At 48.2% G+C, this 271863-nt stretch overlaps 21 protein-coding genes and 1 pseudogene across 34 annotated transcripts; 7 read left to right on the forward strand and 15 right to left on the reverse strand.

Annotated features, from left to right (window-relative positions):
* Positions 1-13711: 13711 nt before the first annotated feature.
* On the reverse strand, positions 13712-21668 carry G6PC1 (glucose-6-phosphatase catalytic subunit 1; the record flags this gene model as incomplete). Its single annotated transcript, XM_079796763.1, has 5 exons — positions 13712-14223; positions 15784-15899; positions 16483-16588; positions 18707-18816; positions 21439-21668. The coding sequence occupies 5 exons, from the start codon at positions 21666-21668 to the stop codon at positions 13712-13714; spliced, it is 1074 nt and encodes a 357-aa protein (XP_079652889.1).
* Positions 21669-31017: 9349 nt separating this feature from the next.
* LOC307114411 (fatty acid-binding protein 5-like) lies at positions 31018-31407 on the reverse strand (annotated as a pseudogene). The gene has a single exon. The product of its transcript is annotated as a fatty acid-binding protein 5-like (transcript).
* A 2852-nt stretch (positions 31408-34259) lies between these two features.
* On the reverse strand, positions 34260-45254 carry LOC307115262 (amine oxidase [copper-containing] 3-like). The gene is given in 6 exon segments (XM_079798405.1): positions 34260-36004; positions 36223-36352; positions 37568-37853; positions 38860-39699; positions 39702-39758; positions 39761-45254. Coding segments are annotated over 6 exon segments (2283 nt in total). The 5' UTR covers positions 40455-45254; the 3' UTR covers positions 34260-35728.
* Positions 45255-45461: 207 nt separating this feature from the next.
* Positions 45462-51884, reverse strand: LOC307115261 (amine oxidase [copper-containing] 3). The gene is made up of 4 exons (XM_079798404.1): positions 50153-51884; positions 48390-48675; positions 47864-47993; positions 45462-47119 (listed from the first exon to the last, which is right to left on the reverse strand). Exons 1-4 carry the CDS (start codon positions 51750-51752, stop codon positions 46844-46846), a joined length of 2292 nt encoding a protein of 763 aa, XP_079654530.1. The 5' UTR covers positions 51753-51884; the 3' UTR covers positions 45462-46843.
* An 845-nt stretch (positions 51885-52729) lies between these two features.
* On the reverse strand, positions 52730-60751 carry AOC2 (amine oxidase copper containing 2). Its single transcript, XM_079796961.1, has 4 exons — positions 56466-60751; positions 54191-54476; positions 53826-53955; positions 52730-53511 (listed from the first exon to the last, which is right to left on the reverse strand). The coding sequence occupies exons 1-4, from the start codon at positions 58051-58053 to the stop codon at positions 53245-53247; spliced, it is 2271 nt and encodes a 756-aa protein (XP_079653087.1). The 5' UTR covers positions 58054-60751; the 3' UTR covers positions 52730-53244.
* Positions 60752-60891: 140 nt separating this feature from the next.
* On the reverse strand, positions 60892-66197 carry PSME3 (proteasome activator subunit 3). Of its 2 annotated transcripts, none has more exons than XM_079796962.1 (11): positions 65910-66197; positions 65240-65272; positions 65061-65123; positions 64765-64869; positions 63319-63367; positions 62679-62791; positions 62365-62433; positions 62154-62221; positions 62000-62054; positions 61786-61872; positions 60892-61128 (listed from the first exon to the last, which is right to left on the reverse strand). In XM_079796962.1, the coding sequence occupies exons 1-11, from the start codon at positions 65949-65951 to the stop codon at positions 61048-61050; spliced, it is 765 nt and encodes a 254-aa protein (XP_079653088.1). In that variant the 5' UTR covers positions 65952-66197; the 3' UTR covers positions 60892-61047. The 2 variants fall into 2 exon arrangements, with proteins under 2 accessions (XP_079653088.1, XP_079653089.1); XM_079796963.1 differs by lacking the exon at positions 65910-66197 and adding an exon at positions 65373-65462.
* Positions 66198-72989: 6792 nt separating this feature from the next.
* Positions 72990-84954, forward strand: BECN1 (beclin 1). Its single transcript, XM_079797199.1, has 12 exons — positions 72990-73007; positions 73257-73385; positions 77352-77419; positions 78262-78320; positions 78967-79057; positions 79165-79301; positions 79454-79648; positions 80552-80698; positions 82209-82358; positions 82843-82903; positions 83343-83485; positions 84221-84954. Exons 2-12 carry the CDS (start codon positions 73259-73261, stop codon positions 84387-84389), a joined length of 1347 nt encoding a protein of 448 aa, XP_079653325.1. The 5' UTR covers positions 72990-73007; positions 73257-73258; the 3' UTR covers positions 84390-84954.
* A 196-nt stretch (positions 84955-85150) lies between these two features.
* On the reverse strand, positions 85151-92624 carry CNTD1 (cyclin N-terminal domain containing 1). Of its 2 annotated transcripts, none has more exons than XM_079797200.1 (7): positions 92347-92624; positions 89358-89433; positions 88929-89097; positions 87825-87987; positions 87054-87198; positions 86338-86434; positions 85151-85772 (listed from the first exon to the last, which is right to left on the reverse strand). In XM_079797200.1, exons 1-7 carry the CDS (start codon positions 92513-92515, stop codon positions 85602-85604), a joined length of 990 nt encoding a protein of 329 aa, XP_079653326.1. In that variant the 5' UTR covers positions 92516-92624; the 3' UTR covers positions 85151-85601. The 2 variants fall into 2 exon arrangements, with proteins under 2 accessions (XP_079653326.1, XP_079653327.1); XM_079797201.1 differs by having other exon boundaries at positions 92351-92468.
* Positions 92625-92861: 237 nt separating this feature from the next.
* Positions 92862-94308, forward strand: COA3 (cytochrome c oxidase assembly factor 3). The gene is made up of 2 exons (XM_079797202.1): positions 92862-93115; positions 93776-94308. The coding sequence occupies exons 1-2, from the start codon at positions 92902-92904 to the stop codon at positions 93880-93882; spliced, it is 321 nt and encodes a 106-aa protein (XP_079653328.1). The 5' UTR covers positions 92862-92901; the 3' UTR covers positions 93883-94308.
* A 111-nt stretch (positions 94309-94419) lies between these two features.
* WNK4 (WNK lysine deficient protein kinase 4) lies at positions 94420-108980 on the reverse strand. 2 transcript variants are annotated; one of them, XM_079797198.1, is made up of 19 exons: positions 108213-108980; positions 106657-106829; positions 105451-105671; positions 104997-105154; positions 104399-104487; positions 104082-104298; positions 102053-102317; positions 101714-101835; positions 101428-101486; positions 101209-101326; positions 100828-100944; positions 97752-97889; positions 97204-97258; positions 96494-97101; positions 96355-96415; positions 95848-96256; positions 95560-95759; positions 95341-95396; positions 94420-95191 (listed from the first exon to the last, which is right to left on the reverse strand). In XM_079797198.1, exons 1-19 carry the CDS (start codon positions 108825-108827, stop codon positions 95189-95191), a joined length of 3684 nt encoding a protein of 1227 aa, XP_079653324.1. In that variant the 5' UTR covers positions 108828-108980; the 3' UTR covers positions 94420-95188. The 2 variants fall into 2 exon arrangements, with proteins under 2 accessions (XP_079653324.1, XP_079653323.1); XM_079797197.1 differs by having other exon boundaries at positions 95299-95396.
* Positions 108981-109946: 966 nt separating this feature from the next.
* VPS25 (vacuolar protein sorting 25 homolog) lies at positions 109947-114632 on the reverse strand. The gene is made up of 6 exons (XM_079797203.1): positions 114529-114632; positions 114170-114315; positions 113430-113483; positions 112978-113066; positions 112140-112215; positions 109947-110554 (listed from the first exon to the last, which is right to left on the reverse strand). Exons 1-6 carry the CDS (start codon positions 114579-114581, stop codon positions 110442-110444), a joined length of 531 nt encoding a protein of 176 aa, XP_079653329.1. The 5' UTR covers positions 114582-114632; the 3' UTR covers positions 109947-110441.
* Positions 114633-120321: 5689 nt separating this feature from the next.
* On the reverse strand, positions 120322-122351 carry RAMP2 (receptor activity modifying protein 2). Of its 2 annotated transcripts, none has more exons than XM_079798947.1 (4): positions 121809-122351; positions 121299-121364; positions 120877-120985; positions 120322-120760 (listed from the first exon to the last, which is right to left on the reverse strand). In XM_079798947.1, exons 1-4 carry the CDS (start codon positions 122257-122259, stop codon positions 120508-120510), a joined length of 879 nt encoding a protein of 292 aa, XP_079655073.1. In that variant the 5' UTR covers positions 122260-122351; the 3' UTR covers positions 120322-120507. The 2 variants fall into 2 exon arrangements, with proteins under 2 accessions (XP_079655073.1, XP_079655072.1); XM_079798946.1 differs by having other exon boundaries at positions 120877-120994; positions 121809-122333.
* Positions 122352-139189: 16838 nt separating this feature from the next.
* On the forward strand, positions 139190-167664 carry EZH1 (enhancer of zeste 1 polycomb repressive complex 2 subunit). 2 transcript variants are annotated; one of them, XM_079798529.1, is made up of 21 exons: positions 139190-139235; positions 147851-147937; positions 148549-148676; positions 148797-148925; positions 149822-149941; positions 151288-151408; positions 152860-153036; positions 154934-155036; positions 155508-155671; positions 156055-156146; positions 157546-157726; positions 158500-158696; positions 160077-160168; positions 161123-161163; positions 161645-161770; positions 162764-162942; positions 163430-163525; positions 163945-164026; positions 164474-164554; positions 165007-165091; positions 165374-167664. In XM_079798529.1, exons 3-21 carry the CDS (start codon positions 148560-148562, stop codon positions 165432-165434), a joined length of 2244 nt encoding a protein of 747 aa, XP_079654655.1. In that variant the 5' UTR covers positions 139190-139235; positions 147851-147937; positions 148549-148559; the 3' UTR covers positions 165435-167664. The 2 variants fall into 2 exon arrangements, with proteins under 2 accessions (XP_079654655.1, XP_079654656.1); XM_079798530.1 differs by having other exon boundaries at positions 139206-139235; positions 147899-147937.
* A 175-nt stretch (positions 167665-167839) lies between these two features.
* Positions 167840-181739, reverse strand: CNTNAP1 (contactin associated protein 1). Of its 2 annotated transcripts, XM_079798505.1 has the most exons (24): positions 181563-181739; positions 180590-180691; positions 180307-180500; positions 179723-179870; positions 179430-179633; positions 178657-178841; positions 178042-178185; positions 177303-177564; positions 176655-176804; positions 176222-176393; positions 175671-175777; positions 175430-175549; positions 174869-175072; positions 174515-174671; positions 174297-174424; positions 173835-174020; positions 173131-173352; positions 172637-172876; positions 171460-171813; positions 171169-171296; positions 170618-170711; positions 170186-170431; positions 170039-170086; positions 167840-169360 (listed from the first exon to the last, which is right to left on the reverse strand). In XM_079798505.1, exons 1-24 carry the CDS (start codon positions 181624-181626, stop codon positions 169038-169040), a joined length of 4182 nt encoding a protein of 1393 aa, XP_079654631.1. In that variant the 5' UTR covers positions 181627-181739; the 3' UTR covers positions 167840-169037. The 2 variants fall into 2 exon arrangements, with proteins under 2 accessions (XP_079654631.1, XP_079654630.1); XM_079798504.1 differs by having other exon boundaries at positions 170039-170431.
* A 751-nt stretch (positions 181740-182490) lies between these two features.
* CCR10 (C-C motif chemokine receptor 10) lies at positions 182491-184439 on the forward strand (the record flags this gene model as incomplete). Its single annotated transcript, XM_079798661.1, has 2 exons — positions 182491-182514; positions 183170-184439. The coding sequence occupies 2 exons, from the start codon at positions 182491-182493 to the stop codon at positions 184211-184213; spliced, it is 1068 nt and encodes a 355-aa protein (XP_079654787.1). The 3' UTR covers positions 184214-184439.
* Positions 184440-186323: 1884 nt separating this feature from the next.
* Positions 186324-194871, forward strand: PLEKHH3 (pleckstrin homology, MyTH4 and FERM domain containing H3). 3 transcript variants are annotated; one of them, XR_013815106.1, is made up of 13 exons: positions 186324-186951; positions 188914-188969; positions 189337-189416; positions 189505-189696; positions 189783-189940; positions 190052-190172; positions 191040-191346; positions 191921-192128; positions 192353-192489; positions 192760-192892; positions 193088-193521; positions 193847-194038; positions 194439-194577. XR_013815106.1 is itself a non-coding variant. In XM_079798523.1 (13 exons), exons 1-13 carry the CDS (start codon positions 186790-186792, stop codon positions 194613-194615), a joined length of 2382 nt encoding a protein of 793 aa, XP_079654649.1. In that variant the 5' UTR covers positions 186324-186789; the 3' UTR covers positions 194616-194871. The 3 variants fall into 3 exon arrangements, 2 of the variants coding, with proteins under 2 accessions (XP_079654649.1, XP_079654650.1); XM_079798523.1 differs by having other exon boundaries at positions 193088-193546; positions 194439-194871; XM_079798524.1 differs by having other exon boundaries at positions 192353-192480; positions 193088-193546; positions 194439-194871.
* Positions 194872-195834: 963 nt separating this feature from the next.
* On the reverse strand, positions 195835-200514 carry TUBG2 (tubulin gamma 2). Of its 2 annotated transcripts, none has more exons than XM_079798539.1 (11): positions 200381-200514; positions 199968-200080; positions 199613-199780; positions 199226-199294; positions 198829-198941; positions 198045-198171; positions 197343-197429; positions 197077-197226; positions 196501-196653; positions 196257-196418; positions 195835-196138 (listed from the first exon to the last, which is right to left on the reverse strand). In XM_079798539.1, the coding sequence occupies exons 1-11, from the start codon at positions 200427-200429 to the stop codon at positions 195941-195943; spliced, it is 1389 nt and encodes a 462-aa protein (XP_079654665.1). In that variant the 5' UTR covers positions 200430-200514; the 3' UTR covers positions 195835-195940. The 2 variants fall into 2 exon arrangements, with proteins under 2 accessions (XP_079654665.1, XP_079654664.1); XM_079798538.1 differs by having other exon boundaries at positions 198829-198908; positions 200381-200512.
* Positions 200515-225024: 24510 nt separating this feature from the next.
* LOC307115326 (tubulin gamma-1 chain) lies at positions 225025-229768 on the reverse strand. The gene is made up of 11 exons (XM_079798537.1): positions 229657-229768; positions 229235-229347; positions 228863-229030; positions 227998-228066; positions 227650-227729; positions 227093-227219; positions 226771-226857; positions 226510-226659; positions 225933-226085; positions 225689-225850; positions 225025-225502 (listed from the first exon to the last, which is right to left on the reverse strand). The coding sequence occupies exons 1-11, from the start codon at positions 229703-229705 to the stop codon at positions 225305-225307; spliced, it is 1356 nt and encodes a 451-aa protein (XP_079654663.1). The 5' UTR covers positions 229706-229768; the 3' UTR covers positions 225025-225304.
* Positions 229769-230043: 275 nt separating this feature from the next.
* Positions 230044-251266, forward strand: RETREG3 (reticulophagy regulator family member 3). Its single transcript, XM_079798536.1, has 9 exons — positions 230044-230319; positions 242017-242123; positions 243402-243432; positions 244353-244479; positions 245121-245205; positions 245977-246114; positions 247339-247421; positions 248343-248475; positions 248889-251266. Exons 1-9 carry the CDS (start codon positions 230081-230083, stop codon positions 249344-249346), a joined length of 1401 nt encoding a protein of 466 aa, XP_079654662.1. The 5' UTR covers positions 230044-230080; the 3' UTR covers positions 249347-251266.
* A 1075-nt stretch (positions 251267-252341) lies between these two features.
* On the forward strand, positions 252342-257142 carry PSMC3IP (PSMC3 interacting protein). The gene is made up of 8 exons (XM_079798551.1): positions 252342-252717; positions 252807-252907; positions 253068-253157; positions 255865-255976; positions 256409-256554; positions 256665-256718; positions 256848-256907; positions 256989-257142. Exons 1-8 carry the CDS (start codon positions 252684-252686, stop codon positions 257043-257045), a joined length of 654 nt encoding a protein of 217 aa, XP_079654677.1. The 5' UTR covers positions 252342-252683; the 3' UTR covers positions 257046-257142.
* A 143-nt stretch (positions 257143-257285) lies between these two features.
* Positions 257286-262924, reverse strand: MLX (MAX dimerization protein MLX). 2 transcript variants are annotated; one of them, XM_079798546.1, is made up of 8 exons: positions 262247-262924; positions 261666-261702; positions 261106-261195; positions 260730-260836; positions 260183-260282; positions 259894-259993; positions 259121-259322; positions 257286-258353 (listed from the first exon to the last, which is right to left on the reverse strand). In XM_079798546.1, exons 1-8 carry the CDS (start codon positions 262286-262288, stop codon positions 258297-258299), a joined length of 735 nt encoding a protein of 244 aa, XP_079654672.1. In that variant the 5' UTR covers positions 262289-262924; the 3' UTR covers positions 257286-258296. The 2 variants fall into 2 exon arrangements, with proteins under 2 accessions (XP_079654672.1, XP_079654673.1); XM_079798547.1 differs by lacking the exon at positions 261106-261195.
* Positions 262925-263052: 128 nt separating this feature from the next.
* COASY (Coenzyme A synthase) lies at positions 263053-267316 on the reverse strand. 3 transcript variants are annotated; one of them, XM_079798533.1, is made up of 10 exons: positions 267180-267316; positions 266096-266797; positions 265120-265334; positions 264730-264861; positions 264410-264596; positions 264261-264325; positions 264046-264130; positions 263779-263876; positions 263542-263688; positions 263053-263446 (listed from the first exon to the last, which is right to left on the reverse strand). In XM_079798533.1, the coding sequence occupies exons 2-10, from the start codon at positions 266784-266786 to the stop codon at positions 263390-263392; spliced, it is 1677 nt and encodes a 558-aa protein (XP_079654659.1). In that variant the 5' UTR covers positions 266787-266797; positions 267180-267316; the 3' UTR covers positions 263053-263389. The 3 variants fall into 3 exon arrangements, with proteins under 3 accessions (XP_079654659.1, XP_079654658.1, XP_079654660.1); XM_079798532.1 differs by having other exon boundaries at positions 264410-264599; XM_079798534.1 differs by lacking the exon at positions 267180-267316 and adding an exon at positions 266893-267169 and having other exon boundaries at positions 264410-264599.
* Between the last annotated feature and the right edge of the window lie 4547 nt (positions 267317-271863).

Here is a 271863-nt window from a genome sequence, read left to right on the forward strand (position 1 = left end):
CTGGTGGCTTAACCAGCAATGACCACATTGCCTCTGCCCCTGGGACACCCTGGCTCTTTATCACCTTATGATACTTCAAACATCATAAAAGTAGAGAAAACACAAAACAGCCCAGTGATAACAGGATTCATCATTACACAGCTACACTTAGTAGTTACATAAGTATTAGTACCATGGGTGTCCGTCAGTTTGCTTCTATTTTTTCCTGATTTTTAAAGAGAGAGGAAAAGAGAGAAAGAAACACCAATCAGCTGGTGTACCAGGGATTGAGCCCGAAACCAAGCATGTGCCCCGACCAGGAACTGAACCAGCAACCTTTTGGTGGATGAGATGATGCCCAACCAACTCAGCCACACTAGCTGGTGTCAGTTTTTATCTCTAGATATTTTTCTTACTTTCCTGGGTTCCCTTTCCAGGGTTGACACTCTCCTAGGTCCACAGAAACCTCTATTCCTATATTTTCATAGAGCTACAGTAATATTCAGAAACTAGAGAAACATGAATATCTCTGACCAGTCAAGGTTCAGACTTTGCATTGTAAGCCACTTGATTGTGGACGAGGATATGGACCTGCTCATACTTTTCAAACCGAGCTCCCATTTCCGATTTAAACTTGACTTGATACACCAATAAGATTTTTAAAATGCATCCCTTGGAACCTGGTGTCTCTTACCAAACAGTGCATTCTACAGTCTTGCTCAGCCAGATCCCACTGTCTTATCATTGAGATAAGCAGTATTGACTGGGACTGTTACAAGTACTAAAAATGTATGTGTGCCTTCTCATATCTCATTATGATTAATAGTGAGCTCTTTCCTCTTTTAGAATATTTGGGTAAGCCCTGGCTGAGTGGTTCAGTCAGTTATGATAGATCCTCCCTTGAAACCACCAATCAGCGTGTGCTGAGTGCCCTAAGCCCCGTCCCCTCCTTTCCTTCCCTCAAAAGGCGCTTACACCCCAGCACGCCCTCTTCTTTTCCCTCTGGAAGGCAGCCGGCAGGGTGATCTCCAATAAAGCCTGTATCCTGGTATCCCATGGTTTCCGGCCCTCTTTCATCTTTCAAGTTAGAGCATTGTCCCAATACACCAAGCTTTCGGGTTTAATCCCTAGTCAGGGCACATACAAGAATCAACCAATGAACGCATAAATGAGTGGAACAACAAATTGATGTTTCTCTCCTTTCCTCTCTCTCTCTAAAATAAATAAATAAGTAATAAAATAAACAAATACACCTTTAAGTAAAATATTTGGGTAATTCTTCATCTTCGAAAATGTGGGGATTGTTTTGACTGTGACACCCCTACACAGATGCTCTCTGTTTATTGTGTGTGACCACCATTCCAGTTTTTGGTACAATATCTACCTTTTTTTCAGAACTATTTCATTTACATTAATTTTTTGTAGTCACACTTTCCTGGTTTAATTGCACTCCGCAATGTGCAAGGCATACCAGTTAATATTGAAATTATCGTGTTTTCTTTGATTACAAAACCGGATTATTAACCGGGACACAGTCAAAAGAAAAGACTAAGTGGGTTACAAGAAAGGCATCGGTGATAGATTAGGGAGGCAGGAGAAAGCAAAGCAGAGAAACCTCTGAGATTGGATAAAAAGTAAAATGATACATCTTTTGCCCTAGCTGGTTTGGCTCAGTGGATGGAGCCTTGGCCTGCGGACTGAAGGGTCCCGGGTTCGATTCTGGTCAAGGGCACGTACCTCAGTTGCAGGCTCCTTCCTGGCCCTGACCAGGGCCCGGTACATGCAGGAGGCAACCAATTAATGTGTTTCACATAGATTTTTCTCTGTCTTTCCCTCTCTCTAAAAATCAATGGAAAAATATCTTCAGGTGAGGGTTTAAAAAAAAAAAAGATACATCTTTCACATAGGTGGGTGCAGGACAGTTAAAAGTCAACAATTAACATGATAAAAATAACAAAGAGAAGATAAGTAGTCTCTGTCCTGGAGCATTGGTTGTGCCCGGAGGGATCTGGAAAAGGGCAAGTTACCTTGCTATCCCAAAGATTTGTTATCTGAGATGCAAAAGATGACAGACAGGCTCAATTAATGTAAAGACTGATTTTTGTCAGTGAAGATTCTAGGCTAGGACATGACTACCTGTCATGAACTGCTTTTAAAGAGTTTTAATTTCAGCCCTAGCTGGTTTGGCTCCGTGGATGGAGCGTCAGCCTGTGGACTGAGGGGTCCCGGGTTCGATTACGGCTAGGGGCACATGCCTGAGTTGCGGGCTCGGTCCCCAGTGAGGGGCGTGCAGGAGGCAGCCGATCGATGATTCTCATCATTGATGTTTCTATCTCTCTCTCCTTCTTCCTTCTTCTCTAAAATCAATAAAATATATTTAAAAAAATAAAGAGTTTTAATTTCAGACCATCCTCTGTGGTTACTTTAGGTCTCTGAGTTTGGAAGGCTGCCACACAGGCCTCCTCTTGAGCTTGTCAGGTGTAGTATGTGGCCCTTTTCATCCAGTGTTTTGAGTTTGAGGCACCTGTGAGAAATCCAAGGAGAGAGTTAAATGGGTAGTTGAGTGTACAGCTCTAGAAATAGCAGACATTGGTCTGGATGGGGGATCTTGACTAGGGTTGGCAGAGGCCCCTGCAGGAAATGTTGGCAGTAACAGGTGTTCGACCGATGGGGTCAGACCGAACCCAGCAACCTTGGTACTTGAGTTCTGACTAGGAAAGAATTCAGAGCTAAGACTCAAACTCTAACATAACTTTTATTATAGAAGGAAACAAGTTGTAGAGGCAAAGGAAGGGGCCTGGGAGCTTAGAAGGGAGGAAGGTAAACGTGACACACCTGGGGTGGGGAGAGGCGAGGAGGGGGACAGGAAAGGCTCTGGGGTGCTCCCTGGAGGGAGAGCGAGCTGGGCCCTCAGTCCTAAGGGTGTGAAGGGTAGAGTTTAAGAGCAGACCCGGGGGAAGATCTCAATGGAATATCCAGTAGGCTTCCAGGTGTGTCCTTTCAGGGTTGGGGTCTCCACTGATTGCTTGGTCGACTAACCACTGAGCGACACTGGCCAGGGCGGTGATTTATTTCAGATGAAGGGTATATAAAATTTCATTGCACTTAAAAATGTTTTTTTTTTCCCAAAATAAAGAGTAGGGAAAAAAGGGTAACATGCTTATTATGCGAAAACTGAGAAAAATAGAAATGTGGAAAGAAAAAAAATACCCATGATTTCATGTCATTTTGCCTTTCATTCTTTCTTAGGCAATTAAAAATCATATTTGATATTAATATATATACACACACACTATCGTTTACATTTAAATAAGACATGTTTGAATAACCCTTTGTTTCATTTTAGATGAGTAGAAAACAACAAATAATTTTAAACATTCAGAAGTTTTTAAAAGAACCTAAAATTGGTTCTCGTGCATCATTTAACCATGTATGAGCCATTTTCAACTGCAGCACCCGAGGCTGTACGTATGGCGTAGTGGTCAGAGCACAGGCATCGTGGTCAATTGACTTGGTTTGAATCTGGCTCAGGCATTTACTAGCTCTGTGACCTTGAGGAAGTTTCTTAGCTTTCTGCTTCTGTTTCTTCATCTGTAAAGAGGGGATGACAATGGTTGTTGGGGAAGGAAATGAGTTACATGTGTGAAGCCTTTAGAAAAGGGGCAAGCACAGCCCTGGCCGGGTTGCTCAGTTGGTTAGAGTCGTCCTGATACGCCAAGGTTGTGGATTCGGTCCCCAGTCAGGTCATATACAAGAAGTAACCAATGAACACATAAATATGTGGAACAAGAGATTAATGCCTCTTTCTCTCTCCCTCCCTCTCTCTTTCTATCGCAGATCAATGAAAGAAAAGTGACAGGCACACCGTAAGTACTTAGTACATGTTGATCATCACCATTGTCACCATCATCGTCGTCACTATTATTAGTTCAAAGAATCAGATGGTAAGGATGACTCCGTGGGTTATTTTTGTTTTGTTTTGGTCTTGATTCTTAAACCAAGGAGACCAAGGTTCCTCCGTATTCACAGTGCCTAGCCGTCACTTCCCAATGGTGGATAAGCCGAATCTCAAAGGCCCAAAACCAGGGCATTTCTCTCGCGGCTGGTGCCATCACCCCAAAGGCAGCGATGCCATTTTGGACCTCTCTTTCCACCCTTTCTGCCAAGTCTTCCTGATCGCTCAGCACGTTGCCAGCTTTGCATTCTCCCTGAAACTATCTGAGCCTCCGGTGTCATCAGCTGCCACCACGTCACAGACCTGGGGTGTCATTTGCTATTCTGCCTGGAATACAGCCATTCCATCCCAGCCTTGGTGGGGCAGCATTTTCTGAAGTTAGCCTAAAAAAGCTCGACCCCAGCTATGGAAGGAGTGCTTCTGTCTTTGTCCTTGATTTATGTGAAATGTTGTAACTCCCTCCCCCACTGAACAAAGATTACGCAAGAATAAAAGAAGAGGAAAGTTAATCTTGTATGTCGTGGGAAACCCAGTTGAACATTTGAAATGCTCAAATATACCACAGCCCGCCCAGAGGCTATTCTGGCAGTGGGTAAGAGCTATGAAACTTTTCAAACCTTTGACCCACTCATACCAGTTTTGGGAATATACCCCAAGGAAATAACCCAAAAGGGAAAAAAATGTAATTTGTGCAAAGATGTTCGTGTGCTGCTATTTATAGGAGTGAAGAATTGGAAATAAGCCAAATGCCAAATAAGGGAATGTCTCGGGCAAGTTATGGTATAGTGACATAAGGAAACCCCAGCGATCTATTTTTAGTGACAGGGATGTAGCCTCTGCTGGCTCTAGGGAATGGGTAGATTAAAGTATTTTAAGTGACAAAGTACACCAAACAGGAAGTTTACAACTATGTCAAATTTGTGTTGCGCAAAAAAAAAATAAAAATAAAAAAAAATTTGGAAGTGAATTTTGAGGGAAGGAAAATGTAGTTTAGAGTTGAGTTTGATGCCTCTTCTGTAAAGTTGCTTGTGAGTTACAATAGCTATTGCAATACACGCCAGGGTCTGACCATTTTGAGCCTAAAACAACTATTTGAGCATATAAAGTAGACCAGCAGGTCTTGTTTTGCAGCAAAAAGTCTTCATGGTTATGTGCCAAGGCTCTGGGGAAGCAAGCACTGTAGCACCAGGACTCTTTGCTATAGAATGTAGAGACACCAAGGAAGGGCTGGAGCTGCAGGAAAGACGTGCTGCTATTACAACGGGTTTGGAATCAGCCTGCTGTTCTCTGGCAGAGCAATCCCCAGACCTTGCTGAGGGCTCACCAATACCCGCCCAGCGGCACAGACTGTTGTGTAGATGGGCAGCGAGGAGGAAATTAGGTTTCAGAGGCCAGAATATATCAGATGCCAAAGAAACATTTACAAAAAAGTTTTATTTTAAACTTTAAACAAAAAATCCTCACCTGAGGGTATTTTCCCACTGATTTTTAGAGAGAATGGAAGAGAGAGGGAAAGACAGACATATCGATGTGAGAGCATGCAACCAAGGTATGTGTCCTTGACCGGAATCGAACTGGGGACCCTTCCGTCCGCAGGCTGCCAACTCTATCCACTGAGCCAAGCCGGCTCTTTAATTACTATTACAGTCAGGCCTACAGCCTGACTCATACTTCTTAAAAACAACGACAAAACAACTAGAAACAAGATTTCCGAATAGGAAACTGGACAGCCATATCAAGAACCAAAAGGACATTAAATCAAGGAGCTGCATAAAATAGGAAAAAGATGGATGGATATTTGTGGCAAGTTAAGGGTATATAGAATATTTTTAAAACAATATATATTGGGTGTGGGTTAATATTTAACAACTAGAAAGCAAGGAAACATTCATTGGAATAAACTATTATTAAAGTCTACACAGCATTTAAAATCAGTTTTCTAGTGAATCTTTACCTTAACATCATCATCAGAAGGCTAACAGTCTGGGACTTTTTTTTTTTTTCTTCCTTTCTCAACTTTAGCTTGGACAGTAAGACATAATCAAATTAGGCTTTTCCTTCAGCCAGTAACAGAAATTAAAACACGAGTTTGTACTGACAAAGTTGGACCTCATCTCATGCCTTCTCCTAAGAAGTCAAGTCTAAGCTCAGTGGGAGTAAGCGCTGGTGTTGTGCAGTGTGTCTTAACTACGCTCTTTGTTTGTTCATCTAAGGATATGTTTTGTTTTATTCATTCCTCTCCCTGGTGATTTAACAACAATGTTAACTATATCCAGAGCCTTTGGGGAGGGGAGGGCAGTTTGTCTACCAAACTCTTACAATAGGGGCTCCCTGCCAGACTCCGCCCCTCTTACCCTAAATTCTTTATCTAAAATTCTCAGTCCTTCACACATTTTATCCTGCATTTAATGAGGTCCACATCTGTGGATGCTTCAGAATCTCTACAAAAGGCCAAGAGGTGAGAGTGGTTTTAACTCCTATGAACCAGAGGCAGTGACTCCAGTTACTTGAACAAGTTGACCTCGTTGGAGGGAAGGCTTCTGGCAGACCAGAGGACCCGTTTGCACAGCAGTGCTCTGATGCTGAGTTGAAAAACAGTCCCTGGAAGAAAATTCTTTTAGGTAAATTGTGATGATTCTCCTCTTTGGTTGGTTACTGGGTTTCTCAGTCCTGGCACTATTATCATTTCGGGCAGGATAATTCCATGTTGGGGGGGGGCTGTGCATTGTAGGATGTTTAGCAGCTTGCATGGCCTCTACCCCCTAGATACCTGTAGCACCCCTCCAGTAATGACAACCCAGAATGTCTCCAGACATTGCCAAATGTCACCTGAAAGGCAAAATTGCCCTCAGTTGAGAACCATTTCTTTGTTAGATATTTTGCGTGGAAATAATAATAGTGTTTTGGCAATAGTGTGAGAATCTCCCCTACTTATGAAGAGAATGGAACATTCCAACTTCATCTTCCCTGTCCTGGGCCTCCCAGCAGGTGCAGCTCAAAATAAAATTTGTGCGAAACCTGTTTTCATTCCCTACTCTTCCCCTCACCAAGCTCTTTTCCAACACTTGCTTGTTCTTCCTCAAGTTCATTTCCCCCAATTAGCCTTCCTCAAGGATTGAGTATGGAAGGTATCCCCAAAGAATACCTGTAACTAATTGGAAATCTTGAACTCTTTCAGGTGGAGGAGCCCAAAGTGGGCAGAATCCTCCCCAGGTCTTTTTTCCCCCCTTAAAGTGGATTGAGCTCAACCACCCCTCAATTTGGGGAATGAACTCACCAGTCATTATGTTTGGGGTCATTTGACCTTTGGAAGTTCTTAGAAGCATATTGTGTAGTTGTGCAGAGCACTATAGATAGGAAACCAGAAAGGGCATAGTTCTGGAGATAACAGTTTGGCAGCCACTGTAACCAGCGAACCTGCTGACAAAGCTTGGAGAACCAGATCAAAGACTGGGGCTGCTTAATCAGCTTTTCCTGGATTAACGCTGATGCCTGTCAGGACCCAGGGCCTCACCTAAGGCTTCTGAAGCGAAGGAACTTTTTGGAGGCTTTGGTGTAGCGTGTCCATGCTGGTTTCACTACAGCCTGTAGGGAAAGATGATGTCATTGTCATCCCATTGTATTCACCGTATGGGGGGCGGGGTGGGGGTGGGGTGGACTGGTTAGGAGGGCTTTGGCAGCCTAAAGAAATAACTCAAAGAAATTGACTTATGCCATTTGGGTTATCAAATCAATTAAGCCAAATTACATCTCTCAAAAGACTGACTTGAGTCCTGGCTGGTTTGGCTCAGTGGTTGGAGCACCGGCCCAAGGAGCCAAAGGGTCTCTGATTCAATTCCCGGTCATGGGCACATATCTGGGTTGCAGGTTTGATCCCTGGCTTTGGTTGGGGGAGGCAACCAATCAATATGTGTCCCTCACATTGATGTTTTTCTCTCTCCTCTCCCCCCACTTCCACTCTAAAAAAAATTCAATGGAAAAAAAAATATCCTCGGGTGAGGATTAACAACAACAAAAACAGGCTCACTTGAGTTCATTACTGAGGTGATCACGCAGGGATCAGTGGCATGTTGCCAATGGGCTGGTGTTGAAGGAGGAGATTAGAGGTGGAGAAAGATGGAGGTGGAGAGATGAAATTGTGATGACGTGCTTTGACCAAGGAGTTCCAAACCGTTCACAACGGAGGAGAAAGGAATTAGATTTTTCAATCTTTTTGCCTTTGGATAGGAAGCAATGCAGCTAATAAAGGATCAGATCCCCAGTTCTGTGATGGAGCAGAATGAGTAGAGTTCTACCAGTTTTCAAACACTGAAGTGAGTTGAGCTGATCTGAAGGCAATGACTGAGGAACACGAAGAGCAAAAGAAGAGAGAAGACAGCATAAAGGAAAGCACTGAACATTTGCTGGCTGGAAAACTAACCTCATGCTTACAAGAAAAACAAACAAAAACACCAAGTTGTTTCTTCTTGTAGCTACATTTCTGCCCTGGAAAGATTTATGAAAGCAAAAGAAGCGCCGAGCACAAACATAATTAGGAACAGGCCACCTTGCATAGTTATTCTAGCTGTGGCTTTAATTTGGTTCACAAACCCTGGATCTGGTTCAGATAAGCAGTTCACAGTCTGCTTATGTCTTTCACTTCTGTCTCAGCAGCTTCATGTCGACACAGCAGCCCAGGCAAACGCAGGAGACAGGCCAAGGGAGACTGCTCTCCGTTAAGAATCGCGAGACCTGGGGACACTTACTTAGGTGACTTAGAGGAGCTAAGGCCTTAATTTCTGAATCTGTGAAATGAAAACAATTTTTGAATAGAAATAATAGTGAGCAACTTAAACAAAGGGGTCAATTCAGCAAAAAGAAAAATATTCATAGACTTTTTTTCTTCTTTTTTATTGGGAAGTAACAACCCAGCAGCGGCGCTTTCATCTTTCATTCTGAAATTAGATTTTGGGCTTTGGGTTGCCCATCACTGGACTGGACAATTTCCAGTTTCTCTCCTAGATTCATTAGGTTTTTGCTTCTCTAATGGAAGTGGCTTTTGTTGACTGCTTCTTTGTACTATTTCTAGTTGATTCTTTCCTTAACAACATCATCAGAAGGCTATTTGGCCAGAGGTTTTCCATTTTCAAGAGGCTCTTAAAAAACTCTTGGTTACAAATAATATTGTCCTATTTTATTTACACATACAAGCCTTAAAGGCAACTATCCTAGTTCTGCAGTTACTACAGAGAAAAATCAATAAGTGTTAATAATTCAGCAGCTAAAGTAATGGTTTTCAAGGAAACAAGTCAGCAAATTTTGACAGATTACAAACAACTAGTCAATTGATCAGGGCCGGAACTTCAGATATCCAGATATGTCTTCAAATAAAATGCTCTTGGAATGCATACTGGAGCAATAAAGCCATTGCCAACAAAATTAGGAGGAGCCCATTGACGTTTTATCATTAAAATCTGTTCACCTGATCAATCTTGCTTTAAAACTCTTTAAGGAAAAGAATTAGACAAAGGTATAATACAGGGTATGATCTTAGGAAATCCAGAGAGATGGCAAAACCAGAAATACTGTAAAACTTCCTTACTAAGCCTTTGGGAAAACAGTCTGACAGTTCCTTAAAAGGTTAAACAGAGTTACTATATGACTCAGCAATTCCACTCCTAGGGGTGTGTGTGTGTGTATATATATATATATATATATATGTGTGTGTGTGTGTATATATATATATATATATATATATATATATATATATATGATGAAATCATAGTTCCACACAAAAATTTGTACGCAAACGTTCATAGCAGTATTATTTATTATAGCCAAAACTGGAGACAACCCAAATATCCATCAACTAACGAACAGGTAAACAAAATTTATTATATCCTTACAATGGAATATTGTTTGACTATAAAAAGAAATGAAGTATTAATACATGTTACAACATGGATGATCCTTGAAAACATTATGCTAAGTGAAAGAAGCCAGTCACAAAAGGTCACATATTGCATGATTCCATTCATATGAAATGTCTAGAATAGGCAAATCTATGAGACAAAAAATAGACTGGTGGTTGCCTAGGGCTGGGTGGGTTGGGGTGAAATGGAGGTGACTGCTAATGGGTATGGGTTTCTTTATGGAGTGACAAAAATGTTCTAAAATTGATTTGTGGTGATGGTTGTACAATTCTCTGAATATGCAAAAAGCCATTGTATTGCACACTTTAAATGGATAACTTGTATGGTCTGTAAATTACATCTCAAAAAAGTTGTTATAAATTTTTAAAAAGCTATATCAATTTTGTTAAAGTACAAAAGCAAACACAAGAGCCTTCAGCCTGTGGTGCAGCAGCATTAGCCTGGAGAGCAGAAGTTGCACTTTCTTAATGGGTCTGTTTTCCCAGGGCAGTAAAACAATTGTGGGGTGTGTGTGTGTGTGTGTGTGTGTGTGTGTGTGTGTGTGTATCAACCCCAACCCACCTCTTCAAAACTGTTAGACTGCCAGAACAATCTAGCAAATTATGTTATAACATGCTATGAACCTTGGTTTATAACTGTCACTGGTCACTTAAACTTATTTTCACCCTGAGAATTCACAAGTCATTTTAAAAGCAAACCTACCTCTGTAACTTGGGGAGAGATCAATGATCAAAATGTGCTAATACAATGGCTATATCTTGAGTTGATCATGAGCTGACCCCCTTTCTGGCCTTTACCCATTATAAATTCTAAGCCCTTAGGTCTGTCCATTTCTAGACTTTGCCCATTCCAATAAAAGGTAGCAATCTTGTATTTGTGGAGTCTCTGATCTAAACAAGCTTCCACAGTGTCTCTATTTTCTGCCTCTGCATATGGCTTTATAACAAAAGTTCTTTGTGGTAATTCTATCTTCTCGCTCTATCTTGATTGTAAAAATAAGAAGTAAGTTACCTTACTGTTTGACCCAGATAGTCTGAGCAAGACTTTTAATCTCTTCCTTGAAAGAGAGAAAGCAAAGAGCTCAAAAAAATTGTTTTTAGCACTGCTGTTAAACTAACGTAGTTATGCCTATTCTAATAGTTATTTTATGAAATACCTTTAATTATGGCATCTTTCTTTAAAATATGGCATCTTAGAAATGAGTAGTAGCCCACTGGGAGGATCATTCTAAGTTTTATACTGTCCTTTGCCTACAAGAAATCAGATTTTCCATGGTTTAAATTAAGAATCATATCCCTAGCCAGTTTAGCTCAGTGGATAGAGCATCAACTAGTGGACTGAAGGGTTACAGGTTTAATTTCAGTCATGGGTACATACCTTGGTTGCAGGCTCGATCCCAGCCCCAGTTGGGGCACGTGCAGGAGGCAACCAATCGATGTGTCACTCTCACATCAATGTTTCTCTCTGTCTTTCCTCCTCCCTTCCACTCTCTCTAAAAATCAATGGAAAAAATATCCTCTGGGTGGAGATTAACAAAAAGAAAAAAAAAGAGTCATATCTGGTATCTGAAAGTTTGATACAGCTGCCAGTTTTACTGATATTGGTAGGGTATGGGGGTGAGGCAGGTGGAGGGTGGAGCATGGAGTCTAAACTGCCTGGTTTTTAAACTGGGCAAGACACATAACCCCTCTGTGTCCATTCATATATAATATGAGGGTAAATTATAGCACCCACCTCACAGAGATGTCTGGGGAATTAAGTGAGTTAATTGTATAAATAAATAAAATGCGTAGAACAGAGTCTGGCAGATAGTAAGTACTCAATAAATTTTATCTGCTATTATGATCTTTATCAACTTCACCAACTGTTGGGGGAAGGGGCACTATTTACTTTCTGTCAGAATCCCATTGCAAGGAACCTGGACTTGGTCCCTGAGAGCAAATAAATCATCACGGATGAGGTCTCTGCCTAAGCAGTGGGGTTCAGTTCAGACATAACAAGACCATTTCACTTCTCTCTTGGTGAGACCATTAGAGCCTCTTAGGGGCGTAGTTCCCCCTAAAAAACAAACAAACAAATCCAGGAGGGGAACTCAAGTTTCCCTAAATAAATCCATTTCAAAGTTCTGAGGTGACTGAGCAGATCTCAGCCTCAGGAGAGAACTCACTCCATAGAGAAACTTGCAATAGCTCCCTTGAGTACTCCTTGGTGCCATGACCTGTCCTGTTCAGACTTTCTTCAACTATAACCCCAAACCTTGCTGACACAGGGTTATGCATTCCAGAGTCTGCCCAGTCTTGTTCTCCTGCTACAACATTCCCTGACTGTTTAGTTTGGTAATGACCCTGCCTGTCTGCCCTCAAGTGGTGGTTTGACCCGTAGAGCAACTCATGCTGACCTGTGGTCTGGTAAGGAATGTTCAGTCTTAGCCAATGATATATTGTGCCTATGTTGTGCTCACCTCTACCTGTGGCCCATGGACCCTTCATAAGTCTCCCTAACTCAATTGGGGCTCCTGGCCAACTCGGGAGAAAGCACCTTTTTTTTTTTTCTCCAAAGGGAAAACATAGGTACACAGAAACGAAATTATTTATTTAGGGAAACAGAGAAAGAGCTAGAAAGTTAACTGAGCCAGAATTAGAACCTTCAGATCTCGTTGCATCTAAAATGTAGTAATCAACAAGACTTCATTCTTAAATAAAATGTTGTTTTTAATAAAATACTGCACATATATATTTTTCTTTTCAAAGATGTTATGACCAGGAAGGTTGGTGTGAATGATAATATATGGCGAACTACATAATTAGTAGCAAAAACAAGGACTCTCAAATAAATAGACTTCAGCATTTTTTTTAGGACATAGTCTGCAAACCAGCTGACTCTGGAGGACAGGCAAGGAGGCTTTCCCTCCAAGAATGTGCTCGTGGTTGGCGTGGAAAGGAGTCATGGGTACCCTCAGGAATCCAAAGTAACATTGGAGTGACCTTCTGGAGAGGGGAATCCTTGCCTCTCCTTACCTTTTTGCCCAAGATTTCAGAGCTTAGCTGAAACAGAGAAAAAGCACCACCACAGAATCACCTTTAGGCATCTGAGTATCCAGCAGGGCGGGTGTGGAGCCAGTGGAAAATTCTGGGGAAAGCAGAGCTGGGCTAACGAGGAGAAAGATCTAGGGTGACAGAGGAGAAGCTTGACTATGCCTGAATGCTCTGGCTTAGTACAAATCTAGGTCACTGCAGCCACTCAGAAATCCTGGTAAATACAATGACCACAGATATATAATAGAAAAATACAAGATGCAGAATTACCCCACTAACCACCTATTAATTACCCCACTAACCACCAACACTTCAGGTTGGTCCCCCACTATTGAGAGTCCCTCACCTAAAGGTTTAAGTACAATCAAAGCCATTTAGGTATTGTTTGACATAACTTGCATGATATTCAAGATGCTAAAAAATCCTCCTTAATCCATCCTTCCTTTCCTATCAAATCCGCTTCTCTTTTCTCCTTTTCTGGATAAGAATGAACATGGGGAGAGCATTCTCAGGTGGGATTCCCAGCCTGGGACGGTGAGCTGTCCCCTACCTGGAAGTCTGACTTTTGTATATCTGACAGAAGAATAAGTCTTCAGGGAAAAACCCATACCCAACTTCTAACAGACACGGCTTTCTCAAATACCCTTATTAGTTTTTCAAAAAACACTCCCCCCCCCCCCCATACAATTAGAATTGCATAGGAGGAAAGGGGTCACTCAAGCTGACTCAGGCACGTCTGGCCTCAAAGCGGGCTGGCGGAAGACGCTAGTTGCCCACAATCCTCGGCACAGTCATGGACTTTAAATACTGTACTGAAGTTTCCACATTCCTTACAAAGACTTCTTGTCTGACTGGCCCAGGATCCGGGCCAGGCAGTAGGGGATGAGACTGACAGATGCCAAGGGCACTGCTGCACTTTTGCAGAAGGACAGGACGTAAAAGACCATCTCGACTTGGGATGGGGGTTTCAAAGAGTCGAAGAGGTGCAGGAGGACGAGCGAGGCCACGATGCAGCCGAGGCGGAATGGGAACCACTTGCTGAGTTGACCCTTGCAGCTCTCCCTGTACATGGCGGAGTTGAGAGCCAGCCCGAGGCCAAAGAGGGTCCCCAGGTTCTTCAGGAGGCTGGCAAAGGGCGTGGTGTCAATGTGAACCCATTCTGGCCGCTCACACCACCGCTTGGCTTTCTCTAGAGTCCACAGGAGGTCTACACCCAGCCCCTTCAGCAGCAGGTAAAATCCAATGGCAAAGCTGAACAGGAAGAAGGTAATGAGGAAATATTTCTTGAGACTGGCATTGTAGATGCCCTGGATGTGGCGGAAAGTTTCAGCAACAGCAATGCCTGAGCGGGAGAAAGAGTGATGGTGAGAAATAGGAAAGACTCTGGACCTTTGGCTAGAGGTGGGGTGGGAACCAATGGGTGACATGTCATCTGTCACCCATTAAATCACAGATGCTAGATTAGAGGGTCACTGGTTTATTCCCATATGTGACTCCAGCCTTTCCTCAGCCACAGACTCTTTCAGAGGGAAGAGTCATGCTCCATACATCCTCCTACTGCCTGCTGGTTTCCTGGGAGCGGGGGAGGGTCCTCATGTCTCTAATTGAATAGCCTCAGGGGTGGAGAGTTCCCTCCCACTTGGGCAGCCCAATTCCTCTTTGAATGGATTTGATTATTAAAACATTCTTTCTTTTGCTGAGCTGAATGAAGTCTGTCCCCCTCTAATGCCATCGATGGGTCTCAGTTCTTTCTGCAGGAGTTAAGTGGTAAATCCAGAGCCTCTTTAACACATTTGAGGATAGTTATTCTCCTCTCTAATCTACACATTCCCAGGTCTTCTCAAACATGGAACCCAGTACTGAATGCTGTGTTATTTTGTAGTTGCCATGAACTCATTATACCTCTTGCTCGCTGCACTGTTTTATGCTCTTACAGATCTCCAGTGGAAAATTCACAATTTCCCTAAGGTTTTATATTCCTACTAGAGGCCTGATGCACGAAATTCGTGCACTGGTGGGGTCCCTAGGCCTGGCCAGCGATCAGAGCCGATCTGTGGGGCAACCAGTGGGGCGATCGGGGGGCCCCCGCTGGCACCTGCCTTGGCCACCCTGGCGCCGCCCACTCACCAGCCCTGCCCCCTGCTGCTGCTGCCACTGGTCGCCTCCTGCAGAAGGAGGCAACTGGCAGGGCGATATGGTGGGGGGGTGCAGGGGGCGTGCTTTACTGGCACCTACCTTGGCTGGCTTGGGGCCTGTGGGCTGGGGGCAGCTCCTGATTTGAGCATTTGCCCCCTGGTGGTCAGTGTACATCATAGCAACCACTCATTCTGCTGGTCAGTCAATTTGCATATTAGGCTTTTATTATATAGGATGCCCACCACAAAGTCAAATTCTTTCTACACTTAGCCTAGATCTTTTCTCCCCCTCATTAACTGGATATAAAAAACCCCACAAATATTGAAAACTCTAAACCTATAAAAATGACCAAGTGTGGGTATGTATCTATTAGGTTTGCTAGTGAATTTATTTAAGTAAAGAGCTTCCCTACGACACTGTGCTAATTTGTTAAGTTTGGTAGATTCCCTTAAAATTAAACGAGGGGCCACTCCCAATGGAAAATCAGTAAGAAATGGAGATTGGAAAAAGCTCAGAGATTTCAAGCTAACTTAATTGGGTAAGTATTTGGTGTAGTGCAGCTTTTCTGGAACACACTTAAATGTGTAGATCTGGGCACTCCCATAGAAATCAATCATTTTAAATGATCTACCCTTGACTTTCAGCCCACTAAAATGCTAACAGCATTGATAACCACAGGATATGGCTGGCATGCTGGGATTTTGTCCTGATTAGGGAGAAATGGGAAACGTGGGAGAGGAAGGGAGGGGTCCAGAGCAGCTGATACCTGACAAGACTCCAGCCACCACCTGATGGGGGAAATGAGCAGCAAGGTAGATTCGTGACAGACAGACGTTCAGCTGCACAGCCCAGAATCCCAACCACAAAACGATGTTCAAACACCTGCAACGGAAGAGGCAACCATAACAGAACCCAGATACACATCCTTCAGCAAAGAGAACAGCTTCAGCAGGAGTGTTGAAGCCTGGCAAACTTGGGTTCATCAGTGGAATACTTCTAAGTTAATGCCGGTACTCACAAGCTCAAAGATGCCTGTGGCACGCGGTGAACCCTTGTATATGAGAATGTATTTGCACAGTGGCCGCATACCCAGAATCCCCTGTAGTAGGAATGTCTTACTTTTCTCAGTTTATTTTAACTTAACGTAGATGGGTAGACTCTATGGTTGGTACAGAAATGGGTCTTTGTTGAAATCCTGCCACTACCTAACTACCTGATCTCAAGAAGCCCCTTTACCATGTTTCCTTATCTGTACAATTAGGATGTGCACCTGTGGGTCTCTTCCAGCCCTAACATTCTGTGACTCTAATCTTCACACTCAGCAGACATGCTGCAACTCTTATCAGTACCAACCCAAAGTGTGGGATGGGCTAGGGGGATGTGAGGAAGAGCAAGTGGTGTGTCAGCTACAGAGAAAAGCCACCTCCTGCTCTCCACCACCCACACCCCAGGGCTGAGTTCTTACCTAAATCCGTAGGTGGGCTTTTTCTTTCCCCGAAAGATAGAGAGGGTGGATGTGACAATCACATAGTATACACCTGCTGTGCCCATGGCATGGCCGGAGGGACTCCCTAAAGGGCAGGAAAGAGATGAATGAATGTACTACAGGTGAAAGTCTCCATCCCAGAGACTGCTGGGAGTGTCATCTATCCATCCATCCTTCCATTCATCCACCCATCATACCATCCATTCATTTATCTATTTAGTCACCTATTTAACAAGTCTCTACTGAGCTTCTATTGCAGGCCCAGCACTATGCTAAGTCTGGGAGTATAGTGGTGAGCAAAACCAGAGAAGGCCCAGTTCTTGTACTTCTATACAGTCTAGAGATTACACAAAGGATCAGAGCAGTGGATGTATAATTAGAAACTAATTAGCCCTCCGTAACCTCTCTTCCATTCTTGCGTCCTCTGCTCCTCGCATGCTGGCCTCATTGCTTTCCTGTAAACATGCTCCCACCTCAGGGTCGTGGCATTGTTAGTCTTCCTGGTCACATAACTCTTCCTCCAGAAATTTACTGGCTAATTCCCTTGCCTCCTCCAAGTTTTTGCTCAGATCTCAACTTCTCAATGAGTATTACCTTGATCACACTATTTAATTCTGCAACCGATTCCTATTCCTGATCCCTCTACCCTGAGACATAGAGGGTCCTGAGATATGCCAACCTCCACCCAGATCCCTTTCTGGACAGAAGGTCTTATTTTTCCAGCTGTTGAAAGTGTGATCACAGATGGACCTTAGCTCTCAGCCTTCTCCGGCTGAGAGAGCCATTTTGATCAGGGTTACCCTCTTCCTGGGCCTGGCCTGTACCCAATCACTGGTCTACATGGGAGTATAAGGGCCTGTTCCTCTTGACACAATTCAGGCAACTCTTAAGGGCCATCCTCAGCTTCAGAGCTCCCTGTGGAGTTGGCTGAGGCTGAATCACAACCAGACTTCTGCCCTGTTGACTTTAGTCTTCCTTCCATCAATGTTGTGCCTGAGAGTAGCGAAACTCCTGTATACTGATCTCCATCTGAGTCTGCTTTCCAGGGAACCCCATAGGCAAAGCCTTGTCTTTTCTTTTCTTTTTTAAAAATATTTTTTTTATTGATTTCAGAGAGGAAGGGAGGGGGAGAGAGAGAGAGATAGAAACATCAATGATGAGAGAGAATCATTGACCAGCTGCCCCCTGCACCCCACCCCGACTGGGGATTGAGCCCGCAACCTGGGCATGTGCCCTTGGCTGGAATCGAACCAGGGACCCTTTAGTTTGTAGGCCAATGCTCTATCCACTGAGCCAAACAAGGTGCCTTGTCTTTTCTGTTCTCCTCCTCCCCTCTACTTCCTCCTCCTCCCTCTTCTAAATTATCATCTTCTAATATTCTATATATTTTACTTGTGTGTTACACACACACACACACACACACACACACACACACACACACCATTCAAATAGCTCTACGAGAGCAGAGATCTTTGTTTTATTCACTGAGGTATTCCAAGTTCCTAGAACAGTATCTGGCACAGAGTAGGTGCTCAATAAATCACACCTGAATGAATGCATACAGTCTGAAGTGAACAACGGGTTTGTAAGAATGAATAACTACGGGCCATGCCCTAGTTTGGGGGTCAGGGGTAGAGTCCCTGAGGAAGGAATGCCCGCACCCTTCCTGAGGGTAAAGGAGACTTAAGATGAGTGAAGGGTTTGCATACTCTGATTACTTACTAAAAAAACAAAACGTGTCATTTGATTGAGCAATACCAGTATGGCTATAATTAGCAAAATACTGGCAGGTTGTGGGCTTGGTAGGTCAGCTCAGGAGGACACAGCTGCCAGACCAGGCCTCTGGGAAGGACAGCCAGGGCACCAGGCCTCTAGGGCTTACCCTTTCCCAGACTAAGGGCCGTTGCACACGTACTCCCATGAGCCCATTGCCCATGAGGGTGCTTGCCTCTCTGGATTAGTAATTAAGGTTCTGGAAACACTGGGCAGATTTCCAACACAGGAGCAAGATGAGATTCAGGAAGGCCTTCTTGAGATCCATTAAGATAGAATTGTATCATATTGAAGACCTGGAGAAAAAGCGGGAAGGAATGGCGCTCCTCGTGCCCCCTCAAAGACAGCTTCACCCACAACGAATGCTAATAGGTGTCCACATGAGCAAGGTGCCCCCAGCATCTGTCTGTGCCGAGGGCGGGACTCTCACCTGGTCCGGTCTCACAGGTGACAGGGAACTGCTTTATCAGTGGTGCAGAGGAATTGCTGTAGTAGTCGGTGTCCAGCACCCACCAGTACGGGCGCTGCCCAAAGAGAATCCTGTGGAAAAGCAGAAACCGTGTCTGAGGTTACGGAAGGAAGCCTTTTGCCAGAAGCCCACACCTTTGAGAAGAGAGAGTAGCTTGAGAAGAAGATGCATGTGACCCTAAACAGAAAACTGGTGCATCGGCCACCTCCAAGAAGGTGAACTGGGTGGCTGGGAGGAGGTGGGGGAGGTAGACCTGTATGGTGCATCCTTTATATCATGTCTGCATTTTCAACTATTTGAATTTATTATTTATTAAAACATAAATAAATAAACCGGAGATCCAAAAATCCATATTCACGGCCAGCTAGGTGACTTTTTCTTAAAACCGCCAGACAAATTTGTCCTGGAAGGATGCATCTGGAACTGCAGTTTGCAGCTTAAATTTGCAAATCCCACCAGGTCCCTCTGCTCTTTCTTCAGGCCTCAGAATAACTCCCTGTAAGACAGACATAGCTTCGGGTGCTTGCTCTCTGTCCTCTGTTTGAAAGAGGATATCTCAGACAAACCCCTGCCCTTTTATTTAATTTATTTTTTTCCTTAATCCTCACCCGAGAATATGCTCCCTTTAGAGAGAGGAAGAGAGAGGGGAAGAGAAAGAAACATCGGCGTGAGAGAGAAACATCCACCCGTTGCCTCCCTTATGCACCGGACTGGGATCCAACCTGCGACCCTTCGGTGCCTGGGATTATGCTTCAACCAACTGTGCCCCACTGGCCAGGGCCAAGCCACTTCCCTTTTAAAAGGCCTAGATCTGCCCTGGCTGGTTTGGCTCAGTGGATAGAGCGTCAGCCTACAGACTGAGGGGTCCCGGGTTCGATTCCGGTTAAGGGCATGTACCTTGGTTGCGGGCACATCCCCAGTAGGGAGTGTGCAGGAGGCAGCTGATCGATGTTTCTAACTCTCTATCCCTCTCCCTTCCTCTCTGTAAATAAATCAATAAAATATATTAAAAAAATATATGAATAAAAGGCCTAGATCTTTTAATGTGGAAACAGGTACCAGAGGTCCGGCTGGAGGCCTCCTTTTCCCTGTGGTGGTGGAATAGTGATTGCTCACCCAAATCAGGGACAACCACTAACTCTCACCTCTACCAACTCAGAGGAAATCCATCCCTCTTTAATTGAGATCAGATGTTTGCAATAACCATTTATATTTTTATTGCTTAGGGTCATGCTCATTAATAGGGGATGTTACAGATAAAACTTAGATTTTTCAATAGAAATTTCAGAATCCCTTGGGCTTCTGAGCCCAATAATCTTTTTTTTTTTCTATTCTAAAGGACTTTTACTGTTTATGGCCAGAGAATATTAGAGCTGAAAGAGATGTAAGAATCGTCTGATAGTAGTCATAGATAGCTTTAGAGATGTTAAAGGGCTTAGACTCTAAGCCTTAGAGGGACACTGGCCCCACTCTTCATTTTCTAGATGATGAAAGAGAGGCCAAACCAGTAATATGCTAAAGTCAGCTGGTACTGGCTAACAATTATAAAATATTCAGGATTTTTGCAAGTCGAACCCATCAGTAGCTTGAAAGTCTCTATAATGGGAATATACACTGAGTGGCCAGATTATTATGATCTCTGAATGCATAATAATCTGGCCACTCAGTGTATATCCTATATAATAATCTTATATAATAAAAGGCTAATATGCAAATTGTCCCTTCGACCAGCAGGCAGGCTGACCAACTGCCCATGTCCCCTCCCCCTGACCAGGCTGGCCGGACCCCACCCATGCACGAATTCATGCACTGGGCCTCTAATATATATACATATACACTGAGTGGCCAGATTATTATGCGCTCAGAGATCATAATAATCTGGCCACTCAGTGTATAAACAGTAGAATTTGGCAAATGTTAAAATCGGTGTTCTTCCACTTCCCATCCTTCCCCGAAAGAGTCAGTTAATCAGCATTGGATATTCCATGGGTCTTAAGAGCCTTGCCCCTGGAGCCAGCCTGCCTGAGTGTCAATCCTGCCTCTGACATTTACTACCCATGTTGGTCTAGGCACCGTCTCTTTATCTGTAACATAGTAACTACCTCCAGAAAAACATTCAGCACATGGCCTGGCACATACTAAATGTTCGATAACTGTTAACTATAATTATTATAAGGCCCCAGAGATAACCTAAGTTTACAGATTATAAAACAGAAACTCAGAGAGTTGCTATGACTTGCCCAGGACATGCAGCTGGTAGGTGGCTGAACAAAGCCTGGATGGAGCCCATTTCTCTGGATTCCTCCTCATTGCCCCACACAACAGGTTTTTAAATTAACTATATGTTTCCTTTTTTCATACATCATTTTTCTTCTTTCATACATCTACCTTTATGTTGCCTATTCTGCTGCAAAGTAGTAAAACTGTGTTTCTTTGCTTATAGCCTATAATCCAGACTTTCCACTAAGTCCAGCTGGCCTTCCGTCCACATGAAATAGTCTTTCCTGTGTCTTCAACTCACTGACAGGGTTTTCTCCATCTTCCCTCTTATGTAGCGGATGGAGAGTCAGGAGGGGAGGGACCTGTGGCTTCCTGAATAGCATGGAGAAGGCAACTTCTGATGGACAGACATTTCCAGAAAGAATGCCAGCCTCTTTCCTTGCCGACCTCCTCTCTGCCTGGCTCTTACTCACCACTTGAAGATGAGGTTGAGCCAGTCTCCAATCACAGCGACCCAGAGGAGTTGGATGCCCACAGCTTCTCGAAGATGGAACCAGATGGGGAAGAGGACATAGAAGGCATTCCTGAGGTCTGCGATCACAGAGACCAAGATGAACCAATCCTGGGAGTCCTGGTAATTCACCTGGAGGTAGTGTGTTGACTGGATCCCAAAGTCATGAAGGACGTTCATGCTTTCCTCCATGCTCACTCCCTGGCCCCTCAGGAAGCCGTCAGCTGAGCCCTTGCAGACTTGGTGGTGATAACTCTGCTATCAGCCTGCGTCTTGCCCGTTTTATACACCCTGTCACCAGCCTGCAGGTCAACCCAGCCCTGATCTTTGGACTCAAAAACCACTTTTGTCTAAAATCTATTGATCAAAGGTGCATCATCAGTAGGTTGATGCAAACATGTTCAGGGTGATTTACGTAAAATAGAAAACCAGGCACACAAAAACAGCCTGATCGGCCATGTACTCTGCAGGGCCAATTATTAACTTGGGCATGCTGCTTGACAGTGCCAGGGGCTGCCCTCTGGCTCTGAACCCAGCCAGAGACACGGGACAGAGTCTAAATCACCGTGGTTCTTGCAAAGATGCCTGATTTCCTGTCTGCAACTGCACTTATTTGGGAACAGAGAAAAAGTCTTGAAGTCCTAGTGATTCAAGTTTTAAGTTATTAATTTAGAAGGTAGTTCATTTTATTGTACTGGGTAATGTCACCTTGCTGGGCCTTTCTGAACTGCATTAGGGTCTAGGAAATGCCTCTGGTTTGGGAGCTCAAACCCTCTTCCCATGTGGCTCCATAGCTCAGGGCCAGAAAAGAATCATCTTTGAATGCCTGATTAATTCATTCATTTAATGTCCTTAAAGTTAGGACTTTTGGGGTTTTCACACATAAGTGAAAGCAATAAAATGAATGTGTGTTCATACAAAAACAATATGATTGATATATAGTTCTAAATAAAATCACCAACAAATTGGTGACTGGGGACTCTGGAAAGGGCTTCTGTAGTTTGATCTTCCATTTGTACTTGGAGATATTTATGTTCACGAGGCAGTCAATCCATTTTTACTATAGCCATGGATATAGACAAGGAATAAATAAAAGTAACAGATGCCCAGTCATGAGAAGCAATGCTGCCTTTCTCCCCTGCACAAGCAGAAATCGCCCTGCAGCGGTGCAGAGACCAAAACCTCACCCTTGGTCAGTTCGAACTCTGAAGGAAGCAGGGGCTGAATCAAGTGGTGAACGGAGGCAATTTTCAAGGATAAGAGCTAGTGGGGATAAAACTTTAAAGTCCATATTCCCTTGTAAGGGGTAGATTGGGGACAGGGAAAAGGAACTCAGAGCTAATGAGTCTGTAGCAAAGGTAGACAACATTCCATGCTGGAAATGATTAAAACATCATCCAGGAAGTATGGTCTGGCATCTTCTCCCCAACCTCCATGGGCTCCCACCCATCTCCAGCAGACCCCAACTGCCCTTGACCACATTGTCTCTGCTGGTCCAAGCAACCCTATCCTACCATGCCTGGTCTGGGAAGGTAATGGTGGGCTGCAAAAAAAGCATGTACTTGGCAGTGTTGTGGGGAAGGGTGCTCTGTATTGTCAGGAATGCTAGGCCACAGGTAGTGGGCCCCGCTGGAAGAGATAGTCTCTTCCCTCCACCCAGATAAGCCTTCCTCGAAAGTATTGAGTAACTACTGTTGTGATCCCCGGGGACTGAAGTTTCTATGGTGTGAGGTGAGTTGAGGGCAAATAGGGCAGACCCTCTGACAAAATATTCAAAGGCCACTCACTATCTGGTTCTCCACAGGGCTGCTAGCAGCCAGAATCTCTGAGTCAGGCAGAGTTCTCTCAGCATATGGGGAGGCCAGTGCAGGGCCCTGTCTTCTGGAGGAAACTCAGGGAGAATGCTCGTGTTGATAAGGAGTGGGATGGAGCTGATATCTGCTCACAGGGTAGAGGAGGAGTCTCTCTGGCAGGCAGCCCGCCTGGTAGGGGTACCTCTTGGTCAGAGCCATTGTATATCATCATGAGACTCTTTGCTAGTCTATCTGTCTACCTTCCAGCCCCTTCCTGCTGCCTCCAGCAAATGTTTATCATGTACAGAAAGAGGTGAGGCCCCCAAAGACGCAGCCTGCTAGGAAGCTGCCTGCAGAGAGAATGGCAGAGTCCTCAGATGCTCACAGGACTTGTGGATATTTCGAGGTGAATAATGGGGATGAAGTATTTGAGTTGCTGGAGGTTTCGATGAGAATTTACTCACTTAAAGAACTCTCTCCAGCCGAAACCGGTTTGGCTCAGTGGATAGAGCGTCGGCCTGCGGACTCAAGGGTCCCAGGTTCGATTCCAGTCAAGGGCATGTACCTTGGTTGCGGGCACATCCCCAGTGGGGGGTGTGCAGGAGGCAGCTGATCGATGTTTCTCTCTCATCGATGTTTCTGACTCTCTATCCCGCTCTCTTCCTCTCTGTAAAAAATCAATTAAAAAAAAAAAAAGAACTCTCTCCAGAGAGGGGATTCTATCATCTCCTTCTAACTCCTGTCATCTTCCCTTTCAAGAAGTTCTCCAGTTTAATTCAATCAACATTTCCTGAGCAAAGCCCATGCTGGGCTCTATAAGAAATTGCAAGTGAGCCCTAGCTGGTTTGGCTCAGTGGATAGACCACAGACTGAAGGGTCCCAGGTTTGATTCTGGTGAAGGGCATGTACCTTGGTGGCAGGCTCAATCCCCAGCCATGGTCAGGACTCTTGTGGGAGACAACCAATCAATGTATCTCTCTCACATTGATGTTTCTTTCTCTCTCTCTCTCTCTTTCTCTCTCTCTCTCTCTCTCTCCCTCTTCCTTGCACTCTCTCTAAAAAAATCAATGGATAAATATCCTCAGGTGAGGGTTAACAAAAACAAACAAACAAAAAAGAGATTGCAAATTAAATCTTGGTTGTCCTCTGAGACCTGGACATTCTAGTGGGGCAGGGAAGTTAGATGTTTACACAACTCACTGTGTCAATTGGGGGATCCTTAGATCGAAACTGAACTCATATGTACAAATATCAGTGAGCTCCCTATTATTTTGTCCGAGGCAGAGATGACTCAAGACTTTTTTTAAGTATATTTTGTTGATTTTAGAGAGGAAGGGAGAGGAAGAAAGAGATAGAAACATCAATGATGACAGAGAATCACTGATCGGCTGCCTCCTGCATGCCCCCTACTGGGGATCGAGCCCACAACCCAGGCATGTGCCCTTGGCCAGAATCAAACCTGAGACCCTTCAGTCCGCAGGCCCACGCTCTATCCATTGAGCCAAACCAACCAGGGCGACTCTAGACTTATTGATGGCCTCTGGGAAAACAACCAGCCGAGTCTGGGAAGCGATGAGGGTGGAAAGTTCTATGGGCCCCTGAACAGGAACACTAGTTGGGCACTCCTCAGGCACTTTCTCCACAAACAGAAACCCAGAGGCTTGGGGATCTCGGTTTGGGAAGCACATGAAGGAAAGGTGCCAGAAAGAACAGTCTGGTCTGCTGCTAAATAAGTGCAGCTGGTCCCCGTGTCCTGGCACCGGCTCCTCCTAGAGCAGGGTTGACTCATTCACTCAGGCCAGTTTATTTGCTAACAGGCAAGCAAAGAGGGGAAGGAGTCATAATTTGCCACACACCTCATCCAAAAATTGCTTTTATTACCAGTAAGACATTCTGACTTTCCCTGCAGTCAAATCCTCTATTCTGGCGGGGGCTCTGGGTTCTATGGAGTGAGGAGCTGCCTTGTTGCTCAGCTATGAGCACTAGAATGGGTCTTGTCTGCACATTGTATTAAGGATACAAAACCCAGCTTCTAGCCAAGGCTTTGTCTGAGCAGTTGGGGGGAGATTTCCTTAAAGGATTATAGCTCAAATTCCAAAATGTACAGTTTTTTAATTTCATTTGTTTGTTTATTTATTTATTTATTTATTTATTTATTTATTTATTTATTATTTATTTTTGTGCTCCTCTCCCCCTACCACTTGATCAATGGGGAAGGTGTTCAGGGGTAAATAGTAGAAACTGCCTGGATCAACTGCTGTCACCTTCTCAGTGAGTGACCCTGTTCATTTTTTTACGAAACTATGTCGGGGAAAGCAGGTGAAGGGAGAGGCGGATTAATCATTGTTAGCCTGTGAAAATGGCTGACTTATCTCCGGCGCGGTGAGAAAGTTCAGCTTCAGAACCTTGAACTGTGCACTTACTGACCACGTGGGGGGAGCATGCTGTCTGACTCAAGATGCGCGGCACATTTTGTCCACAGAAAAACACCAGAGGACATTTGCTTCATGGTAAACAGTTAAGAACTCCCTGCCCACTACCTTCCTCCTGCCACCCTAGCGTCTGCTTTCTACCAGCGTTACATGAATCACTGGAGCCTTTATGGGAAGCACAGACCGACCTCTATCTTCCTCTCCTCTATCATCTTCAATGCCACCGCCACCCAAAGAAGCTGTTGTTACCCCCAGAGACAGCCAACCAGTTCCCTCATGACCAGATGGGGACACTTCTCCAACTGCCAATCAACCCTTTGGCGGTGCCAAACCACCCTCTCAGCTGGGAAACCTTCTTGCCTTAAGTTTGATCCTTCCTGCCAGGAGTTAAGCTTTGTTGATGATGCACAGAAGAGGCAGAGTCAAGGGAAGTAAGCCTCTAAAATGATGGTTGGGACTATCTGGGAAAAGCTCAGTTCCCTCCTTCTTCCTGGTCGGTACCCCAGAGGCAAAGAGGAGCTGTCTGAGGAGAGGTGGGACGTGTAAGCTAAGAATCTAGCCCCAATCCACTGTGCCTCCTTGCTTCATCTCACAGATATTTTGAAAGAATTGGGGCTAACTAAAGAAAAAATGGAGGGAATATGTCATCAGTCGCTCAGTCATAGCTCAGCCTGGTTGGGTGTGGAACGAGGGGACTGGGGATGAGTGTGTGGGGGTGGTGGTGAAAAAGCTGGGTGTGTTTTTCCTTAGAAGACCCTCAGAAAACATCCTCAAGCTTTCAGCAGGCAGCCTTTGAGACATCTCTCCTACTGCCATCACTAGGACTGCTAAGGTAAAAAGAAAAATAATAAATAGGAAGATAAAGAGTGTGATCGTCTTGGCGGGTGTTGCTCAGTGGTTAGAGAGTTGGCCAGAGCACCAAAGGGTGGCGGGTAGGATTCCCGGTCAAGGGCACGTACCTGGGTTGCAAGTTCAATCTCGTGGGGCCACGTGCCACATGGGGGAGGCAACCAATCAATGTGTCTCTCTCACATCCATGTTTCTCTCTCCTCCTCCCTCTACTCTCTCTAAAAATCAATGGGAAAAAATATCCTCCGGTGAGGATTAAAAAAAAAAAAAAGAGTTGTGTGATCTTGGACAAGTCACTAGAGTTCTCTAGATTTTACTTTTGTCAACTATAGACTGAGACTTGGTGACTCTCACCCTCCTTTCACTTCTATCATTTTCTGACTCTGGGGTGCTCCTTTGAAAGTAGCTCCAATGAGGTGGTGCTTGACTCTTAGTGACCTAACAGAAGTAAATGATTCATTATTGCCAGAAGGAAAGATGTGTTAATATTTAAACATTTTTTAAAAATATATTTTTAGCCGAAACCGGTTTGGCTCAGTGGATAGAGCGTTGGCTTGCGGACTGAAAGGTCCTGGGTTCAATTCCGGTCAAGGGCATGTACCTTGGTTGCGGGCACATCCCCAGTGGGAGGTGTGCAGGAGGCAGCTGGTCGATGATTCTCTCTCATCGATGTTTCTAGCTCTCTATCCCTCTCCCTTCCTCTCTGTAAAAAATCAATAAAATATATTATAAAAAAATATATATATGTATATATTTTTATTGATTTCAGAGAGGAAGGGAGAGGGAGAGAGAGATAGAAACATCAATGATGAGAGAAACTAATTGATCGGCTGCCTCCTGCATGCCCCCTACTGGGGATCAAGCCTTCAACCCGGGCACATGCTCTTGACTGGAATCGAACTTGGGACCCTTCCATCTGCAGGCTGATGCTCTATCCACTGAGCCAAACTGGCCAGGGCTCATATTTTTTAAATTAAAATATTTTCAAAAGTAATATATTCACATGGTTTTAAAGAGTTCAAAAGAGTATTCCGTGAAGTCAATTCTTCCTCCCACCTCTGGGCACCGTCCAAACACTGGTGCTGCCAGAACCCAGCTGAGACCCGAGGTGCATCCAGAGTCATCCAGAGTGCCCCCTGCCCTCCCCCCCCCCCGCAATTCTCCATCAGAAGTCAGCTCCCTATGTAGAGCCTGGCATCCAGCTGAGATCCAGATTGGGGAGGGGTCATCCCTTCCACCTTCTCTCTGCCCCCCCCCCCCCCACCGCCTCTGTTTCTTCCCCAGCTCTTCCCTGTAGTCCTTTAATCAACTCTTTCTTTAATAGCTGTGGAACTTTCATCCGAACCAAAATGCCCATGTTGTACAGTTAGTTATTGTCCTTCCCTCTTCTGGAGCCCAGTTGGGGGACATAATTAGGAAATCAGTAGTCTTGGACCCTCTTAACCCACAACTTACCCCTTCTGGGAGTTCCCAAATGAGGGGCGGCCAGAATTGTCATGAAAACAAACAGGGAGGTTTCCCTGCCCCCTCCCCCACCCTCCCAGGCCATGAGAGGGCCAAGGAACTATTCTGAGCTATGAAAACACAGATGGGCTATGCTAGGAAGTAAACAGCAGTCTGTCCGCCAACGCTTGTCTCCCTGGATGGAAGTCCTGACAGTGCCTGATCTCCAGCCAGTCAGTAGGAGAGAAAGGGAGAAGGGAAGATAGAAAGGAAAGCCAGTGTTTGCTTTATTTTTTAAAATTTAAAAGATTTTCTTCACTTAATAGGTTTGAAGTGGAAGGAGGGCCGCCCAGAATCACGTAATTCCAGGGGATCTCTCCAACCTTGAATTCCAGAGATTAGGATGCTTTTTGTTCTCCTCAACCCTGTGCAATGTCAGCCTCCTCTGCTTTCCTGGTTAGTCACTGTGACCTTCTCACTATCAAATCTGCTGGTTGGCCTTTTCTCATCCTTCTTTTTCCTTAATCTTTTGGTCACATCTGCAACATTTGGCAGATAACTGCCTTGAAACACTTGCCCTCTCTGTGTTCAATGTTGCTCTAGCAAAATCTGCTCTCTCTTCTCCTCTTCATCCTCTCATAGTCAGTGTGATGTTAGATCCCACTTGGATACCACCTGGATGTCCATGCATTCCCCAAATCTGCAAGTTCCTTCTAGACCTGTTCTTGTTCCATACTTCTGTTTTGTAAACATCTCCTCCTCCTCTGCCATCCCCCAGGCACTGAGCCTGGCAACCCTTGAGTCATCTTTACACTTCCTCATCAGGTTCTGACTCTTGTTTGATTTTCTACTCTTTTTAAAAATATATATATATTTTATTGATTTTTTACAGAGAGGAAGGGAGAGGGATAGAGCGTTAGAAACGTCGATCAGCTGCCTCCTGCACACCCCCTACTGGGGATGTGCCCACAACCAAGGTACATGCCCTTGACCGGAATCAAACCAGGGACCCTTCAGTCCGCAGGCCTTCACTCTATCCACTGAGCCAAACCGGCTAGGGCTGATTTTCTACTCTTACTGCCCCTCATCAATCCCTCTGTGTTGACCTGCTAGTCCCTTCATTACCTAATGATCTCTTACTCCTCTTCTCACAGCCGCACCCAAGCCATCCTATAGACCACTGGCAAAGGAGCCTCTTACAATACCAGGTGTGTGTGTGTGTGTATGTGTGTGTGTGTGTGTGTGTGTGTGTGTGTGTTTCACTTACCACCTGAAGAATATCCAGTGGACCCCCTATTCCATATATACCAATGGGACTGGATTTCCCAAACACATTTTGGTTTGCCTAACTTTGATCTTTCTTCCACCTGGAATATCATTTCCTCATCTCCATAGGTCCAGGTCCTAAACATACTTCAAGGCCAAGCTAATAAAGCCTTTCCAACCCACTTGGCTTAGCTGTTGTCAGCTATAAAGGACCACTCTGTCCTGAACTCCCCTACCATTTAATCATTCTTATTTTAGGGCACTTAGCATGTTCAACCCTTGCATTGCAGTTGTTTTGCATATGACTGAATCCTTTTTTCAGTTATCCTGAGCCCTGTGAGCCAAGAAAGTACCCCTTCCAGCTTTCAGACCTGAACTCTGCTCGCATATTTGGTGCCAGTGTGATGGATTGTTTAGACTGCTGTGATGGTTCCTTCCGTTGCTGATATGCACCTCTTTGCATTGTTACTTTGCCTCTCTTCCCGTCAAGGAGAGAATTTATATCTCCATCCTTTGAATCTGGGGGCCAATGGGAAAAAAGTAGATGTGATACAAACAGAGGCTTGAAAAGCACTCACTCACTAGGGCTTGCCCTCTTTGGGCTACCATTGGAATCCAGGACCACAAAGAGGAGAAGTCCAGGCTGGCCTGCTGGACACACGTTGCTGTAACACATAGCCTGTCTGACAGCCAGCCCCAACTGCCAGACATGTGAGTGAGTCCATCATCGACCATCCAGCCCTAGTCTCTCTGCCAGATATCTGCAGTCAAGAGAGTGATTCCAGGTGACTCCAGCAGAAGAACCGCCCAACCGAACCCCAGCTCAGAGGGCTGACCTACAGAATAATGAGCAAATAAAATGGTTTGATGGTTTAAGCCACTGTTTTTCAAGGGGGGGGGGGGTTGTTATGCAGTAACTGAAACACCCAGTAGATCTTAAATATTAAATATTAAATAATAGCTAGCATTCATTGAGCACTTACTATACTCTAAGAACTAGACTTGTAAAATTACACAGATTAACTAACCCACATAAAAATCCTGATATAGATTTTATACTGCCCCCATTTTACAGGTAATGAAAGTGAGGCCCAGAGAAGTTAACTAAGTTGCCCAAGGTCACACTTGTCAGGTTCAAACCCCAGAATCTGGCTCCAGAAATCATTATACCACATTGTAGAAAGAAGAAAACATACATGCCAAATTCTACAGCATTTTGGGGTCTAATGCCCAGCCTATGCTTCAAACCCTCCCACACTATGTCCTCTTGAGCCTGTTCCAGGCTCTGGGCCCCGATTGCCTGTTTCAGGGAAAGCCAAGCGTGGGGAACTGATTTACAGACCTGCCATCTGTCTGTCCCATGTTCTCCTTCCTACAACCTTTGCTGGGTTCCAGCGGTGCAGGTTTCATTTGGAGAGGAATTGCTTGGGCTCAGCGTGTCAGTGTTGACCTTTGACCCCATGTCCTGGCTTAACCTGTGCAGCCAGGGTGATTTTTTCACTCAGGATCTTTGGACTTTCTTCGACCTTTTTTTTTTTTTTTTTTTTTTTTAAGCATAAACACATTTATTTACTAACCAAGGGGTCAATCCTAATTAAACCAACACTCAGAAGTAGTTGCATATAAAATGATTGTGATAGAAAACTGAACACAGAAATGGGGGGAGGGGGGGCGTACCAGGGGGCGGGGGGAAGGCATGCTTGAATTGAGCTTGTTTATCCTCATGGCTAATTCCTGTCCGGAAGGATGTTGGAATTTTTACTCCACTTTTTCATAGATGCAAGTACAGCTGACATTGTCCATGACACATTCCACTGCTAACTTCCGCCTTCCAATCTTCTCGTTCTGGTGCTTTCCTTCCCGTCCCATTCTTGATGTTGGCCCAATGCACTGTTTACAAAGTTGCAGGTGGCCTGAGTTTTTCTGTCATCAGCTGTAGTTTCTTCAAACTTGTCTCTCAGGTTGCATGAGAACTGTGTCACCTTCAATGTGCTCTCAGTTTTTACCGTGAGGTTTTGGCCATCAGAAGTGATGACAGTCTGGCTTGGCCATGGCACCCGTTCCCCCGCCTAGTTCCCTCATGTACTCGGTGAAGCCTTTGTTCTCCACCAAGAGCCATCTTCCTACCAGCTGCTGAATGGAGATCATGGTGGGCACGGGAGGCCTGTGGGCGGCATGATGGGGCGGTGTAGGCAATGAACTTGAGTGTGGTATGTGAACCTCCATTGCAGAGTTTTGTTTAAAGTACCAAGGGAGTGCTTGCTTCGGCAGCACATATACTGCAGTACTAAGGGAGCAGGGAGAACAAAGCAGTGAGCAGAGAAAGGTGGGGGCGGGTGATCTTTGAGATGGGTTTTAGAGGATGAATAAGGCATCACCAGATGAAGAGGGAGGAAGGGGAAAGAGGAAGGAACCAGAGGAAATAAGGAAGAAAGCGGATGTGCAAAGGCATGCGTGGATGGGGACAGCCTGTTTGGGGAAGGGCACAGGGTCATGACAGTCTGGAGTTCAGGGCATCAGGATGGCAGGATGTGCGAACCCAGTGTGAACAACCCAATGTGCCCCAGAGAGTGGGGAGCTCGGAAAATTTACAATTCCAGTTGTCCAAGGAAAAACTGTGGGGGGCGGGGAGGGGAGGGGGAGGAATGAAGGTGGGAAATTGCTTATATTGAGTCTGCTCAGGAAGTTAGGTGTGAAGTCCATGGAGAGGTTGGTGTGGGTTGTATCAGGAGAGTCTGGCTGTCTCTAGGATACCACACGATGGTTTCTTGGTGCATTAACCACAGTCCAAGGGAGGGGCCTAAGTGAGAAACCAGATTCATCAAGCTCCCCAAGGGAGATTGTCTTTCAGGGAAGATCTAAATTTACCAAAGTAACCATAAAGGCTAATCCTCACTTTATAGTAATTGTCAAGCAAAACCAATTATTATCAGAATACCCACTAGTTCATTCACACAAGGGATATAACTGTTTTGCCCGTTTCTTCCCATGACCCAGGTGCGGTGGGAAGCTGACTGGTTGAGCTGTGAATCAGAATCAGCAGTTGGTCATGAGATAGGGTTGATAGGGCCCAGTGCCTCCATCTGCATGGCAAGTGTCTTCCGGGGCTGGTCTGCACTGGCCTGGGGCCAGGTCTTCTGCTCCAGACGTGGTCAGATTGGCACTGCCGGGGCAGGCTCTGTAATGCTCCTTTTCTGTGCCTTCTGACAGACACATTCTTTATGTGTCTTACACTGTCTGGTCAGGCTCCTCGGGCCAGTTTGAAACTAAACTGCTGCCCCAGGATTTTCTCAACCGTAGCTAGATGTTAGAATCACATGGGGAAAATTTATGCTGCTTGATGCATACATTTATGCTCTGCCTCACCCCCAGAGATGGATTTTATTGGCCTGCGGTGCAGCCTGAGTATGTGGAGTTTTACAAGCTCCCCGTGATTTCAGTTACAGTCCAGGTTGAGAGCTTTTGCTTTAAGGCAATGGTGCATACTTTTGCTCTGGCCCACTGAGTGTTGATTTTGCTCACAGAAGGTCACTTACCACGGACCAGGTGCCAAGTGCTTCTCAAGCATTACATTGTTAATTCTTTAACCAGGCCCGCTAGTCAGGGAAGAAGAGCAGTAGTACAGGGGAAGGCAGTGGGGTATAATTCCACAAAGACCTGGATTCAATCCCAGCCAGGTGACTTGGGGCATGTTACCTAATTCCTGTGAATCTCAGTTTCCTCATCTGTGAAATGGGAAAAAGAGTTTCTGTTTCTCAAGGTTGTTGTGAGGAATAAATGAAGCAACAGATGAAAATCGGCTAGTCCAGCAGAGTCTCTACCATACTGTCTCCCTTTCAATGGGAGAGACGGAGACATCATGTTCCTTGAGGGTCCTTAAGAAAAGGGGAGCCCCCATCATATTCTAGCCCACAGACATAGGTCAAGGAGATGAGAAACATGCAGTGGGAAGGTGTCTGAATCCCAAGCCCTACTGAGAATGCTATGATCTATTTCTCTTCGCAGGACCCAGATGTGGTGAGGAGGAATGCTACAGAAGAGGCAGACACCCACCGGAGCCTGAGTGGAGAAAACATAGTCCACCATCAGCCACAGGCCAAGTGTTGGAGTGGGGACATGAGGCCAGCACCAGTAAGAGGCCAAGAGAGGGAGCACACACTGATACTGTGAGTTCGCGGCCCCTTCAGTGGGATCTGTAGGTCTGTGTCCCTGAAGGGCCTGCATTCCCAAGGTTCTCTCTCACTTGCCAGGTTCCTCCTAGAACTTTGCTGTTCGGACCCTTTGGATTTCTCTGGGCTGCATTCCTTAAGGTCTGGTTGCTTCTTTCTTGTGGCTGGAAGGATATGTTCCAAGTAGAGCCCTCCAATAGGGTTCTCTGTGCACACACTCCCTGGGGGTGGCTCAGGCTGTGCCCTCTGGCCCCCTGGGGAGCCCCATGGCACACTCCTGGGTCAGCAGGTGAGCCACCACAGCGGAGCCCCCCACACAGCCTAGGGCCCCAGGTCCCCGCTCCTCATTCCTGCACCCGGAGGAACGGAGGTGGAACAGCCAAGAGAAGCATCATTGGCTCCTCCACAGCGTTTGTTTTGGGGGCAAGATGAAAACATTTGCATCCATCATGGTCCCAATTTCCTTAAATAAGGAAACACAAGAAAGTCAAAACGATATTTATTTGGGCTGAGAAGGTAAGGAGAAACTAAACCACTGATCCGAAAAGCAAAATGGAAAGAGCCAGCAATAGCAAACTAGCTCTGCCTTAACCCTTTCCCAGCTGAGCTCTTGTCACCATATCCTGCTATTATTCTTGAATCAAGAATGTAGCTTCCACCGTGTTTAGTCTTTGTATGAAAGTCCCTTTGCCAGAACTCAGTTCCTTTCCAGCTCACGTTTTTTGAGGATTAACAACAAGAAAAAGAAAGAAAGCTGTCCATATACCAATGTCTCCCACAAGAAGACAACCAGGGATTGTCTTTCTCTCCCAGCCCAGGGACAGAGGAGGACACCGGAATTGAGGGATGGGGGAGAATTTCAGGACCTGAAGCAGCAGGGACATCCCCCCAGGACCTTAGGGGGAAGGCCGGGGAGTAGAAGCTGAAGTAGCAAGAGGAAGAGGAGGGAGAAAGAACAGAGAAGGAATGTGCTAGGATGACAGGGAATGAAAACAGAAAAGCACCTTCCCAACAGCTGGGACACAGGCCAGGCAGGGACCCTACCCTGAGGTCTCTAGAGGCCTCACCTTCATATTCAAGATCCCAGGCCGAGGAGGAGCTGAGCAGGCCCAACAAAGCATGTGAATGTACTTAATGCCACTGGCCTGTATATTTAAAGATGGTCTGATGGTAAATTTTATGTTATTATGTTTTACCACAATAAAAAAAGGGAAAAAAAGAGAGAAAAAAGGGTACAATCACTTTGGAAAGCAGTCTGGCAGCCTCCTCGAAAGGTTAAACATATGACCCAGCAATTCCATTCCCAGGTTTGTGCCAAGAGAAGTGAGACATATGCCCACATGAAAATCTGTACACAAATGTTCACAGCAGCATTATCCAGAATAACCAAAACGTGGAAACAATCCACCTGTCCTTGAACTGATGAATGAACAAACAAATATGTGGTAACATTCATACAATGGAATAGTATTCGGTCCTCAAGGAATGAACTCTTGTTTCATGCTACAAAGTGGATGCACCTCAAAAACGTTCTGCTGAAAGAAGCCAATCACAAAAGACCGCATGTTGTATAGATCTGTTTATATGTAATGGCCAGAATATAGGCACGTCTATAGTGATAGAAAGCTGGGTGGTTGCCTAGAGCTGGGAAGGGTTGAAGGGAAAGAGGAAGTGACTGCTAACGGGTATGGGGTTTCTTTCTGGGGTGATGAAAATGTTCTGGAATTAGTAGTGATGGTTGCACAACTTTATGAATATACTAAAACCCACTAAATTAGGGGACCCTTTCCCCCTCCCCATGTGGGAGTCTGTTCTGTGAGATTCTTTCCCTCTCCCCACGTGGGAGTCTGTACTTGTTCTTCAATAAATCTCCACCTTTGCTATAAAAAAAAAACACACCCCACTAAATTAGACACATTAAAAGGATAAATTTTATGGTATGTGAATGATAGCTAATTGTAAAAAAGATTAAAAAACTGTTAGAAACAAACAAAAGTCTTCTGGGAAAAAGCTAGGCCATCACTCCAGCTCCAACTGGCCATTCCTCTGCTCTCTGGGACAGAAACCCAGCAGGTCTAGGGTCAACAAAGTTGAGTCCCTACTGTGTCAGGCATCACAGGCTCAGGATGCTTACAATAAGAAAGGGGATGCAAAGAGGGGTGATGGGAGAGAGGATCTTGGGGGCAGGGGAGGAGAGAATCTTAGTCTGAGATCAGGCTTCCTGGCCCAGTGCCCACTGCTCCCCCTCTCCACACACCCTGGCCCTGGGGCCCCTGGACACTCCCCATCCCAGGGACTACCTAGTTGTGAGAGAAGCCCCCATGAGAGAAGGCAGGGAGGTCAGGGGCACAGTCAGCAGCCTTGGGGAGGCAAGCCAGGAGGTTGACCTCACAGGCCCCAGCATCCTGGTCCCCCCGGAAATAGATGGAGTCCGCAGAATCAAAAGAGGGGTCCTGGTCAAAGAAGTTGTAGGGTCGGAGGAAGAAGCCCACACCATTCCCCACAGTCACCGTGTTGGGAATGTCCTCTGCATGTGGGATGTGCAGGAAACCAGCTGTCACCCAGGCCACCAAGTCCTAGCGGGGGAGAAGGAAGAGGATCATGAGGCCTGGCTTTGCTAAAGACACACCTGCCTCCCACAGTAGCCTGGTATGTAAGGATTCAGTTCACCAGCCCAGGAACAATGTGAAAACGTGAAGCTTCATTTCTTAGTGGGTTCTAAAGACCCTGGAGGGCCCTGGCGTGGGAGAGTGAAGTGGCTCATCCTTGCTCCTGCCGCCTCCCCCAAACTAACCTGCCCTGCAACAGTTTCATTGTTGATGAAGTCAGTGAAGTCCACGGTGGGGGTCCAAGGGTCATTCAAATTGTAGATGCTGGTGCTGCTGGGCTCCTCCTCCTTCCGCTGGGTCACGGCCAGCTGGTACCTACAGGAGGTTTGGATTAGACCCACAAGCCCATCAAACTGTCCTACTGTTTGAAGCCGCACTGAAGAGGGAGCAGGAAGGAAAAATAAGCACAAAGGTCTCTGTTCACTTCCCATTCTCCCGCTCTGCCTGTCTCTCTCAGAGTTCCCACGTTTGTTCAGTAACGTGTCTCTCAAACATCAATTGGCCATTGTTCAGACTTCAGGTCCTAATGTCGTTCATGCATCCATCTAGATTCTAGATCAGAGCCTGGGCCCTGGATGCATGGGCATGGCCTGATTCCCATTTTAGCTCAATTTCTGTATCTCAAATGCCTGGGTTTTAGGGAATACTCCCTGAGATCTGTGTTCCTCTTACTCTAGTTTTCCCTCCAACCCTTATTGCTAACATTTAAAGATAAAGAATAGTGTAGTGAACATACATAGATCCACAACCCAGATTCTACCTATAACATTTTACTGTATTTGATTCCACATGTATCTCTCCATTCTTCCATCCAGTCAGTAGGCCTCATTTTATTTATTTCCACTATTACTTTTTTTGGTTAACTTTCACCCGAGAATGTTTTTTCCATTAATTTTTAAAATATTTATTTATTTTAGAAAGAGAGTGGAAGGGAGGAAGGGAAGAAGAGAGAAACATCCATGTGAGAGACACATACGGATTGGTTGCCTCCCACATGTGCCCCTACCAGGGTTGTGGATCAAACCTGCAACCCAGGTACACGCCCTTGATCTGGAATCAAACCCGAGACCCTTCAGTGTGTGGGGCTTACGCTCTAACCACTGAACAACCGGCCAGGGCCCTAGGCCTCATTTTACATGGATCAAGATTGTGGCCATGCCGAAACCGGTTTGGCTCAGTGGATAGAGCGTCGGCTTGCGGACTCAAGGGTCCCAGGTTTGATTCCGGTCAAGGGCATGTACCTTGGTTGCGGGCACATCCCCAGTAGGGGGTGTGCAAGAGGCAGCTGATCGATGTTTCTCTCTCATCGATGTTTCTAACTCTCTATCCCTCTCTCTTCCTCTCTGTAAAAAATCAATAAAATATATTTAAAAAAAAAAGATTGTGGCCACAAGCTTGTGTGTGTGTGTGTGTGTGTGTGCATGAGTGTGCATGTACACCCACAGGAGGTGGGAGAACCTGGGTTCCCAGCAACATGGGGCCCTTCTTATAGTCTATCACCCCCAGCCTCTCTGACACCCTGCCACTCACCTCCCCCAGCTGAAGGCTCTCTCCATGGAGCTGTTCTGGGGCAGCGGCTCTCCAGCAAAACTGAGCACCTGGATGCGGTAGCCCCGAGGGTGACCCCACTTGTTGCTGTGGTTGCTGGCCAGGTACAGGTAGCGAGGGGTGGCACTTCCCAGGGGGAACGTGGCTTGCTCCTCTGTCTCTAGCAGCTTCCGGGTCACCTGCAGCCTCTGCATCTGGTGCTCAGGGCTCCAGGGTACAGCCATGGGGACAAAGACCATGTCCTCAGCCCAGACCCAATTCTTCTGTCCTGCCGGGATGAGGGAAGGAGGAGAAGGGATGAGAGAAAGGAATGATCACCCGCCTGGCTTCAGATTGGGGGCCAAAGAGAAGCCCAGAACTGAGTATGTCCTGTACTTCTCTTCCTTTTCTCCCCAAGATATTCCTGATTCAGAGATTTCGAAAAGATATTTCTCCCTGATGTCACTTCTGGTCACAATCCCAGGTGCCTTGTGACTGGGCCTCCCCTGATCTTCCTCGGAGAAGGAGTGGTGGTTTACCTGAGGTTGAAACAGCCTAGCAGGCAATGTGCAGAGTCAGATCTTTCTGACTTGAGGAAGGGATTTGGCCTCATATCTGAAGCCCCCTGGCATCACCAGATCTACCATCTCATGTAAATAATAACAGCTGTAGCTCACATTTACTGAACCTGAAGGTGCTATGCATAGGCATCATGCTGAATACTTTACATGTACTGGTGATTTACTTGTATAACAGCCTTCTGAAGGAGGAACTACAATTGTCCCCATTTTACAGATGGGACAACTGAGGCTTAGAGAACTTAAATAACGTGCCCTGGTTTTTCACCGAAGGGACACTGTTAGTATTGTGGCAGTGCTTGAGACCCAAGTCTTCATTTGACTCTAGTGCCTAACATCAGCTAGGAGGAAACCAACATGGAACAACCTCACCACACGACAGGAGACATGTGGGCCCAATGCTGCTGGAGCTTGGAGGTGTTTCCCATAGTTTGAGGTTTGGCAAGGAATTAAGAGTAGGGCCAAAGGCAGTCAGTTCCCTGAATTTTGGAGTTTTGAATGATCTGTTAGGATGTAACTAGGTTCCACATTAGCAATCAAATTAAATGATCTGAGACTGATCTGCTAAGGAGGGTGGAAATCTCTTAGGAATCTGATGTTTTGCACGTTTACTTCATATACTTTTACATTTTTAATGTTTCAATGACAAATTTTAAAGCGAGGCATGAAGACTTCAGCCCCCGCTTCTGGAATGCCTCCCCCTCCGGGATATCTTACCTCCTACATCCAGATCTACCTTGAAGTGGGCACTGTGGGTGTGGGCAGTGCCCAGTGTGTGCTCCCCAACCTGGTTCCCATAACTTCGGGCAGCACCAAAGAGGAACGTTGAGCTGATGTAGCCCGTGGCATGCAACTTGACTTCCATGGCTCCATTGGGGTGGAAGACCATATCCCACACATAGTCATAGTTGAGCATGGTAGACACAGATCTGACGACCAGCACTGTCTCTGTAAGGCCCCCAAAATAGTGGGAGTGGATATCTGAGTGGTGTCGCCTCAGGGGGAGACCTTGGTTCTGTTCAAACACACAAAAGGCATCTCGTATTGTCTTAGGGGCTTGGGACTCCAAAAGGAAGTGCCAGTCCACATAGGTGGCCAGGTAGGGACAGTCGACCCCACGGGTCAGAGGTGAAGAGAAGTGGCCCAAGCCAAAGCCACCATCTGTGTACCGGCTTCGCAGAGCGGAAGGTGAATTGCCACCATAGACGGTCAAGGCCTCCTGGACGCTGACTTCATAGGCCACTCTCTCCCCTTGGAAGCGGATGTCAAAGATCCTCGGGCCACTGAATGCTCCAAGCCCAAAAGAGAAAGTCCACAATGAGGAGGCCACTCGACTCCCCTGCACACTGAAGCGGGGGCCCTCAGGATGGAACTGCAGAGGGGGAGCCGGACCCGGGGGCACCTGGGACTTCATGGACCAGGACCCACCTGTGCCATTGTCTGGGATCAGCACCACATTCACCAGGCCAGCCTCAAACTGGTCCTCCAGCTGAGCCAGACTCTGATAGTAGCGGCCTTGAAAGAACACCTTCTGGATGGTCCAGCGGGCAGGGTCCGAGCCTTGTGGTCTACCAGCAGCTCCAACCCCACGGGGTGCAGGAAAAACCCAGCCCCTAGATGTTGTAGTAGAGGCCAAACCAGGTGGCCCGGTCCCCTGATTGCAAACCCCAGGGAGCCGTGTTCATCGTGACTAGGTTCCTCCCTTGGTGCTTGTAGAAGCAGCAGTGGTGGAGGAGACCAGCAGCCTGGGGCAGCTCTCTGTCAAAGATCATCTGGTCTATGTCCAGGTACTCTCGGATGAGCACGGGGCGTCGGTGATAGGGCAGGGGACCCCCATGACGCTCCACAGTCACATCCCACATGTAGGAGGGGTGGGGCAGTGGTCCCACCACCAGCTCACTCACGTTGGGCTGAGGTTGTCCGCCAAAGAAGACGATGGCCAGTGCCTCCCGGGCGGGCGGGGGGCTCCCCCTGTCCAGGTGTGCCAGGGCTGCAGCCTTGGGGGGCAGCTGCAGCTCCACGGAGAAGATGCAGTTGTCTGATGGGCGAGCCTGGGCTGCATCCACCAGGCCTGGCCCCAGCTGCTGGGTCAGAAAGCTCATCACAGCCGTCAGCTCCTCTTGGCTCAGGTCTGCAAACAGCTGGCTCTGGCCAGGGTGTGTCCAGTGCTGGGCACTGGGAGATATGGAGGGGCAGTGGGAAGGCCATCCAGGTTTACATCTCCTCTCAAATCCTTCCTCACTCCCAGCTCCACCTTCACCCATGCCTATCACCAAAACACTACAAAGGGGCAAAATAAGGAAGAAAGCCATAGCTAACGCTCCTGGGCTGTCTTCAGGCTCTTGAATTGGAATGAATAATGGGAAATAGAAAGATAAAGAAGACCTGGGAACAGGATCAGCACCTCTTTTAGTCTCTGGAGGTTCCTGGTCTGTGGCTGGTGCTGCTGGACAAGAGGCATGATGGGTACTTGAAGAGAATCAGCCAAGGGCAGAGGGTTGGGTGGGGGTGGAGCTGAAGCTGAAGGGAGCCAGGGGTCAGGCCAGGCTTGGGAGGTAGGGCTGTGGTAGGAACCTGGACTTTAAGTGGCCCACATAAGCCTCTGTCCCCTGTTCCAAATCAAATACTCAGGGTCAGGGTTGGGGAACAAAGTGGGGGAGGGGTTGGTTTGGGAGATAGCACAGCTGGAGGGAGGAAAGAGGAAGTGACAGGGGCAGAAAGGGACTGTTCTAGGGCTCTTCCTCCACCCTCCGGACGGAACCTTTCTCAGGCTACAAGGCTATAAGTGAAACTAATTCTGCCCACACCTCTCCAGCCAGGTTCCCTCATTTCTTCCATTAGTTCATGGTGCCCTCTAGATTCTTCCTCGTCACTCTCCCCCCAGCACCACCACCAACTAGACCTTTTAGTGTATGGGATGGCGCTCCAACCAACTGAACCACACCGGCCAGTATTTATTTTTAATTTAAAAAATGTTTTAATAACATTTTGGTGAACAACTAGAACTCCATTGCAGCCCCAGGGATGCTTGAGAATAATGTTGCAAACACAAAGCATCTGGGAGGGGTTGAAGGCGGAAAGGCTGAGTGAGACAGGTCAACACTGTGGAGGCTCTGTGAGCACCCTAAGTGCCTGGAGCATGCAGGATGTGGAGCCAGTGAGAAGTAGGAGGAGGTTCAGGGGCTGCAGAGTGTAACAGAGACACCCCCTCCCCCTTCAACACACACCTTGAGCAGGAAAGATGGGCTGGTTAGAGGTCAGGGGGCCTGGAAAACTGGCTGTGGAATTAACCTAGCAGCCCACAACCCTCAACTCCAGGAAACCTTCCTCCAAAATGTTGCAGACTCAGAGAGAAAAGCCACCTCCATTCTCTTCCAGGTGAGGTGCTGAAGGCCAACATGATCTGGGCAGCCAGATCCGGAGAAGAACTACGAGAGACTGAAGGTTCCAGAGAAGGAACATGCTTCCCTCCTGAGCCTGGGGAAGAATCCTTTCCAAGCTGGACATGTCCGGGAAGACTTTTTCCAGGAATGATGTTAGACTGAGCTTGCAGGCAGGATGCACTCTCCTGGCAGAGAATGGGAAGGACATTCCAGCCAAAGGGAACAGAAGGTGCAAAGGTACAGAAACTTGAGACAGCCTCAGCATGGGCAGGGAATGGCCAAAAGGTCAGCGTGTTTGGTGTGAAGTGGGGATGGGAAGGAGGGCAGGCAGAAGAGGTAAGGTCAAGAAGCCTTGTGTGGTTCATGTTTTAAGTGTTAGTAATCTGAGGAAGACATGAAACATCTCAGAACCCAGACATTTAAACTAGGGCAACCAGTCTCAGAAAGGTCAGATTATCCAGAAATATGTATACAACCAGTTCTATTTGGATATGGAAACTTGATAGGCTTTCCTCTCCTTTGTTCTTTATTTCTTAAAAAGAATGTATTTTTATTGATTTCAGAGAGGAAGGGAAAGGGAGAGAGAGATGGAAAGATCAATGATGAGAGAAAATCCTTGAGCGGCTGCCTCCTACATGCCCTACACCGGGGATAGAGTCCACAACCCGGGCATGTGCCCTCACTGGGAATCGAACCATGACCTTTTAGTGTATGGGATGGCGCTCCAACCAACTGAGCCACACCGGCCAGTATTTATTTTTAATTTAAAAAATGTTTTAATAACATTTTGGTGAACAAACAGGAGAAAATGGGGCTTTTGCTCTAGGCGAAAATAGGTGTGGGTCAGCCCCTCCTCCCATCCTTGTCTTGGCAAGTCTGGCCTCAGGGCAGTGGAAAGGGAGTAAAGTAGCAGTGGCCACTGTTAGCTGAAGACTAACCAACCATTCCCCAAAGTCCCAGACGAGTCTTCCCTAATCCTAAAGATGATCTCCACCCCCACCCCCAACAGCTGTAATTGAATTTCCTGCCAACCAGGTGAGTGAGGGCACAGAGCTGGTTACCTGTTATAGAAAAATAGAGAAACATGGCATTCACACCCACCCCTGAGTGCTGGGGAGAAAAACTCACACCCAATATTTCCATTGATTGACCAGTAGGATGGAACTGGAGAGCTTCTTGTAGTCAAGACAAACAATAGAGCTGCTATAACTAAGGCAGGAAGAGGTCATTGGAAATTGGCTGTGCCACCTTGAGAATTAGGGGAAGCAGAATCTAATGTCAATGCCTACCTACTCCTGGCCACAAGGCAACTGTGAGTCTAGGTCTTTCATAAGTCATGGTCTTAGCTCTCAGCTAAGACCACACTGTTAAGATTGCTAAAGTTTTTTTGTCCTGAACAGTGTTACCAAACAGAGGTCAAAATATTCACTCTGGTGGGGTATCACCAAGCTCTTATGTGGGGAGGTGGGTAATGATGGGGGACCAGGAACCCTTTGCCTTGGCTGGTGGGGGAACTGGTGTATAAAAAAAAGCATCACCCTGACCACCTTCCCTAAGTGTCTAGCTGTTGCATTGTTTCCTCTGAGATTGTTTCATCCTAGTCTTCCCAATCATTATGTTAAATACCCGAAAAACTTGTTGAAAAGGTGTCCCTCTTGCAGAATTACTCAGGAGACAGGACTATACATCCTGCTCCCTCCACTAGGTCTTCTCTTTGAGTAAACTTGGCCCCAGCCTCTGGGAATGTGATGAAGATGAGTTTATCCCTGGGAGCCACAGTCCACCTCTAGCCCTCAGGTTGAGGACTGGGCCCAGAACACAGTGCCCAAGGGGAGCTGCTTCCCCAGAGGCCCTATGTGGTCAACTCAACTGCCTAGTACACCCAGGTTACACTCTGTACTGATCTGCATTCTAGGGAGATGAGTCTGGCTTGGGTACAGAACAGACTAGAAGTGAGGAGACCAGGTAAGAGGCAAAGGGTCAGGATGAGGCCAGTGACCTAGAGGTCAGAGAGGAAGGGGTGACTCTGAGAGATATTTAAGGGCAGAGTTTACAGGACTTGGTGCCTGAGTGGGTGTGGCTGGGCAGGGAGGGCACAGCATCTTACATGACACAAAGGTTTCCCATTGGGTGACTGGTGAGTGGTGGGGCCTTTCACCAGAAGAAGACCAAAGAGCAGCAAGTTCAAGGGGAAAACTAACAAGTTTGAGTTTGAGGTCCTCATGGGGAAGCCCCAGTATAGATGCTAAGAAAAGGAAAAGTTTATGGATCCAGAGTACAAGAGAGAGGTTCTAGGCCTGAAATATAGATTTGGGTGAAACAACAAATACTAGCAGTTATAGTACTAGAGGCTGAGGTCACCCAGGGGGGAACCTCTGCAGAGAGAAGAGAGGAGGGTCAAGGAACATGCTATTCCCTGGAACTTTCTTGGTGCTCTTCTTTCTCCCCTGGCCAATTTCTACTCCTCTGACAAGATCAGCTTAGACATCAGACCCCACAGGAAACCTGCTGTTATCCTGCTCCCACCTCTCCTCTAACAGTCCTCATCTGTAATTGCCTCTTTACTTGCTCTTGCTCTTAGGGGCAGAAATTGTATCTTTTATTCAATAATACATCCTAGTGCCTCACATGATGCCTGGCACTTAGACGGCACTCTATACATCTTTGTTGAATGCACAGCAGAATCCTTCCGTTGCACTGTGAGCTGGAGCCCTTCTCAGGGGATTTAGGAGGACAGCAGAGGCAGGTGAGCGCATCTTGTGCTCTTCACAGGGGGTTCCAGTGTCTACATTCCCGGGATGTCCAAGTTATGCCCTCTAAGCTAAGCCCCAGGGGTCTCCTTGTCCAGCTCCTCTTAGGGCCCAAGTCCTACAGTTCTCAGCCTTGGGGACACTATTCTTTCAGTACTTGGCACCCTCAGTCACTGTTCACTTGACCACAGGTCTGAGGCCAACACTCTAGCAGGCCTCCGTGATCTACTAGTAAGGAAGAGATTAGGTTGGGGCTCCAGGGTATTGCATGGGAACAAGGGCCATGTCCTCAGCCCAGACCCAGTTCTCAGGTCCTGCCAGGATAGGGGGGTGTCATGGGGGAGGGAAGGAGGGCTGGTCCTGCAGCCCTCCTGACCCCAGCTAGGCTGACACTCTCACGATCTACATGTCCATTGAGGCCTGGAGCAAGTGGTGTCATCCCTATGGTGAGATGTAGCGAGACCCAACCAGAGTCACATTTTCAGATAAAAACTTGTGAGCATTTATGTACACACACTCACACACACTCTCGTCACATACAAACACTCACGCTCTTTGGTCTAGAGACCATTGGGAAGCTGACCATAAGAAGGAGTGATAGAAGGTAGAAACTCCTCCCCATCTACTATTCCACTGACTCAGAGGTGAACTTGAGCTTGGGGCAGGAAAGAAGGTAGCAGAAGCCGATGCCTGAGCTCCCTGGATCGAGCTCCCTCTGGTCATAAGCTGAACAGCATCCAAAATCCATTTCCTACACTTCACCTCCTGGCCTGGCCTCAGCTTTCAGCCGGCAGAAGTTACCCTTCCCCACTGCTTCTCATTGCTCCCTCTGCTAAGAGCGATAGGGGGCAAATGTGAGAGAAAGAACAAAAGAGATTTCCTGAGGTTTAATGTTTTCTTCAGAGATATACAAGCAAAAGAAGGCAAAGGAGTTACCATAAGCCATGCCCATTTCTCTTGGTCTCAAAAACTTAAGAAAATTGAGTCCATGGCCCCATCCCTTAACTCATTTTACCCTCCCCTACCCCAGACCTGTTCTAGAAGACATATCAGTTTTTAAAAAAAGTTATTTATTTAGTAGGTCCATTTATTATTTAATTTTAATAGGTAATATAGTCACATGGTTCAAACTTCAAAATGTACAAAAGGGTATACAGTGCTAAGTCCCCTCCCTCCCCCTGTCCCCAACTACCTGGTTCCCTTTCCAGAGGCAACCAGTGCTACCCATTTCTTCTGGATCCGCATTTATAAGCAAATCTACACTTATATTTTCCTCTCTTCTATAAACCACAAATGGGAAGTGCACCATACACACTTCTGCACCTTGCCTTTTCATTGGGAGATTATTCCCTATTAGTATATAAAGAAATGTAATTATATTTATAGCTCGGAGATAGATGAAGTCCACAGAATTTATTTAACCAATCCTCTAGGGAAGGATGTTTCTGTCCTTTCCAAACGCTTGCTGTTTGTATATCCACCCTAATCCAGGCTCCTAAGGGACCAAGCCCCCGCTCCTTTGCATGCCCGTATGTGATTGAATGGCCCTGGCCAGTTAACCGCTAGAGTTCCTGGGTATTTGTGCTTCTCATCCTTGGTGCCTCCCTTGTTGGCTGCTACAGAAGACAGAGGTCACTGGTTACACAACCTTGGCACAAAATGACCACTCCTTATTACCACTGTACCCACAAAACCACCTCAAATGCTAACTTGAGCAGCTACTGTCTCTATGACCATCCTCTGCTGAGAATGCAAGGCAGTGGGTATACAAATGGGCAAAGAGAACACACTCTGCCCAGGACTGGGGTGGGGCAACTCCTACTTCCATGTGTGACAGACATAGGGGGACAGACAGGGATTGTCCTCCCAAATGTCCTTTGCATTTTTAGACTTCCACAGGCCTAGGGCCAGGAGAGGAGACTGAAGTTGAGAAATGAGGGCTGGGAGGGAAATCCCAGAATATAAGAAAGAGTAGAAACAGGAGGAAGAGGTGGTAGGCAAGAGGAAGAGGGAAAGAAGGAGGAAGACTTGGATAAGAGAAAATATGGGCCCAGAAGCCCCTTCCAGCTCATCCATGTATGCACAGGCCTGGCAAGAACCCTGAGCTGGGCCTCTAGGGGACTATCTCCTTGCAGAGACCTATCTTCATCTCCCAAGGCAGGCACCGGGGAGGTGAGGAGGGACCTGGAGGCAGCCCTAAAATATTTGGAAAAGCCAGAAAGAAAAAAGGGAGTCTTCTGGTGAAAAGCTTGACTATCACTTCAAGCTCCTGGCTGCCATTCCTCTCCTCTCTGGGACAGAAACCAGGCTTATCTGGTGGCAACAAAGCTGGGTCTCTCCTGTGTCCCCCCCCATCACCAGCATCACAGGCTCAGGATGCTCCCAGTAGAGAGGGGAAGCAAGGGAGGATAGTGGCAGGAGGTGACCTTGGGGAAGAAGAGGAAGGAACCTCAGGGATGTGAGGAAGGAGAAGAGGGCATCAGTCTGCCCAACCCAGTGCCCATTGCTCCCCCTCTCCACACACGCTGGCCCTGGGGTCCTGGACACATTCCCCATCCCAGGGATCACCTAGATATGAGAGAAGCCCCCATGAGAGAAGGCAGGGAGGTCAGGGGTACAGTCAGCAGCCTTGGGGAGGCAAGCCAGGGGGTTGACCTCACAGGCCCCAGCATCCTGGTCCTCCTGGAAATAGATGGAGTCCGCAGAATCTAAGGACGGGTCCTGGTCAAAGAAGTTGTAGGGTCGGAGGAAGAAGCCCACACCATTCCCCACAGTCACCGTGTTGGGAATGTCCTCTGCATGTGGGATGTGCAGGAAACCAACTGTCACCCAGGCCACCAAGTCCTAGCAGGGGAGAAGGAAGAGGATCATGAGGCCTGGCTTTGCTAAGACACACCGCCTCCCAAGGATTTGCCATGCCAGCGCCCCTTTCCTCAAAAGGATCTTAAGTCTTTAAACATTTTTCCTACTGGTCCAGAAATCAAAGTGTAGTCAATTTCATATTCATATTGGAACCAGCACCTGCTCCCTGACCCAGTCTGTACTCTTCTTCTCTGACACTTTCTATCACACCTCCATCAGTCTCTCCACCCACAGAGGAATAATGATGCCACAGGCTACATCAACCTCTTCCCCCTTAACTCCCAGAGAGTTCCCAAACTATAACTGATGGAAGGAGGATGGAGGAGGGGAGACCGGGGTTTGGGAGGCAGAAAAGGCCAACATTTAGAAATTAATCCTTTAGTGGTCACACCAGGAATGGGTTTTAGATATGAAAGATGTGGTCTGCCCTTGGTGACCTCCAGCCCGCCTTGACTGCTGGAGCCTGAAAAGGACTCTGTCCACAAAGCTGAGACTTAGAGGGCTGTAGGGTCTTGAGGATAGGCTGGGGCCTCGGCCAGCATCTGCAAATGAACTCCCAGCTTGGGAAGATTCCCTCAAGAGGTAATGATCAGATCCATGAAAGCACAGAAGACAGGATTCGTCTCCACCCCTGAAGGGACCAGATGGTTTTCAGGGGTCCCCAAGAGAAGGTCGGGCTCTTCTTTGTGTCCCCACCCCTCTCACTGGCCCTCCCCATAAGCTGACCTCTCCAACAATGGTCTCGTTATTGATGAAGTCAGAGAAGTCCACGGTGGGGGTCCAAGGATCATTCTGATTGTAGATGCTGGTGCTGCTGGGCTCTTCCTCCTTCCGCTGGGTCACAGCCACCTGGTACCTAGGGAGGCACAGTCACTAACACTATCCTATTGCCTGATTATGATGGAAAGGCGCTGAGCATGTGGACCTCAGCTTCCCCATCTCATTCATTCAGTGACTCGAACGCCACCCTGGTGAGTCATCCAACACCTTTCAAGGGAATCCTGTTCACCCCCCTGCCATATCACAGCATGACCCGTCCACCATACAAAAGAGGAAAAGGCTCTCAAACCTGAGTTTTAGTCCTGCAATGAAGGACATTCCAGTGCCCACTGTTGTGCCTTTTGATAACCAGGAAATCCTTCTTGAGCTCTTATTCACTTTGCATACAGTTTCAACTGAGTTTCCAATTGCCCCTCCAATGCTCCCTTCTCTCTCATCTCCCCCAGCTTCCCTCTGACACCCTGCCACTCACCTCCCCCAGCTGACGGCTCTCTCCATGGAGCTGTTCTGGGGCAGTGGCTCTCCAGCAAAACTGAGCACCTGGATGCGGTAGCCCCGAGGGTGACCCCACTTGTTGCTGTGGTTGCTGGCCAGGTACAGGTAGCGAGGGGTGGCACTTCCCAGGGGGAAGGTGGCCTGCTCCTCTGTCTCTAGCAGCTTCCGGGTCACCTGCAGCCTCTGCATCTGGTGCTCAGGGCTCCAGGGTACAGCCATGGGGACAAAGACCATGTCCTCAGCCCAGACCCAATTCTTCTGTCCTGCCGGGATGAGGGAAGGAGGAAAAGGATGGGACAAAGGAATGATCACCCGCCTGGCTTCAGATTGGGGGCCAAAGAGAAGCCCAGAACTGAGAGTGCCCCCTACTTTCTTTCCCTCTCCCCAAAATATCCCCAATCGTTTAGCCAAAGCTGTTGACCTATAAAATATTTTGTCAGGATTTCATTGATTTATTGTTGTTTATTCACTTATCTCATCAGTGGCGAGGTTCAGGCTCAGCCCTGGGGACACACAGATGAATAAAACTTCATCTTACCCTTTTGCTCTCACAGAGGATGCAGAAGGCAATGCCCTGACTGGCCTGCTATATGAAAGGTGTACATTCAGGATTCAAGGTTATAGGAATAGAGGTGCAGGCAAGAAAAGGGACCTTCCTGGGCAACTTTTCAGCCTGGCCTTCCAGGATGTTACCAGCAGAGATGACCTAGCAGGGCCTTCTAGGCAGGAACAAAACATGAGCCAAAGCAAAGGAGCCTGACTGTCTTGCATGGTGTGTGTGTCCAGGGACAGGATGGCTAAAGCAGTGCATAGGGAAGAATCTGAAAGGCAGGATGGAACTGCATTCTGAAGGGAAAGGCCTTATAGAAAATTCTGTGAATGGGATCCTATTTTGATGGGGAAAGTGAAGCATGTATGAGGGAGCAGGCTGGCATGGGCTGGTAGGTCCCTCTGGGCACAAAGTGAACCCTGGATCTGGGAGGAAGAAAAGTGGAAGCAGCAGAATGAGATCTGGCACCAATAGGGGTATGACAGTGGGGCCCAGTGAGGGGTTTAAGATATTTCAGATGCAGAACAGAAAAAAAATCTGGGGATCAGCTCAATGTGGGGAAGGAAAGTAAAAGGATAGACTCCAAGACATCATGTTTCCTTGGCTCTCTCTGTGACTACCAGGAACTACCTGGAATGTTCCACAGTATCTATTCTGTTCCTCACACTTAAGTTCAGAGAGAGATGGAAAACCAGGGAGAAGGAGGGTCCATCTCCCAAGGAAATGTCCAACCTGGGTGTCCCATGGCTGGCCTGCATGTGCCAGGGACTTGGCGGACTGCAAACAGATCCTCCAAAACAGCAGCACCACCGGCCAAATGCAGAGAAATGAACTGGAAAACAAATGGCTGCCTCCTTGAAATGGGTTCCATATAAACGAAAGGGAGGGAAGAGGGCAAAGGGGACCCTGTTGGCTCAGATCCTGCCTCATCCCTGAGTTTTGCCATTTCCCAAGATTTTCTGATGAGGTCATGTGGAGAAAGGGTGTTAGCCATGTACCCAGCCAATGAGCTAAATAAAATCTAGCATCCAACTCTCTCATATCCAGCCAAAGAAGAAGCCTGGACTCCAAAGCTACGTCCTCACTCTCATAGCTTCTTTTCCTGCATAATTGCTATAAATACAAGACAAATAGAGACAACTTTTGAGCCCCCTCTTCTGGAATACTTTCCCCCCTCCACGTTGTCTTACCTCCTACATCCAGATCCACCTTGTAGTGGGCACTGTGGGTGTGGACGGGGCCCAGTGTGTGCTCCCCAACCTGGTTCCCGTAATTTCGAGCAGCACCAAAGAGGAATGCTGAGGTGATATAGCCCGTGGCATGCAATTTGACTTCTATGGCTCCATTGGAGTAGAAGACCATATCCCACACATAGTCATAATTGAGCAAGGTAGACACAGATCTGAAGACCAGCACTGTCTCTGCAAGGCCCCCAAAATAATGGGAGTAGAAATCTGAGTGGTGTCGCCTCAGGGGGAGACCCTGATTCTGTTCAAACACACAAAAGGCATCTCGTATCGTCTCAGGGGTTTGGGACTCCAAAAGGAAGTGCCAGTCCATGTAAGTGGCCAGATAGGGGCAGTCGACCCCACGGGTCAGGGGCGTGGTGTACTTGCCCATGCCAAAGCTTCCATCAATGTAGCGGGTCACCATTGCTACGGGGGAGTTTCCACCATAGATGGCCAAGGCCTCTTGGAGGCTGATCTCATAAGCTAGCCGTTCTCCCTGGAAGCGGATGTCAAAGATCCTCGGGCCACTGAATGCTCCAAGCCCAAAAGAGAAAGTCCACAATGAGGAGGCCACTTGACTCCCCTGCACACTGAAGCGGGGGCCCTCAGGATGGAACTGCAGAGGGGGAGCTGGACCCGGGGGCACCTGGGACTTCAGGGACCAGGACCCACCTGTGCCATTGTCTGGGATCAGCACCACATTCACCAGGCCGGCCTCAAACTGGTCCTCCAGCTGAGCCAGACTCTGATAGTAGCGGCCTTGAAAGAACACCTTCTGGATGGTCCAGCGGGCAGGGTCCAGAGCCTTGTGGTCTACCAGCAGCTCCAACCCCACGGGGTGCAGGTAAACCCCAGCCCCTGAGATGTTGTAGTAGAGGCCAAACCAGGTGACCCGGTCTCCTGATTGCAAACCCCGGGGGGCCGAGGTCATCGTGATTAGGTTCCTTCCTTGGCGCTTGTAGAAGCAGCAGTGGTGGAGGAGACCAGCAGCCTGGGGCAGCTCTCTGTCATAGATCATCTGGTGTAAGTCCAGGTACTCTCGGATGAGCACGGGGCGTCGGTGATAGGGCAGGGGACCCCCATGACGCTCCACAGTCACATCCCGCATGTAGGAGGGGTGGGGCAGTGGTCCCACCACCAGCTCACTCACGTTGGGCTGGGGTTGTCCGCCAAAGAAGACGATGGCCAGTGCCTCCCGGGCGGGCGGGGGGCTCCCCCTGTCCAGGTGAGCCAGGGCTGCAGCTTTGGGGGGCAGCTGCAGCTCCACGGAGAAGATGCAGTTGTCTGATGGGCGGGCCTGGGCTGCATCCACCAGGCCTGGCCCCAGCTGCTGGGTCAGAAAGCTCATCACAGCCGTCAGCTCCTCTTGGCTCAGGTCTGCAAACAGCTGGCTCTGGCCAGGGTGTGTCCAGTGCTGGGCACTGGGAGATATGGAGGGGCAGTGGGGAGGCCTGCTGGGTTCACCCCCATCTCCTCCCCTGCCAGCCAGCAAGACACACACCAAGGCGAAGATGGTGATGACCGCCAGAGTGAGGAGCACCAGGGTTGTCTTCTGGTTCATTGTCGTGTGAACCGAGGAGCAGAGGGTTAAACAAGAATGGAGGTGTGTATTCTCAGGTCAGCAGAAGAGAGTCTCTCTTGGCTCCTATTTGGGGGCTCCTGGACTCTGGTTTAGGTTCTCAGTATCCAGAGGCACAGGAAACTGAGGGTGGGAAGGACTGGGAAGGCTGGGGGTTGGGGCGGGGCAGGCCGGGGCTTGGGGCGGGCCTGGTGCAGGCAGCAGTGATTTCCACAGACCTTACATGGCTTTGTCTTCCAGGCTCCAAATCAGACTCTGGGTCAGGGTTGGAACTGGGGAGAGCTGGGGTAGGGGAAGGGGGAGGGATTTCAAAATAATGTAACTGACCAGCCTGAGCACAATAATGTACCACCATTAAGGAGTGGGGGTCTGCAACCCCACACCCTCCTCAGCCCCGCTTCTTCTCCCCCACCCCCGCCTTCCCAGGGCCAGATGTTCCCTTTCCTGTATCTTGGAACTATTATTCTCCTTCCAAGGAAATCCCTACCCCCAGCCCTTCAGCTTCCCAAGCAGCATTCCTTGGCCAGCGCTGTCCCCCTTTCCTCTCTCCGTCATTGCTAATTTCCTTGGCCAGAATCCTTAATATTCTCTGGGGAATTCTGGTTACTTCAAAAGTCACATAGAAGAAATTCAAATAAAAATCTTGTAATATTTTTTATAAATTGCACATACCATCTATTTTTTTTTAAATATATTTTTATTGATTTCAGAGAGGAAGGGAGAGAGAAATAGAAACATCAATGATGAGAGTGAATCATTGATTGGCTGCCTCCTGCATGCCCCACACTGGGGATTGAGCCTGCAACCCAAGCATGCGCCCTAACTCGCAATCGAACCACAACCTTGTTCATAGGTCGACATTCAACCACTGAGCCATGCAGGCTGAGCCATACCATCGATTTTTACAAAATTCTATCTCTTCTTCCATTTCAATGCACCTGATGAAAAAACATCTGGTATAATGGTCACCAAATGTGAACCCTAGCTATTTCTGAGTGGTAGGATTTGTGGTGTTTTTGCTTGAATATTTTTTAAAAATATATTTTTATTTATTTCAGAGAGGAAGGAAGAGGAAGAGATAGAAACATCAATGATGAGAGAGAATCACTGATGGGCTGCCTCCTGCACACCCCCAGTGGGGATCAAGCCGGCAACCCAGGCATGTGTCCTGACTGGAATCTAGCCCTGACCTCCTGGTTCATAGTTCGACACTCAGCCACTGAGCCACATTGGCCCGGCTTGCTTGAATATTTTAATAATAATATCATTTGTATAAATTCATCATTTTTTTAAAAGACACTGGAAATATGAATTAACTAAAAGGATATATGAAGGTTTAGTGTGTGGAGGGGCTGTTTCCTCTGAAACATTAAGAGGGTAGAAGTCAGGGGAGCAGGAATTGGGAACAGAGAGGAAGGTACATATGTCTTAGCACCCACCCACCCTACCTCTGTGTCCCACCATACCCTTGGGGTTAAAAGTCTTGATAAGAGAAAGGGGGCAAGTCTGGAACACAGGCTGCCAGGTGAGGGATGCAGGCCACAGGGTTGACATGGCAGAGCCCAGCATCCTGGCCCTTCTCAAAGTAGACGCTGCCAGGGGAGAAGATGGAGGGGTCCTCATCAAAGAAGTTATAGGGTCGAAGCAAGAAGCCAACTCTGTTCCCCACAGTAACTGTGTTGGGGATATCCTCAGCATGGGGGATGTGTAGGAAGCTGGCTGTAACCCAGGCCACCAGGTCCTGCAGGAAGAAGGAGGAGCTGGAGGACTTTGGAGGTGAGACCCAGAGAATTACCCCTTAGCCACAATCCCCACCCTCCAGCCTCAGCCCTGCTTCCACCTCCTCCCAGCCCCAGGTCCACAAAACGTGGTGATCTCTGTAGGGCGGTCAATATTCCGGAGCTAATCTCACCCCAGGAGGGATGACCCATGTTGGTCATCAGAGAACCCCTTGACTGGAAACACACCACCATCCCTCCAATCCAGGGCCAGGTGTGGGCAGCCAAGACACCAGACACAGAAGAGCCCCTCTCCTCTGTCTCTCCATCTACCAACCTCTCCTAAGAGAGTCTCATTATTGATGAAGTCAGCAAAGGCAATAGTGGGTGTCCAGATGTCATTCTGGTAATAGATGCTGCTGCTCTGTGACTCCTCCTCTTTCCTCCGGGTCACTGCGAGCTGGTATCTGACCAGGAATGTCATAAGAAGGTGGAGTCAGACAATATCAAAGACCTTTCCTGTCCCAGAAACCTTTTGGATCAGATTCAGTGTGACCATTTCCCATCCCATATCTATTTGGATCTGAGAGGAGGTACAGGGGTGGATAGTAAGCCAAGAATAGTGAGTGGGGGTCTCCAAGAGCTGGGATGGGGAAGGGGACCAGTTCTTCCCTACCACCCAGTGCCCAGGGCCCTCCTCACCTCCCCCAGCTGAGGGCCTTCTCCATGTCACTCTCCAGGGGCATGTGTATGCCGAGGGGGCTGTGGATCTGGATTCGGTACCCGCGCTGGTGACCCCAGGCATTAGTCTGGTTGCCAGCCAGGTAAATGTAGCGAGGAAGGGGATTTCCCAATGAAAAGGCTGTCAGATCCTCCCTTCCCAGGACCTGGCGAGTCAGCTGTGGACGCTGAAGTTGGTGCTCTGGACTCCAAGGGGCTGCCACAGGTTTAAACACCACGTCTTCAGCTACCACCCAGTTTTTCAGCCCTGCCAGGGTGAGGGGAGGGAGAGGAGTTCCATACCAGGTAAGACAGGCTCCTCATAGCCCCCACCATGAACACTGCACCAGCCTGACAAAGGGCAGCAAAACTCATCAGAGAGCACTCCATGCTGGAAGCCAGAAGCTCTAGATTTGGGAGCTAGCCCATCTTCTTCAACGCTGCCCTGTCCAATACAGTTACTGCCAGTCACAAGTGGCTATTTGCATTTAAATTAAACATTCAGCTCCTCAGTCACACTAGCCACATTTCAAGTGCTCAACGGCCACATGTGGCCAGTGGCTACTGTATTGGACAATGCAGATATAGAACATTTCCATTACTGCGGAAAGTTCTAGTAGCACTGGTCTACCCTTGGACAAATTATTTGCTTCTTTGATTCTCATTTTCCGAATCTCTACACTGGACATAATTACAGCTGTTCTATGGTTGAGCTCTGTAAATGGAAAAACACACGCAGGTGGCTAGTAACTATGAAAGGGACATTTGTCTTGGAGAAGCTGCCTGGAAAAACCCAATCCCCTTCCATGGTGCCCTGCACACCCCTCTCAGCTCTGAGAATTTGCTTTCTTTCTCTCGACAAGGTGGGGACCACTTTCAGTGTTTTTCAGAAGTGAATAGATTTATGTCCTTAAATTGTCTGAGAACTCCTTGGAACTCTATTGCATTGATAACCTGAACTCATCACCCCACTCGGCACCTGATCATATCCTTGGACTCAGTTACTTTAAACAGGAAAGTAACTATGCAGACAGCTGGCTCAGGGGGCACTCTGCTAAAGCCGGTGCCTCTGCTGGTCTCTGTGCACAGGGGCCTGACACGGCCGCCAGCCCACAGCACCAGCCTGTGCTGTGCCCACCAGGGACCCATAAATGTCACTTGATTTTACTTCCTGACAAGGCTCTCTGGTACCAAAAATGCTGGAGAAACTTCAAATCAGAAAAGTCATATTCTAAATATGTCAAAGAATTGTTAATATGCCTTTCAACCATGCTATTTTCTTAGTTCTTCCTCCCCTCTGCCTCCACATCACCCCCACAGGAACACCGCCCCGACCCCTCCACTCCCACACACACAGTCATGTCTTTATACCCAGGAGAATAAGAAAATGTTTCACAAGAAATATCCTTAGTTATAGCACATTATACTTGGATAATCACTTTCTGTCTCATCTCCCCCCACCCTCAACTTCCCTAACTGTAATAGGGAGAGGGGCTGGTGGATTTCTAATTTTCTTTCTGGGTCTAATTGTCTGACTTGATAAGCTGGTTATTTTCTGTTCCCGACAAAACGTGTCAGGAGCAGCAAGTCCTCTGTGCTCTGAGCCCTACTTGAGAATTTCCTTTCTACACTTGCAAGCCTACTATGCCATGCCACCAGAGCGCCCATTGTGATGCCATGTGCTGACAGGAATGGGATGCCCCCCTCCCCAGAAGGATGGGGCCACTATCCTGTATCACTAGTTGTCTGAAATCCTGTGGAGCAACTCCCATCTAGCACCCCCCTTCTCATGCCCCAGAACCACCTCTCCTCTGAAAACCTCTCGAGATGGACTGCTTCCTACCTCTGCTCAGGTCCCTGCTTTCCCCTCCACCACTGACTCAGAATTAGGAAGAAAGCAGAGCCCCAACTCTAGTCCCATTCAGCCTTAGGGCCAATTCACCACGCACACTGTCACCCGAGGTTAAGGTAGACAGGCACAGCTTTACATTAAACTAATTTCACAATGGCGGCAAGTCAGAGGGGCTGGATGATCGCAGCTTGGCAGAGGAACCCTGTCTACCTTCTGCCAGACTCAGTAAGCCCAGTATTTCAGACTGACTGCAGCTGAATACACTTAAATCAGTCTGTGCTCTGTTGCCACAATGAATTGTGGAGCTGGAATGCTCCTCTACTCTTCAGGCTTGATCTGGGGATGAGGAGTCTCTGTTCCCTCTGCCCCATCCCAACTCTCAATCTTAATTCCCTGAACACTCACCTGCTACATCCAGGTCCAGCTTGAAGTGGAAGGCATGCGTGTGCACCGTCCCCAGCACTCGTTCCCCCACACGGTTCCCAAAGAGGAGGCTTCCCTCTCCCCCACTCAGGAAAGCTGTGTTGACAAAGCCTGTGGCATGGACCCGCCCTTCAAGCGCCCCATTTGGGTAAAACACAAAGTCCCAAATGTAGTCATAGTTGCCTACAGATGACACCGACCTGACTACAACAGCGGAGCTGGCCAAACCACCGTAGAAATGACTCTGAAGGTGATTATAGTGCCTTCGAAGGGGTAGTCCTTGGGCCTCCTCAAATATACACACAGCCCCTGGGAGCAGCTGGACGGTCCCTTTGCCCACTAATATATGGATGTCCACCATTGTAGATTGATAGGGGCAGTCCACGCCCCGCACCAAGCCCCGGCTGTTTCGGCCAAGTCCATAGCTGCTATCCAAGTATCGGGTCATCATTGTCTTGGGTGAATCAGCACCATAGATAGACACACACTCCTGGACACTGACTTCATAGGCCACTCGCTCACCCCGGAACCGAATGTCAAAAATCCTCATGCCACTAAACACCCCATGACCAAAAGTAAATGTCCAGAGGGAGGACACCACCAGGTTCCCTTGTACACTGTATTGGGAGCCCTGGGGTGAGAACTGAAGAGGTGGAAGAGGACCTGGGGGGACCCGAGACCTCAGGGATGAAGCCCCATTTGGCAGGGGCAGAGGAACTCTGACCACTTCCAGCCGGCCAGCCTTAAACTCCCTTTCCAACTGGCTCAAGTCTGCATAGTAGCGCCCAAGGTAGAAGACCTGCTGGACAGCCCAGCGAGCAGGGTCCAGGGCCCTGTGGTCCAGCAGTAGCTCCAGCCCCACTGGGTGTAGGAAAATCCCAACACCTGAGATGTTATGGTGGAGGGCCATCCAGGTGGTACGGTCTCCTGAGCGCAAGCCACTAGGAGTGGCCTGCAGAGGTGCCAAGGTGGAGCCATTGTAGTTGAAGACCGAAGCAAGGAAGACTGGTGCCTTGGGTAGCTCCACCTCTTTCAAATGCTTCCACATCTGGGCAAACTCAGTTCTCAGCATGGGACGTCGGTGATAGGGCAGGGGGCCCCCATGACGCTCCACAGTCACATCCCGCATGTAGGAGGGGTGTGGCAGTGGTCCCACCACCAGCTCACTCACGTTGGGCTGGGGTTGTCCGCCAAAGAAGACGATGGCCAGTGCCTCACGAGCAGGCGGGGGGCTCCCCCTGTCCAGGTGAGCCAGGGCTGCAGCCTTGGGGGGCAGCTGCAGCTCCACGGAGAAGATGCAGTTGTCTGATGGGCGGGCCTGGGCTGCATCCACCAGGCCTGGCCCCAGCTGCTGGGTCAGAAAGCTCATCACAGCCATCAGCTCCTCTGGGCTCAGGTCTGCAAACAGCTGGCTCTGGCCAGGGTGTGTCCAGTGCTGGGCACTGTGGGATTCAGAGGGGCAGCGGGGAGGTTGGCTGGAACCCCCTTGGCTGGACAGCAAGACATAGGCCAGGGCAAAGATGGTAATGAGGGACAGTGCCAGGAACACGAGGACTACCTTGACATTCATGGTGAGTGCTGAGAGTTGAAATGAGAGTCCTACCAGCTGCTTCTTCCAGTTACTGACATCAAATCAGGGTTTATATTCAGTAGGATGGATAGGAATGGAGAAAACTCCACCCTGTGGGTTGAACAGGAAATTTCTGACCTTGATTTATATAATTCTGTTCCAATTTTCTGTTCTGTGGTTTGGCCCAAAGCACTACTTCCATGTGCATGGCATCTCCCCTGCCCCTGAACTATTGGCAGCATGATTTCCATCATTTAGACCAGATTAGAGGGCATTTGAAGTACCGCTGAACTGCACCTTCCACTCAAAATGGGTCTGAGAATAATGCAAATCTCAGACGCCCAATCAAGTCCTGTGTGCTGAATGCAGCCACCAAAAATGTCCATTTTCCACCCTCCTGGCAGGCACTATCCCCCAATATTTCCAGGATCTACTGCCTAGTTCAGCAGTAAGCACTGTGCTCAGCCAGTTGCCTAAGGTTAAGCCCCTGATCCGTAGTCTTAGGCCTCTTCTATCTAGTTAGTGAGAAAGGAAGAGTGGTGGAGGCCTGAGCTTGGCAGTCAGATTTCCAGGTCCCTATGCTGTGACCTCAGGGGAGGTACTAGCATGAATCTATGTCCTCACCTACAAATGGATAAAACTACCTTATAGATTCATGAAGACTAAATGTGATCATGCATATCAAGTGCTTAGCAGAGCCTAACACAGGGTAGGCATTCGAAAATTGTTACCTACTGATTATTTCTGAAACAGAACAGAGCAGATGTTCCTCCATTGTTTAAGACCTAAAATCTCTTTTTGCAGAGGCAATGAGGGAATCATTGGATACCAGAAGGCTACGTTACAAGGTGGAAGTTGAGGAAACTTTATTTCAGAGGGAGGTAGAGTCCTAGACAGCCCTCCAAGTCATTTGAAAACCAAAACCAAGAGCCCCCTGGCATCTCCTTAAGAAATTTAAGACATTATTCTGAGGGGAGAATTAGTATAAGGTAACAAGAATGACACGGTAGGATGCGCCTTGAACCAGGTGATTCCCAAGTGGAACTAGAGCAGCCTCTACTGGCAGTTCATGGGTATCACTGGGGAAGGAAGGAAGGAAGGAACTGGGATCTTGTTTCGGGTTGAGACAGAAGGCAGCTTATATTTGGGAAGAGCACTCTCTCTTTCACATAATTCAGGCTTAATACAAATGAAGGACCCACTTTTGCCTCTTGGTAGGCAGAAACCTCAATCTTTCCATTATTCCAGAAAAAAAGGGGAAGCATAATTGGTATAAAAACACCCAATAGGATGGCTGGTGGTGTATGTGGAGATGGGTATCCCGATGCGCACGCATATGAGTATGGGTACGTCCCTAGCCACCAGAGCATCTCACCAGGGTCTGCGGCTTTAGAAAGAGGTCAAAGTACCTATATTTTTAATAATTTCTTGACATGGTAAAAGAATTTTACATTACGATCCAAGGGTGGTGGGGTGAGAAGGGGCAGAACAATCCAACAAACAAAAAGGGAAACAGAAATGCATGGTGGAAGGGATCTGAAGGGTGGGTAGGGGCATTGCCCAACTAAAATGCAATTGGTTTGTTACTGAGTACTATTCGTGGGAAGACAGCATCCTGACTCCTTCTCTATATAGCATGTTGGGAGTAAAAATGATGCATCCAGGTGGAAATATGATTAGGGGTTGGAAGACAGACAGGGGAAGAATAAGTCAGAAATAGACACTGAGAGAGTCACTGGCTGGCTGGCTGCAAATACTGACTCTCCAGTAGTGATAGAATAAAAAAGTGGGGGATAGCTCTGGAAGATTCGAGAGATAGGGGGCAACTCTTCTATGGTTTTGACTTGCCCAGCAGATTTCCACATACACACGTGTACTTGCCTGTGTTTGCATGCACACACATATACACATAAGTGACTGCTTTCCCTGGAAGCACAATACTATAAATAAGAAATATTTTTCCCAAAGGAAAAGCCCAGGAGGAGCAGCAGCAGCTGGTCCTCACAGTTAAAGACACCCCCGCCCCAAATTACAACTGGTCTGGAAAGAGGCAGTCAGGAGTCAGAGGACTGGCCTTTGCAATAATGCCCAAAAGGACCCGAGTCACAGAGAAAGGAGCCTTCCCCAATCCCTCTGCTTCTCGCCTCTTGGTTCTCCTCCAACTCAATAGCCTCTGGGTACCAAGAGGCCACAATATCAGGAGACGATGGGCCCCGGTGGATGATGACTGAGACAACTATCACCTCCTGAATAGTGTGTGTGTGTGTGTGTGTGTGTGTGTGTGTAACAGGGTTTGTGGGGGAAGGCGGGGGGAGTGTCAGGTAACAGAGTAGGAAGCAGATGTGTGCATGTCTGTATGTGCGTGTCAATCATGCACATATGTGTATGTGAAAATTCTACTTATAAAAACATCTGAAGGACTTAGGGACTTAGCCAAGGTCTATGGTGCTTCTTCTCATGTATGTAAATGGAAAACCTGAAGTCATCACCAGGACAACTGGGACAGGGAGGATCCAATATCCCACATTGGCAAGAGACACTAACCTTATATCAGAAGAAAGGAGCTAGCCTCCCTGACCCCAGATCCTAGAAAAAAACAAAACCTAGCACTTTCCTTTCAGTTCCCTCAGCTCCTAACAAACTAATCATCAAAAGGAAAAAAACACAAAGCCCAAGACAAAGAAGGGGGTGGGGAAAGAAAACACAAGTATTCTGGTGCCAATATCTTATGCACACAAACCTGGAGTTCTCCAGAAATTAGAACAGCTCAGGTGTGGGGTATTAGGGAAGGAAATAGAAGAGTTCCTGAGGCCTGAAAAAAGAGGTAAACACGTCACAGAACTACATGAGAGTTTCATTAGACTCTAACTAAAAACAGAGAGAGGTGTGATTACTATTTCCAGCCAGTTTCCCCGTCACGATAGTCATGTAACAAACCAAGGCAATGTCGGTCTTGAGCCAGACTCACAGAGTCCCCTGGCCCTGGCCCTGGCCTCAGTACAGTGTCTCTGCATTGCTGCTCCGGGGCCGTTTGATCTTCTCAATATTTTTCAGGATCATGTCATGTAGGGTGACCTGGGAGAGGAGAGATCAGAGAATCACACATCTGTTCTACCTCTACCTCAAAAAGAAAAGATCCCTCCCAACCAATTACCCAAGTAATCATTTACATAATCCCCTTCTCACTCATTTGAACCTGAAATCAATGTGGTTGCTCCACCTCTCTTATACCCCCAAACTAGGTATACCTGGGTATTTCCAAGTTCCCGAGTGTCTAATAATAACTAACATTTGTTGCACACTTAACATAACAAGAAGTGCACTGGGTCCTTTAATGTATTATCTCACAAATTTTTTTAAACCATGTTTGTGCAGTAGATACTCATATAAGTTTCATTTTAGAGATGAAGAAACCTTGAAGTCTGAGGTTAAACAACTTCCCCAAGGCCACACATTACAGGTAGAGCTGGTTCCAAACCTAAGTATGTCTGACTAACAACTTCATCTTCACCTCTGTACTATATTGCACTCCCTCTCATCCAGGTGGAAAGAAGGAAGATGCCCAGCTATATACCCTCAACTCCACAGTTCTCGACACTTGGTTGATAAGCAGAACTCGTTTTATCAATTTTACCTCCGTCCCCGCTCTCGACCCACAGAGAGTGGCAAGAAATTTATCACCAGAACTAAGAAAAGCCAGGGCAACTGTTGGCAGGGATCGAGGTTACTTACATATTGATTCCTTAGTTCTGATATGATGAGACGGAGGCTGATATATTCTTTCTCATCAATCTCTGTGACGGTTCGGCGATAGTCCTCCTGAAAGAAAGGGCAGAGAAAAGGCTCGTTCCCAAGACCGAACTATCCACAGTCAGCTCTTTCCCAGTAACAGTCACTCCTCCCTACCCTACCACTTCCACCCTCAGGCCACAAAACCCTTACTTACCACATGGGGATATTTAGCTATTTTAGAAACCAATTTGGCTCTTGTAATATAATATCTGGAAGGAGAAAAAAGAAGAGGAAGCTGCAGGAGACTCTGGACAGTGCTTACCACCTCACCAGCCCCCAATTCCTGGGCCAAGCCCAAGCAGCCCTACCTAGAAATCTGGTCCAGATAAGATGCAGCTTCACTCTCAACAGTCCTTAGTTCTGCAACTGTCTCCTCCTGAAAAACAACGACAAACAAAAAACACGGTGAGTCAAAATCACTTCCACATTACTCCACAACGAATCAAAGAAAAAGGAAAAGCAAACAAAGCAGGGGAGATGAGAGTATCCCTCAAACCTTCCCTTCCAGTACGTAATTACCTGAATAGATACCCCGAAGTTGTTCCCATCTTCTATCCTAGGAATCAGGAGCTGTACCCACATTTTGACCTGCAGGGTAAAAAGACCACAATATATATGAGGACCAAGGCTTGAGGAACATGGCTTTTTCTACTGATGCCATGAAGTATACAATTCATGCTGCTGGGGCCAGATGCCAGGAGCACAGGAGCCAAGATACTTAGTCTGCCAACACCCATATCACCTCCATGCCTCCAGCCCCACCATCCATGATTTCTCATAGTTCAAGCCAGGCTGTCTGAAGTCAGCCCATAGGTCACTAGCCCCTGCCTCACCGTGTTGCATTTCTCAATCAGCAGCCGGATCTCAGGTTTCACTTTCTCAATAATGTCCACCAGCTGCTGGTTGCTTTTTAGCATCCCATTGGGCATCACAAACACCTTGGTTCCTGGCAAGGACATGAAGAAGGCCAAATGATTGGGGTGGGGGCCAGGATATAGCATCCTCCACCCTTCCCTCTTCTTCCCCAGATTCATGAAATGCTATGACCTCTGCCTTTTATCTGTCACAACAAATACTGACACCACCAACAGAACCAAAGAGAACATATGGATTAACAAATGAGCGTCTAAAATACGCCCAAAGTCTAAAGAATAAGGAAATTAAAATATGCTCTAAAGACTTAATGTACCAACTATTATTAAAGAGGAAAAAAATAACATGGAACTGGGACTCCTGTGAAAACTCTGCAATAGGTAGTGCAAATCCTTTCCTTTGGCCAGTTTACACTAAGTTAAACCCTCCCTTTTTACAGGAAAATTAGGTTCAGGGTGCTAAATAATGACCACATTTGGAAGACCTGAGAATGCTAACTCTGGGAAATAAAATCAGATCCTGCTTCCAGGCCAGAACACTAGACCCATCTGCTTCTCAAGGCTGTAAGCCAGAGGGTAGATGGGGTAGGGTAGCTCTTACCTTGAAAGGCCTCTTCACACTCATCCAACCTTCGCTTTTTGTAAGTGGGCTAAGGAAACAGACAGAAATTAGCCTACTCTGAACATTCACATCCCTATCACAAGTTATACTTTAAGCAAGTTTAATCCCTTCTTTGACACCATAAATTATCCTATCCTATATAATAAAAGGCTAATATGCAAATCGACCTAAGGCAGAATGACCCGTCGCTATGACACACAGTGACCACCAGGGGGAAGACTCTCAATGCAGGAGTTGCCCCCTGGTGGTCAGTGAGCTCTCACAGGAGGAGCGCTGCTCAGCTAGAAGCTGGGCTCACGGCTGGTGAGCGAAAAGCTAAGGATGTCCGACTGACGGCTTAGGCTTAGGACACACCCCGAGGGCTCCCAGACTGTGAGAGGGCGCACTGGGCCTCTAGTCTTATTAATTTATGCAAGTTACTAAGTACATAAAAGGCTTTAAGAAAAGGTTCTCTAGTTGTAAGACCAACCTTTCAAGAAATATAACACATTAAGCAACGAGAGGCATAGCCAGCAATTTTCAATCTTTTCCATCTCCTGGCACAAAAACTAATTACTAAAATTCTGTGGCACACCAAAAATATATTTTTTGCCTATCTGACCCAAAACAAGGCATAATTTTGATTCATTCACACTGGATGCCATTGTTGTGTTGGCTGTGTCATTTTTTTAATTTGCCAGTCTAAGGGGAAAGAGGTCAGTGCTCCTGACTAAATAGTCAGGAATTGCATGTTTTCAAAATTCTTACAGTACATCAGTTGAAACTGGCTACTATAAACAATAGGAAAAAAGAACCTTTCAGTGGAGGGTAAAGATAATTAAGGGAATATATATAAATCTGCTGGTTCCACAAAGAAACACAATATTCAATCAACAAACACATACTTAGCACCTGTTATGTACCAGAAACAATGCTAGGTGCTGGGAATACAAAGATGATTAAGACAGTTTCTGCTTTCCAGAACTAACAAGTTTTAACAAGGAGACAATAATGCAGACAAAGAACAATGCAGTGTCATCAGTGTTACAGAATGTGAACATTACTAGATAAGGACTAGGTAATAAAGATGCCCAGCAAAGACAGGGACTACAGTTATATATCAAGAAGGACTGCTCATTCAATAAGACTCAAGACATTGAAACATGGAACAGATAAGAAAAAGTCTTGCTTAGAGCCATGGAAACAGACCAGATAACCCTGTAGCTATTAACACTCACTCTCACAGAGTAGCATTAGCAAATTCACCTCATGCTATAAGTGAAAATCAGGATCTAAAGGGGGTGTACTGGAGTCATCATGTCTGTAAGAGCCCTCATTCCCAGATCTAAATCCTACTGTCTCCTTTGTACATGTTCAAACTGACCAGGGAATAGAGGACAGAGAACCTATTGCTACAGAAGACAAAGATAAATATAGGACACTTACACCATCCAGTCCATCGTGGCTATTGGTGAGAAGAATGGGGTCAGGGACAGGGAGATTCATGTCTGAGTGGATCTGAGTTAGGTCATGAATGTTTAGGATTGGTTCCTGAAAAAGAGACGCCCACCCCCCAACATTAGTCTTTTCAAGATGAACAAATAAATATTTCATGTGAAGGGCAAGATATGAGAGCGCTTTACAGTACAAAACAAAATGGAACCAACACATGATTTGTCCCATTTGACGGAAAGATCAGGGCCCCCCCAAAATTGGGAAATCTGAGGAAAAGGGTCTCTCACCTTCAAAAAACTATCAAGTTCTAACAACTTCTTTGGGAAAAAATTTGCCACCAAGTCTTCTGCCTAAAGGTGAGAAGAAATGCATTAAAATTGTGGGATGGTATCTCTCAGCAGTTATCTCCCCTTTGGGAAACTCCCAATTGTTAACCAACACTCATTTTGCTATTTATTTCACTCACCTCACTTGTGATCCGCTCCCTGAAAGAATCAACCTGAAATTAACAAAGAGCAATTCAGTAAGAGCAAGTCAGTACCTGGCAACAGAGGTTAGGGCCGGATAGGGAAACCCAAATCTAGCTGTCTTTCCCTCACCTTGTAATTGTAGTGAGAAGCTGAGAGGCCCCCAGACTGCAAGTACTTTATTTTTTTGAGGACCCATTTCTCCATCTCAGGAGAGGGAAGCAGGGCTTGAGGGCAGCACTCACCTGTCTTCCCTCTCTCCCTCCCTGTGTGTGAGGCGGTCTGAATTTGTGAGCAGGTAGATAGGGGAGGTGTGAGCTCACAAACGTGCCAGCTCCCTTTCAGCCCTAAGATACGAGGCAGGCCTGACTCCAAGGACAGCGGCAGCGTCCGGAGGCGGGGCGGGGGAACTTCCAGCTGTCACTAGCCTCAAGCACTGAATCCACCACGTGTCCGCGGGCTCTCCATCACCAGACAAGGCACAGAAAGCCACCCTATATCATCCTCTCCCTTGATGCGGTCTCCGGGAAGTGGGGGGGAGGGCTGGGCTGAGCGGAAGCTCAGAGCTGGTGTCCCCAGGGAGACAAAGACGCCATGGGGAGTAGGGAGCCGGTCAGAGTGCTCCGAGATCGAAGCGAGGGGTAAGGAAGCCCTGACCGGTGTCGCTACCTTGAGCTTCACTTCCTGATCCACCTTCAGCAACGAGGCCATGGCCGGGCAGGGCCGTGTTCGCTCCGCTGGAGACCGGAGGCGCTGTGGGCTCCGGGGAGGGGTCAGAGGGACGGGAGTTAATTCGGCTTCTCTCGGGACGCGGCTGCCCTCGCTGGCTCACAGGCTGCTCACTTGCTCGCTCGCTCCCTCCCTCTGTGCCGCCTGCCCGCCCGCCCGCCTGCTGCCTGCTGCTGGATGCCTGCTTGCACTATCGCTTGCCCTCCCGGCTTTCGCCGCTCACGCCGGAAGTTACGTCACAGCCAAGCGCCGGGGCTCCGGCGTGGACGGGCACGTGCTTTGCGCAGCCGCACTGAGGTTTGGTTCTCGGCTCTCCTTCCAGGTCCGTATCCCCCGAGTTCCAGTGCTGGGTAAGAGGAGAGTTCGAGGGAGGGTGGCGGGGGCTGGTTTACTGAGAACGGAGCCCCAGAGAGACTCGGGAGCTGTTTGGCTCTCCGCTAGCTCGTCGGCACCAGCCTTCACCGAAGGAACCTAATGAGCCCTGCAGTTTGGAGGACCGGACCGACGACGGCGTCGCACCCCAAGTGACGTCAGACCGAGGAAGCTGGCGGTCCCGGCTCGGAGTTCAGGAATCTAGTCTAGGATTCCTGCTGCCTCCTCCCGTTGGCCGAAGAAGCTCTAGTGCCAAACAGAGGACAAGGTCTGTTGTACCAGGCGTCCTCACCTTTCTCCGTCACTTACTCATACACTCAGACATTGGAGATCCACGGCCTGATGGGCAGATTGACCCCCAGAGTGGGGTAGGCTACACAGTGATGCCACTAAATCCCGGAACAGAACCCAGATCTCCTGACTTCTAGGACAATGCTGTATCCATTTTCCTAATGGAAGGCAAATATCATGTCTCCACTCACCCTTTTTTTTTTTTCTCTCCCCTTCTTTTTTCAGTTTGTCTATGAACTGGTTATTTCGCTAAATAAAATGAGTCAGGACACTGGGCTAGGCTCTGGGACAACACTGCCTCAGAGCCTAGAAATATAATGTGAGTCACTTAATGTAAGTTAAAATCTTCTAGTAGCCACATTAAAAAGTAAAACCGGTGAAGTTCATTTTAATTATATATTTAACCTAGTTTCGCCAAATGTTATTTAAACACGTAATATTTAAAAATATTAATAAGATCATATACGTTTTTTTCTCATACCAAGTCTTCAAAATCCAGTATGAGTTTTACACTCACTGCACATCTCAATTCAGAGGAGCCACATTTGCAGTACTGAATAGCCACAAGTGACTAGTGGCTCCTGTATTGAACAGCACAGCTCTGGGATATCAAAGGTAAACAAAACTCAAATTCTCTGATCTCATGGGGATTAATACTGGGGAAAGACACCAGAAAGTAAACTGAAAATATGACAAAATTTAATAAATGTTAGGAAACAACTGATAAAGAGAATAGCATGGGTTTTATTGAAGACATTGAAAGACTGGGGGTGGGGGGGAGAGTAGAGAGCTGGGAGTGGGGTGGGGAGGGTTGTTAGGAAACAAATTGGATTAAGTGCAAAAGCAGGTCATCTGATTTATATTTTGGGGTCACTACTATTGCTAAACATTTATTCTGGTCAGGCCTCTGTGCTAAGTGCAAGGGAAATGGGTATATGCAGTTAAATGAAGTGCAACTGACTATGGCCTTTGGAATCAGGGAGAGACCTGGCTTCACATCCCACCTCAGCTCTTTACTAACTGCTATCTTGATAAAATTACTGAAATGCTGAGTCTCAATTCCCTCATCTGTCAAGTTTTATTTTAACCACTATTAATAAATATATGTAATTCTGTAGGGTTGTGAGTATTGGAAATCATACATATTTAAAAGAATCTGGACACAAGGCAGGCACTACATACATAGTAGCTATTGTCAAATAAGCTACATGTTAATGTTTAGCATGAAAAGGTTATTCTTTAAACTATGTAATTAACATCCCTGCTTTCAGATTCAAAAAAAGTCCTTTTCCATTATTCAAGACTAAGTACAATATAGCCCATACTACCCATCTTGCTTAACATGTTTCTCCCTTTTTCCTCTGTTTTCTTTTTTTTTTTAATCCTCACCCGAGTTATGTTTTACTGGATTTATAGAGACAGGAGGGGGGGCGGGGACATCCATTTGTGAGAGAAACATGGATCGGTTGCCTCCTGTATGCACCCCCACCGAGGATTGAACCCACAACCTAGGTATGTGCCCTGTCAGGGAATCGAACCAGAAGCCTTTCTGTGTACTGGTCGACACCCAACCAACTGTCATCCCTCTGTTTATGACTATATTTGTGTCTAAATTGCCCCTTTAAATTTTTTTTAAAATTGATTTTTAGAAAGAGAGAATATCCATTTTTTGTTGCACTTATTAATGCATTCATTGGTTGATTCTTGTATGTGTCCTGACCAAGAATCAAACCAGTGACCTCTCGTTGCATGGACTGTCACTCAACCAACTGAGCCATACCATCAGGGCCAAATTACCCCTTTTTATAAGAACACCAGTCAAGGACTTCATTAACTTGATCATCTTCAAAGACACTATTTCCAAGTAACGTCACATCACAGGTGCTGGGATTAGGACTTCAACATCTTTTGGGGGTATAAAATTCAACCTGTAACACCTACCATTATCTGAAATAATTCATTTGTTTACATTTGTCAAATTGTCTCTAGAATATAAGCTAAGTTCACCAATGTATCCTCCCAGACCTAGCAGAGTGATTGGTACATAGTAGGTCCTCAATAAATATTTGTTGAATTGATGACTTGGGTTATGTTATTGAGTATTCACAATCCCTTGGGCACTATACATACTGACTGTCATATGTTTTCCAAGCAGCAGGGCACACGGAGAGTTTACTATGTGCCAGGCCTCGCTCTTTGTACCTCATATTAGATCATTTAATCATCACACCACCCTATGTGACATACACTATTATGCTTACTTCAGAAACAAGAAAACAAGGCACAGAGTAGTTGAATAACTTGCACAAGGTCAGTGTTGGTGAATGATACAGATAGGTTTGAACTCAGTCTAGACTTTCAACCTCAGTTGTAATCTCTATGCACTCTACCCCTAGAAGCCCATTACATCTCTATGCCTTTCTGAGATGGTATAGTGGCAGCTAAGCAGGAAGAAATGTAGGGCTATGAACCCCCCACAGCAGGCCTCCCCTAGAGGGAGTCTCATGCTGAAAGATCCAAGAGGAAGAAGGGTTGTAAAGATTATCTAATTAGCAATAATAGGAGAAAATAAATCTAGTCCTATAATACATCTAATTGTAGGAGGATCACCTACATTCAAAATAATAAGAAAGTCATTTCTAGAAGTGAGAATGACTTTCTAAGAAATATAAGGCACCAATGCTCTGGCCGGTTTGGCTCAGTGGATAGAGCGTCGGCCTGTGGACTGAAGGGTCCCGGGTTCAATTCCAGTCCAGGGCACATGCCTGGGTTGTGGGCTCGATCCCTAGTTAGGGGTGTGCAGGAGGCAGCCCATCAGTGATTGTCTCTCATCATTGATGTTTCTATTTCTCCCTCTCCCTTCCTCTCTGAAATCAATAAAAATATATTTTTTAAAAAGAAATATAAGTCACCAATTAAAAAAAAAAAGGCAGATTTGACCTCATAAGAATTTAAAACTTAAAAATCTACACAATGGAATACTATGCTGCCATAAAAAAGAAGGAATTCTCATCATTTGCAGCAACCTGGGAGGAATTGGAGAACATTATGTTAAGTGAAATAAGTCAGTCAATGAAAGAAAAATACCACATGATCTCACTCATTTATGGATAATAAAGAACATTATAATCTTGAACAAAAAGATAGATACAGAGACAGTAAAGCATCAAACAGACTGTCAAATTACAAGGGGAAGGTTAGGGAGAGGTGGGGGAGATAAGAGATCAATCAAAGGACTTGTATGCATGCATATAAGCATAACCAATGGATGCAAAACTCTGGGGGGTGGGGGCATATATGGGAGGGGGGTGTGGGGAGGGCAATGGTAAGATATGTACACATATAATACCTTAATAAAAAAATTGAAAAAAATTGAAAAAAAAAAAAAAAAAAAAAAAAAAGAAATATAAGTCACCAATTAAAAAAAAAAAGGCAGATTTGACCTCATAAGAATTTAAAACTTGCACATCTGGGAAATACATTAACAGATCAGTTATGCAAGTCAATGAAAAATATTAAGCAAAATATTACCTAAATAAATGGGCAAAGGATGCAAACAGAAAATTCACAAAAGGAGAACACCAACCCAATCTATACCAAATATGCCAATGAAAATAACAGGGACATGCCTTCCCTCCCCCCGCCCCCCATTCCTCAAATATATGATACGTAATACTGGCCAAGGCATCATGAAAGAGGCTCTCTCGTACATTACTGGAGGCAGAATATGATTGTGTGCAACTGCTCTGGAAAACAATTGCTAATGTTAATCAAGAGACATGAGATAGCCATACTCTTTTCATCAGTAATTCCAATAGTGAGGCTTTATCATAAGAAAGCGGTCAGCTCTTCATTGCAACATTACTGTAATTACCAAAACTGGAAGCAATGGAAGCTTCCAGCAACGAAGAAATACATAGTTAGTGCACTTGATGTGCTGTGATGCAGCGATGACAATTACCTAAACTGTAAGCATCATGGAAAAGGATTCAGTATGTACTGCTAAATTTAAAAGCAGGATACAAAAATTGCATATAAATTATAAATACAAATACAACAGTGTTAAAATACATAGGAAGAACATTTTAATGGAAAACAAAAGTTATAGTGTGGTGAGGTTATGGGTAATTTCATGACATTATCCCCCTAACTTCCTGTATTGTTAATATTATATTTCTGTAAAAGTTTAATTTTGCTGTAAATTAACCATAGGCATGTTGTATAAAAAAAATCTAACAATACAAACTGTGAAGTAAAGTCTCTGTCCAATTTCCAGTGAAAGACACTGCTTGAGCATATCAAATATAATGTCATATCATACACCATATGTAGTATTATGGTGTATGTTATGTACAAATGGAATCATATCACGTATACTGCCTATAACTTTTCTTATTTCAATTGACATTCATCTCTTGCCTCAATTCCTGCAAAAACCTAGTAACTGGTTTTCCTGCTTCCACCCTTGCCCTTCAGACCACTGGCAAAGTAGTCAACTGAATCAAGTAAAAAACAAGTTAATTTCATTCTTTTTAATAGTTGCATAGTATCTTGCTAATGAATAATACCATAATTTTTAAGCAATAATACCATAATTTTCCCAGCCATCAGTATTCTAGAGTCCCCCAAATGCTCATCAACAGTGGATATTATTAACTGGTTCAGCCTTTACCAATCTCATAAATGAGGAATGCCTCCCTGAAGTGTAATTTCAATTGAGTTAATTACAAATGAAATGAAACATCTTTTTATTTCTTTTTTTGTGTGTCATTCAACAACACCATCTTTATTCAAAAATATAAATATCTATGAAACATTTCAGAATATACTGCTGCCACCAAAGATAGCCTATACTTCTAAATAAAGTCCTAAATTAATATACAAATTTAAGCTTTAAAAATATTCTTTAAGAATAAAGGGGGGGGGGGAGACTCTCTGAGGGGTATGACCTAAAGAAAAGGTCCTTTGAAGGTCTATGGATGCCCTAAGTAAAGTCTTTTTATTTCTTTATCAACCATTTGTTTTTGTGATCTGCTTTTTCATACGCTTTGCCCATTTCATACTGGCCTATTGGTATTTTTATTGATTGTATAGAATTATGCATATAAAGGAAATTTGCCTTCTATTTTATGAGCTGCAACTTTTTTCCACATTTTTCTTTTGTAATTTTTTTCCCAGTTCTAAAAGTTTTCATTTCTAAGGAGTAAAATTCAATATTCCCCTTTTTTGGCTTCTGATTTTCATGTCCTGCTTAGACCTTCTCCACTCCAAGATTATTAGAAATATTCACACATGCTTTCATCTAGTACTTTTAATCATATTTTTTATGCCTAAATTTGTGAATAACTATAAACCTCTTTTGGTGTAAGTAGTGAAGTAGAAGATTCAGCTCACTACTATCTACAAGGCTCTTAGGCCCCACTCATCACTTATTAAGTAGATCATTTCCTCACTGATTTGAAAGACTAGCTTTATCTCATACTAAATCCCCCTGTATACTTGGTCTATTTTTGAACTCTATTCTGTTTCATTGATCTCTATATTCCTGCATAAAGACAAAAATGTTTGTTTTATATTTTATAACATCTTTATATGTTTCAATATCTGAAGTGCTCGACTTTCTCTAATAATTGAAATTTTATAATATAAAACAAAATTTACCTCCCCTCCAAGTGTAGACACTCTCTTGGGGGCGTTTGAAAGAAAGCCCAGCTCTCCCAAGGGGAAACTTTTAAAACTGATACTGCCGCCCTAGCTGGTTTGGCTCAGTGGATAGAGCATCGGCCTGACTGAAGGGTCCCAGGTTCGATTCTGGTCAGGAGCACATGCTCCGGTTGTGGGCTCCAAACCCAGTGGGGGTCGGCAGGAGGCAGCCGTTGGATGATTCTCTCTCATCATTGATGTTTCCATCTTTCTCTCCATCTCCCTTCCTCTCTGAAATCAACAAAAAAATACTAAAATAAATAAATTAAAAAAAATAAAACTGATACTGCAGAAAGAACTAAAGTGGCTCCGCTCAGAAGGGACAAATCTAAAGAAAAGTCACTGAATTAGAGGATGGCAGAGACTCCTCCATCCTTCCACCCCCAGGCAACCTACGCTCACCCGCCGACGCCGGCCGCGTTTCCCAGCTCAGCCTCTAGGGGCCGCGGCCCGGCCCGAAGGCGGGTGGACCTGGACCGACCTACTGGCTCCTCCTGCAGCTGCCGCCGTCGTGGCGTCACATCCGGTCATGGCGGAAGTCCTCCCCCGGCCCACCGGGAAGTAGCTGAAGACGGGATGATGGCAGTTCTGGAGGCCTCCCTCCAGGGCAGCCCGGAGGCCGCAGTGCCCCCGCGGTAGACCGGAGCAGGGTGGCGGGCTCCGGATTCCGAGGTGCAGAGCGTCGAGGGCTGAGCCGCGACCTTAGAAGGCAGCCTGGGAGCCCTGACGGCGCCTGTTGCCTCCCCTCCCTGACTGGGCTGTAGACTGTTTTTGCCGGGGCTGCCCCGGAAGCAGGTCCACTTGCTGTCGAACGGTCCCTAGAGAGAACGGCGCGAGCGGGATTTCCCCCTTCAGTAGCCCCACCCCGGGGATTCCAGGGCGCCGATTCTCCCTAACATCGCCTCCTCTCCATCGCCGCAGGGATGGAGGGATCTAAGACGTCCAGCAGCACCATGCAGGTGAGCTTCGTGTGCCAGCGCTGCAGCCAGCCCCTAAAACTGGACACGAGCTTCAAGATCCTGGACCGTGTCACCATCCAGGAGCTCACAGGTCAGCGAGACCCTTGCAAAGAGGGCGGTCAAAGTCGTTGAAAGTGGGCAGCTTTGGAGATGTAGGTCTTAAGGTGTCTATCCGTGTAGTCTGCCGCAGACTCCCGTGTAAGCCTAGGAAAGTCACTTACTCTCTCTGGCTCCCTGTTTTCTTATCCGGAACATGAAGGACTTCTGACTCAGTGCGCCTCGGAGAGCTTTCTATAGCAAGGAAACATCCTTTGTTTTTTTACTCCTACTCTTTCAGAGTAAAGGAATATGTATATGTAATAATAAAGGGCACATTTTGAGGACTTACCGTGTACCAAGTGCATTACATGCATTACTTAGTTTTTAGTCCCTGCAACAACCCATAGGGATCATTTTACAAATGAGTTGAGGCTCAGAAAACTTAAGTGACTTACCCAGCGTTCAACAGCTAGTAAATGGAGGAACAGTTCTCATAGATCCAGGAAGTGAGATGTAGTTTTTAAAAGAGAAAACTGAATAAGCAGTTAAAGTAAGCTCAAGGAGCCAGGCCCGTGCGGCTCAGCGGTTGAGCGTGGAGAGGTCTTAGGGTTCGATTCCAGTCAGATGATGTCCCTCTCTCGTCAGTGTTTCTATCATTCTATCTTCCTCACTGTCTCTCTAAAAGTAAGTTTTAAAAAAACATTGAAAAATAAGCTCAAGGATCTGGAATCAGCCTGCTTGGATTTAAATCCTGGCTGTCATTTACTAGTTGGATGACTTTTTGCAAGTTACATCACCTCTCTAGGTCCTGGTTTCTTTATCAGTAAAACATAAAACAATCTCAAGGTTGTTTTAAGAATATATGACAAAGAACATAAATACTTAGGAATATGCTGGGCAAATAATACTCAGTAAATGTTAGCTAATGTTACTACCTGGTTTCTCTCTTTGAGGAGAATTAACTCTTTAATATATTTTAAACTTATTATTATGGAAAAATTTTAGATATATAGCCAAGAGAATAGCATAATGAACTCCCTTGTATCCATCATCCAGTTTCAACAACTAGCTACATTCTCTCATTCTTGAGTTCTCTGTATCTTCACTCACTTCCCATCCCCACTCACTTAATTTGTTTTTTTACTTAGTTAAAAACACCTACCTTCAACAATTATTAATGCATATTTAATAATGTTTCATTTAGCCCCATCTATTCTCCTCCCACCCCAAATTATTTTTATTTAAAAAAATTTTTTTTAAAATATATATTTATTGATTCCAGAGAGGAAGGGAGAGGGAGAGAGATAGAAACATCAATGATGAGAGAGAATCATTGACTGGCCACCTCCTGCACGCCCCCCCACTGGGGACTGAGCCCGAAACCCAGTCACGTGCCCCCGACCAGAATCGAACCCGGGACCCTTCAGTCTGCAGGCCGATGCTCTATCCACTGAGCCAAATCAGCCAGAGCCCAAATTATTTTTAACTTTTTTTTTTTTTTAATCCTCACTGGAGGATATATATATTAGAGGCCTGATGCACGAAATTCGTGCAAGAGCAGGCCTTCCTTCCCCCAGCTGCCGGCACCGGCTTCCCTCTAGCACCCGGGACCCGGGCTTCCCTCACAGCCCCAGCCCTGGTTTCATCCAGAAGGTTGTCTGGAAGAATGTCTGGTCTAATTAGCATATTATACTTTTATTATTATTATTATTATAGATATATACTAGAGGCCCGGTGCACGACATTCGTGCACTGGGGAGGGGGGTGTCCCTCAGCCCAGCCTGCACCCTCTCGCAGTCTGGGACCTCTCAGGGGATCCTACTGACTGCAGGCTTAGGCTCAGTCCTGAGTGCTGCCACAGAGGTGGGAGAGGCTCCCACCACCGCTGCTGCGCTCACCAGCTGTGAGCCCGGCTTCTGGCTGAGTGGCACTCCCCCTGTGGGAGTGCACTGACCATCAGCGGGCAGCTCCTGCATTGAGCGTCTGCCCCCTGGTGGTCAGTGCGCATCATAGTGACCGGTCATTCCTCTGTTCAGTTGATTTGCATATTAGAGTTTTATTATATAGGACTCAAGGCCTGGTGCACGAAATTCATGAACGGGTTGGGTCCCTAGGCCTGGCTGGTGATCAGGGCCAATCAGGTTCCCCGCTGCCTCCTTTCTTCCCCACCCACCCCCAGTTCCCTATTCAGGGGGAAAGAAAGGGGGAGGGACGTGGGAGGTTGGCCGCCAGCCACGAGGAGGGAGCTGGCCCTTGGCCCCGCTGGGAAAGGGGCCCCATCCACTGCCACCCAACCCCAGTTCCCCGTTCCAGCCCCGGGGTCCAGCCCCAAATCGGGCGATCGGGACCTGCCAGCCGGGGGGAGGGACCGGAGGGGTTGCCTGGCAGGCCCCATCAGCAGTGGGGGCTTGGAGGCAGCTCCTGCATTGAGTGTCTGCCCCCTGGTGGTCAGTGCACGTCATAGCAACCGGTCGTACCAGCCATTCTGTCGTAATGGTCACTTAGGCTTTTATGTCTATAGTTGTGTGTTTTTTTTTAGGGGAGGATATTTTCCCATTGTTTTTCAGAGAATGGAAGGGAGGGGAAAAGAGGGGAGAGAGAGAAAAACATCGATATGAGAGAGACACATCAATTGGTTGCCTCCTGCACACACCCCAACTGGGGCAGGGGATCAAGCCTGCAACCAAGTGCATGCCCTTGACCAACCCTTCAGTCTGTGGGCCGATGCACTAACCACTGAGCACTGGCCAGGGCCCAAGTTATTTTGAAGTAAATCCCAAACATAAATACAGTTAATATTTTGTAACTATTTTTGAAAGATAAGGCATCTTTAAAAACATAACCATGATATCACTAGTGGCCCAGTGCACGGATTCATGCACATTGGAAGGAAATTAATTAGAAGAAATATTTTAATAACGCTATTCGCCCTTTCTCTATAATAGAAGTGTCAACCAAATTCACCATCGACAATGACAGATCGAAACACACACCTGCTATTGGCGCCAGCAAGAGCTTTATATGTATCACGAGTCACCTTAGCCTTTTATAGATATAGAATAAACTTGCTTAATTAGACCTGCTTTCTGATGTAGCTAAACTTTTCCCAGCCCAGTGAAGCACACCAACTTCTCTTTCAGGTAATTGTCAGCAACACAGCAGTAAATATCAGCCAAAGCAGATTATTACTGTAGATCACGCAGGGAGAACAAAGGGTAAAAGATTTAGCTGCAGCAGTGTTTGACTATATTCTGTGCAGTGAGAAAACCACGGCAGCGCCAAGGACCGAGCCTTTTCAGTCAGGTCAAGTTTCTAAGCTTTCTAAATCTCTGTTTTCCAGTTAATAAAAAGAAAATAGGATTCCACCAAGTCTCCTATCTACCTACTCCAGGACTTCTGTGAGGGTAAAATGAGATGAGGCACGGGAAAACACTTCACAGACATTTGGTTAAAGTGTGAAATGTTTGCACTAGCTATGAAGAAACTGCAAGGAGGCTAGTCGTCACTAGGGAGAGGAAGCCAGGTGTTGCTACTTAACATCATTACCTGGACGGAGAGAAGGATACTTAGCATATTAGCCTTTTATATATATAGATTATACTGGAAAAAATTTAACAACTCCTTAATCTCATTTAATAGGGGTAAAGAAAGATTCTTCTTTGTGTAAATGGTACTTTAAGAAAAAGGTATAGGTGGGGGTGGTTATGAGTATAATTCCAATTCTTTTTCTATACTTTTTTGTTATCGTTGTTAATCCTCACCCAAGGATATTTTTTTCCCATTGATTTCCAGAGAGAGTGGAAGGCAGGGAGGGAGACAGAGAAACATCGGTGTGAGAGAGACACATCGATTGGTTGCCTCCTGGGACCGGGGATTGGACCTGCAACCCAGGTTCATGCCCTTGATGTGTGTGCTGATGCTCTAACCACTGAGCGTGCCAGCCAGGGCTTTTTTCTATACTTTTATACCCACTCCTTTGATAAGATTCTTTCTGACTCAATATTTTCCTTGCCCTTAGCTCCATTACTTGCCACAGCCCAGGTGAAATCAGGAGAGACCCAGGAGGAAGAGGGTAACTCAGGAGAGGTAGGAAACATTGGAATGCAAACCGGGTTTCTGCAGGGTACTTGGTGCTTCTAGAGCCCACAGACTTTTGGGATCTGTGGTTAACCAGACATTCTACATGATCAAGCCACTGTGGATCATTGTACTGAGGTTACAGGGTTACTGAAAGAGTCATCCATTTAAAAACATGGAGAGAGGTTCTTTATTTCATGCAGAATTATAAGCCATTATAGGTGAGAGATGGGATGACCTATATATCCAAGGTCATCTCAGGGCATACTGGTTTACATCTGTTGTCCTAGCTAATTATTAATATCCACTCCTCTCCATTCTCAAAAGTATCTTGGTTTCGGCAACAAATTATATGATTACCCTAGCAAGGGGGGATTGTCATTAAAGAACATGTCTTTTTTTTTTTCTTTTTGATAACCTGTCATTTTTAAACTGTGATCACTTCAGTGATCATTTTCATTGCCAAAGACAGATGTAAGTTTTTGATCACATATAAATTATATCAATGTATTTAAAACATATAAATTACCTACTTTTTTCTTTGCCATGCCAAACTTCATTGTAGTCTGATCTGGCTTTTTCCTTGTGCCATGATATTTAGGGCATCTCACCCTTATCCCTGACTAGTAAGTGTTGAGAAAATGCATATTTAATTATAATTGAATATAACATAGGGAATGTTATTCCCCATAAAAATATCAAATGGGACTTGGCATGTGTCTTAGTATTTAAGGATTGGCTAGGTAATACCCAGTTAAGTCTCTGGTTTATTGTCTTGTGGTTGTAGATCAAGGGTAAAGCCAAATAGTTCTAACTGCCAAAATTCTAATGTCCTCTTATTTCGTTCCCAGGAGCCATTTATTGAAACTCGTCAGGATGGTGTCTCTCGCAGATTCATCCCCCCAGCCAGGTGCCTACTACTCTTCAGCCCCCTGCTCCTTGCCAAAGACTAGTAGAATTTTAACTTAACCCACAGTTGAGACCTGGAGCCAGGTGATGGAGATGTAGCATCACCCAGCCTTTTGGCTCCTCCACAAACGATGTATTCCCTTATACTTGGCCCATCACCTTCCAATACTAATTGAGTTTTTCCTGTAGCCATTTACATGTGGAAAGAGACAATAGCTCCCATGATAAAGAAGTGAGAAAAGTCAATAATAAAAGAGATGGGCTCTTGAAAAGTTTAAGAATAGCTAATGTCCGATGTTAGATGTTCAGGTTCTTAGTTGTTGATGTATGTGAAGGTGGCTGTCGAGGGGAGTAATATTAAAAAATGGTCTTTCCAGATTCTCCTTCCTTTTCTATTATAGACACACACATGCATCAGTTTTTGATGCCCCCTCTCCCTCCTTAGTCTGTCCAGGCCAACCTTCGTGCTGAGTGCCCCTGTGGAAGACCAGCATGGCCTTCCCTTGGGAGAGAGGTACCCTTGGGAGGTCAGTCGGGCTAGGAGGCCCCTCAGCTGATGCTTGAGAGTCTCTGCCACTGGCACCACAGTAGGTGGAGGAGGCCTCTCTGCTCCCTCATGTGGCCCATGGGCGGGGGGCTGTCTGCAGGATGATGTCTACAGAAAGTGCCAACAGCTTCACTCTGATTGGGGAGGCATCTGATGGCGGAACCATGGAGAACCTCAGCCGAAGACTGAAGGCAAGTTGGCCTCATTCCAGCATCAAGCAGTGGGCGTGGCTGGTAGAGGGGGTTGTATGGGCAGGTAGCATGGGGCAGGCCCTACCCTGACTCTCCCATACTTCCAGGTCACTGGGGACCTTTTTGACATCATGTCAGGCCAGACAGATGTGGATCACCCACTGTGTGAGGAATGCACAGATACTCTTTTAGACCAGCTGGACACTCAGCTCAACGTCACTGAAAATGAGTGTCAGAACTACAAGTGAGTGCCTCCAGAGCCAGGGCCTGGAAACTGACATCTGGGTCTTAGAGCCTCACTGCTCTGAGACTGCCTGGTTCTTACCCAAGAGCTATGCTCAGCTCAGGTAAACAGAATAACAGGTTCCTTCTGCAAGCATACTCTGTCCTTGGCAGGCGCTGTTTGGAGATCTTAGAGCAAATGAATGAGGATGACAGTGAACAGCTACAGATGGAGCTAAAGGAGCTGGCATTAGAGGAGGAGAGGCTGATTCAGGAGCTGGAAGATGTGGAAAAGAACCGTAAATTAGTAGCAGAAAATCTCGAAAAGGTCCAGGCTGAAGCTGAGAGACTGGATCAGGAGGAGGCTCAGTAAGTGATCACCCTATTCTTCTAATTTCCTGCCCTGAAAGCTCCAGGAAGGGAAATGGCTTCCAGCTGAATGTGTCTGATTAGTTTATAAGCTGCATTCAGCTGTCATTCTGCAGCATGGCTGCTCTGGATCCTGCATATTGTTCCCAGGCCCTGTTTCTAGAGATTTGTTTGAAGAGTTATGTACGAAGGGTCAGCATGACTAAGTAAAAAAGCATGTTGATTAAATAGAGAGTGGAGAGCCAGGGCTGTAGTCACAGCTCTGTGCTGTAGGGAACGGGGCTCATTTGCGTAAGTCAGCCTCTGCACCCGGCATCCTGCTCTGGAGAGATGAGCATATTGGCCCACATTCATTCCTTCTCAGCTCAAAAATTTCATTGGTGCTCTCGACCTGAGAGAACCCTCTGTCTATTGGAGGAGACATAGTGTCCACATTAACTGAAATAGGGGAAGTGAAGGACAGAACAAAAAGTTAATTTTTCACAGAGCAGTGTAACAAGTTTCATTGGAAATGGTGTTTACTGTTTAAAGGACAACAAGAATGTAGAGGTGAAGTTATAGGAGTTCAGTTATGGCCAAGCCATGAAGAAACCAGTCTTGACACATTTCACCTTGATTCTGGAAAAGATCAGACATCCAAAAGGTGTTAGGAAAAAAAAAAAAGGTGTTAGGCCTGGTTTGGAAGAGTCCTTTCTTCCTCCCCTTTTTGCATATGGGCAGCTGGAATTTGAGACATTCCTGTCCCTCCCAGGCAAAACAACTGGGGCAAGTATGTTTCTTTGAGTGGGATCTGTGACAAATCTAAATGATGCTGTAACTAGATGTAACCATGATCACAAAAAGATAACAGAAATTTTAGCCCCTAAACTAACAGCCTTCAATGGCCACTTTGGCTGCTCACAGGTATCAGAGGGAATACAGTGAGTTTAAACGACAACAGCTGGAACTGGATGATGAGCTGAAGAGTGTAGAAAACCAGATGCGTTATGCCCAGATGCAGCTGGACAAGCTGAAGAAAACCAACGTCTTTAATGCAACCTTCCACATTTGGTAATGAGGGCTGGAGGGTGAGGAGTGTCTGGAAAGCACTACATATCTGGACCTTGGCTGTTGACCACTAAGCCAGGGTGCCCACCTCCCACAAAATAGGGCTGTATATCATTTTCATCCCGTCTAGGTTTTTTTCCATTCCTTGTGATGGGGTAGGCACGATCAGGCGATTGGAATTCTAGAGCTTGGTGCCATCCACTCTTCTAAGGAAAGGGACAGATCTGAGCCCTCCAGCCACATTAAATTCTGGTCCTCTGCCTGGAGCTGATTTCTTACCTGTAGGGTCATTCATATATTAATTTACTTGATGTTTTATCCATTTAACTAGTATCTATTGAGCATCTACTGTGTGGTAGGCACTATTTTAAGCACTAGGATGCAACAGCAAACAATATGCATTCTACCTTCTAGTTGTTTATAACCTAGTGGAAGAGATGAATAAGTAATAGGCACTTATAATACAGATTGATAATGGTTAACCTAGGGTGCTGTGGGAACACATAAGGACACTTTACCCGAAGTGAGCAGGCCACATGGAAAGTTTCCCTCAGAGGAGGTTGATGTTTAAGCTGAGATGTGAATAGAAGTCTGCAGGGGAGGGGGTTGTTCCTGTCAGAGAGAACATCATGTGCAAAGAAACAGGAAAGTGGGAGTGGTGAATTCAGAAAACTGAAAGGAGCTTATTGTGACTAGAGTGTAAAGGGGAGAATGACAGGATATGAAACTGGAGAGTTACCAGTTCCTAAAGTACCTTGTAGGTATCATGAAGGGATTTGGACTTTATCCAAAAGGCAGTGGTAGCCCAGCTGGTGTAGCTCAGTGGTTGAGCATCAACCTATGAACCAGGAGGTCATGGTTCGATTCCCGGTCAGGGCACATGCCCTGGGTTGCGGGCTTGACCCCCAGTGTGAGGCGTGCAGGAGGCAGCCGATCAGTAATTCTCTCTCATCATGGATGTTTCTGTCTGTATCTCCCTCTCCCTTCCTCTCTGAAATCAATAAAATATATATATATTTTTAAAAAAGGCAGTGGGAGCCATTGAAGCATTTGAGGCAGGGAAGTGACATAATTACATTTCCATTTGTGATTACTTTACCTGCAATGTGAGAAATGACTTGAGGGAAGAGGGTACTATTTTTGGCAAGGAAACTTGTTAGTAGGAATCTAAATAGAAAAAGAAAGTAATGGCATTGAGTTTGGAGAGAAGTGGACAGATTGAAGAGATTTAGGAAGTAAAATCAACAGAGTTTGATGCTTTCTTGAAGGGAGAGAGCTGAGAGAGCGTTCAAGGATAATGCCCTAATTTCTGCTTTGGCATCTGAGCAGCAGGTGGAAAGATGACTCACATTTTAGACATGTATTTAAAGTACCAAGAAGAGCTTGGCTATATGAATCTGAAGATAGAAGGGAGATTTATGTTAGGTTTTAGGTAAGAGCAGGAAGTCTTAGAAGTTGCTAAGATTTAAGTTCTCTCCGGTATTTTTCCCTGTCCTTTTGCCTTCTTCTATAGGCATAGTGGACAGTTTGGCACAATTAATAACTTCAGGCTGGGTCGCTTGCCCAGTGTTCCTGTGGAATGGAATGAGATTAATGCTGCTTGGGGCCAGACAGTGTTGCTGCTCCATGCCCTGGCCAATAAGATGGGTCTAAAATTTCAGAGGTAAGATATGTAGCCCTTTCTTGGGGTACGGTATGTCTTTGATATTTGTATCTCCATACTGGTACTGCTGTCCGCTATGGCAGGAACCCGTACTCCCAGTAGCCTGGGAGTTTTCTGTCTGTTTCTGGTTTTCCGCTCACCATAGGGATCTTTCTATTGATCAGGCAGTCCTCAAGGTGCAGTGGTCCCCAGCCCACCAGTATCTCCAGAACTTTAGTGTTCCTCAAGCTATTTTCAGTTTTTGTTTTTAAATCTAAACCAAAACATACGTTCATCCACAAAGCCCCCCCCCCACCCCCAGACGATTATATATGTACTTTGTCCAGTAAGCAAAATCTTAAACATGGAGCCTATAGGGAGGTGAGGGAGAGGGTGGAAATAATAAAACAGGTAGGATGAAGTCTGAAAATCATTGGATTCTAACATCCCAATAATCACTTTTGGAGGAGCCCCATATCCATCTCTGTATGCATCTCCTTTTTAGGTATCGACTTGTTCCCTATGGAAACCATTCATACCTGGAGTCTCTGACAGACAAATCTAAGGTACTCTGGGAAGCTCCATTTTCACTGGAATACAGAATTTTTATACCTCCTAAAGAAAACAAAAGTTTATTCTTGATAATGACATTATTCAGTTTCCTTCCTAGACATATATCTCATGAAGAGCCAATGTCTTGTCCAGTTCAGGATTAGCTCTTTGAGGCCTAGAGAGAAAATGAGGGTTTTTTTACAGTCTGTTGGGAAGGGATATGGGCAGATCCAGGAGAATGTGTGCTTTAGTGTGGGGAAGGAATCACTGTGAGGTAGCTGTTTAATACATTTCCATTGATGATAAAAAAGTTTTAGGTGCATTGTTATTTTCCCAGGGTTACTGTTTTCAGGGGAACACAGAACATGACTTGAGAGATTGGTAGGATTGGGAACAATCTCTGATAGCCTGTCCTGGTGCCACACCCATAGCCAGTTCTCTCTTCTTGGGCAGGAGCTGCCGTTATACTGTTCTGGGGGGTTGCGGTTTTTCTGGGACAACAAGTTTGATCATGCAATGGTGGCTTTCCTGGACTGTGTGCAGCAGTTCAAAGAAGAGGTTGAGAAAGGCGAGACACGATTTTGTCTTCCTTACAGGTCAGTATCCCCCAATGCTGAGTGAATCTAGAGTAGGACCAAATTGAGCAGAATTGAAGAGACAGTAAGAATGGAAGCAAAACATAGTATGAATGGTGGGAAAGCAGAAATGGTACAAAATCACATGACACTGATGGGCAAAGAGTGATCTAACGCTGCAAGTAGGACAGAATGTGACCACCTGACTCCTGGAGAAAAAGAATGCTGTCTTAGGTAGTTTGGGGGATTTTCTTGCTATGGAGCTCATGCCAAGTCTCCAGTTTCAGGAGTGTTTTTCCTTAAGGCCCTGGAAATACTCGGGAATGCTCCCTTTGGTCAAATTGTGTAGGAGCCCGGTGATGGATAGAGACCTTAGTTCAAGAGAGTAAAGCTGAGCTGCTTCTGTCACCCCAAAACAAAGCGTTTCTTTTCTTCTGCTCCCTTCCCTCCCATGAGTTCAGGGATGCCTAGGAAAACAGTGAGGAGTACTGTAACCCTCACTTTCCCTCCACTCCAGGCTTGTCATCTGTTTGGGTGTGTGTCCTGTCCCTGTACTCCAAATGACAATGAGGCTCTTGTGACAGCCTTCTTGACTTTTGGCTTTCAAGTAAATCCAAAATACACTACCGTTTCTTGCCAAGTTCTTTAATAGATAAAATGACGTGAATGGTCCCATGATTAAGTCCCTGCCCATTTGCCTGAACTGACTTAAATCAGATCTCGGTTACTAATGAGCTCTGCTGTGTCCATCTGCAGGATGGATGTGGAAAAAGGCAAGATTGAAGACACAGGAGGCAGCGGCGGCTCCTATTCCATCAAAACCCAGTTTAACTCTGAGGAACAGTGGACAAAAGCTCTCAAGTTCATGCTGACGAATCTTAAGTGGGGTCTTGCTTGGGTGTCCTCACAGTTTTATAATAAATGACTTTGTTTTCCTTAGCGGGATGTTTGCCTTAAAGGCTTTAAATTTTGTTTTGTTTGAAAAGTTTTAAATTAAGTTTGGGTACTATTAAACACATGTTTACAATACCAAAAAAAGAAAAAATCTACAAAAGCCACTTTATTGTAAAATATCACATGGCAAATAGTTCCCAGAGCTACACATGCCATGTATAGCTACCAGCCTTGTTATAGTTTTGACTCTTAACCCCAAGCCTTCCTTCCCCTCTCTCCCCTTAAAACAACTAATTTAAATTTGCTTCTGTTTTTGTTTGTAACTGAGTTGAATTGAGATCGATGTGTTTTCACTGTAATTTATCTCTCTCAACTTCCTGCACTTAACAATATTAAATAGAAACTTTTGTCTCCACTGAGACGATGAGATGTATGAGACGCACAGTTTTGGATAATGTGAGAAAATGACATATAAGCTTTGGTCACCGTGTGATGTGATCAGAAGCTTGAAATTTAACACTTCTCACTTGGTTCTAGTACTGAATGCCTGTCTGCTCTGTGTTAGAGATATGAAATGGTGTTTGATACTCCTAGAGACATTATGGAGAGAATTATTTGTAATAAAAGATTTGCTGCAGTCTGATAACTGCCCATGTTACACTGTTCGATTTTTCTTTAAAATAGAGTTAGTTTGTATTCTGGGAGAATTTGAGTTCAAGTGCAGATATGTGGAAATTCTGTAGAAACATGTCTAGAGATGGGTTAGTATTACTTTTTAAGAAGACTAGTGAAAATAGCTATAAAGAAAACCTTATTTTTTTAGATCTTAACAGAACAGATGTTTAACTTGAAGGAGAAATACAGGCTGCCTTCGTGCTCAGTCAAGGTCACGCAGATGGTCTCAGTTTTTGAGCCCTTGGTAAATACTAATCTCCATGTCTGATATTCTCTCAATGAAAGGAACAATTAAAAGAAAAGCCATAAATATCTTGTTAAACAAAAATGAACCAACTTCACTAATATTCTGTCTCTCTTAACTTCTTACATTTTCATTCTGATATGGCAAAAAGGACATGCTTGTCCACCTTAACTCTTTCTCTGATGCAGGAAAATAAGCATCAAGTTGGAATACAAAACAGTTCAAAAGATACTTGAAACGTTTGTAGCCTGAGTATAAAGTAAACAAAGGGAGGGGTGAGTGCAGTGACGGAAGGCGGTTTCTATTTGGCGGATTCTGTCTGCTTCATGTGTTGGAGGAAGCAGCAGCCCTCAGAGCTCTGGCTGCCGGGTGGGGAGGAATAGGCTGCTGCCGCCCCGGAGTGTTGGCTCCCACGCTGTGCATCAGGATTGCATAAGAGAATGCAGCAATGCTCTCCAAGGCAATACCCGTGATGCTCTGCAAGTGCCCCACAACCTTCAGAAATAGAGACAGATTTTTTATTACTAAATCATCTCAACATGTTTTAGTACACAAATTGCTTGGGCTGGTCTCTCAAGCCAAATATAAATTTTTTTTTGTTTCTCTGTATTTACAGAGAAGATTAAATCCAGACCCCAGTGTTTGCCAATAGCCAAATTACATTAGGATACATTTGCCCTGATGGTGTTAATGTGGAAAGTTTCTACTAGACATTTCACTGGGCTGGAGATACGTTTTGTGAAAGGTGAGAGGGATATTTGGGCCTTGTCATTTGCTCTGTTTGGGAGGATATATTTATTAGACTTTAACATGATAACAGATTATCATCATAAAGAGAACAAGCTGAACTTGGACCTCCATTTCTAATTTCATAAGAGGAAAACTAGAGGACACTTTTCAGTCCTAACCTAGTTTTTCCTCTCCCAAATCCTGCTCATTCATCTTAACCCTGGGTCTTGAAATTTACCTTTTATAGTCTTCTGTTTTCCTTTAACTAAATGGGAGCATGCTTTCTATTAAATGAATTCTGACCATGCTGGTCCTGCTCAGTGATGCATACCTGGCTCCAACACACATGGTTTTGGATGAATGCACTTGCTGCAATGATTCCTACTGCCAATAGCATGAAGTCTTCCTTCACTGAAACAAACTTTTCCCTGAGTGATTAAAACCATTATTAATTTTGGAGCTGAAATTTGATCTTCCAAATCTTAGGGTCATGGAACTTCAATTGTTGATGTTGATCATCGTGGATTTTTTAGACATGGAAGGAAATGGTCAACAAATAGTTAATTGACCTTCTCCCAGCCTCCCCCAAATCAACTGGGATTTAAACATGAGCCTCCTGTCTGGTTTATAGGCCTTTTGTTGTTCCATCTGTCTCCCTAACAAATGTAATTGTGAGGCTTTTTACTATTCTGACTTTACAGTAATCAAACACTTTTGTCCAAGTTGCAACCTTGTGACTGGCTTTTATTCCCCAAGTGACTATAAAAGCAGTCAGGTAATCTCAAATTATAAACAGCTATAAAGAAAGAACTAGGAAATAATTACTTGAAGTCATTTAAATTTAAAAGTGAAAACATTTAGGGTTTTGCTGATTGGGCTCAGTCATCTGCATCCAGACAACATACCGGACGTTAATTTGAACCAGATAACCTGTGCAGGTTATCTGTGGATTGGATGCCTCGCTAGGTAAATTCCATTCCCCAAGTTCTCATGCTACATTCTGGACTCTGTTTCTGGAAGGAGCCTATGCTAAAGGGGTTGCCTTACCCTTGTAGCTGACTGGGCGTGGAGTTCTCAATTGAAGCCCTCAGCAGGCTCTCATATATGGGTTCATGCAGAAGATAAACTAGGTCGAGCAGGGTTAGGCAGGTTGCATGCAGCTGCGTGGCTGGGACCAAACAGCCATTGTATCCTAGATGGAGTATGGGCATGGTAAAGGGCATTATTCGGGTCTTTTCTGATCATAATCACGGTTGTTATGCAACGTAAAACTGTTGAGCTGCTAATGTGCTTCCTGGTTGTTTTGCTTTACTGTAAGAAACCTCTTCACATGCGTGGGGAGGGGTTTGGGATGGGAATGGGGGGATGAGGACAAATATGTGATACCTTAATCAATAAATAAATTTAAAAAAAATAAAAAATAAAAGCAACTGCAGAATCATAAAAAAAAAGAAAAGAAAAGAAACCTCTTCAGCTGGAGGTCAATTTTAAAGGACAACGGGAAAGGTAGAGAAATCTCCATATACAATTCGAGTATATTTGTTTGTTCCCCTCTTATCTCATGCCTCTCTATAAAATCAACTCTTTGGTCCTGCAGTAAGAGAGTACCTCATGAGTCCAAACAGAAGCCAGGTGCTGAGACCTAAGTTTCTTTTCCTGACAAGAACCAGAGAGAGCACTTCCCTCCATCAGCCCAGGCTTCCTGCTGTTCCTCATTGGTGGGTTCTGCCCACTGCTCCCAAACCCTTGGGTACATCATTCTTATTGCCTTCTATGGAAGGCTCCAATGCACAGTCCCTGGCACACTTAATAAATTACCTAGAACCTCCAGGAGCATCTCCACATATGCCAGGGGAGTAGGCAGGTTGATTTGGAAGTTCAGGGACTTCAAAATATCAAGCTCTGACTCCAGCAGTTCTTCTTTAGTGTGTAGATATCCTAGAGCCTGGAGGAAATTCAGGACTGTAATGTTGCTGATTATCTGGGCAAGGAAAAACGGTGAGGGAGAGGAAAGGCTGTCAGAATAAAGGTCATACATCTTGGCATAGTGTACAAAGCCCTTCACAATCCAGCCCATGCCTTCATCTTGCCTTTTCCCTTGGTATTCCCTATTACACTCAATGCTTGTCATATAGAACTTGCAGCTCTCAAACCCACCAAGCTCCCCAAGCCTCTACAATGCTGTTTCCTGTATCTGGACCTCCTTTCCTCCCCCTTCTCTCTTCCTGCTTTTCTTAACTCCTCTCCCTCTTCCCTTAGGATCCACCCGTCTTCCACAACCCCTCCCCTTTCAAGAAGTCATTTTCTCTAAATACACTTCCTTCACTCTCCAAGGCTAACGAGGTACATTCATAGCCCTCTGTATTGACACTAATCAGAACACATTATTTGCTTGTGTGTCTTCTCTCATTGGATAAGTTCCTTCAGAGCACAGACAATATTTTTACTGTTGCAGCCATGGCACCTAGTGCAGCATCTGGCCATAGAAGACAATAAATATTTGTTGAATGAATGATACTTTGTTATATACACATTGGGTAGTAATGTGGGGAAAAATTTTATCCTTTTTAAACATAATAGTTTACCTTTAATGCTGATATGTTGGCAATTCAGACATTTTATGCAAACTGTCCTTGAGTCCAAGGGGAAAAAAGGTGACCTGTATGAACAATGGCCTCTGTCCAGCAATTATACTTTGGGAACAGAACTTCAGGCTATTTAATAACTCCCTCTATGTGACTGTGTGTGTGTGACTGTGTGTGTGTGTGTGTGTGTGTGGTATGCTTAGGAAGCATAATCACATTCTGGAATTTCCACATGAGTAGTATCACCTAGCCTAGGAGTAGGTTTCTCACAGTCACCTTTGAATGAGCCGGTTTCTTTCTAACACTCAGGTGCCCATGAGCAACCCCAGCTCCTTACTTTGTAGTGGAAAGAAAGTTTGCTTGCCAGCTGAACACATGACACAAGACGCAGGATAAATTTGTTGAAAAGCTGCTCTTTCAGAGCCCTCCAGTTCTGAGGCATTGTCTTATCCCTTAGCTGGATTGTGGCTTGCCTGCAGATATTCTCTGCCTGCTTAACCATAAACCTAAAAAGAAAGGAAGGGGAGAGTAAATAATCCACACTCAAACTGAAGGGTGTTTCTGCTTCAAATTGTGCTACATCTTATCCACGCCAATACCAATCGCTGGCTAAGAAATTTGCATTTGCACTAGAAGGTGCAAAACCAGGTCTCATGGCAAGGGGAAACTAGTACTATTTTGGGTGTGCATTTTTTTCTTAAAAGATTTGTATATATTAGTCATTCTGAGAGGTACCACTACAAAGGCCTTATGCTCAGGGCTTTACCTTTCTAGGATTTCTACAGCCTGGTAGCTCACAGATTTCTCCAGACACCATTGTTCAGACAGGAGAAAAACAAACTCTGCCAAAACAGAAAAGAAGAGCCTAATTCACAAGGTGCAACCAAAACCACTCTGTGAACTCTTGGCGTTGTGTAAAAGCCATGATGGGGCCAAGGGAAGGGGGTCGGGAGGTGAGAAAGATGAGACTGAAACAACCCAAGCTGAGATTAGTTCCTTTTGCTGCCAATAGGCAGATCAGAGGCATGAAAAGGAGGCTGACTGAGTGCCAAAGACAAGGGCTTACCAAGCCCCCTCAGTGACCCTGGAGCCTTCCTGTGGGTCTCAGCTGATAAAAGGCTTAGCCAGCTACACGCAATCATACCAGCTGGTCTAATTGGCCTCTACGCCATGCTGGGAACCCCCAGCTTCAAGGGTGATTCTTGGATGGATACAAATCCTAACCCTTATATTCTGTTTGCAGTGGAATGTTGACAGGAACAGAAAGGTCCCTCCTGGAGCTACAATATTCTTTATAATACTGTTTGTTTAGTAACCACCCTCTGGAGAACTCCCATTGCTTTACAAACACGTTTCACCTTACAGCTGGACACCATCGCTCCACCACCAGTTTGTTGGGTAAATCTGTGGTGGCTGAGCCTCTCCCAGGAGCAAGTTTGTTAAGGTGGAGTGGCTTGTTTTGAAGAAACATCCTCCAAATCAGGGAACAGAGCCCAATTTGGGAGGTGGGGGAGTCACTGGGAAGGTGGGAAGGGCAAGATACCTTGGCAAGATTTAAGGCTGCCTGTTTCTCTTTGAAAGAACCGCCCCAGATAGAATTTTATTTAGTTTGCAATATCATTAGAGGGCGGAAACAAGGGTAAATGTTAGTTCTCAATAAAGAAAGCTGCAGAACTGGGAACTTTTGGCACTGATCGGTAAAGAAGTACCTACAATCACATTACCATATGTCTTCAGAGAAAATTTGACTTTCTTAGGGGAAAAGAAACCTATAAAAGTCAAGGTAGCACAAGATAATTTAACAAACTACTCAACACACGACAGGCATAGGTGTATGTACAAAACCTTATCATTACAGAGACTAACGCTCTGCTACCAGTGTCCAATGAAGGAATTAGTTTCAGCAATTAAGCAAAATACTCTAGAATAATTGTGTGTTATTAGCCGGTCCTATTATTTAATGGAGTTGAGGTTTTTCGTGTGTGTGTGTGTGTGTGTGTGTGTGTGTGTGTGTGTGTGTGTAGTTGTTTGGTTTTGGTCTGAGTTATCTGGGCAATTGTTTCTATTTTCCATTTTAATTTGCCAAGAAAACTGAGCTTGGGTTAGGTGGAATGGATGAGGGTTACACCCCGCCCTTGCTGCTGGCTCCACCTCCTGCACTTACAAACATACTCAGATCAACTATTAACTGAAAAACCCTCCCCTTCTATTCTCTTAAGCAAGGGCTTTATCTAATTTCTTGAAAGCCTGGTTTACGCCTGCTGCTTCCACCTCGTCATTCACTTCCTAAGTTCTGCCATTTGGCTTCTACTTTTCCCAACTTGCTGAAATGGTGGCGTCCGAGGCCAGCAAATATGTCCAAGTTGTCAAGCATCGTGGCCCTTTTGCCACCCTCATTCCTGTTGTTCACATCCGTGAGGCATCTGAAACTGTTGTCATCCTTCTGGAATCTCTCTTGCTCCCAAGGATCTCTTGGTTCTGTCCCTATCTTCCAAACCACTCCTTTCACTTCCTTCATGACTTTGCTTCAGACTCCAGTTTCCTGAACACAAAATGTTTCCCAAGGAGCTGTCCTCGACCTTCTCTTTTCTCCCTCTCGTAGCTCATCCTCTGCCTCTGCAGTCTCATTATGGTGACAACTCCCAAACCTTTAGCTCCGGTTCTGACTTCTCTTACTTTTTAAACTGCCTGCTAGAAACCTTTCTACAAGCACCTCAAACTCAGTAGGTTCAAAACCAAAGTCATTATCCTTCACAAACAAAAGTCACTCTTCCTCCCGTTTTGTTGTGTTGTTTCGTGCATGTGTGTGTTTCCCTTAATGGCGCCCCTACATTCCCAGTCTCCTGGGTTCAACTCTGTGGCACAGTCATCCTTGCCTTCTTCACTTCTCAAGTTCATCCATTGTGGAACCCTGTATTTTACCTCTGAAATGTTTTTAATTCACCCTTCCTTGTCACTCCCTTGGCCCTGTCACCTAAACTACGAGCACTGACTACTCCAATCCATCTTTCCCATCACAGCCAAGATATTTTTTTCTAAGGCCAAGGTTCCCGTCACATCACACCCAATATTAAAACACCTCCCATGCCTTCCTGCTTTCCTACCAAGCCAGGTATAAACTCCTCGCCTTGGTGCTCAAAGTCCCCCATGGAATGTCTCCAAACTTCCTTTCTGGTCTTGATTTCAACTACTTTTCCACATGCTCCGGCCAACCTGGACTACGCTGTGCTCGCACTTATCCTGAGCGTCCCTGTTTCCATGGCTTTACTCAGACGACCCCTTTACTATCTTTCCCAATGGAATGTCCCCTTTCCTTCAAGGCCTACCTCCAATGCCATGGTGCCCGAGGACTCCTTTCATCCTTCCTACCCCCATCTCGCCCCCTCACTCATTTCAGTCCCCCTAGAAGCTTGTTTTTTTATCTAGTATGTCACTTATTTAACCATACTTGTACCTAAGCATTTGCAGATTTGTCCTAATATTCTCCAAGGATTACATTCATGGTTTGAAAGCAGGGACTATATTTCATCTCTCTATCCCAGGCAGCAGGGATAATAAATGTACATTTGGACATCAAGGGTAGGGTGCTGGTGTGTCTTATTCATCGCTATATCCCCAGCACCTGGCATACAGCAACTTCTTTGAATTAATAAACCACACTGAATCTCAAAATTGGTGCCTCAAAGACAGATGCCCCTGTCCCCCCCCCCCTTCCCCCCGCCCCCAAAGCCAGCTCCCCGGCCCTGCGTCCACACCCACGATTCGGGTCTCCCTGAAGCTGCCCATCCAGCCCGCAGACTCCTGCACTGCTTGCTCATTCTGCTGGGCCAAGTGGAGCAGAGCGTCTTCGATGGTCTCTGTGGCAACAGCTCCAAACTGAAACTCGCTAACAGGGGCCAGTCTTGGCCTCACGCGTCCGTCCATTTTCAGAAGCCTTTGTGGACACCCGGACGGCTCGCTGGACCCATAAACCGATCTCCTTAGCTTCACTCCAGAGCCTTCCGCCACACTGGGTTCGTTCTCCTCTTCTGTGTGCTTGTCCTCGCCGCAAGTCCGAGGAAAACTCAGTTCCCACCACAGCCTCGAGCCCGCCACAGCCTTTTCCCGCCACAACGGCCGTGGACCCCTCAGCCAATCAGAAAGCACGTCCGTTTCACGTCTCCCCCGCCCTTTCCCTAAGACCCGGAGCCGCACTCAGTTGGTGAAAGAAAACGCGGACTACAGCTCCCAGCGTCCCCTGCGGAAGCGAAGGGCTGCTATTCCCAGCAAACCCCGCGCCGCCCCCGGACTGCGAAGGGCGGAGCGGCAATATGGCGGCGTCGGGAGCTGGTGACCCCCTTAATGCGAAGAGTGGAGAGGCCCCTCTGGCCCAGCGCATTGACCCGACTCGGGAGAAGCTGACTCCTGCGCAGCTACAGTTCATGCGGCAGGCGCAGCTCGCCCAGTGGCAGAAGACTCTGCCGCAGCGGCGGACCCGGAACATCGTGACCGGCCTGAGCATCGGGGCCCTCGTGTTAGCTATTTGTATCCGCCTGGACTGTAGAGACCGCTTGTGGGGGCAAGAGAAGGGGAGCAGTGACGTGTAGGAGGGCAGTATGGGGGTGGTAGAAAGAGCCTGGTCTGTGAAAGTCTAACCGCGGAGCCAAGCGTTTAATTTACCTTACGCTGTCATTTTAAGGTTCTATTTTATTGTAACTAATTAAGAATAACAGGTCCGCCCTAGCCAGTTTGGCTCAGTGGACAGAACGTCGGCCTGCGGACAAGGGTCCCGGGTTACATGCCTGGCTTTCGGGCTCTATCCCCAGTAGGAGGCATGCAGGTGGCAACCAATCATTGATTCTCATCATCGATGTTCCTATTTCTCCCTCTCCCTTCCTCTCTGAAAAAATAAACAAATAACGGGTCAGCCACCAGCTTGGCTCGGTTGTTTAGTGTTGACCTATAAACCAGGAGGTCAGGGCACATGCCCAGGTTGTGGGCTAGATTCCCGTTTGGGGGGGCGTGCAGGAGGCAGCCAATCAATGATTCTCTCTGGATGTTTCTCCCTTTCCCTTCCTCTTTGAAAAAAAGAAGAATGGGTCACGGCTTGGAAGAACAAAGGGCGACAGATTTAGGAGGATGAGAGATTAACCAGGAAAAGGCAATGTGCATGTTCCAAGTGGTTTCCCTAACCAACCTCCCTAGATGGTTACACCTTCTACTCAGTGTCCCAGGAGCGGTTCCTAGATGAGCTGGAGGATGAGGCCAAAGCTGCTCGAGCCCGAGCTGCGGCAAGGGCATCAGGCTCCTGATCCAGATGGGCACTGCACATTAACCTGCTGGAGCCCCTTCACATGATGGATAATGCCCCATGACCTGTAGAAGCTGAAGCCTGCTCACAGCATTGCTGGCCACCTTATTCACCTTGGACAATGATCAGCCCCAAGAAGCCAGGGATTTACACAGTTGACCATCGTCAAAGTAACATTGCCCACCTCACACTCACTGTTTGTGGTAGTTGAACCCTCCTTATAGTTTGTTTTTTTGCAAGTTATCTAACTTTGGCTTTTCCCAAATTTTCTGACTTTGTGGTTTATCCCCTTCACTTCCCAGGGGCCGGGAGGAAGGAGGACAAGAGGTGGGCTGTTGTGGGAGTGGGCCTGGCAGCTCTGTGCGGTGTTGGAGCCTATCGGAAAGATGGGGTCAGAGTGAGAATAAACTGAGTCATCTCTCTTGGAGTCAGGTGCGTGTGTTGGGGCTGACACTTCACGCTGGAAAGCTCCACGGGCAGCAGCTGCAGCACAGTGGCATGGCCCCAGGGAGCCGTAAATGTTTAACTAGAATTACTGTTTCCGTGAGATCTTTCCACCTGATTTAAGGGAGCGCTCATGGTGGGTCCCTGGGCTGTTGGAGACTGAACCACATCCTGGGGGAAGAAAGGTCACTCTGTCCTTTACCCTACAACACCCTCCAACTTTATTGCCTTTCCCACCCCTAGAGAGAAAGGTAGACGAAGGGTGAGGGACAAACAGCTTTCATTTCTTTAAACTTCCACTGGGGCCTGCCTGTGCAGGCCTGAGGTGGGATCTAGATGGTGAGGTGGATCATTGACTTTGCAGTTTCCTCATGCACTGCCGGCAGGAAGCCAGAAGGCTGGGCAGCTCTACCCCTGCCTCCTCTTGTGAGAGGAGAGTCCCTTCTAAGCCCTCCCCTTCCTCACCCCATCGGCCTTTGCCCCCAGTTCTTAAGGCCTGACAGATACAAATCCGGAGTCTGAGTTTCCAGCATTTTTATTGGCCGCTGCTAATTCTGGTGTCCACTTGCCCAGCTGGGAGTGTGCGCTGTGAAAGCATCTGCGTTTGGGTGGGATTGCTTAGTGGTTGGCTCTTGGCTGGGGAGGTAGCAGGCTGCAGAATTTCTTCTTTCTACACACAGCAAATAGTTCTCACATGCTTGGCTTTTCCCTGTAATGAAACAGCACTCTCCACGCCCCTTTGTCCTTCTACTCCCTCAGTGCTGAGGTCTTCCTTGAAGAGTTGTACTGATTCGCAGATTCTGAGAGCACAAGCTCCATGGTGGGTCCTGGTGTGGGGGAGACACATGGCTTCTATTCTGAATTCACTGGAGGGAAAAGAAAAAGCACTGAAGAAACCTCCAGGGTGGGAGGAGACTGAAGCTACAGCCAGATACCATTCCCTGGACTCTCCCTCCCTTGGGCCCGCCCTCACCATCCTGCCAACATCCCCGGCGAATGTCACCCCCTTGCTTGCCCGCTGCTCCTGGGAGCCGGTGCTGCTGCCACTCAGGGAGTTCCTTCGTATGATGCCTGGGTGTAGGATGGGGAGGGAGAGCACCAAGTGAGGGAAGGGGCCACGGGGAGAAGGGGGCTAGTCCCCCCAAACCAAGGGCAGACCCCCAGGGCCTTAAAGAAAGCTGCATCACTAGGGAAGAGGACTGGAAAGGTGGGAATCTGGCAACTGCAGTCTCACCAGGGCCTGGGGGCTCGGAACGCTGCAGGCTGTTGCGTCGGGAGGTGGGGAAGCTACCCTTGGAGAGGCGGCGCTGGCGGCTGGACAGCATAGCAGCAGGGGCCACGATACCCGGTGGGGGCTGCTTCCCAAGCCTGCTGTACAAGTCCTCAATTTCTTTCTTCTGTAGTGTTTGTAGTGCCTCCACCTCTGACAAGTGCCTGAGGATGCACCAGGGGCATGAGGGAGCTAGCCACACACTTGGCTCTCCCAAGTTCACTTCCTGTCCTCCATCCTCCCCAGACTCACTTCTGCCGAAGACTCTGCAGCTCAGCCCAGAATTCCTCATCCTCCCCACTGCTCTCTGATTCCTCACTGCTCAGACACAGGCTGCTATAGGAGTAGTTTATCCACACTGGGCTGGGATGGCTCAGGAGTGGGGAGCTGTCCCCCACTTGGGGTTCCTTCCCACTGTCCCTTTCCTCCTCCACTCCAGCTCCCAAGCCCTCGGCTGCACGGTCACTCTCGGCCAGAGCCTCCCTGGCCTCTGGCTCGTCTCCAGCATTATCCTCTGTGTCTGAGCTTTCTGAGGTGAGCTGAGGGGTTGGAGGCTTCAGGGAATCGGAGAGAGTTGGGGATGTTGGTTGCAGGGAAAGAGGCTCAGCTGGTTCTTTGGATGAAGTCACTTGGAAACGCCCAACAAGCTGGGGCTTTCCCTCTGTGGAGAGACATGGAAGGAGGGAGAGTAATCAGTGGCAGAATATAAAATGGACTGAGGATAACGGGCAGGGGAAGATCAGTGGTCAGAGGCCTCACCTTCAGAGATGGGTGCCAGTCTAGCTTCACCCAGGAGTGGCCGAGCAGGATTTGGGGAGGCCTACAAAGTGTGGTCCATGAGGAGAGAAATTATCCAGAATCGAGCCCCCTTAATTATCCCCCTTGGTTTTCTACTCACCTCACTCTCCAACTCAGCTGTCAAAGGTGAAGGCCTCTCCTGGCCACAGGGATCAAGGGGAGGGGGAGAGGGTAGGCTCGATAAGGGACCAGGAGGAGCTGGAGGAGACTGGGAAAGGAGCCCTGGTGAGGGGGACAGTAGGGACTGGGCCACAGTCATCACAGCCAGTGAGAAGGCACTAGCCAGAGAGAGGAGAGGGGCTGCTGTGGTGGAGGGGAGAGGAGAAGAGGAGGAGGAGCATGGAGGAAAGGAATGAGGCACAAGAGTGACCTGGGAACAACTGGGAGAGAAGGGAGGTGGAGAACTGGGGAGGAGAGAACTCTGTGGAAACTGAGAGGCTGGGATTGGAAACTGGGATGCACTGGGGGAGAATGGGAGTGGAGAGCTGGGGGGGTGTGGAGAGAGATTTGAAATCTGGGAAGAAATGGGAGAAAATGGGGAGAGGCTGGGATATGGGGGAGAAGTGATGGGGAAGATGGGACTTGGGAAAACAGGGGTTCCAGGAGAAAATGGGTTTCCAGGAGACAAGGGGGTTCCAGAAGAAGATGGGGAAGTGGAGAAGGCTGCCCAGCTGCTATGCTCCAGGGAGGTACCACTCTGGAACTCTGCTAGGGAGGAGGGTGTGTTGAGATTCCAATCCTCCATTCCCTGCACCTTTCCCAGGAGCAACCCAAGGTTTGGGGAGAGTAGGGACAGAACTCGGTACATACCACTGGATGGGCTGGGGAGGGGACCTGGGAGAACAGGCAGTGGTGCAGGCTCCTCCTGAGGGAGAGAAGGGGGCCCACGGTCACAGTGGGGAAGAGCCTAGTCTTGGTTTCAGATGAGGGTTCCTAAGCCAGGACTCATGGACCTCTAGGAGTCCATAGATGGATTTCAGGAATTCAGAAATGTATTTGCTTAAATATTTAGAGGTAAAGGGCATGATGTCTACAACTTAAGTGATTCAGAAAAAAATATATACACACAGAGGGGAAAAGAAAAAGCTAATGTAACAAAAACAATTAGCAAATCTAGGCTAAGAGTATCTAGTTCTTTGTACAATTCTTGCAACTTCTTTCTGTAAGTCTGAAATTGTTTCAAAATAATAAGTTAAAAGAAAAGTATGTATTGAACATATTTTTCTAGAACAAGGCTTTCATCAGAGGCTAAGAGCCACTGTTTTAGGTTTCCAGAGATGAAGAAGAGTTAGATCCAAGGCCACTAGTGAGGCAGAGAATAATGAAGCCTTGAGCAGGGAGGGAATCAGGAGTCTGACCTGAGGGCCCAGGGGCTCTTCAGCAGCCTCCACAGGGCCAGTATCTCTCTTCAACAGGGTCTCCACTCGATGGATAATCTCCCGAATCCTGCTCAAGAATCCAGCTCGCTCAGAAGGCAGAATGAACTCATTATATACCTGGCAAAGATCAGCAGGAAGGGGAGGGAGGGTTCAGTTATCCCACTCATCTCTCTCCCCCCGCCCCGATCTGTAAAAGCCAGCCTTTCACCCTACCGCTTCTGCCAACCACCAACCTAAAACAAGTATTTAATAAATGTCTACTGTGTGTCAAGCACTGTGTTCTGTTAGCTACTTTTCTCTATAGCTTAGAGGAAAGTAGCTAACATTCATAGGATGCATGTATATACCAGAGACTTTATATATCTTACCACATTTAACACCAACAACAGCTTTCTGGGATCTTTATTAACACCCCCATTAGAGAGTTAAGATAACCAATGCTCAAAGAGATTAAGTTCAATCTGTCCAAATTTACTGGATTTGCACCAGATCTGTCCAAACCCAAAATCTGAGTTCTTTCCACTATTGCCTCACATTTTATGTGTTTTTTAACCACAATTTTTAAAAATGCTATTCCAATGAGAGAGAGCAGGTCATTCTACCCCGAGTCGAGCTGGGGGAGTTGGGATGGCGTCACAGAGCTGAAACTCGAAGGATGAATAAAAAAATCCTTTTTTGAAGACCTACCATGTGTAGCTACTTCTCGTACATTATATCATTTCCCTTCTCATATGTATTATATCATATTTCATAGAACATTTTTGCAAAGTAGGTGCTATCACCTACATTTTATTGATGAGCAACTGAGGTTCAGAAAGGTTATGAAACTTGCCCAAGATTTTAGTAAATTACAGTGAAACTTGAACTCAGGTCTTATGTGGAATCCCACCCTTTTCTCTGTTCCACGCTGCTCATCAGGAAGAGAGGGGCAGTGTAGGCAGAGAGAACAGCATGAGTAATAGCTCTGAGGCATGAAGAGGCATGGCACATTCACAAAATAGTGGAGACGTAAGCACAGCTGAAACTGCTGTGAATTTTAAAGACATGTTCCAGAATATCAGATTTAATCTCAAGAGAATTCTGCTGCAGAGAAGTAGAGGGTGGCCTGGTAAGGAGGGAAGAGAGAGCAATGGATGCTGGGTTCAGGGGATGGGGTCTCTGTGGCAGTGTGGATCTGAGTGGGCTTGAAAGCTCAGTAGAGAAGTTTCTCGGGCAAGAGAAGAGAGACCCCCTGAGCAGATGGAGGCAAAAGCAGAAAAGCACCCAGCCGCTTCAGAGGACTATTTAGAAACCAGGGTGACTGGAGGAAAGAGCCTGGGAGGGTCAAGTAGCTTGATGGGAGGTGATAAGCTTGCATGCCAAGTGATATTTTGTCTTTGTCCTGGACACAGAGTGAATGACATGATAGAGGATAAGCTTTTTAGGAGGGAGTGCCGGAACCCTGACATTTCTCCCATTCCCTTTCCTCTTTCACCCCAGAGGCTGACAGCCACCACCCCTCCTCCACCGAAACTGATTTCCCACAAAGACCTTCTCCTGACAAATGCCAGTGTGATCTTGCCTTAGACTTCACCCTATGCCACCTCCATGAAACTCCTCGCTCAGTTTTTACTAACATCTTTCTGGGCTCCTCCTACTTCTCAGGTTCCACCTCTGTGTCTTTTGATGACCTATCCTCTCTCCCATTCTAGAACTGGGGGTATCCATGGAGACGCACTCTCAGATCTTCTATGCCTCTGGTTTTGCAGGCCCATCTCCCTTCACTCTCAGTTCTACACTGATGACTCCCAAATCCACCTCTCTCTCTAGCCCTGCCTGACCCATATCCTGCTTCTATGGAGAATCTTATGTTGCCTGTCCGTTCTTCAATTCATCGTGACCCCTAAAAAAGCCCACTTTCATTTCCAACTTTCCCTCTCCTTTGATGGTCTACTTCCAATAGTTCCTCCAAGCTACAAGTCACCCTTGGTATCCCCTCTCCCATATCAACTCAGCAAATATTTATTGAGCATCTACTATGTGTATTGTACTATGTCAATAAATTGCTGTATTACAGAGTAATTTATTTTCCTGAAACCCCTCCTCCCTCCCAGATAATCTATTCTTTCCAGTCCACACCTGACTCCTTGTACCCACCTGCCAACTGGATCCCCTACCCCCAACCTGCTCCCATATCCCATGGCAGATTGGTCTTCTTAAAACCTATTCTCACCATGTTACGCTCTATCTAACTCTCAGAACCACCTATAATCCAGGCCCACTCTACATGCCCAACCTCACTTCCAGAAGGGCTACTGGAACCCTTAATTCTAGCGTCTCCTCATGAAGCCCTCCCAATGCCATATTCTAAGTCACTATCTATTTCTATGCCTTTGCTCATGCTGTACCCCAACTAGACATGCCTTTTCCACCCTTCACTGCTATTCTTTTTTAAAAAATATATTTTTATTGATTTCAGAAAGGAAGGCAGGGGGGAGAGAGAGAGAGAGAGAGAGAGAGAGAGAGAGAGAGAGAGAGAGAGAGAGAGAGAGAAACATCAATGATGAGAGAGAATCATTGATTGGCTGCCTCTTGCACACCCCCTAATGGGGATTGAGTCCGAAACCCGGGCATGTGCCCTTGACCGGAATCGAACCCAGGACCCTTCAGTCCGCAGGCCGACACTCTATCCACTGAGCCAAACCAGCTAGGGCTTCACTGCTATTCTTATGCATCTGTCAGAATGGCATAAGTCCTATTTCTTCCCCTTCCTGCCCACAGTCCATCCTTTACTTACAGTCACAGTATCACATGTCTGGCATGTACTTCACTGTAGCTCTTGTATATACTCTATGTTAGTCTCAAATTGCTCCAGCTGAGGATCCAAACCTCACTAGATAAACAAATCTCTCCCAAAACAAGATGTCTTCAGTGACACTATGCTGAGTGCCATCAAGTGCTTTAAAAACACTTTTGCTGTTAGATGGAGGGAGGGGGAGTTCAGCACCAGGGAACATCAGGAGGGAGACTGTTGTCCCAAACCCAAAGACTCAATCCTCATCTTGCTCCCCCTCACCATGGCAGCTGCAATCTCTTCTGGGCTGTCCCCATCCAGATCAAATCGGAAGGTCACCATCTTGCTGTTGTGTGTCTGTAGCTGGCACTCAACCACTCTGTCATTCTGGTCTGAGACCTTCAGATTTAAATTCAGCAGAAGGGAGGAGGTCAAGCCCTCTGTCCTTACCAGGGATCCCCACCCTACTCCAACCAAGTGATGTGGCTGGATTGGAATTGAAGAGAAGTAGACCCTGCTCCCAAAATCTGGTATTAGAAACTGGATGCCACTTGGGTACCAGTCACACACTGCTACTCCCCTTTTCTGGCTAACCTCCCCCATCTTCCTGAAAGTTCCCTCTTGGCCCTGAAGGTTGTTCCCCATCTCCTATGCCTTCCTTACACTAGTGACCCGAAGCCGGGATCGGGGTCTTCGCCGGAGATTTCTCCCTAGGGGTCTCCTCATCCGTCCCATCCCTTCACCCATGTCGCTAAGGCCTGATGCTGCATCTGAGGCATAGCTACAAAAAGGAAAGGAGACAGAAGGTGTGTCAGAGTGGACACTGGGACCCCAGAGCTCCATATGTCTCACCCTAGCACCCCAACTCATACCAAAACTTACCTGTCTCCAGGGGAAAATTCACTGCCAGGGCCAGAACGGGGAATAGATAGGGCAAAAGTCTGAAATAGGATATGGGTTGTTGAGATCAGAGAAAGATCATTATTGGGATCCAGGGAGATGGTTTCAAGGATGCTGAGGTACTAGGGAGATGGAATTAAGGAAGATGAGGACAAGAGTGGTGTATTTCCAGGGCCAGGGGGCAAAGTTATAGGGTTGGATTTCACACGGAGGGAAATAGGTCATAGGCTTGGAATGGCTGGGAGCCCCCCAAGTGACCCCCTCTCACCGAGGGCAGGCAGAGATGGGACTCAGCGGGGCTGGATGGCATCCCCCTAGGGGGCTGAAGGGCAGGGTCTGAGGCATCCAGGAAGCCGGAGGAGCTGAGGTAGCCATCAGTCTCGCAATCCGCTGGTGGGGGAGGGGATCAAAAAAGGGGAAATAAAGGAGAGTGGTGGCAGAGGAGGGGGCTTGCCTGATAAGGAGGGGCCTGGAGTTGTCCAGAAGGAGCTTCCAGGTCTAGGTGTGGAAGGCAGGGTAAGTGACAGTGCTGCTGGGTTGAACTTCTGGGTGGGAGGCAGAGGCCAAGGGTTCTGGGACCTAGGTCCTAAGATCAGAGGTGACTTACAGGTGGTAGAGGAGTAGCTGGCATGGCGGAAGAGGAACGGCTGGTGTTGGTCTGCCTCTGGCTCCTCGGGCTCAGGGGGGAAGGAACTGGGGAGACCAGGAGTCATGGGGACGGTTGCTGGCGGGGGTTCTGGCTCAGGGGGGAGGGCCTCCAGCTCCCTAGCTTTGCGCAGCTTCTCACGCTTTCGTTGGATAGCAGCCACCCGTTCACGTACTGCACGGGCCACTGGCTGGTAATCAGCTTCGCAGACTAAGCCCAGGGCCACCTGGAATAGGAAGGGTGAGGAACACAGCTTGGGACCCCCCTCAAAGATCCATCAGAACACTTTCTTGTGGCCTCCAGGATATGGGAGTAAGGGAACCAACATTTATTGATTACCGACTATATCTATTAACCAGCAACTCCTTGTATTATCAAGGTTAAATCCTCCCAATAACCTCCTGAGGTAGGTCTTATCAACCCCATTTTTTAGAAACAAGTGACCAGTTCATGGTTATACAGTAAGTCAGTTTCTTTCCTTTTTTTTTTTTTTTTTTTTGTTGGTGGGGGGGGTACATTTGGTACTATTTGGAGACTTGCGAGGCCGGCTGGCTCAGTGGCTGAGCATCAACCTAAAATCGTTCACGGTTCGATTCCCATTCAGGGCACATGCCCAGTCAGGGGCATGCAGGAGGCAGCTGATCAATGATTCTCTCTCATTATTGATGTTTCTATCTCTCCCACTCCCTTCCTCTCTAAAATCAATAAAAATATATTTAAAAATACTTGGAGACTTTATAGTTGCCATAACTGGTGGGTATGGGGGTAGGTGCTACTGGCATCTAGTAAGTAGAAGCCAGGGATTCTTCTCAACATCCTACAATGCACGAGACAGTCCCCAAAACAAAGATGTCAGTAGTGTCAAGGTCAAGAACTCCTATAAGTAATGGGTCAGGATTTGATCTCAGGTCAGGGCTGTGAAGACCTGTTCTTACGCCACATTTCAAACACTTTCTCGGGTTCTTGACCCAGATAGACCCACATGGATGAGCCCCATCCTTTCAACTTCCATTTTTTAATTGAGAATCTTATATTCTCTCCTGTCCCCCTAAGGCCTTCCTAAACCAGCCCCCCCTCCCATTCTTCTTCCCCCACATCTTCTACCTCCCATGTACACCTCTCCTGGTCTCCCAGTTTCTGTGCATCATCTCTTTATTCATTTCAACAAGCTTTGCTGGGCACATAAAGGGGGTCGGGCAGGGTCTGACTTAAAGGCTGAACAATCTGAGTTTAGATCCAGCTTTGCCACTCGGGCACCTCGGACAAGTTATTCAACCTCTCTGAGCTTTCATTTCCTCATCAACACATCAGGATAAAATCATTCCATGTCAGGGTTGTAACAATGATCGAGTGCATGTGAAAGTGCTCCAAGCTGTGTACACACGTGGGCTATTAATGAGCGCCTACCACGTGTCAAGCAGTGTCAGGGACAGAAAAATCAATTCAACACAGTCCCTGCCCTCAAGGAGCGTACAGTCTAGTAGAGGAAAAAGCTAGAAATGCATCCTGGTGGAAAACAAGTCCCATGGTGGTGGGTCCTGGAACTGAGGACCTGCGGAAGTGAAAAGCAGCCCTTAATTTTGACTCTAGAGGGAGAGGCTTCCTGAAATGGACAGTTCTGAGCCTGGAGGAAGAAAGAGAAATAAAGAAACCTAAAAACAAGAGATGGGGGGAAACATGAGGGGGGAGATATGAAAAAATAAATAAGACGATAAATTGGACAGAAAGGCATTCCGGAAACTCTGAATCAGCAGGAAAGTTGACGTAAAGTAGGGAGGTTGGAGGACTCGGGTCTGATCTGGAAAATAAAATCTTCACGTATTGAACACAGGACGTGTGTGTGTGTGTGTGTGTGTGTGTGTGTGTGTGTGTGAAGAACGGAGCAGGAAGACACTGGCAGGAGATGCCTATTAGAGTAGGTTGGGCCCCTTTCCCACCACCCCGGGCTTCCCTCGCACCCGCACTGCAGGGCAGTCTGTCCTCCACTCACCATCTCCTGGGCCACCTCCTCAGCAGCATCCCGACCCAGCTGGAACAGGAACTCGATGGCCTGGTTGTCCCGCGGGCGCCCTCCGCGCCGCGCATCCTCCATGCGCAGCCAGAGCTTCAGGTCGGGCTTCTCGCCGTCGTCCTCCTCTGCCAGCTCCACGTGCACACCACGCTCCTCGCGAAAGAAGGCGTGAGCCAGAAGGTCCTGGATGGTGAACCTGAGAGGCGCAGCAGCAATGAAGCGAGCCCCCCAACCCCCACCCCCACCCCACCCCACCTCCCCTCGCCGCAGCCTCCTGCCCCTGCACCCCACCCCACCTCTCATTCTTATCTGTGCGGATGCAGCCTTCGATGATCTCCTTCACCTCGGGCATCTTCACCTTGTAGAAGCTGTTCGGCTTTGTGCCCTGAAGAAGGGGTTACGTTAGCCTCAGGCTCTCTACGCCCCAGTTCTCGGTTTGACACGTGCCCCCCTCCACACACTCCACCCACACACGCCCCGCCCGAGGGAGCAACGTGCAGTCGCAAAAGCACAGCGACTGCTGCAGGGAGATTTGATTTCGAATCCCAGTCCCCCCCTGTATCGACAATGTGACCTTAAACAAGTCGGCCTCCGCCAGTTTTCTCATTTGTAAAAGAGCGGGCGGAATATCTGCCCTGCAGCTGGAAGGATCCGAAGAGAGATTGGAAATGGAATCGTTTGTAAACTCTGGGGAGTGCTACGCACACATCGTTATTCTAAACAGCTTGTACTGAAGGGGGGGGGGGGGGCCTGTGTGCATCCACTATCCTTCAGTGTGAACCAGGGCATCTTTGTGTCCAGCCTGTTTTCATTAAGGGAAAGGGCACTGACCAGGGGCTGGTTGAGACAGGAAAATGGGAGGGGCCCTGGAATTCCCCACACCCCTTCCCTCACCGAGGTGACCTTGCGGTAGATTTGCGCGGCATTCTGGCACTCGGAGTAGGGGTACTCAGAGGTAGCCATCTCCAGCATGCACATGCCAAACGCGTACACGTCCACGGCCTCATCGTATTTTTCCTCGTACATCTCCGGGGCCATGAACTCCGGGGTCCCTGTAGGGTTCACAGCAGGCATCGGGCTGCAGGGCCTCCTTTCTGGCTTTGTTGCTCCAAGTACACAGGCTAGGCCGCTCTCCAGTTCTGGAGCACAAGTTGCAACCCTTCTCCCCCCCTCACCCCCCCCCGCTGCCCCCAGGCAGCTGAAGAGGGGATGCCACAGGTTTCCCCATTTCCCCCATGGTTTTCTTACTCTGTGGAGCTTGAAGGACCCAGCTGGGGGAAAGGGAGACCCCAGGCTCTCTTCTGGCGTGGGGGAGGTAGGAATGACAAGGACTCCCGGAGGGGCTCACCAATGACACTCTTGGCAAAAGAGGCACGCTTGAGTGTGGCCAGGCCCAGGTCCCCGATCTTGACGGAGCCCGTAGGGCCAGTGATAAAGACGTTGTCACACTTGAGATCTCGGTGCAGGATAGGGGGTACCCGGGAGTGTAGGAAATGAAGGCCCCGCAGGATTTGGCGGCTCCAGCGCTGAAGGACTCGGGGCTTCATCTCACGGAACCGCCTCAGGTATCTGCGGAGGGCGTGCAGCCAGGGTTGTGGTGGGGGAGGGAGCCCTCCCTGGGAAGCTCCCCCAGCCCTGCCCGCACCACTGTCTGCATCTTCTGCCAGCATTCTCCTGGCCTAGGTCTGTCCGCACAGGGATCCAGGGAGAAACTGAGCCAGGAGGTGTGGGAAGTAGACATGAGGTTATAGGGCTGAGGCCAAGGTGCTGTGGAAGCACGGGAAGGGATGACTAACCGCTGCTGCACGGGGGCGGGCTCCACAGAAGGAAATAACTGTGCTGCATCTGAAGGATGAGTAGGAGTTCAAGGGTGAAAAGGGGAAGGGATGGAGACTTTCCAGGCAGAGGGGACACTGTGCTCAAAGGCACGGAGACAGCAAGCCACAGGGCAGGGCGGGAGGAGGTGCTGGGGATTTGGTTTGTCTGGAGGTTAGGCTGAAGAGGGGGCTGGATCCTAAGGACTGTGAGCAGGTTATGAATTGTGGACTTTATATCCTGAGAGCTGTGGGAGGCCTTGAAGGGTTTTTAAGGATGGGAGTGATAAGGTCAGATTTGCAATGGAGAGATAACCCCAGACTGCAGGAAGATAGGATAGCTTGGTGAAGAGAGGGGCAGAGTGGAGAGAAGAGGGGCAGAGAGGGGGAAGGCCCTTTGAGGGGACTGCAGGTCTCCAGACCAGTGAGGTAAGCGGCAGTGAGGTGGGAGTGTAGATGGGAGACAGGAGGGAAACCTTGAAGACAGACTGATGGGGGAAGGGGATGCACAGGGTGGTCAGAGAGGAGGCATCTGTGGAGGCACCCACGTTTTGGCTATAGTGCTGAGTGGACCTTGCCATTCACCATGGCAGAAGCAAAGGAGGGGTGGGTGAGAGATAGTGAGCCTGGTGCTGGACCTGGATGTAGAGTTTGAGGAGCCTGGGAGAAGTTCCAGAAGCAGTGGGACCACCCACCACCAGCCCTCCCACCAAGCCCTCCCACCAGGCCACAGAGCTCACGTCTTTAGCGTGCCGGACGTCATGAGTTCCGTGACCAGCACGATGCAAACCTGGCCCCTCAGCACCGACTTCCATGAGTCATAGAAGCGGACGATGTTGGGGTGCTGTAGCCCCTTGAGCATCTCCACCTCCTCGGAGAATCGCTGCCGCTCGGCTCGAGACAGTTTCCGAGTCTGTGGGGTAGGGGATGGGGGTCAAGGTCAAATCTGGCCCGGGACCCCCACGGAGAAGGGGTTGGGGGGGGGGGACACGGGGGCGGGGCTGGGGAGGAAGGGAAGGGTTGAAGCTGTGGAATGGGGCTGGGTCGGTGGGATCCGTGGGAAGTGGAATTGCTGGCCTAGCCGGCTGCAGACCCCGAATTCCAGGTCCACCCCCTCAAGCTGTTCCGAGGACACGCCCATCCTGGGCCTGGGGCCGCCCCCTGGACCCCCTGCTGGACACAAGCGACTTTATGCAGCCCCGTCCAGGAACCCTGAGCTCAATAGCGCCTTTGTGGCTGCCCGGGCGGGCCATGGGGCGGGAGGGGGTGCCCAGGGGCTGGCAGCAGGCGGGCAGCAGGCAGGCAGACGGGCGGGCAGGGAATTGGGGCCAGCAAGAGGGTTAGCTTCAGAAATTGCGAACTGCTAGAACCAGGCAGGAGGTTGGAGGGCTGCAGAAGGAGTACAGTTAAAAAAAAGTAAGGATCAAGGACCAGGTTCCAGGAGACGGCTCCCTACCCCATGGCAGTCTCGCCCCCGTCTCATCTCCCTCCTTCACCCCCACCCCACCCCAGTTTGGCCGCCTCTACTAGCCTGGCCTAGAGCCTGGGGCGCGGCACTGGCAGGAGCAAGGGGCATACCCAGTGCCAGGGCTCCGGGAGGACCCTTCCCCCAGGCTCTGTTCCCCAGTCTGAATCCGAAGCTGCTGGCCCAGACTTAAAGCCCACGGGCCCAGCGCCTTTGGGTCTGGCAAGGAGAGCCCAGGTTTGCAGGCAATGGGATGAGGAACCAGACTGGATGTGGGCCAGAGCTGGAGCTCCTTGTCTCTCCCTACCCCAACTGGGAGGTCCAGAAGGGGCCTGGGAGGGCCCCATCCTGCCACAACAGCTGAAACCTTCTGGAAGTGGAGAGGACCCTGCCCCACCTTCTGGCATCCATCATCCCAACTTCCTATAAAGATGCAGGGAGAGGGAACAGGAGGACCAGGGTCACGCTGAGGGTCCCAGGACTGAGGGGAAGGGAGAAACCACTTGAGGAAAGTAGTGAGGCCAGCCGCCTTCTCAGACCTCAACTGGCTCTCTCCCCAACTTCCCATCCTACTTCCCACCTCTCAGGGCTGAGGATGGGGACTTTAAAGTGAAAATGTCCAAACCCACAGGGGAGCCACTTACACCACCTGCCTCAGTTTCTCTCTCTGCAGCCCAGAATCAGCCAGATCCATGGATCATCAGAGCAAGTGAGAGTAGGGGTGTCTGGTCATTTGACTGGAAAAATACCTCCCTCCCTTGTTGCTGTCCCCTGGGTCTCCCAACCCCAAACCTCCAAAGGGTCCCATCCCGAGGTGCCACCTGGCCGCACCTGCAGCTCACACCAGGCCACCTCCACCGTGGTGTCGGTGTCTAGCCCTCGATACACCGTCTTGAATGAGCCACGTCCAATCTCAATGTCAAACTTGAGGTATCGGCCGTCCGGGGACGTTGCCACAGCCTGGGTCTCTGTGTCCTCCTTTTCCTCTTGCTCCCGCCGCCGCTCCTGGGCCCCAGCTTCGGGGACCCTCGGCGGTTCCCGGGACCCCGGGCTCCCAGGGGAGCACGTGAGCTCCGGACGCACAGAGTCTGCAGCCTTCACCAGGGCTCCCCCAGTCCACGTGCCCTCGGGGGGCTCTTCGGAGCTAGGCGGTGGGTTCCTTGCGGGGTCGGCACCAGCAGAGTCCGGAGAATTGGGAGGCTCCGGAACGGGCGAGGTTGCCTGGGACCAAGAGCTCAGCAGCCCCAAGTCGACTGAGCTTCGGCGGCTGAGACGGGAAGAACGCGGCCGGGGCTCAGCTTTCCCGGAGAAGCGACGCGCCCGGCGAGGAAGGGGCCCGAGGCGGGGCGGCCCCGTGGCCGCGAGAGGGGGCGGGGGCCGCAGGGCCAGGTCGGCCTCCGCCTGGGACATGGGGACCGCGGTCTCTGGGGCCGGGGGTGCCAGCATGAAGAAGGGCTGGGCGCCGCAGGGCGGTCAGCCGGGCGGCTGGAGAGCAGGCGGCCGCTCAGGCGGACTGGCTGGGTGCGCGGCGCTCGCGCTGAGCTCCTGGGGCCCTAGCCCCCGGCTCGCCCGCACCGGAGCCCCACCCCCGGCCCCGCCCCTACCCCCCAGGGCCGCCCCCTCCGAGCCGCCAGCGGTGCGGATTCTGGTGCACAGCCCTGCACCCCAGCCTTCGCCCCGCCCCCCCGGCCGATATCCCTCTCTCCCCGCCACCCGACCCCTCCCCGCCCCGCGCACCCGCCTTCAGGCTCATTCCTGAGAGCTGGGTGCGAGGCCGTGGGGTGTCCTCCCGCACTCAGAGTGCGCAAACCTGTTTGGGGCGGGGAGGGGGGGCATGACGCTGGATAGGGAGAGGAAACGTGACCTCAACTCCCAGGCCCTAGAAAGGGGGGGTGGCTACCACAGGCCTGCACGCCCCAGATAAGGTAGCGCCACCCCTCCTAGTCGTCCAGAGTAGCACTAGGCTGACAATACAGAGGTCAATGGAAAGGTCTGGTTTTCTCCGACGCCACCATCCCTCCGGGCTGCACAGAGATGGGTGTATGCACCCCAAGACAAGCCCCACCTCCAAACCAAGGACCGGTCACCCATCCCTTCCACCTCCCTACCTTTACCGCAGCTTGGCCCCGATTAGAGTGGCTGTTTTGCTATGCGGGCTCTCCTTCCTCCCCCTTCTGTTTGCCAAAGTTTCCAATAAACCAAAGTCCATGTCCGGTTCACTCCCCCTCAGGTCTCCTTGGCCTCCACTACCTCACCCCACCAGATGGACAGAGGGAGGGGCTTCAGGACTTCCATGGGGGAGGTGAGGAAAGGAAGCCATTAAGTTACTCCGGTTCAGACAGAGAAAGCAGTCTGTCCCTAAGCTGTTCCATCGGCACTCCCCCACACAGCCCACCGCGCAGATGTAAAGCCACAGGCTCACTGGAGCCCGCCAGCCCTGGAGGATCTTTTCCTTTACAAAGGCCCGAGGCCTTCTCTCCCCTCTTCTAAGCTGGGATTTGCTCAGGGGTTAACACTTCACAACCCGCCCCATGCCCACTCAGTAGTAACATCAGAAGCAGGCAGTGTGGTTGAGCTTTTTAATATCATAAATCACTGTCCGGCCCCGCCTCTCACTACCAGATGGCTTCTTGGGCCTCCTATCTTCATATTGCCTGGAAGGCTGCCTGCAGCCAGGGCTTCCACTAACCCCTAGGAAGGATCCAGCACCAGCCTGAGAGGGGAGGCAACAGCAGCTACAGGGGTGGGAGTGGGGAAAGACAGCTTGTATAGGCATGAGTGTGTGTGTGTGTAGTTACATATGTGAACACATGTACAGTGCTGGGTTTACAGACCCCGGCTCAGGGACAATCTAGGACAGAAGGGGAGGTGGGCAAGGAGAAGCACATCTCTTCTCTGCCTCAGCCTCACCCTATCCCAGGGACAGACACATGGGGTAAGTGGACTGAAGCCCTTTGAGTCTGGTGGAGGCACAGATCCAGTCTGTGGGAACACTGGGTCTGTCTCCTTTTGAAAGCCCTGGAAGGGTAGGAGGTAAGGCGTAAAGGGAGATAGGTCTTGCTAGAAGAACTTGACGCCTCGGCCATCGCTGATAGTGATGATCTCTGCTTTGTGCTCCTGCTGAAGGGCCTGCAGAGCCCGCAGTAAGGTTGCCTCATCCAGCCCGTGGAACTCTGGACGGGGAGATAGGGGCAGTCAGGGACACTCAGCTCCTTGGAACAGGGAGATAGGGGCAGTCAGGGACACTCAGCTCCTTGGGGCTCAAGGCCTCTGAGGAGAGTAGTCTAGCTGGAAGATGAGACTTTACAAGACCAGGATATGCATATGCCATCCATACTGCTGCAGCTGCCACCCATCCTTCCTGGGTACACCTTAAGAGTAAGGGGTGGAATGCCCGAGCCCGGTATCTCCAGTATCTCTGTTAGAGCGTCATCTTGATATGCCAAGGTTGCGGTTTCGATCTCCAGTCAGGGTACATACAAGAAGCAATTAATAAATGCATAACTAAGTGGAGCAACAAATCAATGTTTCTCTCTCTAAAATCAGTATTTTTTTTAATTAAAAAAAAAAGTAAGGGGTGGAAGAAAGCTTTAGTTAGCATAAAATGAATATTTTTGCTCATTTTCCCACTCTTGATTCTTCTATCAGATTCAACCCCCACGTACACCCCAAATATGTCTGATGCGCAAGAGTGACACCATTTGCTTGCAAGCCAGAGGGGCCTTCCCAATCAAGCCTAGGGAGGTCAAGACCCTGTCACTGACTGACCCTAGTTGCTTGCGCATCTGTACCCATCATGAGGACCTGTCCTGACACAAAGAAGTATAGCCATACATCTGGCCAGGGGACAATGAAGGTCCAGCACAGATATATACCGTTTCCTAGATAAAAAGAACACGACTGGGAGCCAAGGGCCTGCTGAGTGTCTGGAGATATGGCATTTATACTGCAGGGAGATGTGAGAGGCAGGAGGCAAGCCCTAACAGGCTTGCACACATCATCCCCTGCGGGGGCCCAGCTCTTAAGTCAGAAAACTTGCTTTCTGAGGAAGCCTCCAGCTTGGCCCAGCCTGAGCGGTGGGCTGGGCAAGGCTGCAGCACTGAAGTCATAGGTGATGGTGGGAGTAGCAAGCAGAGGCCTGCAGAGCAGGGGGGAAGAGCCAAGAGCTATAAACTCTGTTGGGGCAGTCAGGACCTGGCAGAAAGGGGAAGCATCCCCTTCCCCCCAGCTAAGATGGGAGCTTTGGGTGATCCTGGGGATCAGAATATGAAGGCAGAAATGAAAGAGCTATGTAAAAATCAAACACTATGCAAATCATTGCCTGGCTGGAAAACAAAGTATTTAAAAGGGCTGAGGGTGTTGGCCCAATCCCTTCAGCTAATGCCCACAAAGCTTGAGTCCTCTATAAGAATAAAGGGTGAAAGAAAGCCTGAGTCAGCAAGGAATGAGATTTCAAGCTTAATCTCCTGCCCTGGTTCCTCATTTGGTGTCTACACCCTTAATTCGTAACTTTTCATGGGTCACAGATGCTCTTGAAAAATCTGATATGGACTCTATTCCTAGAAAAATACACATACCCCTCACAAACAAAATTTGGATTTTTTTGTATGTGAATTCAGGTGGTTTATGAAAATAATGGGTATGGGTTAAGCAGTATTTGGAATTCAGAAGCAGAGAAGAGGGGAGTCTGAATGTCAATTAAACAAGGACTGGAGAGAGGATTCAGATGGCAAAACTAGGGGAAGAGAAAGGCATTACCCTCATCCTCTGTGTCTTCCCCATTGGTCAGTTCATACAGGGTGAACACGGAGTTGTTCTGACCACTCCTGGAAACCTATGGATACAGAAAATGGGGACTGAATAAGGACCAGGAATCTCTTGGGAGAAGGCAAACTGGCAGCTCCACCTCTCTGACCCAGGAATGGTACCCAGTCTCAAACCAGGGTTGTCACCTCTGCAGAGAAGTGGCTAAAACCCACAAACCATACAGGTGCTATATTTATATGTGTACACACACATTTGGAACCACTAAACCTCAGGTCTTCACGTGTCTGAGGATTGACCTCTCATTCTGGTTGTTTTCCTGTTCAGGAATGGGTGGTATGTATTTGTTATATTTGGGTTGTTGATGCTTCTTACCCTCCTTTCTCTCTTGGGAATGTTTAGAGCTGGTGGTGGCTAGGAATTTTGGAGACAGAGTCTGTCCCCACACCCACATTGGTTCAGAACATCGAATTCATATTGTGGACAGCCCATAAGGGTGCAGTGGGGGAGGGACCCCATGCGTTTTTTTCCCCCTTCCTTTCCCCATTTATCTTCTGTGGCCAGAGGCTCCAGCCAACAATAGTACTCGTGGTTCCCAGTACTGCATTCTCCAAACATGGCCTCATGTAGCCTCTGCTATCCAACAGGCAAAGAAAGGGAACCTCTGTGCAGCCATGGAAATTGAGTCCCTGAAAGAATCTTGCCTGGAAGACCTAGACTTCCTCTTTCTGCCCCCTTCCACTTTGCCCAGTCTGGGAACACCAGGTATCTGCTGAGCACAGACACAAATCTCCTTTGCCATGTATTTGTCATTGCAGCAGAATAGTCTCACCCACTGATAGATGAGTTTCCCCCATTCTTCTGGCCTCCGCCACATGATCAGGAAGCTAGACTTGTTCTTATCCAACCACTCCAGGTTCCCTGCAAAACAGATACTTATGAAAGCATCAGCTCTAAGAAGCGACAAAGAGGCAAAACCAAGGTAGAACAGAGTAAAAGAGACTCAGCTTTCAGCAAGAGACATTCAAAATTTGTTTTACTATTGCTGTCTGCAAGGCACTCGTTCTCCTTCTATGTCTCTTTAGGTCTTAAGGCACAGAGGAAGAGATTTTCATTTGTATACCAATGGGGGAAGGGACCTAGGGAATCAGGCTGTCTACTGTACCGAGAACTCTGGGCTGCAAGCAAGGGGAGAGAAAAAAGCTATTAAAAGTCTTGTGTTTATCTGTCCTCAGGAAAAGCCAACTAGGAGGAAAAATAAGAAATTTGGGGAATTGAACCCACCTTTCTTCCTCAGTTCCTCTAACACAACCTGGATTGATTCCACGGGGAGCTTCCCTGGTTTAAGGTTAAGGGATTGGCATTAATGGAATAAACTGGGTGAGATAAAAATTCGCAGAACCAGTCACATGCTGAGAACCACCTGGCCCCTACCTCTCCCTCCCACATACTTATATGTGCAGTTCCCCAATGGGATATAAATGGGCATTTCTTAGACACTGGGGGGAAGAAGATAAAGACAAACGAGTCCCATTTAAAGGAAGAGCTTTACAAAATGAAATGTACTATTTCCTCGTCCTCTGTCCGCTCTCCTTCCTGCACAGATAGTTTAGGCATGAATCAGGCAGCAAAAACAAATGACACTTACTTCCTGGGAGAATAAGAGTAGGCAGAGAAAATTACTCAAGGCAGTACCTGAATTTGAGCCTCATAATGACCAGGACAGGAAATTCACTCAAAGGGGCTCAGGTTGAAAAGCCTGGGACTTGGCTCCATCCAGGGCAGAGGTTCCAAGACCTGAATGACAGCTGGGTACCCATCGCCGCCTGGGACAAGAGGGTTTGCTGCTGCATTTGGATTGGGGCGTAAAATGGATGCCAGCTCCATATATTTGCTCTTTCCCAAGGCCAGTTTGGATAGGAACCTGACTACTGTGGGTGAAGGGTGTGCGAGCGAAGTCTGGGCATGTGGGAAAGTGTGGAAGTGGAGGTGTGGGGGCTGTGGACGAGTCTGAGGGAGGATACGCTGTAGCTTCACGTTGTTGAAGAGCGGGCTCTCCTGGGCTTCCATCACCGTCATGCTGGCCTGTTTGTGCAGGCGGCAGAAGGACAGGACCAGCGAGCACCAAGCGGCCAGCTGCTTCTGCCGAGTGTCCACGTTCGGCTGTAACCTGCCGGGTGAAGGGGGTGGGGTGCAGAATTACAGGGAGGGAGAGGGAGCGAGGCAGCACTTGCCGGAGGCGCGTTTGGGGGAGAAAATGAGAGGCTGAGCGTGGTGGCGACCGAGTCCTTTCTCCCCCTCCCCATGTGAAGGATCGGGGCTCGGCCCGGGGTCAGGGGAGGGAAGGGAGGCACAGCGGGGCTTCTCGGGGTCTGAGCCTCACGTAAAGAAGGGCGGGAAGCGATACTGCCACGGCCACTCGAAACTCATCGCCATCGTAGTAGCCCAGGAAACCCGGAACCTCCCGGCAAAGGACTTCCGGTCTCCGCTTCCGCACGTCCTGGCAGAAAGCACAGCAGAAAGGTTCCGGCCCCTTCTTGGGAGAGAGGAACAGTCTAGGAAGGGTTCTTCCTCTTCTGCCAGTCCCTTGCCATTATCCTAAAAATCCTTACCGGTTAGAGCAAAAGGTCCCTGAGAAGTCTGACTCAACCCCCGAGAAGGGCAGGCAGTGACTTCCTCACAGCAGCATAGTTTGTTCACAGAACTGCAAGTAGAACCCCAGGTCTCCAGACCCCAGCCTAGGACTGTGTCCACTATGCTGGGCTTCTTTCAATAACAACATTTGTGTCAAATGCCATTTAAATTAAACGTCTCACATTTCCCAATCTCTTCGATTTCTATGTCCTTTGACTCTATCATTCTTCAGTCTCCGGCAGCACCCGTGGGAATACGTTTGTAGCTGGCAACTGCACTGCTTCCATGATTCAGAGCTGCCATCCTTGACCACAGCCATCCATCTCTGATCTCTCTCCCGTTCTCACCTTCCTAGTCTCAAGTCCCAGACCCCTTTTGGTCGTGACTCCTTACCTAGACTAGACTACTCAATTCTGTCCCCTTGTCTACCTACCTGCTGGTCAGTTTCCAAACCAGATTGTTGGTCCCTGCCCACCCACACCCCCCTTTTGTGTCACTCCTTGAAATCACCAGAATATGCTGACTGAGACCCAGATTCTGTGATAACCTCACGACTGGACTCTCACTGCAGCCCTGTGGCCCTTTGTATTTTTTAAATTGATTTAGAGAGAGGGAGGGAGAGAGAGAGAGAATGAGAAACACTGATTTGAGCCAAAACCGGTTTGGCTCAGTGGATAGAGTGTCGGCCTGCGGACTGAAGGGTCCCAGGTTCGATTCCGGTCAAGGGCATGTACCGTGGTTGCGGGCACATCCCCAGTAGGGGGTGTGCAAGAGGCAGCTGATGGATGTTTCTCTCTCATAGATGTTTCTAACTCTCTATCCCTCTCTCTTCCTCTCTGTAAAAAATCAATAAAATATATTTTTTAAAAAAGAGAGAAACACTGATTTGAGAGAGAATAATCGATCAGTATACACCCTAACCAGGGATTGAACCTGCAACCTGGGTGTGTGCCCTGACAAGGAATCTAACCCACCACCTTTTGGTGTACAGAATGATGCTCTAACCAACTGAGCCACGCTGGTCAGGGTTGTCTTTTTTAAAAATAAGAGCTTATTTGAACCAAACTGACAACATATTGTGGGGAACAAGCTCTCAAATGCTCCCAACCCTTTGTCTTTTAATGACTCCCTGTCACTTCGCTCCAAGTAACTCTGCAACGTTGTCCACACTCATCAAGCCATGTCACCTGTCCCCATTTCCCTCCTCTCTGCAGAATGTCCTTCCTTTCTATTTTATGAGATTGCAGCCATGAATGTGAACTTATTAATCTTTCCCTCTCCATCTGTCGGCACACTTGATTCATCTCTCAAAAAGTCTTCCCTTGCCCTAGCTGGTTTGGAGTGCCAGCCTGCCAACTGAAGGGTCCTGGATTCAATTCCGATCAAGGGCACATGCCTGGGTTTTGAGCTCAATCCCCAGTAGGGGGCATGCAGGAGGCAGCCAATCAACAATTCTTTCTCATCATTGATGTCTTTCTCTCTCTCCCTGTCTTCCTTTCTGAAATCATTAAAAATATATATTTTTAAAAGTCTTCCCTTTTACTCCTCCCTTTTGGACTCAAAGGAAGAAGTGCTGCTCTTCTTTACAAGGCCAATCCTTTGGCGTATCTTCTTGCTCTCCTTTCCAACTTCCTCCAGGACTTTATGCATCATCCTCCCTCATGTCCTTTCCCCTGCCTCCTCTCTACTAGTCTACAAATATGCTGAAGTCATCCCTTCATCCCTATTTGAAAATATATTGTGTCCTAATCTGAGAGAATATATGCACCCTTATGTTCATTACAGTGTTATTTACAATAGCCAATATCTGGAAACAGCACAAGGGCCCTCACAGTTTAATTCCCGGTCAGGGCATATGTCCAAGTTGCAGGCTCAATCCATATTAAGGGGTGTGTGGGAAGCAGCCAGTCAATGATTCTCTTATCATTGATATTTCTATCTCTCTTTCTCTCTCTCTCTCCCTTCCTTTCTAAAATCAATAAAAATAATTTTTTTAAAAAATGTAGTGTCCTTGACTTTGCCACTCTCTCAATTTCTCGTCTGATCTCTAACATCTCCCCTACCCAAATCCATTCTTCATTTTACACAATTCCTGGTTCACAGAAGTACCCAACAAATATTTATTGAATGAACAAATGAACTTTGCAATTAATAATGTTTTTTCAAAGGGTACCATCTCCTTTGCTTCCAGGGCGATGCTTTATCCTTGATCTGCTACTGTCTCTCTGATCTTTCCCTTTGTCTCCTTTTCCCCCTATTCTTTTTTTTAAAATATATTTTTATTGATTTTTTACAGAGAGGAAGGGAAAGGGATAGAGAGCTAGAAACATCGATGAGAGAGAAACATCAACCAGCTGCCTCCTGCACACCCCCTACCGGGGATGTGCCCGCAACCAATGTACATGCCCTTGACTGGAATCGAACCTGGGACCTTTCAGTCCACAGGCTGATGCTCTAGCCACTGAGCTAAACCAGTTTAGGCTCCCCCTATTCTTTAATTATGGGTGTTTCCCAAGAACCTGACTTCAGTCTTCTTTTCAGTACACCTTCTCTTAAAACTCTCATCCCTCTCATGGCTGTATATGACATTTCTGTGCAGAATTCTCCTAAACCTGTGTTTCCAGCTCCACCCTCTTTCTACCACCACCATCACCACTCCCATTTCTAACTCACTGTGGGATATTACAGCTTGTTCCATTGTTACCTCATATTGCATATCCTTTTCCTCAGGCTACCTCCTCTTGTTAATGGCTGTTTTCTATTCTTACTTCCATCATTGTCCAAATAACTCATGTTCAAAGCCGGAGTCAGCTCTAGTCTCTGTCTGTCACCTACTTCATATCCAAATCTTGTTGATTCCCTCCCCTGTTTTTAATTATCTCTCCTACTTTTCAATTATTTTCCATTTCCCCATTCACCACACTTTTGGTCCATGTCCTATTTTTCTCAAGCCTGAATTATTACAATAGTTTCCTAATTCATCTCCCTTTCTACTCTCTCCTCTAGGGGAATGCACTCCACCTACCATTAATTCATGTAGCAACTCTTCAATCACCCTCCTGTGATCTTAACTCCTGTGATCACACCTCTGTTAGATGTGACCCTTCCTTCCTTTGCACTCATACAAACATTTGGCTTGTATTCTTTGCATGACTCTCATCACACATTCCATTGTTTTTGTTTATTTGAGCATGTCCACTCCCCTACTAGATAAAAGCCATTGAGGGCAGAAACCAAGTCTTAGCTAACTTCCTTTTTCCTTTTTTTAAAAAAAATATATTTTATTGATTTTTTACAGAGAGGAAGGGAGAGGGATAGAGAGTTAGAAACACTGATGAGACAGAAACATCAATCAGCTGCCTCCTGCACACCCCCTACTGGGGATGTGCCCGAAACTGAGGTACATGCCCTTGACTGGAATTGAACCTGGGACCCTTCAGTCCACAGGCCGACATTGTATTCACTGAGCAAAATCGGTTAGGGCAGCTAACTTTCTTTTCAACACAATATACCATACAGTGTCTTACACCAGCATGCCTTTGATGTATGTTAGCAAAATGCATGAAGGCAAATATGGGCCAAGAAAAGCATAGATATATCCTTGGAGAAGATACATTCATGGAAACAGCAAAGATTTATTTCAGTGAAAACTCAAAATGTCCAAGGGAACAGGTGTGTCTCTAGAGAGACAAATACGACCTGAGAGGAGAACTGTGTCTCAGAGAATGAATAGATATATTCCAGAAAGCATACAAGTATGTATCTATGGAATAGACAGGCATGTCTAGGAACTGGAGATGTATATTCTCAGGGAGGCAGATATTTCAACAAGGAGTGAAGGAAGTTCCTGAAGTGGCTTTAGGTGCCACAAGGAATAAACAGGTGTCTTTATGGAGCGCAAAGTTGTTCTCTAGGTATTTTTGATGACCTGGCACGTTTGTTCCAAGGATAATTGGAGGTGAAGGTTCCCTGGTGAGAACTGAGCCTCACTGTCCAGGGGACCTACAAGAGTGTCCATATGCCAAAATGGTGAGTCAGAGACTAAATATGCCCCCAGAAAGTGGTGTGGATAAAAAAGGGATGCTGTAATAAATCATAAATTCCTAACTGGGCAGGTCATGGTGGGTAGTCACACCCTAGGCATATAAATTTCTAGCCTAAGCAAGCCAGGCCCATTGTCTTTGTGCATCCAGGTTAGCACACCTTTGAAAATGCCTCCTTCCAAACCCCTCCTTCTAAGATGTAATCACCCTCACCTTGCTTTCTCCCACCTTCACATAATCTTCCTTAAATCCCCTCCTTAATTTAAAATGCATGAAAGAAACTGCAAAACTGTTATTCTTCAGAGCATTTGAGAGCTTGCTGCTAGTATATGCCATCAATTTTGGCTCAAATAAACTTGATTAAACTTTATTTTTATTTTTTAGATATTTTTTAATTTTATCTTTTTTCTTTCAAATACATTTCTATTGATTTCAGAGAGGAAGAGAGAGGGAGAGAAAGAAACATCAATGATGTGAGAGAATCATCCATCCGCTGCCTCCCGCACGCCCCCCACCGGGGATTGAGCCCGCAACTCGGGCATGTGCCCTTGACTGGAATAGAACCCGGGACCCTTCAGTCCGCAGACTGACGCTCTATCCACTGAGCCAAACCAGCCAGGGCTAAACTTTATTTTAATTGTTCACTCTATTACAGATGTCCCCCATTTCTCCCTTCTTGCCCACCTCCACCCAGCCCCACCACCCCTCAAAGAAACTCTTAAAAATTCTCCACAGGTTTGGACATTTCTTATGTCGACAATGGGAAAGTGTCTTAAGGGAGCCCAAGTATGATTCAGAAGCCGATAGAACTAGTCTTTGCTATGGAGATGACAGGTCTCTGACCTCAGGGTCCAATCTCCTGTTTTGAGCTTCTTCCACCACACATCCATCTTCTGCTTTTTGGTTTAGTGGACACCAGGGGGCAGTGTGCAGCCAGGCTGTAGGCCACACCCCCGGGGTCCAGGACAATGTAGGATGAGGGCCAGGGACCTGGAGGGGGGAGTCCTGTGGTGAACGTAGCAGAGGGATCCCCCACTGCCTTTACCCTCAATCCTGACCAAGGTCCTTAGGGGTGGACTTCAGTTAGTCAGATCAGAGTTCCTATTCGAAGTCTCTAGAAGTGAACTGAAACATGAAAGCGGAAAATTCAGAACTCCTGGGTGGCCCCCCTTCCTTCTTGTAGGAGTCACAGCCCGGAGGCCTCTCTCGCCCCTCCCCCCACACCTCCCCAGCGGCTGGCCAGACCGGAAGGGAGTCTTTTCCTGCACGTTTCCTGGAGCTGGGTTTGGATAGGGGCAGGAAAGGCCGCCACCTTGGGAGGGAGGAATGTAGGAGTGTAGCCTTCAGGTGGTGGTGGGGAGGCGGGTGCCGGCCGAGGACTGTGGGGGCAGGTAAGTAAACAAAACAGTGGGGCTATCAGATTCTGTTGCCCAGAGCTGGGGGCCAGTGGAAATGTCAGGTTCTGGGAAGGACACAGGCCCCACTGGGATAGGGAGGAGGACGGTGTACAAAAGAAACCTTTTATTTTGAAAATTACAGAACTTGTGCCATGACCCCACCCAGCTCCGTTCCACCAATCTCGGGCTCCGTGTGCAGTGAGGGGAGGGGAGGGGGCAGGGAGACAGGGAGGGAGACCTGGCGGTGGCAGGGAAGGGAGGGGTGGCTGCTGAGAAACTCATGCCACCTTAGGTCCGGGCTTCGCTGTCTTTACTCTTCCACACCACCAGGGTGACCAGGAACGGGATGAGGCAGATGGGGGCTATGATCATGGCCAGGAGCACATCCTCTGGGGGATCTGAGAAGGCGGTCTGAAGGGTGCAGTTGGCAAAGTGGGTCTGGTGCGTCTTAAAGATGATCTGTTCCGCCCAGGGGTTGGGGAAGCCCAGGTCAAAGTGTTCTGCTTCCCTTTCCAAGCACTCCTGCAGGTCGCTATAAGGCCTGGGGGCAGGAGAGGACCAGAGTGAGGGAGGGATGGGGCCCACAGAGAGGAGTGCCCCGCATTTTCTCAAGGCCCACCCACAAGGAGCAGGCCCCACCTCTGGCCCGGCCCCTACCTGCTAATGATGGCCCAGTCGCACCAGTCTTCTTTGATATGGTCCATAATAAGCTGATAGTCTTCCCAGCAAAATGAAATGCTCTCATCGTAGTACATCACCATTCTCTCTGTGGGCACTAAGACTGCACATTGACCACACCCCGCCCTCCCCTCCACGCCCTCTGGTCCAGGTGCTTCCATTCATGAGTCACTGTCCCTGTCTTTAGACAAGACCCTCTGGCTGAGGGAGAATGTCCGTGCCTTCCACGTGCACAGCCCTTCCCAGACTGGCAAGAGTTTCCGCATACCCTTTTCCTGGGGTCTGCTCACCCCGCTGTGAGGTGGCCAGCGTGGGGGCCTGCCTTGTGGGCCAGGAGCCCTCCCCACTGACTTGCCTCTCCTCTTGCCCCAGGACGCCTCCCACCGCTGCGGGCCACTCACCTTCTGCCTCCAAGCTGCCTGCGGTGGTGAGGAGCTGAGCCGCCGACTCCTGGGGCTTCAGGGTGGCTGCGGGCAGAAATGGGGTGGGGGGTGTGGAATCGTTGGGTCTGGGCAGTGGAGCGTGGGGGGGGGGGGTGAGCTGGAGGCTAAGACCCCGGGGAAGTCAGAGCTCATCTCAGAAGAGAAGGAGGCATGATGCACCCACGGGGTGCCCCCGTGCCCAGAAGAGAGCGGCTAGGACCAGCTCCTTCCCGCCAGCGTTCAGATCCCAAACGCCTTCCCTCCTCGCCGCCCCAGACCTTCCACGATCTCTCCGCCGGGCCCCCGCCCCAGGGTCCCCCAAGGGGGAAGCCGCTTGCACGGCGCCCTCACCGAGGTGGGGCGAGGGACCAGCCGAAGTGCAGCGCGGTCCGCACCCACAGCCTCGGGCCCGTTCTGGCCGCGGCCGTCCAGCCCCCCTCCCCTCCGGGGCCTCCCGCGCTGGCACCCCCGCCCCGGCGCGGCGCTCACCCCCCAGCAGGAGGAGGAGGCTGAAGGCGGCGGGTCGCCCCGCGCGGGTCGCCGGGGTCCGCGGGCCGCCGGCGGCACTCCCTGCCCGGAGCGAGGCCATCGCGCGGCGAGCAGGCGGGGAGGGGCGGCGGCGCTGCGCCGGGCCCGGGCGGGGGCGCCTATATCCCCGGCCCCAGTCGCAGGAAGCCGCGCCGCTTCCTCGCAGGGGCAGGGACAGCGGCGGCCACGTGGGGGGCGGGGGCGACGCCAGGGCCGGCGGGCTGGAGGGGGAGTCGCAGCCTCCCCCGGCCCTGGCGCCTGCCGCTCCCCGCGCCCCGCCGGCGACGGCCCACCCTTCCTGCCAGCGCGCCCTGCGGGGCTGGACAGCTCCCCTCGCCGTCACCCCAGGACCGGGGTCCGGTTCCTGCTCTCGGCCGCGGGGCGCCCGGGACTGGCCAGGGTCCCCCAGCATCCGCTCCGGGACTCCGGTTGTCCCGTCTCTTTCGAGGGGAGGTGGGCCGGGGTCGAGGCGGGGTGCGGAGCGAGCGGCGCTCGGGGACTCGGAGGAGAGGGAGGGGCCGGGAGCTCGGCTGAGGCTGGCGGCGTAGGGTTGTCCTGGGCCGCCGGGGAAGGCGCGCCTGGGGCTGGACTCTTGTTTCCAGTTCCCTTGGAATCCCCATGGATGTCAGCCCGCCTGCCGACACCGGGGAGAAGACAGCCGGCCCTCCGGAGTCGGTAGGAGGCTGGGAAGAGAGAGAGGGGAAAACCAGCGTCGCAGTACCCTCCCTTCCAGGGACCTCCTGGGGCCCAGACCCACAAACAGGACGGGGGAGAGGGGCAAGAGTAAGAGGACTGTGCTGCCAGACGGAAGCGGGCCACAACCCTTCAGGACCCAGGTTGTGAGAGGGGAGGGGTTTAGAACCTGCGATGTGTGACTGCATTCGTGAGATGGGTCCCTGGAGGGGACTTGGCGTTCAGAAGCCCTGAGTCCCCTTTCTATCGCTCCACTCCCCTGGAATGGTTTCAGTTACCTTCACAGATTCCTATGTCCTCCCGGGTAAAGTCACCCTCTTCACTACGCCGTAGTGAGCATAACATCTGGGAAAGGGCATTGCGTGCACTCAAGTAGATACTAGTTTCCTTTCCCAAGGACTTGCCTAAGGTCACACTGCTGGCAAGTAGCATGGTGATCCGGGGCCCCCAGGGGCCCTGCTTTCTGCCTCACCACAGCTGTCTCTGCGTCCAGAGCCAGAGCTTCATTTGCCTGAAGCAGTGGAGGAGCCCAGGAGCTGACTCGGCTGTGATGTTTGACTCCAGACACAGCTGTCAGCACTGAACTTTCCTAAATTACTCCCAGACGCTGACCCTTGGACTCAGCTGCTGCTATTGTCCAAATTTACTCATCCCTGCCTAACACAGATTATCTTTCATGATCTGTCTTCAAAGTCTTCATCTCAGGGTCATAGGCTCTTGAGTCATGGCCACTGATAACCTGTGGCCCTCCTCCAGGGCCAGGGGTCAAGAGGTTGCTTTAGAAAGACATTCAGAGGGAGAGGGGAGGTGGCCTACTAGGCATAAACCCCAAAGCCCTCCTGTGGAGGGTCATCCTCTGCAAGGTGCAGAAAAAAAGCCGGGCACCTCAGAGCCACTTCAGGCCAGGGACAAAATCCATTCCTTCCCTCCCACCTGTGATTGCCCTTGGAAGAAAGAAAGAAAGAAAGAAAGAAAGAAAGAAAGAAAGAAAGAAAGAAAGAAAGAAAGAAAGAAAGAAAGAAAGACATGGTCAAGAGGGAAATTCTGCGTGATACGATGGAATTAGGGAGCAAGGAGGGGCAGAAAGCAAAACCAGCCATTTCCACTGGGCCGGGGTCAGAAGCACCTGAGTCCACTGTGGTTAGAACTGGAGTTGGAGTCAAGATTAAACTTGTCAAAAGTAAATGTTGGGTTTTAAATAGGGCAGCATGGTATAATGGATAAAAACAAACTAACATTGGTTAGGATTCTGAGGGCCTCTGTCTCGCTGTGTAACCTTGGGAAGGCCATTTCATGTCTTTGGAGCTCAACATTTTCAAATACAAAATGACCTTAGAATCCAAAGGGAATACACAGGTGACTTGGCAGAAAGTGTGATTTTCAGCCTAGAGTCGGGGTTAAGCTTGCGTCAGGATTGGAGACCTCCAAAGGAGAACCTGTAGCAGTCATTCCCGAATGTGGAAGTCCAAACCCTTCCGCTGCAGAGTCTGGGAATGTTTTTCTCCTCCTGATTTTCCTCTTCCCACTTTTTCTTACCAGTTAGATGTTTGGATGTTTTCATTGACCCCTGGGAGCGTCCTGGTAACTTGGGGTCAGCTATGAGGGCCCTTTGGGGCTGAAAGGAGACTGGAGACCTCGCCTTCATCTTCCAAGTTGCCATAGGAGACAGTCCCATGTTCTGCAGCAAAGGGACAGAGAAGAGCTTCATCAGGGACAGGTTCTTTCACGGGAAGTCCCATTTTCCATCCCTGGAATCCCTCACCTTTCTTTTCTAAGCCCATTTCTGCTTCAAAATGTATCATTTTTGCTATAAAAATAGACTTTGAATTGCAAGTAATACATAAGTATACACTTGTTGCAAAATATAGTTTTTTCGTTCAAATCATTTAAATAACCTGGCAGTGAGTCAAAATATGAAAAGAAGATTCAAGCTTGGTCCCTTTAGCGGGGGTGCTGCCATGATCGCCTGGCACAAGCATTACCAAAGGCAATGATGACACCAGATTCCAAAGAGCCTGGTGGTTAAGAAGGCTTCAAGGCTCACAGACTGGAGAGCTTGGTTTTGGAAAGTTTCAGAGGGGTAGCAGGAGACAGGAGAGACATCAAATTCAAGGGACCCTCAAAGGACAGGACTGGGTTTCTGGGTCATCAGCACCTTGAAATGTTTCTTTTTCTTTTTTAAAATATATTTTATTGATTTTTTTACAGAGAGGAAGAGAGAGGGATAGAGAGTTAGAAACATCGATGAGAGAGAAACATTGATCAGCTGCCTCCTGCACACTCCCCACTGGAGATGTGCCCGCAACCAAGGTACATGCCCTTGACCGGAATCGAACCTGGGACCCTTGAGTCAGCAGGCTGATGCTGCATCCACTGAGCCAAACCGGTTAGGGCTTGAAATGTTTCTTGACATGATTCAGTGTGGAGAGTATCTGTTGCCTGGGGAGAACCCAGCAGGATGGGCTGAACAGATAGTATGTTGTCCTGTACGGTCAAACTTCTTTAGGTCATAGACCCAGTCTCCCTGTTTGTTGTTCAGGTAATACTGAAAAAACAAGGTCACACTGAAGCCAGAGTTTCCTATTCTGTCTGCAGCTCAGTCTCTGTTACAAAATGTTTAAACACAGAAAACTTTATAACCCCATTCCTTTCTCACTCACCTCCCCATATATTTTGCACTTAAAAAAAAAAAAAAAAAAAAAGCAGCCAAAACCGGTTTGGCTCAGTGGACAGAGCGTCAGCCTGCGGACTGAAAGGTCCCAGGTTCGATTCAGGTCAAGGGCATGTGCCTTGGTTTCGGGCACATCCCCAGTAGGGGATGTGTAGGAGGTGGCTGATTGATGTTTCTCTCTCATCGATGTTTCTAACTCTCTCTCCCTCTCCCTTCCTCTCTGTAAAAAGTCAATAAAATATATTTTTTAAAAAGCATAAATAAGATTTAATATTTGTGTTGTTCAGTATTTTTTTTTCTTTTTCTTTTTTTGTTAATCCTCACCTGAGGATATTTTTTCCATTGATTTTTAGAGAGAGTGGAAGGGAGGAGGGAAGACACACAGAGAGAAACATCGATGTAAGAGAGACACATTCATTGATTGCCTCCCACACATACCTGACCAGGGATCGAGCCTGTAACTGAAGTGGATGCTCTTGACCAGGAATTGAAGCCACAACCCTTCGGTCTGAGGGCCGCTCTAACCACTGAGTAAACCTGGCCAAGGCTTTTTTTTTTTTTTAATTTAATAACATGTCTTGGATATCTTTCCATGATGCCATATGTATATGTGCCACTTTTCTCTTAACTGTTGCATAGAATTGTTTTTAGTCTTTTTTTCCCTTTTCTTCTTATATTCAGTGGAGTCTGGTCTTTAAGTTCCCTATACACTCGCTTATTCTTCTGTCCCTACCCCACATACATCCCTAGTGGTTGGGAAGAGAGGAATGTGGTTCTCGTCCAAGCGAACTTTGACCTGAGATTTCTGACCTGGGTAAGGATCCTACTGTCATATGTGTTTCCCTTCTTACAGGCTAAGGGCCATCCTGCCTGGAGCAGGAGGAGAGATGACTCCGTCCTTAGAAGAAGTGCCATTCGAATCCTCAGCCTTCCCCCTACACACACACACACACACACACACACACACACACACACACACAACAACAACAACAACAACAACATAAGGGGAAGCAAAAAGCACACCGGGGCCTCCTGCACAATGAAATTATGCGGATCATCTTGGAATTAGTGTCTCTGGTGCAGGGACATTCACACATGCTGGCCTCTTCTCCAGCTGTCTGCAAAAGAAAAAGAAAAGAACAGAAAATGTGGGGGAGAGGCAGGACCCAGGAAGCCAGAAGTTTTGGCTGGGTGGTGCTGATCTTTCCGAGCTGGAGAGCGGAGACAAACATCTTTGAGGGCAAGGGAGGCAGCAAGAAGAACCTGGAGGGCTGCAGCCAGGGAGCCAGCTAGCTAAGGAGGGGAAAACAAAGGAATAGGGACACAATTACTCCATCTCTTCCCCAGCCTCCTCATCTCCAGAAGGATGGCACACTTGGTATGAGAAGCATAACCACCTCTCAGAGGGGGAAATGGTTATCAGAGAAAACTGTGGTTCTCGGGTTTGTAAAAAGCATAGAAAATGGTCAAGTTATATTCTTCATCAACTGCTGAGGACTTAATAGTAGCTGCCATTGATCGAACCCAGAACTGCTTGATGCTAAGTTTCATGTCTTAACCATGATTTTATTACTTCCCTCTCATTCAAAATCAGAGTACCGATTCCGTACTGGGTCTTGAAAGGAAGGGAGAATAGAGTTTCTTCTGAGATCAGATTGAGCCCTCCAGAAATAAGATCCTGCGCACAACATACTCCCCCTCCTTCCCTGACCCAGGCTGGACCATGACATCACATTGTGCAGGCTGTTTTTCCGAAAAGAACCCAGGCCAGATTTACAAGAACAACATTCAATGTGACTGAAGAGGACCATGGCCAAGTGACCATAGCACACGCCCAGCAGTGCTGAGAACACTGCTGATCCCTCAGCACGGAGGCTGACGCATGGCTTCAGTCAGGACCAAATGTCAGATGCAGGATTGCTGTTACCCTTCGTCATTCCTGAACTCCCCTATGAAACCATCCCCAGGTACATTTCTATGCCCTCCCAGCACTCCAGGAAGCTTGATGTTGTATAACATGGGGATGCTCTGAGAATGCTGGGCAGTATGCTCAATGTTTCATACAAAATGTGTCATGTAAAACTCACAACTCTGTTAAACAGCAACCCACTTTACAGGTGAGGAAACGGAGGCTCCGAAAAGTTAAGCTACTTGTCCAAGTCATGCAACTAATATTGATACATAGGTCTTCTTTGTTTTTTAAAAATATATTTGATTGATTTTTTTTTTAATTTTTTTTTTTACAGAGAGGAAGGGAGAGGGATAGAGAGTTTGAAACATCAATGAGAGAGAAACATCGATCAGCTGCCTCCTGCACACCTCCTACTGGGGATGTGCCCGCAACCAAGGTACATGCCCTTGACCGGAATCGAACCTGGGACCTTTCAGTCCGCAGGCCAATGCTCTAGCCACCGAGTCAAACCGGCTAGGGCGATACATAGTCTTCTTGATGCTGAAGCCTGGCACTTTACCTCATCTCCTGATAGAAGTCCACCTGGTAGAAGCCCACCTGGTAGCCAACTTGCAAGACAGAGTCGATGAGGAAGAGTGGCCAGAAGGGCGAGACTCCTCATGGCACAGAAAGCTTTCTCCGCTCAGTACAACTCTTCTGACCATGCCTGCGTCACCTACAGACAACAGCTTTTCACGTCCTTTCCCCCAAGACCTTAATGCATTAGATCAGTGATTTTCTTTTTTTTAATTTACTTATTTATTTTAATTATATATATATATATATATATATATATATATATATATATATATATATATATATATATATATATATATGGCGTAATATCACAGGAAGGTCACGGGTATCCTGCCACCCGTGAGGAGTAAGCCCAAGTTGCTGTTGGATGTGTTCATCACAAAGGAGCCATTCTTCAGGCACTCTGCTCTCTCCACATCCAAGATCAGCGATTTTCAACTGGTCTGGTTCAAGTCTCTGTCTAGTTGTGAGCAGTTGAGGCGGCACGGCAGCATAGGGACAGCAGCCTTGCACAATTGGCGTGTCCACATAGGACAGGAAATGGAAACTGAATAGTCAGAGGAAACCTTCCCAGCACTCAAACCAATGGTGAGTTTAGTAAACGCCCCGCAGAAGATACGGAAGAGGAACAAGATTTTAGAAGCTCTAAAAACACTGATGAGATGTTTTAACTGTGAATTCTGCTTGAGAGCAGGAATGCTGGGGTAGTGATTGAAAAAGGAGGCAAGACTATTAAGGCTCTGTGTACAGACTACAGTGCCAGTGTTTTGATCCCAGACAGCAGTGGTCCCGAGCGTATATTGAGTTTCAGTGCTGATCCTGAAACAATTGGAGACATTCTAAAAAAAAAAAAGCATCCCTACCTTGGAAGAAGGCCTACAGTTGCCCTCACCCACTGCCACCAGCCAGCTCCCGCTCGAATCTGAGGCTGTGGAATGCTGAAGTTACCAATGCTATAACGGAAGCGACTTTAAATTCTAATTGAGACTGTTGATTCATCAGACTCCAGCAGGAGGACTTCTTGGTGTCAGAGGTGCTAAAATTAAAGAACTTCAAGAGAGCACTCAGACAACAATCAAGCTTTTCCAGGAATGCTGTCCTCATTCCACTGACAGAGTCATTCTTTTTTAAAAATATTAATTAATTAATATTTATTTTTAATTGAGTTTATTGAGGTGACATTGGTTAATAAAATTATATAGCTTTCAAGTGTACAATTCTATAATACATCAACTGTATATTGTATTGTGTGTTCACCACCCCAAGTCAAGTCTCCTTTTAGCATCATTTATCCCCCCCATACCCTTTTCTACTCCCTCTCAACACCCTTTCCTCTGGTAATCACTATGCTGTTGTCTGTGTCTGTGAGTTTTGTTGTGTGTTTTTGTTTTGTTTTGTTTTGTTTTTGCTTAATCTGTTCACCTTTTCCACCTAGCCCCCCCCCCCCCAGAGTCATTCTTATTGGAGGAAAACCTGATAGGTAAAGTGCCTAAAGATCATAATTTTTCTTATATCAGAGTCTCCCATCAAAAGACATGCACAGGCTCCTTGATCCACAGTTTTGCAGGAGCCGACAGCCGGGCCCATCCAAACCATGTTTCCATGTTTCGCAACCAGTGTGACAGTGATGTCACTGTTTGGAGCCCTCAGGGCAGGATTCATCAAATTGAATATGCAATGGAAGCTGTCAAACAAGGGTCAACCACAGTTGGTCTGAAATAAAAAAAAACGTGCAGTATTGGTTGCATTGAAGAAAGCACAGTGGCTCAGCAGTTAGCATCGACTTATATGATTCAGGAGGTCATGGTTGGATTCCCAGTCAGAGTAATTGTCCTGGTTGTGGGCTCAATCCCCAGTGTTGAGCGTGCAGGAGGCAGTCGATCAATGGTTCTCTCTCATCATTGATGTTTCTATCTTACCCTCCCTCTCCCTTCCTCTCTAAAATCAATTTAAAAATATATTAAAAAAGAAAGAAAGGAGAAAGAAAGAAAGAAAGAAAGAAAGAAAGAAAGAAAGAAAGAAAGAAAGAAAGAAAGAAAAGAGAAAGGAAGAAAGAGTCAGAGGTTGCAGTTTATTAGAAAAAAAATTCTCCATGTTGACAATCGTATTGGTATCTCAATAGCGGGGCTTACTGCCTATGCTAGACTGTTATGTAACTTTATGGTCAGAGGATTAAACAAATTCATCATGAGTCAGGATCTCTGATCAAAATTGATAAGCTAACCCTGGCCCCGTAGCTCAGTTGATTAGAATGTCATCCAGGTATGTTAAGGTTTCGGGTTCCATCTCCAGTCAGGGCACATACAAGAAGCAACCAATGAATGCATGAATAAGTTGAACAACAAATCAATGTTTCTCTCTCTTTCACCCGCTCTTTCTCTCTCAAATCAATAAAAAAAATAAAATTGATGAGCCTTTGGAAGGGTCCGAAGGTTGGATTATTACCATTACAGGATCACAGGACCGGGTACAGAACACATAGTATTTGTTGCTGCAGAACAGTGTGAAGCAGTATTCTGGAAAGTTTTCCTAAGACTAGTGAAGAACTGATGGAGTCCTGCATATATAGTGTTTTTTAAAATATATTTTATTAATTTTTTACAGAGAGGAAGGGAGAGGGATAGAGAGTCAGAAATATCCATGAGAGAGAAACATCGATCAGCTGCCTTCTGCACACCCCCCACCGGGGATGTGCCCACAACCAAGGCACATGCCCTTGACCGGAACCAAACCTGGGACCCTCCAGTCCGCAGGCCGACACTCCATCCACTGAGCCAAACCGGTCAGGGCCCTGCATATATAGTTTTAATCTGCTGTTTAAAAAGCCAACATTCCTCTGCTTCGTAGGTGTTCTGCATTTGAGGTGTAGTAAAATCTTTGCTGTTCACCAGATGTAATGTTTTAGTTCCGTACAAACCAGGGGCAAGGGGTGGGAGGTGCAAAAACTAACATCGAAATTTTGAAACAGCAGCAGAGTAAGTTAATTTTAATTTTTGTTCGTTGGTGGTGGTTAAAAAGGAAACTTCTCCTTATGTAATTACTGTGAACGCTTTGTTTTGTGATCCCTGCAACATTTGGGGAGGCGGGAGGGGACAGAGAGGAAAAGTAACAATTGTTCATATGTCCCTGGCATCTATTCAGAGCAGTGTGCAGAATGTAATACTCTTTTGTAAGAAATGTTTTAGAATTTAAAAAATAAATTTAATGAATCTAAACATTAAAAGAAAATAATTTTAAAAACATGCAATACCCGCTCTGGCTGGTGGTTAGAATGTCAGCCTACGCCCACCAACGGGTCACAGGTTCACTAACCAGTCAAGGGCATGTACCTGGGTTGTAGGTTTAACCCCTGGCACCATTTGGGTGTGTGCAGGAGGCAACTAATCCATGTGTCTTTCTCACATCAATGCCTCTCTCTCTCTCTCTCTCTCTCTCTCTCTCTCTCTCTCTCCCCCATCCATCTCTTCCACTCTCTCTAAAAATCAATAGAAAAAATATCCTCAGGTGAGGATTTAAAAAAACAACAACCTCCTAAAAACAAAAAAAAAACATGCAATACTAGTACATGACTATTTAGTCAGGGGCATTAACCTCTTTTCCCTTAGATTAAAAAATGACAATAGTTGTGAATGCCCAGTCTTGAACTGTCAGTTGTGAATGCCCTGTCTTGAACCATAAATATATAGATCATATCATAGAGTTGCATCTTATTGGTCACATTGCATAATAAGGTTGCCTCTGATTGGTTAATTCTTTTTTTTTTAATATTTTTACTTTTATTGATTTCAGAGAGGAAGGGAGAGTGAGAGAGAGATAGAAACACCATTAACCCGCTGTTTCTTGCACACCCCACACTGGAGATCGAGCCTGCAACCCAGGCATGTGCCCTTGATCGGACCTGGGACCCATCCGTCCACAGGCCGGTGCTCTATCCACTGAGCAAAACCAGCTAGGGCAGATTGGTTAATTCTTGTTACCAGAAATCCTTCTATAAAAGTATAGGAGCCTGATTTTTTTTAAAAGTCACTTTGGAGCAAAAAAGATAAGTAATTACTATTATTATTTTTTTGGTAAATCAATTAAAATTATACCTTTATTTGTCATATTAGCAAAAAATATATTTTTGGTGTGCTGCAGAATTTTAATAATTAGTTTATGTGTGCCATAAGATGAAAAGGGTTGAAAATCACTGCATTAGATGGACAATGAAAAAAGTTTATGACATTATAAAATAATCATTTTTCTAGATCTTAACAAGGATCCAATATATGTTAAGCAAATATGACACTAATAGTGTTTGTGTGTTTTAACATGTGTAGTGTTTGTAACGTGAGCATAAGAAATACTAAACAAGGCAATATTTTCCTTGTCTCTAAAATGAGGGTAATAATATCTATAAATGATGAGATTCAAAGCACTTAGAACAGTAATTGGCCCATAGTCGATGTATATTATTATTATTCTTGTTGCCTTAGTGGTTAAAAGCATACACGACGGAGTCAAAGCAACTTGAGTTTGAATCCTAGCACCATCAGTGATTTATCTGTATGTGACCTTGTGCAATTATTTAACTTCTCTGAGCTTGTTTTCTTATCTGCAAAAATGGGGCTACTAGTGTGCATCTCACTGAGCAGTAGCGATAATTCACATAAAGCATTTGGTCCAATGCCTGGTGCTAGTAAGCATGTGATAAATGGCAATTAACTATTATCAACCTGGTGTTGCACCAATTCAACACCAGCAGGACTCTCCAATTGGGCTTCATTGAAGAAGGAAACTTTACTTAATGCAAATGGCTCAACAGGCTCAAGAATAATATATCCCCACAGTGAGGCTGCCCTAGGGGCCAGGTGGCCCTGGGGCCAGGTCCCTCTTCAGTAGGCAGCTCCACTCCATGATCTGCTCAGCTTTAGCCAAGAAGAAGCAGTCTTCCATGGAAAGTACGCTATTCCATCCAGAGGGGAGCTGGTTTGTAGGGGCAGAAGTCCTGGGCCCCGTCCCTGATTGATTTCTCCTCATGCAAATAAGGATGCCAAGTCCTCACAGTTTGATTGGTCCAAAGGCACAGTGGTCAGAATAGAGCCATTCTGATTGGTCAGAGCTGCACAGCTCCGGTTGGATGGGGAAAGCCTCAGTCCTTTTGATTGGAATAGGACTTCAGGAAACCTTTACATATAAGGGTTGGCTCAGCTGTCAGAAACATCATGCAGGCAGTTTAGCACAGAGGCTTCAGAGGACCCTGTGCAGTAATGGCTGCTAGGCTCTGAGGTTTTTTTTCTTTTGTTTTTAAGGTTCTGCTTTTTTCATTTGAGCCCAATTAGCTACCAGGAGTCTTTTTTAGTAGGTGTCCTTTTTTTTTTTTCAGGGTTCACACTATCATGATGTATATAACACATGCAGTTATGACAACTATATTCCCAAGATATTCTAGGATCCTTCCAATTTAATACTTTTGTTCTTTTCGTTACACACATAACACTCCTTTTATTGAAAAGAGTACAGACTTTGCTTTCAAACGGACCTAGCCTAGGTTTGAATTCCAGCTCTCCAGTTTCCAGCGATGTGGCCCTGGTCTGTGTTATCAATCTCACTGAACTTCAATGTCCTTCTCTGTAAAATGGGGATAACAATGTAACAGTGTCTACGAGGCATCCTTCAAGGATTACATGAGATGATGTTAGTTCAGATCCAGTCCAATATCTAGTGATTATGTGAGTGCTAAAGGCAATTTGTTACATATGTAAATATCTTTGTTCCTTTACATACAGTGTCATGGATATAATCTGTAGAGAGATATATGTACTTGTCTTGCTCCAAAAGGGTTTTCGTAGCCTGCTAGCCCATCCTAGCCACCGTGGGGTTCATAGGGCCAAATCATAAGAAGTATGGGACTCTGCTGATAAGTCAGGGAAGAGAGCAGGGGAAGTCAGAGAACCAAGGGGCACTCCCTTTTCCTGTCTGGCTAGGATTTGTTTGTCTCCCACACAGGCTGTTCCCTGCTGATATGGAGTGTCCAGCTTTGATTGGCATCTCCAGTACAGAGGAAGTAAGGAGCCTCGGCCTTTCAGGAGTCCCAAACACATTTCTCTTTCTGGAGCCACTGGGGAGAGCAGAAAGCCATGGGGAGAACCCAGAATCATGATGTCAGAGCTAGAAGACCTCGGAGAAAGGAAGAGGTAGAGTGAAGTGGTTCAGAGCATGGGTTTAGGGGTCAGAATGAGTGGTCTCAAATCCTGGCCACACCACTTACCAACGGGGTGATTTGGGGCAAGTTCCAAAATCCCTATAGGCCCTAGTTTTCTCAGCTGTAAAAATGAGATGAGACTATTACTGACTTCATATGAAATGAGATGACCCACTGTAAAGCACTTAAGGACGCTTCCAGGCACATAATGAGTGGTCAGTATTTGAAGGCTATTATTATTTTTCTAGTTCTGCAGTTTTACAGTCGAGGAGCCTGATGGCCAGAAAGGAAGCACAGCTCATTCGTTATCCACCCAATCAGGGCGACTTCCCAGGCAGTGCTGTGCCAAAGGTGTGTCCTGTGGGATCAAGGCCCGGCCATTAACTATGCTGAGAGAGGGAGACTGGGCAGCACCACCCTAGCTGTGGGGTTGGAGCTTTGAGAGTGTGTGCAAAACAAGGCCTGGATCCCACCTAACTAATCCCCCTAAAAGGAAGTTCCTTCCTACTGGAATAATTTATTTTGTAATTAACAAGGCTAAGGAGGCCCTTTCTAATATTTTGGCTTGGAGGCTCAGAGTTTAAATTTATAAACAGCCACAATGGTTTATTGTGGACCTGTTCTTACTTGCTGAATTGAATGCATTATTATGATCGCTAAGCAACGAGGGGTCGGGAGCTAAGTACCTGGGGGTGGAAAGCTAGGTTTTTGAGATCAGAGGACAGAGTGTCCGGGAGAGGAGCAGCTTCAAAAACGGAGCCAGGTTTCCAGGCTCAGTAATGTCTAGGCCTCAACGTGCTTTGGAGCTGCCTTTGCCTCTAAGTGTTCAGGGAGGGGTCTGGCACTTGAACTGGCCCCACCAAGGCCTGGGCAGCAGCCCATTTCTGGTGACCTTCATGTAGGCTTTTAGATTGTGCTTTGCTTTGTTTTGTTGTTTATTCCCCCACAGCAGGGTGGCCTTTCCCTGCTTCTGGGTGGGAACTGGGGGAGGGAGGATGGTTTGCTCCCATCTCCACAGCTGTGTTTACACTTCCCCGTCAGGGACTGTCTGGGGCCCAACCTTTCCTTAGTCCTTTGTATCCCCTCGGAGAAATGCTATCTGATATCCCTGTGGGCTTTGCAAGGGAGGGGCCGAATGAGTCAAGGGGTCACCATCCAAAGGGGGCTGGAAGGAAGGGAGGAAGGTTTCGAGGGAGGAAAGAATAGTGCAGACAGTTCTTTTTGAATTCTGGGAAACATCACCTCCTTCCCTTTCTATCAGTGGCCTGAGGACCAGCAGGGCAGAAAAGTACACTTAGAACCTGCGCACCCCAGAAGGAACAGAACGTGACCTGTTGTTTCTAATCACTGGGTAGGACAACATCTTGTTTTGTGATGGGGATGTGAGTGCACAGAGCAGAACAGTCTTTTCTAAGGCTTCATTGGGGCCAGTAGTCAGAGTTACAGCATGTTGAAGCCAATAAGATCGTGCTAAAATACACATAAATTAAAAAGGATTTAAGAAAACGGTCAAGTAAATAATGCTCTTCTTCTCCAGGGAGCAAGTTGAGCTGGTATTAATCAGTGTAAGTAGTGTTGCCAGACTCTCAGCCAAGCCCAGGAGAATGGCTGCCAAGGCAAATCAGGCATCAGGTTTCAGAAATTAAACACATAATTTTATTTTTCCGCAACAGGGACTTTTCAGAAAAAGAATCACTCTATTAGGCTACTCAGCACACTTTGTCCAATTTCTTTCAGCCCCAAAGGCCTCCAATTTAAGAGCAAGATGAGCAACTAGAAGCCAGGAGTGACACAGTTATTCCTTTCTCTTATTCACTGCCTGGGGGTGGGGCTGGGAGGAGTGGGGCAGGGGTAATGGTACTGTTTTTCAAAGGTCCAATTGCTGACCACTTGCCAATAGTTTTTCCACGAATTTATAGGACAAAGACCTGAAGGGCTGGAAAAGAAAAAGTTGCAAAGGAAGAGTGGGCCAAACAAGGATTGCCTGATAGTTTCTCATGAGCCACAGTCAGCTAAGAAAGAGGCTGGTCTCGGGAAACATTCTCTCTGATCACAATGAGGAGGAACCAATTGGCAAACAAATTTTCCCCAAGAACCCCATGCTTGTTGGTGATGTGGAAAGTTGTTTTTATAATCCTCCAGTGAACAAGGATTACTAAACCCTGGGTTTAGTCCTATGCCAAGTATCGTTGTGGATATAAAAAAAGATATACAGTGAGATAGTGAGTGTAAAAGTGGTACTGGAGCCCTGGCCAGTGTGGCTCAATTTGTTGGGTGTGCTCCAGGGCATCAAAAGGTTGCTGGTTCGATTTTGGGTCAGGGCACATGCCCGGGTTTCGGGCTTGATCCCCGGTGGGGGGGCGGGGTGGTGCAGGAGGCAACCTATGTTCTGCTCTCACATGACGTTCCACTCTCACATCGATGTTTTTCTTTCTCTCTCCGTCTCCCTCCCCCCGCTCTCTTTCTCTCTTAAAAAAAAAATCAATTAAAAAAATATTTTTTAAAAGTGGTACTGGAGTTGCAGCAAGAGAGATCCAGGAGGGCTGGAAGGCTTAATGAGGAGGTGGAGCTTGAGCTGGGCCTCAGAACTCTGATCTACAACTTTGACATAAATTCCCTCACCTTCCTTCTTTTCCAACCTCAAAATATTTCTATAACCATATTTTCTTTGTTATTGCAAAATTTCTTTGTATTTCCTTGGCATACTCTCCTAAAGCAATGTGTCCACTCCCATGATGTTAGTTACCATCCATATGTTGATGGCTCCCAAATTCCTCTCCACTATTAGTCCTGACAATCAGATTTTCTGAACATCTCTCCTTAGATACCCCACATTCTTTTTTTTTTTAATCATAAAAATTGTTTAATCCTCATCTGAGAATGTTTTTCCATTGATTTTAGAGAGGTGGAAGGGAGAGGGAGAGACAAAGAGAGAGAAATATGGATGTGAGAGAGAAACATTGCACATGCACCCCAACCAGGGCCAGAGATTGAGCCTGCAACTGAGGTATGTGCCCTTGATCAGAATCAAACCCGGGACCCTTCAGTCTGCGGACTGGCTCTATCCACTGAGCAAAACCTACTAGGGCTAAACAATTTAAAAAATATATATTTTTGTTGATTTTAGAGAGGAAGGGAGAGGGAGAGAGAGAGATAGAAACATCAGTGATGAGAGACAATCATTGCTCGGCTGCCTCCTGCACACCCCTCCGCCCCCGCCCCACTAGGGATTGAGCCTGCAACCTGAGCATGTGCCCTTGACCGGAATCGAACCCAGGACCCTTCAGTCTGTAGGCCGACACTCTATCAGGCTAGAGCTAAACCAGCCAGGGCTAAACAATTTTTTATGTAGTGTAATGGTTCTCAAACTTGGTCACACAGTGGAATCCCCTGGGATGCTCTTAGAACTTGTGAAGCCCAGACCAAATCTCAGAGGTAGGCATCAGTTATTAAAGTTCCCCAGGTATTTGTTTCAATGTGAGTCAAGTTTGAGAATCACTGATCTAGAAGGAATTGGGAATGGAAAGGAACATCACTGCTAATGACCAAGTATGAAGGAATTTTGTCTTTATTTGGTAGTTAATTAGATAGAAGAAAGAGAAATACAGCACAGTCAAAGTTTCTGATAAAAGTAAAAAAACACTAAATTGGGAATCCTGATACCTGAGTTTAAGACCTAACAGCAATTTTTCATCTGTGTAAGGCGAGTCTTTTAACTCCTTTATGCCAGAATAGTCTCATGCCTAAAACTGAAATCCTCCCTACCTACTTCATAGAGTTGTTATGAAGATTATCTTAAAAAATAAACATTATAAGCTTTTTTTAAAATATATTTTATTGATTTTTTACAGAGAGGAAGGGAGAGGGATAGAGAGCTAGAAACATCGATGAGAGAGAATCATCGACCAGCTGCCTCCTGCACACCCCCTACCAGGGATGTGCCCGCAGCCAATGTACATGCCCTTGACCGGAATCGAACCTGGGACCTTTCAGTCCGCAGGCCGACGCTCTATCCATTGAGCCAAACCGGTTTCGGCCATTATAAGCTTTTATTGTTATACACTTGGAGACAAATTTAAGATGATTTTATTTTGTATTTTAAGTTTTAATTTTATATTTTGAAATAATTTCAGATTTACAAAAGAGTTGCAAAGGTAGAGACTTCCTATGTACCCTTCAGACATCTTCCTCGAATGCTGAGGAAGTACAATTGCTAAAGCCAAGAATTAAGATGAATAAAATACCATTAACGAATTTATGGACTGTATTCTAATTTCATTGTCCCACTTTTGTCCTTTCTCTGGACCAGGACTCAATTTCAGATCACACATTACATTCAGTTGTCACGTCTCATCAGTCTCCTCCAATCTGGGACAGTTTCTCACCTTTTTTTTTTCTTGCATGGCCTTGACATTTTTTGAAGATCCTGCCTGGCCAGTTATTCTGTATTTGGAATTTTTCTAACACTTCCTTGTGATTTAATTTATGCTTTTTTTTTTTTTCAAGAATACTACAGCCCAGCCAGTGTGCTCAGTGGTTGAGCATTGACCTATAAACCAGGAGGTCATGGTTCCATTTCCAGTCAGGGCACATGCTGGGGTTGCCCGCCCAATCCCCAGTAGGGGCTGTGCAGGAGGCAGCCAATCAATGATTCTCTCTCATCATTGCCGTTTCTATTTCTCTCCCTTCCTCTCTGAAATCAAGATGTGGTTTTGTGCCCTTCTCATTGCATCATATTGAGAAGTACCTAATCTAATAAGAATATGTTAACTTTGATCACTTTTGTTAAGGTGATGTCTGCTAAATTTCTCTCCTGTAAAGTTACCTTTGTAACCTATAGTTATCTTCTGAAGAGATACTTTTTGATACAGGCTAATTTGAAACTAAGGGATTAGGAAAGTTTTTGACAGATATGGAGAAGTCAGGTGTAAATAAAGCAGGAATAAATAATGCCCGTAAGCGGGTGCTTGGGGGTATTGGTAGGTGTGAGAGATTGGTATGAAGGGGTTCCAGATTGGCTTCAAATGATGCAGTCAGACGTGGGGATGGTGCAACCGCTGGATAAGGTGTTCAAGAAGATACTAGTGTCTCCTCGAGATTTCCCAAAAAACCTGTCCGCTAATAGTGCCACTTAGTAAACCATCGGGCTGGGGTTGTACCACCTCCACTCCAGGGTACAGGTGTTGGCGCCCCATAAAGACGCGTTCAGAAGGAAGCCCAGGTAGCTGACCTGCAGGGAGGGCGGCGCAGTGCGCAGGCGCCGGAGGAGGCGCGGGGCGGGGCCACGGCGCGGGGGCGGGGCCGCGGTGCGCAGGCGTCCTAGCGGAGAGCGCCTGCGGCTCGGGATGGAGGGTGAGTGAGTAAACAAGCCCGGGCCGGGCGGTGGGGCCGGGCCTCGGCACCTCGCCACCCGGTACCTCAGAGAGGAAAAGGCGAAGGGGTCAGGGAATTGAGGGGAAGCGGAGGGCACAGTGCCTGTCTGCCGGGGTAGCGGGGCGGCCACTCCCGATTCCGAGGGCTGCAGGAAAGGGGGTGACGGGCCAGTGAGCCCCCGGCGAGGACCACGTCTGGGGCTGGGAGGGCGGTGTGTCCGGGAGGAGGAGCGGCGGGGGCGGGCCCGGGGACGGGAATCCCGTTGGAGGGCGGGGTGGGCCAGGTGGGCGGGGGCCCCGGCGTAGGGAGGGCGTGAGTGGGCGGTGGCACCTGCGGGGGCCCTTAGGGAGGTGGACTCCCCGAGACCTGGGGCTGTGCACGGGGAGGGCCGGACACCGGGCCGCATTCGGGAGGTGTTGGAGGGGTGGCAGTGGAAAACTGGGCCGGGGCTGGGGTGAGGTGAGCGAGGTCCTGAGGTGTAAACTATAAGGGGGCGCTCACTCTCGGGGTGGAGCCGGTGCAGAAGCCTCCTTGGGTTTTGGGGGCTGGGCGCCCCTCGCCTCCCCAGTCCCAGCCCCGAGTGAGAGGCAGCTTCTCTCCAAATTTGGTTTCCCGCCTATCCCTGCCCACCCCGGAATTCTCCTGGGGATCAAACGGTAGAAGGGAAAGTTCCTTGAAGCAAAAAAAGCAAGGTGTTGTATTTGGGACATGCCCGTTAGGAAACGTGGGACAAACTTATTTTGGTAAAAAAGTGACTACTGAGACATTGTTTCGGGGGCCGGGGAGAGGGGAGGGATATGGAAGGATGTTAGCGACGCCGGTGGGATATTGAGAACGGGCTTTTACAGGTGAAATGTAAGACTGTAAAGGGAGTAGCTTAGGTGTGGCGCCTAGCGCGAGAGGAGTAAGAAAAGGAGCCGAGGTGGAGGAGCTACTGCGTGCGTTGGAGGACCGCATTGTAAGTGTGGTCTGCTCCTCCACGTCTTCGAAGAGAAAAATCCCCCGCCCGGTGCCTTTAAGTTTAGGAAACCAGCATTGAAGTTTCCAGCCGGAGAAGGTGCTGTAAGACGTTCTGTAAGAGCTTGGCTATTTTCAGTCTTGGAATCCCCAGGGCTAGGATGTTGTGTCATTGGAACAGAGATTACTTAGTTACATAAAAGAAAGTGTGTGTTCGGAGATAAGTACTTTTTTGTAAACACAATTACAATAAAGGAAAGGACTATCTATAAAGATGTAATAATACTATTATTGCCAAGGTTTATATTGCGTGTGTGCATCACAGTGTTAACTCTCCCAGGGCAGGGATGTTTGTCTGATTTATTCACTGATGTACCCTAAGCACCCAAAATAGTGCCAGGCACACAGTAGGTGCTCAGTACATATTTGTGGAATGCATAAATAGTGCGCAGATCTCTGGGGCTGGCAGTTGGAGATCTGGATCCTAATTCTGCTACTGAGTACTTGTAGGCCAGTGGTCGCAAACTCATTGGTCAACAGAGCCAAATATCAACAGTACAACGATTGAAATTTCTTTTGAGAGCAAAATTTTTTAAACTTAAACTTCTTCTAACGCCACTTCTTCAAAATAGACTCCCCCAGGCCATGGTATTTTGTGGAAGAGCCACACTCAAGGGGCCAAAGAGCCGCATGTGGCTCGCGAGCCGCAGTTTGCCGACCACGGTTGTAGGCCAATCATGGACCTTATGCTAAAACACAGCTTTAAAACCGGCTGAGGTTGAAATTACTTTTTTTAAAAATATATTTTATTGATTTTATACAGAGAGGAAGAGAGATAGAGAGTTAGAAACATCGATGAGAGAGAAACATCAATCAGCTGCCTCTTGCACACCCCCTACTGGGGATGTGCCTGCAACCAAGGTACATGCCCTTGACCAGAATCGAACCTGGGACCCTTGAGTCTGCAGGCCATCGTTGCTCTATCCACTGAGCCAAACCGGTTTCGGCTGGCTGAGGTTGAAATTACTTCTTCATTATGGTATTATTTGACTTCTCTTTGAAACAGCACTAGAATAAGGAGCCTAGGATTAAAAAATGAAATTGACTCTCAAGATCACTTTTGTGAGAAAGGAAAGGGGGAGAAAATGTAGTTGGACTTGTGTCTCTTACCTTACTTGCCTTTGAATTAGCATGCCTTTTAAAAAGTATTTAATATATTAATTGTTTCTATTTAACTTTTGATATCTGAAATCTGGCTTCCTTTTCCTGTGGGTAACAGTTTTTGTTACTGTTCATGCTTTATATGAAACATGTAACAATTTATTTAATTAAGTAGTATATGCTTTTACTGTCTTGGACTGTTTTAAAAATTTCTACTTTGTTAACTAGCAACTGCCAAAAAAATGTTTGAGGCATCAACACTAAAAACACATTACAGCCCTGGCTGGTGTACTCAGTGGTTAGAGAGTCCGGGTTCTATTCCTGGTCAATCAATGTGTCTCTCTCGCACATCCCCCTCTCTCCCTCCCTCCTTCTCCCCCTCTCCACTCCCTCTTTCTCCCTCTCTCCATTCCCTCCATGCCTCTCCCCTTCTCCCCCTCTTACCTCCCTTCCTCCCACACACTAAAGAGCAATGGAAAAAATATCCTCTGGTGAAGATTTACAAAGCAAAACAAAAACACACACATTACATTTCTACATAGGGTAGTTTAAAGAGAAAAAAAGGCATGTGGAGAAAGGTGAAGAGAGTTATACCAGTTAGATTAGGATTGAGGGGAAGATTTAAAAAAGAAAAACTGCTCTTAGGGAATACCTCCATTCTAGGAAGTCCCAGTTGTTTGTTTTTCTTTTTAAATTTGTTCAGATTGTGTTTGGGGCTCTTTTATACCTTTTCAATCCATCAAACTGTCAGTTGGGACTTCAGTGCTCCAAACCCAAAAGTCAAGAATTACTTAATGGATAATTGGAGTTAAGTGCTTCTGGTGTGTTGTGTTCTCTGACACACTTACCCTAATACTTTGTTTCAAAATGGAATAACTAAAACTGTCTTGTTTTATTGAATAATAATGAGCAGTATTAAGTATTAATCAGTAAGTATTAAACTTTGTGCTAGTGTAGTACAGAATCAGCCAAGATGGAGCTGATTCTGTTAGATTGCTTTAACTATTATAAATCACTAGAGGCCCAGGGCACAAAATTCATGCACGGGTAGGGTCCCTAGGCCTGGCTGGAGATCAGGGCCAATCAGGGCCTTCAGTGGGGGCCTCCTTTCCCTGGCTGCTGGCTGATGACCAGGGCCTTCCTTTGTTCCACGCCGCCTCCTGGTGGTCAGCGCACATCATAGCGAGTGATTGGTCTCCCTGTTGAACTCCCATGGGGACAATTTGCATATTAGGCTTTTGTATATATAGAATATATAGATTGTTGTATATCTGTTGGGTCTCATAAAAATTAATCCTGCTTTGATTTTTATCACCATTGTCTCTAGTGCAAATGACCTTATTTTCTTAATAAAGCAATACTAAAAAATATTAGTGGTATAATTTTATATTAAATAAGAATTCAGGAAAAAAATTTCACAGCTTCCTGTTAGTAAGGTTTTTTTTCTATGTGTATGGTGCCCAGAACCTCAAACTAATAACAAATATAAATATATTGGAGGAGTGGGAGAGTAGAAATTAAAGATGTGTTTAATAGATCTTACTTGGAGGATCCATCATTATATACCTAGCCACAGAGTTGATTTTAACAGGAATGTTGATGAAATTGGTCATCACCAGAATAACTCATTATGCTTTACTAGAGCTGTTGGCAGAGGTAGATTCACCCCTATTGTTTATATTTCAACTCTACCATAAAGTGAAAAGGAAAGAGAATGAGATGGAAAATTTAAACATCTACAGTGCAATTTACCCAGGCATTAACAAAAATTATTTGTTCTAAAAGAGAAAGTAGTAAAGACGTTGAACTTGACCCTAAGATAAGCTTCTGTAAACGAACACCTTTATGTGGATGAAAGAATTTCATAGTTTGGAACTTTTATAGTCTGATTTCAGTCTCTGAGTTTAAGGATATTGATATCGTTCCTTAAATGTTTTATCTCCAAATATTTCAATAATGTTTTCCCGTTTTCAACTAGTGACAAACTACATTCTAGGTTTAGCCTTTGAAGCAAATTGAGAGCCAATTTTCTGGGGAAAGATTTCCAAGTTTTTATAGCTTTCTTTTCCTGTAGATATCTGACTTGTAAATAGGTAGTTAACATTTCCAATTATCAATTTTTTTAAAAAACAAACCTTATTTTCTTAAAACAGTTTTAGATTTACAAAAAAAAATTATAAAGGTATTACAGGTAGTTCCCATATAACCCACATCCCGTTTCCCATATTATTAACATCTTACAGTAGTATACATGTAACATTTTTTATAGTAATTGAACCAATATTGATCATTCTACTATTATTCATTCTGAAGTCACTCAAGAGTTTTTTTTAAAAGGTGAAATTGGCCCTGACTGGTTTGGCTCAGTGGATATAGCGTCAGACTGCGGACTCAAGGGTCCCGGGTTCGATTCAGCCAAGGGCATGTACTTGGTTACAGGCACATCCCCAGTAGTGGGTGTGCAGGAGGCAGCTGATTGTTGTTTCTTTCTCATCGAGGTTTCTGGCTCTCTCTCCATCTCCCTTCCTCTCTGTAAAAAATCAATAAAATATATATTTTTTAAAAGGTGAAATTGCCCACTATTTTTAATAGTAAGTCTCTGGGAAATACTAGATTAACAGGTCATCAAGAAAGACTTATTTTTTCTTTAATCCGCATTATTGAGGTAAAAATTTATGTACAATAAGTTAATCATTTATGTATATAGTACAGCAAGTTTTCATAAAAGTACATAGTCAAATCACCATCATCACAACCAAGTTATAAAACATTTTTATCATCACAAAAAAGTGACTTTATGCTCCTTTCCTTAAAAAAAAAAAGTTTTTATTGTCTTCAGAGAGGGAGAGGGAGAGAGGATTAGAAACATCAGTGATGAGAGAATCATTGATTGGCTTTCTCTTGCACATCCCCTATGGGGAGCAAGCCTGCAATCCTGGCATGTGCCCTGACGGCATCAAACCATGACCTCTTGGTTTCTGGGTCAATGCTCAACCACTGAGCCACACCAGCTGGGCTGTGCTCCTTTTCTTTTTTATTTTAGAGGGGAAGGGAGTGGGAGAGAGAGAAACATCAATGTGAGAGGTGAGAGAGACACATGGATTGGTTGCACCCCAACCAGGGCTGACCAAGGCCAGATGAAGCCTGCAACCTAGGTATGTGCCCTTGACAGGAATCAAACCCGGGACCCTTCAGTCCGTGGGCCGATGCTCTATCCATTGAGCCTAACTGGCTAGGGCTATGCTCCTTTCCTTTTAATTGCTTTCCCCTACCCCAGCCCCTGACAACCATTGATCTACTCTCTGTCACTTTGCCCTTTCTAGAAATATTCTAGTAGAATGTCATGTGTGTGGAGTCATATAGTATGTCATTTTTTGGTGTTTGATTTCTTTCACTTACCATAAAGTTTTTGAGATGTGTTGTGCATGTATGGGAACTGTTCATTCCTTTTTTATTACGGAGTATTCAGTTGTATGTATATGCTGCACTTTGTATCCATTCGCAAATCCATAAATATTTGTCTTGTTTCCACTTTTTGGCTATTCTGAATAAAAATGCTGTGAATATTTGTGTACAGACCTTTGTGGGGACATATATTTTCATTTATCTTGGATAATTAGAAATTGTATGTCAGGTTATATGGTAAGTATATATTTAACTTTTTTTTTTTTTTACTGGCCAACTGTTTTTCCAAAGTGGCTGTACCATTTTGCATTTCCACCAGCAAGGTATGAGGATACCAATTTGCTCCACATCCTTACCAACAATTGATCTTATCAACCTTTTTTGTTTTTGCCATTTTAGTGGGTTGTAATAGTACATCTTGTGGTTTTGATTTGCATTTCTCTAATGACTAATAGTATTGAGCATCTTTTTTGTGTGCTGTTTTGCCATTTCTATATATTTTTTGGTGCAGTATCTACTCAGATTTTTTTCTTTTGTCATTTTTATTGGGTTGCTTATCTTATTGAGTTTTGGCATTATTTATATAAAGACAATTTTAAACTTCTTGACCAAAACAGCATGTTTTGAAGTTCATTTTCAATGTATAAGTAAACTAAGTGAACATAATAAAAAGCTCTTAAGTAATAGCTTAGTAGTTAACTGACATATAAATGTTGTTTTGCATGTCTAAGAACTAAAGAACAGATCTAGTAGAAATATAAGGTATTTTTTATGTGCCATTCCCATTGCCCAAGTTGTATGAGCCTCTTTCTCCAAGTCTGCTCTAGGGAGTGCTTAGTGTTTTGTTTGCTTGCTTTAAAAAAAAAAAAAATCTGGCCCTAACTGGTTTGGCTCAGTGGATAGAGCATCGGCCTGCGGACTCAAGGGTCCCGGGTTCGATTCTGATCAAGGGCATGTGCCTTGGTTGTGGGCACATCCCCAGTAGAGAGTGTGCAGGAGGCAGCTGAATCGATGTTTCTCTCTCATCGATGTTTCTAATTCTCTATCCCTCTCCCTTCCTCTCTGTAAAAAAATCAATAAAATATATATTTTTTAAAAATCTGAAATGATAGTTGTTGGTTAGTGTCCAGATGCTTTGAGAACCAGTCTTATGGCTGTGTTTCAGGTGTTTATTTTAATCATACCTATCTGTTCCACATAGTATGTCTCTTCTTCCTCATACACTCTGTGGGGACTGACTAACTGCCAAATAAACTTTTAGAAACATTGAAGACCCATTAAAAAGCAAAGCAAAATAAATATTACTTCACAGTCACATGAAATTCAAATACCATTTTTATTGTAAAAGGAGGAAGTGTGGCTTATTTTACATTATGGTTGGTTAAAATAATGTCATTTTCGTGTTTATGTGTATACTGTCAACTCTTGACAGGCTGTAGGATATTACATGTCAGTTATAACTCCTTTCTTTAATAAAAAATATTGATATTTCTCTGTGGCCATCTCCTCTAAGAAATCTAGAGAACTAGTTTAATTCATTTCATCTAAAATTTTAAGTTTCTGAATATATTACAAGGAGCTATGAAGAGCCAAAATCTGAAACAGAAACTAAAGTTTCAGACCTTGTTTTTTAAAATTTCTGAAAAGCTTGAATCACACACACACACACACACACACACACACACTGGCAACTGTGGATTATGTTATTTTCCATTACTTGATCTCCAGTTTCAAATGGATACAGCAAACTGCCCTAAGCTCTCTATTTCAAAAAGGGAGATGAGTTCCAAAAAGAATGGGAAAGAGATTGTAATTAAAACCCATTTTTTAAGGAGGTTATGATGATTAACCGAATTGTGATCCGTAACATTTGGGTCATTTGCATCTCAGTAAGGATAACCTAACGTTTCTCAGAGAGGCAGTTTTGTCTTATATTTGAACCATTTTTTCATTTCCTGGAGTAGACTATTCATTGTTCGGCAGACAGTATATGAACAACTACTTAGTATTACATGTGAGTGTGATGTGTAGTTTTATCAGTCAAAAAGAGGCCCTCTTTTGACCCCATTCCATAGAGGAATGAGAACTATTTAACAGATGTAGGAGGAAGAGAGGTGGGGCAATTTGTAGGAAAGAAATTCAGGTCAGCTTAATTTTTTTATATCCCATCATTTTAGCACTCTTGGATTCAAATTCCTAGATTATGTTGTTTCATTCTCTTCTTCCAGAGAGATAATGATTAACTCACAGGGAATTCTGTTTTTACAAGCTTGAATCACTTGGTTGCGTTTTAGTAAACACAGTGAGTCTGTCTGTGTTTTGCTATTCCTTCCTTCCTTTACTTATCCTCTAAATTTCTAATAGCATTATACCAGTCTATTTGGTTCATCAAAGCCCATGTGCATGAGATAACATGATCATGATCTGATTGTGGCGTATGTGTGACAGTGGGTTAAATTTTGCTGTTTTCTTATCTGTGCTATCAATTCTTATGGGGAAAAGCAGGTAATTTTAAAATGATCCATTAGGAGAAATATGATATTAAACTCCAAAAGAAAACTTTTTTTTTCCCAGAAATTTTAAAAAACAAGGTCTGAAACTTTAGTTTCTGTTTCAGATTTTGGCTCTTCATAGCTCCTTGTAATATATTCAGAAACTTAAAATTTTAGGTGAAGTGAATTAAACTAGTTCTCTAGGAAACCTAAATATTTATTACTATTGAGGAAAAACATATTCCTGTAGATTTTATTGAATTTTCACATGCACACAAAATTTGTTCTTTCTCTAAAATAATTGATGGGCAGCCTGCAAGCTGAGCCTAGAAATTGGTTCAGAAAAGCAAAATAGCAAACTTGGTAATTGTGAGAATATATTTGTACACATGACTGGAAGGATAGAGTTTAAAGGACCCTTCCCAGTGGCATCAAGTGTTATTCAGACCCGACTTACATGCAGAAATAATGGTAGCAGAGACCTTAAACTCTTCATAGTTATGGGAGAGCATCCTACTGAAGGTATCAGGGTCTAAATATGCTTACTGACTTAAAAACTGTCTATTCTCTTTTGAAAAGCTGAATATTTGTTTTGCCTTTATGTCTTACCATTCCTCTGAAGAACAGAAGGCACATTTTACTGGACACTTCCCCTTGCATTCTGAGGTAGGTAGAGTATAAGTACTTCTTTAAAACTGTGACTCTTTATTCAAACACACACAAAAAGTTATTTACAGTGTTATATATTTCTAAATGTCTTGCTATTGACTTTGAGATGTAATTATGCTGTTGTCATGTCCACCCTTTATTGCCAAGGGTGTGGTAGATTTAGATAATTTGGCAGGTACAGTTTTATAGTGTGGATGTTTCTATGTACCTCTTTGTAATTAATTCTTGCTAAACATTTCTCTTAATCATGGTAGTAAGTAGGCTTCAAAATTTCCAAGTAATCCAAGTTCCTAAATATCTGAGACAACTTCTTGAGGTATGGGAGGAGGCAGCTGCTAAACATATCCCCCAGCCTTCCCCCTGCCCTGCAGAACATCTTCCATCTGTGTCCACTCAGTTGGGGGTTAGGGTGGTAATAAGATCAGGAATTGCAGACATGAAATTTTTTAATTGAAACTTCCTGTTGAACTCATGGATTTGGGTTCTTTAAGTGTATGTTTTTATGAATAAGTATAGTAGGAATAAAAGTATAACTGACAGTGGTTGAGTTTGAGGAATGCTTCATTTCCAGGCTGTAAAATGCTATTTCTCATCTCTGTCTCTCTTAGATTACAGCAAAATGGATATACCAAATGCCCCAACTTCCAAATGTATCACTTATTGGAAAAGAAAGGTTAAGTCTGAATACATGAGACTTCGACAACTTAAACGGCTTCAGGCAAATATGGGTGCAAAGGTAAAAAATAATTTCCAAGTGAAAGGTTCTGTATTTTAACATATTGATCCATTGTGGAGGGGTTGAATTTTTTCACCTCTTCTCTTGAAATTCTAACTACTTTTTTCTTGCCTTTGCTAGGCTCTATATGTAGCAAATTTTGCAAAGGTTCAAGAAAAAACCCAGATCCTCAATGAAGAATGGAAGAAGCTACGTGTTCAACCTGTTCAGTTGATGAAGCCTCTGAGTGGGCATCCTTTTCTCAAAAAGGTACTTCTGGGTATCTAAGCTCAGCCTTCCTCTCTTCATTGGACTTGTATTTGTGATTAGAAAATAAGTAAAGATAATGGGTACAGTTGTTATAGTAAACTTTGAATAACTGGAATGGTAAATCTGTAGCTTAAAGAACCTTTTTGCCTATTGTTCTCTTCAGTTAATGAGCATAATCATGAGTTTTTCATAGATAAAAAACAAGACATTTGCTGTCTACTTTCCTGGGTTGTATGTTCAGGCTTCAAATCTACCATTTTTTGTGCCTTGTTTGGCACTTGCTGCATTTTGATATTGGAAAAAAGAATGCCTTGGATAATGGACAGGAATATATTGACCAAAGGGATAGCCCTTATTGTAAATTTACACATATACTACTTTCCTAAAGAGATAATAATTTTAAGATATAAAAATCAGGGAGTATATTGAGAGTAACTTTATTTTCCAAAGCAAAATATGACTATACTTCCTTTTGCTTCCCCCTGTACTGTCCCCATCACCTGTGCAGCTAAGTTGAGGTCCGCTGCCTTAAAGTTTAGGTCTTCGGGAAAACTTCCTCATCTTCCTCCTCATCTCTTAGGACTTTCAGAGGTCCTTTGCTCTTATGTACAGCCCAAGGAGACCAACAGTTTTAGGTTGAAATAAACATCAAGTGTGGGATTTGAAATAAACATCATTGAGTATGTGCTGGATTCGGTAGAGGATACAAAGGTGAATAAGAGAGAGTTCCTCCTTTCCACAGGTGTATAGTGGTTTCTTTTAGAAGCTGTTACAAAACCCTCAGCTTATTTATTTGAAAGAACTAGAAGGCTACTGGGATCATTTGGGAAGGAAACTCCAATTCTCTTGAGTTGTGTGCTTGCCTTTCCCTCTCCATATCATTGTTTATATTTCAGTGTACCATTGACAGCATTTTCCCGGGATTTGCAAGCCAGCATATGTTAATGCGGTCTCTGAACACAGTTGCATTGGTTCCCATTATGTATTCCTGGTCCCCTCTCCAGCAGAACTTTATGGTATGTATTGAAAGCAATGTGATAAATGTTTAAACTCTTACGATTTTCTTATGTTAATATGCTGGCACTCCTCTTAAGGTAAATATTGTCAGAGTATATGTAACAAAGCTTGGACATGCAGGGCAGAATGCTTTTAGAGTAACTTATTTACTCTAAAAAGTATATTGCAAGTTGCTCTAATTTGGTAGGTATTGTGCGCTCTGAAGTATACTTCTGCACTGATGATGGTTCTTTTTTTTTTTGAATGAGTGAGACTGGGCAAGACTCCAGTTTTTCTTTACTACCTTGTTCAATTTTATAACATGTGCAATTAAATGCAGTCTAAGTCAGACACTTGAGGCTCAAGCAGGTTGACAACTCCCTGCTGATGGCTCAATCCTTTCTAAATCCTCTAAAGTCAAGATGCTATGAAAGCAACTGAGATAAATGAGGTGCACAGGGATCCACAATCCTTTCATCTGGGCCTTTATGCTAACTCCTACTAGGCTTATTTGTGGTACTGATAAGCAGTCTCTAAATACTGCCATAGCTTATCATCTGCCTGGTGACAGATAACAATTCAGCAGAATAAAATATGGGTTTACAGAAGGAATCCTCAGAATTAAATTTCAGAGTAATTTTACTCTGATACTTTAGGATTTAAGAATGACTGTGTTCTCTGTTGAATCAAAAAAAGGAAAAAATCCATTAGTATTGCTTATTACCAGAAAATATTGTAGTTCATACACTGCGATTGACTTTAGGTTCCCACTGAGTGCAAGTGACATGAATTACAATCATTTTTGTTATTATAATTATCAGAGTGCTTAGTCTTAGAGTATATAATAGAATATCCAAAAATGTATGGTTGCCCAGTTTCTGTTCTAAATATTTTAGTTATATTGCACATTATATTTTTGGAAGCCTTCCATCTCATTTAATCTCTATGTCCGAGAAGAATTAGAATTGAAGACTTTCTAAACTGTTGTTTAGGTGATATTCATACCTATTTCACAATAATGTTTAGTGAATAAAAAGTGATGATGGAATCACTGTGAAAAACAAATGTACTACCAAATTTTAGGTGTTAGTGGAAATATCTTTATTAGTATCATGCAAAACGTTTGGTAGTTAATATCCTCCTGTAGTTAAACTTACTTTTTCCCCCCCTAAAAGTAGCATTGCCCTCTTCATTTGAGGTTTTGTTGACAAAACAAAATAACCAGGTTTTTAAACTCAGGCCACTGTGACCAAAGTCATTTTCAGGAGATTCAGGTAGCAAAAACGCTCAGCAAGTATTTCATTAAATAGAAAAGAGGAGGTGCATAGTAGATTCATGGGAGAAATCACTTCTGGTTTGATTTCAGGTAGAAGATGAGACAGTTTTGTGCAATATTCCCTACATGGGAGATGAGGTGAAAGAAGAAGATGAGACTTTCATTGAAGAGCTGATCAATAACTACGATGGGAAAGTACACGGTGAAGAAGGTAGTGGTGCTGGGCTCTTCGTGAGAAAACTGTTAGAATGGTGCCTCTTCTTTGGTCCATCATCTTCCTCTTATCTCCTGCCTTACGGTGTACACACTAAAGAATATTTCAGTGTAGCCCTAACCTGTTTGGCTCAGTGGATAGAGCATCGGCCTGCGGACTGAAAGGTCCCAGGTTCGATTCTGGTCAAGGGCATGTACCTTGGTTGCGGGCACATCCCCAGTAGGAGGTGTGCAGGAGGCAGCTGATTGATGTTTCTCTCTCATCAATGTTTCTAACTCTCTTTCCTTCTCCCTTCCTCTCTGTAAAAAATCAATAAAATATATTTTAAAAAGAGAATATTTCAGTGTAATCACATGGCTGAGAGTAGAAATTTTATATTAAAGAATTTCCAGTTAAATTTTAAAAGGAGTTTGGACATAAAAGGATCATATAGTAATCAGTGACGAGAGAGAAAGTTCAGTGTACAAATAAGTTTGATTTTAGAAGTTTTTCGTAAATCCACCCAAAGACATTTCTCTTCATTTTCCTTTCTCTGAGAATGGCAATGAGCATAACCTCTCTGTCCTATGACTTTGATCTAGATATCCCCTGTATCTCTCAGAAATTGATTATAATATCCTGACTTTTCTAAAAGAAAGTCATTTGGATTTAGTTGTAGTTTTAGAAGTAGTTTTTGAAAAGGCTGTTAGTGTACAAGAACTGGGAAGATAGGGAGAGACTCCCAATGGATTTGCTCTTATGACAATTTTAGGTGTTATGATGCTGTTGAATGCATTTATCCACTACGCCCTCTAGTGTCCAAAGACTTTCTCCTAAGACAGTGATGGCGAACCTATGACATGCGTGTCAGCACTGACACGCGTAGCCATTTCTGATGACACGCAGCCGCATGCCGAGGATGAAACATTTGCTGCTCCTGAGGATGAAACATTTGCGACTAGAGTCTTAGAGTTAGTTTTTTCCTCAAAGTGACACACTACCCGAGTTATGCTCAGTTTTTTGGCGAAGTTTGACACACCAAGCTCAAAAGGTTGCCCATCACTGTCCTAAGATGTAGTATAACCCCCTATAGTATTTTAGAAAAAAAAATGCTATCTTTTTATTCAAAGGAATCACTATTGACCAGTTAGCAGAAAAACCAAGTATATTTTTATTTTATCATTCTTTTTCTGTCACATCTGTATTGTTTGCACATTTCTGTGAGATTCTTTGACTACGGAAGTGAAATACTCCAGTAAGAATAAAATTTATAACTGGATTTTCCACTGGTCAGCTGAACTATTGTAGTTGTAAGAGCCAATCAAATTATTGTAATCCCCTGGTGTCCATATAAAAATGTCCACATCTTATCTTCCTGGGCCTCAGGAGTGAATACAACAAAACTTTCCTAGGAGGACTAATGGAATATGAAACAACCACTGTTCATCCATTTAAACCTTATGTTTCAGAGATGATTCCTGGATCTGTCCTGATTAGTGATGCTGTTTTCCTGGAGTTGGTAGATGCCCTGAATCAATACTCAGATGAGGAGGAGGAAGGGCACAATGACACCTCAGACGGAAAGCAAGATGACAGCAAAGAAGATCTGCCAGTAACAAGAAAGAGAAAACGACATACTATAGAAGGTAAATAGCACTACTTCCTCATATGACTTTTTAAAGTAACAGGGAGAGGCCCTGGCCAAGTAGCTAAGTTGGTTAGAGCGTCATCCTGATATGCCAAGGTTGCAGGTTCAATCTCCGGTCAGAGCACATATAAGAACCAATGAATGCATAAATAACTAGAACAACAAATCAGTGTTTCTCTCGCTCTCTCTCAAAATTAATTTTAAAAAAATTTATATTTAAAAAAAGAATCAACAAATGAATGCATAAATAGTTGGAACAACAAATTAATGTCTCTTCCCTCCCCTTCCCTCCTCTCTCCTCTCCCTCTCCACTCATAACTTAAGATAGCTTGGGTAACCTACCTGAGAAGAAAGTAGAACTTAGAGAACAATCATTATTCATTTCTAATTAGAAAATGGTATATTTGGAAAATGTGGGAAGTTTAAAGAACAAAATAAAATGGCCTTATACTAGTAATCGGGCCTAGGAATAACCAGCATTAGTATTTTCTTCTAGCCCTAGCCGATTTGGCTCAGTGGATAGAACATCGGCCTGTGGCCCGGGTTTGATTCTGGTGGACACATGCCCGGGTTGTGGGCTCAATCCCCAGTAGAGGGCGTGCAGGGGGCAGCCGATCAATGATTCTCTCTCATCATTGATCCTTCTATCTCTCTCTCTCCCTTTCCCTTCTCTGAAATCAATAAAAAACATTTTTTTTAAATTTCCTTCTAGACCTAAAAAGAAAAGTAAAAAGAAAGAAAGAAAGAAAGAAAGAAAGAAAGAAAGAAAGAAAGAAAGAAAGAAAGAGCGAGCGCCCTAGCTGGTTTGGCTCAGTGGATAGAGCATTGGCCTGCAGACTGAAGGGTCCTGGGTTTGATTCCAGTCAAGGGCACATGCCCGGGTTGCAGGCTTAATCCCCAGTCAGGGGCGTGCAGGAGGCAGCTGATCAGTGATTCTCTCTTACCAGTGATGTTTCTATCTCTCTCTACCTCTCCCTTCCTCTCTGAAATCAATTTTGAAAATATTAAAAAATATATATATATACAATGTTGTATGTCAAATATATCTCAATTTTTTAAAGTACATATTTAAATCAATCTGTGTGTTATGTGAAATTGTGATCATGCCACATGTATGTATATATATATATATACACACATGTAATTTTTATCCCTTTTTATTTAATCTTATATCATGAACAGTTTTCCATGTTGTTAATATTTAATGTTTAAAAAAATATTTAATGTTTAATTATACTCTACATTACTTAATTATACTATATGTCTAGGAATAGTGTCTCTTTCATTGTAATAAAGTTATAATATCAGTCTTGTTCTTCAGCATGTAGGGTTCTTCTATATTCAGGTCTCTCTATGAAAACTCTGGTTTTTACCTCCATATTCTATCTTGGGCAGTGGATTTTGTTGTTAATATGTAGAAGACTCTGATTTCCTTATTTACTGGTAGCCTATTAGAGAAGTCCAGATAACCTTGACTTTCTTATATATTCCTAAGCAGCCAATCGTTAGGTTAAAAAAGCAGCGCTAGCCCTAGCTGGTTTGGCTCAGTGGATAGAGTGTCAGCCTGCGGACCAAAGGGTCCCGGGTTGGGTTCTGGTCAGAGGTGCTTACCTTTGTTGCAGGCTCCTCCTGGGCCTGGGCCCTGGTCAGGGCTCATGCAGGAGGCAACCAATCAATGTGTTTCTCTCACATCAATGTTTCTCTCTGTCTTTCCCTCTCTCTTCCACTTTCCCTAAAAATCAATGGGAAAATATCCTCGGGTGAGGATTAACAACAACAACAAAAAAGCAGCTCTAATCAAAATGCTGTGACAAAAGAAAAAATGACCAAACAGCTTTGTTTGCATACTCTGATTATAGATAGCACTCAGGAGCTTTTTGTCTTTTCTAATTCAGGCAACAAAAAGAGTTCCAAGAAACAGTTTCCAAATGACATGATCTTCAGTGCAATCGCCTCAATGTTCCCTGAGAATGGTGTCCCAGATGACATGAAGGAGAGGTAGGGGAAGCTGCCCCTCTCAGGCCATGTAGAGTGATCAGGCAAAATTTTCATTCAAGCCTGTATTTAGTTAATAAAAAGCCTTGCTTATGGTAAGTGCATAAGGATTTGCCTGCACTTCTCATTATTTCTTGCTTACTTGCTTACCCTAAATACCCATTCCCATATTAAGGGTCATTGTTTGCTGGGTAAGTCTGGGCAGAGAACTTTTTATACTTCTGCCATTTTTCTGGAGAGTTACTCCAGCACCATACTTATTAAATATTTCCCTCCCCTTCAGGCATATGCCCAGCCCAGTATAATTACAATGTTGTACTAACTCAGTTATACACCAATCCATCATCAACAAGACTCAAAAACTCCCATACTCTCTTGGCCAGCTGTACCGGATTGATCCTCAGTACTCAATCTGTATTTTCTCGGTTAAGACATTCCCTTGGAAGGAACTCTTATCTCTCTTTTCTTAAATAGGTACCGAGAGCTAACAGAGATGTCAGACCCCAATGCACTTCCCCCTCAGTGCACACCCAACATCGATGGCCCCAATGCCAAGTCTGTGCAGCGGGAGCAATCTCTGCACTCCTTCCACACACTTTTTTGCCGGCGCTGCTTTAAATACGACTGCTTCCTTCACCGTGAGTGGGGCTACTCTGAAATGCTCTCCTGTTTTCTATTCCCAGCCACCATTTCCTTGTCTTTATTTTAGTTTATCATATAGAATTCCCGGCTTCTGATCTGATGATGGTTTTACAAAGGACTAATCTATTTTCACTTGTTTAGTTATAGTGCAACATGCTTTGCATGGTTAGGACAGAATAAACAGCAACATGATTGTTTCTGACTACCTCCTAGCTTTGAAAGGATTGTGTTGATATCAGAAATGATTGGATTTTGTGTACTTTGATGGTGACTGTTTATCTCCAGATTCTCCTACACTAGCTCCCTAATTCAGTTTTGTTCCTCCCCATCCTGTCAAGTGGATGAATCCTTGGAAACAGGACAGTGTTGTGTTTTCCAGCTTTTCATGCTACCCCTAATGTATATAAACGCAAGAACAAAGAAATCAAGATTGAACCAGAACCATGTGGCACAGACTGCTTCCTTTTGCTGGTACGTTCTTAAGCTGTTCTACTATTGTTAACTTTGTTGAAAATTGAGCAGGAAATGGTCCTTGGGCTTTCTGTCCCTGGCAACACAAACCAAGTGAGACAGTACGTAGCACTTGGGGGTTATAAAGTGCAAATGAAACATGACTTCTTCCCGGTCAGTGTGGCTCAGTTGTTGAGCATTGACTTTGACCCAGGAGGTCACGGTTCGATTCCTGGTCAGGACATATGCCTGGGTTTTGGACTAGATCCCCAGTAGGGGGTGTGCAGGAGGCAGCCAATCAATGATTCTCTCTCATCATTGATGTTTCTATCTCTCCCTCTCTCTTCCTCTCTAAAATGATTAAAAATAAATAAATAAAGCCCTAGCCAGTTTGGTTCAGTAGATAGAGCATCGGCCCACAGACTGAAGGGTCCTGGGTTCAATATGGTCAAGGGCACATTCCTCGGTTGCAGGCTCGATCCCCTGTACATGTGTGGGAGGCAACCAATTGATGTGTCTCTCTCACATCGATGCTTTTCTCTCTCTTGGTGTATTAGGACGATGCTTTAGCCAACTGAACTTCCTGGCCAGGGCTATGTTAAACATTTTGAGGAAGAATATATTATAAGTGATTCTGTGTGTGTCATATCATAGCATAGGCACATAATATCAGATTCAATTCATTTCAAAACTTTTCTTTTGGAATTTCCTTTAGTGCCTACAGTATATTATTCTGAATAGCCTTATTAATGGTAAATGCTTATCATTTACATGTAGTTTTAGTTTTTAGAAAGAGCTAGAAATCTTTGGGAACCAAGTCTGGTAAGAAGATCGATAATCAAGCTGAATGATAGTTATTTGGTCTTTAAAAAAAAAAAAGCATAGCTATAAAGTAACGAAACAGTATTCCTCCAAATTTAATATACTAGTTTGGAGGGAAGTTCCAAAATTAAGTAGTAGTATTACACAAATTCAGGGATTACATATTTTATTATTGAAACAGAAGAATCCTGATCCTTGTACCCACTCTGGAACAATTAGCTATATACTCTCAAGCAAGTCCCTTCCCCTTTCTCAACCTCATTACCACTACAGGAGAATGTGTTCTCAAGTTCCAAACAGCTAACATGCAAATGAATTTTAGATATAGCTCACTGGAAAGTTGAAAATGCATAGATTATATCTTTTTAAGATTGCTTTATAGGTTAGCTCTTTTGTGAAGAGGTACTATATGTTTGTAAGTTTTTAGAATGTTTGCTAAATGGCTGTTAGATGATCGCATTTGTATGGTACAGAGCAAACAGAAGACAGGATCATTGCACGTAAGCACAGATACTGATGAAGATGGTTTGTGATGATGGGATAAATATGGTGATTCTGGGCCTACTCCAGTTTTCTATCTGTAACGTGTTCATTGCAGGAAGGAGCAAAGGAATATGCCATGCTCCACAACCCCCGTTCCAAGTGCTCTGGTCGGCGCCGGCGAAGGCACCACATGGTCAGTGCTTCCTGCTCCAACACTTCAGCCTCTGCTGTGGCTGAGACTAAAGAAGGGGACAGTGACAGGGACACAGGCAATGACTGGGCCTCCAGTTCTTCAGGTACAGTGAACAGAAAATGATCTCTTCTTACCACACAAGAATTCTGGTAAACCCAGGATCACCATCTAACACTTAATATTACTATTTATAATAATAATAATAATAATAAAAGTATAACATGCTAATTAGACTGGACAGCCAAACGACCTTCCGGACATCATTCTGGATGTCCTTCCGGACAAAGCCGCTGCAGCGGGGGCCAAGGCAGAGATGGTTAGGAGTGATCAGGCAGGCAAGCGAGCAGATAGGGGTGATCAGGCAGGCAGGCAGAGGTGGTTAGGGTGATTAGGCAAGCAGGTGAGTGGTTAGGGGCCATCAGGCAGGCAGGCAAGTGGTTAAGGGTGATCAGGCTGGCAGGCAGAGGGGTTAGGGGTAATCAGGCAGAGAAGCAGGTGAGCAGTTAGGAGCCAGCAGTCCCAGATTGCAAGAGGGGTGTCCGACTGCTGGTTTAGGCCCGATCTCGCAGGGATCCCTGTGGGATCCGGCCTAAACTGGCAGTCAGACATCCCCCAAGGGGTCCCAAATTCTGAGAGGGTGCAGGCCGGGCTGAGGGACACCCCCACCTCTCCGTGCATGAATTTCGTGCACTGGGCCTCTAGTGTTTTATAAAATTGTTAATTCTGTCCACAGGTTTATCTATAAACAGTGGAGATGGGATATTTTTGTTCCTAACTAGGCTGCCTTTTAAATAAAGTACTTCTGAGTTTACGGCCAGCTACTAATGACAACTGCATTCCACCTTCTTCTGTTTCTCTTATTTCTTCCTCTCTTAGAGGCTAACTCTCGCTGTCAGACCCCCACAAAACAGAAGGCTAGTCCAGCCCCACCTCAGCTCTGTGTAGTGGAAGCACCCTCGGAGCCTGTGGAATGGACGGGGGCTGAAGAATCTCTTTTTCGAGTCTTTCATGGCACCTACTTCAACAACTTCTGTTCAATAGCGAGGCTTCTGGGGACTAAGACGTGCAAGCAGGTACTGTCTGAAAGCAGCAGGAACAAGCTCGGGCCCTGCTTTCCTCACTGCTCTGTCAGCCCTTTGCCATCTTGTAAGCTGCCTGTCTGGAGAGAAGCTGTCTCAGGCTCAGTCCCTCGTGAGTCTGTGCTTCTGGGCCATGAAGTGGGTCTCCAAACACGGGGCCTCCTGCAAAGGCCAGGCCTAGCAGTGCTTGGGGTCTGCTCTCCTTGCTGAATTCTTATTTCTGTCTTTAGCCACAATCTAACTCTTCTGGATGTTTCAGCACACTTAGCTTCCTTTTTTGGTTCCAACATTTTCTTTTAAATGTGTATCCATTTCCTAGACTCCCAGGTCTTTCTGGGGATGTTCTTATCTAGTGTGCTCCTTCTCCTCAGCTGCAGTGCTGTTCCCGCATCAGTCTCCTCATTGCTTTATTCTACAAATATCCTGTCACAAGATTTTCTAATTACCACCCCAAAAGCTAGGCCTGGACCTCGCCCTTCTCACTCATACCGTCACTAGAATCATGGTTTGAGAGTAGCCACTCATGCTCTGAAGGCAGGACAAGACTGCAGTGAGAGCACGCTGTAGAAACAGGCCAGGGAGATAGGTGTTAAAGCCAATCCGTCCAACAAGAAAGAAACACCAGAGCTTGCGCCCTGCTCACATGGCTCCTAACTTCTAGAGGAGACTCTGTGCCCTCTTCTTCATGCTTCCTTTACCTCGAACAAGCAATAGAACCGTGAATTGACGCCCTTTGCTTTCATTGTGGAGCTCAAGCCTATTTCCCTGAGGCACATGTTAACATAAAGATCTATCGAATTGGGCATAAAACAATTTTTGTGCATATTTTTCTGAGTCTATACTTTTCACAGAATCTCAAAAAGACTTACAATAAAAAATGGGAGAGTGGGGGAGGAATGCTAAAAATGAATGCTGTAAAGGAAAGAAGCACAATGAAAGGGAACCAGCTTTCCCGAAATGCTGTCCTACTGAAGTGAGTTCAAGGCTCTGGTGCCTTTATACCAGCAGAGGGAGCTAGTGCTGGTGTATGTCAGGTCTTACTCAGTTACACAAGGTACAAAAAGTTGCCCTTCCTAAGAAGAGAGAGATACTGTTGGTAAAAATCGGCCCACACTCAGGGTTTGGTAGGCAGAACAGTGGATAAAATCTGCTAACTAGGAAAGCTATAACTGTGCTCAGTATTTCTCCTTTCTCAAATCAGGGTAAATAAGAACTTCAGGGCCATTGCCACTCTGTCTCCCCGTGACTGAAGAAATGCTCAGTCAGCTGCCTGGGAGCTCTCGAGAACCCTCCTAAGCCCAGCACCTGGCTGGGCCACTTATATATCCGCCTAGCTCAAGAAGGAGTGACAGGTTCTGTTGATTTCTCTTCCAGGTCTTTCAGTTTGCAGTCAAAGAATCACTTATCCTGAAGCTGCCAACAGATGAGCTCATGAACCCTTCTCAGAAGAAGAAAAGAAAGCACAGGCAAGGGCTGGACAAAGGACTTTCTGTGGCAGGCTGTTCCCTGTGCTTTGACCTCCCCTTGGACTTCCCATTTGCCTCTCTCCGTAGCCACTGCCCATCCGTTTGGCATTGCGTAACTGAGGGCCAGCCTTCTCAGTGCTCCCTGGGGGTCTGTGCCTTGGCCCAGCCTTTCTCCTGATCATGAGCTAACTTTGGTTTTCCATTTAAGCTCCTGGCCAACAGAACATGAACTGACCTCATGGCTCCACATTGAGGCCATTTTCCTTGTTGGTGATTAGTTAATCACTGTACTCACTTCTCAACCCACTAGGGTTGTTTTGTTTTTGGCACTTGTATTATTTTTCTAAGTTGCATAATAACTCTGTTTGCTAGCTAGCCTTTGCTTAGAGTTGGAAGTTTTTTGTTGTGTTTTTATTTTTTCTTTTTCTTTGTTTTTTGTTGAGTTTTTAAATTGACATTCTGCCTGGCTTGGTTCCCTAATGACTATCACCTATTGAAGAAAGGGACTGACACAGATTCTAGGTATAGAAGGAAGGCCCCGTGGCTGCTCCCTCTCAGTTCCTTCACTTAGAGCATATTTCTGAAAAGCCGCCTCAACTCCCCATCCTGAAACTCCCCCACATTTCCACCTCCCCAAAGGCTGGGGAGAGGGAGGGACAATAGATTACAATAGACATAGAGGGTTGGGTTTTGTTTTGTGTCTGTTTCTTATTTTATGTATGTTTGTTTGTTAAGGGGATATTGTTTATGCTTACATGTTGAGGCATAGGCCAGCTGGATTTGGGGTGGACTGTAGCCTCCCTGTCCTAGAACAGGAGCCTTCGCTGAAGTGATTTGGGAGGGCACTCCCCAATTACCAAACTGCAGTTCCTCAGAGCAGGTCACATTGTCCTTTACCCGAATCTGCAGGGTTCCGCAGGACCATGACCCAGACCCATCCTGTCTTTTTTTCAGGTTGTGGGCTGCACACTGCAGGAAAATTCAGCTGAAGAAAGGTAAGTTCCAGCAGGGCCTTCTTCCGCAGTTCAGCTCGAGGTCTGAACTGTGAACATCCTCTCCCCACCTGCAGCTGCACTTGTTGACCCTACACCGCTTCCGCAGGTTGCAGTTTTTCTGCAGCAGCTGAGAACAGCTCAGCTTCTCGCTGCAGCTGTGGAGACCTCTTAGGAGGTAGAGTTACGGGCCTTGTGGTCTCTGACCTTCATGGTTTGCCATGTGCCAGATCCTAGACTTCATTTAATGTTCAGAATAGCTGCACTATAGTCCTGGGCTATTTCTACACTTTTGCCGCAAAACAAATCACGCCATTGTAGCTTATGAACAACCATCACCTAGGACTGCCATCATCAGGTGCTAGATGTGGATCCAAGGTTATGGTAGAACAAGCCTTTGAGTCAGCACCCCAGACACTTGAGAGGGAAGGCCGCTAGGGAGCATGAGCGCAGCAGTGCCCTGGTCTATTCTTTTCTCTTCTAGATAACTCTTCCACACAAGTGTACAACTACCAACCCTGCGACCACCCAGACCGCCCCTGCGACAGCACCTGCCCCTGCATCATGACTCAGAATTTCTGTGAGAAGTTCTGCCAGTGCAACCCAGACTGTAAGAGTTCTTCCTTTTCTCCTGTAGTCTGCCAACACAGCCGGCCCAATGCATCCCAGGTTTCCCTCCCCTCCTGCGCCTTTTGCTGCTGATGGGCCTTTTGATATTCTCTTTGCTGTGTTTTAAGCGTTCTACAAGAGACTTAAGATATGGAAAAGTAATTTTTAAAAAAACCTTACGCATAAAACAAAACAAAAAAAACAAACAAAAAAAAAAACCCTTACGCGTATGATTCTAAAAGCAACAATTATACAGATGCTTTCCCAACTTTACCTTCCAGGGCAGAAGTAAGAAACATGGGCATCTTTTTCCTTACAGTGCAGTCACAGCCTCCCTTTCCAGAATGTTTTGTAACATGTACAGGTTACAATTCTGTGTATATTTTAGTTTACTATCTGGAATTTTAATATCGAGTTGGTCTGTATGTCAGCAGAAGGTAGGATAGGGGCTAAAGTGCTTCTCTTTTAGCCATGCCCTTCCCCCGTCAAGGCAGTTTGATGGCAGCCTCCAGAGCTTGCAGAACTTAGTGCCCAGGCACTTGTGCTAGAAATACCTCCTAACCCGTAGCAGTTATCAATCTTAACCACAGCAGAGGGGAGGGCTGTGGGTGGAGGAGGGTGGCATAGAACGGATGTCTTCTGTTCTCAAAGTGGTTTTTGTTTTGATGATCAGAATTTACCAGTGAAAAACACTGATTTTATTTTTCTGGGGGCACTATCCACCTCCCTTCCGAATTCCACCAAGGAGGGGGGAGAGCATTGTTGGGGAATCTCTAGGAAATATATCTCCATAGTCACGCCTGCTTTTTTTTACTCTCAGGCATGAATGTTGGGAGACAATCCATGTTCTTTGGAAAATTTTTGAGTATGTGACTATTTGGGAAGGGAGCGTCTCTCCTATTTTGCCAAATATCCTTGAACGCATAACATTTACTTTTCTGCTGTCCCAGCACTAGCCTGCTTCTCTTCCTAACCTCACCTGTTGTCCCACCAGGTCAGAATCGCTTCCCTGGCTGTCGCTGTAAGACCCAGTGCAATACCAAGCAGTGTCCTTGCTATCTGGCCGTGAGAGAGTGTGACCCCGACCTGTGTCTCACCTGTGGGGCCTCAGAGCACTGGGACTGCAAAGTGGTTTCCTGTAAAAACTGCAGCATCCAGCGGGGACTCAAGAAGGTGAGGGCTTTTCTCAGGATTGCCCGCCGGGTAGTGGAGTGGGAACGACTGAGCAGTCCCCAGCAGCCTGTTTCTACTGGCTCCTTAGAGGGTTTGTACATGAACGTTCTTGGTAAATCCTAAACGACACACTTTTACTGAATTAATGAAGTGTTCTGTCCCAGTGATGGATGAGAAAAGTGACCCCCTGAACCAGCCAGATGGAAAGGAGCAGAGGATGGACTGGTCACTGATGTGGTCTATTTTTACTTGACACTTAGCAGTGAAGGTCCACAGGTCTAGAGGAAGAGGGGTCATGTTTCCTTTCACCACCTCCCTTTTTTGTTTTTCCTCCCAGCAGAACAGAATGGCTTAGACCTTTTTCTGTTTTCAGATCCTCTTAAAGAACAGTTGCTAGTTCTTTCCACCATGCTCTCCGCCCACCGTACACATGCACACCCAGCACACACACACCCTGTAGTCTGAGGTTTGACTCCCTCTTCCCCAGCACCTGCTGCTGGCCCCCTCAGATGTGGCCGGATGGGGCACCTTCATTAAGGAGTCTGTGCAGAAGAACGAGTTCATTTCTGAATACTGTGGTGAGGTGAGTGCTATCGGTTTGGCCCACATTCTTATCTGGGGAAATACTGATGAGAAACCCTGATTTTTCTGTGGTCCAGACTTCTGTGAATTAATCTCTAAATAACTCAGCTGAGTTCTCATGTGGACTCTCGGGGGATCCCACAGAACTGTTTGCAATCCTGAAACAAACCACTCTTCTTCGACTCTGGCAGTTCAGGCCACACAAGAGGGGCAGGTGGGGGGCTCTCTTCAACCTTAACACTGGACAGCTTGGTTAGGGATTGGAAGGAAATAACCCGAGCTCGGTATGTTATGATTCTCATCATGATACTCAATAAGCACCTGTATGTGACACTGCCCCTCCCTCTCCTGTCTAGGGACAGGATACCATGCCTTGAGCAGACAGCCTCATCCCCCTGTTTGTTCCTTGTCTGTCTGCAGCTCATCTCTCAGGACGAGGCTGATCGACGAGGGAAGGTCTATGACAAATACATGTCCAGCTTCCTCTTCAACCTCAACAATGGTATGGAGTCTCTCTTTCTCATCCCAAAGTAGTCTTGAGTATGTCTTCCTACCAGATGTCCCTTGTTCTGGTCCAGGTTCAGATCAGCTCTGAATCTTCCAACAGATGCTCAGAGCAAGGTGGTGAGATTGAACTCAGAGACACCATGAGCCAGTTCCCTTGCTTTGGGAGAACTTCCATTTCCAGGTTGTGTTTGTAATCAGAACACTGAGCACTTATACGTCAGAAATCTCCCTCCCTAGATGGAAAGAGGAGATCCATAATTCCAGCAAAGGGGGTATTCCCACGTGAAGCTGCATTCTTATACTGCCTGCTTTCCCAGCTCCTGCTAAAATTCCCACTGGATCGTCTTGTTTTTGTTACTGTTTGGTTGATTTTAAATTCAGGCTCAAGAAGCTGTGGAGTTGCCTGGTGAGTTCATGGTCTTTCTTGGTTTACTTTATACAGATTTTGTAGTGGATGCAACCCGGAAAGGAAACAAAATTCGATTTGCAAACCATTCAGTGAACCCCAACTGTTACGCCAAAGGTGAGTTCTCAGTGACTGACCTGGGAGGTGGACTGGGGATGTATGCTTCATTTACTATGATCTCTATCCGTTATTAAATTTTTTTATAGCTGAGTTATTCTTTGTCCAGAGATAATCATGATTAATGTCTGGTATCATTTTGATTCTCTCAGTTTTATAATCTGCTTTTTTTTTTTTTTTTTTACTGAATACATTATAAACATTTTTTCCACAAACATGAGTCTTTTAAAGATAATTCTTTCTCCATATCACTAGCCAGAGAAAGATATAAAAGCATAGAGGCAAAAGAAAAAGAAAAAAGAAAAAGCACAGAGGCAACTCTATTAACTACTTTCTAATTCCACTTCATTTATATTTTCACTGGGAATTTGGAGAAAATCAGCCCTGAATCACTACTGATTTTTGACGTGGGGTTGACTAGGAACTTAGCCCTGGGTCTGTCCTGTTTGCAGTGGTGATGGTGAATGGGGACCATCGGATTGGGATATTTGCCAAGAGGGCAATTCAAGCTGGCGAAGAGCTCTTCTTTGATTACAGGTGAGGCAGCTAGGAATGGTCCTAGAGAGGTGGCCCCAAGGGTGGGAATGGTGGCTGTTGGAATTGATTTGGGGGCTTAAGGTGGGTGATAGGGATGCAGGAGAGGATCTCATGGTGGGCAAGGCTTTGTCTTTGTTCTGATTTCCGGTGCCTTGTCTCAGAAGGGGAGCAATGAAAACTGCTTTAAGAAGTGGGAGGGGAAGTGAAATGGGAAGGGACTCTTATCTTTTTTATCACAAAAGCCTTGATAGTAATCTGGTTCCTCCTCCTGCTCTGGGACAGGTACAGCCAAGCTGATGCCCTCAAGTACGTGGGGATCGAGAGGGAGACTGATGTCCTTTAGCCCTCCTGGGCTCCATGCCAGCGCTTATGGTAGCAGCACTGTCTTTGCTTTTGTGCACACACCACTGCTGCTCAAGTTTCCTGCACTATGTGTTTCTCACACCAAGAAACCCCCACCCACTCCTCTGTAGTGTGGCCTCAGCTGTGTCCAATAGAGACAAAACTGTCTCAGTGAGAGGGGAGGCAGAGGCAGCTAGGGCTTGGGCTCCCAGGAGAGAGTGTTGCAGAAGTCAGTGTTGCATCTCAGGCCTCAGAGGAAGAGAGCACAGGTGGGAGGTGGGTGATGTATGCGTGATTTCTTGTCACCCAGGCGGTGGGCCTCAGGAATCAACTTGGGCGGTTCCTAACGAGCATTAGCCTGTAATTATAACTTTCCAAATCAAGGGTCCTTATGTAATTGGGTTGCCAGCATATCTCTCTGTGGTCCTAAGACCTGGAGAAGACAGGCTAAGTGAAGTTTAGTACCTGCAGCTTCTGAGTGGTCTGGGTTAAAGGTGAGCTTGGCAGGCAGCAGAGACTGAATTCAGAGGGGAGGTGGGTCACCTTACTACCTTTTCCTTCCTGGCAGGGTTCAACCTGAGGGTGGGTTCTAAGTATAGATATTCAATGCTGAGAGAAGGAAAGCTAAATGCCCTCCTTCCAGGGACAGTGAGAACCAGCCTGACAATAGTAATTAAACTGTTAAGCTTGAGGCCCAGCAGGCTTTGAGAAACCTCTGAATATTCTGGAGATGGATACGTTTTCAGATGCCCTGGAGCAAGGGCCAGTGCCCTTAGCTCCTTCCAAAGTTCTCGCGTAGCAACTCCAGGTAGGCATTCTGCTGCTATTGAAGAAGCGTGGAGGGCTATGCAGGCTGGGTGTGAGTACTCTGGCTCCCTGGATCCGTAGTTGTTTTCAGGCCTTTCATTCCCCTTAGAGGCCAAGCCCATGGAGCCCTGTTATTTATCTCTTCCATGTAGATGGGTACAGGCCTGGACTAGGGGGGGATTGGCGGTGTGTTTGACTTTTCTGTCTGTAGCTCCTGCTGTTGGAAAGGGTGAGTTGACATGTGTTTGGAGGTGGGTGAGGGACTCCCAAATTGCACGTGTTTAGGATGGCATCATGTGGGCACTACAGGCTGGCAGAGGGTATTTGAAGTGTCGAGAAGACTACCTGTGCCAGTCCGTGGTGCCATTTTCTCTGGGATTCATGCAGAGCAAAGCACTTTATTTCTTTTAGAAGAGCTGTAGATTGGGGTAGAGTTTAAGCTAAGGTCTCGAGGTCCTTGCCCAATTCCCTTTCCTGAGGTAGGGGGAAGAAGAGGGGTTCTGTCTCATCGCCTGGTGGAGGTAAGAGGAGCTGTCTTGACACAGAAGAATTTAATGAGACAGGGCCAGCTCTAAGAGTTCGTGGCTGTGTGCTGAGCTGGCAGGGAATAAGGAGCATTGTGTTGGGTGAAAAGGACATGGGCAGGTACTGACTGGCCTAGGGAGTATTAGAATAGGGAGCAGGCTTCTCCCTTCCCTCTGGGGAATCCGAGCCCTCTCTCCCAGTCTATGCTGACCATTCCCTTCCTCCAACCCCACTGGCTGTCCCATGAAGCAAGAGATAGGATTCCCTCTGGCCAAGCAGCCGCCCAGAGGTTTTTGTGGAACATGTACACACACACATACACTCACACTCACCTACTCTCACTTTACCACACTTGTGGGCACATGCACTCAGCAGGGCATATGCCCAGCCAGCGCCTGACAGAAGCCTCTTCCCACCTGATTGGGCCAGCCCCACCATGATTCTGAAATGTGTATCTGCTGTGGTTTGTAATCATTGTGTATTGGGGGCACCTTCTAGCTGGACTGTAGGCTCTGAATTACTCATAAATTATAGGGGAAAACCATAGACAGATGAAGGAGGAGGAGTTAGGTCTGCCTGAAATGCCAGGGGCTGGCCGTGAGGAACAGGTGGGGAAAAATAACATCGAGCCTTTGAGAGGCTAGACTGACCCCACCCTTGCCTCAGTGTGCAGAATCACTGTGGTCAACCCCCTCCTTCCCCACTTTCAGACCACTAATACTCCTGCTCCTCCAGCATTCCCATCCTTTTCCCCTGCTGTCCTCAACCTTTAATGACGGGTGTCAACCCCTCCCCCCAGACATGTAATGATGAATGGAGCAAGGTGGTGGGGGGCGGGGGCCGGGGAGGCTGGTATATGTGCGGCTTTATTGCCAGTGAATTTCACGCACTTTAAGTCCTGTGGCTTGTGACCTCTTATCTGAATAAAGTGGCAGAATCCATTTTGGCAGGGTGTGTTCCGTGTGTTTTGGGCTGGAAATGATCCAGGGATGGTGGTACAGGGGCATTTCAGCTGAAGCTTTAGCATTCTGATCCCCACTTGTCCACGGAGATGGGGGGCTGGGTGAGATTGAGGGTTGGCAAGAACCAGTCAGGCTCCTGGTAGGTGATGCAAGGATTCTGAGGCTTCCCTGTAGAAATTCCAAAGCCCTCAAATTCCCTTAAAACCATTCCACTTACCCCACCCGCTAACCACAACACCAGCCACCACGCACAGTCTGGGGCTCTGCCACTCTGTTTTATTAGAATGGCTCTCCGTCTGAGAGCACAGCTTCAGAGTGGAGGCTGGCTCAGGCTGGATGAGTGACCAGCAGACCTCATGGGACTTCCAACACAGGAGAAGCAACTACAGACCATGGGCACAGCACAGGACAGGACAATCGATTGCTTTTTTCTCCTTTTATATATAAACTGATAATTTAAAAATTAGAATAATATATAGAGTTTCTCTAGAGACTTTGCAACAAAAAATATATTTAAAGAATGTGACCTCCTGGGCAAATGAAGCAGCATCTCTGAGCGGAGGAAAAAGGGCTCCTCATGCATTGGAGAGGGGGCTAAGCCTTTTGACAGGCATCAAGGCTATTGCATATCTTGGAAGAGGGAGGAAGAGTATGGAGCTGGCTAGTCAGTGTGTCTGCATTATTTTCTCTACGTTGCAAGTTTGTATGGCTTTGGCTAAAGCATTTGAAGCAGCAGAGGTACTAAAGTGCTAAACTGAAGCCTCTCGGTCTCTATAAAAAACAAAAGAGGAGGAGGAGGGTAGGACCCAATGATGAAGCCCTCCCTAACCCCCAACTGAGTGGACACAGATGGAAGCTGTTCTGCAGGGCAGGGGGAAGGCTGGGGGATATGTTTAGCAGCCTCCTCCCCCCATACCTCGTGCATCCCTGCAATCCCACACATCTATCCCTGCTGAGATTGAATGTTTGGAGAGAGACAGTTAATCTCCCCTGCACTCTGTTAATCCCTGGCAGCAGCTGGGACAGGGATGGCAGGAAGGACCTGTCTCAACCCCATGAGGCTTTCCTTTTGGGGCAGGCAAACAACCAGGAGCCTGGGAAACGGAAACGGGCAGGGCATTGGTTTAGGCAGTGAGGCTCGGCTACTCCCTTTGGTCCCGTCTGTAGCTCTGCCCACCAAACTTGGCAGGAGGGGCATCCTCTGGATGAGCAGAACCAGCTAAAAGGAGTCAAATGTCCCTGACAGGGTTGGTAGAGGAAGGTACTGGGGAATTCAGGGAAATGGACTTGGTCCCTAAAGCCCTTCTGATTTATTCAGATCTGGACTCCTCCAGGATCTGGGGTAGGTTTTGGTCCCGGGGACCAGGGCCAGGGGCTGGGACTGGGTTTGGGGCTGGTGCTGGTGCTGGTGCTGGAGCTGGGGCTGGGGCTGGGGCTAGAACTTGGGTGGAAGCTGGTGTAGGGGCCGGGGCCTGGGCAGAGCCTGAAGTAGGTAGGGGAGGTTTGCTGCCAGGGTGGTAATCGTGGGTGGCCTTGGGCTCATTGGTGTGGTAGGAACCCTTGTAGCGATGATTTTGCAGATAGAAGAGCACCAACATTCCTACCAGCCCCAGCAGCAGGAAGGCCACCAAAACTGAAAGAGGAAAAAGAAACAATTAGAGCATATCTTTGGGGTTTCTCCTACATACAGACAACAGTGTTCACTCTACAACCATCAGGCTATTCCTTAGTGTCTGGTAGGTCTGAATTCCTGGCGTATCCCCCGCCATCTTCTAATATTCTCTTTTCACATCCCTGGTAGTTAACCCTTCTTCTTTTTTTAAATATATTTTTTATTGATTTCAGAGAGGAAGGGAGAGGGAAAGAGAGATAAAAACATCAATGATGAGAAAGAACCATTGATCGGCTGCCTCCTGCACGCCCCCCACTGGGGGTCGGGCCCACAACCCGGGCATGTGCCCTTGACTGGAATCGAACCTGGGACCCTTCAATCCACAGGCTGACACTCTATATCCACTGGGCCAAACCAGCCAGGGCAGTTAACCCTTCTTATCTCTCTAGATGTTACTATACCCCCAGTTCCTCATTCCTTAGCCATAGCCCAATCTTAATATTTCGATTAAAGTCTATAACGTAAAAACAAAAGTCTATAGCATTCTCAAACATTTGAACATCTCCAGTCCAATTACATACTACTTCAGCATAGCCTATCTCAACCTTCTTTGCACTGCCATGCTCTACAGGGCAGGGAGGGAATGCCAACAGTCAGAGGGTAGAATCAGGAGGTTAGGGCAGTGATCACACTACTCACAGCCTAAAAGTATGGCAACCCATCCGTCATCATGGTAGTATGGGAAGTCTGAAGAAGAGAAAGCACCAGTTAGGAGAAGCCTCCGATATGGTAAGAATAATTTTCTTTCTCTGTTGTCCCTCCCTCTTCTGTGTCCTGGGGACATACCTGGGGGCAGGTACCAGGGATCCAGCTCAGGTGGCACCTCTGAGAAAAGACGTGGCATGGCTCCACAGTTAGATTCAGACAGTTCTCCCTGAACTCGAAGGGCCTCAGCTAGCTCAGCAGTCATGGGTCGAGGGGTTCGGAAGTGGGTTTTGAGGGGAGCCACATTGTTGAATCGAACACCAGACAAGCAGCCCGAGAAACCTGGTGTGTTGTAGCGCTGGATCTCTGGGTCAATTACTCCTGTTTCTGGGGGAGAGGCAGGCCCAGAAAGAAAGGGCTTGGACCACCAATAACCCTGCCCTCCCTTACCATCCATAGATTTCCTACTCATCAGCACCTTCACTGTGATTCCCAGTTCCTTCACTCTCATCTAGGCTCCAGGGACTTCACCCACAATTTCTTACCCAGAATGCATTGTCACCCTCAGCTTACCCATAACACGCCCTAGATACAAGGCCTTGGGTGAGTCCAGCTGGCTGTCCACCAACAGTGAGAACTTCTGTTCTGTCAGTGGGAAGTAGTCCACCTGAGGCGGGGAGGAGAAAGGAGATGCAGGAGGGAGAACCAGAGGCAGACGCAGCCACGATCATCCAGGAACTCTGAACTCTGTCCAAGCAGGTGGTAAGTCCTAGCTTTGTCCTAGGTGCGCCACCCCTGGACCCAGATGTAGATTTGGTATTAAAAACCCAACAGCCTGGTTTTGAGCCCTGTTTGTGCAGCTTTCTAGTAGTTTAACTTTGGGGAAGCACTTTACTTTCTGAGTCCATTTAATGATTTGTAAAACAGAGATAATAAGTCCACATGTGTACCTGAACTGCCTCACAGACCTGTTGTGAGAGTCATATGAGGTAATTTATACATATGAAAATTCTCTGTAAATTGGAATGTGCTCTACAAATATTAAATATTTGACATTTTCCTGGGTACCACAACCTTGATCATGAAGTTATGATCTGAACTGGTCCACTTTTCTCTACACACACCTGGATGAAAAGCTGGCGGTAGACCCGAGTGATATTGACGCTGTGGGGCTGGCCATCTGTAACTGGTCGGGTGGTTAGTTGGTACACGTAGGGACTGGTGCCCAGCTGATATCGCAGCTGTAGAGTCCCTGTGGGGTGGAGAGGAGAAAGAGGGAGTCTCCTTTCAGGTCCCACAATCCCCTTTTTCTAAGAGCACTTAGGTCCTTTTATGTATTAGTGAATCAGTAGTTGTGAGAATGAAGGGTGCTTTGGAAGAAGCTGGAGTTGAGGGAGAGCCTGTCAGCAGCTTACCATCTTCCTTGATGAGCACGGCCATGTAGTCACGCACGAAGGAGCTGACGTAGAGCAGGACAGCAGGGGCAGATTCGGTGCTAAAGCTGAAAGACACCTCCTCGCCAGTAACATTGTAGACAGGACCCCGGTAACCGGGCACAGGCCGGCCAGGCTGCGGGTAGTCAGGCAGACGGTACCCAGGGCCATGGTAGCCAGGTACATAGCCAGGAGTGTCATAGCCAGGGATGTAGCCTGGCTCGTAGCCTGGCACCGGCCGGCTCAGCATGTGGGAGAACTCCCGGGCTGCAGAGCGCAGTGCTGACTGCAGGTTATAGCGCATCCAGGTGCCAGGCTCAAAGAAACCACCAATATCTGAAGGCACAGGTGGTGAGGTCAGGGCTTCCGTTCCCATATTCAGATATTGTATATGTCACACACACACACACACACACACACACACACACACACACACACCTGGGACTTGCCTTCAGTTTCTACCACCACCAGTTTCATCTTAGCCAACCCCTGCTGGGGTTGGGGCGGCATTTTACAGGGGGGAAACTGAGGCTCATAGGTGGGCAGTGACTTGCTTAAGGATACACAGTAAGAGGAGAGCCAAGATTAGAACTGAGATATCATGACTCCATCCAGTACATTCACCACTACTCTCATTTCCAAACCAAGACCAAAGTCTTCTCTTGGTCCCTAAGTCCCTAACTCTCCCTATTCCACCAGACTTCCCGTTAGTAACCTACCAGTCTTGGGGAGGATGCAGTCTGAGTATATGTGCAGAGATCTTGCTGTGGTGAATGACTAGGTTCTCTTTAACCAAGAACCCGGCTGTAGACATGTTTTAGGGGTGCAGCAATTGTCAAATAGGAAATGGCATAGGAGGGCATCATGCAGCCTGAGGTGGATATGCTTGCAAGGGGGGGAACCTGCGTTACCTTGGTGATAGAGGAAGATGGGGAAGTTATTTGCTTGTTGCTTTTGAGTTCTTTTACTACCAGCTAGCTGTACCACCCCTTTCTTGCCCCACTTTATGCCTTTGGAGTCACCCAGCATCTTCAGCTATCTGATGGCCCCAGCTCAGAGCTCAGGAACCCAGAGACACCCTCCTTCCTTTCTTCCCTGCCATCCCTACATCCCATTACACCCCACAGCTCCCTGTCCTCCCATAACCAACAGCACTGACCATGGTTGCAGTATGGCCCATCAAAAGCCGTGAGGTCACAGTCACATGTGTAGTAGCTGTAGCGTTCCACGCAACGGCCTCCATGGAAACAGGGGAACCGGGGATGGGCACAGCGGCCTGTGCAGTTGGGTGAGGTACCCTCAGAGGCATTGGCACGGCCTTCCAGGTTCAGAGTCACTCCATTCAGACGCATAGCCCTCAAGCAGCCCACGAAGGGGCGCCTCTTAAGCTCTGCAGATCCTGGGAAGGGTGGGCAGGTTAAGAAATGGGTGTAGAGCGAGAGACAGGGATAAGTATTGGGGTTGGGAAAGGAACCAAGGGAGCTAGAATAACGGACTAGAGCCAGGGCCTGGAGAGGGACGGTGGGCCTTTGGCTCTCTCTGAAGCAGAGGGGGTTGGGAATTAAGACACGGGTTCCTGGAAACAAGGAGAGCAGCCTTGAGAGGGTGGAAAGGTTAAGGAGACTTCAGACCTGCCTCTGGGTAGCTGCTTACCAACGTAGAGGGGCTGGTCGTACTCCAGCCAGATGTAGGTCTGCAGGGGCATAGGCCGCACCACCCAGGGCCGGTGGTCCACGCGGAGCCGGGCCTGCTTCACATTGATTTCAGCCCGGACCAGGTGCCACTCGTCGTCATTGAACTCAAAATCATCCGAGTGTACCGTCAGGTTCTCATCTCCATTCCCCACATCAAAGGCGAAGACCACATCTCGGGATGCTGGTGGGGGTGGGGGGAGAGGACTCAGACCTCCAAGATGCCTCACCCAATGCAACCTCTCTTCTTCACTCTGGAGCTCCTGGGATGTCCCTCCGGTTTGTCTACAGCCTGGGACAAAACTTAAAACTGCTTAAAACCTCAGACCCCTGTTCTCTCCCAAATTTGCAGGTCCCTAGAGCCAGCTTCCCACCCCCCTTCTCAGGTTAGAAGCATAGCTAGTAGGTAGGAGATACCTCAGGATCCCAGCTTCCTTATTCACAAGGGGCCCAAGGCCCAGAGAGGCACATTGGGTGCCTCAGGTCACAAAGCCAGCTTTCAGGACTGAGCTGGACTAGAACCCAGGGTCATCAAAAGCCTTGTCCATCTAAAGCCCTCAAAAGAGACAAGGCATCTGCCCTTGTCTCTTGCCCCAGCCTCCACCTACACCCATTCTTCCCAGAGATCGTCATCTACCCCACGTCCCTCCCCGTGTGCCTGCTCACTGTTTAGTTCCACCCGCACGTAAGGTCGGCACCACTGGTAGTAAGAGCCCCCCATATTCTCTAGGAAGACTCCTGAAGGGGCCGAGGTCCTGAAGTAGAAGGAGACATCAAGGCTGTGGTTGGCACGGATTGGAGGAAAGCGTAGTGCAGCCCCGGTGTGGAAGGAGATGGTGTTCCAGGAATTTCCTACAAAACCAGATGGAAGAAGGCCTTGTCAGGGAGATTGGAGAGTGGGGGAGTAAGGGAGCCTCAGGTGAGTGGGGGAAGGAAAGGCAGAGGGACAACTAGAGGTAACCAAGGAGTGTAATGAAAGAGAATAAGGTGTAAAGGAGCAATACAGATGGGGGAGGGTCATCATAGGAGGACCTGGGGTGTCTGCCAGTGTGTCCTGGAAGCACCCAGTGAGTCAGGTGGCCTAGATTTTAGAAACTAGATGATACACAACACGGGTCTGCCACTCACGATCGCCATAGCAGCGCAGAGGCCTCAGGAAAAACTGGGCCTCAGAAGTGGAGCGGTTTGTGTCCCCCACCACCACCTGAGTGACAGGCAAATGGTCCACAAAGGTCAGCAGTCCCCTGTCGGTTCTCCTGTGCAGGCAAGATGCAGCAGCTCAGCCCCTGCCATTCACCTGCCCCCGCCCCTTCCATCCTGAGAGCCCCGCCCTGTGCCTCCCTCACCACTGGGGCTGATCAGCGTCACAGTTGCACTGCAGAGCAGGGTCCACACAGCTCCTGTCCAGACCGCAGGCACAGCGCTGGATCCCAGGCTGCGAGCCTCCCCAGTAGAAGTGCTGCTCCTCATTCCGGCCAATCCAGAAGCTGTAGGGGTAGCCTCCTGGGGAAGAGGTTCAGGCAGTTTCTAGGCCCTGTTCCTCCACTAGTCTCTGGGCTCCCCTCTCACCCTTCTAACCAGCCCAGACTCTTGAATCTTCTAGCCCAGGACTCCAACTTAACCGTCCGGTTTCTTTCTCCCAGGCCCCTACTGGTCTCTCCTCCAGCTCTCCACCTCACCCTCCCAGACCCAGACCCAACCTGCAGTGTTGAGCAGCCTGGAGTTGTAGCAGGAGAATTCGATCCACTGTTCACAGTGCTGGGAAGCATTGGCCAGGGCACTGACTTCCTCCCAGGATGCATTCCAGTACTGGACGGCCCCCAGGAATGGCCGCTCCATGCTTGAACCTGTCACCCGAGTTGTCCACAGCCTGTCATGCCGCACAACTGTCCATGCCTTGTTCTCTGGGGGAGGAGAAGGGACAGAGCTTTGGCTGGAGATGGGCATTCTCTACCCATCCCCCTGCCCACCTCCACCACCACTGCTGCAACTCAGAGCCAATAAATGTGGCGAGCAGCTCCATCCCAGCCTAGCTCCTGGCCCTGGACATTGCAGGCTGGAGATGAGACAGCTGGAGCACATCAGGAAGCTGGAATTTATCTGCAAGGCTCGATTACAAATTCCTTTTCCCTCTGCCCTCCTTTAGCCCCATCACAGTTTAATCTTACTGGCCCCTGTCCACCCTTCAATCCTTCCCTGTTTCCCCACACCCCAGCATAGCCTTGTCAACTGCCCCTTAACCACCTATCAGAGCCACTTACCTCGAATATCACAGTATACTACAAATGGCTTCAGGGGGCCACTGCCATCAGGATCAATGGTGAAGTTTCCCGAAGTTTTCCCGCTAAGCCGATAAGCCTCACAAGATTCCTTATACAAAGCTGGTAGGTGGTAGGAAGCAGTTATGGGTTCAGAGGGCTAGCAGAGCCAGCCCCACCATCTCTAGCAGCCCCATGTTCCCAGCAACCTTCTCCTGCTCTCCCCATGTCCCAGCTGGCTTACGTTGGTGGCAGGTCTCCCCCTTGTAGCCTGTCAGTTCACAGTAGCAGATGAAGTCATCCCAAGACTGGTAGCAGCGTCCATCATGCTCACACATGTTAGGGCTGCACCTAAGGAAGGGGTCAGCACCAAGGGAAGAAGCCTTATTGGGAGCTTGAGAGTGGGGTCTGACCCCTACAGGCTCCACTCCCCACTCCTGAGAACACAGAACTCCATGAGACACACCTCACCTAACTAGCCAGATATGATGAGCCTAAATGCAGGGCATTAGGCAGGCCTTGGCTCAAGCACTGTTTTCCCTTCCCCCAAAGAGCAAATAATGCTTTATACACCACCACCACCCCAAAAATAGATGCTTCATTTCCATTCTGAGCACATGTCACTTTAAGGGAAGAAACAGGAGTGAGAGGTCAAGGAGGAATCATCTCCAGGTGGGAGACTGAAAAGCTGGGACCAGGAGAAGAAAGATTGAGAAAGGCCACTCCCTTTGGGAGACCATGGGAAAGAGCTTTGGAGGGGGTCACCTCTGGAAGGGAAAGGGACTTTCTGGATACCTATCAGTGATGCCACATGTGTCAAAGAGGACCTCAGCAAAGTATCCAAGCCGCCGGCCCTCCACCAGAGTCAGGTTGACCAGTTGACCATCCACCTTGAACAGCTCCATGCAGCCATGGAACGCCGTCTGGTTAGAGTGGCAGCCCCATCGACTGGCTGGCTTGGGACAACCTGGAGCAACCACCCCTGTGAGGCCCTCCCCAGGGGAGACCCAGAGACCCTCCCCCAGGGAGATGCCAAGGGAGAGCCGGACATAAGGAAGGGAGGGGGCCAATAGATAATGGCAGTGACCTTCCGGTCCCCAAGGCCCCGGAGGGGAAAGGGATTTATTCCTACAAAGCTCTCCATGTAGTCCCGTCTGGGTGGACTTAGGTGGGGGTGGGGCCCTTCCCACCCAGGGTCAGGGGTCTGGCCAGGTTAGCCACCACTTACCCCCGAAGAAGTATGAAGTCCCTGTACGGATCAGCAGTGGGTATGAGACCCTGACCTCTGCCCCCTCCACATCATCAATGCTGATGACTGCATGGTTTTCCTGTGCTGCGAAATTCACCTCGTGCCAAAAGCCATCATTCAGGCGGTACCCTGGACAGGAAAGGAGGATGCTGTGGGTGGGGAAAGCACCAGGCCCTAGGGGCAATCTGTCTTTCCTGGGGAAGCAGCACCCCCACTCTGTGTCCCAATAGTGGACTATGTTCCTCCTCCCATTGTTACACTTATCACACTGAGTGGTGACATCTCTGAAAGTCTCTCTTCACTATCCGTAACGCCAGCAGCTTATACAGTCTGCAGAGTTATAAATGAATAACAAACACCTCCAGAGACCCCCTGGAACTGGAGAATACCAGGACTCTCAGCCTTCCTGCTTCTCCCAGCACCCGTAGCCCCTCAGATCTGCCCCCAGCCCCAGCTGCCTCTCATCCACTCCCACCTTTTCCCAGGGCCCTGGGACCTCCTGCTCTGCTCCCCTAAGTCCAAGCCTACAATCACCCCGGCTCTCCTCTGCCCTCTCTGGCCTCCTACCCATCCCTCTGGCCCCTGTCCACCCTTCAATCCAGGCCCCGCCCTCAACCCATCCCTCACCAGCAGCGAACTGAAGCTTCTTCCGGCCGCTCTGTGCAATGGACACGTTGACCTGCCCTTCACTGAGCATCAGCTCCACATGGCCCAGCCCGTCCCCCAGGCTGGAGTAAAGTAGCAGTCCCGTGAGGTCCCAGGTGCGGAAGCGAAAGGAGACTGCGAGGCGGCCACGGCGAGGGAACCCAGGCACTTGCACGAAGTTGTGAGGACCTCCGAAGTTGACCGGGTGAGGAACGGGATCCAGGCAGCGGAAGGCCACCTTGCCCTGGGGGCGAAAGCAAGGATCCATCAGTGGCCACAAGTTTCCACCCCGCCTGTCTGGGAATCCCATTTTCATACTGGTCTAAGATCTTTGTCACAGCACTCCCTCAGTGTGGGGGCGATGGGGGGGTGGGGGGGAGACCTTCAACCCTTACATTTCCCACCCTCCTAGAAACACGGCCAGCTGTAGAGGGGGCCTCGGTTCTCTTGCTATCACTGATCTACAACATCTTCATGGCGACCGCCTCCTTCCTGCCAACGTCCAGAGGGGATTCCCATGGCTTTACTGCCGCTTCTTAACTGGGGTAGAGGGGTGGACTTTGCACCTCCTGTAATTTCATCATGTCCCCCACTTGAGCATCTGGCTGGGGAGGGAGAGGTCCTGAGTTTGTATCTGATTGTCAAGATCTCTTCCCACTTCACTTCTTTGCTTTCCAAGTGGCTCTGATGTCCCATCCTCCCAGATCCCCAGCCCACTGGCCTCGAAGGTGATCCTCGAATGGCGCCGCACAGCCAGGTCCGCGATGTTGACTCGGTTGAAGATTACATTTTCCATGCAGCCACGGAAATTATGCCGATAGGCAAGGTTTTTCCGTGCAGCGCCCACCAGACCTCCAATGAACATCTGTGGGCGGGCGGAGTAGGGAATGAGGGTGAGGTTCCCTGGGTAGGGGAGCGCAGGCACCTTCCTGGAGCTCCCCACCATGCAGCTTTTTTTATAAAAGACTTGAAACACACATTTTCCCCAATGTCAGTATTAAAGCTGGAAGCTCACTGAGCCTCCTGAGGTCTGGGTTCTAGTCCTAACTCCACCACAAATTGGCTGCACGCCCTTGAGTAAGTCAGTAACACTTTCTGGGGTTCTTTATATGCAGATGGAGGCCAGGGTCTTTACCAATCCTACCGAGTGGGGCAATCCCAGGGTGCAATTTTCTCATCTTGCCCAATCCTCAAAATCCAGATTTCCAAACCCCATCTCAGTGGTTCTCGGGTGGCACCAGGAAGCAAGGCCTTACTTTGGTGGGGAGAAGTGCTGTGCCCCGCCCCACCCAGCCAGCGCCCCCCTCAACCAAATGACTCCTCCTGCTCTGCTCACCTCATTGTCCAGGTTCAGTCTCTCGAAGTCGCCATTGAGAATGAAACGCTGCACATAGCCGTCCAGGGTGAAATTTGTTTGGCGGCCATATCGGTCCACCCGCACATAATGCCAGTGCTGGTCATTGAGGACCCCACCAGCGCTCACCGTGGTGTGTCCAGGCCGCGGTTGGATGGGGCTGCTGCCTGAGGATAGGGTGGGGCTAGGTCAGACCTGGAACCAAGAACCCCAGTGAGCCTAGCCCCTAGGTGAAGCAGCAGCCAGGGAGGGGGGGGCATCCAGAGATGGGACCACCGAGAGCCTGGGATGGAGCAGCGGTCATTGGCAAGGATGTGACTTAGGGTAAGTCATTTAACCTCTTTGAACGTCTATCAGCAAAACTTGGGGCACAATAGCTGCTTCTACTTCATCATGTGGATGTTATGAAAAACTAATTAGACACAAAAATAATACCTTTTTAATGTGTGTGTGTGTGTGTGTGTGTGTGTGTGTGTGTGTGTGTGATGCTTTTACAATGAGGAGACAGATTGGGGAGGCGCCTTGTCCGAGGTCACACCGCTGGTAGACGGTAGAGCTGAGACTGGAATCCAATTCTGCCAACTCGGAGTGCAGAGTTTTGCTAGCACGAAATTCCGCACTAAATTCTACACGAAAAGGGCAGGTGGGTCCGAACAGAAGAGGGGGCCTCAGGAGTGCGCGCGGCTTCGCGGAGAAAGAAGGTGCGGCGAGCGAGCGGCGCAGCCACAGCGCCCCAGCCGCCCCAGGTCGCTCACCCAGGCTCATGTGCAGCAGCAAGTGCGCCCCCTGCAGCTCGAGGGTCACGTAGTCGCCCTGGGCGCCCTCGGCGTGCAGCAGGAGCCCGTCTTTCTCTTCGGTCTTGAAGCTGAAAGCGAACACGTCCCACAGGCTTTGGCTGGCCCCTCGCGGGAAGCGGTACGAGATGGCATCGTCGCCGTCGAAATAGAGCACGTCGGACTCTGCGCGAAGGACCGAAGGTGGGCCGGGGGCCGGGGAGCCCGCTGGTCTCCCGGGCCCCCCCTCCCCCCCACGCCCTCCGCTCTCTTACTGTACGGGCAGCCGTAGAGGCCCAGCCGCAGGCCGATCTTGCCCCGTGGGTTCCAGGCCAAGGGCACGATGCGGATGTAACGTGCGGTGAAGTGGTAGTGCAGGTCGTGGCGCACCACGGCCGACTCGTTCACGTTCCCGAAGAAGGTCTGAGGGGGGAGGAGAGGAGAGGAGAGGAGTGACCGGGTCCCCACCCTTGTTCCCCGCAGCCTCCCAGCCCACAGTTGTCACGGCCAGACAACCCCGACTTTCCAGAGGCAAACACTCCCTGCTCTCCCGCCTTCACGGCTTTATGCACACACAGCTCATTTTCCTCCCCTGGTGTCCTCTCCCACCTTCTTGTCACTTCCTCAGAGCTCAACTCGGGTGTCACCTCCTTCTAGACGCTCTCCCAAGGTTTGCTAAACCCTGTCGCCCGGGCGTGTCTTGCCCACCTGTGAGCTTACAGTCCTTCCGAACCGAGTCTCCGAGTGGAAGTCACTGCTCTTACCGAACCTGTGCCCTCACCCCGCCTCCTCCCTTCCCCACAAGCCCAGGCTGCAAAACCGAGGCGGTTCCCCAGGGTGTCTGCAGGCGCTGGCGTACCGCATTGTGCCCTTGTTGGTAGAATGGAGTCCAGCTGTCCACGCGGTCGCCGTAGAGCAGCATGTAGCGTGTGACCCAGTCCCAGGAGTTAAAGGAGCCTTGTGTGGCCACCGCCCGGATGCGGTGCTTCTTCATTAAGTCTATCTGGAGCCAGGGGTTCGGGTCACCAATCCGGGGGGACCATCCACTTATGCCTAGAGAGGGGACAAGGGCTTTCACCACTGGCTCCCCCTGCACTCCCAGCCCCCCAGAGTCCCTCCCCGCTCCCCGGGGCCAGGCTCACCGTGCAGTCGGGCGAAGCGCGGAGCCGTGAAGAGCCCATAGTAGGAGGAGGCACCCAGGGAGCGATAGTACAAGGGCCCCACCAGCTCCTCATCACAGCCGTCTGGGTTGGGGGAACAGACATATTGGGGAGGTCTGCCCCTCCCAGGTCTTCCCCAAGGCCCCGCACACTGAGCCACTGGAGCGCCTCCTCCTCAGTCCCCAGCAGCAGACCCAGCCCTAACTTAAGCCATCTCCTCCCCCTCCCCCGCACCCGGCTGCAGCAACAGGGGCACACACTCAGGGGAGGCTGTCTTCTTCTGGGGGAACTCCTAGGCCAGACCCTCCCTAGCCCTGTTCCTGCCATGTATTAATCGGGCTCAGTACTCCCCAAAACACAATCTCAAACTTAGCATCTTTCAGAACCTGAGTCAGCCCAAGACACCAATCCAGCCCAGCCTGAGCATCAGTGCCATCATCAGCATCCCCAAACCTGCACCAATTCCAGATCCAGGCCTTGGTCCCAACCCCAGCCAGTCCTGACACCATCACCAGTTCTGTGTCCAACCTTAGTATCAATCTGGCAGCAACTCCACCTTGGATCCCAGTCCCAAAGTCCAGCCCCCAACCCCAAACCCTAGCCCCTGGGCCAGTTCCAAGCCCAAACCCAGCCCCTGGCAAAACCTTAATCCTAGTCCGGGTCACCAGTAACACTTTTATCCCCAACCCTCAAACCGAGGCACTAGCTCTGGCTTGGATCGTAGTGCCAAATCCCAGCCGGGCCGACTCTATCCCCGGTTCCGAGCCCAACCCCAGCACCGGGCGCGCGCGCCGGCCGCCGAACTGCATTGCGGAGCGTGGGGGAGAGGCAGGGAAGGACGAAAGCGAACCAGCGAGCGCGCGCCGGCGGGGAAGGGACCGGCGACCACCCAGCCGCAATGCGGTGCTTTGAACTCCCGGGCCCAACCCTGCCCGCCTCCGAGCCCCGCACTCACAGTAGCCCCAGCCCTGGGCTCCTGAGACCGCGGCGAGCAGGACGCAGAAGAGCCGGAGACGCATCCTGCAGGGCGCAAGGGTCTCCGCGGCCGCCTCCCAGTGCCCAGGTCGGGCTAGGGCTCCAGTTCCAGCTCCGGCTCCGGCTCTCAGCTCTCCTGGGCTTCTCAGCGGGTCACTGTCTCTCCTCCGTACCCACCCAGCCCTCTTTCCCTACCCCTCCCCAACCCTTCTCCCCTCGCCCCCCCTCTCTCAGTCGCTCCAGGTTCTCCGCTGTTCTCTCCTTTCCACCCTCTCTCCTCTCACCTCCCCCCTTCCCCAGCCTCTCTCTCCTAACGAGCACCGCTTTCCCGGACTCCGCGCAAGCGCGCGCCTCAGCCTGGCTTGAAGGGCGGGGGTGGAGAGCCTCCAGGCTTCGGGGGAATACCCCGAATAACCTGAGGCTGGCAGTGGCTGTTGGTCGCAGGGGAGGGGGAAGGAAGGTCGTGAAAAATCCAGGTGTGGGGAGGGGGGGGGGGGGGACGGCTGGATTTGGGGAGAAGAGTATGTAAAAGATTCTAACATTTTCCGAAGGCAAATTCTGTTCCAAGCACCCTTACTAGGCATCCTCATTAGCCTGTGAATTCAGCATTTTTACTTGACTCCATTTTGCAGATAAAAAACCTGAGGCTCAGAGGGGTAAAAACAAAAACAAAACAAAAAGCCACCATCACACAGGTAGCTAGCAAAGGAGATATTCCAAAACCCATTCTCTTTCTGCTGGTAGGGAAATTGTTTTTTAGGGGGTGGAATGGGTACGTTAGGTAGAGAGGGCTCACAGACCCTAATACCCACCATCCTCTTGGCTGCTCTCCCCGCCCCCTCTTTCCTGTCCCACTAATTTAACTTCTCTCCTCAGTGGCTACACCTCAGAAACCCGCGTAGCCAGAGATGGGGACCGAGCCCACAGAGCAGGTGTGAGTGGGGGAAGGGGAGAGGAAGGATTACAGAGAGGGAGGGGAAGGGGAAGGGATGGGATTCCACACCTGGCGACAGGCCTCTGCCAGGATTCCTGGAGCCATTTGGGATCAGGGGCCCTCCAGATAAAGGGGGCTGGTGATGTGAGGCTGGGGTTGGGGGACAGGACTCGGGCTGAAGGGAAGAGTGAGCTGAACGTAGAGGTCCAAGGTGCAACGGAAGACCTGAGCCCCAATTCTTGAGACCCGCTTGTCATGAGTATGTCAGTGCACCGGTACTGACGGTGGAGGTGGGTTTGGGGCGGGGAAAAGGGAAAGGAGAGTCTGGCCACGGGGTCTGAGGCAAAGCCTGCGAGTGCGAGTTCTTCCAGGAGAGGGCGCTGCAAGCAGAACTGAAGCTCCAAGGTTTATCAATAATACAAACCCTTGGCCTATGAAGAGCCCCAGATGCTTCACATCCATTACCTTCTTATTTCAAACAACCCTACTACACATTAGGCAGCTGAGATCCAGAAAGAGCAAGTGGCTTGCTCAAGGTCACCCAGAAAGCTGGGTGCAGAGGCAAGAGGGGTGCCAGGGAAGCCAAAGCCTGTTTTGTGTGAGTGGGCAGGTAAGGACTCACAAAGTCTCTTTTCTCATTTTGACCTCCCCAGGTCTCCTGGGGCCCATATTCTGGAGACGACGAGGAGGCCTACTCAGCTGAGCCTCTGCCAGAGCTTTGCTACAAGGCGGATGTCCAGGCCTTCAGTCGAGCCTTCCAATCCAGCATCTCCCTGACGGTGGCTGCCCTGGGTCTGGCAGGCAACGGCCTGGTCCTGGCCACCCACCTGGCAGCCCGAAACGCCGCCCGCTCACCCACCTCCGCCCACCTGCTCCAGCTGGCCCTGGCAGACCTTCTGCTGGCCCTGACCCTGCCCTTTGCCGCAGCGGGGGCTCTGCAGGGCTGGAGTCTGGGAAGTGTCACCTGCCGCGCCATCTCGGGCCTCTACTCGGCCTCCTTCCACGCAGGCTTCCTCTTCCTGGCCTGTATTAGCGCCGACCGCTACTTGGCCATTACGCGGGCCCTCCCGGCTGGACCGAGGCCCTCGGGGCCGGGCAGAGCACATCTGGTCTCGGTCATCGTGTGGCTGCTGTCGCTGCTCCTGGCACTGCCTGCTCTTCTTTTCAGCCAAGACGGGCAGCGGGAAGGGCAGCGGCGCTGCCGTCTCCTCTTCCCCGAGGGCCTCACGCAGACCGTGAAGGGGGCGAGCGCGGTGGCGCAGGTGGCCCTGGGCTTCGCGCTGCCGCTGGGCGTCATGGCAGCCTGCTACGCGCTGCTGGGCCGCACGCTGCTGGCCGCCAGGGGGCCGGAGCGCCGGCGCGCGCTGCGCGTGGTGGTGGCCCTGGTGGCGGCCTTCGTGGTGCTGCAGCTTCCTTACAGCCTGGCCCTGCTGCTGGACACGGCCGACCTGCTGGCCGCCCGCGAGCGGAGCTGCCCGGCCAGTAAGCGCAAGGACCTGGCCCTGCTGGTGACCGGGGGCTTGGCTCTCGCGCGCTGCGGCCTCAACCCCGTGCTCTACGCCTTCCTGGGCCTGCGCTTCCGCCAGGACCTGCGGCGGCTGCTGCGCGGTGGGAGCGGCCGCTGCCCCCGGCGGCCCCGCCTTTCTTCCTGCTCGGCTCCCACCGAGACCCACAGCGTTTCCAATCGGGACCACTAGGGCTGCGGGTCCCGGGGAGGGGGCGAGCCGGGGAAATGAATCTGGGAGGTTCATGGGGCAGGGGGGCAGGTGTGGGGACGCCGAAGAAGAGGTGGGGGCCTAAAGGAATCGCTTCCGTACTTGGCCACATTAAATGGATAACATGGGAATGTGATGCAACCCGGCGAATGTTACTATTTTTGAGTCACTGACTTGGAAGTGACTTGTAGCGGAGCGGAGCCACGGGTCCCGCACCGCCCGCCCGCCCGCTCCCGCTCTGGGCGCGGGGCTCAGTGGAAGGCGCTGAGAGCCTGGGGGGGGGGGGGGGCGGCTGAGCCCGCGGACGCTCCCGCACCTCCACCTCCTCCACCTTCCCCCGCTCTCCGCCAGCGGAGGTGAGGTGGGAAAGCTGCCAGGCGAGGAGGGGCGGGGGTTCCTCTGGAAATGCCGCCGAGAAGAGCTTTCTAACAACCCGAGTGCTATCCAATAATGGCTGCCTCGGCCAGCACCGAGTTCCCGGCCTCTGGAAGGTGCGGGCTGAGTCTGCCGGGGGCTGTGGGTGCCTGTGGGTGGTGTGGGGACAGGGACGGGGCAGAGATTCCCGTTTTGGGTGGGCTTTTGGATTAGATGACCATTTTATAGTTTCTTCTGTAAAAATTCTGTTGGTGAAAAGCGCGGGGGCGGGGGGCAAAAAGTTGAGTCGAAGTTTTTCACCTTGGAGAAAAACCAAGGAGAAAACCCCAATTTGCAAATTTCCAGAGTCATTATCCTGGGGGAGGGGAGAGGGGAGGGGACTGTGGTTCTCGTCTAAGGCGCCGAGGCTGCCGGGGAGAGAGGTTAGACATGGGGAAGAACTTCCCTGCAGCAGGAGCCTGGGACCCAGACCGGGAAGAGAAGCTATGGTTGTGGTGTCTCCATCCCTAGGGAACCTCAGGGCAGACCACGCTCATCTCCCGCCGGGGCAGGCCCGGGGGACCTGCAGAGACAGTCGCACTGATGCCTTTGGTCTTTGTTTTACACCATCACGACCGGCAGGATGGTGTCCACGAGCGACACCGCTCCGCAGTCTAATATCCGGTCAGCAAAGCTGCCCGACCTCTTCAGCCAGCAGCCTGGGACCGGGGGCAGGAAGGGCGTGGCGTGGCGTGGCAGGGTGGTCTCCGGGTGTCCGCCCCGCTCGGACTCGCCCTCCTTCCCGGAGCCTCCGGCCGGCGGCTGAGACCGAACCACGGCCTCCAGGGCCGTAAACCTCGGAAAGCGCGGAGATGGCGCCGACCCTCAAAAGGTCCCACACCCCAGCCCCAGGGGGGCAACCTGGAACCCTCCGCCGGCGACCGCGGGAATCGCCGCTGAGTCAGCAACGCACGCGCGCGCCCGCAGAGGCCCCGGCCCCCCCCCCCCGCCCCGGCCGCGGCCCCGCCCCGGCCGCTCAGCGCCTCGGTTAACCCCTTCCTACACGAAACAGCAGAATTCACCCTGAGCGGCCTCCGCTCTATCCGAATGCAACAGAATTCCCTGGAATCCCGGGTCACTCTCCCCACAGGAGTTCGCTGAGCGCTGCACTCTAAAATGGGCTTTATTTCCGGCCTAGGTCTGCGCTTGGAAAAGGAGGTGACTCATGTCGAGGAACTGGCCTTCGTTCAGGGCGGAGGGTCCCGCTAGTGCTGTGCCTGCGGCTGGTCGCCAAGGCTCTTTCCTTTCTCAGGGACCCTGAGACCAGGCAGGGGGCGGAGGACAGCAGCCGGACCGATGCCCTGTGCCCTGGGTTCTCCAAAGCGGCTTCTCCGGAGGGTTTTTACCGTGTCGGTTGGTGAGCCAAGAGTTAAAACGAGAGCTTGAAGGCGGGCTCCCGTGACGTCACCAGCACTCGGGCCGACCTCAGAGACGGGGGCTGGACTCCCTCCGCACTGCCCCCTGCTGCCCCGGTCCCTGGCCCCGCCCCACTGTCAACAAGCCAGAGGCACGTGATGCAACCCGCCGCCGCTCCAGTGGTTTGATTGGCGGCCGCGCCCGGCGCCAGGCCCAGGGATTGGGCAGAGGAGGCGGTGACGAACATTGGACCCTGCCCTGTAGAGAAGGGAGGAGAGAAAGAAGGGGGGGGGGGGCGGAGGGGAGGGGACTTGGGAGGCGGGTCCCGGCGCTGTGCTCGCGCCCCTAGCGCGCCAGTCCCCGGGCTGCAGGGAGCGCAACGCGCGCGGCCCGGGCCCCGGCCACCGGACGCTCTACCGGACACGACCCTCTCTGGAGCTTGGACAGCTGCCCACCTTGGACTCTGCACCGGACACTGCCCCCCACAGGGCTGGACACTACAACGGACACTACTTCCCAGCTCCGGACATTGCTCCATCTTTCCCCCTGGGTTCTGGACGCTTTTCCCCCTCCCCCTTCGGGGGCCCAGACACGGAGCCCCCCGCAGGCTCTAGCTAACAGCCCCTTGTACCCCAGCGCCAGACACTGCCTCCGCCCCGTTCCCTGCTCCCTTCCCCTGCGCCCGCCTCCTCTTTCCCCCGGTTCGGGTCGGAGCCCCGCCAGCCTTACGACCCCCTGCAGCTCGGCCGCCGGCTGCCGGCTCTCCCATCCCCCGGCTGCTCGCCCGGATGCCTGTCCCCGGGGGATTGTGGTGGCTCCTCTGCTGCCGTCGAGGCTTTACTCTTCTGCACCGGGACTACGGGGACGGCGAGCTTAGCGGGGACGGAGACGAGGACGAGGACGAGGAGACCTTTGAACTACGGACCCCAAGTCCAGCGGGCGGCGGGAGGGTAAGTCCTGGGGGTTTGAAGCCTCGGCTCAATCCCTCTCCCTACCACCGGCCGTCACGCCGGGTCCTGCTCCAGACTCCAGCCGAACCCCGCGCTCCAGGCCGGCTGCGGACGTGGGAGAGGTTGTTGCCTCGGGGTCAGGAGTCCCCGGGAGCAGCCCTGCTCGGATGTGCCTGTGGGCCTCGCGCTGGGTGCTGTCCACCTGCTGGGGCCCTGAGGCGGGGAGGCGTCACGCGTGGCCCGACCTGGCCCTGCCTCCCCCTTCCCCGCCGGGCCCGCGTCCCATCCCATCTCCTTCCGCCTCCGCCAGCGCCGAGGAATGTGGCGAGGCCGGCTGGGCGGCTCGGACGCCTGGGTCCTCTCCGCTCCGAGGTCGTCAGCGCTGGGCCTAGATGCTCCCTAGGAGCTCCCACCTCAGGGACCTGGGCAAGGGGAGAGCGCCCCTTCAGATTAGGGTCCGTGGCGGGGACCCCACGGAGCGGGAGCTGGGGGCCACAACCCTCCGAGGACCCTTCGTCATTAACCTCAGGACAGAACTCTCGGCCCGCCCCGGTGAGCCTCCTTGGGGACCCGGAGGGGATGGATCTGAGGAACACCCGGCTCCCAGGTTTTGTCGAATCTCCTCGTGGGGAAACTGAGGCACCATTGGTGTGGGAGATCGCCTTCCCCTGGCATCCCCTCTCTGATTGCCCCCCGCAGACTGGCAACCAGGCTTCCCAGTGCTATGGCCTGGGCCAGGCTCCCATCCCCCGCTCAGGGGTCCCCAGCAGGCCCGGTGGCTCGGTGCCCGTGCCCGAGTGGGGCGGGCTGCGCCGCCGCCAGGGCCGGCGCCAGCACCTGGCGGAGGCGGAGGTCGGATAAATATAGAGGGGGGGGGGAGGGAGACAGGGGACTGCGATTAGGGGAATTGGTCTAAGAGTGGTCAGCACCTGCCCTCTGTGGTGGGGGGGCCAAGAGCCCCTTTCAGACCCTCCAGAAAATGGGTGGGTCTTTTTGCCTTAGGAACACCCAGGACCCAGGCGTCCCCAAGCTTCTAGGCTGGGCAGGGGCGGCTCTGTGAATCAGGCCATTGCTTCCCTCACGCTCCACCTCCACCCCACTCCCGGGAGCTTGGGGACAGGTGTCCCTGGCCCCCCCTCCCCCACCTTCCCCTCTTGGCTTTAGCAGTCTTCTCGCAATGGGACGATGGAACCGTTCCTGCCTGACCTGGCTCCTGGATGGGTCTGTGGCCTCTCAGACCCCAGTCTACAGTTGAAGTTCTAAGGCATGGGGGTTGGGGGTGGGGGGGGGGGGGGCCGAGGCACAAAATCTCCTATGGCATCTCCCCCTGAGAGTGTGTACCATCCCTCAGCCTGGCCAGCCCTTCCTGAGCCCAGCAAAGGGACAGGGTCTCTGGTTACACTGAGTCTCAGTGGCGTCTGTGGGAGGGCATAGGAAGCTCTTGGAGAAAGCCCTAAGCCCTTTACTGAAGGGACCCTCTCCCCTTCATTCACCTCCGCGCCGGCTTCCTGCCTGCCCCACCAGCCAGCAAGGAAAAACGAGGGGGAGGGGGTGACCTGGGACCTGCCGGAGCAGAAAGAGACTTCATCCACCTCTCCCTTTTCAAAGGTCGGGAAGCTAAGGCCCAAGGACTGAAGGGGACTTCGAGGTTCCTCTCTTCCATCCCTGGGCAGTTAGTGCTCGACTTGGTATTAGAACCTAGGTCTCCTGACTCCCTGTCCAGTGCTCTCTCTACCCTACCAAACCCCTGATTGCATCTTTGAAGTGCAACCGAGACAAGGCTTTTTAGCTCCAGCTGTGCTGTAGAAACTGGTGGGAGGGGCGGGCCCAGCGGGCTGAGCTAGCTCCATCGCAGTCAGGACCCCACTCCTTGATTCTTCAATCCCCTGAGCAGCACTGTCCGGGGGCAGAAGCCTTGAGCATCCCAAAGGGACGGCTCTGACCCTGAGCCTATTTCCCCAGGGTCCCTTGGACGTGACGCTGACTCAGCCTGTGAGGAGCGGGCCCATCTCAGACAGGTGAGCTCCTCCTCGGCATCCCATGGTCGGGAGACCCCAGCCCGTCCCCAGGGTCCCCAGGACCCCCATCCTCGCCGCCTTCCCTCTCGCGATTGTGCAATAAGGGAGAGTCCTTACGCCGGACGCTGTGGTTTGGCTGGGGTCCCGAGGGGGCGGTCCGGCTGGGGGCGCCGGGAGGAAGGGGGGGGGGTCCGGGCTATTTTTGGTGAGAAGTCAGACCGGCCCAGCAGTTCCCACAGCCTGGGGGAGGGGTGCCCGGCTCGGGAGCAGGCACCCCTTGCTGTCGGGGAACCCCTGTTGAGGAGCCCCCTGGAGGCGGGGTGCAGGACCGGCAGCCTCGCCCAACCCTTCCTCCCCTCTGGCCCAGGCTGCAGAGCTGGGAGGAGACGCGGAGCCTCATCCCGGAGAAGGGGCCGCTGGAGGACGACGCGGATGTGGTGGTGAAAGGTGAGGACCCACCTCATGCGTTCCGGGTGCCCCTCGGTCCCCAGGCTCCTGGGGATAACGTCTTCGCCTGCTGGGCCCCTCCCCCCAGGCTGGTTGTACCGCGAGCCCCGCGGACGAGGCGCTCGGCCCTGGTTGCCCCCGCGCCGGGCCTGGTTCGTGCTCACCCGGGACTCCCTGGACCAGTTCAGCAGCAGCGGGAAGGGGGCGCGGCGCCTCGGGAGCCTCGTGCTCACCAGCCTGTGCTCAGTGACCGGCCCGGAGCGCAGGCCCAAGGAGACCGGTGAGACCTTGTGAGAATTCGCCTCCCTCCCTGGGTAGTAGCCCCAGCTGGCCCTGAGGGCTCTCCACGGCCTCTCCTTCCCTCAGGTCTGTGGTTAGTGACCGTGTCTGGCCGGAAGCACAGCGTCTGGCTCTGCTCCCCGCGTCAGGCCGAAGCTGAGCGCTGGGGGGTGGCACTGCGGGAAGTGATCGCCTCCAAGGCGCCGCTGGAGACCCCCACCCAGCTGCTGCTCAGGGACATTCAGGTAGGAGAGAGGGAACTCCATGGAGAAGGAGGAGGGTGGGGGGCCCAGCAGCTTTCCGGATTCGTGGGGAGCCCCCTTCTCCATCGCTGTGACCCTTTCCTCGGCCTCTAGGAGAGTTGCGGGGATCCAGAGGCCGTGGCCCTCATTTACCGACGGAACCCTATTCTGAGGCACACCAGTGGGGCCTTGTATGCCCCACTTCTGCCCCTGCCCTATGGAGTCGGCGCCCCAGGTGAGTGGTGCCAGTGGCCCAGTCCCTTGGATGGGGGATCTGAATGCCTCACCTGAGACCTAGGAGTCCTCAGGGGACCTACCCAGCCCCGCCCCCCCCCCCCCCCCCCCCCCCGCCTTTTTAAAGAAGGAAGCTGAAACCAGAAGCTGAGCAGACGGAGACCCAGGGTGGCAGGGTGGGAAGCCATCACACACGAAAAAGGCCGCCTTCGACTTTTGTTGTTGTTTTTTTAATAGCAAAGGTGGAAATTTATTGAGAAACAAGCACACACTCCCACATGGGGGGGGGGGGGGGGGAAGAGTCCCGTCCTTTTTTTTATGACAACTGGTGTTCTTTCATGAGTTTTTACCCTGTTTTCTATTCTTTTATCATGCCCTTAAGACCATGCCATGCTACCTTTCCAAGTGGTGGGAAAGCCACCACTGTGGGAGAATGTGCTCCCCTCATCCAGCTGTTTCTCCCCAAATGGGAGTAGTGACTGGCCCAGGTCGTCAAGCTGGGGGAGTAAGGGGAGTTGGGAGAAGAACCCTGGTTTTCTGACTCCCAGTCCAGCCTGTTTTCTGGCCCATGGTGATGGCTCCCTGTGCCCAATTACAGAACCTATGTCCTTTAGTCTGTCCCTCTACCCTATTAACTGGAAGTGCAGCTTTAGCAGGAGGGAAGATTCCTGGGGGGCAGGGGTTGAGAGTTTGGCTCTGTGGGGACCATTGCTTTCCCTTCACTCTTCCTGTCGTTCGTACTCTCCCTTCCTTGCCACCCTCTGTTCCCTTACACCCCCTCTGACCTCCCCTGGTTCATGCTTTCCTCCCAGGGCTCAGCTCTGTGTCCCCTCTCCAAACCGTCCCTCCGCCCCCCGCCCTCCTGCAGGTCCTGGCTACGCACCCTTGCGTGAGGAGGCGGTACGGCTGTTCCTGGCGCTGCAGGCCCTGGAGGGGGCGCGGCGCCCCGGGCCCCTGATGCAGGGTGTACTCCAGACCTGCCGGGACCTGCCCGCGCTCCGCGACGAACTCTTTCTGCAGTTGGCTAAGCAGACCTCGGGCCCCGCGGGGCCCCCGGGGATCCCGGCTACCCAAGACCCCGCGGCCCTACGGTACTGGCAGCTCCTCACCTGCATGAGTTGTACCTTCCGGCCCGGGGGAGCTGTTCGCGGGCACCTCCTGGGACATCTGGAGAGGTGAGCGGGCTGGGGTGGGGCAGGGCCAAGGCAGGGCGCTATAGAGCTGGGAGAGAATGGCAGGCCTTTCGAAAGGGTTTGGCAGATGGAGAACTTAAACCCGAAGGAGGGAAGGGATTTGCCCAAGGTCAGGGCCGCTGCTAATAGGTCCAGTGCCTTTCTGGGAATTACAAGATCACATCTCACTGGCAGGCGGAGGAATTGCAAAAAGGCGCCCCCTTTGGGCGGAGGGATAGTCAAAAGGGAGCTTTTCCTTGGGGCTGATGCAGTCCAGCGCCCGGGCTTTTAGGTTGGAAAGCGGAAAGCGGCTGGGTTTCAACCGGAAGAGGGACCTGGGAGACTTTGGGAAGTGGGAGGGGCAGTTAGGAGAGAGCCGCCAGGAAGCCCTTCAGCTCCAAACCGAGCGCCAGGGGTAGATGCCGAGGAGCCTGTCGCTGCCTTCATGGAACTTAGAATTCGAGGGGAGGGAATCAACGAGATGATGGGGGGGAGGGCGCGTGTGAAGTAAGAATGTGAGAGGGAGGGGAGAAGGAAAGCCCTCTGAGCACTGACCTGAGGGTTCTCACCCACCCAGGACCGAGCAGGCGCTCCCGGGCTCGGAGCTGGCGGAATATGCGCGCTTCATCCGCAGAGCGCTGGGCCGGACGCGCGGGCGGGAGCTGGTGCCCTCCCTGGCAGAGATTTCCGCGCTGAGCCGCCGGCAAGAGCTGCTGTGCACCGTGCACTGTCCGGGGGCTGGCGCCTGCCCCGTGGCCATAGACTCCCACACCACGGCGGCGGAGGTAAGGCCGGAGAGAGGCCCCCTGAAACTTCAACCCTTCCTCCCAGCTTCCTGCGCGCAGCTCTCCCGGTGTGCGGGCCCCAGGTTTGCCCCGAGTCGGAGAGTCATTTGGATCGGGGTGTGTGTGTGTGGCAGGACTGAGACTGGAAAGACCCCCTCCAGAGGGGTCAGCCCCTCCAGCAGTCCTGACAAGACCCCTGAGCGGTCTGACTCTACCCCCTCCAGGTTGCTCGAGAGCTGGTGGGGCGGCTGGGCTTGGCCCGAAGTCGCAACGCTTTCGCGCTGTACGAGCAGCGAGGGGCCCAGGAGCGAGCCCTGGCTGGGGGGACTCTCATGGCCGACGTGCTCACCAGGTTTGAGAAGTAAATGTCCAGCCCCAGCCCACCTCTCCGTTAGCCCATCTTCCTCCAAACTTAGGTCGGCCCTTAAGCAAACCATGAGCGCTTGCCATTGTCCTTCATAGTAAAGCTTGCTGGTTCTAAGATGGACCCTGTCCGCCAGCGGTTTGCAGTGGAGTTTCAGATCTCACCTCCCAAAGCCCCTCCCCTCCCCAAGCTTGGCCCCGTCCCGCCCCAACCCTTGGGGGATGGGGGCTGCCACTGCCTCGCTCAGCGCCGGGGTCTCCATCGCAGTTTGGCGGCGGAGGAAGCCGCGCCGGAAGACTCGCCCGACGCCGGTTGGAAGCTGTGTCTGCGCCTTCACGGGCCGCTGCGCCCCGAGGGGCTGTCCCCGGACGGTCACGAGCTGCCTTTCCTCTTTGAGCAGGTGAGGATTTTAGCATTTACGCCCCCCAGAGACCCCCGAGCCTGAACTCCCTGGTTGGGCCATCACCTTGTCGGCGTTGTGGCAACCCTGTGGGAGGCTTTCCTCGAACCCAGACCTCAGATCCCTCGCCCCAGGGTGTTGGCACGAGGGCCCCGCCGCCGCCGCTGCCTCGCTGATGCCAGTGCCTCCCCGTAGGCTCACGCCCTGCTGCTGCGTGGCCAGCCTCCCCCGCCCGACGACACGCTGCGCGCCCTGGCGGCGCTGCGCCTGCAGAGCCTGCACCGGGACTTCTCCCCGAGGGCGCCCCTGCCGCGCCTGGACCGCTTGCTGCCGCCCCCGACCCCGCCGCGGGAAGACCCTCCGCGCCCGATCCCCAGGCCTCCCCCCTCCGCCGCCCTGCTGGCCGGGGCGATCTGGAGCTCGGGCCTGGCCAAGAGGCGAGCGGAGCGGGCCCGGCGCATTGGGGCCGGCCGCCCGGCGGGAAGCGCGGTCCGAGAGGGAGGAGGTGGCGCCGGCATGGCGGCTGCCGTGCTGGGCGGCTGGAAGCGGCTCCGGGGCATGGGCCGAGCGGAGGCCATGGCTGCCTACCTGGCTCTGGCAGCGCAGTGTCCAGGGTTCGGCGCTGCTCGGTATGAAGTTCTGGAGCTGAGCACGGTGAGGGGGAGAAGGGAGAAGGGGACTCTGGTGGCCCAAGCCCCACACCTTTGCCCCAGAGCCAGAGGCCCCCACTGTGGGTCACTGCACTCCCTACACCCAGCACAGCTGTCCATCTCAGACCCCTGGAGTCACTGGCCCTGGGGCCCCCACATCTTGGGAGCTCTAGCCCCTCCTCCACACATTCCCTGTGGTTCATAGGGGGACTGGGAATCGTCCTGCGCTCAGCCATCTCTTCCCACCAAAAATAACGCTGCAGGGTCCTCTCTCTGCACCCTGACTCTGCCCGTCTGTCCCCAGGAGCCTGGTGGGGGTGCTCCACAGAAGCTATGCCTGGGCCTGGGCGCCAAGGCCATGTCCCTCTCCCGACCCGGTGAGACAGAGCCTATCCACAGTGTCAGCTATGGTCATGTGGCCGCCTGCCAGCTAATGGGCCCCCACACCCTGGCATTGAGGGTGGGAGAGAGCCAGCTCCTCCTGCAGAGTCCCCAGGTGAGCGGGAAAGAGGGGTGTGGACTATTTAATAGAGTGATAAAGGCTACAAAGGAAAGGGTCCTGTGACTGGAGGGGGCCGTGGCATTCTGTAGGATGGTCAGGAAAGTATACTCGAAGAAGGTGGCATCTAAACTAGCCATAGGAAGTTCTGCGGGAACAGCATTCCAGTTAGAGGGAACAGCGAGTGCAAAAAGGCCCGGAGATGAGAATGAACTTAGCGTATTAGAGGAGCACAAAGAAGGAAGTGTGACTGGCACGTAGTGAGTGAGAGAGTGAGGGCGAGGAAGGAAAGCTCGTAGGGGCAGCTCACGTAAGGCCTTGGTGAGGAGCCTGGGTGGAGGGTGAGACAGGAGAACCCAGTCGCCACTGTTGTATTCTGCCCTCTGCCCTTTCTTAGGTGGAAGAGATCATGCAGCTGGTGAATGCCTACTTGGCTAACCCCTCCCCTGAGAGGCCCTGCAGCAGTCCTTCTCCTTCATGCCAAGACCTGCCAGACATCTCCTCTCCCAGCCAGCACCCGGGCCTGGACGAGCCCCAGGGACACTCTGGCTGTTTGGGGCAGCTGCAGAAATGAGCCTGCCAAGAGGTCACGACCTCCCTTCCATCTCCAGCCTGGATCTGGACTGCTCTGAGATTTGAGGGAACCATGGACCCTTTTAGCCCTGCAGGGACAGGGCATACCCCACACCCAAGGGCTGCAATGGGTGCAGACAATTTTCTAGTTTGTTTCTTAATTTATTTGTAGAAGAGAAGCAAAAAAAAAAAAAAAATCCTTATTTACACAAACCCTTCCTGTGGGAGTTTGTCAGTGGGACAAGTTGGAGCCCCATAGCTCAGAGCTCCACCCCTGGGGACGCCCACACTCTGGGCTTTTACCAGCACTGAGGGAAGTCTGGATACCACAGGGCTCCACCCTCTGTTACTGTCTGGATTTAACCTCTTCCTGGCCAGTATGCTGCCACTGGGTGATGGGTGGGGTAGATAAGAGGGCAGTTGTGGAAGCTGGCAATTACTCTCTCCTCTCCAATGAGTGCACAAAGGTGGCCTCCTGGTGTCCCGGAGGCCAGAGGGCAGTGAGTCATCAGGACTAGCACTGCCCAGTCTCCTACCCTGGTGTCTAGCTTGAAAGGCCTGGTTAGATCCATCTTTGGTGTGCCTGTTGCTTTGGGCCTGGAATGGAGAGAAACCTGGGGCAGGATTAGACCCAGGATCTTCTCTGGCACAGATAAAGAGCTTGTCAGGATGGGCTCAGCCCTACTCCTGAGGTCTGTTGCTGCTTTATCAGATCAGATTGAATGGGGTTGATTTCCTGAGGATCTGATACCCTAGGGCACTGTGAGTCCCAGATTTCCTGTCCTACTCAGAATGCTGGCCCTCCTTCAGTAGTCCTTACAGCCTCACCCCTGAGTAAAGGAGGCTGGGGCAACATTCATCCACCCTGGGGTAGGAGCTTAGGCATGGAGGAGATAGCAGACCTCAGTAGTCAGTCCTCTGTACAGTCTTGAGAGTAACTCCAGTGGAACAGCCTAGTTCTAGGCAAAGGATGTTAAGGGAAACAGACACATGAAGACCTGGACTAAGTGGTAAGAAGGTAGAGCAGGTAAAGGCCACCCTAACCCACGTACCTGGGCACTGCGAGGCAACATGGAGGGCCCTTCCTCATCCCTATAGTCGCAGACCAAAACCTGATTATATTCACAACCAAGCTTTATTATTTTATTAGATGTAAACAAGCACATCAAAGGTTAGGGCATGGGAGAGGGAGTAGGGCTAGCTTCTGGGCTGGAGAGGAACCTTAAAAGGGTTGCTGGTGAAGGGATTGTGGGTGAAGGGAATGTGGGACAGAGGGACCGGCATGATGGGAATGGTGCTTACTATCCAGGGGGAGGGGGGAGGAAGTCACTGCTCCTGGGTGCCCCAGGAGATGTAGTCTGGCCGCGTGGCTGCATGGTACTCATCGATGAGCTCCTGCACAACCTCCCTGGATCTGTCCAGTTCGTCAAAGTTCTCCTTGAAGATGTCCTCCTTCCGGAACTGCTCCAGGAAGGCCTCCCGCTTCCGCAGCTTGTCGTACTGCTGGCAGGAACTTTCAAACAGCTGAAAGAGAAATCTCCGTGACGGGAGCCAGTGCAGGGTAGGGAGGTTGGAATAGATGGGGGGAGAATGATGAAGGGGCTAGTGGGACAGCGGCCAAAGACCAGGAGACTAGCCTCACCGAGGAGATGCTGGTGTGGTTGGCCATCATGAGCCCACTGACCCGGTGGGCAGAGGGCAGGTAGGGAGACTTCCTGGACAGGGCCACCTGGATGCTGGCTGGGCCCCAGGGGATAAAGTTGGCCAGCTTCCGTTCCCGGATCCTCTGCAGGCTCTTGTGGACCTGGGGTGGGCACAGGGGTGGTGGTGGTCGCCTCTCCTCTACCCCTGCCGGGTCCAGGGTGGAACGAAGGGGCCTCACCTACCTGAGTGGGATCCACCTCCCCCTGGATGATGTTGAGGATGGCGATGTAGCAGTGGTTGGTCTGCCGGTCCCGGCCCGTGGACACCATCACGTTCTTGGGCTGCAGCAGCCGCCTCATCACATCCAGGACCGTGGTCTTCCTCACACTGGCCACCTGCGGGGACAGGGGGCCACAGGGACCAGGCCAGCACTCAGGGCACAGTCCACAGATGCACGGACAGAGAAGAGTAGGCAACACATGTCCCCCACCAGACTCGGGGCAGTATGGCCTCTTTGGGGAGTGTCTTTAGATTCAGGCCTCTACTGAGCCTCTGCTGTGGGATCGGGAATCTGAGCCATCCTCAGCTCAGCAAACTCATATCCCTGTGCAGGAGCATAAGTCGATCCCATACAGCCCAGACCCTGCAGGGAGCCAAAGGCAAGGGACAGAGGAGAGCAAGTCAGCAAGGAAGTCTGAGAGTCTGTGCCAGTCCCCGAGCACAGCGCCTCGTGGGGCAGCAGGGACAAGAGGAAGGCTAGGTGAGAGGTTTCTGGGTCCAGGGCCCGCTGGGCCTGAGACACTGAGGGCTGTTCTTACCGACTGGTCCGTGGTGAGGGGGGTGTAACCCGTCATGAGGAAGTGGAGCCGTGGTGTGGGAATGAGTGAGGCGATGAGGCCGATGAGGTCGTTGTTCATGTAGCCAGGGTAGCGCAGGGTGGTGGTGCTGGCTGACATGATGGTGGACACCTGGGGACAGGGATGCCATGTCATGGGTCTTGGCCTGGTTGGGGGGTGCTCCCTTCCCCAGATGGCACTGCAGCAAGAATGGGTTCCAGTCCAAGAGTCCAAGAGTGATGGCTCACCAGCTGGTTGATCTGGGAGAAGGATGGGTTCTGGATGTGCAGGCGGTCTGTGGCGATCCGGTTCAGGGCAGTGTTGTCCAGCACCACCTGGGGGGACACAAGAGGGTCACGGCACCTTTTTGAGGAGAAAGGGGGCAGAGAAATAAGTTATTAGCTTATCCCCCCTCTAAAGTCCAAAACCAGGAAGTAAGTGTGTTATTTTAAAAGGAATGTACTGTGTCTGGGGCATCCTGTGACACTTTTCTACCACCCAGTGCAGTCAACAAATATTTGATTACCCCCATGTGCCATGCACTGAGCCTGGCTCTGGAGATACCAAGGGAGTAAACAGGCATGGTCTTCCCCCTCGCCTAGTCTACAGCCTAGTGGAGGGAGACTGACATTAAATATAAAACAACAGAAAAGTATAGTTACTGCCTGAAATATGCACAAAGGCATTTGACCTTGACTGAGTGGTCAGGAAGGTTTATGCTAACAAAGTGACCTTTGTGCTGAAAATTTAAAGCATGAGTAGGCATTAAATAAGGGGGACACGTGAGGGATTGTAAGCAACTTGGGATCTGGTCCTTATTTCATAATTTTGGCTATGAGGTATGGATTTGCTGCTCATCTGTTCTCTGAGCTGGGGCTCAGGAAGGGCAGGTGTATGTGTCTCCTGGTTTGGGAGATGAACCCAACCCCCGTTTCCTCCTCTATGCTCACCACACAGTCCGCGTTCTGGGTCAGCCTCTTGAGTGTGAGCAACGAGTTGTAGGGCTGGACCACCACGTCGCTCATCTCGTCCTGGTTGGGAAACACTGAGTATGTCTGTACCAGCTTCTTGGGGTACCTGAGAATGAGGAAGAAGGAAAGGGGAAGGTAGCACCATCACTGCGTATCTCTGTCTTTTCTGGGGATAACGGGCCATTCCTTTCCAAGTGCCTCCAAATTCTTACACAAAAGGGTGGGGGCAGAACTGAGCCTTAAGAGCCCAGGAGCCACAAAGGATAAGCCTCGCCCAGCCAGTGTGGCTCAGTGATTAAGCATCAACTCATGAACCAGAAGGTCACAGTTCGATTCCCTGTCAGGGCACATGCCCGGGTTTCTGGTTCTATCCCCAGTAGGGAGCCTACAGGAGGCAGCCAATCAATGATTCTCATCATTGATGTTTCTATCTCTTCCTCTCTCTGAAATCAATAAAAACATATAAAAAATAAAATCAATAAGCATATCCTCGAGTGAGGATTAAGAAAAGAAAGGAAAAAAAAAAAAAAGGGATAAGCCAAAAGCATCAAACTCTGTAGTTGCCCTCCTCTCCCTAGGTAAACACCCCTCCCAGGAGTTACTGTTTGCAAGATGTTCCCTGGGTGGCCAGGCTCTGTTCCTACCTAGGACTCAAAGACTAGTTGCAAGTCTTCCAGTCCACGAGGAAAAAAGTGATTAAATAAAAGAAAGACATTACCCAGGGAGCCAGAGCTAATGCCCTCTTCCCAAGCACAGGCTTTACCTGTCATTCAGCCGCTCCAGGAGGTAGGAGCCCAGGCCAGAACCGGTCCCCCCAGCGATGGAGTGACACAGCACAAAGCCCTGCATATGAAGGATAGAAAGGCAGTCTCCAGGCTGGTCTCATTCCCCAGTCCCAACGCACTCCTGTCTCAAGCCTTCCTCTGTGTCCATTCCGGCTGAGGCTCCTTGGGAAAGACGACTCATACCTCAGAAGCCGGTGCATCCAGATTAGGATCTCCTTGAGGACAAGGACTTTGTTTACCTCAATATCTCACATCAGATGCTCAATAAATGAGTTTTGACTCTCATTACCCCCATCCCACCACCTGTTCAGGCCTGACATTTCCCCAGCACTTTTCAGCCTTTTTGTTTTTCTCTTCAGTGGGGCAAAACCTCACCTCTAGGCTGTCACTTCCATCTGCTTCTCGATCTATGATGTCAAAAATATCTTCATGGATTTTCTCACCCTGCATAGAGACACGGGAGGGAGGGTCAGGATGAGGATTCTGGAGAGCATCACTTTTCAGCACCAAAAATGCTACCCAGGGACACTGCTGCCACCCTCCAGCACAGCCTCAGTTGTGGCCCTCAACTCAGAAAAGCTACTTTGCAAATAATTTGCACAGTTTGCATAAACCTCTCCCAGGCTATCCCTCTGGTCAGGGCATCCCTTTGTCTCCTTTTTTATTGTTAATTTAGTCTAATTAGATCCCCAGGCTGCTTGAGCCGGCCTTGCCTAAGGGAGAGAAGAACATCAAGCGTTCCTGGGAAGGCCATCTGAATACCTGGGAGAATCCACTGGCCCAGTTGTTGCCAGCTCCTCCTCCATGCTCTGACAGGTAGATGTTCTCTGGGTTGTAGAGCTTGGCGTAGGGGGAGTTGAGGATGGAGTGGATCACCCGGGGCTCCAGGTCCAGCAGCACAGCCCTGGGGATGTAGTGCTCATCGTCTGCCTGTCAAAGGGAGTCCAGGACAGAACCCACTCAGCAAAGGCCTGCCCAGTCCTCCGTCCTCCCAACTCTGGCTCCTGCCTGCCCTCCCTCCTCAAGCCAGCAGCCCTGGCCCCTCTACCCAGCGGGATTTCCCAGGACCAGGCTGTTACCCTTGCCTTCAAGCCCCCTGGCCAACTCGCTGGAGCACCTGGTAGAAAAAGACGTCCTTGCGGTCAGTGCCCTCGGTGGCGAATTCCTCCACGATGCCCTCGGGGCTGATCCCATGCTCTGCGCACAGTTGTTTCCAGAACTCGAACCCAACTGGGGAATGGGGAGAGATGCTGGGTCTGCTAGAGTCATAGGCCTCAGAAGCCCAGGGTTGGGCACATAGGCTGTCACACTCAGAGGCTAGATCCAAAACCCCGGTCTGGGAGCCTTCACAGCCCAGGGCTGGAAGCGCAGCTCTGGGGCTGGGGCTGGTTCATCATGCGCAGTAGGGCGGGGGGGGGGGGGGTGTGTCATGGGAGGGAAAGGACAACAGAAGGATGCCAAGCACTTGAGTGGGACCCAAAGAGGCAGAACCCTAGACTGGAGGGGCCCGGCGCGCGCGCGCTCGCTCACTCTGGTTGCCGCACTGGCCCAGCTGCAGGGTGATGATCTCCCGGGGCATCGCTCTTCAGACGCGGGCGCGCCAGCCCGGCCCGGAGGGAGTCGCGGCACAGACGGAAGCCTGGCAGCCGGACACGCAGGACGTGGGGAGCGCGCGCTCTCTCCGTCTTTTGACGCGGGTGCTCCGTTTGCGCGTGTGCAGTGCAGGTCTCCACGTGGCCAGCGGGCCGGGATGCCCAACCTGGGCATCATTAACTCCACAACACTAGCAGCTGGAATTCGGCACAGGCGCATAGTGAGGCCACGCCTCCTCCTGCCCACCCAACCTCAGCTCTGCGCCTGCGCGGTGAGACTAGCCAGGGCTGCAGGGATGCGCCTCTGCTGCAGGGCAGGGGGAAGGATGGGGGGGCGGGGGGAGGGCGGGGAGCGGAGGCCCAGGTGTGTGGGGTCAGCTGCGCTGTCTAGATAGGTCAGCAGCTCTGCTAGTTGGAGGGGCTGAATTCAAGGCAATGTTCTTTAATTTTTATTTTTTTAATTAAATATACCTAACATGAAATTTACCATTTTAATAATTTTAAATGTATAATTTATGGCATAAAGTACATTCTGTAACTATCACTACCGTTCAGGTCCAGAATGTTGTCATCTTTTCAAACTGAAATGCTGTACTCACTAAATAACCCAACCCAAATCACCATTCTACTTTCTGCCTCTATGATTTTTGACTACTCTAGGTATCTCATACAAGTGGGATCATACAGTGTCCTTTTGTGTCTGGCTTATTTCACCTACCATAATGTCTTTTGGGTTACTCCATGTTGTAGCATGTGTCAAAATTTCATTCCTTTTTAAGGCTGTATAATATTCCCTTGTATGTATGTACCACATTTTGTGTTTATCCATTCATCTGTTGCTATGGACATGGGTGTACAAATATCTGAGTCTCTGCTTTCAATTCTTCTGGGTCTATACCCAGAAGTAAAATTACTGAATTATATGGTAATTTCATGTTTAATTTTTTGAGCAATTGCCATACCATTTTCCACAGTGCTGCACCATTTTACATTCCCACCAGCAATGCACAAGGGTTCCAGTTTCTCCACATCCTTGACAATGCTTGCTACTTAATGTTCTTTGTGTTTTGTTTGGTTGTTTTAATTCTCACCGAAGGATATTTTTTTCCATTGATTTTTCAGAGATAGTGGAAGGAAGGGAGAGAAGAGGGGAGAAGGAGAAACATCGATGTGAGAGAGATACACCAATTGGTTGCCTCCCACACACATCCCCACTAGGGCTGGAACCTGCAACCCAGGTATGTGCCCTTGGTCGGAAATTGAACCCCCAACTCTTCTGTGCTGAGGGAGCCACACTGGCCAGGGCTTTTTTTTTTTTTTTTTTTTTAATAGCTATCTTAATAAGTGTAAAGTGTTATCTCATGTGGTTTCTATTTTATTAATTTTATTATTTTTAAATATATTTTTATTGATTTCAGAGAGGAAGGGAGAGGGAGAGAGAAATAGAAACATCAATGATGAGAGAGAATCATTGATCGGCTGCCTCCTGCATACCCCTGGCATGTGCCCTGACCAGAATGGAACTGTGACCTCCAGGTTCACAGGTCGATGCTCAAGCACTGAGCCACGCCGGTGGGACTAATTTCCACTTATGAGCACAATTGAAGTTGATTGTTCTTTCATTAGTAACCTTTTGGAATTGCCTGTTCATATCCTTTGCCCATTTGTTTTTCTTTTCTCTTTTTCTTATTTATTGATTTTTTTCGGAAGACACAAAAAGAGAGATTGGTTGGTTCCACTTATTTAAGCATTCATTGGTTGATTCTTGCCTGTGCCCTGACCCGGGATGGTGTATGGGGATAATGCTCTAACCAACTGAGCTAGGTAGGGAGACAGGGCTGCCCATTTTTCTATTTATGTAGCGTGAGCCATCCTTTCCTTCTGTTGTGCACGGGATATACACCTTGTTAAAGAAACCTCCCCCTCTCCCAGCATCCTAAAGCTGTCTTCTCCCAAAAGTCCCCTCGCGGTTTCCCTTGTTGCCTGCAGGCCTTTAGTTCACCTGGAACTTATCTGCAGGCTCGCTGTAAGATAAGGATCTTCTTTATCTTTTCCATATGGAGGCCAATTGTCTCGGAACCAATTACTGAAGTGTCGCCTCCCCGGTCCTCAGAACACTCCCAGCCTCGCCCCAGGCGGGCCGCCCCTGGCTCCGCTGGGCGGTCTGACCGTCCCCGTCTGGCGGGCTGGCTCCCGGGACCGCTGCAGAAGCTCTGGCGAAAGCACCACCGCCAAGAGTCAGGCTCAGACGTGGTTTTTTTGGTTTTGTTTTGTTTTGCTCTTGCTCTCTCTCTTTTTATGAGCAGTCGGCCGCCTTCCAGAGCCGGCTGCCAGGAACCCTCGGGGCTTCTTTAGACGGCTCCGGCTCGCCCCACGCCCCGCCCTTCCCGGCCTCAGCTCAGCTTCCCTCCCCGCTCCGCCCGCGGGCCTCCCGGGCCGCTTCCTCCGGCTCCGGCCCGGCCGTCCGAAGACCCCGAGGGCCCCGGGGAGGCCGGCGGCCTCGCCCTCTCAGGGAGGGTCTGACCGCTTCCTTTGAAGTCTGAGGGGGGGCCGGGCGCTCCGTGGCTGTCCTTGCGGCTCCCCTCCCCCGCCGGGGCCGCGCCTTCGGGGCCGGCGGTCCTGGGGCTGGGCCAGGCCCCTCTCCGAGTCTGCCAGGTGAAGAGGAAGACTTGGGAGATGAGAGTCACCTTGCCAGGCCTCCCTCCTGGGGGTGAGTCGGGAACGGCTGCTTGCTTCCTGGAGAAGAATGAGCCGTAAGCAGTTTATGAACACTTGGGAAACACGGGAGTTTAATTTCAGCCTTTTCTTAGGATTAATAACAGCGCCTCGCTCCTCCTTCTCGTTTCCCAGAAGTGGTAAAACATCCTTCAAATCCCAGTTTATAGGCAGACAGGTTAGGACGTGTGAATTTATCTGAGTTGGAGAAGTTGCAGGGTAAGTTTCCCTTACGAAGCCAACTCTGAGGAGCTGGAGGCTCCTCCTCTGTAGACGTGGTTTGGAGACGGATGCTTACGGACATTAGGAGAGCTGGACAGAAACGCTCCTGGTCACCAGCAAACTGTGTTTTCCATTTCTGCTGAGAGCTGACCAGTGCGCATCTGTTCAAGGAGATGAGCACCTAGCTCCGTGCCAGTCTCAGAGACAACACTCAATACATATTAGCCATAGTTACGATTATCACTGGATGCAGTTGGACCTGAAGAATAGCTTGGCTGCTCTCACCGATAAAGGCTCTTAGGCAGAGTTAAAAGCAAAATGAGTGGTCGCTTTAAATAAATGTCAAAAAATTAAAACCTAATTATTTGTCACCATCCTACAGATACTGTTTCAGATCCAACTTTATTGAGGTGTAGCAAACAGCCCAGGTTCCTGATCTCACACATGGGTTTCAGGTCCAGGGTCTCAAGGTCATGACCGGTGACTTGATTATTGAGTAGTCTGCCTCTAATATAAATGTAGCGTTTGTGAACTAACAAGTTGATTAAATGGCCTAAGCCTTTATTTCCAGGTTGAAAAAAACACCAAAAAACACAAAAACATTATTTTGGCTGCACCTTCATTTCTAGCCTTTCCTGGACACCTGGCCTGCAGTATGTCAGGAGCTCAAGAATGTTAGAGATATAAGGAGGCAGAGGTGTGAGGTAGGGAAATGAGGATGTGCCTTAGGGAATGGGAGGAAGAGAGTTAGTTAAAGCAGCTCTAGATCTTGAAATTGGATCTATACAATAGGGAGTTTCAAAAGGAAGCCCAGGAAGATTTCAAACCATGAAAGTGAAGAGCTGAAGCTCTTTATGTGAAGGAAATTATGCTAAATTCACATTTTGGTTATGAAATAGAACAAAACAGGCTATTTAAAAAGTATTTATAGTATCTAGTGTTGATGAGGATTTTGAGAAGTGGGTGCTTTTATATACTGTTTATGCATTGTTGGTCGTCATATAAATGGATACATTCTGGAGGATAAATTGGCAGTTCTCTTGATATGTACAATGCACATAACCTTTGACTCAGCAATTCCACTTGGAAGGAGCCATTTGTAAGAAATATAAAGTAGAACTCTCATTTGGCCTAGAAAGTTGGACAACATATGGTAGGCGACAAAAATAAGTTACAGAACAATGTGCATGGTCTCATCCCTTATGACAAAACAAAAATGAAAGTATTTTTGAGTATATGTGGGAGGGGAAAAAAAGAAAGGTGTGTGCGGAAGGAACTGATGGAATGGAAGAAGCAGCATATATCCAGGCCAGATGTGGAGGAAGACATGCTGAGTTTAGGGTGAACAGGCAGTGAACTGTCAGCAAAGACCAGACCTGGATGTGCCTTGCAGAATGGGAAGCTGTAGAAGGATCCTGACCGGAGCTGGGACAGAATCAGATTTGCATTTTATTATTTTTAAAAAATATGTTTTTATTGATTTCAGAGAGAGGAAGAAAGAGGGAGGGATAAAAACATCAATGATGAGACAGAATCATTGATCGGCTGCCTCCTGCACGCCCCCCACTGGGGACTGAGCCCGCAACCCAGGCATGTGCCCTGACCAGAATCGAACTGTGACCTCCTGGTTCATGTGTTGACACTCAACCACTGGCTGGGCAACACTGGCTGGGCAAGATTTGCATTTTAGAATGATCCCTCTGGCATCATTGAAACAGGCATGGCTTGAGTGAAGCAAGAGGCCAAGTTACTAGCCAGGCCTGAAGTAAAGAGGGCCCTGGGCAAAGATGGAGAGGAGTGGACAGGTTCTAGAGACACTGAGTGGGGAGAATCTATAGGAGTTCAAGATGACTGAACATGTAGTGGGGGTAAGGGAGAGGGAAGAGTCAGAGTTGATAGATGTCAATCTTGGGATGTTGGGTGAAGGTAGGGCCATTTACTGAGACATAGGGAATTCAGAAGGAACATGTATGCACCGGAGTTGGAGAAGCCTGATGGAGGTAGGAGATCAGTAGGCCACAGATACACAGGCCCAGAGCTAAGGGGGGAGGTCTAAGTGGAGAGCCAGACGTAGCCAAGTGGCGGTTTAAGCCATCGGGAGAATGAATGGTGTGGGATGGTCCTGTATTGGAACAGGACTGGAATGAAACCTAACAGAATACAACACTTAAGGGGTAGAAAGAAAAATGCAAGAGCAGCCCTGGCCGGTGTTGCTCATAGGTTGGAGCATTGGCCTGTGCACCAAAGGATTGCAGGTTTGATTCCTGCCCCTGGTTGGGGTACATGCAGCAGGCAACCAGGTGATGTGTCTCTCTCTCACATGGATTTTTTTTGTTTTTTTTCTCGCTCCCCGAAGAGAAATGGGGGGGGAAAAAAAAAAAGCAGGAGCAAGCAAAACAAACAAAAGAACAGAGGAAACACTAGTGCATAGTGAGGGTTGATTGCTTACCTTCTTTCCTGGCAGAACCTGGATTTTGTTCTGCACTTCACCCTTCCAGCAGTAAATCCTCATTAATCCAACCCAATGTGGTTATCACAGTTTTCTTGCCAGGGGCTGCTTTAGGAGGGGGCATCCGATGCAATTCAGGTCAATGAAATATGAGGAAAGACTGCTGGGGGCTCACAGGTTAAAAGAGACACAGAGGAGGAGACACACTCTTCTTCAGCTGCCTGTTGTCACTTTTGGACAGGGCACTTAGAACTGCTGCCACTGCTGTCTTTTAACTCAGAGAGCACCTCGGGGATGGACCATCACGCTGGGGTTGGTAAGAGCAGAAAGATGGAAGGTACTTGCGTCCCTGAGGACACTGCTGAGCCATCAGATTAATCAGCCCTGGAGATGCCCCCTAGCTGGACCTCTTAAAATGTGGGATATGGCTCAGCCATGTTTCCTTATGGCGTGAGCCAGTGGTTTTCAACCGGTGTGCCACAAGAATGTTGAGAACAGGCAATACCTGACTATTTAGTCAGGAGCACTGACCCCTTTTCCCTTAGATTGTCAAATAAAACAATGACAAAGCTTTGTGCAGTGGCAATACTGTTAGCCAATGAGGTTTACCCAAGGCGCGATTATTGCCGCCAACACAACAATAGCTGTCTGGTGTGAATGAATCAAAATTATACCAATTTTCTCGTCAGATTGGCAAAAAATATATTTTTCCGGTGTGCCACAGAATTTTACTAATTACTTTATGTATGCTATGAGATGAAAATGGTGGAAAATCACTGGTTAAAGCTATTTCATTTGGACTCTTAATTTTTTACTTGTAGCTGAAGACACAGGCATAGAGAAGGCTAGTGCAGAAGTCTAGGAAGGAGAAGTTGCCAAAGAGGTGGCATCAAAGACCGGAGGGAGATGGAGTAAGATGGAGATGGAAAAGGAACCTGTGAATATGGGTGAACACGGTGACTTTGGTGAGGATAGTAACCCTGGGCCCTGAGAGAAAAAAAAACAGATTCCACAAGGTTACTTACCCTGACACATAGTTGGCACTAATGGAGATTTGAGGAATCATAAAATAGAGACATGAATGGAAAATAAGGAGGTGAACAGGGACTATATAGACTTTAAAACGGGGTTTTTAATCTGGGGCCCACAGATCCCCTCCAAAGATCTATGGGTAAAGTGCAGGGGATGCATTAATTTAAATGAGGAAACATTTTGATTGTTCACTCACCACCAACTAAAATGTAGCCTTCAATTAGAACTGTAGGCAGCACACTTCAGTAGTATTAGCAGTACCTGTGACTTTGTCACCTATAAAAATAACAGCTATTTTATTTTTTTTTAAATCACAGCTATTTTAATATGACATTACAATTTGATGCATGTGTTGCAAAATATTGTTTATAGTCATCAATACATGAAAACATGGGATATCCACTTCAAGATTTTTTATTTAATGCATTAATAATGGGCACACAAAAATAAAAGAAGCACACGTAGTACTATGTCACAACTTTTTGTTTTAATATATATTTTATTGATTTTTTACAGAGAGGAAAGGAGAGGGATAGAGAGCTAGAAACATCAATCAGCTGCCTCCTGCACACCCCCTACTGGGGATGTGACTGCAACTGAGGTACATGCCCCTGATCGGAATCGAACCTGGGACCCTTCAGTCCGCAGGCCAATGCTCTATCCACTGAGCCAAACCGGTTAGGGCTATGTCACAACTTTTAAGAATATATTGTGGCAACTGTATTTCAATATAATTGGTTTCCATGGAAATTCTATGTATATTGTTGCATGCACTAAAAGACATTATCTGCCAGACTGCCAAAGGCTTTCTCAGTGTGAACAAGGTTAAGGACTCCAACTCTAAAGGCAAAGAGAGAAGGGGAGATTTGTACCCCAGAAATGGGAATATAGTGTATTAGGAACATTGCTTTTAAGAATATAGGAGAGACTTCCATATTGAAATACTGAAGGGACAGAGAGAGGATTTTGAGAGCCAAGGTCCCTGAGGATGTTGGAGCTATTTGGATGCAGGGCTCAGGTGGAGGGATTAATACAGGAAGGAAACTTTTCCCACAGTAAAAGGGAGGAAAGGATGAGTGTAGATAAAAATAAGTGTTTTTAGTGGGGTGGGAGTGGGGGCAGGAAGTTGAGGGGGATTCTGCCTGACGGCTTCTATTTTCACAGAGAAGTAGGAGTGAAGTTATCTGCTGAGAGTGAGAATGAAAGGGGAGGTGACAAAGGTAGGGAGCAGAAAAGAGGACTAACAAGGGCAAGTAGAAGGACTACCAGCTCAGTGGGTGGAGAGGGGTGGGGCAGTCAGAGGCCATTGGGTTGTCCTGGCAACAGTCTGTGTGGGTGTGAGTGTAGGAGTCAGGGCAGAAAGTCAACTAGAGCTAAGGGCTGGAATTTTTACCAGGAGGATAAGGTGAAGATCAGGAGTAAAGGAAGGATGGATCAAATTGTCCAGGCTGCGTGGACGGAATGTGAAGCTAGGAGGGGCCGATAGCTTAGGAGAGTGAAGTCAACATTGGGAAGAAGGATGGGGATGAGAAAGTGGAGATGCAGGAACTGGTGGTCCAAGAGTGAACCGGCCAAGTTTAAGGGTGAGGAGTGGTTGCTGAGGTCTGTCCACGCAGTGTGGTGACAAGCAGAGAAGTAGTCAAGGGCATTGGAGGCGAGGAGGTCAAGGAACAGACAGTCCAGTCAGGACCATCCTTATGGATGTCAAAGTTAGCTAGGATGAAGGGGAGCTTGGAGTGCAGAGGAAAGTCTGAAGAATGTGGAAGAGTGATTCGGAAGTAGGTGGTGGTGTTGGATAACATGTGCCTCAAAGGAGGAGGAGGGTAAATAGTAAGGTAAATAGTAATTGTTTAAAAGTATCAATAAAGAGAGAAAAGAATGCCCACCCACCCATGCTCCTGCTGGGTAGCCAGGGCTTCACACAAAATAGCCTTTTTAAGAGGCCAGAGAGAATCATACCATTTGGACTATACACGATCGGGTACAGTGGTTTCCAACCCCAGAAAACAGTTTCCTCCCATGCCCCACCCCAACCAGGGGCATCTACAAACCAGCAGAGGCCTGTTTGGTCTTACCACAGCGGTGAGGGTGGACAAGACCGGCATTTGGTACCTAGAGAGCAGAGATGGTGAATGTCCTGCAATGTACAGGATAGTCCCATATGGTGATGAATTGTCCTGCCCCAAATGCCGGTAGTACAGCTCCTGCACTTTATGGATGAAGGAGAAGGCTAGGGTTCAGAGAGCTGACATGCATACTTACGTTTTGGAGCTTCTGTAGTCTTGATATTATATTAGGATATTAAGATCTGATGTCTATGTGTGAGGTCACTGTGGTAGACAATGTTGGTATCAAATCCAACCCTCTTTCCCTGGTCACCTCCAAAGAGAAGCCTACAGCTGCCTCAGTTCTGGCCAGTGGTATGTAAGCAGAAGTCATGGAGTGAAACGCCTGGAAAGACTTTTTCAAAAGGGCAAGTGTGTAGCCAGATGTTCCCTTTGCTCTGCTCTCTTCTTTCTGCTTGGAACTTGGTTCAGCAGCCCTCTTGCGCTGACGAATACAAAAGCCATACATTTGAGCCCTAGCCGGTTTGGCTCAGTGCATAGAGCGTCAGTGCCTGTGTATTGAAGGGTCCCAGGTTCGATTCCGGTCAAGGGCACGTACCTTGGTTGCAGGCTCCAAGGCCTGGTCCGGGGCATGCTGGAGGCAACCAATTGATGTGTCTCTCTCACATCGGTGTTTCTCTCTGTCTCTCCCTCTTCCTTCCACTTTCTAAATATCAATGGAAAAATATCCTTGGGTGAGCATTAACAAACACACACACACACACACACACACACACACACACACACCACAAAAGCCACACATTCGAGATGGTGGAACACAAAGAGAAAAAGGCCCTGCATCCTTGATGGCCATGTGTCCTTGATGGCTTCCTAATTAAGTGTCTCAACCCTGGACTGCCCACCTCTGGATTAACCAAGTGAGAAAAATAAACTATTCAGCTAAGCTACTGTTAATGAGATGGTCTGTTCATTGCAGCTGAATGCTTCTCCACCTGGTGGAGTCATAGGGCCAGTTAGTAACAGCTGAGGCCGAACCCCGATTTTCTCTCTCATAATCTACATGTTTGGCCATAAAATGTATGACCTTAGCCCTCATTCCAGTCTGCCTCAGACACACATTTTGCTAGGAATGTGTGCCATAAATTGTATTTCACTTTTACAAATCTCCACATTCTTTAAATGTACTTTCCAGAAAAGTAGCTTTTTAGAAAGATACGCATGTTTCTAACACGTCCATCACTTGCTACATTTCTTTGTGTAGAACGCAGCTTCTGCCTTGTAGCCACTGTGCATTGCAGTGCTGGTTTACTGGCAGCCCAGTGACAGCATGCTGGAGCTGGACGGAACGTGGAGATCATTGATTAACTAGGTCTTCCCAGTCCTTCCCCCTCAGTGTTCACACAGATGTGCAGCACCCCAAGGGAAGGGAAGGGAAGAGCAGTTTGCTGTGTGCAGCGTTGCTTGGAGGCTGCAGTCACCCTCATCTATGCCAACTTTTCATTCTATGAATGAGAGAATTGAGGTTCGTTTCTTCTTAAAAAACACACAAACAAACGTATTTGCATTATGTACAGATAATGGTATTATTGTGCATGGTCTGTCTTTTCCCTTCTTTTATTATGAAAGTTGTACTTTTCCCCTCCTTACAGTAAATGTGATTTCTGTTCGACTCATGATATATTTGTGTTGGTGCTTTTGTCACAGTTCCTTTTTTTTTTTAAATATATTTTATTGATTTTTTACAGAGAGGAAGAGAGAGGGATAGAGAGTTAGAAACATCGATGAGAGAGAATCATCGATCAGCTGCCTCTTGCACACCCCCTACTGGGGATGTGCCTGCAACCAAGGTACATGCCCTTGACCGGAATCGAACCCGGGACCCTTCAGTCCGCAGGCCGACGCTCTATCCACTGAACCAAACCGGTTAGGGCCACAGTTCCTTCTTAAGATCCTATTGTCCCAGCCATTTGTTTTGTGCTTCTGTGTCTTCACATGTTTGTATTTATTTTTCTGATGAGATTTAAAAATATTTCCAATATGATAAGATATTGTATTTCCTGCTTTGATATATTGTTATATTTAATAAGTTGGTCTCATTAAGTATCTGGGATTGAGTTATTATTAATTTATTTCTAGAGCTTTCATATCCTATATAATAAAAGGGTAATATGCAAATCGACCAAACAAGGAGGAACGACCGGTTGCTATGATGCACACTGACAACCAGGGGGCAGACGCTCGATGCAGGAGCTGCCCCCTGGTGGTCAGTGTGCTCCCACAGGGGGAGCGCCACTCAGCCAGAAGCCAGGCTCACAGCTGGAGAGTGCAGCAGCGGTGTCTGGAGCCTCTCCTGCCTCTATAGCAGCGCTAAGGATGTCTGACGCCAGCTTAGGCCCGCTGGACATCCCCCAAGGGCTCCCGGACTGCTAAAGGGCGCAGGCCTGGCTGAGGGACATCCCCCGGCCAGTGCACAAATGTCGTGCACTGGGCCTCTAGAGAGAGAGAGAGAGAGAGAGAGAGAGAGAGAGAGAGAGAATTTTTTCGTTTTTTTATAATATATTTTTATTGATTTCAGAGAGAAAGGGAGAAGGAGAGAGGGATAGAAAGATCAATGATGAGAGAATCATCGATCGGCTGCCTCCTGCATGCCCTATACTTGGGATTGAGCCTGCAACCCAGGCATATGCCCCTGACCGGAATCGAACCCAGGACCCTTCAGTACACACGCCAATGCTCTATCCACTGAGCAAACCCAGCCAGGGCCCAGTAGCACTTTTTATTAATGGTTTTCGTTAGTCTTGGAGCTCTTGTTTCTCAGTCCTGGCCTGCCTGCCCCTCTGGCTCCTTACCTCCTCAGTTTATGACTTTGACTATTGACCAGGGGGTCCTCAAACTTTTTAAACAGGGGGCCAGTTCACTGTCCCTCAGACCGTTGGAGGGCCGGACTATAGTTTAAAAAAAAACAAAACTATGAATAAATTCCTATGCACACTGCTAAGTCGGCTGCTAAGCAGGACAGGCAGCGGCGGCACAAACACCCGGCGGGCCAGATAAATGTCCTCGGCGGGCCGCATGTGGCCCGCGGGCCGTAGTTTGAGGACCCCTGCTGTTGACCCTAGGCCTCTGCAGGTCTTGGACAATCAGTATGTGCAGGCTTTCGGGGCAGGCGGGTCTGTGACTGTTCTGAGATTTCCCCTGTGAAGACTGTCAGAGTCCCTTCCCTCGCCTACTTCACCCCACCTGTAAATTAGTGATAGAAGCAAGTCAGCAGGTGTGTTTTCTGGATGGACCAAGCCCAAACAGGTTGAAACAGTGTTCCCTCTGTTGAGTCACCCTGTGATCACATAAGCAAGGAGCCCTGGAAATAGCCAATGGCCAGTTCCCTCTGCCACCATTCCTCCTTGGCTCGGGAGTGATACATGGCTTAAGGTGTTTTTGTTAATCACGTGTTGAAGCAAAGTCATTTTCAAACTATTGTCACGTGTCTGAATCAAAGTAATTTTAATCTTATCTTCCCTTATCTGAGTTGACATCTGTGTGACATGGTTCCTCCTCCTTGGCATATCTTAGAAGCACTGGAGGGTACAAAAAACACACAAGATTTTATCCTCTGGAACCTTTGCTTTGTCAACGTAGATTTTTTAAAAAAAATAGATTTTATTGAGTTTTTACAGAGAGGAAGGGAGAGGGATAGAGAGTTAGAAACATTGATGGGAGAAAAACATCAATCAGCTGCCTCCTGCACACCTCCTAACTGGGGATGTGCCCGCAAACAAGGTACATGCCCTTGACCGGAATCGAACCTGGGACCTTTCAGTCTGCAGGCCAATGCTCTATCCACTGAGCCAAACCAGTTCGGGCTAGATTTTTTTTTTATTTTAAAGAAATAAATAAAACTGTCATTATGTACAGGAGACATAAGACATGATTGTACATAGCAAATCCAAAGGAATATTAAAAAAAACCCTACTAGAACTAATAAGTGAGATTAGAAAGGTTACAGAATACAAGGTCCATATACACAAGTCAATTGTATTTTTTCAATTAAAGTTGTTTAAGTACTTATTATTTTTTTAAATATATTTTATTGATTTTTTACAGAGAGGAAGGGAGAGGGATAGAGAGTCAGAAAGATCGATGAGAGAGAAACATCGACCAGCTGCCTCCTGCACACCCCACACTGGGGCTGTTCCTGCAACCAAGGTACATGCCCTTGACCGGAATCGAACCTGGGACCTTTCAGTCCGCAGGCTGATGCTCTATCCACTGAGCCAAACCGGTTAGGGCTTAAGTACTTATTTTTTAAAATTGTGGTAAAATATACATAACATAAAAGGGACCATTTTAAACACTTTGAGTGTACAGTTCTGTGATGTTAAGTGCATTTATTGTTGTGCAATCATCAAGATGTCTTCTTAACACATAACATTTTTATTGCTAAACATATATATACACACATATATGATGAAGAATTGAAAATGTAATGGGGAAGGTTGCATATTACCTGCACTTCTACTTCAAGATAGAAAAGGGTCTAAGCACTGAGTTTTTATATATATATATATATATATATATATATATATATATATATATATATATATATAACTGACTTACCAGCCAGTCTGAATATGGCAGCATCAGATCCCTCACACTTCCTTAGGAAAACAGTGGTAAATTACAGAGGTAGAGAAAGTAATTCCTACAAGAAATGGGCTTAGGAAACGAGTTATGGAAGTAAAGGAAGGTAAAGTTATGGAGCTTGGGAGTGAGGAAGCCAATGGTAAAGTGCTTGGGGGGGGCAGGGAGGGAAAGGGAAAGACATGAAATATTGTAATGGTTAATGACAGTTTATTTTATCTTATATAATAAAAAGCTAATATGCAAATTGACCGAACAGTGGAACAACCGGTCGCTATGATGCGCACTGACCACCAGGGGGCAGACTATCAACGCAGGAGCTGCCCCCTGGTGGCCAGTGCGCTCCCACATGGGGAGCACCGCTCAGCCAGAAGCCGAGCTCATGGCTGGTGAGCGCAGCAGCGGTGGCGGGAGCTTTTCCCACTTCCGTGGCGGTGATAAGGGAGCGGGCCCAAGCCAGCAGTCAGACAACTCCCGAAGGCTCCTGGACTGTGAGAGGGTGCAGGTCAGGCTGAGGAACACCCTCCCCCCCCCCGAGTGCAAGAATTTCGTGCACCAGGCTTCTAGTATAAAATAATAACCTATACCAGGTTTTAAACATTACAACATCAAAACATATTTGTTGTAGTAAATATAGTTAAGCAGAAATATAGTTAAGTAGAAAAAGAGCCCTAATCGGTTTGGCTCAGTGGGTAGAGCATTGGCCTGCGGACTGAAGGGTCCCAGGTTCGATTCTGTTCAAGGGCATGTACCTTGGTTGCGGGCACATCCCCAGTAGGGGGCGTGCAGGAAGCAGCTGATCGATGTTTCTCTCTCATCAATGTTTCTAACTCTCTATCCCTCTCCCTTCTTCTCTGTAAAAAATAAATAAAATATATGAAAAAATATATATCTAGCCCTGACCGGTTTGGCTCAGTGGATAGAGCATCGGCATGCAGACTGAAGGGTCCCAGATTCAATTCCAGTCAAGGGCATGTACCTTGGTTGTGGGCACATCCCCAGTGGGGGGTGTGCAGGAGGCAGCTGATCGGTGTTTCTCTCATCAATGTTTCTAACTCTCTGTCCCTTTCCTTTCCTCTCTGTAAAAAATCAATAAAATTTATTAAAAAAATATATATAAATAAAGAACCTAGAAGGATACTGACCTTTTGGGAGTTTATAACTGCCCCTTTCAGTATTTGAGGATTTAAATAGTATTAGTTAGTGTGCAAGTTAATTGTAAGCCCCAGTTAGCAACTTTAGTTCAATAGCATCTCATGGTTAATACTGAGTTCCCAGCAATAACACATCAATAGGTTTTATTTCTGCTTGTGCTTGAAAGAAAACCTTATGATGGATTTATTTCATGTATGTCTGGGTTTCTTTTTTCCTCCTCCTAAGTGATGTTTGCTTCGTCAGTTGGTTAAGTATATCTATGTATATACTTAAGCACAGTATATGGAATGTGCTTTCTGACCTGTGAATTGGAAGAGACTTGATTTCACTAAGTGTCATTTACATTCCTAGGTGATCATTAGAACTGGATAACACAGAAGTCTGATAATGAGAATCTGGCTTCGATTCAATTTGAAAGAGAGGTATCAGTGCCAGATGGTGAACTGCCAATGGTAAACTCCTTATCTGCACTGGTCGAGGGCTGGTATTGCACACATTTTCCTGGAATGGGATATCCAAATGGCTTCTGTGTCCTGTTGCAATTCATCACCATCTTTGAAGAAACAGACTCTTGGAGCTAGAAGCCTAACCCCTTATTTTTACACACCCCTCCGCCCCTTATCAGACACAGGTGTGCTCCCCTCCCAGTTTTCCTCTTGCAGTCATGTGACAAGTTATTTACATTAACACATGAACAATAGAGTGAGAAATTATTCAGCCAGGAGATTATCTTGCTCATCTTTGTTGTCTTCAGCACTTAACACAGGGCCTGGATCTTACTAGCTTCTCAATAAATATTTGTTGAGTGAATGAATGATGAAACCAATGCTCAGGGACAGGAAGTGACCTGCCTAAGATCACAAATCTAGTTAGTAACTGATAAGTAGGTTATGATAACATTTTAATTACATTGCATTGCTTGAAAGCACATGGTGAGAGGCCAGAATTTGGCTGAATCTTGGAACAAAGCTCTGGTAACAGTCAGCCCTGGCCGGGTAGCTCAGTTGGTTAGAGCAGTGGTCGGCAAACTCATTAGTCAACAGAGCCAAATATCAGCAGTACAACGATTGAAATTTCTTTTGAGAGCCGAAAACCGACTTCTGCGCATGGGCTACGAAGTTTCAATTGCAGTGTATGTGCGCGCCCGCACGTGGTATTTTGTGGAAGAGCCACACTCAAGGGGCCAAAGAGCCGCATGTGGCTCACGAGCCGCCGTTTGCCGACCACTGGGTTAGAGCATTGTCCCACTACGCCAAGGTTGTGGGTGTGATCTCTGGTCAGGGCACATACAAGAAGCAACCAATGTGGAACAACGAATCGATATTTCTCCCTCTTTCTCATTCCCTCTTCTCTCTAAAATCAATTTAAAAGAACACACAACAACGCTGATAATAGGTTACTCACAATTAGAAATTCATGTAATAGTTCATAGCATCAAGAGTTGGCTCTGATTCGGATCCCAGCGGTGACTTTTTGGTCCCTTGAAGTTTTGTTTTTTTTTGCTAATGCTCTACTCGTCTGAAAGATGGGTCCATGTTTATGGGGAGGAAGAAGTCACCCTGGTTAGGAAAGGCTAGAATGTGAGAAGCCCCTAATCTGTGGAATGGCAGTGAGATCTCTCCCCATCCCTGCGGTCCACAGACCCTCGATTATGTTCATAATCAGTCTTTGTTGGAAACACGTAATCATTTTTGGCATAGGTTGGGCAGGAAGGCTTCGTGGCAGCTGTGTGTGCGTGCATGTGTTTGTGTGTGTGTGTGTGTGTGTGTGTGTGTGTGTGTGTGTGATGAGCACTTTCCTGTGCCAAGATCAAGACTGGTTTTTTAGAGGCAGAGAGGGTTGGAGTGGGTACCAGCATGAGAACATCAGCTCAGCGATAGGAGATCAGAGTAACCCAGGAAATGTAACCTGGCCAATGGCCAGGTGGCAGGCGTCACTGAGCTCAGCAGAGTTCTACCTAAAGATGTGCTCCAGGAAGGTCTGGCCCAACAGACCTGGTGGAAGTCCTTTTTACCCACTATTTCAAGGCGACAGGGTGAGCACCAGACTCACCAGCTTACCCGGATGGCAATATGGAAAGGTGCGTAATGTCTGGGCTAGACCCACACATAGGGGTATATTGCTGTGGGTAAGGGGAGGGGCCCATGTCCTGCCTCCCTTGGTCATTATAAGCCTGCTGCCCCAGCCAGGTGGACTTCAGGAATGAGGTTGACCAGCTTTCCTTCCCAAATCCTCTGCAGGCTTTTATGCATATGGACAACAAGTAGGGAAGAATTAAGCTTAAGCTCTCACTCTTATGACTGCCTGTTTCTTTAGAAGTGCCACCATTTCTTTATTTTTAAATGTATGTGTTTTTTTTTTAATCTTTACCTGAGGATATTTTTTCCATTGATTTGCAGACAGAGTGGAAGGGAGGGAGGAGGGGGGTGGAGAGAGAGAGAAACATTGATGTGACAGAGACATATCAATTGGTTGCCTTCCACACGCACCCCGACCAGGTACACAAACCCGCAACTGAGGTATAAGCCCTTGACTGGGAATCATACCTGATCCTTTGGTCTGCAAGCTGACCCTCTAACCACTGAGCCAAACCAGCCAGAGCTTAAATGTTTTTTACTTTTCAATTACAGTTGACATTCAATGTGCCGTCATTTAAAAAAAAATACAGTCCTGTTTTCTTTCTTTTTTTAAAAAAAATATTGATTTCAGAGAGGAAGGGAGAGTGAGATAGATCAATGAAGGGAGAGTAATTGATAGGCTGCCTCTTGCACGCCCCCTACTGGGGTCAAGCCCACAACTCAGGCATAGGCCTTTGACCAGAATGGAACCGGGGACCTTTCAGTCCACAGGCTTACGCTCTATCCACTGAGCCAAACCAGCTGGGGCTGTGCCATCATTTCTTGACATCAGGAATTGTTAGCATTGGGTTGGGGACTGAAGGATGGACTTTATAAGTCAAGAATCCTTTGAAATTGTTTTCAAATTCATGTTTATATTCTTTTGAGGAGGTTCATAGTGGATTCTCAAAGAGATCCATGAATCAGCAAAGGTTAAAAACTATTGGTGTAGGGCAAGTGGAGGGAAGGCATGCATTTATTGGGGCCTTATTCACACGGCAGGAATACAAATGAATGGAGCGTGGCAGGGTAGTAATGATCAGTTTGCTGGCTCAGGGCCTATGGATTAGCAGCTACTGCATCAGCTGGCAATAGCAGTTACCTGAAGGCATGTGCACACACATAAGGGTTAGAGATAGTGGTCAGGAACTTGCTGAATGAGCAGGGGACAATGGCAGTGCATAGAGAAATAAATATGTGCATTCAAAGGAACAGCTGTTGGGATGGAAGTCACTGTGGGGAGATCCTTGGACGTAACTGAAGACCAGAGCAGACAGAGTTTCCGTGTTCTCAGGACTGATGTCTTTTCTTTGTAATCTCCGAGAGGGCCAGCTTCCAAGGATTTCCAGGGGCCACATTAGACTTAATTTAAGGTTGCTGCCTGGCTCTGGGTGGGGGCCCTCTTAAGCTTTACTGCCTATGGTTATGTTCTCGAAGCAGAGGTAGCAAGTCTGGCCTTCCTTAGTCTCTTGACCTAAACCCTATGTGTTCGTCTCTATGTCATTCTTTTCATGAACTTCGGGGTATTTTTCATATTATCTCTGTGGCCAGTGCTCTCTGATTCATTTCCAGCCTTGGAGGCCAGGCTGATGGGATACTGAGAATGGTACCATTTCCAAAACTGGAATCTAAGTGGGCAAGAGACTTTGGGTAGCAGTTCTTTCTAGATTTAGGAATCCTAAGCAAGGGTGGGACATGGAGTGGGAATTCTCAGGGAAGACTCTGGATTAGGGAAAGGAAGATAGATTATTTTGAAGATTTTTCCTCATTGGCCCAGCTGTAGTTTGGTGACTCTGAGGCTCTCTCACTCTTTTTTTTTTTTTTTTTTTAGTTTTAAAAAATATATTTTTATTGATCTCAGAGAGGAAGGGAGAGGGAAGAGAGATAGAAACATCAATGATGAGAGAAGCATTGACCAGCTGCCTCCTGCTGCAGCCCCACACTGGGGATCAAGCCTACAACCCAGGCATGTGCCCTGACCAGGAATCGAACCAACCATGACCTTCTGGTTCATAGGTCAATGCTCAACCACTGAGCCATGCCGACTGGGCGGCTCTCTCACCACCTCCTTCCAGCCATCTCCTGACCGTGGCTGTGCTCCTTGAGCAGGGCCAGGCACTGGAATTGTTTCAGAGGAACCCATCCAGTTGGCAACTTTGTTTTCCCCTATGGGAGATCTTCCAGCTGAGCCAGTTCTGACCGCCCCCTTTTCCCAACTTACTTTACACGTTCGGCCTTGGAACTGCTCTACCTTCCACTGATATCCCACTTTGGTGCAGCTGTCCACAGATCCAGACATGAGTCATGACTATTATTTGATCTTGTAGGAAGTAAGCTACGCATAGTTTGTTTCCATTCAGGTGCTAATGGCACCTTGTATAAGGTATCCATTGAGAGCATTTCCAAAGGATCAAATATCAGAAATTCAGCTACATCAGGCCATTTGTTTCCTGGCTACCATAAACTATTCAGTATAAGAATTTTGGGTGCCCTGGCTGGCTTGGCTTAGTGGATAGAGCATCGGCCCGAGGACTGAGGGGTCCCAGGTTCGATTCCAGTCAAGGGCACATGCCCAGGTTTTGGGCTCGATCCCCAGTGGGGGATGTGCAGGAGGCAGCTGATCAATGATTCTCTCTCATCATTTTTTTTTTTTTACAGAGAGGAAGAGAGAGGGATAGAGAGTTAGAAACATCAATGAGAGAGAAACATAGATCAGCTGCCTCTTGCACAAACCCTACTGGGGATGTGCCCGCAACCAAGGTACATGCCCTTGACCGGAATCGAACCTGGGACCCTTGAGTCCACAGGCCGACGCTCTATCCACTGAGCCAAACCGGTTTTGGCTCTTTCATCATTTTTTTTAAAATATATATTTTTAAAAATATATTTTATTGATTTTTTACAGAGAAGAAGGGAGAGGGATAGAGAGTTAGAAACATCAATGAGAGAGAAACATCGATCAGCTGCCTCCTGCACACCCCCTACTGGGGATGTGCCCACAACCAAGGTACATGCCCTTGACCGGAATAGAACCTGGGACCTTTCAGCCCGCAGGCTGACACTCTATCCACTGAGCCAAACCAGTTAGGGCGGCTATCTTTTCTTATGTCATGCATAAAAGGAATTTTTAAAATTTCATTTCTAAACTTGCAGCAATTACATGTCTTCCCCACTTTTCCCTCCTCTTTGAAAACGGTCTAGGATTAAGTCACAATATTCCTAATCTGTAGGCCAATAGTGAACATGCAAATTTATCCTGGGATAGACTATTATCTGATTGTGTGGTATGTCTTTTAATGTCTGGTTAAACGAAAGGCAGGGAGCAGAAGCTGTGGCCTTGACATTATGCTTTCATTTGTTCAACCAATGTTTGTCTAACAGCTACATTGTGCTAGGACCTGGGGTAGATATCAGGGACATAGAGATAAAAGACACTGTCCCAGGCATGGAAATGCATAGGCCAGCGGGGAAGACAGGGAAATTAATCATTAATTGAAACAAAATGGGACAATTGCCAGTTGATCAGGAACAGAGTGCAAGTTACCCTGAGGAAGGTCACGGCTTCTTTCAGTGCAAAGGGAGTAGCTCTTCATTTGATCCCCAAAATTCCCAGTGGATCTTAAGTCTTATTTGTCTAAGTACTGTATGCTTTGGGGGGCCATTGGATTAGGCTTTGGGGAACACATTTATAAAATCAGTTGTATAACGTACTGATTCTGTTTTATAGTGAAAGAAACATACCTATTAACAATTTAAAAACATATCAATTTTTATATTTCCCATATTTGCAGAAATTAGTTCTGAGGTACAGGTTGGTTGAATATATAATTTTTAGGAATAAGACTTTTCACAATTACTTGTTTTAGAAGAAATCTTTTTCTAAAATAAAGAGCTAAATTATCTTTGGGGAATGTTAAGGAAAGAAAAATTTCTTCTCTATATGATTTCTACATATGAAAATAGATTTATGAAGTTTATTTTAGGCCATGATTATAAAAATGAATGTAACATCTAATTGATTATATAACTATATTACTTAACTCACTTTATAGAGCACCAGTTCTTCTTTTTTTAAGTTTTTCACACACAAAATTATGAAACTTGATTTATGTACATGTCTGAGTCATGACATACATTTAAAGAATTTATTTCAGAGAGGGAGGGAAAGGGAGAGAGAGATAGAAACATCAATGACGAGAGGGAATCATTGATTGGTTGTCTCCTGCACGCCCCCCTCTGGGGATCCAGCCCCCAATCCGAGCAAGTGCCCTAACTGGGAATTGAACTGTGACTCCTGGTTCGTGGGTCAATGCTCAATCACTGAGGCACACCCAGGGAAGGAGAGAGAGAGAAACATCACAGTGAAAGAGACACATCCATTAGTTGCCTCCTGCACATACCCTGATGGGGCCAGAGAACCTGCAACCCAGGTACCTGCCTGATCGGAATCAAATCAGAGACCCTTTGGTGCATGGGTTGACGCTCTAACCACTGAGAACACCAGCCAGGACTGTGATCTCTATTTTTGATAAATGATTGCTTAATTCATGAACAAACAAATGTCACCTAGGCCCAGTTCAGCTCTGACCATTCATACATACTGTTTCAAGATTTTTTGGTCATTCTCTGTGACGTTCTTTAGTTTTTGTTTTTATTTTTTTTTTCACTTTAAATTGATTTTTTATTTATTTTTAAACTTTTAAAAATTTATTTTTTATTGAATGCATTGGGGTGGCATGGGTTAATAAAACTACATAAGTTTCAGGTATGCAATTCTACAATACATCATCTGTGTATTTCTGTGGAGTTCTTTAATTTAGGGTGACCCATTGTCCTGGTTTTCCCAGGACTGAGGGGATGTGGGAATATGAATTTTGAAACTGAATCCAAGGGATTCTTGGGTCTCAGGACTTTTAATGTTAAAACCAGCATGAGTTGGTCACCCTGTTAATAACTCAGTGATGGATCTGAGGATTGGAGGGAAGGCTTGCCCGCCTCTGGGTTCCACAGCCAGAGTCACTCACAGAGCACCCTCTACCAGAAACCCGAGGGGGTGTTTCTCTCTGGGGGCCATGGGGTGTTAGACCCCGACCGACAGGGCCTGCCACTTTGCAAGAAACTCAATTTTACCAACTCCTGCCTCCGTGAGCTGGCCCTTGGGGATTTAATGAAAACGTATAAATGATGGATTAGTACATCGGAATGTCAATTTAAACTGTTTCTGTTCATTTCCTAGGGCAGCCCCTTCCCTGCTTAAGACACCCGAGAGGGAATGAAAAGTGAGCCAGTCGCAGTTGGCATTACCGGAGGGGGTATTGTATATTGAATTTTAATCAACTTTCCACTGCAGCGTGCCTGCCCGGGCCTAGGGAGATCTAGAATGCGTGTGGCTGGTGGAGACGAGGGGTACGGCGGCTTCCTGGACTGATCCCCAGCTCTGTCCAGTGCCTGTGCTTCTCCTCATCTCCCCTTCACCTCGTCTCCATCCCCTTTCCAAAGTTACAATCCCCGAGTTTCAGATTCGTTTACACCACTCTGTTTCGGATCTTGTGCTTCCTGCTACTAGGTCTCTTGTCTCATGCACGTGCGAGGGCCCCTACGGTCACATCACATGGAATGTTCTGTGAACATTACCTTTAATTGGCTCATTTTCTTTTCTTTGTTTAGTCAGAAAGAGGCCCCATTCCAGGCTTGAGCATTTCGCCTTCCCTCCCGTGTTCCCATCAGCCGAGCCTCTCGCTGGGACTGTTGCTTTTGCAGTCTGCAGTCTCTCAGACACCACAGGGGTTTTTCACCACCAGCACCACCTGCTGCCCTGATTCCCAGAGCCCTCTCTCCCTTTCCACCTGGCCTCCTCACTGCCCTCTAGTTGACACACGTTGGGGTTTGCTGCTAGCCAAGAACAGGGAGGGGCTGCGCTGGTGTGGGGTGATGGGCCATCTGGAAATAGCCCTGGGGGAGGGGCCTGGCTCTGAAGCTGGCATTGAGGTATTAGACTGTGCTTATAAAGCCTGGCACTCAGCAGTCTGAAAACATCTTTGCAGGAGGCATCTTTGCAGATCCCATTAGTTCTCCCTCCCCGGGAGGCCCTCTGGCGTAGGGCGTTCACTGCTCTGGGTTGGAGACCGTAGTACTAACCACACAAAACTTTGACTCGGGACTAGCTGGGTGTTTCCTCTGCCCGGGCTCCTGCAAAGGAGGGCCCTGGGATCTTTGTGGCCTGGAGGTGGGCCAGCTGGCCACTCACAGATAGTAGCCTCACCACAGCTGCCACCTTGTGATCCCCACTCAGGCAGATGCCTCCAAGTGATGAAATGCTGGTCATCAGGGGCAGGAGCAGCAAAGGGAGAGGAGCAAGGCCGGGTACGGAGTGGTGCGGGGGTCGGAGGCGGAGCCCAGAAGGGACCAGGTGCAGGCTGGTTTTCCTGAAGTCAGTCTTCCTGCCTGCCGGGGAGGATTCCCCTGAGTCAGCCTTGGCAATCCGTAGTGATAGGCTGGTGCTTTGACTGTTGTAGTGACAGACTGGTGGCCGCCCTGCCCAGGGCATGGCTTCTGACTGCCTGTTCTCTGCCCACTAACCCGGCAAGGGTTCCCTTTGTTCCTAAGGGTCTGGCCTGTATGCTGTTCTGTGTTTACAGAGCTTTATTAAAGACAATAGGTTCGTGAAAGGGAAAGTGTGTCCCAGGCCAACAGTAAGAGGAGGATGTTTTTAACGTGCCCAAAGTTCCTGGGTGCTCTTCAGCCTCCGTAGGGAGCTGCAGACACCTTTTAGGGTTGTGTGCTGAGCTCTGCCAGCCCCAGTCCCTCATCGGCTGGGCCTGATCCTCCAGCCTTGACCACAGACAGCGTGGGGTGGTGAGGGTGAGAAGGCAGACACAGGTCCCCAGCTACTCTGACCTGGGTAATGGGGACACTTTGTAGGTGTACCTGTAGTCCCCTGAGGCTGACACCTCCTCCCCTAGATGGCATCTGCCCTATCTGCACAGGTGTTCAAAGTCCCCACATCCTCCGACCACCGTGGGCCCATCCAATGGCTCTAAAAAAAACTTCAGAAATGGGAGGATTCTACACCAGCCCTGTAAGTTATCACAAAAAGCAGGCTGATGTACAATGTTTAGTAACATTGAGGCCAGTCAGGCAAACTAGGGTTTGATTCCAACTCTGCCATCTACTAGCTCCGTAACTTGGTAAATCAACTCTTTGCCTGTTTCCTCATTTATAAAATGGGATTAATAATAATATCTACCACTTCAAAGGACTGTCATGAGGATTAAACAAAATGGTTAGTACTTAACCCAGTGCTGCACATATTACTGCTACTACAATCCTTACCTTTGGGGTGCATAAGGGCCTAAAAGGGGCTCGACAATCCCCCACAGTCTAGGGACAACCTGCTTTGCCCTTTTGATCCTGAAGATCTATTTATTTATTTATTTATTTAATTTATTTTTTTAATTACTTTATTGAAGGATCTATTTATTTTTAAGAGACATTGATGTGAGAGAAATATAGATCACTGCCTCCTGTATGCACCCCAACTATTCCTGGGTATGTGCCCGGAACGGGAATCTAACCCACAATCCTGGTGTATGGGACGACACTGCAACTGAGCCACCCAACTGGGGTGATCTGGAAGCTTTCGATAACTATGCATTTACTACTTTCCTGCAATCTTCCACCAGAAGTGGAAGGCACTGGCCCTTTAAATAACCAGACCACCTCAGAAGAGAATCATAGCACCTAAGCTATGGGCCCATTTTTGGCCCTGCTTAGTCTAGGCTTCAGGTTTGGTTTCCTGACTTAATTGTGCTAGACTCCAGCTGCCTGACCCACTGTGACTCTCCTGGCCTGGCTCGCAGGCACTGCCCCACTTGCCAGATTAAAGCCACTGGGCGGACTCAATAGTCTGGTGGTGGGGGCGGCAGCTGTAGGCCTGCTGCCCGGACAATCAACACGACACTCTGCTGTGGGAATGTGAAACTGGTGAAACAGTCACCTGATACAGGGAGGGGTGGGAAGGAACTGGGAGCCAGGGTGTCACAGAGAGAGCACAGTCGTATCTGTAGGCCTTTTTACCCAGGAAACAAGTTTCTCAAGTGGGCCAACCCCATCCCTGTTCTCCAAAACTAGGCAGGAGAAGGAAAAACTAGGGGACGCTATTTGCTCAGAGCTGAAGATGCTAGAAATGGGGGAGGACCCTGTCAGTGACGGGGAGAGAACAGGCGTTCCTCTTCCCCAGTTTTCCAAGCCTTCAAAGAGACCAGTGATTTGATTTCTATCCAGTGCTTTATTAAACATAGTCTCATCAGAGGAGAAAGAAATGTGTCCCCACACCAACAGAGAGTGTACGTATGTGTGTTTATGAGAAAGAAATGTGCGAGGTCCCTGATCTGTGCTCTGAGGGGTGGTCAGTCAGGCGGGGCCTGGGCCAACCAGTAAGGCAGATGAGGGTCTCTGTTCTGGGGGGCTCATTGCTCCTGGGTGCCCCAGGAGATGTAGTCTGGCCGCGTGGCTGCATGGTACTCATCGATGAGCTGCTGCACAATCTCCCTGGATGTGTCCAGCTCGTCAAAGTTCTCCTTGAAGATGTCCTCCTTCCGGAACTGCTCCAGGAAGGCCTCCCGCTTCCGCAGCTTGTCGTACTGGCGACAGGTCCTCTCAAAGAGCTTGAGGTGTGCAGAAGGCAGGGGTCAAAAAGAACTTAGAGAAACAATATGGCCCACACAGCCAGGGAACCAAGGCTGGGCTATCTCCACAGTAAAAGAGCCAGAAGCAGAGCAGCAGGGATGCAGAGAGGTGAGCACAACCAGGAAAATTATTAAGGGAAAATAGGTGCAAGCTGTGAAACTCACCGAGGAGATGCTGGTGTGGTTGGCCATCATGAGCCCACTGACCCGGTGGGCAGAGGGCAGGTAGGGAGACTTCCTGGACAGGGCCACCTGGATGCTGGCTGGGCCCCAGGGGATAAAGTTGGCCAGCTTCCGTTCCCGGATCCTCTGCAGGCTCTTGTGGACCTGGGGTGGGCACAGGGGTGGTGGTGGTCGCCTCTCCTCTACCCCTGCCGGGTCCAGGGTGGAACGAAGGGGCCTCACCTACCTGAGTGGGATCCACCTCCCCCTGGATGATGTTGAGGATGGCGATGTAGCAGTGGTTGGTCTGCCGGTCCCGGCCCGTGGACACCATCACGTTCTTGGGCTGCAGCAGCCGCCTCATCACATCCAGGACCGTGGTCTTCCTCACACTGGCCACCTGAGGGGACAGGGGGCCACAGGGACCAGGCCAGCACTCAGGGCACAGTCCACAGATGCACGGACAGAGAAGAGTAGGCAACACATGTCCCCCACCAGACTCGGGGACAGTATGGCCTCTTTGGGGAGTGTCTTTAGATTCAGGCCTCTACTGAGCCTCTGCTGTGGGATCAGGAATCTGAGCCAACCTCAGCTCAGCAAACTCATGCCCCTGTGCAGGAGCATAAGTCGATCCCATACAGCCCAGACCCTGCAGGGAGCCAAAGGCAAGGGACAGAGGAGAGCAAGTCAGCAAGGAAGTCTGAGAGTCTGTGCCAGTCCCCGAGCACAGCGCCTCGTGGGGCAGCAGGGACAAGAGGAAGGCTAGGTGAGAGGTTTCTGGGCCCAGGGCCCGCTGGGCCTGAGACACTGAGGGCTGTTCTTACCGACTGGTCCGTGGTGAGGGGGGTGTAACCCGTCATGAGGAAGTGGAGCCGTGGAGTGGGAATGAGTGAGGCGATGAGGCCGATGAGGTCGTTGTTCATGTAGCCGGGGTAGCGCAGGGTGGTGGTGCTGGCTGACATGATGGTGGACACCTGGGGACAGGGATGCCATGTCATGGGTCTGGCCTAGGGGACCTTCCCTTCCCCAGATGGCACTGCAGCAAGAATGGGTTCCAGTCCAAGAGTCCAAGAGTGATGGCTCACCAGCTGGTTGATCTGGGAGAAGGACGGGTTCTGGATGTGCAGGCGGTCTGTGGCGATCCGGTTCAGGGCAGTGTTGTCCAGCACCACCTGGGGGGACAGAAGAGGGTGGCAGAATTGGGGGATTAGAAAGAACAGGAGCTCTGCCTGAGCCTGGGCTCTGAAGCTTAATTTCTCTTGAGCCTCAAAGCCAGAAAGACTCATTGAAAAGGGACTTGCACAGGACTATAGTCCAGGAGGCCTTAAAACGGAATTTTTAAATGCATGAAAACGATGACACGGACAGGGGGGTTGGGAGTAGGGAAAGGCAGCACCCAGGACTCACCACACAGTCCGCGTTCTGGGTCAGCCTCTTGAGTGTGAGCAGTGAGTTGTAGGGCTGGACCACCACGTCGCTCATCTCGTCCTGGTTGGGAAACACTGAGTATGTCTGCACCAGCTTCTTGGGGTACCTGGTGGGGGTTGGGAGAAGAGGGTCAGGCCAACAGACTGTATGCTGCGTAAACACGGGACTTCCAACAACTGTCTAGAAGAAGCTAAACCTGGACGGGGAAAATAGTAGGGGCTACAGAACCAGTAGAGAAGGGAGACTTGACTTTGGAAGTCTGTAACCTTCCCAAATGGCAGAGAGACATGTTAGGACCCAGGGTTCCAACTCCAAACTGTCCAAACTTCCATCTCTTCATCGAGGGTCTGAATTCTAGGCTCTGGTTCCAAGCCGCGGGAGTGGATCAGTTCTCAGTCATTGTATCTTAGCTTTCCTCACTACAGGAGTAACTAGAAGGTCCCTTTCCTGCTCCAGTGAATAGGAAGGTATATTTGAAGGGACTCCCAGTTATTTGGAAAACCAAGTCCTCCCAGCCCCTCAACACACAGGCGTACCTGTCATTCAGCCGTTCTAAGAGGTAGGAGCCCAGGCCAGAGCCTGTCCCCCCAGCGATGGAGTGACACAGCACAAAGCCCTGCACGGGAGAGGGGTAGTCAGTGTCCAGGATTCTGGCAGAATTTCAAACTGAACCCATCCCACAATTTCCGACTCCTATTTTTCTGAGCCCTCTCCTTCCACTTCCCTCCCCCGACACATAGAGCTTAGGAGACTCTGCCTTATTTCCCGGGAGGTCTGGTGGCTTCTGTCCAGTGCAAAGGGCCTTGTACCTAGCAGGTGGCTTCTACCGGGTGTTACTAAGCTTTCCCTATGTCACTTCCCACCAGCATTCCCGAGACACTTACCTCTAGACTGTCACTGCCATCTGCCTCCCGGTCTATGATGTCAAAAATGTCCTCGTGGATTTTCTCTCCCTGTATAGACATGGGGAGGGTCAGAGTGGCAGGACCATGAGACAAAGACTCTGACATCAGAATTGCTTCCCTTAATTCTCCTTATAGCACCTAAACGTCCTGTTTTGGAGTACAGTGGCCCTGCTTTTTTATTTGCACGGAGAGGTTAGGAGTAGGCCCTCTATATCCAGACTACCTAGGTTCATATACTAGCTCTAGTTCTATTTAGCTGAGTGACTCTGGGCAGGTTATCTAATCTTCCTACACCTGTTTCATCTGTATAATGAAGGTAATAATACAGGTCCATAAAGCCTTATCTAGAATCTTGGGAGCTTATGTTTTGGAATTCAAATGCTTCAGATTCTAGAAAGGTAATATGGTACACATAATGTATGTTCAGTAAAATGCCAGTAGGGGTCTGAGGTGCGCTAGTCAAACACATTAACATTTCTGCAAAGAAAGGTATGAGTAATGACAATAAATTGGATACTCTCCATTGAGAGTTTTGCTGCTAAATGAATTATAAATCATCTTTTGCTTTCAGAGGTTTTTTGTGATTCTGGGAAGGCAGAGAAGTGTCTGTGGGTTGTTGGGAGGTTTAAATACTACATGTAAAGCACTTACTATGGCCTGGTACACAGCACTAGTGTAGTCTGTTAATAATATTACATAGTTGACTTAGAGAAAAGAATTCCCCTCAGTCATGTTTCTCCCTCTCTCCTTTTCCCACTGTCCAATTCCATCTCTTGGGGAAGTCACAGGGCCTGTCCCCACACCGGAAGAGTGTTTCGGGTCCTGTCAGGGACCAGCAAATGACCTGGGAGAATCCACTGGCCCAGTTGTTGCCAGCTCCTCCTCCATGCTCTGACAGGTAGATGTTCTCTGGGTTGTAGAGCTTGGCGTAGGGGGAGTTGAGGATGGAGTGGATCACCCGGGGCTCCAGGTCCAGCAGCACAGCCCTGGGGATGTAGTGCTCATCGTCTGCCTGTCAAAGGGAGTCCAGGACGGAACCCACTCAGCAAAGGCCTGCCCAGTCCTCCGTCCTCCCAACTCTGGCTCCAACCTGCCCTCCCTCCTTAAGCCAGCCACCCTGGCCCCTGTGCCCAGAGGATTTCTCAGCACCAAGCCTCTGCCCTGCCCTTCAGGACCCCTGGGCAACTGCAGGCTCTGGCCAAGTAGTTGGAAGCACCTGGTAGAAAAAGACGTCCTTGCGGTCAGTGCCCTCGGTGGCGAATTCCTCCACGATGCCCTCGGGGCTGATGCCATGCTCTGCGCACAGTTGTTTCCAGAACTCAAACCCAACTGGAGGGAGGGTGGACGGGGGAGAAAGAGGATATCTGGGTCAGGGCAGGTTCCAGCTAGGAGCTGGGGGACTGAGCACCTGGGTCCAGGGATAGGAAGTCAAACTTCAGGAGTCTCCCATGAGAGAGGAAAGGGCTGTATGCCAGAGACTGGGCAGGGGAAGGCCCCTCGGGCTGGGTAACTGGACCCTGGGTGAGGCATGTCCGCCCTTACAATTCTGGGAAGGGCAGATGGGAGTCTAGGATTCCACACTGAAATCCCACTTAATCTAGGGAGCCTGGCTAGTGGAGGGGCCGGAGGTTCGCTCACTCTGATTGCCGCACTGGCCCAACTGTAGGGTGATGATTTCCCTCGGCATCTCTCTTCCAGCACCGGCGCCGCAGCCGCTCCCGCTAGCAAAGCGGCCGCTCGCCAGCCCGCTCACTGCACGACGCAGGCGCCAAACAGCCCGCTCCGCCCACAAACTTTCTCCGCTCCAATGAGAAGTGAGAGTTCTGGCGATGGCACTTCCTTATTCATTTGGCTTCAGTCATGCAAACTGCGCGTGCGCAGCTCCCGGGTGGGACGTACTTTGACGCAGCGTTCTCTCCTCTGGGTGGTTGCGAGCTAGAGCCCTTGCGCAGGCGCAGTGTCAAGGGACACCACCTCCCCCGCCGAATCCTGCGTCTGCGCAGTTGGTGTTATTGTGATTCTCCTGCCGCGCGGCCCCGGATGTGGTGGCTGCCGGGGGCAGATGGCGGAGGCAGAAGGGGTGGCCACGGTCCCAGGCCCAGCTTCGAGGCCGACTTTCCGGGGCCGCGGCGCTATGTCAGGCTCCTTGGAGAGGGACCAGCAGGTTGAGGCGGCGCAGCGGGCCCTGGTGGAGGTGCTGGGGCCTTACGAGCCTCTGCTGAGCCGGGTGCAGGCAGCACTTGTTTGGGAGAGGCCAGCCAGGAGCGCCCTGTGGTGCCTGGGGCTGAACGCGGCTTTCTGGTGAGAAACTGGACCCTCGGAAACCCTCCAAGGCGGGAATTCGTCAGGTTTCTCTAGGGCTCCACCTCTCGCCTCACCTGTTTTCTTCGCTGCATTGGCTCCTTCCTAATCTTCCTTCACTTCCTCCCACTCCATCCCGCCTGCAACCTTTGGCACCGCAGTTCTCCGCAGGGCCTTCCAGCGGTCTTCCTTGTTTGACCTACTCCCGCACCCTCGCCCCGCACATCTGGCCGGAGTCTCTGGTAATACCTTGAGCCTCCCGCTGTGAGCGAGGGCGCCTCATGTTAGCCAGGGAAAGCTGGGTCCCTTTTCGGGCCATCACCTCCTTTCTCTGGTCTGCTCGAATGTGGTTTGAAGACTGTCTTCCAGAGATTTCAGGAGTCATTATTGGGGTAGATGCGAGAGGCATGAGGTCTTGAAGAGGTATCCAGAGGTGTGCTAGGAAAACAAGCTCGAGCGATGTGAATTAGATTTGGCATGTTTAGATGTGCTTTCGCCCATCAGGGAAGTTTGTGAAGTCTGAGCGTCATTGAGAGTCTCCAAAACTGCAACTTGAAAGTGACAAGCTTTTAAAGAACGGTTATGACATGGTGAATGCGAGATTCCACCCTTTGGGAAGCCACTTAGGATTGCAACTCCTCCCTGTTCCCAGGAATGAGAGAGGCATCTTTAGCCATGGTTTAGAGGCAAGGAAACGGAGGGTGTCTAATAGTGTGTGCGTTTTCCTGAGCTGGAAAAGCGGGGCTATAAATATACTTTCAGAATCTGCTCTGTGAAAATGGGGGAAATGCTGCTTCTCTCAGTTGTCGTCACCTAAAGTGGTCCTAGGTTTTCATGGGATCTACCAAGGATCTTGGGAAGTATTATTGATCAAATTCTCAGGGAACTGAGGTGTGTGTGTGTGTGTGTGTGTGTGTGTGTGTGTGTGTGTATAAGTAAGGGGGTTCCTACAGTTGAATGAAATAAGACTTCTGGATAAGCCTAAAACAGAACAAGGTATGTGTTTCCAAATCCCGCCCCCCCCCCAAAAAAAATAGCTAAAATAGCTTTTCTCTTAAAATTCTTGGTTTTAAAACCAAAACATCTTTATCCTTTCTCTGAAAGAAGTTTTTCAGTCAGCTGTAGCAAAACATTTTCCAGTTCATTGACAGGAAGACACAATGTTTAGCTATTAAATCAATCCTCTCACAGTTTGAAGGAGACTCCGGTTAAAGTTGTCACAGTAGCCTCTGCCATTTGTTGCTTCCAGAGAGTAGCAAACTTGATGTTAAACTTTTTTTAAAAAACAAACAAACAGCAGTCTTCATTATTGGGGTGGGGTGGGGGATAGTGCTTCTTCCTTGATCCCCAGGTGCCTACTTCTCTCCTGTTGTTCTCTGTCAGAAACCTATAACCTCATTCAGAAGTGTTTACCAAAATGACCTTTTCTTTCTTTCTTTCTGCACCCCCATCACAATCCCAAACCCCAGACCATCCAGTCAAAACTTCATTTCCTACATTGGGATTGTACTCATAGAAAAAAAAAATAGTCCTCAATAAACCAATTTTGTATCAAAGTATGAATGGCTGAAACATAAATGAATCCTGATAAACCAAGGATTTATTAATGCACATGGGTCGGTAGCATGTAAGTTATTTTTGGAGGGGACTTTCTACATGCCCCTTGCCTGAGCGATTTTTGAAGTAGAATGCAGGTAGAGGTCTACATATAAAGAGTTGCTCTGACTGAGACACATCTTTAAATGTTACAGTGTTAGCCTTAATTTGTTCACCCCCAACCTTGTTACTTAATTTTATTATTATGCTATGTTTAGAATCTTACCCAGATCCCCCCTTTCCTACTCCTAGTCTCTCTCTCTTTAAAAAAATATACTTTTATTTATTTCAGAGAGGGAGAGAGAAAAACATCAATGATGAGAGAATCATCGATTGGCTGCCTCCTGCCGCCTCGCATCGGGGATCAAGCCCGCAACCCGGGCATGTGCCCTTGACCAGAATAGAACCTGGGACCCTTCAATCCACAGGTGGACGCTCTATCCACTGAGCCAAACCGGTTAGGGCCCTACTTCTAGTCTCTTAAAGCATTGCTGTGATTGGTCTTTGTCCTCTGGTAGCTTGCCTGCTGTGTATCCAGAACAGTTCCTCTTGTTACATTCCAGTCACACTCTACGTAGGTGGGAGAGAGAGATAGCAAAATGAGGGTATGACTCTTGATGCTGAAAACAAATGGGTATGCCATTTATGGAGAGTACAGAATGACTGGTATGAATGGTAAGAGTTAAGGGTACAGAATGACTGGTAGTATTAAGGCCCCAGAAGCTAAGGTAGATTGGCATTGGAGTTCTTAGGATTCTTTGTTTTAGTAAATGTGCTTCCTGGAAGGTAGTTTGAGGTTTAAAATGAAAGTTAGACTTCACATTCCAGTAGCATCATCTTGAATGTGGATGTTGACATTTCACTTTGGAATGTTGAAGAGTGGCTGTTTAATTTTGGACATTTTATTTTATTTAAAAATTTTTTAAAAAAATTGATTTCAGAGAGAGGAAGGGAGAGGGACAGTGGGTTAGAAACATCAGTGATGAGAGAGAATCTTCGATTGGCTGCCTTCTGCATGTCCCCTACTGGGGATCGAGCCTGTAACCTGGGCACACTCCCTGACTGGGAATTGAATCGTGACCTCCTGGTTCATAGGTTGATGCTCAACCACTGAACCACGCCAGCCGGGCATTAGACATTTAAAATGTTTAGGAACCACGAGGATCATTGGCTCAGGGCAGAGAAAAATCAAATCTGAAATATTTTTTGTTATTTGTGTTTTTCTTTATCCTTGCCCGAGGATTTTTTCTTTTTCTCCACCGATTTCTAGAGAGAGTGGAAGGAGAGAGTGAAAGGGAGGGAGGGAATGAGAGAGGGAGGGAGACAGAGAGAGACACAGACATGGATGTGAGTGAGACTCATCGCTTGGTTGTCTCCTGGCCTGTCCCTACTGGGGCTGGAGAATCTGCAATCAAGGTATGTGACCTTGACTGGGAATTGAATCCTCAACCCTTCAGTTCCAGGGCTGGCGCTCTAACCACTGAGCAACTGGTCTGGGTGATTATTTGTTTTGAACAATGATATATCACTAACAGGTGTGTGTTTTTTTTTAATACATTTTGAGGCATTAGAAGATTGGGTAGGAGTACAAAAAAATCAATTCAGGAAGGTGATTTAGCTTTTAAAGTTCTCTATGCTCAATGAAGGTTTTTCTGTACCTGTGAGTGTGCCCTCTTATATCTTAATAAAGGAAAAAAACAACATAAAAGATAGAGGTGTAGATGACTTGCCACTACAATATTCCAAGGCTTTCACTCTTTTTTTTTTTTATTTTTTTTTTTATATATTTTATTGATTTTTTTTTTTACAGAGAGGAAGGGAGAGGGATAGAGAGTTAGAAACATCGATCAGTTGCCTCCTGCACACCTCCTACTGGGGATGTGCCTGCAACTAAGGTACATGCCCTTGACCGGAATCAAACCTGGGACCTTTCAGTCCATAGGCCGACGCTCTATCTACTGAGCCAAACCAGTTAGGGCCAAGGCTTTCACTCTTTAAAAAAAAATTTTTTTTCAGGTTTCAGAGAAATTATGGTGATCACATCAGAGATCTTCCAGCCCATTTTGCTTCTGGACACTTGATACATTATCATCTCTAGGATAATTACAGTCACGTCAGGCCTTCTTTCCAATTGCTTATCTTTTTTTCTTTCTCCCCCAATTGCTTGTATTTTCATTATCCTCAACATCACCCATAAATTAATGAGTGATTTGGGAGAAGAATATGAGTCAGCAAGAGTGTATCCGAAAAAAAAAAAAAAAAAAAGAAAGAAAATGTGTCCTGACAGGATCAGAAAAGAACATGTTTGAGTAACTTTTTAGTTTGATTCAAACCTAGTAGATAGGGGGAAGACAAAGGAGCCCTGGAAATGGTTCAAGGAGGACTAGATGACTCTGAACTCCTTTCCAGTTTTCAGCATTCTATGATTCTAGGTGATCTTTATTATTTTTTTAAAAAAATCTATGTTTATTGATTTTCAGAGAGAGATGGAAACATCAGTGATGAGAATCATCGATCGACTGCCTCTTATAGGCCCCTTACTGGGGATCGAGCCCACAACCCAGGCATGTGCCCTGACTGGGAATTGAACTGTGACCTCCTGGTTCATGAGTCAATGTTCAACTCCTGAGCCACATAGGCCAGGCTCTAGGTCAAGCATGTCAAAGTCAAAGGCTAACACGGGCCAAACAAGGCATGCGGCCCGTGAGTTTGACATGCTTGCTCTAGGTGGTCTTTAAATTGCAGATACTGATGTAGAGCAATCCACAAGCTGATTCCCTGTTGGGATCTGCTTTTACAGTCACTAGTCTGAGTTAACCATACATCATATTCTAGGGGATATTTTCATAATAGAAAAAAATAAGGCGTTCCCCCCCCCCCCTAAAAAAATTATCCAAATATAAAAATGGCCCAAAAAGCGATTAAAGGTATATAGCAATTCTGATTTAAAAGTTTAGAATTTGAGTAAAAAACAATAGTGAGGAACGGAAAGTGGAAGGGAGGGCCCAGTTAAGTAGAGACATTTGTTCTGTGAAAAAAATGTACACATCAAATTTCAGATGAAATCTATTGAGCAAATGTTTCTGATGATAGTCTTTGGAGGGTTTTTGTTGCTTTTGGTAGCCAAGAAGACTTCCAAGGATGCTTTCGCTTTTTTTTTTTTTTTTTGCCTCTCTTTTGCCATCAGTTTATTTTTAGAAAGAGGGAAAGTCCGAGAGAAACATCGATGAGAGAAAAACCTGTCGATTGGTTGCCTACTGCTGGTGCCCTGACCAGGGCCTGGGGGAGAGGAGCTTGCAACCGAGGTACATGCCCTTGACTGGAATGGAACCTGGGACCCTTTGATCTGTAGGCCGAGGCTCTATCCACTGAGCCAAACCGGCTAGGGCTTGCCATCAGTTTTTTATCTGTCCTAATTATAAGGTTGGGTGCTTTTCTGTCCATTAACAAAGTAGGTCAGAGCATCTAGATTTCATTTCTGTTTTTGTGCAACCAATACCCATCACTACATGACATAGATTGGGGTAATTTTTTTCATTCTAATTTATAGTGTCTGGCTCATTAACTAGACAGCCAGAGTCCTGTACGATAATGGGCTTTTTGTCTCTATAGGATGATATGGTTCTAAAGAGCCACTGAGATAAGCTTACTCTGTAATAACGAACCCAGCAATAGTGTCTTCTTTGATTGATAGACACGTGATCTTTATTTTGTTTGATTATAGCATAAGCTTTATGATTATAGCAAACTCCAATTTATGTGTACTAAAATGAGGATCCATGGTATAGTTAACCTGAAAAAAATTGTTTAGTTTTGGAATTTTCATGAGTTTTCTGGAAAAAAAAAACTCCCTTTCTCTCTGAAATAAAAAAAAAAAATTAAAAGAATGTTTACTGTCATTGGTAATAAAAATTCTAAGGTAAATAAAGGACAATGAGTTATTAATTTCTGCTTATTAGGTTTTTAAATTTTATTTATTTTAGAGAGGGAGGAAGAGAAAGAGAGAAACATCCAGTTGTTCCACTTACTTATGCATTCATTGGTTGATTCTTGTGTGTGTCTTCACGGGAAATGGAGCCTGTAACCTTGGTGTATCGGGATGATGCTCTGACTGACTGACGTACCGGGCCAGGGCCTAAAACTATTTTTTGGAAACTTTAAAACATATATAAGTAGACGGAATAATATGTACCACCATACACCTAGCTTTAAACGTTTTCACTTTATGGCCAATTTTCAGTCTTGTTACCCCAATTCTTTGAGACAAATTCTAGATGTCATATCATTTAATCTGTGTTTCAATATGTGTCTCTGAAAAATAGACTTTAAAAAATTCTACTGCCACTATCACAGTAAAAAAATAATGATCTCAGTGTTCAAATTTCCAATTTTCTCATGTGTCTTTTTTTTTTCTTTTAAAGCAGTTTGTTTGGGTTAGCAACCAAATGAAGTCCACATATTGTGACTGCTGTTTTTTACATCTCTTACTTTGTTGGTGCCCTTTCAATCTTCTTTCCTCTTTGCAGTGAATTTGTTGAAGAAACCAGTTTGTCCTGTAAAATGTCCTACAGACTAGATTTCCTCATCTGTGGCTTAACATGTTCTCCTGTGCTCTGTATTTCCTGTAAATTAGTAATTGCATCTAGAGGCTTGATCAGATTCCGGTTCAAAAATTTTTTTTGTAAGAATGTTTCATAGATGATGTATTAACTTCATTTTTATTTTCTTGGTTACTTATATTTTCTTTTATTGATTTTTTACAGAGAGGAAGAGAGAGGGATAGAGAGTTAGAAACATCGATGAGAGAGAATCATCGATCAGCTGCCTCTTGCACACCTCCTACTGGGGATGTACCCGCAACCAAGGTACATGCCCTGACCGGAATCGAACCTGGGACCTTTCAGTCCGCAGGACAACGCTCTATCCACGGAGCCAAACCGGTTTTGGCGGTTACTTATATTTTCTAAGCTTTCTCTAATCAACATGCTTGGCTTTAGAAATAAGAAAAATAAATATCAGGAAAAATTGCCCTGGCCAGGTAGCTCATTTGATTAGAGCGTTATCCTCATATTCCAAGGTTGTGGTTTGGTCGAAGTCAGGGCACATGCAAAGATCAATCAATGAATGCATATGTGAATGGAATAGTAAGTTAAGAGTCTCATGCTCTACCGACTGAGCTAGCCGGGCACTTCGGAATAATAAGTTGATGTCTCTCTCAGATCAATTAAAAAATACACACATAAGGAAAAATTGATTGTGAGCCCACAATGGGCAGGAGTAATGGCCTATGGGCAGTCCCCAGATTGAATAATTCACTTGTGACTATCCAGAGTTGACTACATTTGCAGTTGTTTTTGTTAAGTTGGAAAGTTCTCATGCTGATTAGAGTTGCTGAAAAATGTTTTGCATGTTGTTTTATTAAACTTGTACACTGTTAAAGCTGCATGTAAATTTTTTCTGTGTGAATAGACATTGCAGGATTAAACTAATCCTGAGGAATCTTCTCTTATTTTTCTTCCATCCCTTACCTATACCAGTTTCAAAAGTACTTTGTCTTCAATTATGTCTTGTCCTCGCACACAGTGGCAGTGGTTTTTACAGGGAGGCTTTCATGTTACTTTCATAAAAAGGCATTATGTGCCCTGACTGGTTTGGCTCAGTGGATAGAGCGTCGGCCTGCGGACTGAGGGGTCCCAGGTTTGATTCCGGTCAAGGGCATGTACCTTGGTTGCGGGCACATCCCCGGTGAGGGGTGTGCAGGAGGCAGCTGATCAATGTCTCTCTCTCATCGATGTTTCTAACTCTATCCCTCTCCCTTCCTCTCTGTAATAACATCAGTAAAAATATATTTTAAAAAATAAAATATTTTAAAAAAAGGCATTATGTGACCCTCAGTATATCCAAAACACACCTATCCAAGATTGATATTCCCTTTTTGTTTAGGGATTTAGTGTTGAAGGCTGGTGGGAAAGGAGCACACCTTAACTGTATAGACCCCTGAGGAAACATTGATATTTTCTAGTTACCTTGGAGGGATCAACTCTAGTGGTTTGAGGTGCTCTTTTTGTTAAGTTTTTATCTACATGGAGGAAAGTATTTTCCCAAGAAATGTCATTTTATTCCACACAAAATCTTCCTCTGAAGTTCCTGCATTGGCTTGTTCAAGAAAAGGATACATCTGGTCCTAAAATGGACTTATGGACCAGAATTAATCTCGCTCAAAAAGATGTTAGCCTTCATGACCCAAAAAATACACTCTGTGTAAAACTGTATACTAATTTACCTTCAAAATCCAATACCCTTTGTCATAAAAGGCCCATGATATGACTCCCACCCCCACCTCTCTCCTTGTACTCATTCCCTCACTCTGTTCTTTTTTTTTCTTTTTATTATTTTTTAAAATATATATTTTTTTATTGATTTCAGAGAGGAAGGGAGAGGGAGGGAGAAATAGAAACATCAATGATGAGAGAGAATCATTGATTGGCTGCCTCCTGCAGGCCCCACACTGGGGATCCAGCCCGCAGCCCAGGCATATGCCCTGACTGGGAATCAAACTGTGACCTCCTGGTTCATAGGTCGAAGCTCAACCACTGAGACACGCCAGCTGGGCTCCCTCTGTTCTCTAAGTTTCAGTTCTGTCAAACTATTTGTCTTAAATATGTCATGTCACCTCACCTGATTGTTCTCCCTATCTGTCATCTCCTTCCCTGCATCCTTTGGCCATGTTTTCTTACCATTTGTCTTTCAAAGCCCACTTAGATGTCCACTTCTTTGTTATTACCATGTCATGTTATGTTGCAAACATACACAGACACATAAATACACTTGAGAGTAAGGTCCATGCCTTATTCTTTTCCATAACTGGGCTGCTTACTAGGCATTGGCATGTAATAGGCACCCAAATGTTTATGGAATTAAGTTGAAGCATAGGTTGGGGGCTATAACAGACTACTAAAAATAGTCCAGGTCTTAGAGAAACAGTATTTTCATTGCCATCATCTTTGGAAAACTGACCTTTCTTAGGAGAGCTTAATATCCTTCCCTTCTCCAGTTTTAATTTGTGTTAGTAATTATGATCTGGGAAGTGGAGATGGCAGGCAGTCTGGATGGCCTCCCGAGAGAGCCCTTTCAAGTACTCTGGAGAAAACAGCAGTCACGCCACTCCTGCTCCTGGGACATGGAAGCAGCAGCACTGGGAAGCTCTAAAGCCCTTCTCCTTGGCCTTGTTAAATTTGCTTGTTTGTTGGGATGATGAACTGGTTTTGGAGAGAAGATTAATGGCCTGGGGCAGCTCTAGAGGCTCATTTCTGTTAAGCTGCCCTTGTTCTTTAATTTCATATATAATTACAGTATCCTTTCAGTGGTGGGGTGGAAAAATTGGAATAGGGTTGTCACTTGTGACTGGATTTCTAAATCCTTGTTTCACTCCATCCCTTATTCTTTGTGTAGTTTAAAAGTTATATAACATGGATTCATGTTTATTGAAAACAAAGTACAAAAATGTCTAGAGACAAAAATTAAAGTTCCTCTGCTAAGCCCTACGTTTTTGTGTATTATATACACACAGGTAAAGCTTTTTTAAAAATATGGTAAGGATTGCACTCTTGGTATTGTTCTGTGATTATGTGAAGTCATTAGGTCATGTTGAGTTGAGAAGTGGTCATTTATAACCAACCCTTGGTAATCCTTACCCTTGTTTGAGAAATTGCTGTGATGATAATAACACTTCAGTAGTTCTATTCAATTTTACAGTGTATTAGGTGACTTGTATTTTCTTCTTTTTAGCAGGATCAAGTATGATATTTTTCTTGATGATTAAGTATGTTGTTTCTAATACCTGCAAACAATCCTGCAAGATTTACTAGTATCAAGTCACATATAGATGAGGAAACTGAGGCTTAATGAAGTTAAGCTAATTTACTAGTATTCAAGGTCACACGATTAAGAGTGGCTGGCTGTTCAGAGAATCAAACTCAAGCCAATCTAACTTTTTTTTTTTTTAAAACTTTTTTGAGAGTATGTTTATTAAAGCTTAAAGGAAGGGCTTAAGATAGAAGAGGCCAGACAGTAACAGCAGTGAGCATAAGGGGAGCTGCCTTGGCCCTTTAGAAGGAAAGTCACAGAGGCAGAAGAAGTGAGTCATCTCGACTGTGTGGACTCAGGAAACAAGTTACTGAGGCAAAAGAAGGGTCCTTGGAGAAAGAAAACAAAGATCATGCCTTAGGAAATAAGGAGGGGCGAGGAGAGGGGGAGGAAAAGGCGCAGAATGCTCCAGAGAGAGAGAAAACGAGATTTGGAACTGGGTCCATTCAAGCCAATCTAACTTTAAAAGCCATGCCTACCCATTGGTGTGGCTCAGTTGGTTGAGTGTTGTTGAACCAGGTCAGGGTTGTGGGCTCAATCCCCAGTAGAGGGCATGCAGGAAGTAGCCAATCAATGATTCTCATCATTGATGTTTCTGTCTCTCTCCCTTTACCTTATCTCGCTAAAAATCAATAAAAACTTTTTTTTTTTAAGTCATGCCCCACCCTAGCTTGTTTGGCTCAGTGGATAGAGCATTGGCCTGTGGACTGAAGGGTCCTGGGTTCGATTCTGGTCAAGGGCACATGCCCAATTGCAGGCTCTATCCCCAGTAGAGGGTGTGCAGAAGGCAGTTGATCAGTGATTCTCATCATTGATGTTTCTATCTTTCTCTCCCTCTCCTTACCTCTCTGAAATAAATAAAAATATATTTTAAAAAAAATGCCTAACTGCCCTACTGAACCACCAATCTGGTGATATATTCGGCTTCCCTCTCAATCTTAGAACAGTGTTTCTCAAACCATCTTCTGTGGTAAGGACTAGTGTTGCAAATCAGTACTTTTGTAAAATACAAAACAAATGACTTACTAGACAAATTAAGTTTAAAAACGCATAAGCAATACAAGCCAAATGTATTCTTAGATTCAAAATTACTACGTCAAATTGCTCTACAAATTTATAAATGCTTTCAATTTCTATGCTTATTTCCCCACAGACTGGTGAAATCAGCCCTGGACTACAGACACTCTTCAAGGCATTACCTTGGAGGTGTTAGGGTTTTTTATAAGTATTTTATTGTGAAGAATTTTTCATGTATGCAAAGGTAGAGATAATAGTGCAAATAAAGAATCCCATGTACTATCACCCAGCTTCAGCAGTTATCAACTCATAGTCAATCTTTTTTCATCTTCTTTCACACCCTTGCCAAGCTATTATTTTGACACAAAACCCAGACATCATATCATTCCATTCATAAGTTTTTTAGTAAATATCTCTAAAATATAGGGACTCTAAAATTATAACTTCCATAACATCACACCTAAAACAATTGGCAATAATTCCTTAATATATTCAGATGTGCAGTCAGTGTTCAGATTTCTCAGATTGTTTATAAATATCTATTTATGATTGATTCCTTCAAATAACTAGATTTCCTTCATTCTGTTAATATGATAATGATATATATTGATTTTTGTATGTTGAACCACCCTTGCATTCCTGGAATAAATCCTAAGAATTGTTCATGATGCATAATCCTTCTAATATGCTGCTGAATTCAGTTTTTCAGTGTCTTAAGTATTTTGCATCTATATTCATAAAGGACATTGATCTGTAGTTTTCTTGTAATGTCGTTTGGCGTTGGTGTTAGAGTAATGGCTTAATAAAATGAATCAAAAAGTGTCCCCTCTTCTTTAATTTTTGGAGTTTCAGACGGATTGGTGTTAATTCTGAAGAACTGGCTTTTAGAAGTAGCTTCAGTGCTTTCTATGTGACCTTGACAATTCATTTTACTTTTTTAACCTCATTTCCCAAAGGATATCTAATTGAATGAAGTGCTCTTTAATATATCTCTACCGGTTTTTTGCCCTATACTTGTGTCTAATTTGGTAGAAAGATGTTTGTTTGACAACTTGTTACCATCTTTGTTTGACAACTTGTTATCAAGGATGAATTAATGTATATTGAGAAAAGTAACTATGATCTAAGTCTGTTTACTATAGAGCCTTTAGTGCACAAATGCTCTTTTCTAAAATTAGCTTAATTGGATAATGATCTTTTGTTTTTCCTTCTCTCTAGGTTCTTTGCACTGACATCCCTTCGTCTTGTATTTTTACTTGCATTCAGCTCAATGATCATAGTGTGTATAGATCAATGGAAGAACAAAATCTGGCCTGAAATAAAAGGTAAGTTTTTAGCATTTAGAACACACTGAACTTCTTTTCTATAATTTTTTACCTTTAGTTTTGGGGGTTTATAAGGGAGTATGTGGAACTGGGAATATCTTTTGATGTTCGAATTATTTGCTTTAGGAGACCTTTCTCCATCTGCATGTAATTTCTTAGAACTGAGTTCTGCCCTTCTCATTGTTAAGCTCAGAAAATTGTATCCGACATCTGAGATATTCTTGCCCTCATAACTGAGGAATAAGTAGTCCTTAAATAGTCCTCAAGTTTTTAAAAAATAATTCACTTTATTGGATACTATGTCTTTACTAAGGCAGTATTAATTTGCCTCTCAGGAATTTTTAAAAAATATATTTTTATTGATTTTTTACAGAGAGGAAGGGAGAGAGATAGAGAGTTAGAAACATCGATGAGAGAGAAACATCGATCAGCTGCCTCCTGCACACCTCCTACTGGGGATGTGCCCGAAACCAAGGTACATGCCCTTGACCAGAATCGAACCTGGGACCTTTCAGTCCGCAGGCTGACGCTCTACCCACTGAGCCAAACCGGTTTCGGCCCTCTCAGGAATTTTTAAATTTATTTTAAAATATATTCTTAATGATTTCAGAGAGAAAAGGAGAGAGGTATAGAAACATCAATGATGAGAATCATTGATCAGCTGCCTCCTGCACACCCCCTGCTGGGGTGATGTGCCCTGACCCAGAATTGGACCATGACCGCATGCATGGTTCATAGGTCAACACTGAGCCACTGAGCCACATCGGCCAGGCCAGAGTGTACAGCTTTTAAATACATTCCCTTTCTATTTGCAGAGACTTCAAGGAATCATGTCAAAAGACTTTACATCATTCATTGTAGTTAATGGGTCTCTTTTTTAAAAGAATAGGCAGATGTCTAGTGTTGGAGTAGTTATAACATGCTTTGTAACCTAGTGCACCATTGATGTGTTTCAACAAACCAGATACACTTGAGGAGTGGGATGGACTATTTGTGTATACCTTGGCTCTCAGCTTCAGTAATTAGAAGGGGCCCTGATGCTCCATTTGGATCCTCCTTACCTCCCTCCCCCCACCACCACTCTGCTGGAGAAATGAACAAGCATCAGGCATCATTCCCTTGTTGGCAGCTCCCTAACTCTGGCAGAATAACATAGTGTCTCCTTTTATCTTTTCCCCCCCAAACCTATTAAAACTTGAGCAGTCAGACCAACAGCCTAACATTTTCGTGTTTAGTTTTCCCTACCAACTAATGCTGGTGTTTGTTTTAATATTGTAGTGTCAAGACCCGGCGCATTAGACAATGAGAGGTATGGAATACTAATTAAATCCCTTTTTATTGCTCTGATTGATTCTCTTGTTGTAATATTCTGGTTATATGTTGTTGTTAACCCATGTTCTGGACAACTGTAAGCTGAGAATCTAGGTTGTTCCAAGCAATCATTTTAACAAATCCTAAAGTTCAGGCAGAAGTATGTTGAGATGGCTAGTGGCCTCTGATATTTACAAGAGAAGTTTCTGAAAAAGAAGCATTACAGTGCCCCATAACTTGACATGCCAGGGAATTAGCTGCATTATCCAGTCCTAGTGAGAAAACCTGGAGGCAACTTCATTTGTCTTCTGGTTTTTATACCAGGTCATTTAGTGTTTTCTGTGACCTCTAGCTGTTTAAAGTTTCCTGGTCGGAAAACACATTGGTTCCTGGCATCAGCAAGTCAAAGATTCCTCTTGTGTCTTACAGCTCCTGCTTTCATTTTTCAGCTCATTCATCCCATCTGTGTGATCTAAGTAATTTTCTCCACTGTGGTTTATTTTTGGTTTTGCTTGTTTTCTCTCTGAGGGGTATGTCCACCATTGCCTCCCTCTCCGCAGCAGTAGTGTCAGAGTGCCTTACTTTTATCCCTGGATTGCACTCACAGTGAATTGCAATGGTTGAGTGCAGGGATGATGTTTCTAAGCACAAAGGGCCTTGGAGCTGGTGGCAGGTTTACACGTGAGGATTGGGCTGCCTGCTCATAGGGTGGAGTTGTCAGACAGGTTTGCCCTTGTAGTCCCTAAATTCAAGTTTCAACCTGGTGAGCCGAGAAGAAAGTCATGCTTCACCTTCAGAGCACCTAGGACAGCCACTCCCTAGCCCCTATTTAAACCCGGAAGCATTGGCTTCGTACACAGCAAGATGGGGGGAATCCTCATCACTCTCCTTTTATAGCTCCCCCTTCTCTCTTCATAGCTGGGGCTTTGTGCACCCTCGGTTACTCAGCGTGCCCGAGCTCTGTCACCATGTAGCTGAAGTCTGGGTTAGTGGGACCACTTTCATAAGGAATCTTTTGCTTTTCAAAAAGCAAAACCCAGGCAAGGTAAGACGCTTCCTTTTTTCACTTCTGGGTCTGGCTTCTCAGTTCAGTTCATACTAAACTAAACAAAATTCTTTACTACATATTCTCATTTAAGAAAGAAAAGATCAAGAGTTTTATAGAGACAAAGGGAAGTTATAGGAAAGGGCTTCTGATCAGCCACTAAGACTAAAGCAGAGCTTGATGACTCCTCCTCTGGGTGCTTGCCACTTAGATTAGGCCATCTTTCTCTTCTAAGATGAGAAAGAAAGCTTGCTTGTATGTATTCTGTGTCATATTAAACATGTGACAGGTTGTTGGGTTTTTTTACTTTTAACTTGACTTAAAAAAACCCACCACCGACACTTGCTTCAGAGAGAATATTGGGCTAAGTCCTATTCAAACCAGTTTCTCAGCATGAAAGGTGCAGCCCTGTGGGCTAGCTACATCGAAGGAGTTTGAATAGAAGTGGATATCCTCTCTTCCTCCCAAAGAGAATCAAATTGGATGCAAAGTGGCTGGGTACACGTGTCGTTCCGATGTGTCCATGCTTTACTCATAGGCCCTAAAGAATTACTTCAGTCACATCTCTACCTTACCTCCCATTCTCACCCTAGTCCCCTGCCACGTAGCAGAAACCTAATGCTGTTTCCTGACTCCCCCAGTTCTGCTTGCTGAGCTGTGGGATACTGACCTTTTTGGCTGTCTTGGGCCGCTACATCCCTGGGCTCCTGCTGTCCTATTTAATGCGTAAGTATGGCCTCTACCTACCCCTATGAGCTTACTCTACTCAGCTTTTCCAGCCACAGCTAACTCTGGGTCTAGGGAGGACTTTTATAATTTGATTCTCTAGGAAATTATCTTTTTCTTTTTTCTTTTTCTATGATTTGTTTAGTGTCCTGAAAGGGTCTTCTTACCCTTATAGCAGGCTCCCCACATATAAAGTCCTTATCTTACCAACTCTGCTTTAGAAATTGACGAGTGTTTACTAACATATATTGTATTAACAACTATAAAGGACTGTCCCTATTTAAGGAGAGAATTTTTACAGTCGGTGTATTATGTAACAGCAGAACTTAACTCTTAGGGGATCCTCTACTAGGTTCTGTTTACCCTAGATAACTTTTTCCCCCCATAGCACAGTTTTATAAATTTAGTTACTTCCTTTTGGCATGAATGCTGCTTGTTTGTGGCCATTATCAGAAGCTCACGTGATTTGTTATGTAGTTTCTGAGGCATTGTTACCCTTTGGCCTTATTTATGGCTCAGTGACACCCACATGCAAGTGACCACACGCCTCATTCTGCCCTCAGTATATCAGCTCTGTAGAGGGCTGTGTCCGCCTTCCAACAAAACCCCCTGACGTACTTGGGGAGACTAGTGAAGATGGCCAGCAGAATTAAGCACAACTCTTTTATTCTAAGTGTCTCAACCCCTAAGGACGACACAACAGCAGAGGGACAGGTAGGACTGTTCTGTGCACCCCTTCTCCATTTTACCACTATTTCCCACTCCTCTCAGTTGTCACTATCATGATGTGGCCCCTTGCTGTGTACCACCGACTGTGGGATCGAGCCTATGTACGGCTGAAGCCAGCTCTGCAGCGGCTGGACTTCAGTGTCCGCGGCTATATGATGTCCAAGCAGAGAGAGAGACAACGTAAGTGTAAGGGGGAGGCTTCCTTCCACTTGGGAAGTTTGGGGGAGAGAAGGAAAGCCCATAGGACTGACATAATGGGTAGGTCCTCGAAAGTGGGGAAAGCGGGATGTGGTTGGGTGTAGGGGGTGGGAGGTAAAAGTGATATTCTATTCCAGGGAAATCTATGCAGGCTTACCAATTTTTTCCACTTGGAATTCAAGACACTCCCATTTTAAACAAATCTGAGAAAAGCTCTCCTGTGTTGAATAAAAGACAGTGAAGATAATCCCTAGTGTTTGCTGCTTTTTATGAAGCATTTTCCTTGTGCCCAAGCATTGTGCTGGCTGCTCTCCATACATTATTTTATTTAACCTTTACAACCTTGAGAAGAGGGTGGTATTATCTTCCTTTTCCAGTTGAGGAAACTGAAGCTCACAGTTAGTAAAGGGCAGAGCAGTTCTTTTAAACCCCCAAGTCGTGCCTTTTTTCACTGTTGAGAGCTGCCTTCCAAAGATGTTTAGAACGACTGTCTCAGAAGCCAGAAATGTACCAGCCTGAGATTCTCCAACACAGTGACGACAGTTGTGTGAACTTTTCCTCTCCTGTGGTCGGATAGGTTAGGTGTTCATTAAGCCCTGGCCTCAAATAGCCCTGCATTTGGTCACCAAGGCCCTGCTCCCCCTGGGCAGCCAGGTGAATAGTACCAGTCCTCAAAGGCCTGGCTGAACTAAGCTGGGCATCTCCCTCTGCCCTCTGTGATAGTATCTACTTTCCACCTGGACATCCAGTCAGTCCCTCGCTGATCACTGAGAGCTGTTGACAAGCCTAGTAGTTGATCACCTGAAGAGTGGCTAATGGAGAGCTGTTGGAAGAAAGATCTTTTTCTTCTGTTCTATCAACTTACCTTTCTGTCCACTTAGGCTCTGCAACTCACCCTCGGGCATTGTTGGGTAGGCTTAGGGCCATATTCAGAGAGGTTGGGTTCTCTCTCTTTTTAAAAAAAATTCTTTATTATTTAAAGTATTACATATAGTATTACATATGTCTCCTTTTCCCCCCATTGATCTCTCCCCGGCCACACCCATCCCCCCAGCACATGCCCTCACCCCCTAGTGTCTGTGTCCATTGGGTATGCTTATATGCATGGGTTATCTTATGTTCTCATTTTATGCCTTCGAAGCTCAAAGAGGGTAGGGGTTTCCCTTTCAAGGGAAGGTGCCAAGGCCTTCTGCTCTTCCCACATAGTGCGCCGCAGAGCTCTGCACCCAGAACAGGCCTTGGACAACCAGAGTGACAGTGAAGAAGAGCTTGCTGCCTTCTGTCCTCAGGTATTTTGGGTGTGGGAGCTGTACCACTGGCCAGTTTTCTTTTTTTTTAAAATTTTCTTTTTATTATTTATTTATTAATATATTTTTAAATTGATTTTACAGAGGAAGGGAGAGATAGAAACATCATGATAAGAATCATTGATCAGCTGCCTCCTGCACGCCCCCCACTGGGGAGCGAGCCCGCAACCACAACTGAGGCTTTTGCCTCAACCAGGAATCGAACCACCAACCTTCCAGTACATGGGATGACGCCCAACCAACTGAGCCAGGGCTGGCCAGTCTTCTTTAGCTCCCTTGTAACCATCTGGCACCGACATTTAGGTAGTAAGCTCATAGGCTCAGGCACTCCCTCCTTACCCCTGTGAGAGCCCAGACATGAGCATAACTGGCCCTCCTGTGAGGAGAGAAGCTAGTGTTAGATTGGGACTTTGTAAATAGATCTCAGTTTGAGCCTGGTGACCAGCACACCCTCTTTCATGTCTCCCTTTAATCCCTACCATCATGGCAGAACTTCTGGAACTGGTGTGATCATCTTTTAAAGAGCCCTGCTCATCTTGGGTTGGGCAGTGTGTGTATCCTCCAGGTCACCTGTGAAAAGTGTTTTCTGGATCAGTTTGCTTAAGAGTAAGTTGCTGGTTGACTCCTAAGACTGCTTTCCTTCCTGTGCTCAAGATTGATGAATAAGGGTGTTTTCCTTGGGGAGCAGCCTAAAAATGGTCAAGATTTTGACAGAAGTCCCCATCCACATCTGGTTACTTCTGGCCTTAGGGTAGTCTTCAGGGCCGGTAATTAGTGAAGCTGTTACTGGGGAACTGCATCTGTTCTCTTTTTTTTTTTTTAAACTTTAAAAATTTTTTAATTTATTGCGTCTGTTCTTACTGGCATCATCTCTTCAGGCTTGTCTTTCTTTTCTTTCCTAAGCTGGATGATTCGACTGTTGCCAGGGAATTGGCCATCACAGACTCTGAGCACTCGGATGCTGAGGTCTCCTGTACAGACAATGGCACATTCAATCTTTCACGGGGCCAAACACCTCTAACGGAAGGCTCTGAAGGTGAGGGGCCTGACTTGATAATGGTTGTGACTTACCACCTTTCAGCTTCCCTGGACAGAAGGGATACTGCCCTCTCCTCTCCTGTTTTCTGAGTAGTGGGTCAGGGGGCCGAGCAGCCTTAGGGGTAGGGCTACATCCAGGATGGCACAGCTGCTCTCCTTGGAACCCTCAGTTCCTTCGTTTCCTCAGGTTGTAGGTTCATGGGGAGCATAGTGGAAGAAGAGGGTCGGGGGGAGTTCTCTGGCCAGTAGAGGACTCAGCAATCTATAAGTAGAGGGGAAAAGCTGACCAGTGCCATGGGTTTTGCTTCACCCTTAGATATCCAGGGTGGAAAAACGTGGTTACATGGGGCTGACTTGGTGGGGCGGGGGCCAGGTAGTTGCTATGTCTCAGATACCCTTCTGTGCTCTCAGACCTAGATGGTCACAGTGATCCAGAGGAATCCTTTGCCAGAGACCTTCCAGACTTCCCTTCCATTAATGTGGATCCTGCTGGCCTGGACGATGAGGATGATACCAGCATTGGAATGCCCAGCTTGATGTACCATTCCCCACCAGGGGCTGAGGAGCCCCAGGTCTCCCCAGCCAGCCGTGATGAGAGTACACTGCCGGAGCTCCTGCTTGGTGCCCTGCCTGCAGGATCCAACCTCACCAGCAACTTTGCCAGCCTAGTCTCCCAGGGCATGATCCAGCTGGCCCTGTCAGGGGCCTCCCAGCCTGGCCCTTCTGGCCAACCTCCCCGGAGAGCAACCAGAGGCTTCCTCCGGGCCCCCAGCTCAGACCTGGACACTGATGCTGAGGGGGATGACTTTGAACTTCTGGACCAGTCAGAGCTGAGTCAGCTGGACCCTGCTAGTTCCAGGAGCCACTGAAGCAGAGACTCCTTTGGGGGGTCACTGTGGCTTAGGGTTTTTTCTCCTCATCCCACTAAAGGTGAAGGGGCAAGGGAAGAACCCAGGTCCCATCCCCTGACTTGTACTTGTATGCCTGGTGGCCTTGCTGATGCTCAGAGGCCTGTTGAGAGAGGGTACTCACTTCCCTGCTACCAGCTGGACACTCATTTCTGAGCTCAGTCACTGAAGTGAGAGTATGCTTCCTTAGGGAGGCTTCTCCCCATCAGGATGGTACTTTTGGGGAACAAAGTAGTCAGGGGTATTGGTTCCCCTCTGAGGGGGTGCTGCTGTTTGCTTCTAGGTATGGGTGCTCAGGAGCCCTCATTGATAGAAGAGCCCTTCCTTTCCTTCCTCCTCATCACCTCCCTAGAGGCCCAAGTCAGGCAGCAGCTGGAGGAATTACACTGTCATTCTCCTCTTTGCTAAGCCACGATTGGTCTGTTTCTAAGCAAGCTTCTCCTTTGGTTCTGCAGAGCAGGCCTCTTCCCTCTGCCACAGCCCATCCTCAGTTCTTGAGGCCTAGCCCCAGTGCTCCAAAACAGTGCTTGTGAAATTGAAGAAATGTGAACATGATGTGGAGGTGGGCCTCTTCTACATTACCTTGGGCCGTGGGGTCAGCTGGCTGGAAGGGTGAGTGCCTCTATGTCTATGGTCTCACTGAATCTGCTGGAGCTGCCTGGTAGTCTTTGGTGCTGCTAACCCCTGGCTCTGTTTGACCATCAGCCTGAGCAACTAGCAAAGCAATACCAGACCATACCCATTTCCATGTTCCTGTTCCTTCCCCTGCTCCTCCTCTGGAGAAGCAATATTCCATGGGGGATGCCAGAGTAGCACTTTACAAATGGCTCAGTGGCATTCATCCCAGAAGCCACCAGCTCTTTCTTCACCAGCTATTCTTACTCTGTTCAGCTCCTTTAAAACTTTTTATATGGAACTGCTTCCCAACTTGGTGGACCTCTTTTAAGGATGAGCCCAATTAGCAAGAATGTGTCTATAATGAGCAGCGGCCCCTCTAAGGGGTATCTGTTAGATCAGTGGTCGGCAAACCGTGGCTTGCGAGCCACATGCGGCTCTTTGGCCCCTTGAGTGTTCTAACGCCACTTCTTCAAAATAGACTCGCCCAGGCCGAAAACCGACTTCTGCGCATGGGCCACGAAGTTTCAACCACACTGTACGTGCGCCTGTACGTGGTATTTTGTGGAAGAGCCACACTCAAGGGGCCAAAGAGCCGCCTGTGGCTCGCGAGCTGCGGTTTGCCAACCACTGTGTTAGACTGTCCCTAGTAAAATCATGTGAAACAAAAACTGATAATTAGTTCTAAACCTGTTTCAGCTTACACCCTCTCTCTGCTTCTCCAGAGCTCAAGCCAAACTCTCTTATCCTCTTTCTCTCTGCATCAACCCTTTGCTGATCCTCAGGGACCACTCCCCCAACACCTCCGCACCTGGGTGAGGGATGCTGGACAGAGCCCATTTTCATGTGCTACAGGTGGGAGTGTGCTAACACATTTGCTCTTGGTTGGTGAAAGGTAGAGGCCAGGACGTGAAAATCATTAACAGTGAGAAGGGAGAAGAACTGGATGCCTATTTAATAGTCACCTTTGTGTGAATGTTAGGGGTAATGGCATTTCCCCACTTAGGGTTCTCAAATATTTTGGGCACCTTATCTCCTCTCAGAGCCCAGATGTCTTACAGGTGATCTCTGATGTGGAAAAAAATGGGAGGTGTGGGAAAGGAGTGGGATTTTGTGTGTTTGCATGAGTGTGTGTAGCTGCAGGCTTGGGAGTTAGCAAGGAGGGAAGGAAGGAGAGCAAAATCTTTGCAAGGTGTTTCTTGTACCTGGGGATCCTGCTCTGAATCTCCTTAGTCCTCCACTGTGAATTGGGGTGGGGGTAGGGGTGGGAGGGGTGCTGGGGAATAAATCTTCTATGAGAACAATATTTAAGAGACTAATGTTGAATGGTGTCCTACCCTTGATAGGTCTCTTGTTAATCTGGTATGTGATTAGAGGAGGTGAGAGCCTCAGAAGAGGAAGTCCAGGTGTGAGGACCCATTTGCCTATCGGGTTTTCCTTTGTGATGGTCAGAAAATCACCATGGTATGAGGCCACTATCCCCTCCCCAGGAGAGCCCAGACGTGAGCATAACTGGCACTCTTGGCCAGCATCTAGCCTGCAGTTCCATCGTTTTTAATTATTTTTTGATTTTTAATCCTCACCTGAAGATGTTTTTACTGATTTCAGAGAGGGAAAGAAAAACATCGATGTATGAGAGAAACATTGGTTGCCTCCTGTACACACCCCACCAGACATCAAACCCACAACCTAAGTATGTGCCCCGACTGGAACAGAACCAGCAACCTTTCGGTGCCCAGTGACGCTCCAACCAACTGAGCCACACTGGCCTGGGCATCTAATTATCGATACATCTCCCTAAACGTGAAACATATTTCAAAGGCTAATGAGGTTTTAGGTAACAGAAGGCTTTAAAAAGTGACACCATGTCCCTCCTCTGGATTGTTTGAGCTGCAGGGACAGCTGCTCTCTTGGCCTTCACCTGACCTCAGAAACTAGAAATACTTATTTTAAGCTTTGTCCCACTGGCCACTGTGGGCAGGAGTGGAAAGTACCTGCCAGGTGTTGCCATAAAATTGACTCGGCCAACAGGAAACTCTTCTAAAAGCTTTGTGGTTATAGCCCCCTCGCAGCCCTACCTTTCCTTGGCGTTCAAACCACAGCATGAACTGAGCGCCCCCTGTGTGCGGAGCTCGGTAACGAGCAAACAAAGGTGACTTCTTTCCAGGGTGTTTTCCTTACTAAGTCTACGATCACCCTTCTGCCAGTAGCCCTGGTTCCTGCTCTACAAATGCTAAGACTAACGGGCAAAGGGCCTCGGGCCGTGGGGTAGGACGTGGCCCTGACCGTAACGGCGCTGTGACCTTGAGCGAGCCGATGGCCCAGCGGGAGTTGACCCTGAGGTTTCCCGCTGGAACCTTCGGCCCCGTCAGCCGCCGCGGGGGCGGGGTCCCCAAACCAAGGCGTGACTGACCCCGGCTTCCGTCCCAAGGGGGAAGAAGGGGGAGATTGGAAGCGCGTGCCCCCGCCTCCTCTGCAGAGACTCCCAGGCAGGGGTGGCGCGCGGCGTCCCGGCTCCGGGCGGAAATCCACTAGGGGCCCCCGGAAGGGCCGCTGCGTTCCCCGCGAAGGCTTCCTCTTCCGCCAATCACCGCACGAGGCCCGCCCCTCCCGCCGCCGGAAGAAGCCGTTGCCCGGAGCAACTGTAACGTCCGGCTTTCGGAGTTGGGCGGCGGGAAAGGCCATGAGTAAAGGCAGGGCTGAAGCGGCGCCTGGAGGTACGCGGGCCTCGGGAACGGGGAGACCCGGAGGGGAGCGGGTAAGGGGTCGGCTGAGTGACCCTCCCCTGTGTTTTCTCCTCCCGTAGCCCCCGGGATCCTCCTCAAGTACCTGCAGGAGCAGAACCGGCCCTACAGCGCCCAGGATGTGTTTGGGAACCTGCAGCGGGAGCACGGGCTGGGCAAGGCGGTGAGGACCCTCTCCCGGCATTCCTCCCCTGGGCGCCCCTCAAGTCGGCCTGGGGTCCTGCCGTCTGGGCGCTGCCATCCTAGCCCTGGTCGCGCGCCGCCCTTCACACTGGCCGCCCGGCCCGAAGCCACTGACTGCTCCGCACTCTCGCCTCTGCCAGGCCGTGGTGAAGGCGCTGGAGCAGCTGGCCCAACAAGGCAAGATTAAAGAGAAGATGTACGGCAAGCAGAAGATTTATTTCGCGGACCAGGTGAGGGAAGTCTGCGCAAATTACGTCCCCCCCCCCCCCCCCCGTGTGCGAGCCTAATTTAGATGAATCAGCCCCAAGTATGAACTCTCTTTGGGAGAATTGAGGCAATCCATGAAACTCAGCTGTCTTACGCCATTAAAAGGGCCCCAGCCATCCTTTAAATCAGTGTGTGTACTCCCTTGCTATGATCCAAACTTCATGAGATTTCCATACTTAAAATATGATAGATGACAGAAAATCCAAGATCCATTTATGCTAGGAAGTTCTTACTCCCAATCATCTAGATTAGAACCACCTTCTGCCAAATTATTTTCCTTCTGTCTCCACCTGCCTTCCTAAACACATTAATTTTGTATCTCCAAAGGGATGTCTTTCAGAATCATTAGGGCTACAGTAGGATGCGTCATCTCTCCCCTACTGGCTCCTCTCACATTCTTTCCTCTTCTTTCTCCCCCTCCCCTCCCCTCCCCTTCTCTCCCTCCCCTCCCCTCCCCTTTATTGATTTCAGGGAGGAAGGGAGAGAGAGAGAAAAAAACAAAACCCAAAACATCAATGATGGGAGAGAATCATTGATCGGCTGCCTCCTGCATGCCCCCTCCTGGGGATCGAGCCTGCAACTTGGGCATGTGCCCTTGACCGGAATCGAACCTGTGACCTTTCAGTTGCAGGCTGACGCTTTATCCACTGAGCCATATCAGCTAGGGCACATTCTTCTTTCTTAATGGAATCAGTCTTCACCCAAGCCAGAGACGAGGGGGTCATTCTTAACCTCCCTTATCTCACGTGGCTAGCCAGCCATCAAGTCCAGCTGATTTTCCCCTTCTTGAATCCACATGCCATCACTGCTCTAGTTCAGATGCTCCTCATCTATTGCAGTATCCTAACATCTCCTGGTCTCCTCAAACCTTGCAGCCAGAGCGATCTGTGTTCATGAAAATCTAGTCATGACATTTCCCTACCTAAAATTCTGGTGCCTCTGGAACAGGTAAAAGGCACTTGGAGACTTGGCCCAGCCTGCCTCTAACCTCATCTGTCCCTGTTCTTTCTCCATCCATTAATACTAGACTATTAAATGTGTTTTTCTCCTGTGTCCTTTGCTCATTGTCTTTCCTTTGCCTGGAGTGTTTTAGTCCCTTCTTCCTCTTATACCTCTTTGCCCCGCTAACTTACTCATCCTTTAGAATTTCACTCAGGCATTGCCTTCTCTGGATGCTCTGAGCTCATGGCCTCTTGAGGTGCTTACCTCTTGAGCACACTGTAGTATAATTCTCTTTACTTGTCTCCCCCACTAAACTGTCCTAGGACAGACCCTGTTTCTCATTTATCTTCCTTTACTTAGCACCCCACAGTATTTAACATCCAGTAGACATTACTCGTTTAACTGAATCAAATCACCATCAAGGCTAATTTTCCTAAAATAGGTTTCATTGTTACTATGTTGAAGGTCCCCTAAAGAAGTTGAAAAATTTTTTTTTCCTGTAAAGGGCCAGATAGTTGTTATGCTCTGCAGGCCAGGTGGCCTCTTGCCACAGCTACTCAACTGTCGACTACTCAAGTGCACCAGTGTAGAGCAAAAGCAGCCATAGGAAATAGTAATGAGTGGCTGTTTCAATATATTTTTGTTTAAAAAAAACCACATGCAGGATTTGGCTCACAGGCTGTAGTTTGCTGCCTCTTGTTGTAAAGGTTTAACATTGCCTTATAGAGTCCAGGCTGCCCAGGCTGGATTCACATCTTCTAACCCGCTCCCCTCATCAACTGATGAGACCCCCACCGAGCCCCAACACAGTCCCTTTTCTAGCAGCTCGTGTCTCATGGGAGGGCTCCTCAGACTTTATTACTAGTCCCTTAGCCACATCCCTCCACCATGCCTCTGCCTGTCCAGACTCTTCCTATTGTGGAAGCCCTCAGTTAGTCACCATCACTTTGGGAAGAATGTTCCTTTCCTCCTTCAGCCTAGTGAGAGATTTGACCACTAAACTGAAAGAAATTTGTCCTATTCAGTCTCCTGCCAACCTAGAAGCCCCTTGAGGACAGGCATTAGGTTTCAACTTTGATACCTTGTTGTTGGACCCAGTACTAAATTGAATGATCTCTCAAAAGTACACTCCTGCTATTTTAGAAGGTCCTTTGGAAGGTTCTTGTGGGGAGCCGGCACGGCCATGGCATACTCAGCCCCAGGGCGCCTTATGTGCCGCGCCAGCTCAGCCAGGTTCAGTGAACCCGGGTGGGGGCGGTGAAGGATTAGGAAAGACAGACAAGAGAAGGAAAGCTGGGACTCGGTGGGACGCTGCTTCAAGCCGTGTCTTTATTTTATAGCCAATGCCACGAGGCAAAGTAAGGGCGTGGTCAGGATGTTTACAACATTCTCGTGGGTTTCGATCTACTCAATTACATGCACCTGATCAAGCTTTGTTTACTTGCAGCCTATATCACTCAGGCACGTGGGGCCACGTGTTCAGACCATAGGTTCAAGCTTAAACCATAGCTGTTGGCTATAATTGTGCGGGGAGGGCTCTGCCCTCCAAGCTGGGACTTGCACGTGGCCACGAGGACTGTGCCCTCTCATCGGTCCAAGGCTTGAACCTGTCCAAACTCTGTAGCCGCGCCCCACAGGTTCTTAAGTGTGTGTGTGAATGTCGCCGTTTAGACGTGGGTTCCCATCCTGTGTCACACATCAGGCCACCTTTCTTCTTGTCTTTGGCAGGACCAGTTTGACACGGTGAGTGATGCTGACCTCCAAAGCTTGGATGCCAAAATCGTGACCCTCACTGCCAAGGTGCAGAGCTTGCAGCAGAGCTGCCGCCAAATGGAGGCTGGTAGGAATGGGCTGTTCTGGAGGGTGCCCCTAGCTAGGTCAGGGTCTGTCCAGAGGCCAGGAATTACTAAGGAAACGGGTGTTGACTGCATTATTGTCTCATTGCACTGAGGATCCCTTTGCTGGGCTGCCATACCATTTACATTAAGAGAAATACATGACAGCTAATGGCTTTTGAAATACAAATGGGCAGGACATGCATCTGCTTTCCTTACCATGATTATCAGTATACTGTTCCCACACTTCCCTTTATTCCTGCTCCTCTAACTGGCTACAGCTTCCTGGACATTTCTAGAATAAGGGGCCCATTCTGGACCCTGGGTGTAAAACCCAGAGCGAGTGGAGGCCTGGTCTCCTACCTCAGGGAGTACCCACTGGAAGAGAATCCCTTCCTTGGGGGACAGCAAGTGATCTCGGGGAGATGTGGTTTCAGAGCTGAAGGAGTTAACTAGTGCCCTGACCACACCGGAGATGCAGAAAGAGATCCAGGAGTTAAAGAAGGAATGTGCTGGCTACACAGAGAGACTGAAGAACATCAAAGCGGCCACCAACCATGTGACCCCGGAAGAGAAAGAACAGGTGAGCTGGGAGGGAGGGCAGCCTGTGCAGAGAAGCCAGCACAAGAGTTGACCCCAGCGGCTGCCCTGCCGTGGGCTAAGGGCTTAGAGGGACCTGTTCCCCCTGCTTAGGTGTACAGAGAGAGGCAGAAGTACTGCAAGGAGTGGAGGAAGCGCAAGAGGATGGTAAGTGCAGAATTCCAAGGCAGGCCCTGGAAAACAGCACCCGCCGAGAAACTGCTGCCCCTGTCATGGATCTGTTAGGCAGTGCCAGGTACTGCCCATCCGCAAAGGGGTGGTTTTGTTTCTTGCCAGGCAACAGAGCTGTGTGACGCAATCCTTGAAGGGTACCCCAAGAGTAAGAAGCAGTTCTTTGTAAGTGGTTCTCTTTCTCTGCCTTGCTCCCCTGGGGTTTCACCCAAAGAGGTCTCATTCACTTGTCTCATTGCCCCACAGGAGGAAGTTGGGATGGAGACAGATGAAGATTACAATGTCAAGCTCCCAGACCCCTGAGAGCCCCTGTGGTAGGACTGGTTATGGGGACAGAGTCCCAGACTGGCTGCCAGCTTTTTTCATTGTTACTGCTGCTTTCACCCTTTGAGCAGGGCAGTTGGGAGAGGGGCATAAACCAGAGAATTAGAGCAGGAGGGGAAGGAGAGGAGTGCTGGTCACCCAGAGGGTGGGTACTCTCATTACATGGCCTAGAATGTAATTTCAAGTGCTTGTGCTTAACACTTAGACTTGGAACAAAACTAAAGGAAAGCATTTGGCAATATTTATTGTAATATAATTTGATATAAAAATATTTAATTTCCTCTGGATAATCAAACCCCCCAGATAACAAATCTGAGGAAGGCAAGAGGGAGGTTGGGGGACAGAGATAGAGGCTATTATACACAGCATTCAAGGAGTCCAGGGCTGCACCCTAGACTCTTGGGTTCCATATACCTCAGGCCTTCACCCACCCCCAAGTCCTGGGAGAAACGTAAGCAGCACATGAGAGATGGCAGAGCCCCAGATACACCTGACAGAAAGCTGGGGTGGTTGAGGTCCAGCTGATTTTTTAAAATTGTAACTTTAGCAAAACTGTTTTGTTGGTATTTAGAAAAATAAAAACTTTTGTTACATTTGACTCTGCTGTGCAGCGCCAATGCCTGTGGGGACAGAGGGCAGGAGTAGGTGGGAGGTTGCTTCCCTCTGCTGCCCAGAGCAGGGAAGAGACAATGGAGTAAGCAGCAGGAGCAGGACCTTGGCAGCTGAGCCAGCCAGAAAGCCATGGCTCTACCTTGGGCTGACCAGGCAGCTCTAGCCTAGGCATGAGCAGCCTTTCACCCTTCGTGGCTGTGGACATCTTTTCTCTTAATGCTTTCCTCCAGAGCGACTACTGCCAAAATGGCCAAACTTGGGCCAGTTGTCACCCAAGATACCGAAACAGGCAAACAGTACTTTCTAAATATGTATAGATCATGTGCTGAAATCTGAGGCTTAAGGAAAGGAGGGGGGGGTGAGTGCCCAGAGCAGACCCCCATTCTGAGGACTTTTATGGGGGGGAAGACTGGGTAGGTTCGAGCTCTATAGTCAATATAATAAATTAATCAGAAGCTTTCACAAACACCCCAGCCCCACTGAGGACGAGGGAGGCTAGGGGATGAAACATGAAAGAGAAACCAGCTGACTGGTGTACGGTGTCGCAGTCCGATCTCACAAGCCCAGTGGTTGTGACCAAGTAGGAGACTTGAGACCTCTTGTTGGCTATTCTGCAGGTCAGTAAAGCTGGTTCTTCAGTTGGTGCAGGACACCAATCACGATCTCCCGTAGGGTCTGTTGAGGGCAGCAGAGCAAGAGAGATGATGCTCAGGTGAGGGCAGAGAGCTGTCTGGGACACCTGACCAGGTGCGCTCTTTCTAGTGGGGCGGGGGGGGGGGGGGGGGGGAAGCCCCTGGGAAGCACTCATGTCTACAGTTTACTTTGCATGCCCCCAATGTGACAGCTATGTGATAATGTGGAAAATGTTAATGGTAGAATTTGGGTGATATATGAATATTCAGTGTAAATTCTCTTGATGTTCCAGTATGTTTAAAGTGTCTCATAATAAAAATGTTTGAAAATAAAAAGAATCTGAGAAACAAGTTTAAGTCCCAGCAGAAGCAACTAGGCCTCAAAAGCAGAAGACTCAGTTTAATACCATTAACACACCACACCATTACAAATAATAAACTCCAGGAAAAGCTACCTTAGTAGGCCTGGTGTTGGGGCTAGAAATCTTTCCAAAAACCTACGTAATTCTGCTTCAAGTGATGGGGCTTACATGCTGGGCAGCCGAGAAGTGACCAAGGTGGCCACAACATGGACTAAACCAAGGCAGAACTTGGCCTTATAGGAGTAAGTGCTCAGATCATATTTGATCAATGAAACCGTAACAGGAAAATGTAAACTTTAGAAAGCAAAGAAGGGGGGGAACGAGTACTGAAGGTTGTAGAAACACCCTGAAGAAACCTAAAATCTACCTGCTTTTCGAAAATGGCTTGGGTCACTTTGCCTAAAGGTGGGAGAAGACCCCAGGCCCTGCGACCACTGCTGCCCCATACCTGAGGCTTACAGTGCTCCTCAATCCAGCTGAACACACAGGCCGACAGCTCCTGAAAGCTGGCCATGGAGATGGAAGCATTGAAGGACTGGAACAGCGAGTCCATGATGCCTTGAAACACATTGAACTTGACCTGGTCAGAAACCTGATCCTCCCCCTCGTGGGGGTTGTCCTGGTGTGCCTTCACAATCTGCTCGTAGTTCCTAAAAGCAAGCAGGCCAGGGCTAAGGTGCTACAGCAGATCTACCAGGCCAGGAGTAATAGGGTGACCCCAATACCTCCCCCAACCAAGAAGATTCCTAGAGCGCTTTGGGGATATATTCATAAGCTAGATACTGCTTTTAGGTTAAAAACAGACCTACACTGAGGGGCCAGATTATTATGATCCCTGAACGCATAATAATCTGGCCACTCAGTGTATATCCTGTATAATAAAAGGCTAATATGCAAATTGTCCCCTCGACCAGGAGTTCGACCAGCAGGCAGGCCGGCCAACGGCCCATGTTTCCTCCCCCTGGCTAGACTGGCCGGACTCCACCCATACACGAATTCATATATATATATATATATATACACACACACACACACACACACACACACAGAGTGGCCAGATTATTATGCGATCAGAGATCATAATAATCTGGCGCCTCTTAGGTGGCCACCGGAGGGAGTGAGAATATGACCTGATGTGGCCTTTGAACAAAAGGGAGAGTGTGAACTGAAGTTGGCCCCAGTCCCCTCAGAAGCCCTGGTTCCCACAGTTCGGCACCTTACACTTTCATGATCTTTAGGGCCATGACGTCCTTGCGTAGTGTGGACACCTCCTCCTCCTGCTTTTTCTTCTCCTTGTGCAAAAACTGGATGTAGTCAATAGCTAGGGTGGAGGTGGAGAGAGGTTGTGGCACAGGAAATCTCAGCCAGAGGACAAGGCTGATCTTGTTTCCCTTTTCCCCATCCCCCAAGTCTCCCATTACAACCACGCAGAGGGCCAGGCCACAGTGGGTATGAGGCTGGCCTGCTCACAGCCCATTGCTCCAACCCTCCAGTGCTCTCCCTGCCATACTCTTCTGCAGAACGATGGCTTTGCTGAGCTTTTGGGAGCCAATGGAGAAGTCCTGCTGCTGGCAGGTGGGGACGATGGTCTGAAGGTCGTCATAGCCTCTCTGTGGAGAGAGCAAGGGAAATAGATTCCTTAACTCTAAGGGGTTAAGACAAACTGGCACAAAACTTTTCTTCCATGGCACTAAGTCCCATACTCACAAACTAAAAGGGGTAAGGGGCTGGAAGGAGGGAGGTGTTCATGTCCAGGGACAGGCGTCCTCAAACTACAGCCCGCAGGCCACATGCAGGTGTTTTTGCCGTTTTGTTTTTTCACTTCAAAATAAGATATGTGCAGTGTGCATAGGAATTTGTTCATAGTTTTTTTTTAAACTATAGTCCGGCCCTCCAACGGTCTGAGGGACAGTGAACTGACCCCCTGTTTAAAAAGTTTGAGGACCCCTGGTAGACTATCTGCCCGCAGGTCGCTTGGGCCTGTCTAATGGGGTCAGGGCACAATGAGTCTGAAATATGCAGGACCTTCCTGTGCCGGCAGAGGCCTCCCCAATCACCTTGATAGCATCCCTCCTCTTCTGTTCAGCTTGCGTGTGTGCTCGCCGGCGCCGGTCCTTGTAGGACTCCTTGTAGGACTCCTGGTGGTAATCACTGTCCTCGTCATCTACACTCAGAGTTGGGGGCAGAAAGAGATCATTCTGGGGCCCAGTGAGACCCAGCTAATCCATCTTTCCCTAGCTGGGAAAAAGAACGCAGTGCCCAGGTAGCAGATGGACACGGGAACTTAATATTCTAGATGAGGTAAAAGATGGTGAGACCCTGTGTCTAGCACTAGGGCTCTAGCACCCCATGCAGATGGCTGGAGCGTCCTAAGAAAGATACTAAAATGATGGCATATCTGAGCCCCGCCAGATGGGGGATGTGGCTGCCTACCTGTGTTAGGGACGGAAGAGGCACTGGTGGAACCGATGCTATTAGCTCTGGACACTACACTCCCCTTGCGGGAGCTTTCTACAAAAAGCCCTGGAAAAGAGAGGCCCCAATCACTAAGGAGTAAGGTGGGGGGTGGAGGGAACACTGCTAGTCCCTCAGACTCCTGTGGGCACAACGGCTCCCTGCTCCTTAAATGCTGACCTCTCCCCTTAAACCAAAAGCTAGCCATACTGGGCCAGCCACGCTGCAATGCTCCTGTCCCTGGGGTCTAAACTGCTCCACTGGCCTGCAATGGTACTGTTGGTTCACAAAGTAACACCTGGGCTTGACGAGGGTGAGAGTGACCAGCTGTCACCATTTCCATCACTTCCCTGTTCCAGAGCAGAGGGAACTAGGATCACCCTCCCGTGCCTCCTGCGCTTGTCCTCCCGCTCCTCCCTCACGGTTTCAGGCTCAGAGACAGTGGACGGTGGTCAGCTGGGGCTGCCAAGGCCAAGCGAATCTACAGGGCTGAGGTGGGAGGGGCACTCCAGAGCTGAAGCCGGTGGGGAGGCACTCACCGGGGTCCAGGCTGTTGTCGCTGTAGGCATACTCCACCTGCGGCACCCAGCAAGGGGGGAAAGCTCATCAGACCTCCGTCCCCGGAGGAAGCCTCTTCCATTCACTCTGTGCATCCAATCGTATGCACTCAGGCAGGTGCACAGGCAACGGAAGGACCGACACGCACGTGAGCAGGCAATTGAAGGACCGACACGCACGTGAGCAGGCAATTGAAGGACCGACATGCACGTGCGCAGGCAATTGAAGGACCGACGGACACACACCGGCGCGCGCAAGAAACTGAAGGATTTCCCCGAGAGCCAAGACTGGCTAGGTCGTGGGAGCGCCGCCCCTCGGCATGATCCCGCCTGCCCAACACCTCCACCCCCGCAGCCCCAAACCCGTCCCCTCACACTCGCCTCGGTCACCTCCCCACCTTAGCACGCGCGGGGGGTGAGCTGTCTTCCCTGGAGCCCCGGGCCCGGAGGGCGGAAGCAGGGGTACTCTGGGCACCGGAGTGACCTCTCTCATCTTCCGGACCCCCTACGTACACGCGCCCGCCCCGCCTCCCCTCACCGGCGTGCTCGCCCGCGGAGCTTGCCTTGACCCAGGGGTCCTCCAGAGAAGCGCCTGGTTCCGTCATCTCCGACCCACCGCACCGGAAACCAGCCAGCGGGCCGGCCACCGTCGCCAGGAAAAGCGAGGCACGCCCACGTGACCCAAACCAGCCAACCCGCGGCCGAGGAGAAAGGGGCGGGGCGACGTGCGTGCGCAGCCAGGGAACACCGAACCCGCGGGGTGGGCTGAGCTAGCTGTTGGGCTGACATAGGCTGCTTTGGGGAGGTCACCCTGTTGGTCTTCCTCCCTTGGGGCAGGCAGGCGGCAAGAAGCGCATTCTGTGAAATGGGGTCCCTTCAAAAGGCGTGTTCCAGTCATGTTTGCAGCCAGTTGTGCACACACAGGCACACTGCCAGGCCTAGGCGTCCCTGGGGATGCCTTTCTCCCTGGCCCACCGATCCGTCCAGCCACCACCGTGTCCAACCTCACCAGGCTGCAGGCTCTGTGATGGCAGAGGCCCGCCTGGCGTGTTGAAGGATGGTCCTCCAACATCAAGCCTAGGATCCAGCTGGGCACTTGTGGAATTAATACTTCCAAAGAGCGTACTGGCCAAGTTATGCTACTTCATAGGTAAGAAAACTGAGGAACCTAGAAAGTTTGTCACTTGTCCAAATGCCACAGCTACTCAGTGACAGGGCCAAGGCTGGCTTCAGTCTGGTTAGCTCCAAAGGCCATGCTCTTAACCACTGTCCTCCTGGCTTCCAGCTCAGGCCTGAGTCCTGCCCTTGTGGCTCAAGGATCCCAGTTACCTAGGGGCTTGGAGCAGGAAGCAGACACCATACAGACAGCACCTGGAAACATCAACCTTTAATTCTGTTACAAGTTTCATTGTTTGCCCTTTCCCCCCTTTCTCCCCTACTAGCCTTCGGTATCACAGACACCTGTAGGCAAGGATGGGGTTGGAATGCCAGAGGGGCCTGTTGCCCCATGGGCCACATCCTCCGTGTTGGTCAAACACCTGCAAGCTGGGTCAGCTTCCTGTGTCCACCAGGCCCTGCCCCACCCAGCTTAGCTCAGAGCCCCCTAGGCCAAAGCTAGGGTGAGCATGGAAGCCCCCATTCCTCCTCACCACTGATGGTCTCTTGTCAGCTCCAGGGGCCAATCTGGCCCCACAGAAAACTCATTATCAGAATGGCTGGATGGCATCTATGCGCTTCTGCAGGAGGGCCCAGGCTTTCTCCACCTTTGGGCAACCAGAATGTTGTGAGGAAAAGACAGTCAGGTAGGCATTCACTGCAGACTCCCTCCCAACAACCCAGCTTTTCCCTGGGCATCAACCTGGAGCTGGGTGACATGCGGCTCCCATAAGGTGCTTAGCACCACGTGGCTCTGGTCCACAAGCTGCTGTCCACTCATCTGGCTCTGCAGCCGGCTTTGAGCTGCAGCCTCACTCAGGCCATCCCTCTCCGTAATTCGTCGTACAGCCTGGGTACGGACATGACATTTGTCAGCCAACTGGCTCAGAGCAGGACGCAGTCTGCAATGGAGATGGGGTGGCAGGAGGGCTCCAGATACCTCAGTCTCAGGGATGACAATGGTCCACACCTCATGCACCATGCTCTGCCAGCCGGCTTCAAGGAGCACGGCAGCTTCAATCACGCATACCTGCTTTCCTGTAGGGAGACTCCGGTCACTACCAGCAGTACCTGTCACTTGCTACCAGTCAGTCAATGAAACATGGTCCCTGGGAACGTGGGTGGTCTAGCTTGGAGTAGGCAACTCCCAGGGAAAGGATCTGCTTAACTGTGCCCCTCAGACGCTCCCAGCATCCCTCTGACTCACCCTCAGCCACAGCCAGATCCATCTCCTCTCGGGCCAGCATTGCGATAACTGGCCACATAATGTCCGTGAGCTTCTTCAGGTGCTTCTGAGAAGCAGGGCAGAGGGAGTGGGCAGTGGTTACTCCCCTTGAAGATGGAGCCAGCCCAGAGAAGTCCATTGGGTCCCAACCCCTGGGTCTACTGCAGCTGAGAACCTTTGGAGAGGTGTGTATTTACCTTGTTCCCAAAAACCCGGCTGCCCAGGACCTTCCTATTGATAATGCCATCTTTATGGAGAATATCTAGATGACAGAGACAGAGGATTGGGCAAAGAGACCAGGCCATCTCCTCACTGCAGGCCTCCTCCAGCCCTCTGCAGTCATTACCTGTTCCAAAGGCTTGCACCACGGACTGGTAGGCAGGACCACCCGGGGCATAGGCCCGATGGCCCAGCTGGTCACAATCGATGACATACGCCCCCAGGCCCTTCAGCCGCTGAGCTACTGAGCTCTTTCCAGAGCCACTTATGCCTGTCAGCCCAATCACGTAGAGACCAGCAGGGAGCTCTGACCTCTTCTGGAGGTAGATAAAAGGAACCCCAGTTACTAGGGTCCTCAGGCTCATGTTTGGGTTGAATCCTACAGTCTCCACCTTCTAGCATTTGCAGCCTATCCAAGAAGGTGGGAGGAAGGAAAGACATGCTTACATATGGAGGCCGAAGCAGGTTTCCCAGCATTCGCTGGCGGGCGCTGGAGGAGCTGATTTTGTCCTCTTCGTTCTCCCTGTGGCTTAGGTCTTGCATTAGCTGGATCTGGAACAAGGTAAGCTCCTCCAGGTCCTGAAGTAAAGAAGGAGGGGTGAGGAGAGGGAAAGAGGGGTGAGATGAAGGGCAAACACTGACAGCAACTTGCCCCCTTATCCTCCCCTACTTACTCCAGAGGTAGAGCTTGCCTCAGAAGACAACCTGGGAACCAGTTCCTCCTTGCCTCTTTCTACCACCTTGGGCCCTCTCTTCCCTCCTCTGGGGTCATGGTACTTCCAATAGCACCCTCCCCTCCCCCATCCCCTCCCTCTGCCAATCTCCCTCACAGGTTACATTGTCAAGGCGGAAGCGGTTGACGGCCATCCCTCCACGATAGGTCTCCTCGCTGACCACCAGGAACTCCAGGGAGGGGTCAGAGCCAGCAGGCCCATAGGGGTCCAGCAGGGGGATGATATCAAAAGCCAAGGAGGGCTTGATGTCCACCAGGAACTCACTCAGATGTTCCACACGTTCTGCGTAGGATTGGAGCAGCTCAGGGAGCAACTTGCCTGAGGAAGGAGCCCAGAACAGTGAGATCTTTTTATTGAGGAGGAAGAGTATGGGCCAGTTTGGGGAAAAGGGTCCCTAAGCATCCTGTCTCCAAAGGTGGGTGGCAGGAAGAAAGGGCTAAACTCGGATGTGGTCTGTGATGGGAAAACCATGAGGGGCAGGCAGCAGGCAAGCACAATAGTCAGTGCAAGGGCTGGCATGTGTCCAGAGAGTGAGCAGTGCCCATGGGCGTCAGCGCCAGACAGAGGCGTTCAAGGATTTGTTAAAAATGCAGACTCCTTGGTTCCACGTTTGGGGGGGATTCTGATTGAGTGGTGACCAGACTACACATTGAGAAGGCTGCTTTTATTCGTTTAACAAAGTTTCCTTAGCACCAACTGAGTGCCCGGCACTGTGTGTGACATTTGGGAGGGGTAGAAAGTAATGGATGGTCCTACCCTTTCTCAACCTTGGCACTGGCACATTACAAGGAATTTTGGGGCCCTGGCCAGTTTGGCTCAGTGGATAGAGCGTTGGCCTGCGAACTGAAAGGCCCCAGGTTCGACTCCAGTCAAGGGCACATGCCCGGGTTGTGGGCTCGATCCCCGGTGGGGACTTGCAGGAGGCAGCCGATCCATGATTCTCTCTCATCATGGGTGTTTCTACCTCTCTCTCCCTCTTCCTTCCTCTCTGAAATCAATAAAACATATACATATATATTTTAAAAAAAAGGAGTTTTGGGGGTCCTCCACCACCCTAATCCAGTGTTTTCCCCACTCACTCTTCAAAAGGTCTTTGTCTGCTACTCCCACCACAAGCTGCTCCTGGGCCAGGATGCAGGAGACACTGAGCAACACCTTGTGGGCATTGTGCAGGCGGTCAAACGTGCCTCCCACGGCCCCACGATGGTAGCCACGCACTGGCTGCTTTGGAGATCTGGCCACAGGGGAGGATGGCCTGATGGTGGAGGGTAAGGAGACCTCCACAGGCAGTTCTCCAGACTCATAATCAGGGTACAGCAGCACTGAAGTAAGTGTTGGACAACAACTGTAACAGCTGGTGGCATAACGCTGCAGCTGTTGCTTGACCGGATTGTACTGGCTTCCATCCAGGGTCTGGAAGTCGGTCAGCACCACCTCCGGCGGGTGGGCCAGATTCTGAACGGAGCTGGCCAGGGGAGGGAGAAAGGCGCTCTTGGTTCGGATATTGGTTAGCAGAATTCTGATGTCCAGGTGCGGGTGCACGTTGGCGCCAGCATAGAAGTACGAGATGAAATCCAGAACCTCAAATGTGGCCTGCACGGGGGTGGACAGGGGCTGAGCTGGGCCCTCCAGGCTCATGCCCGGCTGCAGGTGTACATAGAGTGTCTCATTCACGAGCCGGGCCGCAGAGGTCAGGATAGGGGCCAGGCGAGGGGCCAGGGAGGCCAGCGGCGTCGTCAGCACCAGGAGGCCCGACCGGAATAAAGCCATGCTGCCCAGGCCTGTAGACAGTCAGGGAGACCAGTAGAGGGTGACTGAGGGGGATGTGCCTGAGGCCAATATCTGTTCGGGACCTTGGACCCAAGACAGGGGACACAGAGGGTCTGTGCCACCCGAGAGGAACCCGTGGGAGGGGACGGGGCCTGGTAAACCGCGCCTCGGGGCTGGGCTCTAGGACTCGGTTTCCTCATCTCTCAGACCGGGAGGTGAGCTCGCTGAACTGAGCCAAAATCCTGGGAGAGGAAACTAGACAGGAGCCCCTGAGTCATAGGGCTGGGGACCCAGACATTCTGGGCCCGCCTGCTAAGCTGTACCAGGGCCTTCAAGGAATCACAGGAGGGGACTAAAGGCAGGCGCTCAGGCTCGGTTCGGTCTCCTACTTACTGATCCCGCCGGGGCTTGGTTCCACTGGCAACACCCCTGAAGCTTTCCCGGGATGCAACCCGGAAGCACTTAGCTAAGAACTGCGACTCTGAGCTACGGAATCCGGGAAAGGCCAAAAGTCTCGATTTCTGTCCGGATCGGGATTCTCGCGAGATTTCTCATGGGGTGGGGCGCGCTCTGCCGACGGGGCGGGGCCGAGATCTGAGGCGCTGAGGGACTGTGTGATGGAGCCTTGAGAAAGCAGCGTGTAGTCGAGACCATCGCATGGCTGAACCCAGTTAAAGCTCCACACAGACTTCAGATTCTGTTGGGTGGATGCAGACATCGACTTGTCTTGTGTCTGCCCCGGACAAGCCTCGTAAGTTTTCTCCTTGCTTATTAAACCTGCCACCTAACCACCCTGCTGTACACCTGAAACTGATACAAAATAATATGGAGTGTAAACTGCAACTGAAAAACAAAATTAAAAAACAAAACCCTGCTACCTACTACTCTGGCGTGGTCTCCCTCTTTCTTCACCCTCTGTGTACGGGGCAGCCGTTTCAGATTCCACCCGGGAACGCCCCAGGTTGTAAACCAAAAATTGGCAGGCCATCTAGGAGACGGAAGAAATGGGCCTTGGGAAAGAGGCATCTGCCGGGGAAATTCAGGTTGGCCTTTGACCTCCGCAAGGGGAAGGGTGGTCTGTCCGGTAGATGCTTGTGGGCCATCACGTGACACTCCAAACGCCAGCAGGTCTAATGTGCCTGTTTGAGGATCTGTGCACAGTGCCCTGCAGCCAAGGAGGGAGCCCAATGGCTGCTGCAGTGGGCTGGCCTCCACTGTGGGCACTTTGGCCACCAATGCCCACCTGGAGGCTGGAGCTTGAATTAGGAAGTTGGAAGAAGACTGAGGTTAGAGAGGACATGCAGTGGTTCACAGCTCTGCTCGCTTCGGGCTGGTAGACAGGTGGCAGAGCAGGATAGTAGGTTGGATGCTGTGGCACGCTGCTTTGCAAAGCTGGGAGGGCACAAGCTGCCTCCGATTAAGGCCTGAGTGTTTGTGACAATGCCTGAATGGGATGCTAAGAGGTGGGATCCCTGGGAAAGTGAAGGGAGGGAGGGAGAGGATATTGTGGTGATTAACAGTGAAATGGACAAAGCGCCCCATGCCATCCAACCCCTAATACAAAGAAAAGTGAAAACCCAGCAATGGTAACCCCAGCTGGTGAGGAAGTTCCCAACTCAAGAAAATTTCCTGATGAGAGAATATACTCTCAACGAGCTTATTGACATAGTTGCTAAGTTCCAGCAAAAGGCCAGGGAAGGTATCTGGGCATCGCTAGGGCAATGGGAGGAGGAAGCAATAGCATTCCTCTAACCAGGCGGGAAATGGAGAAAATGAGCTACATCACCACACACCCTGCCTCCAGCAGCGCCTACATAGCACTTGGCGGGGGGTGGGGTGTGGGGTGGGGTGGGGGTTAATGAACTCACTCCCATGTGGATTGGATTATTCTAGCCTGCAGGGGGCTTGGCCCAATGAGGGGGATCTCCCTGGGAATAGGGGACCCTGGAAATCTATAGAGAAGGTACAGCAACTTCTTAGGGAATTGGGAATAATTCAGGCCATCTACACGCCAGTCTGTGAAGGCCACATTTACTGCAGAAACGAAAGCCACGTGCTCCAGTCCTCCCCAGCACCTGGAAGTGACGCCGATGTCCATGCTGAGTCATCGTGGGACAAGTGTCTTAGATTCCTGTGTCTTGGGATGGATTTATGTGAAGGCTATAAATAAATCTATAACAATACAGTCAATAAGGCAAATAAATTTATAACACATCTAGTGGTGATAAGTGCTATGAAGAAAAATAAAACAGGGCAAGGGGACTATAGCGGAGGGGAGGAAATGCTATTTTAGATAGGTAGGGCCATCCACAAAAGCAGCAAAACCTGAAAGCAAGTGAACCACACAGAGGAAACAGACAGTTCAAAGGCCCTGGGGCAGGCGGCCAGTTGAGTGAGTTCAGATGAGGGAGAGCAGTAAGAAAGTGAAAAAGGAGGGAGGCCTTGGGGGAAACCCTGAGGTTCACTGAGAAGGGAAGCCACAGATGGTGTTTTGAGTGGAGACATGAAATGACTAGACTCTTTTTTAACCCTTTGCACTCGGATGTCGAGTGTGACTCGACATGGTTAGCAGTAGAATAAAGGAATCGAAAAAAGCAAGCGAGTGCAAAAAAGTCTGGCTGCAATGGGGAAACTTTACTGTTGGCAGGCAAGAGTGGGATCGGAGAAACCAGTTAGGAATCGATTGCAAAATCCAGGAGAGATGATAGTACATGGACTAAGGTAATTTCCAAATATGCCTTAAAGGTCGAAGGTAGACCTGTCAGTGTTTTCTGGATTGGTTGAGGAGAGAGAGAGAGAGGGAGAAAGAAAGAGAAAGAGAAGGAGAGGCTGGAGTCAAGGAGTATCTGAGGTTTTTGGACTGAGCAACTGGAAGCATGGAATGGGCATATACGGAAGTAAGGGAGACTGGGAGGGCTGGAAATCAGAAATAGGGCTTTGCAACACATTCAGTTTATTAGGCATCAAGATGTTGAGCAGACAGTTGGAGATACATAAGCTGGAGTTTTTGGGAGACAATGGAGTTGCAGATGTGTGGAGTTTTTTTGTTTAGGGGGATCATCAGCGTGTAAATGGTATTTGAAGTCATGGGACTGTTACTGAATCACCTCCCCAAAATTCAGGTTCATGTATCTTCAATTTAAAAAAAAAATTTTTTTTATTGATTTCAGAAAGGAAGAGAGAGAGAGAAACATCGACGATGAGAATCATTGATCGGCTGCCTCATGTACGCCCCCTACTGGGTATGGAGCCCACAACCTGGCATGTGCTCTTGACTGGAATCGAACCCGGGACCCTACAGTCCACAGGCTGACACTCTATCCACTGAGCCAAACCAACGAGGGCCATGTGCCTTGAATCTTTAAGGCATATTTGGAAATTACCTTAGTCCAGTGGTTGGCAAACTGCGGCTCGCGAGCCACATGCGGCTCTTTGGCCCCTTGAGTGTGGCTCTTCCACAAAATACCACGGCCTGGGCGAGTCTATTTTGAAGAAGTGGCGTTAGAAGAAGTTTAAGTTTTAAAAATTTGTCTCTCAAAAGACATTTCAATCGTTGTACTGTTGATATTTGGCTCTGTAGACTAATGAGTTTGCTGCCCACTGCCTTAGTCCATGCACTCGTAGTCCAAAACATTGAGACATTGGTGCTTGGAGACAGAGGAAGGTTTATTTGATTTGACAAAATTGAGAGGATGGGAGGACAAGATCTCTCAAATCCATCTCTCCCCAAAAGCAAAAAAGTAGGGAGTTTCTATGTGGCTGGGGCGTAAGGGAGGGGGAGTTTCAGGGAACAGAGAGAGAAGTCTGTGTTTCTTTAGTCACAGATAACTTTTCCCTGTATCAGACTCCTGGGTGCCAGCAGCTGGCCATGGCTACCTTGAAGATATTCTTTCCTTCTGCAAAACAAACTCATAAATTATCTTCCTGCCTCTGAAGTTATCTCCTGCATGGCAAAGAGATACCACATCAGCAACTTATTACTACATTCCTGAGGACAAAGGGGGTTGACCAAGAAGAATGGTTAACATTTGAACAAAGACCTAATTAAGAATTAAATTATTCAATTCTAGCCACCAAAAATACTATGAGCATTAAAAAGGGCTCAGTTACAGGACCTCTTAGGATTATTAAGCGTATGGATATATGGGGGAGAGTGGTCCCCTTCGGCTTTCCTCATCATCCCGTCCCCGCACGGTGTCCTTGTGAACACCTGCACACACACACACACACACACACACACACACACACACACGTGCAGAGAGAACAGGTCCCACGCCTCAGAGCTGCGTGCCACCTTGGCCCTGACCCTTTCCTGTGGCCTTCCTGGATGCTTCCGGGACAACAGACCCATCTGGGCCAGCAGGGCAGGGAGAGGCTAGGGACGGGGTGGCTGAGAACCTTCTGGAATCTTCTCCCAGGAGCAGAAGCAGCAGGCAGTCCAAAGGCCCAGAGCAGATCATTGCCTGGAGGTAGGGGAGGGGAGGATGCAGCACCTCCTTCCCCCAAAGCCCCATACAAAGCTCCAAGCACCCTGGTAGGTGGTAGGGTCCTCCCTCTTCCCTCTTCCAGGCTCTCTGCAGCCAAGCCCCTGCTTGTCCCTCCCCTCTCCTGGTCTGTCCCCCACTACCATCCCCCCCAGGGCACCCCTGCCCCTTTCCTCTGCCTGCAACCTCCTCACCTAGTTTCTCTCTGTTCACCCCTCCTCCAGCACCCAACCTGGAGGAAGTTAGGAGATTGGCTCCTCAGCCCTGCAGGCCCTTTCAGTGGCTCCTGCCCCTCTAGCTCCTGCCGCTGGCTTCAGGAAGGAGGACAGACACTGGACAGAACAGCCAGGCCTGGAGCCTCAGCTAAACCTCCTGGTGAGAGGCAGCGCCTGGGCTGGAGGGGCCCTCTCCTGCTGAGTTTTGTCTAGGGCAGGGGGCACGGGAGGGTGAGTGGGGGCTGTCTCCTTTTAATTCATTTGGCCTTGTTTCTTTCCACATCTGCTTTCCACATGAGAATACAAGTACAAGACCTGCTATGAAGACCTCTATACCAGCACTTTCAGGCATTATCTCAATTAATTCTTACTATGACC

Source organism: Cnephaeus nilssonii (assembly GCF_951640355.1).
Source record: "Cnephaeus nilssonii genome assembly, chromosome: 19".
Taxonomy (NCBI): Eukaryota; Metazoa; Chordata; class Mammalia; order Chiroptera; family Vespertilionidae; genus Cnephaeus; species Cnephaeus nilssonii.

Excerpts from the sequence above, each read along its gene's own strand:
- LOC307115326 (XM_079798537.1), bottom strand. The coding sequence starts at position 229,705 with ATGCCGAGGGAAATCATCACCCTACAGTTGGGCCAGTGCGGCAATCAG. Across the intron at positions 226,660-226,770 it reads TCTCCCAGATCAACCAGCTG|GTGTCCACCATCATGTCAGC; the intron begins GTGAGCCATCAC and ends CCCTGTCCCCAG. Across the intron at positions 225,503-225,688 it reads ACCACACCAGCATCTCCTCG|CTCTTTGAGAGGACCTGTCG; the intron begins GTGAGTTTCACA and ends GCACACCTCAAG.
- RETREG3 (XM_079798536.1), top strand. The coding sequence starts at position 230,081 with ATGGCGGAGGCAGAAGGGGTGGCCACGGTCCCAGGCCCAGCTTCGAGG. Across the intron at positions 243,433-244,352 it reads GGCGCATTAGACAATGAGAG|CTGGGGCTTTGTGCACCCTC; the intron begins GTATGGAATACT and ends CTCTCTTCATAG. Across the intron at positions 248,476-248,888 it reads TCTAACGGAAGGCTCTGAAG|ACCTAGATGGTCACAGTGAT; the intron begins GTGAGGGGCCTG and ends CTGTGCTCTCAG.
- RAMP2 (XM_079798946.1), bottom strand. The coding sequence starts at position 122,259 with ATGCTGGGGGACCCTGGCCAGTCCCGGGCGCCCCGCGGCCGAGAGCAG. Across the intron at positions 121,365-121,808 it reads CCTCCTCCTCCTGCTGGGGG|CCACCCTGAAGCCCCAGGAG; the intron begins GTGAGCGCCGCG and ends TTCTGCCCGCAG. Across the intron at positions 120,995-121,298 it reads AGGCAGCTTGGAGGCAGAAG|TGCCCACAGAGAGAATGGTG; the intron begins GTGAGTGGCCCG and ends GTGCAGTCTTAG.
- AOC2 (XM_079796961.1), bottom strand. The coding sequence starts at position 58,053 with ATGAATGTCAAGGTAGTCCTCGTGTTCCTGGCACTGTCCCTCATTACC. Across the intron at positions 54,477-56,465 it reads GCTGGACCTGGATGTAGCAG|GGCTGAAAAACTGGGTGGTA; the intron begins GTGAGTGTTCAG and ends TCACCCTGGCAG. Across the intron at positions 53,956-54,190 it reads AAGGCCCTCAGCTGGGGGAG|ATACCAGCTCGCAGTGACCC; the intron begins GTGAGGAGGGCC and ends ATTCCTGGTCAG.
- COA3 (XM_079797202.1), top strand. The coding sequence starts at position 92,902 with ATGGCGGCGTCGGGAGCTGGTGACCCCCTTAATGCGAAGAGTGGAGAG. Across the intron at positions 93,116-93,775 it reads GGCCCTCGTGTTAGCTATTT|ATGGTTACACCTTCTACTCA; the intron begins GTATCCGCCTGG and ends CAACCTCCCTAG.
- EZH1 (XM_079798529.1), top strand. The coding sequence starts at position 148,560 with ATGGATATACCAAATGCCCCAACTTCCAAATGTATCACTTATTGGAAA. Across the intron at positions 151,409-152,859 it reads GAAAGTACACGGTGAAGAAG|AGATGATTCCTGGATCTGTC; the intron begins GTAGTGGTGCTG and ends CTTATGTTTCAG. Across the intron at positions 165,092-165,373 it reads GAGCTCTTCTTTGATTACAG|GTACAGCCAAGCTGATGCCC; the intron begins GTGAGGCAGCTA and ends GCTCTGGGACAG.
- VPS25 (XM_079797203.1), bottom strand. The coding sequence starts at position 114,581 with ATGGCGATGAGTTTCGAGTGGCCGTGGCAGTATCGCTTCCCGCCCTTC. Across the intron at positions 114,316-114,528 it reads CGCTTCCCGCCCTTCTTTAC|GTTACAGCCGAACGTGGACA; the intron begins GTGAGGCTCAGA and ends TTCACCCGGCAG. Across the intron at positions 113,067-113,429 it reads AGAGGAACTGAGGAAGAAAG|GGAACCTGGAGTGGTTGGAT; the intron begins GTGGGTTCAATT and ends TCTGTTTTGCAG.
- PLEKHH3 (XM_079798523.1), top strand. The coding sequence starts at position 186,790 with ATGCCTGTCCCCGGGGGATTGTGGTGGCTCCTCTGCTGCCGTCGAGGC. Across the intron at positions 188,970-189,336 it reads AGCGGGCCCATCTCAGACAG|GCTGCAGAGCTGGGAGGAGA; the intron begins GTGAGCTCCTCC and ends CCTCTGGCCCAG. Across the intron at positions 192,490-192,759 it reads GTGCTCACCAGGTTTGAGAA|TTTGGCGGCGGAGGAAGCCG; the intron begins GTAAATGTCCAG and ends TCTCCATCGCAG.
- WNK4 (XM_079797197.1), bottom strand. The coding sequence starts at position 108,827 with ATGCTGGCACCCCCGGCCCCAGAGACCGCGGTCCCCATGTCCCAGGCG. Across the intron at positions 105,155-105,450 it reads TTTTGCCAAGAGTGTCATTG|GGACCCCGGAGTTCATGGCC; the intron begins GTGAGCCCCTCC and ends TGAACCCTACAG. Across the intron at positions 101,836-102,052 it reads CAGCTACTCCTCTACCACCT|CGGATTGCGAGACTGATGGC; the intron begins GTAAGTCACCTC and ends CTCCCCCACCAG.
- CNTNAP1 (XM_079798504.1), bottom strand. The coding sequence starts at position 181,626 with ATGCGTCTCCGGCTCTTCTGCGTCCTGCTCGCCGCGGTCTCAGGAGCC. Across the intron at positions 175,778-176,221 it reads ACATGTGGCATCACTGATAG|GTGCAGCCCTAACATGTGTG; the intron begins GTATCCAGAAAG and ends CCCCTTCCTTAG. Across the intron at positions 175,073-175,429 it reads AGTATACTGTGATATTCGAG|AGAACAAGGCATGGACAGTT; the intron begins GTAAGTGGCTCT and ends CTCCTCCCCCAG.
- TUBG2 (XM_079798539.1), bottom strand. The coding sequence starts at position 200,429 with ATGCCCCGGGAGATCATCACCCTGCAGCTGGGCCAGTGCGGCAACCAG. Across the intron at positions 197,227-197,342 it reads TCTCCCAGATCAACCAGCTG|GTGTCCACCATCATGTCAGC; the intron begins GTGAGCCATCAC and ends CCCTGTCCCCAG. Across the intron at positions 196,139-196,256 it reads ACCACACCAGCATCTCCTCG|CTGTTTGAAAGTTCCTGCCA; the intron begins GTGAGGCTAGTC and ends TTTCTCTTTCAG.
- CNTD1 (XM_079797200.1), bottom strand. The coding sequence starts at position 92,515 with ATGGACGGACGCGTGAGGCCAAGACTGGCCCCTGTTAGCGAGTTTCAG. Across the intron at positions 86,435-87,053 it reads ACGCCCAGTCAGCTACAAGG|GGAAAAGTTTGTTTCAGTGA; the intron begins GTAAGGCAACCC and ends TTAATCACTCAG. Across the intron at positions 85,773-86,337 it reads ACCATGTGTGTTGGAGCCAG|GTTGTGGGGCACTTGCAGAG; the intron begins GTATGCATCACT and ends CTATTTCTGAAG.
- LOC307115261 (XM_079798404.1), bottom strand. The coding sequence starts at position 51,752 with ATGAACCAGAAGACAACCCTGGTGCTCCTCACTCTGGCGGTCATCACC. Across the intron at positions 47,994-48,389 it reads AGAGCCGTCAGCTGGGGGAG|GTACCAGGTGGCTGTGACCC; the intron begins GTGAGTGGCAGG and ends GTGCCTCCCTAG. Across the intron at positions 47,120-47,863 it reads ACGAGACCATTGTTGGAGAG|GACTTGGTGGCCTGGGTGAC; the intron begins GTCAGCTTATGG and ends CTCCCCTGCTAG.
- MLX (XM_079798546.1), bottom strand. The coding sequence starts at position 262,288 with ATGACGGAACCAGGCGCTTCTCTGGAGGACCCCTGGGTCAAG. Across the intron at positions 260,283-260,729 it reads AGAGGAGGGATGCTATCAAG|AGAGGCTATGACGACCTTCA; the intron begins GTGATTGGGGAG and ends CTCTCTCCACAG. Across the intron at positions 259,323-259,893 it reads GCCCTAAAGATCATGAAAGT|GAACTACGAGCAGATTGTGA; the intron begins GTAAGGTGCCGA and ends GCTTGCTTTTAG.
- COASY (XM_079798534.1), bottom strand. The coding sequence starts at position 266,986 with ATGAGGAAACCGAGTCCTAGAGCCCAGCCCCGAGGCGCGGTTTACCAG. Across the intron at positions 264,862-265,119 it reads ACCGCTTCCGCCTTGACAAT|GACCTGGAGGAGCTTACCTT; the intron begins GTAACCTGTGAG and ends TCTTTACTTCAG. Across the intron at positions 264,600-264,729 it reads ACCTGCTTCGGCCTCCATAT|AAGAGGTCAGAGCTCCCTGC; the intron begins GTAAGCATGTCT and ends ATCTACCTCCAG.
- PSME3 (XM_079796963.1), bottom strand. The coding sequence starts at position 65,447 with ATGGAGAAATGGGTCCTCAAAAAAATAAAGTACTTGCAGTCTGGGGGC. Across the intron at positions 65,124-65,239 it reads GGGAGCGGATCACAAGTGAG|GCAGAAGACTTGGTGGCAAA; the intron begins GTGAGTGAAATA and ends TCTCACCTTTAG. Across the intron at positions 63,368-64,764 it reads GCCACGATGGACTGGATGGT|CCCACTTACAAAAAGCGAAG; the intron begins GTAAGTGTCCTA and ends CTGTTTCCTTAG.
- BECN1 (XM_079797199.1), top strand. The coding sequence starts at position 73,259 with ATGGAGGGATCTAAGACGTCCAGCAGCACCATGCAGGTGAGCTTCGTG. Across the intron at positions 79,058-79,164 it reads ACCTCAGCCGAAGACTGAAG|GTCACTGGGGACCTTTTTGA; the intron begins GCAAGTTGGCCT and ends CCATACTTCCAG. Across the intron at positions 82,359-82,842 it reads ATGGGTCTAAAATTTCAGAG|GTATCGACTTGTTCCCTATG; the intron begins GTAAGATATGTA and ends TCTCCTTTTTAG.
- PSMC3IP (XM_079798551.1), top strand. The coding sequence starts at position 252,684 with ATGAGTAAAGGCAGGGCTGAAGCGGCGCCTGGAG. Across the intron at positions 252,908-253,067 it reads AGCACGGGCTGGGCAAGGCG|GCCGTGGTGAAGGCGCTGGA; the intron begins GTGAGGACCCTC and ends CGCCTCTGCCAG. Across the intron at positions 256,908-256,988 it reads AGAGTAAGAAGCAGTTCTTT|GAGGAAGTTGGGATGGAGAC; the intron begins GTAAGTGGTTCT and ends ATTGCCCCACAG.